The sequence below is a fragment of the Tympanuchus pallidicinctus genome, unplaced genomic scaffold (assembly GCF_026119805.1).
Source record: "Tympanuchus pallidicinctus isolate F22 unplaced genomic scaffold, pur_lepc_1.0 scaffold7, whole genome shotgun sequence".
In the NCBI taxonomy this organism is placed as follows: domain Eukaryota; kingdom Metazoa; phylum Chordata; class Aves; order Galliformes; family Phasianidae; genus Tympanuchus; species Tympanuchus pallidicinctus.
The window spans coordinates 13,866,375-14,102,500 of record NW_026294791.1 but is presented as its reverse complement, the minus strand read 5'-3'; the positions used below and the strand labels follow the sequence as shown (position 1 = coordinate 14,102,500).

The following is a 236,126-nucleotide window of genomic DNA, read 5'->3' as shown; positions in this document are numbered from 1 at the left end:
AAGAAGAAAAGTCTACCTCTCTTATTGTTACGCTAAAAAGTGCATTCTCCTACCTGACAGCTCCCCCAGCCCAGGATCCATGGGACCACTCCTAGTGTAAGGCATTAACTGCCTCAGTGACAGCAGCACCCAGGGGCAGGAGCGGAGCTGCTTGGGGGCTGGTGAAGATTTAGACTTGTGTCACCAGGAAGGTGTCTGCAAAGGGACATCTTCCACCTGGGGAACGATCAGGTCAGGCTGACACCATGGCCTTACAGCACTGACGATTTTTCTGCCTGTGTCTACCATCCACATGACACTGATGTTTAAATACTATCTTCTTAGTGCTGGTCTGTGGTTGTACAGAAATGCTTTCTGCCAAAGTTCTCACTTGTGTGTAAGGTGGGCGCTCATTCTCCTGCGAGCTGCAGACCAGTGGTTGCCATGCTCCCCTGCTGCTGGTGAGCAACCATGGTGCTCCAGTGGACAACCATGTGTTCTCACTGAGCCCTGTTGGATTGGGCAGTAATTCAGAAGTAATAAATCCTATTTCAATGTAGGGCATTCTGTCCTAACCCTCTGAGCACCTGTGGGTGTGAGCATCTTGCTCTCTGAGGCTGCTCCCACTTGGTGTAAATGCACCAGCTTCATCGAAAGGATGCGGGAAATGCCAGCACCAGATATTATGGATTTCTTTTTTTTTCTTAAATACGTCACTGATTGGTCCAGGGATGGCAAAAATTAATAGTAATGAACTAATTACCGTACCAGCTGCCTACAAAGAGGAGTCCTGTAGGCAGGCTCCTTCTGCCCATTTGCCTGCTGGTAAAACCAGCACTCCAGAAAACATAAAACACAACTTTTTTTTTCCCTTTGTAAACATCTATCAGCGTCACCTTTCCATGGCCCACAGCACCGACTCTGCCTAGCTTTTAAGTCCTCAAAATCCAGCCAGAATCTCCCCTAGCACATTGTAACACGTTTTACAGCTTGAGCAGGGCAAAACAGCCGTCTGCCGACGCTGCTGGCTGCCCAGTCCACAGCCCCGGCGGGAGGACGAGGCCGGCTGCCTGCCCCTGTGGCTGCCAGCCCTTTGAAAAGCCAGCCCGCTTCCCTGATTGATTCACTTTTTAATGAATGGGGGAAGCCTGTGAACTTAAACCCTGACACCTCCACCTCCCTCCCATCCTACCTATCCCTCCAGCAACGGCTCGATTATATTTCAAGTTATTATGGGATTAATACAGCTGCCCCGGGTGCCTCTTTCCCCTGAACTTCATCAATAAAAGCTCTGTACTGCTCTTACTCTGGCTGGTCCAGCTTCTGCCTGGATCTGCCTGTGATGCCTCATAAGGCTCTATCATAGCAGCCCTTCAGTGCTGCCAACACTGCTGCTGGGTAAGGCCTGTTCATGTCATGGCCCCACATAAGCTGTGCATATTTAACAGGACGTCTTGAGCTTCGCTGTGCACTGCATCAGCTCTGTAAGTGGGCAGCACATACTTAGTACTACAGATAATAATAAAATAAGATAATCCATTAAAAAAATGCCAGTGTCATCTTGCTCGGAAACCATCACAGAGCTATGAAAAATCTTCTACATAGGCATACCTTCAGTGGAAAGAAAGAAAAGGGGGGAGCAAAGACTTGGGCCCAGCATAACCCAATTTTTCCCCCATAGTACTCCCTCATACAGTACAAGCTTTAGGCTTACTTTTGGTGTTGGCATTACAGCTTTCCTCCCCCCCCAAGAATCCCATTTTCTAAAAATGTCATTAAAAATGTAATTAACCGGCTTGTTCTTTGGAAAGTCTGCAGTTGTTTACAAAGGAATTGCCACACAAGCTGCCACCTTCAACTGTGTTGCACTAGGAAGTTATGCTCTTGTTTACAACTGTGCATCAATTCCACAATATATTTAGTTTTGGTACAAGTTACATATAAAATTCTCACTGAGCTTAATGTTGCAGCAAATAACACATACAGTAAGTGAGTAGGATTTATCACTGGCTGTAATGTCACAGTACATATTCTAAATATATACGGTGAGTGATATATGCACACACACATGCAAACAAAATGGAAATATATTTAGTTTAAGAAGTGATGAATTGTGTTTGCTTTCATTCTTCTCATTTTGCATGTAGGAAAATGGAGATCGAGCACATCCACCGAAGCGGCGGCTGGTTGGACTTGCAATCACGCTGGGGAAGGAGCAGCTCAGTGCTACCCATGGGGCGTCCCTTCAGAGGGGGCACACGTTGCAGCTGTGTGATGTGCACAGAGCTGGTGGCGCTCACTGGATGCTCCCAGAAGACAAACAGCATTGGTCCAGATCAAAGGCCTCCCACAAGAAATTCAGACTTCTTTGTTAAAGAAGTAAGTGGCAATCTTCCCCTTTCAATTCTTCTTTTCTTTTTCTTATGGTTTCTGTTGTAAATACAGAGGCCAGAAGGCCATGCTTAAAGAATTAATTTCCAAATTTGCAATATTGTTTTGAACTATAGCAATTAAATAGAAAATAATCAGTTCAGCATCCTGTTTGGATGTAATTAAAGGTATAATCTGTTCCATTTGAATACCTCAATGCTTACCCTTCTTAAAAAAACAAATAAGAATAGTAGCTCATTTGCAATGTTTTTTTTCCAACCCATCTAAAAAGACTAACTGATGAAGCAAGAATAATAATTTTTAAATGTGGCATAAGCACAGAAATATCAACTGCAGCTTTCAAATTATTGCTGCAGATCCCGAGCCTGATGAGAGCTCAATAACAAGGGGTATGAGCTTTATGGCGAAACACTGAAGTCTTCCACTATTTCCTATCAGCATCTTGATATGGCTGATATAATTACCTATCAAATACATCAGTGGAATGAATATCAGAGGATATAAAAAAATACATAAGTCGGATGCATATCGGCTCAGTCTTTTAGGGGCTGTTTGATCTCAAGGTTTTTTGTAAGAATAAAAGACCAATATGGCATTCATTGCCCTTTGTTTTCTATAAGCAGTGATGATTTTACAGCACAATAAAATTAGACTATTATTGGCTGGCTTATGAGTTCTAGCTGGATCTTTTTCCTCCTATCGGACATTTCTTCACTGCTTCTCAAAGAAATTGAAGTCAGGTGTAAAGTTAATATCTGCCCTGTTCATTTATTCTTCTGTAAGCAATCAAGATTTTCCCAAATCACAGGGCAATCTCTTGCCTTTTGAGAAGGAATATAGGCCCTATTCGCTCCATTTAGTTTAACAAAACAACTGGCAGAAGTTCAATGGAACCGATGATTATTCCGAGAGGTTACGGCAAACCACTGACGTTGTTAGCAAAAGGCTCGCATGTAAGATTCCCTAAGAGGAAAAGTGCGTGGATATTTCAAGTAATTAACAGTGAATTGCAACAGTGTGAAAAATAAGCAGTGGCTGTACCGGCTGCACAGGAACCCGGCTGCATGACGTGGGCACTTTGGTGGCCACTGCTCCCTTAAAAGCAGCACGGGACAGGGCCAGCGGTGGTGGTGATGATGAGGAATGTCAGGACTGGCCCCATCCATGCACGTTCCTCGTGTGTTGCTGCTTTTGCTATTGGACGCAGTTAGGCATATAGAAGTGACCAAGCATCCTATGAAGCAAAACAGTTTTTATTATTTTCTTAACCGGTAAGAAAAGTCAGAATTTCAAACTCGGTGTTTGTCAGCTGAGGCGTACTTCTAACAAGGCAGGCAGAAGACTTACACTGATAAATTGACTGTCAAAACACAGGAGCAAAGGGTAAAAAGTAGCACAGTGCTCTGGGAGACCTGTTTAGCCAGTCAACAGGAGAGAAGTTTAAGCTCAAAGTTTTAGGGGTTACTAAAATTCCTGGCCTTTTGGGTGTGTGTGCCTTGCCTCTGAAGCTCCTGGTCCCTTGCACAGCCCATCCTGCAGTGCTGGGGATCCCAGGGCAGCTTTCCTCCAGCCAGCCCTGCCTGGCAGAGCCTCGGCCCTCCCTTCTCTACAGTTATGGTTTTCACACAGCAGTAATGAGAAGATCCATTTAATAAAATAACAATAAAAAATGCAGCCCTCATAGTGCCAGGCTGTGGTTCGTCCTTTAGCAGCAGCCAGAGGCAAGCAGGAGCGGGGGAGCAGCATGTGCCACCAAGACAGGCAAGGGCAAAACACACAGCTATGGCTCCCGAGCCCATCGAGGCGAACATCCTGCCTGCACACCAAGAGCGTTTTTGTGGATGTAACTAAAGGAAACACAACAACAGAACCTGGCTTGTTAAAAAATACCCACAGAGGGGGAGAGAAAAAATAAAAATCCTCAACACAGCCTCGTCTGTCTCCAGCAAACAGGGCTTTTTTCAGGCCCTGGGCTCAGGCGTGGGCCCAAGCCCCTGCGGGTGGTGTTATTGGCTGACGGCCTTCCTGGCTGCATAGAGGCTGAAGCGCGGTCCTCTCCCTGCCCTCAGCACCGACCGCCCCACAGCCCTCATGCCTCCCTGCTGCCACCCAGCCCACAGCCCCGCGGATGGCACACGGCTGTGTGACGGGGCCAGCCCCCCAAGGAACATCTCTGACACCGCAAAACAAGCAGCGCTTATCTCATGCATGCCACAGGTGTGATGTCATCCCCTCTGGCGAAGGAACGAGGATGTCTACAGCCTCCACCGTGCAAAAACACAGGAACTGAAGTTAATGTGCCTCAGACTTTGTTAAAATATGGTGATAATTAAGAAATATAATTACCACTACGAAGTTAATGCCTCTCTGAGTTCTTACAAACAACTTTTTAATTTGCAGTGAGCATTTACATTGCAGATGCACAGTCAGCTGGGTGTGAGGCCGGCAGTGCTGCAGTCCATGTGCCACGGCCCACCTGGAGGGCAGGCGTGCTGAGGAGCCCTGTCAGACACACACTGCGTTCTATTAAGAAAAGAAAAGAAAGGAAAAAACTTACGAGGTAATTGATTGCTTTCTTCTAGTCTTTTATTAGTTGTGATTAAGGAGCTACAGTAGCCCTGTTTACACATCTCCAACAAGTCAGGACCTGCAGCACATCATTGGCTTGCGGCCCACAACGCGCAGTCCGTTCTCTGCAGCAGCGAAGTGGAACGGCCCTGCAGGAAGCGCGCATCCCTGCTCACATGGGGCAGGAGCAGCAGTAACGCTGCAGGCCCAGGGCTCAGCCCCGACTTGCCGCTGCCCTGGGCACGCTCTGCGAGCAGGACACGGGGCCCAGGCAGGGACACAGCGAGCTCACTGCTGCTCACAGCTCACGGACCGAACCGAGCTCCTCGCTGCTTAACATGCAGGCAAAGCACTGCCAATCTAAAATGGCTGATCAGTAATACTTTAATTGCAGTTTCATAGAAACAAATTGCTATTTAATTGCAGTGAGCTCTTCTGTGGCTTCGCTGGACTGACAACAGGCGTACACCTGGTACTGAAAAGCAACAACAAAGGCTCCCTGGTACTTCACGTACTGCAGGCACGGGAAGTGAAACCGGTCCTGGAACACGTCTCAAGCTGAAGAAACACAATACTTTGAAGGTATTTGACATATGTGTCCTGATCTCAATTTCAATTATTTCAACAGAGCTGTTCAGAACACGGGTAACTTGCACAAGGCCTGACACCTGATCCTGGCCGAAGAATTTGGTAAAAAAATAAAATTAAAACGCTCTTTTGAAATGCTTGGTAGCAACTCATACTACAGTAGTATCTGATTTATTTTATTTACTGTATTTCTCCTAGAATTAGATGATGCAAATTTTATCAGTGTTAACTAACAGGGAGGAAGGGAGACAAACTCAGTGTGGTTAATATTCTCAAGATGTGACTTAATTTCATAGGCTTCATTCTGGTAAGACATTCTCATTTTACATTTCGTAAGATACTGCATAACCTGTTAAAATATTTAAAGATAAATCATGTTGGACTGAAAAGACAGTATCTTGTTGCAAACAGAATTTGGTTTGGAAAGGCTTAATGTCCCACTGCCTGCCAGGATGCGTAAATCTCATAACTAGACAGCTGGATAGGTAAAAACATTAAACCCATTTAGAGGGCAATCTTTTTACAAAATTGTTTCATTAATAAGAGTGACAATTTATATGATTGAGACGCTTAGATGCAGTATAGACAGAGCCTTTTATCCAGGTTCACTAGGATGATTTCAGATTAGTAATATTTCCTTTGATTTTTTTAACAGCATTCATTTTTGAAAGTGAGGGAAGCTCTTACTGATTATTTGTATGACTTTTCAGCAGCACTAAATGCAGGGGGTGTATTTCAGACTCAGCATAGCAAATGCATGTGATAAAAGGTGAACAAGTACACGTTTCCTTTTACAGATCTCCTAAAAAAATTGATTTTTCACATAAGGACAAATCTAAGTGTTTCCAGTAGCCTTCCCCCCAGCGTCCCCATTAGAGGCTGTTTTATTGTCTGAAATACCTCTGGTTTCAAGAAAGTGTTTTACCTAAAGGAAGAATACTACTTAAATATGTTCTATTGTATATTCATAGCTCCATTAGTCCTCCTCCAATTTAGCACATCAAAGCAAAGGCTTCATCACTTGCATGTGGATTATGCTAACATGAGTGACATTTGTAATCTTATAGGTCTGCAACTTAAGAAATGCTTTTAAAGTAAGCTATTAAAAAGGTAGCTGCGCTTTACAAACGAGTCATATAATAGTTTATTTAAAGCCGTTAATGAACTTCAACCTCTACATCACTAAACGCTATACTACATTACTTACTAGAAGTTATTAGGTATCTTCTTAGCACTTCTAGGTTACATTGGACAACCGAAAATCTGCACGTTAGATTTAACCGTGGTACCTTGAGTGCTTATACTGGAATAATTACAGGATGCCTACAGACTCACTGATACTTGAATTCCACAGTTGTATGATTTCGAGTGTCTTTTCAAAGACGTTCCAGCCACACAATTTGCAAAACTCTTACCTAAAGACTGTAATGCGAGATCAAAAAGCTTAGAAACTTATTTTTAAAAATACATAAGTGCATTTAATTAAAAAAGTCATACACAGCTTCATATCGCTTTATATGATAAGTATTCTGTTATCTTTACTGTCTGTCACCGTATGTTGTATCTTTTTCTTTTCTCTTCAACAGTCCTATTTTTGCCAAGGCAATGAAGTGCTGAAGGAAGAAATCCAAGAGACCTCAGCACACTAGGCCAAGAAGTAGAATCTGAAACAAAATGTATCTGCTACTGGTTGTTCAGACAGACAAATCTACAAATCTGATTCTTATGCACCAGCGTCACAACGAAAGTAAGCGAAGCTCACTCCATAACCAAACAAGCTACGCCTTCTTGAAAACAGAATTTAAAAAGAGAACATAATCACACTGCATTTCAAATGCATTATTCTCCGATAGAAGTCAAACAGCTGGTAATGCTGATTTGCTCTGAGTTGCAGCAGAGGCACCTTCTGGGTGCCCGCAGTTCCCTGACTGAAGGCATACAGTGCATCACAGATTCATGTTACTGTTCTTGCTATAAGTATGAAAAATGAGGATTTTTTTCTCAGAGTTGGTCTGCACATACCCTAAAGGAAAGGCCCACTGAACAAAGCTGCCCTCTTTCTAAGCTTAGAGAAAGTTTTCTTACTTTGGAGGGCGTTGTTTTTTTGTTTCCTTCCAGAGAGCAAACCATAGCTGCCATCAGTTTGTTCTTGGAAGTAGCCCAGGAAGCTCGCTTTTCTTTCCTTCAGATTATTAGTTTTAAAAGTTTCTTGCACAGCAAATTCCAGTTTATTTTTATTCAGATCAGAACAGCTATTGTATTCCTCTCTATGAACGCTCAATTCTAGTGCTCCGCATGAGGTACACACCTTCTTTGCTTTTATTGTTATTTCTGGATCTCTTGAAGTGTGTTCATACACCCTCATGCTTGCACACTCACAGACACACGCATACATCTAACATGGGCAGTTTTGCAGGGAGGAGCCAGATAGAAAGAGACCACAATACCTATAACGTGTACCACACTTAACCACAATCTGAACTGTCTTGCATTTGCTGTTATTAGAAGCAAGAATCTCAATGAAAACTAATGATCACTTTGAAGCAGCGCCTCCCTGTATCCACACCAAAATTAACATGGTAGTTTAACAGGTTCTTTAGTGGCATAAGACAAAACAGAAAAGGAACCCACCAAAAACCTCCAAACCAAAACCTTATTTTTAAAGGAAACTGACAATTAAGGCAATGACTTTGTTTCAGAGCACTATTTTGAGTGTAGTTTTGTTGTTTGTTTGTTTGTTTTTTTTCAAGAAAAAAACAGCAACGTTTCTAAAACCCAAACTCAATTCAATGGTTTTTGTTTTACTTTTTATTATTTAAATACACCATACTAGAGCAAATGTCTCTGAAAATATCACAAATAAAAGATTTTTCTTCATTCAGCAAATTAGAAGTAGGTGAAAATTTCTACACAGTAGCTGCTATGAGCCTGACTTTTTTTTTCCTTTTTCTCCTTTTTTTTTTTTTTGCCATGGGAAGTAGCAACATTAGGACAAAAACACTTACATGCATACATACATTGTATTTTACAGAGATACAATAAAAGTGTTTGTGATAGAATATCACAAAAGCCACATCTTTCCTTTATCTCATGTTCAGTTTGATTGAAACACATTTCCTTACAACACTTAAATATACAAAGAGCAAATAGAATGTTGTTAAGGTAAAATACAGGGTACAAACTGGCTAGTGCCCTGCTAATTGTTAATGAGGGTAGAAAGCAGATTTCAATGCTTCTTTTAATTAGCTTCATTAGTCATCTTCCCCACCCACCCCCCCAAAGATGTCCTCCGGTGGATCTTTTTTCATTTTCTCTACAGTCTCCCATTAGCCCAGGTTCATGGAGTCCTTAATGTTCATATTCAGTCATTTTAATACACCAATAAATGTGGGAAGGGCAATCAAGAATAAAGAAGGTGCAATGGTATGGAGCTGGCACTGATGCTAGCTACAAAGGTGACTTGTCTACTTGGAGACATGGGATCCATCTGTGATGAACAAAATTTGAGATGAAGGCACGCATTCTGCAATACTCTGACCTTTTAGCAGACCTGCAAGAAATAAAAATGGGTATCTTAGCTAGAATACTAAATTTGAGATAGGAAACTACAACATGACTGCTTTTGTCTTTTCCTTATTCACTAATCTCTTTTTTATTAGATTACTTTCCAACTGTGACTTTCTACACTATCCATTCACAGTGCTAACGTTTCAACTTCAAATAGCAAAAAGCAAGCATTTTCTGCAGTATCACTACTAAGAAGAACAGACAGTAAAGAATAAAGAGAGACGACAACAATAAATGAGTGTACTTTCTGGTAGCAAATGGTACGGTGAATAAGGTGGCCCCTTTTTAAAAGGGAAGAAACATTATGCCATGCCTTTGAAGAAGTCAGTAATGTGATCTTATAATTGGAAGAAATAGCGTGTAAAGCAAATAAAAAGTACAGCCAATATCCTCCCAAGGCAACTTTGGTTAATATGCTGCATTGCATAAGAGCTAAATATAGATATTTCAGGATTTTTCCCCCCCATTTGAAATTCCTCATCTGGTGTGTTAGTTAATGTTACATAAACATTTTAATATATGAAGTCAAACATGTGCTCTCACACTGGTGTTAATGAATTGTGATAATTAGAAGTGTCTAAGTCGATAAAAATCTAAACTTTCCGGGACAAAATAGAAATGATCATCCATAGTCTTCAAATACAATCTGTTTGCAATTACCAAAATGAAATAATATATATGAGAATTTTATGGTTTTTAAATGGCATTTTGTGCTTCCCAGGAAGTTCTTTTTCCACCCTCTCTCTAAGTTACTAAAAGCCTGAGGTCTATTAGTAACTGCAACCCCCCACTTTCAAGCTAATTAAAGTAGTAGAGGCTTGGAGGTTTAATTCCCCAGAGCTGAAGCTCAGTGTGAGAAAGGTAATTTGTCTGTCCAGAACAAAGATTAGGGAGCAGCCAGCAAGCATATTTAATAAATGAGCATCAAATATCTTCTACTATGGACACAGACAACACCAATTATGTAACTACAAGGGAATTGTTGAGTGATATGTAAACTAGAAGATTTTTCAGATCTTCTCTGAGAGATGTAATCTAACTCATACTTTATTTAAAAGTATAGGAGCTGAAGACAAGCGTTCGCTATGAACGCTGCCAGCCAGAGGAGAATTTACACTTATAGCAGGTGGTAAGGTTGTTAGCAAACAAGAGATGCTACAGGAATACTGCCACTGTCAGAAATGCAGAGACAGTTCTCTGTGGAGGATGATACGACCCCGGCAAATAAAATGGCCCCCAGGACGTCAGCCAGCATTGAGGACTGCGTTGTGCCGGCAAGCAGAGGTGAAATAGTGTTGTGGTGTTTGATTTTTTCCAAGCAAGCGATGAGAAACTACAATTTCCACGTGTGGATCAGATCAGGGAGGCAAAAGGCACGAACAGCAAACATTACTGCTTCGCCTCCTTAAAAAGAAAATCAAGTGCTGAAAGTTAGGCTGTGCAACCTTTTCTGCCTGCACCCATCACCAATAAATATACAGTTTACAAGTTAATATGAAGACAATCCTAAGTATGTAACTGCCACCTTCACAAACACAACAAAAATGTGTTTTATTGCAAGGAGTACGTCTCAATCTCTTCAGCTTAATGAAAAAAAAACCACCACCCTGTGATTATTCTGCTGTGTCCATAATCTCTAGTGGCAGAATAACCTGGAGACTGATTGATCTTTAATGTTTAATAAAGAGGATCTGTTACAGCCAACTCCGTCATAGTGGAAGAACATTTTTAATTACTGGCCCTAAAACATGCGGCTTTCTGGAAAGCATCTGCGATGTTTACATCTTCAGATTGTTAAAAAGCTAACACACGAAACACAATCTTTGCCACCTGCCCCTGCAGCTTCCATAACTGCAGACACCTGACAAACCTATGAATTACCAACTTGTCTCCTTGACTGTAATCCAGTTTTCTGAAATTCAGACGCTCCACAGCTCCCCTTGGAAAACCGGTAGTGGAACTTGGACCATTTCCTAGAGAGACTACATTATAAAAACAAAACAACCCTATCATTTCTCTCTCCAGTCTTCCCCAGTACCTCTTTGCCTCATCCTTGACCGCAGCAACGTGGTAAGTAGTGACAGAACTAATAAAAACCTGTTCTCAGTATCGCCTCTGCATTAGCTTCTACCGGGAGGCTTCAGCTATGAGCTCTGCAGGCCCAGCCCCACTTTACTCTTTTCCACATTCTGTGTTCCTCATCATGTCTACTGCTTTTATTCTAACTAAATCATTTTTGTGTTTTACTAACGCATAGTAAGAAACTGATAAAGCTAAACGGCAATTTAGACACCTACTTGAAGTTACATTAAACTTTACATTCGCAGTAGACAAGTGGATAAACCACGCTCTCAGAATGGTAAAGCTTTTACTGCAGCATATAAAGATGAATGGTTTTACCCTGTATTTTGAAATGGGACACCTACAAATATTCACCTAACAGAGTCACTGTTAGCTATGCTGTACCACAGACTTGTGTCATTAAAATTCACAACAGTATAAATCCACGAATCTTTAACTGTAGTTGTACCTCCTCGAGAAGAGGCCACGCCATTCTCCTCCAATCTTCATTATCTTCATTCTGCCCAACTATGTAGGACTTTTGTACTCAACTCTCTCATCACCTCAATTGACAAATTAGGCAAATAAAAAAGCCCACATCTCATTTTGATGTAATTACACTCACTGCATAAGACTTGAAATAATGCTTAAAATTAATCAGCAAATTTTTGCACAGAAAAAGAAGCAAACGTGGATATTGAACTGCAGCAACACAACAAGAAAAACACAGGACTTTTTAAACCAGTTTGTGTCTTCCTGTGTAGATTTCTCCACTAAGTGGAAGTGCTACCAATTATTCCGCACGTGACAGAATAGGTAAGCCTAGCATTTGTCCCAGGTTTTTTCATCTTCAAAATTCCTATTTGCAGATAAATGTTATTTTTTGTGATCCTTACAGACATTAATGAAGTTCCTATTGTAAATCTATAAAGAATTACCAACTGAAGTGTGCACTTTTTGTTTCATTGCAATAACTCAGTGCTGTGTGATTGCCTGGGTTAATGATGAAAAAGTCAAATATACTATCAGAGCTGATGGAAAAATCTATCACCAATCTGAAATTAAAATTCATCTGTGGTCAATAAGATTTAATATCCATGCAAGTGGCGCTGTAAAGAGTAAATGAATCAATGTCATCAATACATAATCAGTATGAAATATGATGTGAATAAAATTATGTGCAAGAGTCATACATTCACTCTTTTCTGGACCAGGGTGGAATGAACAGTCTCTTAACTCAAGGTTGACAGTAATTGTTACAAATTAGGCACAGCAGTTATCAAAATGCACTCACTTGCATAGCTTTAGGACTTATTAAGGAGATTAAAATAGATCTAAAACTACCTCGTTTCAGAGTTACGGGACAACTGTTGATCAGAATTTTTTTTCTTCTTCTCTATATGATCCGTGCAGTCATTATTTACTCATTTAGGCACAAACCAAGAGCCATCAGCCACAGAGATACACGATCTCTAGCTGAGCTATTGTTGTTAGGAGCGATAAGAAAATAGCACTTTAGTTTTTAAATCTCAGTTATGACATAGAAAACAGACGAGAAAATACTTCTGAAAGAGCTCCCCAGCATGCCTCCTCAACTGCAACCTTACACTGCTTTAGCTCAGGAATCTTCTCTTCACAAAACGTTTATTTCCATATTAAAGGATGTAATTTTCCTCCCACAGAAACCTGCTCTCTTGTAGCCCTTAATTTCAAGACTGTAAAATAAAATGCTCCTCTTTGTTAAGTTTATGTTAACGTCTGCTCTCCATTCCACTTTGTACGTGAAGAGTTCAACAGCTGCACAGATACACATGCCCAAACCAAAATAAACGGACTCACTCTATATGTCATACTTAAAGGTTAGCACTTCCTCCCCATCCCCCACGCCTACGTTACTTAAGTTGGGTTACTTAAAGGTCTTGTTGCAGGGGTGGGAAATGTCCACTATTAAACTGAAAATAAATTGATCTTCATTTAGCTCTAATAACGCTTATTAGTAATTGTGGAGTATTCACCTTCTGGTCTGGCAGTAGTGGGTTACTCTGAAGTGAATTCAAATGGCCATTGATGAGAGCTGTAGGTCTATCATGTTCACAAAATAAACTGCCATTGATGTAGTGAAACCGATCTCCCGGGACCAGGCGATTCCGGCAGGTAGAGCATGTAAAACACTGAGAAAGGAAAGAGACAGCAAGTGAAACTACAGCACAAATTAAGTATGCTGCAGGTTTGAAAATTACACTTCAGAGACTGTGAGCACAGATGAGATATGAAGCTGCTTGATTTCTAGCATCTCCGAACATGGCATTAGCCTTACCTGTTGGGACCACGCAGTTCATAACTCAAGTATAGTTCTACCGATTATGAGGGAACAAAGCTGCACACAGAGGGCAGCTTCATAACACATACTCGTATCTCTAGCTATTGCTTCACACTTCATTCATAAGTAGATGAAGATTTTACACTACAGAAGCACGGCAGTTCTAATCGGCTAATAAAAAAATATGTAGAAAGCCTCTCACCTTCAGATGATAGACATTGCCCTGTGCCCTCATGACCAGCTCACTAGCAGGAATGGACTGTCCGCAGGCACTGCAAGCACCACTATTTCCAAATAACCTGAAACAGAGGTGATGATCATGAATAATTTAACACACAAGAGGCTCTAAGCATTTTTGCGCATCACTGCAATGGTTTATTACACAACTGTTTTAGACTTCTGACCCCTGTCTTCCTACTTGCTTACACGCTGTAATATGAAAAAGTGTATTTTTGTCTAACAACTGGTAGCTTCACCCTACCTTGGATGTGGTTACACAGGATTTAATCAGAAATATTGACTTACACCTCAAGAAACACAAACAATTCTGTACTACACACATTTTATCAGATTACCGGGTTCATCATAAAAAAAAAGATACAATTCATGACTGGAGTTTAAATGCATTGTGTCCTTGAAATTATATGAAGAACTCTTTTGTACTTTAATCATATCTTGAGATATGAGTCATCAAAAGGGTTAAGAGGATTTGATTGTATATCTAAGAAGACATCATGCTCAGTGTATTGAAACTCCAGTAAACCTCCATCAGTGCAGAGTTTCCATTAGAAACTCTCTGCTATCCAGGTTGATATATAATGTGTATGGGTTAACCTTTTCAATCATGGTGTCAACACTTTAGATTTGCCTCTGCTCATCTCTTTCATCCTAACCTTCTCTCTCTCTTGATAATGAAATGCTTGCTCCAACTTCCCTCTATCTGCTCCTGAGTCCACAATTTAGATTACTTCATCTCTGCTAGCAACAAACTGAATGAAATTTCGATTTGAGCAGAAAGTAATTTACCGGGATCTGGACCCATTTGTCATCATATCTCTCTGGGTGTTTGCTGTATCACTGCAGTTTTCCTATGCAATCAAATGAGACCACAACATCTGCCATTGGGTTGGGGGGGCACAGGCAGCGGGGGGAGGGGGGAGCAGGCAGAAGAGTGGTGAAGAAAAATATATACATAATTCTTCAAATCCATTTAAAGGCACAACACATCGATTCAGAATATAATACAATAATGATTATTGAGTTCTACTTTTCCTGACTGCATTAGCTAGAATTAGAAAAGCTTTATTTGCTTTCCGTGCGTCCCTCTTACATGCACAAATATTTAGAAAGAGTACCACAGTCATTTCACAGTAAAAAAGGAAACCAAACTGGATGGCAGGGTCACAGACCTGCTTTTCTGCACGATGTAAAACACGGTAATAGGATTTACAAATTAGCGTATTGGTGTCATAATAAATATTAATATTTGCATCTCCTTCCTGTCCAAATAAAGTCATAAAATTTTGTTTGTGTCAACCTCGGAGACGCGTTACAACAGAATACCCGTAATCTGAATGATTGCAGTGTGCCTCTGTATAAAAATAATTGCTTTGAATTTTCAGAATCTGAGCTTGCAGAGGAGGCTTGTCATGTTCAAACTACTAATTTGCTGTCGCCACTTTATTGAAAATAGCCTGTAAGTTGTTATTAAATGTATCGACTGAACGACAGAGAGAGTAGTAAAACTGCCCCTTAAGATGGCTTTTAATAGGAAGCTGAGAAACAAATTTTGCAGCAGCATCGATTTGAAGAGTTCAATCAAAACTCCATTTCAAAACTAATTAGTCTGAGATCCACGACACATTGACACGTTCTTGCAGAATCACAGCGGTTACAAAGGGAAAGCTGAACTAATACATTGTCAGGACCTCCAGCCAAAAGGACTACACTGTCTAGAAACGAAGGGTCTGTTATTAGGGCATCTTCTAAACCAGGAACAGTTCCGAGCAGTTGCACGATGCACTGAGGTTTCTTCCCCAGCTTTACGATATGCGTTTTTCTTCCTCCATTGTTACTAGCAGTGAAGTTGGCGCACAGAAAAGGTGCATGGAAGCTCCGTAAGGAGGCTGCGAGACGCTGCCACCTTTCTAGAACAAAGATCCAAAAATCTAGGGCACTGGGTGACGACAAGGGCACTTTGGGCAGGGTGGGCGGAAAGGCAAAGCCCTGCAGGCGAGCAGCCAGTGCCACTTGTGCTAAGAACACGAGCAGTGTCAGTGGGCACACAGCCCCTGTGCGACCGCACCGCCCGCCTGAACACACAGCCCCCGCACCGCTGATCTCCCTGCAATGCTTGTCTTCATTAAGCATTCACTTGTTATACAACGCGCTCTGACGAGCGGTGGTTGTACACCTTGAACGTCTGTGCATTTTAATACACAGAGCCAAACTAATTCTGAAGCTTTTCCCGGGTTTTCCCTACGCATGTTTCCAGAACAGCTCCGCTCTGGGAGGCTGCTGCAGTTGAATCTTCCGCTGACGTTCCTGAAAATTACTCGCAGTTAGAACACCTTCCAGTGCTCTGCATTATTCACTAGGACAATAAAGCTTATTTTTCCTTCTCTATTGTTACGGATGCTTTTGTTTTCTGATATCATTAACAGGAAAAAGGTTTTATCTTTAAAAATAAATATTATTCCTTCTTACCAGTAAAGGAAGTCCACCTCAGTAACTATTCTTTACTGAGAAAGTTGTTTCACGTGGCTTCTGAGCGGCTGGAGAGCTAATTATCTAACCGGGGGGACCGTCCAGGACAGTATTTGATTTAAAAGGCTGCAGGCTTTAGGTGCTCAATTAAGTAGCTATCGGTCTCAGACTGGACTTTAATGGGCTCTTTTCTCTTTAACTGCAGCAATGGGTAGAGATACCCCAGGTCAGGCTAATTAAAGCCAGGGGACTCTTTAATTGTGATGACAGAATTGGTTTCAGTTTCCTCTTTGGGTCCTCAGTCCAAGAAGGTCATTAATATTTCAACATTTGGGCGATGCAATCAATCACAAACATCAAGAGCTTCCCTATACGGACAAGGCAGCTCTTCTACACTTAACAGCCTTTTACCGAGCCACCTTAAATTGACTACCGTGGAGTTCCAGCATTGCACTCCCCACATCCAAATACACGCACACTCTCCTCATTTTTTTCCATAACAAGAGTGGGAACGAAGGCAGCAAGAAACACTCCCAGCCCAACCTTTCACCTCTTGCCACTCAAAATTCACTATCAGTAGAAGCATATCTCATGCAACTTACACCAACAAGGCAAGGTTCCTGTTGGTTCCAAAATCATGGAGGTAATCAGACTTAGCAGCTCCAGAACCTACACAGCACAGTGCCTGTTGTGCCCGCAGAATTACGCCCAAGCCCTACCAGAGAGAAACGCACATCCAGACCCACTGGTCCAGAAGCGATTGGTGTTTCTGTACATTCCCCACATTTAATCTAAATTCTGCAACAGCGATATTAAATATAACAAAGAAAGGCAACACAGAAACCAGCCTGGAGCCAAGTCCATTAAAGGTACTTCAGAATAACTGGAGACCAAGCACCTTAAAAGCACCAGAAGCTATTGATACTTAAAAGGGGGGCTGTGCATAATGGCAAGTGCTGCATTAGAGAAGGGGAAGGAAAAAAAAAACAGCCAAATTACGCTTGGTTAATTCAGAGTAACAGATCTGCCCCCAAGTGAATTGGAGGCCTTGAATTAATTCTGTTATGACAAATCAAGATAAACGTTCCCCCTAAATTGCATGCGATTTAATTAATTTTTGAGATCCTGGGTTTTTTTTTTTCCTAGCTAATAGTTCACATGCTCCTGTGCTGTCATTGTGCTTGAGTGGGCAGACTTCAAAGTGATATTAAATAACCAACTATTAGATTTACCTAGCACGTCCTATTGGAAAAGTGCCATTTAATTACCTAGCCTGTTCAATTAAAGGGACAGCATTCCCCGAATATAGCAGCTTGCCGCTGATTACCAGCGAAATGAACTCGCTGCTCGGCGGCCCCCTCCCCGGCCCAGCTCGGCCCAGCTCGGCCCTGCGGCCGTCCCGGTCCCCCCGCAGCCCCGGCCGGGCAGGGCCGGCAGCGCCGCGCCCACGGCGCGCTCCGGGTGGGCGGGGAGGGGCCGGGCCGGGCCGCGGGCGCTGCCCCTTTAAGACGAGGCCGGGCAGCCCCCCCCTTCCTCCCCCCTTCCTTCGCCTTCCCCACCACTCCCTGCTCTCTCTTAGAGGCCAATTTCGTTAATTAAATGTTTTGTTTGCTACGCGGCTCTCATTCATTTCGGACACGTCATTCCGAGCAGATCTAAGCCAGGGACCAGATCTCATTAGATAAAACCTATCAGAACTAAGAGAAAATGGAGGAGACACTAATTAAAGCTTTTAATTGTGCGGACCGGCTGCCACGCCGCCGCTCTATCTGCCATCTCGGGCCGGGAGAGCCGCCCCCGCTCCTTCCCTAGCGCCCGGGGCCCTCCGCGGGGCCGCACCGCCCCCGGCGTTGCGGCGGGGAGGGGAGCGCCGGGCGCAGGGACGGCACCGGGAGCCAGGCGCGCCCCGAGCCCCTTCCGCACGGCGGCGCGGCGGCCCCTCTCCAGCCCGCACAGCGCCCTCGCGACCGCGGCTCCCGCCCGGCACGGCTGCCACGGGACGCGGCGGGCGGAACCGGCCCCGGGGAGCAGCGCCGTGCCCCGGCCTGGGGCCGCACCCCGCGGGAGGGCTACGGGGGGGCGCCGCCGGCCCTGCCCCGCCCCGGGCACGCACGGCCCGGTCGAGTTCCAGCAAGCGTGTGCTCAGGCGTGTTCGCAGGCAGATGGCACGGATCTAAGGGAAGGCGATACAAGGAGGAGATCAATTCAAATCCCTCATCTGATAAAGCATCCTATTTACAACCGCCTACGTTAAAATAAACGAGTATTAATTTTTGGCAACGCGAAACCGGGGGGCTGCGATAAGCCTGCCTGAACTTGCCTCTGGGACACGGTGGACACATCTTCTCCCTTTAATTAGGAGTAATCAGACACAGGTTTGTTTGATGGTGCTGCTGAGTGATGGATCTGTACCACTTCGCAGCCCAACAGCGGTGTCAATTCCTCCACTTCAAATGAGGCTCCTTCCCAGCACCATTCTACTCTATTTAATTACCATTCTGCTGGGCTTCAGCTTGCTGCTTAGGATGATGACCAAAAAGAGAACCACTGAACGCCTCCGTGTGCCTCCGTGATGGCGGAGCATTTCCCTCTCACAACACCACTAGAAGCGAAGGCTCCCATTGCTCAAAGACACAGTGCTGCAGCCCTGCCCCATGGGCAGCGGATGGCAAGGCCAGACAGCAGGACAGGGCCGTGCAGTGGGATGGGGACAGACAGCAGGATGGAACACAGACAGCACAGCCCTGCTGTGGCCCCATCCCGTCCCACCAAGGTGCCTCCACACACACGCTCAGCTTCCAACAGCGGTCAGGTTCTACAGCATAAACAAACTTGCAGGGTTTTCTGGCTGGGCACATTTGCAGAAAGGAAGAAAAAAAAAAAAGTGGAACTTTTCAGCCATAAGGGAAAAGAAAAACAGTTAACTCCTGACATTTACTGTAAATGAGAAGCCAGAAACCCTTAAACAAAACACGATTTGTTTTAGCCAAGCGTTCCTGCTACACCAGGATGGTATGGGGCTTTTTTGTTGTTTTTTTTAATTACTGAATGTTGAAATAGAACACCTCCTTAAAGCATTCATGTGCATCAGTCTATCGAGCCATTTACTCAAATTAAATGTGTAATCCTTCAAAATGCCTCCTTTTAAATTAATGAGTTTAAGTAGCTCGAGTTCACCTGAAAAGATCGTACGGGCACCTGACCTCATGAATTCCTTCTATTAATTATATTGGAAACCCGTTGGAAGGGCCAACCTCCCCGTACCCCAACAGATGCGGGATTAACAAGGCTTAGTTCCCCCTTCCCAACTCTGCAGCACTTAAAGTGAACAGCTTCGGAAAAGAAAGCGGTAAGGAGGGGGATTGGGAGCGCAGCCCTGCTCTCCCACCACCCGCATTTTCGGTGCTGGAAGTTGGGAGCCGCTCCGCAGAGGCTGCGCGCAGAGCCCAGAGCGGCGGTCGGCTCCTTCGCCAGGAGAAGGGAGAATGACTCACTCTGTTTCCACTCGGAGGAGTTTAAAGGTGCTTATGTAAATATCATAATTAATCAGATACTAGAGGCAGGCGTTTCATTACGAAGCACCTCCGCAGCTGCCTTATTTAAGCCCTACGATTTTAACATTTACCGTTCAGATACGCACGCTTCTCCTTCAGCACTACAACAAAGCAGATTAATTTAGCTCTCTGATTGCTGTTTATTTTTAGTCAGGACCCGCTCCCTGCTGATGAACCACCACAAAGTCCCGGCTCCCTTCCCCACCCGGGCCGAGCCGTGCCCGCGGGCGGCTCACCTGATGTAGTCGTTTCTGCAGAGGATCATGCCGCTCTTGGTGTAGCAGGACGTGCCGATGTCCCCCAGCTGGGCCTGGCAGCAGGAGCACTTGAGGCAGCGGCTGTGCCAGTAGCTGTCCATAGCGTAGAGCAGGAAGCGGTCGGCGATCTTCCCCCCGCAGCCGGCGCACCTCTTCCACGAGAGGGAGCCCGCCGTCACCGGGGGCGGCTGCGCGCTGCCGCCGGGGTTCACCATGGCCTGCGGGAGAGCGGCGCGGGTCAGGGGCGGCTCGGGCCGGGGAGCGTCCGCAGTGCTCGTAGGCCGGCCCGCCGGCGGCACTCCCAGCGAGGAAGGAGCAGCCCCGGCTGCGTTTGGCTTGTGGGGGGAGAAAGAAGTGCGCGAGGAGTGGGGAAAAAGAAAGTTGCGGAACTGGTTTGTCAGTGCAGGCAGTCCCCGGGCCTGGCAGGCAGGGGCCGGGGGCTGCCGCAGTCGGGCGTTTTTGGTTCGGAGACACGAAAGCGCCCGGAGAAAGCACTGCGGACTGAGGACGCTGCCCCAAGACCGGATCGCTGAACTTCGGGCCGCCTGCTACCTTCCCTCCTGCCCAAACAGACTCAACTTCTGTCTCCCTCATCTGCCCTCGATCAGCAGTTTAACGCTAAAGCCCTGTTACTCTGAGGGAAAAAAAAAGTTTCCCGAGCGCAGGGGAGCAGTGCAGTGCCCCCCGGGCGGGCCGCCCGCAGGACTGCCACCGAAGGGCATTCCCCACTTTCTAACGACCGCTTAGCGCAAGAAGGACAACTGGGAGATGGCAGAGGAATCAATTCATAAAGCTTACTCTAACCCGATTAGTTCGCTGCCTTCAGCGCGGAGCCCAACGAGCTGCCGGCGCTGCCCGCTCCGAGAGCCGAGCCGCCCGCCCCGCAGCCTTTGTCCCCGCAGCGGCCCGGGCAGTGCCCGCACCCTGCTCTGCCCCCGGCCCGGCCCCGGAGGTGCGCGCAGCGACCGCACAATAAAGCGGAGAACTGCACCAATTAAGCTGTAACAAAACCCCGAGACTTTGGAAAGAAAACCACTCTAAAAGCCATTAGCATCGCATTTATCCGAACGCATCATATACCTTTATGTAAATTGATTTCTGATGCATTTGCTCGGGAATTGCCTTTTGTTACAGTTTCCAGCTACAGCCCAAATGAATCTGCATTTCCTGCTCCGAGCCCTCACGCCGTCTCTCGCGCCTTAAATCACTTCGGGTTTCTTAAAAGAAAGAACCGGCCTCGGTGCCACCTCAGCCCGGCTTTGTCGGAGGCGAATATCTATCAAATGGGAAACGCCGCGCCGAGAACGGCATCCAGTAACCCCATTAAGCTAAAGCTCTTAAGGACAAGCAATACCCTAATGCTGATTAAATCTAAAAAGATGAATCAAGAGGACTGACCAGAAAGTGACTCCCCTGATAACTAAGGACGGGCCCTCATCAAGTTTCATTTGGAGTCGGGGGGGAAAAGCTTTTAACTTAAATAGGCGCACTCCGGTAATTACACGGCCGGAGCGCGGTCCCGTCTGCGGGCGGGGAAGCGGGCGGCCCCCCCGGCGCTTTTTTAATGGAGACCGAGGGAGGGACGCGCGGGGAGCTGGCAATTTGTAGGACGAAAATGGATGCTTAATTCACGTCTCGGTTTTAATTAGGTGATTCACCGGATTTCTCCCGGATCGAAACAAAAGGCCGTGCGGGGGGCAGGAAGGGGACTGCCGAGGAGGCGGCGGCGCACTTTGATCTCTCCTGCCGCTGTTTCGGAGTGGTGTTTACTACGGGGACACGGGGCCCGAGCCGCCCGAGCCCTCCCGGCCCCTCCGCCCGAGGCCGCCGGAGCCCTTCCCCAGCCCCTCCCGCTCCCTCCCAGCCCTTCCCCGCCGCGGGCGCGGGGCGGCGGCGGCCGCGCTTTGTACGCGGGGACGGCGACGACGCCGGGGCCGGTTCCCCCCCGCCCGCCCGCGCGCCCTCCCTCCCGCCCGCCGGGCCCTGCGGCAGCGCGGGACCGCTTACCTGCTGCTTCCCCTCGGTGGTGCGCGGGGCCGGGCAGCGCCGCTCGGGGGCACCGCGGTTTCCTCGCCGCGAACCGAGCGCGGCGCCCGCCGCCCGCCCGCCCTTCGGCGGCCCCCGGTCCGGGCCGGAGAAACGCGGAGACGGCGCTGAGGGGCGCCCGCCGCCCTCCGGCCCCGCGGAGCCGCACGCGCAGGGGCCGCCGCCGCAAGTTTGGCGCCGCGGCTGCACTTCGCGCCGCTCCCCCCGCCCCCACCTCCGCCTCTCCGCCGGGCTCCGGCGGCGGCCGAGCTCCCGCGGCGCGGAGCCGAGCTGCCGCGGCCCGCCGAGCGCTGCGAGCGGAGGACCGGAGAGCGGGGCGGAGGCGGTGGCGGCGGCGCGGAGAGCGAAGCGGGCCCGGGGGCGCGCGTGTCCCTGCGCGGCGCGAGCGGGCCCGCGTGCTGCGCGGCCGCTGCCCCTCACTCACACATGTGTTACTGACAGAGCAGAATCCCAACTACACTCCGGCCCGGCCCCGCCGCCCGCCCGCCGCAGCCAATCCGCCCCCGGCTTGTTCAGGCGGAATAATAAAACCTGCCAATCCCGGGGAAGACAAAGGAATGAGTGAAAGAGCAGGGAAAAAAAAAAAAAAAAAAAAAAAAAGAGAGAGCGAGGGAGAAGGGGGGGCAGAGAGGAGGAGGGGAATGGAGGGGAAGGAGGGAGTCAGGTGGGAAGCGGCGCCCGCCGCCCCCGCCCGGCGCTGAGCAGCGGCGCCCGCGGCCGTGAGAGCACCGCGCTGCTGGCGGCAGTCGCGGCACCGCGCCCCGCTCCGCTCGCGGCCACCAGTTGAGAAAGTTGGCGGCTCCCGCCCCGAGCGGCCCGCCCGCAGCGGCGGCACGCGGCTGAGCGCTGCGGCACCGGCCCTCGTGGCGCCCTCTGGGCACGGCGCCTCGCGCTGCCTGCGGCCCTCTCTCGCGCCGGGTCGGGGGCTGCGGGGGACGTGCGAGTGTCTGCCGGGCAGACCCCCCCCAGCCCCAAACCAGCGGCTGGTACTCGGCGCCGGGGTACGGCCCGCCGCTATAGCAGTGCCCTGCGAGGGTCACGGTGCTGCGGACGGCGCCGGGTGCGCGGGCGGATGCTTGAGAAGACAGGTTTCTGAGAGGGAAGCCCCGGGGGTGGCGGTGGATCAGAAGTAACGCGCGGTAGAGACTCTGAGAAGTGGAACAAATTCGCGCTAACGGCACGCTTTCTGAGGCCTAAGTGTGCCGCGCAAGACAAGTGTGAGCGTATCCGGGTGAAAAAGCCCCTCAAAAACGCTCGAAGTACCCTTAAGCACGAGGCGCTACCCCGGCGCGCTCGGCACACGCGGCCGGGTGCGGATACCAGCAGCCTCCTGCGTGGCACCGACGTGCAGAGCGCGTGCAGGCGTCCGTCACACACAGCGCACAGCTGTGCGCAGCGCGGGGCCGAGATTCCGCACAGCTGCGAAAGAACCGAACTTCACAGGGCCGGTTCCCGCTGCCAGGCAGGACAGCGGGGTGCGGTGGGAGGGCTGACCCTGCTGTAGGCGGCTGGCGGCAGCACGCGGGGCTCCGCCAGCGCCGTACCCGGCGCCCACCGGGTGACCCAGAGGCATCTTGGTGTGCGGCAGCTGTTGCGGGATCGACAGAACGCTTCCGTCCCTGCTGAAGGCTGGGGCGCGCCGCTCAAGCGCGCGGAACTTCAGCCGCGGTTCTTCCCCTGCAGACGGACGCGCAGAGGGCAGAAGCGGAGCACCTTTCCCGACAGGCCGGCCAGCCGCGCGGCTCTGCAATCACAGCCCAGGTGCGCTTGAACCACACCGCCACCTGTGGGCCTCCGCCGTGCCTGCACCCCGGCCGCCGCCGGACGAGCAGCTGCGCGCCCGGGAATCGCGCATCTGAAGAGAAAAAAAGTGTCTCTCTAAAAAATAAAGAAATTGGGAGAAACAGGATATCAAATAGATGTTTTGCTTTCTTATAAAGCCAATAACGTATTGAAACTTGAATAGCATCAGAAGCATTTCTAGAGGAAATATATATTTAGGGGAAAAGCCCATTTCTGTCTCTCTCCATCAACTAGATTACACTCAGGATTGGTGCTGAAGCAGCCGGGAGCTCATGGAAAGCTACTGGGGGGAGGGGGGCAGGGGCTGAGGACCAGCGTAGTGGCTAGAAGTGATGCTTTTTTTTTTTATCACAGGTCTATGAAGTGTATCATCTGGATGTAATCCCTGTGTATATATTACATTTAAACATACTCAGCAGTTTCAGATTTGGAATTTAGGATCTGTTACAGTTTAAAATATATCAAGTAACAAGGCACGCTACAGATAATCAACTGTCACTGACAGCCAAGAGCACAGACCGGAGCAAATGCCAAGCTAAAATAAAATCTGAGTTGCCTAATTATCTAAGTTCTAATGGCTGGAAGCTACCAAACACAGCACTGGAGGAGCCATCGGGACCTCTCCTCACTGGGAAAGATATTCTCCCAAGAAACTGCCATCGGCACTAAACTGTTTACTCATCTTAAAACTGATAGTGATACGAAAAATGGGAATTACCTTCTGAAGGAGCAGGACTTTAAATGGTTTAATGACGTTTTCCAAATAGCATTACAATGCTCATATCTGCTGCTGAAATCTAATCTTCACTAATTTTTGTGATTAATTTTAACAGAAGAAACCTTAACAGACAGCATTTTGCAGAGCAATATTTTTCTAATTTTTCTTTTGTGCAGCATCTGTTGTTGCTGTGCTGTCATCTTCGTTATGTTTTTCATTGTCTATGTGCCATAATGTAATTAGTTAGTTCAACATCATCTGTGCTATTAGATGAGATGTTTCTATGGTAAGTTAGCATAGTTCTGTGTAATTGGTAGATTTCAGCAGTAGGCATGAATGTATCCATCAACTTTAGGTCGATTTGAGTCCGCAAGATTTAAATTCACTTGGCATACATTATCCTTGAAGACTGTTAATTTTGGCTGAATGGATAAAAAACACAATGCAGAAGAAAATCTGGCTGCTTATCTTGCGTACTGTTGGAGTCAGAGAAAGGAAGGCATAAAATTGCTGGCGTAGTAGTTGCAATCTAAATGTCTGGAAAACGTTACTGTGGCTGTGATCCAAATCCTTCACTCACCTAGTCACACCCAGAGACAGCAGGTAGTCCAGCATTCACCAGGGTTCTCTCACCATTCGTGAAGGGAGCTCTGCTTCTCTCCTAAACGTACTGCATTCCTACGGGATCTCAATTGTCTTTTCCTGTTCTCATTAGAGAGAAATGTTGAGGCTGCTGCTTTGTCTTGAGATCTTCCACGTCACACTGCTAGGCTTTGTGTCTTGAAAGCTACATCTTTAGAACAAACAATTAGACCGAGACTCTCTTACCCCAGCCTCTTTGGAAACAGCCAGGAAAAATCAACAGCCATTTCCTACCTTGAAATAATGCAGAAGGGTCTTAATTTAAAAATGTGACCAAATTCAGTATTTTACTTGGATATCCAACAAGAGGGGATAGCACACACCCTCGCAGAAGCAAGGAAGCACCCTGGATGTCCTTACTCTCAGCATTCTTTTCCAAACAGCAGACTGTGCTGTTTGCCCCAGAGAGAAAGATAACTCTCTCTTAGAAACGTATGTATAAATTTTGACTTGCTTATAAATACATGAGCAACTTTATTTACAGGAACCCAGTACCATGGAAGTAATTAGTAAGCATGACTCACTTAGGTAAGGGCTTTTATCATCACTGTATCCATAACTTAGGACAGGAGCCAAATAATATAAATGTCAGTAACTATAGATATATATTTATATTAACAATGAAGTCCACTCTAGGAAGAGCTAAGACTGTATTTGTAATGACCTCATACAGCTAAAATTACGTTCACTAATTTGTCCTGAGCACATCCCTATTGGAAGAACTAATATACTGCCATGAGCCACCAGCAGCAGAAGTCCTGAAATTGAGTTCTGGAACTGAAGTCAAAGACATCAGTTTGAACCTACACAGAATTCATGTTTTAAATCAGAAGTCTTTACGTGCCACTAGAATGTAATGTGTAATGATAAGTTTGCTACATAAAACATCCTTAATTTTGAAAGAGGACTTTAAATTCCGTGGTCTAACAAGGCATTTTTTTAAGTAAATCAGTTAAATTATTTTGATTTTCTTAAATGGATTCTAGCAATTGATTTCTGTGATTACAAATCTGTAAAATGATACATATAAACAAGAAGACATTTATGATTAGGATATTACCACCTTTAAAAAGAAAAATCCATACCATATTTAAGTATTGTGCAAATACTTAAGAATATATATTCTTATGGAACTTAACCTTTAGAGTGGAAGAATGTTTTCTTCACAGATATTTTTATAGTGCTTGCACTAACATGTTGCCTCTGTTCACTAGTCGCCATAACAAAAGGACAGATTACAGGATGGGACAGCAGAGTTTGGTGCTGTTTGAAAGCCCAAATCACAGATAAAAGCAGCCATTGAACTACTGTAAACTTATAGAAGAACAAAAAAAGATCAACTGGATAAGGATTTAAAAAATAAATGAAACAGGCTAGTTCAATGGACAGAAATGTTCAAACCTGGAGCAGAGAGGTACACATTAATGCTTCTGAGCATACATCATGTTTTATAACAATTTGTTTTTGTTGAAACACCACATCTTTTCAGTCAGAACTCACTTCAAAAAGTTTCAGCAGAGAAGATCAACTTGTCTTCTCTTCTGTCTGAGATAAGAAATCATCAAAACATATTAAATGTTTTCCACTCAAAGCTGACTTTTTCCTTTCTTGTAGCCATTTTTAAGATTTCATTTGTCAAAGGAACATTTTTGTTTAACATCATAGCTGCACTTTGGTGTGGTTTCCAAAAAAAGTCCTAGCAGAATTTAGTTAAAACAATGCTCTGAAACAATGTTACAATGAAAAATAGAAATTTAACTCTCGCCCTTATTAATTGTTTAATTAATTAGTCAAGTACGTTTAAAATATTCAGGAGGAAGTTGTTTCATGCTCAATTGAATGAACAGCATGCTCAATGTTTTTGGTGGCGTTATCTGCACGTAATATTTTAATAATTGCATTGGAAGACTTTAAAGACCTGGACACATCTGCATATCCTGTGTCGTTAGAATACCTGCCTGTTACAAGTGCATCCAGGAAGCGAGTTACTTACTGCAACACAGTGCCATGGAGGGGTGCGACTGGTGTCCTTGTGAAGGCCCCATAACCTCTGGACGAGGCTATTATTTACAGAAGGGATCCACAGCTGATATTTTCGCCCTGTGTTTTGCACCTACCCACAGAGCAGATGCTCGTCACAACTGACTCGGGCTCCACTGAAGGAACGGAGGAGTGTTCACTTGAGCCATTTTCTCTATAGGTCTTCAGGGGAAGTCCACAACTTAAAAGTTTCCAAGGATTTTGATGTATGTGATCGATGGGAAGGAGCACTTTCTGCTAATATATCTAAATGTTTATGGTGATTGTTTCTGATAGAAATGTTGACATCAGCTATTGTTTTGAAGAGCTGAGGGAAAAATAAGGTACGGAATGAGATCTGAAAAGCACACATTAAAGGGATCTCTTGTTGAAGTTGTCTTTTTAATTTAAGGGCTAACAGCATAGTATAAGAAAATTGAGGGTTACCAAAGTAAAGAGGAAAAGCAGTCTGGAGACTTGTGTCTGGCAGAACTGCCTCTATTGCATTTGATTTGAAATTTACATAGATGCCAGTAGTTATTGCACAACTGTCACTCGAAGTTCACTTAACTGGACATGAAACAATAATGACAAACAATCAGAATGACAGTTCTTCTTTTCTGCAGTCAGGTTCCTCATATCTCAATTTTGCAACATTCCTTCTGTTGACTCCGCCAGACAAATGTGCTTCTGTTACTATGATTCTCTGTTTGACTCAGTACAGCCTTTCAGGAAGAACTATGCAAGTTTCTGAGCTTTCTATTCAGCTTTTTTCTTACGCTATTTATCAAAGCAAAAGCTTCTCAGTAACAATTTTTAACATTAACTCTTTAAGAGTTATGTTGCTGATGTAATACATTATTTAAAAACATTTTCTCGCATACAAATATTACATTATTTTTCATATGAAAATATAGCTCTCTACTTTTCTAAAGTTGTTTTTCAGAACTGGAGTGACTGCTATACTCCATGACCATAACTCTTTTTATCATTCTAGTATAATTCAGTAGCTTTTGCTGTCTTATAAACAATCTTACAATTAAGAGCTAATGTTAATGGAATAGATTGTTGTCATAGGATAATGGTTTCCTGCTGCTAGATAAATGCTGTGGCAATGCTAGGACATTTATTGAAAATAATAGCAAAGACAAAGCTCAGAGATTTATTTTTAAAGCAGGTGCCACGGATCCAGTGACACCATTCTGTTACGATTGTTTTATTTCTGTTTTACTAAAAGACTGATGAAGATGGAAGCGTTTTGCCTGATGTATGAGAGTGCAGCAAAGTGACAGTGGCTCATTTCACTGTTCCTGAACAAGCTGCATTGCACTTGGCTCATGCAGAGATTTATTGTGCAGCTCACCCAATCAGAAAGCAGCTTATCCATTAACTACAGCTTTAAAATATGTTGTATTTCTATGAACACGATGGGGCTTGATGCTTTCTCTCATTGAAGCTGTTAGACATAGTTTACAGAGGAGGAAGAAAATGAGGCCCTAACAGACCCGTCCCTCAGCACATCCAGAAGCCACTCTGCACCACAGGGAAACCTCTCTGTAGCATGCTCCCCTCATCCCAAATTAATGGTTCTTTGTCTCTCTTCTCCTCCAGCAAACAGTGTTGCCTCAGAATTAGCAGAGCAGAAATGGCAGCAGAACTAGTTTTTTAGTTTGACTAGTTTAATTTTTCTTCTGTCTTTGAGTTCGCAGGATACCAAAGTTCTGGAAAATATGCCCTCTTCCTTTTCTAATACTTTTAAAACTGCTCACTCCTGAATTCTGACAGAGAACTATGAAAAGCAAAACTTGTAGCATCCTAGGCTCTCTATCTGTTCTTGTGGTAATGCAATAAAATACCTAGATTACCCCAACTGTCCACCTCCTACAAAACAGGAGCTGCTTGTCAGAAGGGTGTGGAATCCACACAATTTAACTTTCAGGCTTTCTATGGACAGATATGCTCCAGCAACCCAACTCAGGCCTCTAAATATCTTTTGTCTTTTCTTTGGAACTGTAGAGCACCTATTCCAAGCAGCACTGTTGTGGCTATGACAGTTTAAAGATATCCCACAAGTAATAAAAAATAGAATCCTTTCCCAGAGACTCTGATCATTCCAAAACATCATTAAAGTTATGTTGTAAAACAGTATAATGACTTTATATGACCATAATATCCCTGCTAGGATTTCCTTAGAAAACAAACTAATTATATTATTAAAGCCCACAGACCTTGATATCAAACCAGCAATTCACTGTTCCAAGGGCCCACTCTGTAGCTCTCGCAGCATAGCACTGAATTAACTTCTAAGGCCAGAGCTTGCGAACAACTTTAACCTTTTCTTGACCTCAGACATCTGAAAAACAGGAATTCAGTAAACGCGTTGAATTTCTCTTTAAACCATATGCACATGTTCCAAGGATTAATTCATTCTTCATCCTCTGAGTTTTAACATTTTTTTTAATAATAAATGAGCAAGTGTTATGGCACTTGTGCCAAAGAGCCACCAGATGAGGATGGTCCTCCACTGAGCCTAGTTGTTTACGTGAGGTGAGCACTGAGGACAACTTCACTGAGAGAAGCAGAAATGAGAGAAACCTGTAATCCAGACAGGATGAGTCCTGGCAACTGTGAGGTGTATGAGGTCATCTGAAGAGCACATGGGTTACAGAGCTCCAGTGAATGCACACTCTTCCAACTTGATCCCCATGGCTGCAATGTATCAGACTTCATTTGCTAATGCACATGCCTCCCTGCAGCAGTCTCCTATCTGAAACTGAGGATTGACAGGAAAGTTAGAGGAGATGGAGAATTTCCACATCCTTAAAACACTGTCGTTACTTACCTAAGTGCCTCTAAGAATGTGACTACTGTAAAGTCCTATGATTTTATCCAAATATTTGTTGTATCTATTTAAAGTTGCAACTCTGGAATCATGCTCTTTTATACAAATCTGCTTTCAATTTTTTCTAATAAGAATTTTGAGTTTTCCTGGTTAAGTAAAAACATTAACTCTTAAGGATCAGCCAGAAACAAATATGAGGATTTTCTTCTCATTTACTAGTTTATTTAAAAGCTGACTCTTCATTTGACATAATAATAGTGATGAGCTGTGAATTTCTGCATGTTGAGGGTTGCTAGTAGAGTAAGTGGGTATCCTCTCACCGCATACAGAATCTGCTCAAGGAATCCTCCTCAATTCTAGGAGCTATTAGACCAACTCTGTTGATGGGCTTCTCCACATCACACAGGACTGTGTACAATCAATCAATATTTAACATCGTTACTACAGGGGGACAGAATTCCCCATGTCAGGTATCCTGTTCTAAAGCAAATCCTCAGCCTCCTGCAGCTCCTCTGACTACGGCTGTGTGCATCCCGGCTGGATCTGGCCCAGACGCTTTATTTCTAGTGCATGAGATGATTAATTATGTGGTTTCTTTCTGTTTGTCTGATAGACGCTGAGGTAAGAGAGTGATGGTTGCTTACTGCACTATTATTAAAAAGCTGCTTTTCATAGCCCTGAACAAGCTTGAGTTGTGTGCTACAATTAATCATAAAGCTGCTTACTTGGAAATGTAAAGCTTGTTAATACTATACTGTACTTTTATATGTAAACTCATTTTTGATTGGCTAGCATAACTATAATCAGTAATTAAGGGTCAGCCATCCAGTAAACTCATTAGTTTACACCAATTACATTTGGTATAGTAACTAATGATTCCGTGGATCAAGCCATTTATTCCTAAGCTTTCAAAGTATAATTATTGTGTAAATCAGATAGAGTGTAAATCTTTTCCATACGTTTTGGTTGGTAATTGAGAAATAAAATGGTTTCCAAATGTATTCTCTGTCCAGTTTTTGTTCTGCAGTAGATCTCTCGGGGGACTCTTTAAAGTATATGGAAAAGGTGATGTCAACAGCAGTGTACGCTGGGCAAACTGAGACAGGATTAATTAATAGAGATGAAAGAGAAAAGCCAGCCCCTTGCAAACTGTGGTCCAGGCCTCAACTTGGACATCACACCTTAAACGACAGTTTGCAGTCCTGAGCATGAGTCACGCAGATTGACAAGTATTCAAAATAGAAGAGAATTAAAAATCCTTTATGTTTAATGTATAAAGGCCTTTCCAATATGCAGTCTTTAAGATGGTGTAATCTCTGGAGTATTTTGCTTTGAAGTTTAATATGTAGTTCCTCACATCCACATAACATTTTCAACACGTTAAACAAATTAGTCTCTGGTTACAGAAGTTTTTAGACATTTACAAGTTGCCATTTAACTAAATTTAATATGTGCCAGTGAAGTTGCTCATGCACTTGTTCATTTAGAAAAATGCACTTTTGGAATGATTAATAAACAAACCAGCCTTTCCTATCCCTTCAACTTTGGTGTTTATTTGAAAGCAATCTACTTTAAAAAGACATTAATATCCCTAGAATTATTATTAGAATAATTGCTTTTACTCTTCTCAGAACACGCATTTTTTCTCATTTCCCTTCAGCACAGACAGCTTTCGACTCAGATATAAACTTCCTATTATTATTTCCCACTCCCCACCCCAAAAATGAAGAATAGGAATTATATACTTTTCACTAAGGAATAATTAATTTGTCTCAAGTATGAGAACAGAGAATTGTAGAATGACTTTGAATGGTAGTCTCTAAGGAGTAGCATTGTTTGTTCTCTTCGGTCTTTAATGAGCTTTAGTAAATGGCCAGGAAAAATTACCTTCTTTCTGTAATATGAGAGAAGCGAAGAATGAAGGAAGCTATAGAACAGATAAGAGAAAAGGGAGCAGCCACACAGACACACACACCGAGCCATGGTACCACAGCTCTTCCACTGGCTAGTATTTTCCCTTGGAGCTGAGCACTACAGGTCCAGTTTTTCCATTCGAGTTAAAACATATCCCCAATAATTTTGTACGAGAGAAAATTCCTGGATGTCTCCCACCTTTTGACAGAGTCTGGCTTGTGCTGTGGGACAACTGCCTGTAGACGAGCTTGGAAATCATTCTGGCTTCCTTTCTTTGGCATTGATTTTGCATTTTAAGACTCTTCAGTCTGTTTTTGTTATATTTTCACCTTCAGAAGCAATCATCCTTATAGTGCCCCAGTTCGCTGCCGTCTTTTAGCAGATGTCTTTTCCCTCCACTGCATTTTCATTGTCACTGCTGTTCAGAATGGCCACAGAGGCAGTAGCAACAGGTGTGTGTGTCTGCTAAGGATATGGACCTTTCACATGGATAACAGAGTATGTTCAGCAGCACATTTCCCTTCCCTCCTGTACAGCCTCCACATATTTCCTCACTACCCATTCCCATTATTTGACTCTCAGCAGCCAAGTGAGACCAGAACAGGCTGAAAGAATCCATTGGAATAGGGGCTCTCTCTGATCCATTCCCTTGGAGCTGGTCCAGTTTATAAGGAATAATTGCTCTCAGAGCATTACTGAGGGCAAGAAAACCTGGTTTCTGGGGGTTGTTTCCCTTTTCTAGTGAATACTTCCATATTTTGTATTTCTCAGGGTAGGGCCTGACAGACATGTTTTTCCACTATGCAGCTGGCAAGACTAGCCCAAGCTTTCCCACATGAAGAAAGGACTCGGGACACACACACTCAGGACTGCAAGGACACACTCCCTGCAGAACAGCTGATAATCTCTCCGGTACAGTGCTGACTCAGGGGGGCAAGGGATTCCAGCTCATCTTGCCCTCGGCACAGCTGAAGACAAGTCTTTTGTCTCTCAGTTTAATGGCACGAGCCAGCAGACTGTACCAGAAAAGCCTATTACAGAAAAAAAGGCAGAGGAGTGCAGGGGCAAGACGTGCAAAAGGCAGCAGTACTATCTGCCATTATTCTGTGGGAAAGGCCTGGTGCGAGTGTCCAGTTCCTAGAAAGAGGCTGAGCAAGCATGGCGAGCAAAGAAAGCAGCACAAGGCATTGCAACACCTTCACCTGATTGTGGCTCAACGGGGGGTGCTCTTGTGGCAGACATCAAATTGCTGGCTGGAGCTCAAGGGCACCAGGGATGCGGAGGATGATGAACATGGGGAGAGCTGCTTGGACCCATCCCAGGCATTTAGGGAAAAGATAAAAGGAAAAGGCTGCTGCCAAGGCAAAAATCATTTTTCTCTATCATGGGCTCTCTTTAGCACAATTGTTAGAGAAGAATAAATGGAGACAGATGTACGAAAGACAGATAGGAGGCAGTGAGGACAGGACTAGTAAGTGAGGCAGAAACATTGGAAAGAAGACAAAACAGAAGAAACGTAAGAAACACGAGGACTGGACAAACAAAAAGGGGAAAAAACAAGGCTGACCAAGTCACTTCTGGAGTTGCCTTGATCTTCTGGCAATAAAATAACAGTAAGACAATCGCCAAGCATTTGAGTGACTCTGAAGTCCATAATACTTAGGAGGCATTGAAGTGTCCTGTTGATCAGGATCATGTTAAAAAAAAAAAAACAGTAAAACTTCTGACAAGTCTGAAGGTCTGCTGTGAGGAAGACAAAAAGGAACAGGACTTAGGCGCTCAATTTCATGTGTGTAACCAAGTATTAAAGTCCACACCCAAACACACTTATGCTTGTTAATAGTGAAAAAGATCGGGCCTGTTTCAAACCAGCAAGAACACATGGTTTAAAGCACACGGCTGCTCTTTCTTCAAAATCAACCTTCTGTGAGTTCTATAATTTATTCCTCCCAAGATTCATTTGAACATCTGCAGTATCATTATTTGAGTTTGTTATACTATTACCTTTAAAATTTTACAAGCCATACAGCAGGATAGGTGACAAGTTGAAAAGTTAAGGAGGGTTAATTTAGAAGTTTTAAAGCAAAGCTATTTTTGAGTTATACAAGTGCAAAAAAGCATGTGAATCCAAACCTCCATGGTTACATTTAAATAACTCAAAAACTGCTGAAAGGATTTTCTTCAAACTTCACTCAAGACAAATCCCTCTGGGCTAAGACCAAGCATGAGAATTTAACTCAAAAGGTGATTGTTGTCTGAAGGGAGTTTTCTTCCCCCCTCCCCCCTTTTTTTTTCCTCCTGCTTATTTTGTTTTCAATGTTCTAAAAAAATAATAGCACTGAAAAATAAGGGCCTGGTGTGTAACTGTTTCATATCCATTTTATCATTAAAATAAGAAAAATGCTGTTCGTAAACTACCTTTTTATTAAAACCAGACCCATTTCTCTGCCTCTAGCCATTACCAACAGCCTCAGTACCCACCTATATCAGGCATTTGCTGTAACTGGGTGGCTCAACAGAGAAGTGTGGAGCTGTACTCCCAGTCCCATCTGCAGCTTCTTTGCATGCCTTAGCAGTTCAGCTCAGCTCTAATACTACCCTAAATGGACAACTGAGGATTCTCCTCAGCAGGAAGTCTTTGGAGAGAGGAGAACCAGCAGCTCTGCAACAGTCCTTCCTTTACTTTCCATCCCCAGTTCATGGGAGGTGAAGTATACTCTATGCCTGCAAGCTGACCTAAACAATGTTTTGATTTTCCACCAGTCCAGGATTTGGAAAGCAGAAAGGTAGCTTGCAGTCATGCTTTTCTCAGCTCATTGACTGCAAACTTAGTGTATTTGGCAATCTCGTTCATTCTTCCCCTCTACAATTGAAACCAAGGGTCTTACCTCCTGGTCCTGTAGCTGCAGGAACTCCTCTAGAGGAAGAACCTGATCAAAAAAGATGGAATCATTTTCTTTCTCAAAGAAAGGTCCACTTTAAGAGTAGTATCAGGAGTTCTGGTAGCATGGTTACATGGTTGTCTGGGTTAAATAGAGAGAGAGAAAGGAAAAGAAGAAGAGAAGTGAATTTATTTCCTGCTGAACTCTCCTGCATTTTGTTCTCTACGAATTGTCCCAGGGCAGACAAGGGCCTTTCCCTCCCCCTTCTATCCGGACTTGCTTCTGATTCTGGCAGCACCTCCCACAGTTACTCACTCATTTGTTTATTTGTTTTTCCATCTGCAACTTTTGCCCCCTCCAAAGAGCTGGTCTGCCAGTGAAATAACAGTAACTTATTTCATTTCAAATGCATTCAGAAAGGCATTTGAATTGTTCCTTTTCACTGACAACAATGTCCGAATTTGGAACTTGTGAAAAAGCAATGGGGGAGATTTGGAATATGTTTGCTAAAATAATTCATCACATTTAGCCAATCAACCCAGATAAATGCGGAAATGGCATCCCTTGTCTATCCCTCATATCCATGACCTGGACTAAAAGCTGTTTGGGAAAGGTCCAACCCATTGTTTGTGGTCTTAACACAATGAGGCTTCAAGCTGCAGCAATACCACAATGCCTAGGGATTTGTTTCAGGAGACTCTGAGTTTGGAAACAAAATACATGTTTCCTAATGACTGCTAACACTGAACAGTGGGAAATACAGCTGAAAAGGGCATAGAGAGGTGCATCAGGAAGCTGAAGTGTTGGGCTCGGTTCTTCTTTGTTCCAATCTTGGGGAAGTCTACTCCAGCAAAACAGGGAGGCCTTAAAGTTGATAACAACATGTGGTAGCTTACCAAGCAGTGAGCAGCTCCTGCAAGCTCCGTGCTGCGCACACTGCCAAAGCAGGCAAAGTCCAGCAAACCTTCAACAGACAGGGAAAGTTTTAAAAATAGATCAAAATATTTAAATAATCAAAGAAGTTTTTCCAGTAAGAAATGTCCCATAGGCTCTCTGCCACCAAACTTCTGGAGTATTGTTTTTCACTCAGCACTTCAAGCTGTCTGCTACTATCTCATTCATACAGCTTTTTCAACGCAGGTCAATACTATCTGACTAGATTCAGATTAAATCTTAATACATGATTCACCTGGAAAACCCTGACTCCAAGCATATTGAAAAGCTGCAGATACAAACCGTGCAGTTACCATGGATGATAATGTATTAAAACATATCCCAGAAGGAAGACTAGCAGAGAAAGGAGGGGTGCAGAGTTATGGTCACAGTAGAGAATGTCCTTCATTTTCAGCCAAGATTTTATAGAAGACTGAGAACAAATGTGGCAAAGAGAAAAGTCTGTCCCCTTACTGCTGGTTCTGCAGCTAAGATTTTGCATCAGCCATGATAAAATTAGGCAGAGATGTAGCAGATCTGAGTATTGTACAGGAAGATGTGGAAGGAGCAAGAGTTCAGTGCAGTTCAAGGATGGAAGGGTATAATGAAGGCAAATGGAAAGCAAAGAGCTGAAACGGAAAGAGATGAGCTCAAGAAATCTGATATGAAGACACAAGTTTAATTAATAAAGACAGGCAGAGCAGGCTGAACAGAGAAGACTCATTTAAAATGTCAAAATATATCTTTAGTTATGGCCACTAAGGTAAAAATAAATGAAGTTATGTAGAAAAAGCATGAAAGTTCAGGGGTGCGAAACTGTGTTTAATGATGGGAGTGGTGAGAAAACCTGAGGCTGCATGGAAGCTCTTCTGGGAGGCGATAGCCCTATTTCAGTGCTTGCTGCTGCCATCTGGGTACCCAGCATACTGCTCCATTAGTGAGAGGGATCACAAATTGCCTTCTAATCTGCTTTAAGCTAAGTCAGCCAGATTCATTTCACCTGGTGATGAACATGGATATGAGCTAACCAGGCTGGCTTTACTTGTGGTGCTTTAGGGAATGCTTGTTTGGCCTCTTCTGTGGGGAAGGACCAAGCAGGCAGCAAAATGTGGTGTTTCAGCGAGGCACTGAGGAGGAAATTTGTTTGGTCTAGGAGAGCACATGAACATGTAAGGCTGGAATCAATCCAGACACATGGAAGAATGCAAATTTCTAAGAGTAAAAGTTATTATCAGCAATACTGAGTTCAAGAAAAGTTGGTATTTCTGCATCTCATTACTATGAGTAAGGAACATGTTTACTATCTCTGTTACTGGAGCAAGGATAATTTCTGCAGAAGCATATCTATGTGCTTGGGAAAAATAGCAGATATTGGTTGGTAACCAGCAAGAACCACAACAGAGGAGACCCATGGTTTTACTGTCTCTTGTCCAGTACAAAGCTGTAATCTATGCTGCTTAAGCTTCATAAACTCAGCAATTGCAACTGCCAAGTAGTCCAATTTTTTACTGACATAAAAGTGGGTAATGTTGAAGTGCAACTGCACATAAGGGATCACTAGGACAATATATAGCGGCTTTCGCTTACGGGTAATAGCCTCATTTCCATGTTCCTTTAGGAACTTGGATGAGTTGAATTGGTACTGCTAGGAAGCACATCAAAAACTGAGCTTGCACACATTTAATTTACTTCTATTAACTCAAGTGGCCCTATTCTTTAAGGTAGGTTCACCATAGGAAGCTTGCTCTATTTCAGCTATTGCTATAACAATTCAAAGAGAAGAACCAAGAGTTTTGGCCCTAAAAGTGGATACATTTTTGAAACACTAAAATAACCTCTTAAACTATAACAGGGAAATATTCCTGGTAACTCACTCTGTTGTGCTCCCCATAATTAGAGCTGAGAGTAATAACAGATTAACTTTCTGCAAGAGAGGGGCCATCTCTTTTTGTTCCTAGGACTGCAGCTCTAAATTCTTTGCAACCACTTTCACATCTATATTATCATTTTGATTGAGGCTTAAATATCTAACTCAGTAGGTCTTACGTTGCTTAGCTCTCCACCATGTATCTTATTTTGGGTGCCTGTCATTCTCATTTCTGCAAAGTTCAGCTGAAACCATTAAGTATTTCATGTCACCAGTGCTTTGCACTGCAAATATTAAGAAGCAAAATTTGCAATCCAGGTCATTCACAGAACATTCTTATACAGCACATAATATTCCAAAAGCTAAATTAATCTTGCTTCACAATGTGAGTCTCTGTGTACATGTGGTTTCTGATACAAAAGGCTCAAGTGAAATCAATGGTATAGGCATGATATTAACTCAGACCCAGTTCTTTCAGGTCCATGAAACATAGTCATGTGCTTTCTAATTTAGAAATCAAATGTAACCAAGAATCTCAGCTCCTCTTTTTAAACAGTGTGTTAAACAGTTTCAATCCAATTTACCTTTCACAGATGAAAACATAAATCAGTAGCTGGTCTCCACTCCACATGCTAATTTAACGAGATGGGGATCTGACCACATGTGTATATATGCTCCAGAAACTTGCAGACCTTCTCCTCCATACTGCATTCAGTTTGGAGGCATGCCAAAGAACACGTGAGTTAAAAGGAGGAGGGAAAGGCAGCCTGGCTTAGCAGCTTGCACCAGGGTCTAGAACAAGAGTGTGAGACGTAGGTCAGGATTCGAGTACCATCCATACCCTCCCCTGATGATCACTCAAAGCAGCCTGAAAGCAACCTCACAGTCCAGACAGATGCTCTGGGACATCTCCTCAGGATGATGTCTGGGGTCACCACTCGGCAGCTGGAAGAGCTCTTTCCCACAGTTCAGAAGGACTCCAGTCTAAACAGAGGTGGTCTCTCAGAAGAAAGCCCCAAGACGAAGATGACCCAAAAGCACCCACAGATCCACTGTTTGGCTCACTGCTCGGTGAACTACAAAACAAAGGACCTCTGGGGGTTCTGTCTGGTAGGTCTTCAAAGAAGGTGTGTAATGCCTGTCAGAATGCAAAATGGAGTAAAAAATGAAGATAAATATTCATACACAAACATCAACTGTGTTTTGGCACTGCTCACATTGCATGACTTCTGCTGACCTGACAGGACTCTGACCTGAAATACAGACGCCAAAACAGCAGCATCTCCTCAATTTCTGTCTCCTCTTTGCCTTGTCCCAAAGATTATTGACCCAGAGGGAGTGAGTCTTGCACTCACTTTTCTTGGATGTCATGCATCTGTGAACTGAGTTCATTCATAAACAGCTCCCTTGCACTGAACCAGTCCAAATTCACTTCATACACTCATCTAGGCAGCAGCATAACATTGCTCCAGTTGAGCAAAATGCTGAAAGCAGACAGACTTCATCAGACAGATGTTCAGTGAGCAGGGAATCTCTGAAATGGGACTACTTATTGCAAGGTATCTGGCATCATTGACAAGGGTGAGGTAAAAGTGCAAAAAAGTAGAATAAAGCTAGTGAATAAAGGCAGGGTACAGAAAAAGAGATAATACTGCTGAAACATTAACTGATCATTCAAAAACAGACTGCAGGACGTGTCATTCAAATAGCACTACTGGTCTCTTGTGATTAGCCTCTTCCCTATCCACCAACAGAAGAATTAAATATAGGCCAGATTTTGCTTAAGTGCCAAAGGAAAAAGGAAATTACATTAACCATGCCTGTGAATCTCAACAACAGAATTATAAATTATCTTTACATTTTAAATTTATTTTAAAAGTCTGTTTATCTCAGCTTATCAGATCGAGCTCATTAAAAAATCAAAAAATCCCAAGTCCTGTGATGTGAGGACAAGTAATACCGAGAGTGAAAAGTCAGCATATCCCCAGCCTGTGGGATAGGAGAGCCATCTGCTAGCAACATTTAGGAAATGTTTTTTGGGTGGAAAGCTTCCTTGCAGCCTCAGGCTTTGTTACAGTAACTCAGTTTAGCTCTTAAGCTTTTTTAATATGTGTAACTCTAGTTCAGAGCACCTAACATCCAGGCCTCAGCGAGGACCCTAGCATACTGTCCTCTAAAACAGGGTAGCCGTCTATGCAGTGGTCTCTTGGTGGTATCACTCTGAAATCAAAAAACATCTGCACAGGCACAGGAATCCCTGCTGCCCTGTATCAGATCACAGTGTTAACAAAGCCTGTCCAGAAAACAGGCTTTATTTTCCTAGAAGAAAAGCCAGCAGAAACAAGTTAATAGTGTTTCTTTCTCTCTGTCTTAGTTATACAGGAGCGTCATTTGTTCTTTTATGTTTTTATTACGCAAAGTCACACCCGACCCAACAGTGCAAGCACCACCCTCATTTCACTGGTGTTTGGCTTCTTATTAGAAATGTTATCAGCAGGTAAACACAATGCACAGGAAGGTCTGCTGTGGAGTAATGAGGTTTACCATGCTGATGGCCAGAATGTTTTAACAAGTTAAAACTATTTCTGGTAATTACAAAGAAGTCGAAAGGAAGTGTTCCCTCAAGCTCACAACGCACATTTTATACAGAAGCAAACAAGATGCGAGACCATGAAAATTGGATGGACATAAATACTTGAGATGTAACTGAGAGGCAGAAAAATATATTAAAATGATCATTGATTGAGCAACATGGAAAGAATTCTATCAGTAGAAGAAAATAATTCTTGCAAATCTCTGAGAAAGCACCACAGACTCCGTTTCTGTGACAATATTCAACAATTCCAACTGAAATTCTGACACAACTTCTGGATATTGATGACTGACTTCTTTGATTTAGCTATTACTGTGTTTTTACCGACAGAGAAACCAACTTTCTGGAATGACAAAGAGAATGTCCTAAGGTCAAACAGCGAGTGTCTAGTTCTCCTCAATCTTACTCTCAATCAACCACACTATTAGATTGTACAACCATGAAACACAATCTCTTCCTTCTGAAAAGGTAGGTTTTGTGAGAAAAATAACAAGCTCCACCTGTCTATCCAGCTAGTATTAGCTGTAGTAAAAATTTCATTCTGTAGAAAAACTGCAGATGTAGCTACTGTGGAAAAAAAGCACCCAAACTCATGTGCATATCAGAAATTGCCAGAGTGCTTTCAACAGCTGCAACTATCACACACTTTCAGAAGTAACTTCAACTCAACAGGACTAACTCCAGCGTAGACAGCACGAACCAGATTGCTTAGTTATAAATAAAGCCCTTGTATGGCACATGTTGCAAGGAGATATGAGGTTGGAGCCCTGCAGACTTGCACCAGCCCTGGCTTAAAGTTGGGCATGCCAGAATGGCAGCCCCACCACCCTCCCACCGTGTCACAAGTGGAAGGAGCTGCAAGAACGTGCACACATGTGAATGTTTAAATACTCACCATTGGGGACTACAATAGACATTTAGCCTTGGGATGTTTTCTCTGCTGTACTGCAGAAAAGCAATAAAAATATGTGCTACTCTGCAGGCTTTTTCTCTGCTTAACCAGCCCCTTTATTATTATCTCAGCTTCCCTCTTTCTGAGAACAAGTCCAATGGCAGTCTCAGGGCCGGGGCTGTCAACGCACACCGCTCTTGTCTGACTTTGTTGAGGTGTACTCAGGACAAGGTGCCCGCAGGCCCACATGAAGCAGCCCCTTGTCGGTCCGCACGTTCATGGACATCACCCACTAGACCGGTGCAAGCTGCCTGCTGCCCACAGACAGCCCCACAGCCTGAGTGATGCAGACAGTGCACAGGGCAAGAAGGGCTTGAGAAGTGCCACATCTCTGTGAGAAACCAGAGGGAGGAAGCTTGGAAAGCCTGGCCTTTGTCTTTTCCAGAATTAAGACTTTGATTAGCTGCTGGCACAAGACCAAAGCTCCATCTGAAATGCTTTAGATAACCCATCTGCGCTTGGTTTGGGAGTCTGGAGAAGCATGCCACAGCCCGTTCCTCACCAGTGCCGGCAGAAAAAAAGGGGAGGATGGGAGGATGGCACCCACTAGCACTCCTGTGCCACCACTCGGAGCCCTCCGAGGCCTGGGCTGGGCGCTGGCAGCCTTCAGGCTGAGGCCGAGCTCAGCCCTGCTGCTCTGCAGCACCGGAGCCCTGCACCCAGCGGCTCTCCCTGCCTCTCGCTGAGCCCCCACGGTCCTCCACCAGTCCCCGCACCTCGTGATAAATTCCATCATTATTCAGCCCTTACTACTAACACCGAAATTCATCACTCAAAGCAAATTAGCCGAGATTCATTAGAATAAGACATCTAGTAGGCACATGTACTTTATTAGCCTCTTACACCAATAGTTTTAATTAGGTACATATTTCACAGCTCTAGAGCTACTCGAGTGAAGGGCTGCTTTTATCTCTTTTATTTACAGTAACAAGCTATCAAACAAATACCACCATAATTAAACTCAGATGCAACAGCAAAAAATCCTGATTTTTTTCGCAATTTTTATTAACAGCGACCTGCTCAGACCTCGTTGTTTGTACACTGGTCTGTCTAAGGAAGGAGCGCGGGCCCGGGGCTGGGCAGAAGCGGGGCCGGGCAGTGCCTGTGAGGCAGCGCTGCCTCCATGTCACCTTCAGGTAACGGGCAGCGCTCTGCCGCGGAGGTGGCGGTGATGAGAAAAGTGATTAAAATCCAGAACATTTCTAAATTATTAATGAGGAATTTAAATGATGTTATAAAAGAGGGAAATACAGGCGAAAATGTTACACATTCATGGAATTTTTACTCATGCATAATAATCAGTTGAAAACACTTCGGCTATAATACTTCCTAAATTACAGAGGGGGGGCGGATGTGTTTCCCGGGCCCGCCCGCCCGCCCCTCACTCTGCGATCAAGGGCGCCACCTCCCGGGCAACCCGGAGAAGCGCTCCCGCTGCCGCCCGGCACAGGGCTGCCGGGGCCGTCGCGGCGCAGAGCGGGGGTCCGCGGCCGCGGGACTGCAGAGAGCACGCCGCTCGCATGCACGCAATCACCGCCTTGCTAACCTCTGGGCCTAGTGCCGCTCTGCTCTGTAACTAAAAAAGAACCGTAATACTGCGGGAAGTAATGGTGTGAAAAGAGCCCCATCCTGCTCCCGTGTGCACGAGGTCATCGCACCCGGTGCTGACCCACAGGACGGCGTGCACTTTCCTCCTCGCTCCCTCACAGCCTGCTGCAATTCAGAGCAGTGCCCGCAGTTGGCAGCCTGAGAACAAAAGGGTTCCCCAAACCAAAGCTGCAAGAGCATGTATCTTACGCAGTAATATGTGTGTGTGTCTGCCTACACAGTCCCTTCTGGAAAGACTTCCCCATCTTTGTGTCTGAACTCTGCATCTGAGTGCTGCCTGTGGGCTCCACGAGGACAGAAAACACTCAAGAGTCTCATCTTTAAAGACTTGCTTAGAGCTGTGTAGGCACTGTGTCACCTACCACAGATTCCATCCTTTCCCTCTCCTGTGGTGCAGGGAAGGAACCTGCAAGCCAGGGAAAGCAGAGGGGTCACCTTACCACAGAGCCCTGAGACCCAGGCATCCCTCTGGCTGAACTCTTTAGGGAGATCCCACACTCCCCTGTGCCCTTCAGTTTGAGTTTGGGAGATCTGCGAAGCAGAGAGCCACCATCTGATTACAATTGCAGCAAATAAGGCAAGAACAATCCCAGGCCACTCTGGTCTGTAAGGGCTATACAAATGCGCCAAGTCCCACTGAATGCTAACTGGCAGCTAGCACCAATTACTGGGTAATGGGCACTCCACATGACCCGTCACTTAATAAGTAGATAGACACAGTCTGCACTCACTTTTGGAGCTCAGTTGTCTCTGGTTGTAACGCCAGCTGAATGCTTTGCAGTGTGCTAACCTCACGGTGACTAAAGCTCAGATCGTTATAGCAAGGCTCAACCAAAAGAAACTGCCACACTCTTCTCAATTGGAGCAGATGAAATAAAGGCTCTTGGACACGGTTCCTACCTAGGAGCCTGCCAGAGTCTAATAACTGCAACATGCTGTGATTCTAAAGTAAGTGTGTCATGGAGAGATACCCCGGCTAATTCTCAGGGAAGTAAATTTGCCTCAACTGAAGTCTTTGTTAACACAGTGTTATTTCTTCTACTGCTCTAGCTGCTTCTGTCCCTTTCTCCATTGCATAGAAGCACAGTCGCTATCACGAGTCACAGATGGTAGCTGTGGTTCCTCTGGACAAGGCAGAGACATTCACATCAGAAACAAAAATTTGTCCTATATTTTTTTCCTTTTCTTTGCAGTACTATTTAAAAAAAAATTTGCTGAATTGAGTTTTGAGCAATGTGATTTTTCCACATTTACTGTCACAGAAAGACTCACTCCCTGTCTTTAGCCAGTCAGAGGCATAAACAGGGTTTTCCTGAATGCTCTCGAGTTCCATGTTTTCTCCAAAATATCTTCAAATGAATATAATAACAGAGAAGATCCCTGTGGAATCATGGGGCAAAAGGAAGTTACTGCCAAAGAATCCCAAAGCATCCTGAGATAGTTTTCACAAAGAAAGCAGCAGAGACTACTAAAACACCATTCCCATACCTCCTTATTAAGAACGTGACACCGTAACTTTCACAGCTAACACTATGAAAGGCTGTGGAAATGTTCAAAGGAACTTTGGAAGGTTTATTTTTCTCTTTGAAAAACAGAAGTTATCACTGAAGGCCTTACAAAAAGTGTGAAACTTTCAGAACATTAAGCCTCTGCAGGCAACTATTACATGCAAAAGACCATTCCCAGTTAATATCTTTTAGCTGTTTTCTATTTTTGACACTGAGGAGGGCCTTAGTAACCAGATAGTTAGCATCAGATGAATACTTAATGCAACAGCTGCATAAATGCAATACCACAACTGAGATTTTTACATCCACACGAATCAGTGAATTCAAAGGTTTTTGCAGTAGCCATGATTTGTACCCCACATATTACAGACTATGTGACAGTATTACACACAAGGAAACACCTCTGTGTGTGCCAGAACAGAGAAACCAGCCGCTGTACTGAAGGCCAACACAAGTTTTAGATGCCTCAAAAGGCATATTAAATTCCAATTTTATGGGTTTATGACTGTATATTAACCTGACGTGACCTTCTTTATCTGAAATTAGTCTTCTTCTAATTATATATATGTGCAATACACTGAACTGATGGCTGTTCCGTACTCCCTCACCTTCATGTATTTTGATTCTATACCTTGACATCCATCCATTAAATGTATTTACCAGGACTGAATTTCCTTCAAAATTACTTATAAAGTGCATGTAGGAGGTGGGAAGAGAACCCACAGACTGCACTAGTTCATTGTGTGAAAAAGGCAGTAAATACAGATGTGGAACTCCATATTCAAGCCTCAGCACGGCTATCTCTTCAGTTTCACACCTGCAGGTATTTATGTGATCACACACTAAAATAAACACAGCACGTGTGGGTGTGTAGAGCTGCACCTGTACTTATAATGAGATGCTCAAAGAAATCCACCAAGTTTTGCAGCAATCCCATCTGACAAAAACATTCTTGTACATTTTGTCTTGCATGTTCAGTAGACTTATCCCAGTGAATCTTTCTGAGCACTGGGTTGGTCTGTCCTATGTACCACCTTCTTCCCCTGTCCCAAAAGGAAAACCTCCCACTTTGTTACTTTCTCACAGCTTTTCTTAAGAGGAAATCCTGTGAACCACCTTCCTGCATGACATCTGTCGATCTTACAGTTGATGGAACTGGGCACAGAAAGGCAATTTGCACACTCTCTGGATCTGCTTATTTACCTGCTTCATGTACATTTCCGTGTAAGGCAGCCACTGACTGGCGAGTCCTGCTCTGGCACAGAAATGTTATACATCTTGGGATTGGTTCTGAGAGCCCTCTTTCAGTCAGTGAAAGGACATGAACATAAAGTTTCATGGTGTAAGTACAGTGTAAAGCCCAGTATCTAGTATATTAAAAACACTATTGCAGCAGTTGAAGAGCACAATGAACACAGACATTATTTTCCCTGTCTTTGCAGAGGAAGAGTACTAGGCAAAGTATTGAGTAAATTGCCCAACTAAGCATCAAACATAAGACTAAATATTGAAATTTTCCTACTTAGACTTTCAAGCTGTACAGTTATTTGAAGCTCCATAAGACTGAACAATTGCCTGCCAGCATTGGTAGGAATCTCTTCACTGGTGGTAACTGAGAGTATAAGAAAATTAAACCATTATTGCAATGCTAAAGTGCTGTAACCACTGGACTTTGAACTATAAACATTTTGAACTCTGTGTTGTAATTCAATCCTACCACAAAGACATGAAGTCTGCATAACTGTACACATCTTAAAGAATGTGTAAGAAGAAATAGTAAGAAGTATATTACTCTTTCACACCTTACAACCAAACTCAGCTTTTCCTAATAGCTACTGTAGAAAGTACTGCCTAGTGTTTAGGCCAAGGGACTGTGAGTAGAGAAGCAAATTCCTGTCTAATTTTTGCCAGTAACTGGCTAATCACTCAAACATTCCGTGCCCTAGTTAACACATATATACCACAGGTATTATAATAACATGAACCTGCTTATTAAAGCTTGACTTACTAATGCTTGGAAAATACTTTGAAATCTTTAGAGAAAAGACTTTATGTAAGGATAATATTGTTGCCTTTAACTCCTTTAGTATGTCTGCCAACACTCAGAAAGCCTCTTGGAACTTCAGGTTTGCTGTATCTAAAAGGTTAACGGTATCTCAAAAACTTTCCTATTCTCCTGTAGAGAGGTCTGCACTTTGGCCAGCCACAGATTCTGTTTCCCCTTCCCTCTTTACAGATGCCTTGGTAAAAAAGAGATTAGTTTCCTGACATGTACTGCATTTGTTGTGCTGACATCATAGAGTCAATGAGAACAAGTATTTATACTTCTATTATGCCTTCATTGAACTGAACAAGGTGTTCAACAGGACATTTTAATTATAATCCCACTTCTAGCAGCTTGAGTAAAGGTGTTTAAAAAACACAATCAAGCATGAAATGGAACAGTAAACATGCCATTTCAATTACAAAATTATGTATAAGGACATCCTAACACAGCACAACATTTGAAGACTGTGAGAAATACTAAAATCCTATCTCAAGCCCTGAGAGGTTTTGTGCACAGAGTTGAAGGAGCTGAAATGCTCCCTCCTCACACTCTTTTGTGCACTTACACTGAATTTTTGACTCCAGACAGAAACTCACAAAGTCCCCAGCTGTCAATTTTTGTACAGATCTCCATGAAGCTGTAATCCGTTTTTGCGTTGTGGTGTCATGTCAAGACACTTGTCCTGCTTTGGGAGCCCTTTCTTACTTTCTGGCCAAACTAAGCTGAAATGAAAAAGCAATTGCACTCACAGATCATTGCATCATTAGCCATCACTGTCTACCTGTACCACCATTTACCTAAAATAGGCAATGAAACTAACACCGTGTCAAGCTCAGAGACAGATGTGACTCATCAGAACCTCCTGGACATCTGTGGTCTTCAGGAAAACATACAGCCAGCTCTGATGGGTATATATTAGAAAGGCCTGAACACCACACTGTCTTAGTAAAGGTGAAAACTTTTCTTTTCTGCGCTTGATACCACTGGGCACTCCAGGAGCAGCTGTGGTGAATACTCTTGCCAAAGCACAAACAAACCACGGCAGCCTGTCCTCTGTAGTCCCTGGGAAGACAGTTTCCCCACACAGTCTCAGGGAAAAGGAAATTGGAACTCACATTTCTGCCATGCAGATTAGACTTGAACCAATCCTGGGTGCATTAAGTTCCCTAAGACGTCTGGACATCGTAACATAAAATCTGGTGCTATCTTGTGATCTAGATTATTATCGTTTCCACAAACAGTACTGTTCTGTTTAATAGACAATGCAATTGTCCAAAGTATTGAATTATCTTCTAGAATATCTTACCTGGAAATTACTCTGTTAATCTGACTTGAAAGTGATAACATCCTCAGGAATTTCACAGTCACTGAGATGAATCTGTAAATACAGCAAATATCTAGTTTTTAGGAAAGTACTTAGTAATCTAACAAACAAATATGCAAAAACATAACTGACAAGAAACTATACTGGTGTCTGTAAGCACTTAATAATACAGACAGCATTAAAAGTTTGCTTTTTGAAATATGATTTCTTTCTCTCTCACTATGCTCTCAGAGTCAAAGGAAAAAAAATAGCATATTTTTTCCATTTCTGGAAAAAACCTGTCTTTCTCAAAATGCCAGACCACCTCATTAGTGGAAGCCTTGGTTAGCTTAAAGATAGCTGGCAGAGGTGTTTTGTTGTGCTTGTTTCCACTTCATTTTTCCCCCCACTATTATGAGCAAGTAGAAGTAAAAGAGTTTTCATTGCCTGTACTGGGAGCAGAATCTGCTTTTATTTCATAGTTATTTTCCATTCTTCTCCTGGCAGTACTCAGAAAATCATGTGAGGAGAGATGCGATTGTGAGGTAACTTCATGGTGAGGGCTCCAGAAGCCACCACTAAATGCAGATAACATATTTTTGACTAACAGTGCACATTTAAAGCCTCTGACTAGAAATTAAAGAGAAGTGCTATATGGAGAAGTCATTAACTGATATTTAAAGCTGGGAAATAGAGGACATATGAGGAAACCTAAAATGTAAGGCCTATATTTAACATCTCTCAAATTCAAACTGATCAACTAATGGGGCAAGGCCTTGAAGTTCATTTATAGTGGAAGAAATGAACATGAGACCTACCTGATTAATGCATCTTCTCCTTGCATTAAGAAATGAAATGAAAAAATTTCAGAAGAAAGCCATGCTGCTTTTGTAGTGTTTCAGAACTGCTGAAGCCAGATCAGGTCCTCTCCAGATTCTAGATAAACCAAGGTTCAGCCTATACAGCTGAACAGCTCCATAAAAAACTCCAAAAATTTCTCACCACCAGATATAACTTGTGTCACGGTTAGAAACAGAGATCTAGTTAGAAACAGAGATCTAGATAACTAGTTAGGCTTGAATAGTTATCACAAGTAATGATGCACAAGAAGGAAAACATACAGTGCCAAGAACATAATTTTCAGGGTCCATTTCAGAAAGCCATGCAGTTTTATCTATAGACTCAACAGAGAAGCAAGCACGCAGCCTGGTATATACAAAGGTCAGATTCTTCAAACATCTTCCTAGCTGGCTGTTGCTGAGTCTGGAGCTGAGCTCTGGCTTCTGCAGCCACCAGAGCGGACAGGGTGCTCTGCCTCCAGGCTAGAACCACACAACATTGGCAGATGCCAAGGGAGCAGAAAGCATTGACACCAGCACATTCGTGGGCCCAAGGGTCCTCAAGACCTTCCAAGCATGAAGGCAGAGAGAGTAAAAGGGAAGTAGCTGAGAGATGATACAGCTGCTTTGCAGAGTACAGCCACAACGGGAGCTGTAATCAGAGAGAAAACAGCGTGCCTGTCTGAAACGCTATTTCTGCTTTATTGTGTAAATACAGGAACTATGACTTCATGTCTCACACTTCAAGAGACATACTCTCAGGCTTGTTTTCTTCCATATCAGAGCTCTAAGACATGCAAAATGTGTCTCTGTATTTCAGTTCTGGCTGGAGGTTAATCTCTAGAAACAAGTAATGTAACATTTCCATCTATCTTTTCTATTCTTTTGGCGGTTTTAATTACACTAATATACTATGACACTTTAAACAAGACACATCTCAGCTTATGGCCTACTCTGCAATGGTTCAGCTGCTGCGTGTGCTCCGGCACATTTTGCTCAGACAGGCTGCTGCGGGCTGGGGGTGCAGAATAGTGCCCTTCTGTCATGAGAGATTTCATTGCACTGATCATTGTGTATTTGACAGACTCTTTGTCAATGTCAAGTGTCTTTTGTGGTTAAGCCCAGTAAAGCTAAAACAAAAGGTCTCCTAGATATTAGATATATAGTGACATTACTGAATTCACTCGGAGGCAGTAATTTTTTGTCAGCCTCTGAAAAGAAAAATGGAGCTAATGGGAAAACAAAAGGAAGATGCTGGCATGTCTTTTTAGCTATTTTTGTTTATGTTAGACATAGTGATTGACATCTGGCCCAGAACATCCTTTCAACCATTAAGGCTGATGTCATGAAACAGAACAAAGAGAAATGGGCAGGCAAGAAAGCACCAATGGCTCAGAAAGCACTTTTTTGGGTTTATTTTCTTTTAAGTGTTTCATTTTCAGTAATCAGTATCACTGCACAAAAGTGCACTCACAGACACCCCCTCTCACTATTCGGACTTCTAAGTTTCCTTTGTGTTTGCTTTCTTCCTTCTTGCCTGAATGGCATCACAGTGCTGGTTTGGTTGGATGACAGTCTGTCATAACAGTGATGTTTGAGGTTAGTGAAAACTGACATGAAAAATACAATCCACTGGCCTTTAACTGAAATAGCAGCTCTGTTTTTTGCGGAGTTGGCAAGCAGCATTTTTAAACCCCTTTCATACTGAAGGCAGTTACAACATGTTTTTCCCCGTATCAAGCAGTTCCATCATGAAGTGCATTATCTATGTCTGTTGTCATATCAGGATACTGCCTTTGAAGAGCAGTTTATTGTTTCTTGTGTGATCACTTCTCCTGCTGAAGTGCCCTATAAGGGTTAAGGGAATTTCATGGTCATTCTCCATTGCCAGGCCCATTACAAAGCTTTAACATTTGTTTAAGAGAGTTGCAGAAGTATCAGAACATTTCCTGCAGACACACAACACCATGGAGACTTCTGCATTTGCTCGCCACTTTATATATCAAAATAGGAAGAATCCCAGTGTCCTTCTTATATTGTCTAGAATCATTATAAAAATTATAAGCATAATGCTTGCATTCTGCAAGTGCTGTAGATTTTGAAATACTTAGTCAGCATTACGTGCTAGCAGGAGGAAATTATTCTTTAAATTTTTAACTTTGTCTTGAAAATATGATGCTCAACATAAACCAAATGACTACAACAGCAACAAAAAAGAAAACAATAAAACATAAAAGAAAGCTTTTCAAAAGACAAGAGCAGGACATTTCATCAGCTATTTAGGTACAGTTATACTCTGAAATCATTGGAGAACTCTTAACAGAAAAGATCTTAATCACTTTAAAAGATTCTAAGGAATTTGGCCCTTGAATGCATCAGGTGTGCTGCAGCCAAATATCCTTGCACCTCTTTAATACTGTTTATTTCAATATTTAATGCAGGGGTATATTCTCCTCTAGAAGCACACACTTAACTCCCCCCCAGCATTAATAACAGATATATTCACTCATCGAGAGGAAAATTTTCTCTCTGTCTCTTTGCACAGTGTTCTAAAAAGAACTTTGAAGAAATTGAGGAAAACAGAAAGAGAAATATATTAATTTTAAGGAGATGAAAGCACCACATGTCATTCCTAAATTTCATGGAAAATGCACCGTTAGTAACAAAGATGAACAGAAAATTTCAAAATCATTTTGAGCAGCATTAAAATCAGTCCTCCCTGATTTTCTGTTTTCCCCTTCTTTTCAAAGCACATACATTAAACTCATTTTATGCTTATAATGTATATAATGATTCTAGACAACATAAGGACACTGGGATTCTTCCTATTTCAACGTATAAAGTGGCAAGCCAATTTATGCAGCTTAAACCATTGCTAAAGAAGATGTATCAAAAATTGCCTGTGATCATTACAAATAACAGCCTGAAATGTTCACAAGAAGCTGTTTGCTTATCATATTTTCATTAAAACATCTTTTCACCTGCTTTGCTTTTCCCATGCCTGTAACCTGCATTGTAATCAGTCTTATTAACTGAGAACATAAATATGATTTATTATGGTCTGATAATGGAAGCTGCATGGACCAAGAGAAGGGATATATTGTCCTTTGATAAAATGGCTCTTTTCTCTCAAATAGAGCTCTATCATGAGAGCATGCAGAATGTAGTGAGTGATTATTTCCTGAGGGTGAATGATGGCAGAACCCTACAGAAAATCTTCTTGTTGGCCATGACAGCCTCCGAGTGTCCCCAAATCTCACTGAGTTTGACAACCTGCAGACACTTTTGATGAACTGTATTCTTCTGTCAGAGACAGCCTGTCTGGGAGGAGAAAAGGGAACCTTTATCGTCTGATCTGCTATTATTGTCTTGATCTTTTATAAGCAATCTCTAATGCACATGAATATAATATCCTTTCACACAAGTGCCAAACATAATAGAAATGTAGTTTAAGGACCTTTTTCCCAGTTATGTAAATGTCCTAGTACCATAATTATAAAAGATGGTTTGTGAATGATAGCTGTAAGGAAAGGATAATGAAAATGTTTTAACATTATCTTTCTGTTTTAAAGACCAAAACCTGTGATAAATAGCATTTATGGTACATATGGGGAACCAGTTTGTGCTGAAGCTTTTACCTAAAAAAGAATAGTTTTGAGCATAAAACTGGTGTTATATTTTCATAAAACACATAAATGGCAGCTGATCTTAAGCCAAGAATGATCACTGGCAGATACGACTTAAAGAAAACGAGTATTCTACTCAAAATCCTTCCATGGCTGTTACAGACAGAACAAAGCGTTATTATTGAGCAGTGTATTTGGACAAAGGGGTGTTCAGGACCAACTAAAGTTCACCAACAAATCTCTCTTTTATCTATGTCCAGAAGAACAGGCATAACAGAATCTTTTTCAATTAACAGCTGTACACCCTAGCAAAACACCCGTCTTTCTCAGCTGAAGCGGTCTGGCTTATTTATCACAAAAAATGAAATGTTTGGTGGGAAGGTTTCCAAGTTTCCCAGTAGAAGCAGGATACTTGATTTTTCATTAACCTTTTGAAATCTGGAGGTGGGGTGTCCCAGTATTAACTACTAATGGTCTTTTGCATTACCAAGTGGTGTTAAGAGAAGTCCCAATTGTCAGAGTCAAAAGGTTAATCAGCAATTTCACTACAGTGATGTGGTCAGTTTGCATGTTACTGCCTGAACACGAGGAAGAAGAAAATAAAGTCATTAGCACATAACCACATCCCAAAATGATTACTCTATTATATCTTTGTATTTGTATTTTTGATGCTGGAAAATATTTCATGATCTACTTAGTAAATATTCAGACATTTGAGAGGGTTTTGCAGAACTTTTGTGAGAAGCCCAGGTCCAAATATGTGATCAGCTAGTTTTGCATATTCTACACTTACTTCATAAGGAAAACCAAAACAAATTATGGTTTACTCACCCACCAAATGCCTAGCCCAGGCCATCACGATAGAAAAATCTTCCAGGTCTGATAACTGTGGAGATTTCAAAAAGCTATCCAGCTGCAGCTAATTCAGTCTGAGAGCTGTATCCTGTCTTCAGGAGGTGAAGACGTTGTCATTCCCTTTCATTCAGGGGAATTCCACAGTGCAGATGCCATATCATGGATGAAGATGGATCATAACAAAAAACTGAGCAAAGATTTTTCCCTCCTGTCCCCTCCTGCTGTGATGGTAGGGAATAAGCCAACAGCAGCATCTCCTGAACAAGAATGGACAGCAGTGTTACTTTATGTGAAGGCACTCATATAAACAGACAGTACCTCAGATGGTATCATTTGACCAGAAATGGGATTTGTGGTCCAATACCTTTTCTAGTCCTAGCAAAAACATTTATTTTCCAAAAGAAAATATAAAATATTTCTGAAAACATTATACAATTTGGCATTTCCTACCAGTAACAGTGTTCATACTAAATGACTTCTCATTTACCCAGGCAATATTTGAAACTGTTGTATTTAGCCCTGATCAAAAGATTTCTGATGTCACCATACGGATCAAGCCAGTTGTTCTATGTTTTTGAAACACTCTATCCTTCTTTCTATGGCTAAAACAGCAGATCTTGCCCATAACAACATACTTCCTCTTGGATTTTTTTCTGCATCAAATTTTTACGCTCATCTCTTCCTCCATTTCCAAAAAAATCTACTGCTAAAATCTTTCTTCTCTTGATTGCCACAGTTTTAACGGGGACAGAATTTTCTCCTGAAATGCTCTGAAAAAAAATTATCAATCTTTCCAAGTGCCCTATTACTTAGTCCACCAATTAGCTGACTACAGACTCTGAGTGTCCTTGTACGTCTTCCCAGTCCCCATCTGTACACTTGGCTGCATATGTTTATGCAATTAGAAATGGTGGAAATCTAATAAAATTAGGACGAACCTGAGCGAGACATAATTCTGTGTAGTCTCTCAAACTGGATTGTTGAAAGCTTGCTGAATTCCCCAAACCTCTCTCAGGTGCCAATGAATGAGTCAATACCATACCAAAGATCTCACAGCACAGCAGATGTAAAATGTGCTTCCAGAATCTTATACACACCCTCAAATAATGAAATTAGTAGCTCAAAAATAAAGTCAGGGAAAAACAAAACAAAACAGAAAAACAAACAAAGCAAACAAAAGTTTCCTTCAGTTACCATCATCATCATCACACTCAATGGTACAGAATGGAAAAAAGGAGAATACACTGCAAATTTGTAAGAGGAACGAGCTGCTGCTTCCAAAGTCTGTGCCTTCTTATGACAACAGTAGAGCAATACAAGCTTCCCACTTTCAGCTGAGGAGCACTGATGTTATCACTGAGGTTTGGTCAGTCCTCCCAGCAAGCCCTGAAGAAGATGAACAAAATGGGATAATTAGTCTTTCTTACATCCTAAAATGATACCTGCCCAGACTTATCTTTTAAAAGCCTGTTCCACATTTTGTTTTAGTCTGCAGTGGTGACTGTTGGTTTGCGTATCAGTAATCAGCAGCCTGGAAGAATCCCAGACCGCTCCATACCTGCGACCTCTCTTTACCCACCATTCAAAAGAAGCCAGCAGAGGAAGTAAAGAATGATTTTGGCTAAAACTATGAGGAATTTTCTTTGGGGAAAAAAAAGAAAAAAAAAAAAAAAAGTAGAATTATTTAGGTTTGATAAAAGCACATCAGAAAAATTCATAACTCTCTTCTTGCAAGAAGGGCCCCAGGATCTTTTGTCTCATGTTATGAGGACTCTGATTTTGTATCAAAGCCAAACTATGTATTTGTTGCAGAGCAGGGATCTTCATTACGAGTAGGAAGGTGTAAGGGGTGTGGCCTTCGGTCCATATCTGAGGAGAAAATGTTTTTGATCAACCAGTTCCTTTTCTTGGTTTTACCCTGTGTATTCATCTTCCTCATCTCAAAGTATATGCTCTATTTACTCTGTGAGACCTTCAGAACTTCAGCCAGGAGGTAACAGAGCCAGAAAGAAGTCTTCCATAATCACACAACTGAGGTACCACTCTCATTCCCAGTTTAATACATTCTTTCGGATGGTGAGGTAGAAAATGGACCTGGCAGAAATCGTTGACGGTTCAATAACTGACAGTACTACCCATGTTTTTGACCACTTTGTCACTGAAATCCTCAGTTGATGAAGACTTCATCACCTCTTCATTCAATTATCCCAACACTTTCTAAGTGACAAATACAGCTGAATAGTGAGAAACTGATTTCTTTCTGAGATATCTTACTCATATACAACTTAAATGTATTTATGCCTTTCACCTTGTTTCTTCTCAATTAATTTCAGGCTTTATTATCTCCCCTTCACCAATTTTTCACTTCATCTTTTCTTTTACTGCTACCTTACTGTCTCTTCATTAAGGCACTCCCTTTCATTTAGGTATTTTGAGCTGTGTGTAATTTGGCATCCTTGCATTTATTCTTTCTTCCCCCTTTTTTTCTTTCCAAATATATTAAAAAAGAGAATCTCATCTGTTGGTGGCCTTGCTACAGATACTTATCTCTTGTAATCTCCTCAGAGGGCAGCCAAAAAGCCACATTTCTGATCACTGCATTGAAAACACTTTGTATACAATGACTATGTTGTATATAGTCATATACATAGTCAAACATATGTATATGTTTGTATACTAAAGACTATGTTCTTGAGGTGTGACTGACCAGCATAGCTATGGGAAGCACACGATCTGTTCTGAACATGCACATGGATTCATACAGCAGGGACAGGTATTACATAGCCTCCAAAAAGGGAATTCAGAAGCCCTGGCAGTCCTATTAACAGATGTCTGCTTCCTGCTGATTTTTAGGGTATTTTCTGAGCAAGACCACTTACAGGTCTGGACCTACAGATTCAAGAACAACAAATTAAGTGACTTCATCTCTAACTTATGCCAGGGAAATTTGCATAAAAGAGTTAAGGCTGGAGCATCACCATAAGCAGAGAACTGTTTTACTTTGTACCCTCAGGTAAGGATCCCTGTATGATTTTTAAGCATATATAAATACTGTAGTCTCCATGTGGCACCTCCAAATTGCTTGGCCTGACAGGTATTTGGAGATGTGAAGATAAACTCACAGAATCACAGAATCACAGAATGGCCAGGGTTGGAAGGGACCTCAGGGATCACAAATCTCCAACCCCCCTGCCACATGCAGGACCACCAACCTCCCCATTTAATGCTAGACCAGGCTGTCCAGGGCCCCATCCAACCTGGCCTTGAACACCTCCAGGGACAGGGCATCCACAACCTCTCTGGGCAGCCTGTTCCAGCACCTCACCACTCTCTCAGTGAAGAATTTCCCCCTGACATCCAACCTAAATCTCCCCCCCTTCAACTTAAAACCATTTCCCCTTGTCCTGTAGTTTTCAACCCTTTCAAAGAGTTGATTCCCCTCCTCTTTGCAGGCTCCCTTTAGGTACTGAAAGGCTGCAATGAGGTCACCCCACAGCCTTCTTTTCTCCACTGCAGTAGATAGTAATGTGATAAATGAAATGAAGGACTACACCGCACATAGGAACAGAAGTTTGCTTTTTAGCACTGTTGTTGCAATATAGCTATTTTGAACTGCAGTATTTTCACATCTGCTTTGACCAGTGACTGTGCTTGAAAGCGCAGTAGTCTGGAGCAAAGCTATTGTGGACATCTTAGAAAGGAGCAAGACTGTTGCAAGCATTAGCACTGAGGATACACAGAAATGGCGATCTCACGTGGTGCCTTTCTACAGAAGGTCTAAACATAAAGCCAAGAAACCAAACTTGCTCAAGAGAATAGAGGTTTGTGATCTCACACAACACATTTCCTCTCAATTCTTCTCTGAAACAAGGACCGACTTCATGGCTTTTCTCTCTGGACTCTTGGCTCTTCTGATGAGTGGCTGTTCCTGATTATGGGCATGTCTGATGACTGTGGATCTGAACTTTCAGAGGCCTCTGGACACCTCTGTATCATATTTGATAATGAAGCCAATAAACACAAAAAAAACCACACACACACAAAAAAAACAAAAACCACACACCAGAGAAAACTGGCTCAGTGCAATATGGTGGAGTAAAGTCAGAGACATTAGCTAGTGACTACTATTGAAAAACTGAAACTGCATCAGGGATTTCTTTTTTTAATTGCTATTTAGGGATTTAAATGAGATTTTTTTTAAAAGGAAGACACAATGTTTATTCTACAATCACTCTTTGCTGCCAATACAGGCTATGTATAAATTACTCAGACACTTTTAAAAATACATTATTTACTCAATAACCCATAATGGGTCCAGAGCTCCTTTTACACGCTATGTAGAAGTACATAATTGCAGAATTTTCAAATGGATATTTCTTCTAGACAATAGTCTGTAATGGCTCCTTCAAAGCTCTTAGGCTTTTATCATATGAAGGCCTAAGTAGAAAATGTTTAGTTCACTGATCATTGACCTAATAGAGAGCAACAGCTTCTCTGGAACAACTATTGTCTGCTAGTGCAGATGATATATGAATGACATTTTAAAAAATTCTTGGAAGTATATGCTGGGGAAGAAATACCGTTCGTGTGCAAAGCAATCACTGCTGATGGGATCCTCAGGGTTCCTTTGTTTGCCTCTGCACCGTTTGGTTTCTTGCTATCTGTCCTATCCCAAGAAAAAAAGAAAGCAGTCATTCTTATGTGTGAAATGAAGACTCAATCTAGAACTCATTTGAGTCAATAAGAAACATTTCTTTGTTCACAAAGATAATTAGTTCAATTAAAAATGGTCTTAAATGAAAATACAGATTTTGGTATACATTATAACACTTAAGAAGCAGAATTCTGTAATGGGAGAAACAAGGGATGTTGCAAGGGGTCAAATCACATTTCTTAAGATAATACTGAAAACTATGTAGAACCCACCAGTTTACCCTAAGCATGATCCAGAAAGGAAACAGGCAACTTGAAACATTTTCAGTGCTATTGCCATGAATCTCAGGACCGTTGCGTCTCTATTCTCTATTTGCATTTAGCTCTTTTCTGCTTCAATTTTAGACACAAAGAAAGGTTTGTGTTCCCAAATGCTTGAGGTAAGAAAAAATGTTTTCTCTCCCTGCAAACTTTGGGCAGTGAAACCCAAGAAGGCCACACAGCCAAATAAGTGTCAGTTGGGTCTAAGCACCCAGGCAGGGTGGCCACAAGCTGGGGCAGAGTCTGACCCTCATAGAGGCTGAAAGCAGACCTGGCTGTGCTGGGCACAGGGAGAGGTCTCTGCTAGGTGACACAGTTCCGTCCCTCATTCAGGCCAGTGGCTATGGGAAGTGTTGCTTAACAAAGGAGGGTGCCCAGCTATTGGATTTGGTCTTAACAGCTTATGCCACCACAGCAGATCAGCAATCCCCAGCACAGCCCTGCTTTGTAAATGGCTTTCCGTGAGAATCCCTCTCATGCCTTTTATTGGTGGATTTGTCCAGCCTCGTAAGAATGCCTGAGAATCCTAGTATTCTAGCATGATTCGTAGAAAAAAAATACAGTTGCTGGCAATTCTAATAGTTCCTTCTGTTTGACGCATCTGATTGAAGAGAAACTAAAATCAGAGACCAATATGCAACCAGGCTTCACCAGTTAGCCTCATCATGCAAATGAGGCACACTTGCAGGCGAACATATTAGAGATCAAATAGTTTTAGGCACCAAGGATAATGAAGGCAGAGCGCTTATGTTGCAACAGTCAGAGCTGGAATTTAATCATGTTGTTGTTATCTACTGCAGCACTGAACAAACAGAAACAGCCACAAAAATCAAACTGTTCAAATGAAAGGAAGACATAAACCAGAAAATAATAATAATAAACAAGACTCAAACCAAGAGACATTGCAGTGGTTTCAAGAAGGAATAATCTTGCAGCATAGGGCTTGAGCCTTGCCTCTTTCAACTGAACTGCTGGGAAAGTGACTTTGGCAGGAGAAGCAGTAGCATATTGCTGTCCCCTGCACACCTGTGAGGTGGCCCTGCAGAGAGGAAGGGGGAAACGCCCCACAGAACTGCACTTGGAAGTCAACCCTGAAGCAAAACATAACTCACATTGGTAAGTAGCACTTCCTAGGAAATAATACAGGGAAAAAAAAAAGGATAACCTCCTGTAGTGGAAGTTACAACAGAAGTTACACAACTGACAGGCTGGATTAGCAATCTGGTAGGCATTAAAAATAAATAAATTTTGCAGTGGCATTAGCACCTTCTGTTTCAAAAACCCTCTCACATGCTCCTGATATCCTTTATATAAACACCTGGGGAAACCCACAGAGCATTGCTTTGGTTTTGAGAGCAAAGATGAGATCAGCAGGTGAAAGGTGCAAGATGGAGACATTTGGATTCCTTTTGGCAGACTCAAATGGCTAAAAGTACTGTTTGGCACTTCTTTTTATACCAGTTGGTAGTATAAGAGCTCCAAAGATGTCAGCAGGAAGCCCTAGAGGTTATAGAGAATGATGTAACCACATGTGACATAATGCTTGGTGTGGAGATTTCCTGGAATTGATTAGTGCTGCTCATGATAACAGCAGCCAGCAAGAGTGTGAGGACTGGGTGAAGGCCCCTGCACAATTCAGGCACTGGATATTTTTCTTTCCCTTTTAGAGCACTGTCTCGTCTCATTGCTTCGGATGCATAATACAATAACTGCAAAGTATTTCCATGCAACTTTCTTTGGAAAGATCTGAAGCAGCACACTTCTCAGGAACACACAGAGACAAGTGCAGAGTGAAGGACAGTGAAAACTCCCAGATTCTCCTACCTTGAGAATATCCTCCCCTCCATTCCCTTCTTCCTTCAGGTATATGATGCAGTCACATCATCCTCATCAGTACATTGCTTTATGCCTTCTCTATACACAAAGGCTATGGAGTGCCATCTATATTTAACAGGAAGCCTCCAATCTATGTGAGTGGGTGGAAATTGATAGCGAGTGACATGGGCACTGACAACGGTATGCAAACTCTGCGGCAATCTTAAAACTTTTAATTGCATTTTAAAGTAATATAACAAGGCAATGTTTAATGAGCACTTTGTTTAAGAAATTCTGACTTTATAAGCTAATTAAAGAGAAGGAAGGGTCACTGCACTAGGGCAACAAATCCAGGCTGCTGAATGTCTATACTACTGCAACGCACAGTTCACATTCAACTGGCAGCCTTGCAAACCTCCATCCAGTTGGTGTGAATGATTTTTATTTATTTTTTGACTAGCAAATAAATTGCTATTATCATCACGATTATGTTAATAGTAAAAAGGAAAATATAGGCAAGCAGTTTTTTGCCAGGGCTGGTAAATTTTCATGACAATTCTTACAAAGCTGTCATATTGGGTTAGATGAAACTAGAAGGCTCTATGTGCGTAGCATTTAACTTTAAACATTCTTCACGGAAACTTACCCTGCACATAATTTACATATTCAATACCAGTGACAATTTACTTCTCCCATCTGAGCAGGGCTTTCAACTATGCCACTTGAACTAAATTAATAAACAGTAATTAGAGAATGTTGTGCGAGCGAGCTGTTGATGTTGAGAAGATTCTAATCAACACCTTCTTTTAAGGGCCAATTAAAGCTGAATGTATGCAATATAAACATCTTCTTGTATTTAGACATGAACTGAAGAACGAGGTAAAAAATAAAAATCAGAACAATTACAGCAGGTTAGAGATGATCTAATGGAATGATGAATCTTCATTAATTGTGAAAGCAGCAGTAATTTCTAAAAACCACTGGCCACCTTCTCCATAGTGCAACTAACAAGTCGTGAAAGTAGATTTGATCCAGGATAAATTCTCATACTTTCTTTGACAGGTTTTTCTCTGAAAGCAGCTCTGCACCTGCCTCAAGTTCCCAGTGCAGTGTTCACCTATCTGTAGGACAACACTGAATCTAAAGGGAGGCCAGAGGAAAAAAGCAGTGAAGGCAGATGAACCCATGCCATAAGCACTGCCTCACTGCAGAACCAGAGAAGACCCAAGCTGGATTTACACAGAGCAGCCTCCACCAACACTATGATAGGAACACAGACATCAGGATGAGCCTGACAGAGGGGTCAGGCTGCCCCAAATTGTACCTCATCTCTTACTTGGAAGGAACGGCATGGGACAGTTCTGCCAGAGCAGCTGATGGACTTGTGCCCGTTGTCCACGTGTACTCCTTCATCCCTCCAGAATGATGGGTGATTTATTCCTGACAGGCGAGTTTAAGACAGCCCTTGTTTCTGAACTGCCTGCAGGATAGAGGAAAAGCCCTCTGATTTAAATGTAGGTAATCCTCAGTGTACCAAAGGGAACCTGCAGAGGCAACACAGGCTTGCGCATCGCCATTATGAGCTGTCAGGAAGTTAAAAATAAGCATAACTTCATCCAAACCACAGCTCAGTGCTTCCTAAAGCACATCTAAAAATCATCTAAGTTGGTGCAATGAAGCACATGCAGAATTTGTCCTCCAAGTTAGAAGATACAACAGGCTAATAAAGGTAAGGGAAACATCTGTTCCAATACTGCACCAGTGTCATTTAGAGAAAATGACGGCATCACTTACAGCCGTTTGGTATCCAGAAAACTATCACAGTAATAGGATGTTGTCACCTCAGGCTTTGCTGAAATCTACAGGAATTTTACTTGCTTAAGAATTATAGGATTAGGCACACGATCAGCGTTTCTTCCCTTTGAAAATAAACATTCCCACTTAACATTTTTGTAGCAGTGTGAGATCATTATCTTGTAACAGTATTTGGTTCCACTGGCATTATCTCCTAATTAGCTATTTAAAAATATATGTAAGTGGGTGGAGGTGGCGAGTGGACTTGTAGACCTGACAGGTCTGTTATGTTCTTACAAGCTTTGCTAATCCCAACCATTGAAAATGTATTAGAAAGGCCAAGCTAGCACTTTAAAGAACAACACAGCAAAAACCTCACAAATTGAACTCTGGGAACTCAGCACGTGGCAGATGGGCTCTGGCAGACTGAGCAGAGCCCTCAGGCCATCGGGAAGGGAACTAGCCCTGGAAAGAGGGGGCAGAAACGGCAAAAGTAAAATGTCAGCAACCTCTCCACACAGTTATCATCTATGCCATGTTTGTGAATCTAATGAGGTTCAATATGGCTCAGTGCAAAGTGCTAAACCTGGGTCAGGGCAATCCCAGATATGTGTACACACTGGGAGAAGAACTCATTTGAGAGCAGCCCTGTGGAAAAGGACTTGGGGGTTCTGATGGACAAAAACCTCAGCATGAGCCAGCAGTATGCTCCCGAGGCCTAGAAGGCCAACAGACTTGAGGGGTGGTCAGCAGGGAGTGGGAGGTGATTGTCCCCCTGTACTCTGCCTTGTAAGGCCCCATCTGATATACTGTGTCCAGGCCCAGGGCCCCCAGCACAAGAGGGATATGGATCTGCTGGAGTGGGTCCAGAAGGGGGACATTGATCAGGGGGCTGAAGAACCTTTCTTATGAAGACAGCCAAGCACCCAGATGTTTATCAGAACCAAGAAGATGTCAGCTATACAGAGGAAAAAATCTAACAGGTGGGTTTTGGTATCCTCTGCATTGTCTCAATATGCAGAGGTATTATTGTGCTTATAGGCACTACATAATAAAAGCTTTCTTCAAGATGGAGAAAGTTTCGTAATATACAGGCAGGCCTGGGATTTCAGTTTGCAGCATGGTAAGAATTAGGAAGACGGGTATTCTGGTATGCTGAACTCATTTTTTCTCCCAAGAGTTAGGTTTAATTCTTAACAAAGTCTTTGTGAAAAAAACTAGGACACTTTTATACATGACGGGTCATTTCAGAGGCTTCAAATGCATGCAGAAAGCACACCCTTGGTAATAGAATTCTTCCAACCTTCAGCAGTGCTAAAAACTGTGATTTGTTACTGTTCCTAAGCTGCTTTCAAACCTCAACTCAGTAAATGTGCTGGTGATTTCAGGGTGTTCTAAACAGTGGAAGGCAGCAAAGTAAATATCTGAAGAATACTGATAGCATGAGACTCCCATTTCCTCCAGTATCTGCAGTTCAAATCAATATGCAGCATGCAATATGATTTTTGTTCTGACCAGACAGAATTTTGAGGCCTGAATCCACTTGCAGTAGCGTGGTCTATCAGTAACCTCACAGCAAACAAGGAGCTGCAGAGAAACAAAACCAGTGTAAGCAATGAGTCTACATTAAAGTCCTCTATAGATTTTTGTTTTCCACTGAAAGTTTTCTCTTGCCTGAAGTCACCTCTAACCTTTTTTCATACCTCTTAAAGTCCACTGGATGAATAAATCAAATTAAATTTCTCAGTTGCCCTTAATGCTTTTCAAATGCAAGTCAAGCCTCTTGGCTGTTCTTACCTGGACACCTACTATTTTTAAAAATGCTGCTGGATAATTTGTCCTGCTTTCATAGGCTGGTGCTTTGGCCCATATGCACCCCATGGCTCCCTAAGGCTCACGCATAACTGCAATGGAAGATTAGTCCAATTAAGTCTCCAGCCATTTCAATGGCTTATGCAAGAGTAGATGGGGCATAATATGTAATTTCAGCTTTTTCAGTCCTTCCATGAACTAAATCATTTTATCAGTTTCTTTCTCCCCGCTTTTTTTTTTTTTTTAAGTTGTCCCTTAAAACTGGAACGGAACTGAAACATATTCATGAACAGTTTCTTTCTTTCTGCTTTAACTCAAGGAGTTCCTGACATAACAAAAACTGGTAATTAACTGGCTTGAAGACTTTTACAGTAGCCACTTTAAATAAGCCCTAGTATACGGCACTTGCAGCGCTGACACCACACTGCTGATACCACTGCAGTGCTCCCTCTATTAAGCAGTTTCCTGCTCTGCATCAGCTTCAGCTCTCAGCTGTTTTCTGCACTGGTCCACTTCAAAACACCAAAGCCCTCTCAGATTTCTCTGTATGGCAAAGGCTCAGCAGCTACTCCATAAAGGGTCCCTGCTCTCCATCTAAGTGACTTTGTGCTGCTTCCTTCAGCACTTTGGTATCAGGGGACCACTTGCCACCAGCATAAGGACCAAGTGGCAGGTCACCTGCAGCTGGACACGACTTCACCTCTCCTACGGGCTGCTCCGTGCTTTTGATGCAGGGCATTTCAGCAGCCCCTGGCAGACACAACTGCCCACCTCCTGCCCAACACCCAGGCACAACAGCAAGACTCTCCTGGTAGACAAAACAGACTTTGGCTTTTCAGACTTCACTCAGCAGTGTGTGATTTGTAGCTCCTTTTACATACTGGTTCTAAGCACAGTCGGTTTTGCCTACTCGTGCTTCTCTCCCCTGGTTACAATAGATTCTATTTCTGATGAAAATATTACTGATGAATTTTTCTCTGGCTTACTTTTATGCTTCCTGCTAACTAGCACAAGTCTTATTGTTGCTGTTCCTAATACTTTGCATCACTTGTAGTTCTAACAATTTTATTTGTAAATAGCATGAAAAAAAGTATTCATATGTATCTTCCCTCAGTGCTCCAGACAGATTGGTTCACTGTGGAACAATTACATACATATATACTAGCCTATATTTCTTGTAAAATCAAATCATGTAAGGATGCCTCAGCCAGAACAAGCCATAAAGCTAGACAAGGCATGGAAAAAAACATCCCCAAATATGTACTGCTTAAATTACAGAACTAAAAAAATAAAGCAAAATTGAAAAGGGCAAAGGAGACACAATGTAAACACAGACTTTTATATGCTCTGTGTAATATAGAGTGAATGTCATTCTGACATGCCGTGATCATGAGCTGCCAGTGTAGTTTAGAAAAGAAAGGGATATCTCCAAATCATGGCAACAGTGCTTTCTCCCATCCAAGCCTGCTATGAGATCCATGTCTGCAGCTGCCAGCTCTAACTGACCTCTTAGGTACTAAACCAGGAGAAGTAATTTCCTATGTAATTGTATTTAAGGCGTCTAGAAAGATCTGTACCTTCAGAACCACCTTTGGAATGGCAGTTCTTTTGGGAAGGGCTCAGAACATCCCTCAGTGCAATGTGTGCCTCTGGCAGCTGGCAGCCTACACCTGCTGCACTGGGTCTACTGCAGCATAGCAGTGTGTAGCCCTAACACACAGCTAAGTTGATTTTGTGCCTTTGAAAAATCTCCTCCTTAACCCAAACACTCCATCACTGTCAGCTGAACAAATTTAACTTCTGAATTAATGTTATTTCCAAGAGGTCAGACATGCGACAGTAACAACAGACTTTTGTCAATCCATCTCATTCAGGTCTGAATCTCAATTTCCACGTGGGTAACTTACCCTAGCTAATGCAAAACTCCTACTCTCCATCGTGGGCTCCATCGTGGCCCTTTCATAGCTTCCATCCCCAGTAGGCACAGGCCAACAGAGCCTTCTCACACAACACTCCGCAGGTCAGAGGGGCCTAGCAGCCAGCAGCTGAGAACACCCCCAGTCATTTGTCTTCCCATTGTGTCCCCATCCCCAAGGCTGACAAATATTTCCATCGAGGTTCAGTCAGGAGGTTGGTGAAAACTCACACCGGTGAGCATCACAGTGCTGCCTTGTGCTGCTGCCGCGCTCCAGAGCTTGGAGAGGAGCAGGGCTTGTGTCGGGAGTGGCTGCCACTCAGTGCTGGGCCCTCACGGAGATCCCCACTGTGAGGATGGTCTGTTTGATATGTTACATCACAGTCATGCAAACACCAGCTCAGGGCTCTGAACAGTGTCAGCTGGTCAGCGTCAGTGTACAGATACAGGATACTTAGGAAGGGCTTTTTGTGGAGGCAGATACAGCCAGAGATGCCTGGTTCCTCCTGGTGATGGAAGCACAGAACATATCTGGTCTTGTCACACTGATCCCCATGACACCAACAGCAATCAGTTGCTCGCGGTGGGCTTTGGGACAGGTCTGCTGTGTGCATGGCATCACAGCCCAGTTGCTGTGATAAGCAAAGTCCCAGATCTCTGCAGTGCAATATCACAGCCAGCCTGCTGTCACCCAACTCACTATTAGTACCAAGGAACATTGCATAAACACTGTCAGCGTTGCCTCTCCCTGCAGACCTACCTGCAGGGAACTGTGCATTCCTAGCTCTCAAAACTCCTCTCGGTCTCTCCTGGGAGAGCACAGGTGGGGCCCAGATCTTCTGTTTAATTTTCCAGTATGCTTTGTAACTCAGATAGTACTTTGGTTGACTTAACTAGCATGAAGTATTTCCACCCCACCCTCGTTTCTTCAGACAAACAACCTCTTCTCTATCTGCTGGCAGAGCTAAGGCCAGTGAGTAAGAAGAAACAGTGGGTAAGGTACAGCAAATAAAGCTACCGTGAAGAAATACTTGCATAAAGCAAGATGAAGGAGCACCATCTACGTAGATGGTATTGCTGCTAAAAGTGGGAGGAATAATTCAGACATGTAAGATGCAATAGGATGCCTGACAAACAGAGAATGAGGCTTCTCGAAACTGTGGATTTATCTCCCTTGTTTGGATCAAACACTTGTAACAGTTGTGGGTTAATTTCCTTCCCATTGTCAAAACAATAAAAGCCAGGCACCATTTTATTAATTTCCAAAACAGTGTCAGATAAGCAGAACCAAATTTAAAGAAGTAAACACCCTGCCATAGAATTGGAGGATATGTAAGCGTTTGGGGCTCTTTTTTCTGTCTCTGAAAGGGGAGGTTTTTAGCATTGTGAACAGATTCCATTTTGTCAGCTGTGCTACAAAGCACTGATAAGGCAACAGGAAAGCAGCGGAGATTGAGGCAGAGCAGGAAGAAATACCACCCATATTAGGAGACAGCCACTTACTTAGTGGCTCACATTTGAATAAAGATGCCATTGTTCAGCCAAAAGAATGCACATATTCACAGGCCCAGTGCAGAATAGCTCAGTGTATCTAGAACTCCAGAAGTGTCCAAATTACAGCCCCAGGGCCCAAACTGCCCTCCAGCCTTTCTGAAGAATGACCCTCTGCTTAATTAATCAGTGCTTTAACTGTGAGTGATCCCAGGACACACTTTTCTCAGGCCTTTTTCTTAGCCCTGCTAGTACAGAACAAACCTTTAAATGTTCTCTGGCTGATTTTTGACCATTTTTTTTTTCCCTTCCAAGATTAACATTTCCTGTTTTACTGGGAAAGCTCATTAGAAATGAAGACCAGTATCTAGATGATCTCAGTTCACTTTACTTAGATAGGGAATGGTTGACTCAGGATGGGGAGACACTGGCTCCCTTTCAAGACCTACCAAAAAAGACAAAGTCTGTAGACTACTCCTAGAATAGTGCTACTGCAATTTCCTTTCCCTATACCATGGCAGAATTACAGCAGAGCTGATTACTGTGTACACACTATTCTTTTAGTCATATGAGATCCCACAGCCGTAACTCCAGCTGCTGTGCATGGGATCCTTACCAAGATCTCATTTTCTGCACAAGATAATTTTGTGTTTATTGCAATGAGATGTCATATTCCAGATTGTCTGGATTCTCATAAAGCTTTTTACTCTCTGGAACAGAATTGAGATTTGATGGTAACTAGAAATGCATGAAGACAATGAAAAATATTGTGCAAAATTTCACTACAAATTGGACTCTACCTTTGATGATAAAATTCATTCTATTCTAATTGAAATTAAATTGCAACATGGAAAATGAAAGGTTTTGTTTAAAACAAAATCAGCATGATCTTTTTTTTTTTTTTTTTTTTTTTTTCTGAGGAGTGATCTTTTCAGTGAAAACCAAATGAATTTTGACTAACTTTACGACTTGTAACATAATATACAAATTAAAGAAGTCAAGGTTTTAAAAACGCCAGCATGAATGTTTTGAAAAGCTGTAACAATAATATTATCTGCAGCTAGGGAAGCTGGAGACATATGGTTCGATAGGCCCTATCTTATGAGGTCCAATATTAAGCTAGGTAAAATGATCTGACTGGACAGCCTTAACTAAATTTAGTAGTCTGGTGGATTGCCATTCTACTAAATTTAGTCAGCCCATAATGGGCATTAGATATCTACTATCCAAACGATAAAATCTGTTGCTTTTTTAGGCTCCCAGCAAATGTACAATACACTACATTGGAGTATTAAGGAATAAGCAAGTCATGAAGGAAAGTCAGGGGAAAGGTGGGAACCAGGATCCTAAGGAACGCAGAAGGAACTGGTGTGCACAAAGCTGCATTCTTGTGCAAGAGACAGGCAAGAGACAGGCAGAGGTGTACAATGCTCCTAGGAATGAGATCCAAAGGAAGACGAGGTGGAGGGCTCTGTGGGTGCACTGATCCTCCCCACAGAGCTGCTGTTCCAAAGGTAACTTTGGGCTGGAACGATGGGTAGGGCTGTAGTTGTGAACTGGACTCTCTGAGCCTTACCACTCCTACAGAATACACGCTTAACTGTGTTTTCACATCATTCCTTCCACATTTTCCATTCTAGGCTCTGTAATCCTGATGGTGAACAGGGCACCGTATTTCTACATAGATTTCCATGCAACTGTGAACCAGCTTTATAGCTAGGAAAACTGCTAAGTCACTCTTCTCAAAACCATGTTTGAGGTGTTACTGACATAGTCTCTGCTGTTTAAGGAGATTTCTGCTTCTCAGCCCATGTGTGCTGTCACCTCCCTGCTGCCATGAAACCATGTATGACACCTTTTTTTTTTTCCTGTGAAACTGAATAGTGTTAGAAGCCTCTCAAAAATTTGGTATTAATGAACAGAGAAGAATAGTAAACAGACACAAAGAGGTAGCACTATGATATTATGCCAATGTTTTTAAATCAAATTGCATTCTTCTGTCCTCATATAAGAGGCTATTGGATGCTCCATTTAACTCAGTGGTACTTTCAACTTACAGACAAGAAATAGTGCTCTTGTCACCAGTTCAGTTCCCACTACAGCAATGAAGACATTGCCGTGTTAGTCTGCAGGACCTGCAGGGCTGCCATTATTCTGGAGGTTGAATATAATAAATTATAAGTTAGTTTTGGTCCCCTCTTTCTGACAGGCATATTTAACCTGTCTGAAATTTTATATGCCTCATTCTCTGCAAGAAGCAGTGTTTACTGACCAGAGATGCGTGTGCATGTTCAACAGTCAGAGATGAACATGGTTTTAAAAAATAACACAGTCTAAAATAATCAGTCTAGAAATTCCCTGTTTCCTTAACCCTTTACACTGAAATGGAGCAGGTAGCTCACTGGAAAAATGCTTAGTGTTTTTAGTGCAGGGGAACTTCTAAAATAGTAGAAGTAGGTATCTGAAAAATAAAGATGTTACCTGTATGCAGTCCACCTGATTAGACACAGTGTTTTGGACATGATATAAAGGAGAGGGACAGAGTCTCAAAATACAGTGCATCTTGCTCACTTGTAATTTGAGCTCTGTTCGAGTTTTCATTCAGATTTTATCCTTTCTCAAGATATTTAAATTTAAGTTCCCAACAAATAGATATGGGAAATGTGATTACTTTCTGAGTTTGGGAAAACCGGCCATTTTAACTGATTGCATCTGAAAGCTGTGTAGCTCTCAAACACCACTGCCCATTGGAGGTGACACAGAGCTGACCCCGGTGGGCAGAGGTGGGTTGTCCCCACCACAGGCCACAGCCCAGCAAGGCCCCAGCCTGCCTGGACTGTGGAGGGGCTGTCATGGAGAAAACCTGTACAACACCAGTGAATACAAGTGAATACGAGCATCTGAATGCACTGGGAGCCACGATGCCCTAGTTCTGCTGCTCATACAGTAACTTGGTATTCTTTTTATAATTATGTCTTAATCATTCTTTGCGCTGAAATAATCATAACATACTTACAACCAGACTCTTTTTTTTTTTAATCTTCAGATCACTTTTGTTTGGCCTCATACTGCCATTCCCAGCCCAAATGACACCTTTCCTATCAAAGCCAATTTGGATTTCTTTTCTCAGATATGTGTCTGCAAGGTATTTTTGTCAAATGACTTACTCAAGTTCAGATGTTACAAATAGACCTGCAGGTTTAAAGGGGCAGAGCAGCAGCTCAGGATCTGACCCAACATTTGTACTCGGCTCTTCACTGCTGTACTTTGTAACCCAGTCATGAAACTTCCGTTGTGTAGCGTGGCTTTATAACCCAACAGCTGTGGTGTTCCTTTGCTTACTCCACTTTTATTTTTCACTTTCAGGACAGAGGAATACTTACTAGTCAGTAACCATTGGTATCATTTTCCCAAACAAATTAGCTTTTTTTTTTTTTTTTAATGCTTGTTGGCTTTTTTTTCTGATATGATTCTTCCCCACATTTTCTGCCACATCTTCTGCCACATTTTTTCCACACTACTTGTAAATAGTTAAAAAATGCATTAGTTTCGCATTGCTCTTAAGACCTTAAGATGAGTTTCATCTAGACTTGCTCATTTACATACATTCCCATTTTACAGGTTTTCTTCCCCTCACTTTTTAATCAAACACCTGTTTTCACAAGGTCTTTGCTTCTGCCTTACTTTTTTTGTTTTAAAGACTGAGTTTTTCTTTAAAAAAAAAAAAAAGAAAAAAAAAGTGGTTGTATTGCTCATCCATTTTAAAATTATAATTAACTTCATCTCCTTCCTCATTTGCTAATGGGTCTATTTTCTCTCCAGTATTTCCTTTTCCCCTGATACACTCATGAAGACTCTCTTGTTTCTCTTACCCCCCTTGGCTAACTTTAACTCATTCTGCCTTCAGCTGGGGAAAGGGAGACAGACCCTCACAGCATCACGTTTGGAACTTCCACATCATTTTATACTTTCAAAGTCTTTTGCAGACATTAACTAATTAACTTTCATAATATGCCAGAGAAGTATAGAGATATTACTAACAGCTTTATTTTGATGTGGAAACTGAAGAAGAGGTCCTGAATGATCACCACTGACTGCAGGAGAGCTATTTCAACAGCTAAAGCCCTTGGAAAAGCAGAGAATTACTCCTGCTTAAGGGCACAAGGCTCCATCAGGACATCAGCAGCAGCAAATTCAAAATGGTGAGCTCAGGAAGAGAGCACAAAATCTCTCTTTCATCTCACTTTATTTTGGGTCACGTTATTTCCATTTGTTTTTTCAGATGAGAAGTCTAGTGAGGTTTCTCACCTAGGTTTCGCTCAGTTCTGGTCAGGTGTTCCTCCATGACACATTAATACTGCTGGTTAAAAATGCCATGGGAGAAAACAGTTCAATCATTTTCCTAGAGAATCTTTTTAAAAACCCGTTGTTCCTTACAGAAGAGCCTGACAAACATCTTTACTCTTTGATAGCCATTACTCTCAGAGAAACAATTTCAAAACCATATGCTCAGAGTGCTTGAACTAAGATTTAACTGGTCCCGTTTAGATGGGCATACCAAGGGTGGATATTTTCATGCTATGTTTCCCGTAATTTTCTTTAGCTTCATTACACGCTCACAGCACTACCCAGCGTTCTGCCAGCATCTCTCAGCTTGCAGCCCATGGACCACTGGTAGGCCATAAAACATCAGAAAGAGGTGGATGAAACAACTTCAAATTTTTTTTCAAGCAAGACTGAAAGTTCCAGTGAGCAAAGAAAGAGAAGGGGGTAAAATCAAATTAACGAATGAACAATCAAAGCCTTTCTTAATTTTTAGTTGGTTTGCAAATGAAAAGCACTGTGGTTAGACACTCAACACTGCCTGGGGATATTTTTTTCATGATCCTAAAAAGTGGTTTAACACTACTTTGCGTGTCTGGAAATCTTAAAACAAAACAACAAAAAAAGTGGTTTTCACAAGATTCTTTTCTTCTAAGCTGGTGTCAGCAATGTCTTCATCATCTTTGCTTGAGCCGTGGTTGATGACGATGCTGCGCTACGCCTAAAGCCTACTGTAACCTGCCCCAGGCATCAGCTGATGGAGGGCCTTTGCTGAGCCCCTCTCTCCTGTCCCTTTCTGGCCATACAGGACGTGCTCCCCTACAGCCAGGAGCTTCTATAGGGTCAGCCAACACAGGTGCCAGGCTATGATTTAGGGGGCCAGGGTGTCTGGATGAGAAACAGAGCTGTGATTTTCCTCTTTCCTGAGGGACTTCCCAGGGGTGGAAAGGGAGATGTTACGGTCTAGTTCCTCCAGCTCCAGCCATTTCAGAAAAACGCCCAAGCTAGTTTTTGAATCTCCATTGATATACATACAGCAGAGACAGCAAGGGGAGCATCCAGACCCTGACAACTGCTTGGTTACATTCTGCTGAGCAGCACAGGCTCAGCACACAGCTTGCTGAGTGTTCCCAAACTGTGCTGGCCATGTACCCAGTTTGGATGTTTATGGAGGTTTCTCTCTGAGGGCTGAAAGCTCGCATCTGTGCTTCCAGTTCAAGTTCTCTCACAAATCTGAACAAAAACCTTGTAAAGTTCAGCATCTTCCAAATTGCCCCATATAAGTCACTACTGAAACCATATCCAAATGGTTCTCCCCCCTCACCATACCTTCCACAGAAATGACCTAAACTTTGTCAGGTTCACATGTCCCTAGAGATGATCTCATTTCACTGCTTCAAAAGAGCTTTGGTCTGCACAGCCTGTAGCAGCAAATTTACACTTCAAAAAGCAGACAGCTTTTTCCACATCTTATTCACTTAATGGGTGAGAATGTAAAATTAGTTCCGTTGCTGATGAGGACCTTGAGCCAAATGAAAAGTGTTCATTTGTCAGCACAGACTTACAGCCTGAAACATGATTATATAGCTAATCCAATAATGGGTTTTGATGCTGAGCATTTATTTATATACAGTATGTCTTGTTATCTGTTGATAATCAGGCTCTACAATTTACTCTCTTTTGTGTCATTAGACATAGCAACATCTTCTAGACACAGTACATTTGTGTGTCAACATACAAACGCACACAAAACCTCTGTGACCAAAATACCGTCTGCCTAGATTTTAATGCAACAGCATTTGAGTTGGAGCTTTTTGTAATTTAAAATATTAGTAGCAAATTAATCATTTTAGACTGAGAGCCTCCCTGCGTCTTATAAGTCTTAACAGATTAAAATTTGAAACATAAATTTTGTTCCCTTATCTATAGCATCATATGGACTGATTTATTCCTTTTTGTCTGACGTGAATCCCAATAGCTAATTATTTTAACTATCAGTTTATATGTATGAAATGGTCCCCATTCTAAAATACTCTGTATCTTAACATCAGACAGCATCCAACCCTTCGGTAACTTCACAAACAGCATTGTTTGATGGCTCAAAAAAAGCATCTTTTATAAAAACGAAAGTAAGCATAACCTGCTAATATTTGGCATCGTTCCTACATCAGGTACATTTAAAAACAGAAAAGTTGTTTGCCTGCTGCTCTAAAAGAAATAATTTAAAAACTAATGTTGGGACTAATTTCTGCTGCTACCTCATACTCCCCCAGTTGTGTGGATGACTGTAAATATCTAGCACTGAATTATTAGGACAGTTTACTCCTCAATTAAATATACAAGGCATTGAATACTTAAAATGGGGAGACGTTGATAGTTATGCTAGAGAATGATACATCAAAACACTCACCAGATATTTTTTTTAAAAAGTGCATGGGAAGGTAAAATCAATCCAGTATGAAACTGGGAGTTAATTGCAAATGTGGGGCACACCTGCAAACTCTGTGAACACTCCTGCAACACTACACAGAGCAATCTCTGTGCTAAAGGATAGGTCTGCATGCAGAAACACCCAGGAACACCTCTGTGGGCTGGGTGAAGGCTGGTCTAAATTTGGCAGTCAGGAGACTTTCAGAAGCAATGCCATTAAGAAAAATTCACAGTAAAGGACACTGCAAAGCAAGGGTACAGGTGAGGCGCACATGATGCATAAGCCAAGCTTCAGCTTTGTCACTGCCTTTGGAATGAGCAGGATCAGGCCTCCCTATGTGCTTTTGTTCAGCTGAAATTTACTCTACAATAAATACTTATATATTGCTGCAACATGATGTTTTATTGGGCTGCACCAGTTTACTAAAAACAGCAGGCTGGTAATAGCAGTGCTTGTGGTTTTGCCTGTAATTCATTTCTGCATGGTAATGCACAGGGAGAGATATGATACAAGATAATAAGGCAAATTAAAAAAATGACTAAACTCAGTACTTGCACTATATGGTATATCAGGACCATGTTCAGACAGGCTGATTCTTTGGACATTTTTATTTTTTGTTTTACCTTGGCGAGGTAATTCATTAGGTATTCGCTCGGGTAAAGAATAAATGAATATAGCATACATTACATCCTCACTTCAGTTGCAGAAACAAATCTTTCCTGTACCCGCCAGTGTAATCTTTGGAGTTTTCGTTATATAAAACACCTCAAGAAAAATGCACCTTGGTAAGATTTACACTTTATTACTCTAATGATTCTACAAACACTGCCACAATGTGATGAAAGGCAAAGCAGTCCTGATCTGATTGAGCGCTAATAAAAATCAGTACTGAAAACTGAAAATAGCACCCTTATCATCTTTCTTTCATTTAGACCTGATTACTAGGGGATTATAATGCAATCACAGCTATGTGTGAGAGGTAGCTATGGGAACCAGTTTTAACTGTTTATCTAGCCAAAGATCTTAATTTAAGTTTGAACACTCTGATTCATTTATATGTAAGACACCAAGGAGACAAAATGCAGAAGAAACAGATGCTCACTTGTTCTTTCCATTTAACTTCATAAGCTACCAGCCAATTTGTCTTTCAGGGACAAAATTAATTTCTGATGACAATGTGAGTAAGTAATAAACTCGGAGTTCCTGTCCTGGGAAACTTGTTAAGGCCATGTAATGTTCTGGAGTTATTTAGAAAAAAACAATTTGCTCATAGACTTGCAGAGACATCTGTAACAGAGTTTTCTTTGTCCCTGTGCTGTTACTCATTTCTGGGGGCTTTATGACACCTTTTCCAGAGGTTGTTCTGAAAAAGTTCAAAAGGAAACATATTGCCCATTATTTCTTTCCTGTGGGGTATTTTTTTTTTTTACACGAATTTTTTTTTTCCTTCATATTCACAAATCATGCAAACCTCAACCCATTTGTTTTGTTACTTCCCCAGCGCCAGGGAAAGGAACTAGCAGCCAGGATCCTAACAGCATTAGTCAAAAATTGTGAGAAAAACAGTTTGTCAGAAATTTAGAGGCAAGTACGCACCTGAAAACATCTGACAGAGCGCTACAAAAGAGTCTGTTCCGCGTTTGGATGGAAGGAGATTTGCCCATTAATGCTGTTAACTCTGTTAAGCCACAGTCATTAGCGAGAGAAAAAATGCCAAAATGAGGGGGAGGGAGAGAGAGACAAACACCCTAAGATCCCATAGGGAGCAGCAGAGGCTGTGTGCGCATGCTGCTCTACCAGTTACTTAACCAAAATGTTCTCTACCTTTCATTATCTTTGTTGGCACTATTTCCCCATTTCGATATTTATTTTACACATGCAGCTCTTTACTCTGGTAATACTCTTCCATCATTTGGTGCATTCATTGGGGCTTTATCCCCGCCTGGCAGTCCCTCCTCACCTGAGTTTTCTCTTAGGTAAATTCCTGCAGTCTAATGTTCGCCCATTAGTGCACTTAGAATCGCTCCGTCTGCTGTGCTTAACATTAGTTTACAGCCTGTGTGCTGCTGCACATGAATGTTCCTATTCCAGCAGGTCTTTTGAAGAAAGTTTAAAGTAAGTTGCAAAATGTTTCTTTTTCATCTAAACAGGGAAATGAATTTAAGAAAGGAAGAGAAGAGCCTGAAGGTTTAGCTCTTTCAAATTTTAAACAGAATTCAAAACACTGTTGGAACAAATCTGTCAGGGAAAGCACTAGAGCACCTGCATTTTAAGAGTGAATCTCTTCCTTAACTCCTTCCTTGACAATAGCTTGCACGAACAGCACCTTTAAACCACATCAATCCCAGATGCTTTCCATCCATCCGGTTATTATTTCCCTTGGCACTGAAGCGCACTTGCCTCCAGACTGAAGCTTCTCAGTGACGGGCAGCCCAATGTCTCCCAGCAAGGAGTGACTAACATTTAATTCAGCTGAAATTATAAAACAAGGGGAACTTTAATCTTAGGTGTTCAAAGAGCTCAACCTGGACACTGCATGGATCAATGCTATGATCCATGGATCATGGATCTGGAAGTAAAGGCCGTATAGTTTCAAATACGAATGGCGGGGATGAAGTTTGGAGAGGAACAACTAGGAGTTCCATGACAATTCTAAACTTTAACCACAATTCTGTTTGTGTTTACATTGCAGCACATCACCAGCACACAGCCCAAGCACACAAGATGTGGTCTGAATTACCATCTGCAGGGAAGGGTATACTATGGTTAAACTGTTTCCTACTACTTATCTTTACCTTCAGTTTGTTTTCAGTGGCTGAGCTGGTGCTTTGACACGTGGCTGGGTTAGTAGCTGAGCACCAAGGTGGGTGCCAGCAGTGAAAACCACTGGATACTTTTTATCAGTAGGACTTGCAGAAAATAAAACTTAATTGCTCTAACAGTGATTTTTTTTAACACGCCATCCTTGCCACACAGCTTTAAAGGTTTGTGTACAATGGCAGGATACATACCAAGGCCATACAGATGAAAACAAAGCATTAATTCACATTTCAAGAAAGGAAAGTAAGGAAAGTTCACACACTTCAGAAAAACCACAGTATTTTGCAAATGAAATTAATGCCTTCAAGAGATGACATCAGCACTGCAACATCTTCCTGCACTGGCAACCAGGAGCTGCAGCAGGGATACAATGACTGTGTTTCTATAAGGGAGGGTCTCATTAAATTTCTTACCTGAGATACTCCACAAATGTTAGCATGTGTTGTTTACTGAGGCTAGTTTAACCATACAGCTTGTAACAGCATAACAGAAAAACTCCATGAGGAATGTTTGGGTGGAGACTTGTTCTTGGTGGAGCTCCAAGGCAAGTCTGTGAAAACACACACTGGCTACTGGGAAGCGCAGCAGTCATCTTTGGACAAAAGAAAATGGTTTTCTGCATTACAGGTAGAGGAGAGAGGGCTACAGATTGTATAATATTAATCCTCCACAAAGCATAATGTTAATTAGTATGCAATTAAGGTGGAAAGTATCCTTACTTAGATTTTGAAAATCCTGAATCAATAATTTAGCTTATTAAGTACAAATAATATTAGGGAAACTGAATTTTCAAAGGAAACAGTCTATGGCAGCAGTCACTCAGAGTCTGTAGAAAAATGGAAAGGAAGTGAAAGAGGTAAGAGCATGAGAAAAAGGTGAGTGAAAAGAGGGGCCTAGACAATTCTGGAAAACCTGTTTGACAGAGCCGCAGCTCCCACATGGTTCTTGTGCAAGTCTAAGACCTGAATCAACACCACAGTGCAAAATCTCTTACATATATTTAAAAATCTCAACAATCTAATGATTTGCTTCTTAAAATTTGCAGATCAGGAAGATGTTATCAGAACAATGAAAAACCTGGCATCTAAATAACACTATAAAGTATTTCCAAAACCAGGTAGACATTTTACACTCTTCCACAAGTAGAGTATAACACACTACACACTTGAACGTAGAATGCCTTACACAACCTGCTTCCATTTCATTGAAGCTATAAATCTAGGGGTTGGATATCTGAAGGTTAATTCCCATTAAATTAAGAAGTGGGAACACTACAGCAGGGCTGGACTGAGTTAAGTTTAAGAAAAGGGTAAGACTCCATAGGCATCTGTAAAATGCCCCAGATACAGGATGAATCTATGACAATTCCTTCAAGGTATTGAACCCTTACTCCCAGAAAACCATAGGATTGTTTAGGACAGAAAATACCAAAGAAGGATGCCCATACTCTGGCCTAATTTACCATTGTACATATTGTAATCAATATATTCCTGCTACAACGGAAGCAACATGACCTCCCTCAGCAGTTTGCATTGCAAAGTGACAACAAAAAGGGAAGAAGTTTCTTTTAGCTCTAAAAATCAGTGCAAAAAGCAACATTTGATGCCAAACCCAACAGAAGCTATATGAGAGCAGTGTCAATAATACTCACTTCAGTGAGATAATCCTGGTCAGGGTCACTTGCAGTATTGGAGAACATCAGTCTTTGGTAGACCAACAAGTCAGCAGATGGTAATCCTTTCTGCAAAGCCTCAGTAGAAACCAAATCTTTGTTTTGTGGCACATAAAGGCTGTAAAATCCATGAAGCTCAAATCTCAAGGACTACAAAATAAATCCACTCCTGTGCAGTGCTAATACAGGAAATTCCAGTGTAAGGGAATGCAGCCTCCTATCCAATATACTGCAACAAGCAGAAGAATGTAGCTTTGGAGCAAAGCTTTTAACTGGTTCCTAGTGGGCTAGTGCACGAGTCAGCTTTGCAATGAGGTAACCGGCCTGTCAGCTGTGCTTCTGCAAACCTCCCCATGGCAGAGGACCCACTGGATAGGCCCTCCCCCCCCCCTTTCCACATATCAAGCACCCCAAGAATGGCTTTGTTTCCCTGGTGAGCTTGCGGGGAGGCATGCTGGACCATGGAAAGTCTCTCCCTTTGAGAGAAATTAGTAAAAATTATTCTGAGGGCTCTCCCACTCTTCATGAAGTCAGTAAAAAATGTCAACAGCAAGAATATCAACTGAACCAAGTGGCAAATATAAATTGAAGCTTAATGTGTATAATGAAAAGCACTCCTGCTGTTGGCAAGACTACCAGTTAGAACACGAAATATTGCCCACTTTTTGATAAATTCTTATCTGAATGACTACCAAGAATTGACACTCAAACCATTTGGATCATACATGGCCTTCAGAGATAACTATTCTGGATCTGTAGAAAAAAAAGATGGGAAAAATGACAAATGGGCCCTGATCCTGCTGTAACTGCAATAGTAGCACCTCATGTTCATTCTCCTCTCCTTTCTCCAAGAAACAGGTGGCCTCAGAGAGCAAAAGATGCAAAGCTTGGGCCCACTGCTATGCCTGTGGTACCTGGGGACATAACAAAGGTGGTGAAAGACTGCATGCTGGGTGCAGGTCACAGTGTCCAACCCAAGGTTTAACCACACTGCAAATGTTAGCTAGCATTCCCCGCAGCAAAATCACTCTCTTTTTACAGAAGGACTCCTCCACCACCCCAGCAGAAGCCAACAAGCAGAGAGTGACTGCTAGTGCCACATGAAAGACTGCCTGTTCCAGCGAGATGAAAGGCACCAAACCAGAGACAACCATTTCGTCAAACCCCATTGAGAATCTTGTAAAGCCATCTCCCATCCTGTAACCGTTCTGTGGTTAAATAGTAGCTTCGGTTCTCTGATGTTGCAATCCAGCACCTTTCACAGCCATTACATTCTCTCTAAATTAATTCTAAGAAAAAATGCATTCTGCTCAGAGTTATTTCTATTGCCCAGTTGTTTTGTATGAATCTGATAACTAGTTTCCTGCTACAGAGATTACATCTTGAATACTTAATGCCAATTTGGAAATTTTTTAGACAAAACAAAAATAGACCTAAAATATAACACACAGTTTAGCTAACTGTAAAACATTAATGCAAGGCATGACTGGAGAAACAGCCAGCAAATTGAAGGAGGAGAGCAGACTCAACGGATATCTCTCAGGGTTAGTTCATGTTATAACTGGTCATTCAGGCATTTCTAGTTCTGAAAGCACATTTTTTAAAGCATCAAAATCTCAGAGTTCAATAATTTTTTTTTAAAGTTAGAGTGAAGGATAGAGTGCAGCCAAAGGATAGCATTTAACAACCATTTCAAAATGAAATCTAAATATGCTTACATATTAGATAAACGTTGGCTTCCAGGGAAGCTTTACAACAGTTTAATTTCATCCTGGACTAGGATATATGGAAATGTTTAGAATTTCCTTAAGTGTCCAGAGCCCTCTGCTAAGCTAACAAGACGATATTGCTATTCATATAATAGAAGATTTTTTTTTCCCCTGAAGTAACTCAGTGGCCTTTATTTGTGACTTTTTTCTTTTGTGCTGCAGTGCAATTTCATTAATAGAACTATACAATAATTACTTTTTTCATATTCTCATCATATACTGATAACTCAACTGCCCTATTTTTTGCCACGTGGATGCCATCTACATTTTTTTAAATGTCAGAGGCTTTCTCCCCTCACTACTTAAAACTCAGCAGAGCCAGTGGCTTGCATACAGCTGAAACATCTTTTCACTGGCTTCTCTCTCACTCCCTCTGCTCCTTTTCCCACTCGATAGCAAATTTGGATTCTTTGGAAGTTTTCCTTATCCTTTACCACCAAACCAGGGATGATCAGTCCATGGGTCATCACACACACACAAGACATACACACAGTGCTTACAGAACAGACCTACTAAGGTCAGCCTGAGTAGGCCAAAATACTGTACAGGAAGTAGAGACCCAGATTGCTTTTAAATGCCTCAGCGACCCACAGCGAGTGTGAGCCAGCATGTTCCCAGCAACAGATGAGGAAAATGCAGCCCTGAAGTCAAAAACATCAGACCAGTTGAGATGAGCAGCAAAAGCATAGCCTTTAACAATCATGAATTGCCTGTTGACACTGTACCTTTGGACCTGTCCGGGCAACCTGTCCCTCACTGCTCACAGTGCTGACACGGTGCGAGGAAGGCTGGCCTAGCCAACATAGAGCCAGGTGGGCTGCTGTGTGAGACCCACTCAGCAGCTGGCAGTGCCCATCCCGACGGGGTGGCCCAGAGCTCCCTAAGGACAGGACAGCACAGTGGAAGTGCTCGGGCACAGCTTTCATGGGTATAGCAGCAGCAGTTTAGCACACAGAGGAAAGTACGGATGCGACATCCCCACACTGGTGGGTTCAGCCCACGGTGACCACAGGCACCGCTGATGACAACCTATTTACCTGCACAGACATGGTATTAATTTGCAAGCAACAGACAGGAGCAGGGCTGCTGCCAGCTGGTGCTATTTGCAGAGCTGGTGCTGTATGTCAGACATCGGAGGTCTTACTTCAGCAAAACACACTGGCTTGATGCTCAGCCCAAGGGTGTGCCAAAGATTGCATAAATGCAGTTGTGATTGTTTTCCTTTAACTGTTTCTTTATTTAAGCCTTCTTTTTCAGTCTCTTGTCTTCAAAGTTGAAGGAAATAACACGAAAAGGAGGACTTCATAACAAAGAAAGCAGCACTCAGATTTTAACTGTACTTAAAATCAGGGAGGAATCTGAAGGCCAAAGAAAATGGTCTGTGCTGCTGATGAATTTCTGTAAGTTGGTAAGCTGCACAATGACTTTGAGCAAGTCCACCACTAACAGCTGTACTCTGACACTGAACCTGAAACCCTATACAATGTTTTTGTCCGGTCTAACTTCCCATGGCTAGTTTATCTCAAAATGCAAGAGAGACAGGGAAGATTAGGAGCAGCAAGCAAACCTGCTTAGCAAACAGTTACGAATCTGTGACACCCTCTCCTCACAAAAGCAGAGCCTACAAATACAGGTTAAAATGGCTGAGCTGACTTTTTCAGAAAGATTAAAACCATTCCGCTTCTGCAGGCTGAAAGATGATCCCAAATTGTGAGTGCTCATCAGTCAGGGGCAAGCACAGGCCTTATAATATGGCTGCTCAAGCGGTAGCCCAGGAAGAGCAACTTGCACAATTTGGCAGCTGGATGTGGAGATAATCGTGTGGATATGGGCACTGACCTCTCTGCCAAACTGATAATAAGACAAAGAAAAAGAGGAAGATGCCAAGGAGACACTTGATTTCTTTAAGTAATTGTGACTTGCAGTTTGTTATCATGCTCAAGTGGAGCATCAAGGAGTTACGTGTTTTTGTGAATTTTTAGGGAGAATTGATAACATCAGCATTCAGCTATCTGTTATTGCCACTGTTTTGGTTCCTAGCACAACCTCATCATGCGGAGTCCATCGTGTCTGAATTACCATGTTGGTTCACGGTCTGGGCTAACAGAAAACGACTGCAAAAGAGACCAATTGAGAGGAGGCTGATCTACGCCAGGCCGCTAACCTTTTACGCAGCTGACAGCCCTCACTGCAGACAGAGCCTTGGCCTTGGTATTCCCCCTGATGCCAAGGACCTGTGACTACCCTGCCCAGGCAGCCTGTTCTCTGGATGCAGAAGCTTGCTCACATCAGCCCTCGCCTTCTCTCCAGCATCAGGGAGAGGTTCCAATGTCTTTGAAAGACTGAAGTGGATACCTCATTAGGCCTTGATTATCCTCAAGCAATTGCTTAGATTTCTGCCCTATTACCGATCAGACATTTTTAGCAGAGGTCGTGGAATGGGCAGTGGCTGTCTTGTCTTCGTTATAATGCATCATTTGAAACTTTTCAATTAAGCTTCAGATCAGGCCACAGTACTGAGACCGCTTTAACGAGGGTGAGTAATGACCTTGTGCTGCACGTGATTTCTGGCACACCATCAGTTTTAATTCTTCTTGATCTTACTGTAACCCTTTGATACTTTGGATCAAGGGTTCTCTTGAAATGCTTTAAGCACACTGTAGGACTTTCAGGGACTGTTCTGACATGGTTTCTATCCTACTTGTCTCAATGTAGCCAGGCTGTCACCTGTAAGTTCTCCATATAAATTCAAATTGCCAAAGATTAAAAGGCAGCTGAAAATCTGGCCTGTGCACAGAACTGGGGAAATTTGGTATAGGTCCCCAGAGTGACTGAACCTAAGGAGAATTCTGCTGCAAGAGCAAGGTAGCCCCTTTGATGTGCCATGCCCAAGTAGAGCAATGCTATGATTAGAACAGAAAGATACATTATGCTGGAGTTGTGAATTTAATAAGAACTACTAGAGAGAGACTTCCAAAATATTAGACTTCCCAGTTAATACCTATCTTTACATTACATACAGATCAAACTACAACCCTGTGGTTTAAAACACAGTGTTAGAACCCTCAGCCAGTAATGTCAATAGTAGAAATATCATTGACATCAACAGGACAAATATCCCTTAAATTTAAGGGATATTTGGAGACAGATCCAATCCCAAACCTAGTAGCTGGGGCTAATTTCCAAGCAGGCTGCGTCTGTATGAGGCAGATAAGCCTCAGTATTTTCAAGGTGCTTCCCAGGTCTTGGAGTCTGATGGACATGGATTCCCCTAGAGAGCCAAGACATTCTGCCCTACTCATGAGTAGAACCAGCAGCTCAGCCATCAAGGAGACAGGGAGTAAGAACAAGACTGCAGCCTGCACCTCATAGGTAGGAGTGATGGAGAAATCACCATTTAGCCTGTGGCCTTGCTTTGTCCTATCTAGGCAACCAGCACAGGGGCCATGCTTGCTGAGCTTTTGCCAGAGATGTTTGGTCATCCCCAGATCATCTCACCTCACCAACAGGGCATGTGCTGGGCTGCTAGCCACAACTGCTGATTTATGTTGGGCTGCTGACAAGGCCTCAGAGGCTTGCCTACCAAGAGCAAAGAAACGACACATTAACAGTTCCTCTCCTGCTATTCTTTAGATAGTCAACACTAAAAGCAATAGACTGAGCTACTTAAAAGCAATAACTTCCTGTACCTTTTTGTTGAGATTTTTTTATTCTTTACTATTGTTAAAGCTCTTCTTACATGAAGCATGAGGGGGGTTATCTGGAAGGGTGTAAGAGAAATCCTTGTGGTTTATTGCAGTTGGATAGCACTAGCAGAGAACTGGAAAAGCTTTAAAACTTGCTATCAATCATTTGACGTATGCAGGAAGTAATCTTTACTGATATGCCTCTAGTAACCAACTGGAATGGTTTGTCTTGCATTATACTCTTCACCCTTTTATACTCTTTTGCTGCACTGGAATGGTGGTAACAGTGAACAAACCTCGTTTCCTAAATCAAGCTTATTGGATAAAATATACATTTTTTATAAGTTGTAGCTGGCAGAAAACATCCATCTCACACTGTCTTGCAAGACGAGGGGAAATGGTTTTAAGATGAAGGGGGGGAGATTTAGGTTGGACGTCAGGGGAAATTCTTCACTGAGAGAGTGGTGAGGCGCTGGAAAAGGCCGCCCAGAGAGGTTGTGGATGCCCCGTTCCTGGAGGTGTTCAAGGCCAGGTTGGATGGGGCCCTGAGCAGCCTGGTCTAGTATTAAATGGGGAGGTTGGTGGCCCTGCATGTGGCAGGGGGGTTGGAGATTTGTGATCCCTGAGGTCCCTTCCAACCCTGGCCATTCTGTGATTCTATTCTTGGCTACAAGAATAGAGCAGCAGTACCATAAGTGTCCTACAATAGCAAGCACGGGAAAGAGATGAGGGAACTCAATAGATTTCACTCCAGACAAAATTATTGTTGCTATATCAGGATTGAACTCTTTGTTAACCCAACACTGTCACACCTATTAGCATGAAAGAAGGCAGAGGTCACTTAGCACTACACTACTTACTGAGCACTAGAAACTAATCTTCCAGCTCCTGCAAGTGTTAAAGCTGGAAAGAGCAAATTGCAGCCGCGTGCCGTGTTCCCATCTCAGGTCCTCTACGCAGCAATTATAAAAATCAGTTGTGTTATCACATTTTGAAGTCGGAGCACCACCATGCTGATGTGTGGCTTTAAATCCAGCAAAGCTTGATGCATTAAGCACATAAAGAGACCTGTGTGCCACAGGAGTCTGGCCTGAGCAGAGGACAGAAACCACAAATTCCCAATTTCAAAACCTGGGTTTCTTCCGCTGTTCGACCAACACTTCAGAACACATCCATACATTTTAAATTTCTCACTCTAATTGGAATGCACAGAAATGCTCCTTTCAGAGGTGTTGCATTGATTAATAAGCTTGAGGATGGAGATTGCTACCTAAAGTGTTAAGCACTGTTAAATAATGAAATATCATTCTATGAATTCTGGTGGAATCCAGAGAACTTCACCAAAATGTATTGGTGTCATCTACATACATACTCTATCTGACAACAGATCAAACTGGTCAAAGTTAATTCAAATGTTTATGATCTACGTCTGTCTAAAAAAATTAAGGTGAAAATTCTGACTTACAAGGAAGAATTGTGCCTGCTGAAAAATCCTTAATTTCTCACATGGAGAGTACAAACTAATATTTCTTTCATCAAATTTGTAAGGAAAAGGAAGAGTACTGACAAAGTTAAAGCACTTTCTGCAGGAAAATGCCTAACGCTTTCCATTTCAGCCACATATCCTTGCTCAGGTTTCTCGGCAAACTAGAAAACATCTGGTTTAGGCACTTCTAGCTCAGTTTTTCTGTGATTCACCTCCAATACCACATCACCAATGTGAATCACTGTGGACCACCTGAGACCTTCCTGCCATAGGGCTATAAGCACTCATTCTGGATTCTCAGAGGACACATTATGGTTTTCCTCAAATAAAACAATTTGATGAATTTCTCTGTTTCTGGATCATATCTTTCATTCTGTGAAGAGTTCCTGCAGCAGTCTGGGATTAGAAGTCAGGTCTTTCAACTTTCATTTGTATGCCTTTGTTATAAAAACCCGTTTTCTCTTCATCAGCTTTGCACACAAAATAAAAGCAGTTGGACGAGCCTGGAAGCCTCCAGGACTTCCACAGCAGAGGCCATTGAATCTGCAGACTCCCTGGCACTGGATTACTCTGTGACAAAGTAAATAATTTTACTCCCCAGATTTTTCCTTTCAGGGCCAAGACTGCCTCTTAATTTCTGTTGGTGCTGCATCACCTAGTGCAGTGGAGTTCAGGTGACTCCAGATGCTGCTGGAACATACGCAGTGATGGCTTTCTCTCTGCCTCTTTTCTTCCAACAAACCATTTGGGGATGGAGAGATTTGTATCTCTTCCCATTACATTGCTATGGAAAGTGAAAAAAACAAACAAAAAATAGTGGAAAAAAAAGCAAGAGGCATCATTTCCTAACAGATTTGTATGAGTTCATTTCACCAAGGGATGTACTATACATCTACTCTGAGTTGCTGAAAATGTGAGGTAGCTGTGAAACGCAATGTTCTTATGTTTACCAAGAACTACCAGCCCTTTGCCTTTAACAGAAGATCTGTAGCCTAAATAGGCAGCTTTAAGAGCTCTCCTGACTCAGTTGCAATCAAGATACCATCTACTTAAATAAGCATTTGTACTCCCAGTGATTTTAGGAGATGAATTACTGATCTTATTACCATGGTAAATACCCTTGAGGCAATGCACAGGCCAACAGAATATTGCTTTCTGCTGGTACAGTACCCATTTCCAGGAGAACTCTGGGAGTATTCCTAGCCATATGGTAATAATAAAAGATTTGCTTAGCATGTATTTGCCAGAAAGTCCCATTTGCAGAAGTGGCTTTTAAATCTTTGACACTGTTCACGGGAAACAGCTTGTCAGCTATGAAAGTATTCCTACCAGCTCCTGTGTATCAGCCTTACCAGTAGGTGCAGGGATCTGCAGGTGGCACTGCCCAGGACCAAGTGGAGAGTTTCCAGCCAACACAGCGACATTACCTGGATAAGCAGAAGCAGTTCTTCCCCACTAGCAGTGCAGCTCATGGTCCTCTTTGAGGACAGTCCATTGCTCTCCCATTGCTCTACATTTTGGTGGGCAGTGGGGGACGGTGACAGCTGGGGGGCTGCAGTGGATGGGAGGACATTTATTTAACACTGAGCCTTCATCTGGTCAGCAGCAGAAGTTGATAAAAACTGCTGCCTCCAGTGTTGCATTCTCTTTGGGAATAAGGAAAAGGTGAAGCTGGCTAAGGTCAGTGCACAGGAGGCTCTGCTGAAGGTGGGAGCATGTTGGCCATGAATTACTGAGCATCATCTGGTGTCACAGATAAGCAGAACGGGTAAGAGACTAGGCAGGCTCTACAATAAGGGATGGATTTAATTAACAATTGCTCAGAGGGAGCAGACCGTAGCATTTTGGCACGAGGACATCATACATCTGACAGTTACTTAAAGAGACAGGGAGTACCCTATTATAAAAAAATATATTACTCCTCAACGTGTTTTAAAAATTACAGGAGAAACACTAACAGATTGCATTACACCCTCTCTGCAGGGCCACCGGGCACAACAGCGCTGAGCTCTCGGCAGGTATTCTGCACCAGGGCCTATTTAAAAACACTGGTCCAAATTCGGTTCCAACAGCACAACTCTGCTGAAGTTAGGCGCTTATGCAGATGTAACCAAATGCAGATGTTGATCCATATTAACTGAACTATTAAATACATCAATCTTACCCAACCATCTGACGCCTCGTCCCATTTTCCTATATTTCCCAAAAGTTTATATAAATTCAGCCAGCTGACGATTTGCAAGCTTCTGGGTAAGACTTTTTTTGTCATTTCTTTCTTGGATTTTGGGTTTTTTTTTTCCCCCATCTCTCTTTTAAAATGATTATTTTAACATTAAGTGAATGTTGTAAATATTTTGAAAGCTAGAGGTGAATACCTCTGGCTGTTTCTCCATTCAGACAGAAAGAAGAAAAAGAAAAAAAAGAAACAAAAAAATAAGAAACAACAGAAATGATAAACCATCAGAGTTCTCTTATGTTTTCTCACATCCCCATAAGCAAAACAACACATTAAGTCACCAGCGCCCTACCAGTGGGTTCGCAGTCAGAGAGGTGACTGATGAGCATGTAACCTCATCCCCCAGGCATCAGCCTGCCTTCAGTCAATGGAATTCCTCCCGTGGAGCTGAGCACGGACTCACCACTGCTGAAATGGGAATGTCTGGAAAATAGAAAAGTACATCCCTGAACACATACGCCCCCGTAACAGCCTCTGTTCTTCATTCACCTGAATGCAGCACTGCCCAGTCACTGCAAACAGTCAATGAGAGGGAATATTATTTACTGACCAATTTGCAGGGAAAGGGGTTCATGCAGTTCAGAGGTTCCCTGCCAGCAATGCATCTGATGATCTATTATACTCAAGCAGCTTTGAACCCTCACAGCACCGCATCCTTTGGGCCTTTTCACTGACGACATGACCCACCACAGTACCTTTGCTCTCTCCCAAACTCATCCATTTATTAGAGCCCATCCTGCAGGAGCAGATTGCTTTTTCTGAATCAGTTAAAAACCAGTGCTGTAAATTGTACCCTTAAAAAAAAAAAGGGAGGCCACAGCAAAACTGTGACCTGAATGCATAAGAATTTTTTGAATGAATGGAGCCCTTAATATTTCATTTTGCCTAATGAAGTAAGGCACGAATGTAAAAGGATTACTATTCCTCTATTCCTGTAACATTAAATTCACACACACAAAGTGTAATTCATGGAACCTGGCTTTAATTTGTTTCATATAAATAATTAATGCTGCATTTAAAGCATGTTAAAATGTTTTATTTCTTAATCAGATAATTTGACTGAGAAACAAAGATGCCTTTATGTCCCTTTTCCTTGACTAGAGTTACTGTAATAAAAGTTCCCCTCTAACTTTGGCCTTCACTCTCCGGTTTGCTGCTGCCAATTAGTTTTCTAAAGTCACTATTTTACAAAACGCTTCTCACTTTTTAAAAAATGTAATTGAATGTCTGCACATCACAGAGTTTCTTGTGTTCAGACACGGGGTGTTAAACATTCCTTCGGTTGACTTGGGTCAGCTTTAAAAAATCTCAGACGCTGAAACTTGAGAAGCGGTCGTGTGCTACAGTGTTTTCTCCACATCCTGTTAAGTATTAAGCGGTTATTTAAAATAGAGTTGTTATACTCAGCAGCTGACTTAAAGTGCTCGATATAGTTTACAAGACGATTAATTAAATGAGAGCACTGCATGTGATGCACATGTATTTCCATAATCATTCACATTGGCCTATAGTTGCCCTTTAATTTTCATACTAATTAAAGTAACACATTGAACGGCAAATTGTAAATGGCTGCATTTCTCTGTAGATGTTAACACTGATGTAAGCTGAATGGCGAATAAAAAACTCCAAGAATTAAGCAGAGTGTTTTTTGACTCTAATCCATTCAAGTTTCTCTACTCATTCCATCACTGGACCACATCCATATTTTAACAAGACTGTGTCTTTTTTCTGAGTTTTCAGCCCCATATTTTTCTGAGGTACAATGTGCTTTTTTTTTTTATTGTGGTGTCTAGCTAGTTGGGTTCCATCTGATAAAATAGAGCAGTTAGGCAGGGGTTGCAATTACATATTTGGTTTTTAAAGAGGTAAAGGGACTGAGGTTTGTAATCTGATGGGCAGAAATAAAGGAAACCAAAATGTGCAGCTATATCACCAGTAGTTTTGCCTCTTAATTACATCTGACCCATTATCCTCCTTGATTCTTGGTCAAACCTTGACACGGCTGACTTGGGATCTGCAATGCAAAACAGAGGCTGCATTTTCAGCTCGTGTCAAGGCAAGGGGAAGTTACTCCCTAAAACACTTACCAGGACTTGGAAGAAAGAAGCAGCAGATACGATTATCCCGCTGCTCACACAGCTGCTGGCATTTCAATTTGGCACACATCTGACAGGGACCACTGCATCCACCTCGAGCAGTCCCTAGCACAAAATGGATATACGGTAATTGCTATTGAATGAGAAGTAACCACGGACTGTAGGCATATGAAAGACACCTCAAAAAAAAAACTGTCAAAAAAATCCCTCTGTCAGGGTCAACAGCTCAAAAATTAACAACTAGTCACTCCTTCCAATGTGTCCTCCATCTAATTGCTTCCATGATGAGGTGGCTTTTCTTCTTTTTCCTTTCAGAAATGAGCATTATAAAAGATTTCTTTTTAATTTAAAATGAAAAATTCCTCCATTCCCAGGTGACCTATCCAAGAGAAATAATAATAAGCACTCGATTGCTCAGAGAGCATCAGCTCTCACACATATTACAAGACTGAGTGTTCACGCTCTCTTACAGCCCCAGCCCCGCTCCCTTCCCGCAGTGTGTCCTATCTCCAGATCCTAACTTGGCTCGGCCCAAGATGTTATTTGTTAAAATTAACTTTCAGATCAGGCTGGAGTCAGCGTTCTTGGCAAGGAGGAAAGGAATGAAAACTGCAAGGGAGGGAGCGGCTTCGGGTGGCGGAGAAGGGAAGCCACAGCCCAGAGTGGGGATTTTTGGGGCAGGGATCACAGCACAGCAGTGCTGTGGCAGGGCACAGGCAGCACAGCCATGTTCACACCCAGCTGTGCCCAGTGTGCTTGGGCCCTTCTCACCAGCGTGCCCCTGACTCCTAGCAGTGCAGGGCTGAGCACCATTCCACCTTGAAGGAATACCCCAAAGGGACTGAGGGACTGCTCTGAGATAACCCATGCCCCTGCACAGCATCCCATGTAACTGGCATCTGCTTTAAGATGCAGAAGCAGTTGTGGCTCTGTGCTTTATCACAGCAAAAGTTTTCTACAGAAAGTCATGCTGAGGGAAGACCGATAGGATACGCTAATAATGCAAAGCTCTTTTTTCCCATCATAAACCAAATCTCCTATACATTTCTGGAAGATTAATTTAGATTTGGGGGAATTCGGAGTGAAGCACTGGAAAAGAGACTAAATGCATGGCTGGTTCCTACCTGACCTTAGCTACTACATCAGCCACCACTTCTCCAGCACAGTGATACATGGAAATGTGCGTGTGCTTCAGATTAATTACCTAGGGACTGTACAAAAAAAAAGCTTTAAAATATCTTTACTGAAAATGTAGTTTTTCTGAGAGCCAGACAATGGTGCTATAATCCACTGACAAATTCACCATGTATTTTATCAAAAAGTAAGATATCTCCAAGCTACACGGACAGAGTCCTGCTTGCCTCAAGTGACACATGTAAACCATGTACACATACAGAGCTAAGCAGCAGTCAGGGTTGTTGGGTATTTTTCCTTTGATTGCTGCATTTTTAAGTTTAGCCTCCAAATTTGTTGTGAGAAAGAAAAGCAAGGGGCCTTTAAAGTTTCTGACTCAGGTGACACAAATGGATGTGGCACTGGCTGTGTTTCAAGCAGGAAGTCTGGCTGAACCTTTAGCCTGAACACAGAGCTCTTACCCTCCTTGCTTGCTCTGCCCTCCTTCACTTTGCACTCTCTAACTAAATAGAGAAAGGACCTTCCCTCCCTCCACCACTGCCCGCAGAGGTTGCTGCAGATGGGCAGCACCTGGGTGCTTTCCCTGCAGGAAGGGCCAAGCAGAGCACAGCACGTCCCAAGCAAGGCTGGGGCTGGAAGGCGCATCCTGGAGCCGGCTGGGTGTTGGGCAAGGCGCTGACACCAAAGCTGGGGGCCTGGTAAGTCTTTCATCTCTCCACAATCAGCTTTTTTACACAGCCTCATGACAGCTGGTTATGATGAGCAAATTAAAACTAATTTCAAAGTTACTCTTGGGCACAATTGTCAGGCTTTCCTTCAGGAAACTCTCTAAACAAGTGCTTAACTTTAAGCAGATGCCTAAATCCCAGTGAACACAGGAGGATTTATACACCTGCTTTAGTGCTTTACAGGGCAGAGATGGCCCCCAGCAAGCGGTGTGTCACATCCCTGTGGTCCCAACGTCCAGGTGGCTTATTCTCTTTCAGGTTGAAGTGCCAGCGCCCAGCCGGCTCCGGGACCACAGCCCCACAAACCAGGTTTTTATTTCAGTGCACATCCTGCTTTTCTGCAAACTTGCATAGCCCTGCAGGCAGCTCTTCTACTAATGAGCTGCAGCATGGAAACTCGAGCACAAGGGCTGTCTAGGAGGGCTCACAGTCACAAATTGCCACTCTTGATAGCAATGCTGTTCTTTCAAGCCACAGAAAGCATGTCAGAACCATTTCTTGAAGTTGCAGCTTGGTCTTTTCTGCATTCTTTTTTCTTAAGATGACTGTCAGCGCAGTCTCAGTATGACTGAAAAGCGCAGGGAACACTGGTACTGGAGACTTCTCCAGAGAAATGGGGCCACATTGGTGGTAATCTCCCTTTTACTGGATACAGATGAGCCTGCTCAGAAGCAAAATTAGCATGCTGAGAAAAGCTCTTCTCAACCCAGAGTAACGAGTGCAGAGCTGGTGGGAGGGGGAAAGGGAAAGGGAAAAAGGAGGATGCCACTATGGCAAGTAGCATGAAGCATGTTCTTGAGCGCTAACACTGACCTACGTAAGACACAAAGTTATAAGAAATAGGGTCAGCTGAAAAAACAGCAAGGACTTTTAGTAAGCTTTCATTCATTCTTGTTATTTAATTGGAAAGCAAAACCAGAGTTTTTATTTCTCTCATTTTCTCTGCTGGCAAGAGGAAGATGAGAAAGGAAGCAGAAAAGGAAAGGGTCACTGCTAAGCTTTCCGAGGTCTTTCCTTTTGATACCATGACTTGCTTTCAATATTTTATTACTTAACTAAAATAAGAAGTCTCCAGAAAAGCAACTGTTTTGGTTAAAACCAAAACTAAATCTGATTTACCATTGAGGAAAAAAGCCAACTGCCTCTAAGGAAGACAAGCTCTGTGGTACTATGCTTACATATTAAAGAGGGCACATAGAAGTCAAAAACGCACCAACGGACCAGCATAGGTCAGACCCATGAAAAAAAGAGAAAAGATTTTTAACAATCTTTCAGCCCTCTCTTTATTAGACCTTAATTAAATCAATGGGTCAAAGCAACAGAGGAAAAAAATGGTTCAGCAGGGGGACACTAATCAACCCCTTTTGGTGGGCTGAAAGATCTGTTGAGCAAGAACTAAGCTTTAAGTCAGCATCTGCCTCATGTTACACATAACCATAGGCATTACATTGTAAGAAAAAAATATTTATAGGACTATCTTTTCTTTAAAATATAAAATGACTTATAAAAGGAAGAACTGCTAATAACCATATGCTAAGCCAGTGTGTGTGCCTGAATGTGGAGAACAGGGCAGACCTTTAGGTTTTGGTCTCAAACACCATCCTCACGCATGTTGTGTATTTTAGAACTCAGAGCTAACTCGCTTGTGAGGACATGCAAACACAAAAATACCATCCATGTTATTCATAGCATACATACAGCACACTCACCCAGAGAAGCCACGCAGTGAAGCCTTGCTGGCACAGTGCAGGCAGGTCCATCCATCCCAGCATGAGCCCAAAGGAAGGAAACGTGACTCAGCACCAGAGTTCTCTCCCACCACTTCTGGCTGTGGAGGAAGTCAGCTGCGCCACAGTGGCTTTTGGGTGCACCTCCGTCCCCTGTGCCTGTGCTGTGGCTGGAGACAGGCAACTCCTCCTTGTTTCTCGTCCCTCTCCTAGGCCTTGCACAGAACAGGGGCATCCTCAATTCCTCTCACTCTAAATAGAGAGCCAAGATCCAGCAAGCTCCTGTTGCGGTCCTGTGAAAGAAGAAGCAGATTTGTTGCCTTCTTTATCTATGCCATGCTTGGAAGCAATCTTGCATCCTAAACACGACATCATAGATTTTGAGCAAAACGCACATCCACGGGTATAACTCTTCATGTGCACAACAACCCCAATGAGCAAAATCCAATACTCAACATTTATCTATTCAATGGCCACATATAATATCCCAAGCTAGGTGTTAACAATTGCACTGGTACTGCAGCTCTGCAGAGGGACTTTCCCTCTCAGGTACCTAAGGAGCACAGCTAAATGGCTGTATCACTTAGCCGAGGAGCACATCAGTGCCTCCACTCCACACATAGCTCCATGCAGCTTTCATGGCAGAACATGTCAAGGAAATTAATATCACTACATAAACATACAATGCTTTGCCTTATTATAATATTAATTATTTGTCTCTGCTACTGAAAATACTGTTGCAGAAGGAAGTTAACACTGGCCAGGCACTGGGTGGGATTCCTTTCCTGGAAAACATGCTCTCAACAGGAAACCCAAACACAGTGCTAGATAGTTATCTTAAGTAGATTTAAATAATTAAATCCAAAATTCTCCAACCACTTGCTGTTTCAAATTTATTTCTTTAATAACAAGCTTGTTTCAGAACACACTGGATTAGGGTTTCATTTATTCAAAATTTAAGGTCTGTCCCACTTTGAGTGTTATTTTAAGTATTTTGGGGAATTTTTGTGCTGAGAAAACGAAGAGATTGTTGCATTATAAATTAATTTCCTCTGCTATTGCACAGGCCATGCACAGTGCAGCTGTGAAAGCGCTGCAAGAGCCCCAGTAGTGTCCTCAAGCCCAGCCTACGTGGAGCAGCCCGATTTCTCACACAAAGAGACGCTGGCCCCGTCTTACAGCTTCAGCTAGGAGTACTCTCCAAACAGGGACCTTGACTGTGCCAAACAAAGGGAGCGTTTTGAGATGCCAAAGAGTGCCCACCAGGGACAGACATGGCCACTAACAGCCACGTTGTGCACAGGGGCTGAGCCCCACGGTGCTGCATTACGTGGCAAGAGCAGCTTGGCTACAGGTGCTGCTTCATACCGACAGGTTCGGTGCTGCTGGTCCTTCACACAAGCAGTTTTACAAACAAGCAAGTTTCTTATACATTCTTCCTCACCTCCAGGCATTCATATTCTTTTTAAGTACAGGAACGTTAATTAGATTTTGACCGCAGACCCCGGATTTGACTTACCCTGACAGGGTTTCCATTAGTGTAATCTGTAGGGGAATTCACTGTTTTAACATCTGTGCGCCTAAGGCCTATCTCACATTTACTGCTGTAGTCTGAAAAGCCTCCCTTGTACGGCTGTGTGTTTCTTCATGCTCCCAATTTCACAGAAGTCATTTCAGCACCAAACAGTAATTAGCAAAGGGATGGGCCTCGGCTGACATGAATGCAATTTATTGTTTTCCACAAGGCCCTGAACCAAGCAAACAAAGAAGGCAGTCTTGCTGTCTGGCATTTTATTAACTTGTATTGTGCGACGTACCTTACTGAAGGGAGATCTCCGAGTAAATTCAGCAGCCAGTATGCCGTAACATGCGTGCTTTTGAAGAATATTAATTTCAGTTCAATTAGGCAAGTTTTGCGGGACCTCAGCCTCTAAAATAGGACAGCCACTTTTATAATTATCTTCTGCATTAACTTTATCACCACCCGACTTTTTACATAAATGCAACCTTTCATCTTTAAAATGCCAACACTTCTTCAATTTTGGCAACCGTACAGCATTGCTAATTATTTGCTCATTATGTGTGGTTAACTGATGAATCATTAATAAATGAATGAATGGCTAATATATTTTTATGGTAATTGGAGATATAACTGATTGCAGACTTCCTTTGCTTCTCAAAACTGCCCTGAATGAGCAGTAGCTGCTTAATTGTTTACAGATGATATTTATGCCACTGACAAGCTCTTCCATCCCTGTGGCTCAATGGGGGCGAGCCCTCCCTGTGCCCATGCTCCCTTCCCCACAGCCTCACAGTGGATGGGTGCACACTCCCCTCTTTGGGGAGGGTTTCCCACCAGCTCCCCATGATGGCCGCGAGCAGGATAACCAACACAACTGCACTCACTGTCAGCATTTCCAAGCAATACCCCATCAGAAAATGGAAATCACCCCCTTCCGGAAGCGTAGCCCAGCAGGCTGGGTGTCTGCAGTGAGAACCGCCGATGGGGCAGAGAAATCAGGCCCCGGTGACATTTTTTTTTTCTCCATACCACGCATTACAGTAAATGGCTTATACAGCCTCTCACTGCCAGTGCACAGTTAATGAATTCAGAGATAATTGCTGGGTTGATTTCTTTCTTTCTTTTTCTTGTTAATAACCTATATTTCCATAAATCATTCCTAGGGTATATGGTTTCAAAACACAGCATTTAAACCTGCTTGACAATTCAAATTGAAAAGAAAAGATAGTATGATGGCCAAACAAGGCTCCTTTAGTTATGCACACATATCCCGAAGATTGAGTTAAAAATGCAAAGGAGATTACCAATTCTTAATTATAATTATTTAACCAGGTGGGTAGTTTCTCTAATGAACATTTCTATGAAAACAGAATAACTAATGACGGTCTTAAAGAAGTCTTTGTCTTCCCATGTACTAATGATCACATTTCTAAATATGCAGGAAGGCCCCCATGTACACTGCTAATGATAAGTAATTAAGCACCAGGCGTCAAAAGCTATAGAAAAGGGTCATATTAATGCAAGAGAAAATTAAAAATGCAATAAAATAAGTTGTATAGAAAGATTAAATTTCTGGCTTCTGCAGGCCTGGCTATAAAGAAATCTTTTCCCCCTTCAGTATAACCAAGGGCTGCTGCGAGGTATCAAAACAAAATCTTCTAGGCACTTTCATTAGGTTTTACTTGCCTCTGTGCTTGAACTCCTATTAAAAAGAAGTGAACCACCCGCCATTTAAAACAGACTCTATATTCAGTAAAGCTGCAGTTTTTCTCAATGCTTATGAGAAATCACGATGGTTGAGATTATGACTATCAACAACCTCCTGTGAAGCATTTCAAAACTTCTGATGAAAGAAAACAGGAACATGTTAAAAATGAAGCCCGATTTTGCTGTTATTTTTTTTTAATCTGTAGCTCCATGCACAAAGGGCCATGGTTGACCCAAGGCAGGCTCGGACCTCAGGCTCCCAAAGAGCTGACTTGAGCCTTTGTCTTTGGTACAGCAGCTGAACCAAAACCATGTTCATTCACCAAGCATTAAAGGCAGTCTTCAAATCAAAAAGAAATGGGCTTTCTTTAGTAGTAAAGAAAGAGTGCCTTTGCTGGCATCCTTCAGCCCTCCCCACCACTGCTCATCCCTCTGCTCCCAGGCCTAATTTTCTGCAGCTGCAGTTCAGGGTTCAACAAAACGACAATACTGGTTGAAGGGAAATAATTCACTATTATTATTCCTCAATAGAAGCAGAATTCAACTTTTTAAAATGCAGTGAGAGACCAGCAGAGCTCGCATGGTAGGAGATGCAGCACAGCAGCAGCCTGCCTGGCACCAACCCCTCTTGCCCACCCACCTCACAGCACGGCCACCTCCACCCCCCTGCCCTGCCACAGCACGGCCGCAGACTTCCCAGCTCCCTCATCACATTCCACCACACTTCTCCAAACAGAACTTCTTGGCTTGGTGTCAGATTTAACCAACAGGTTAGAACACATGCAGTCCTCTGCTCAGAGCCAACGGACACCTCAACCATAACTGCAAACAATACCACAACATTGTTTTCGGTTGAAAACAGTGAGTGTCTGGCATTCTCAGCTTTCCAATGCTTCCTTTGACAACAATTTTGGTGTCCATTTTTCAGTCAGGCCCTTTTTTTTCAGTCATTTTTCAGTCAGGCCCTTCACACCAGTATGTCCATCCTGTCTGCTGCCCCTCTCATGAAGCACTGCCACCAGGAGACCATTCAGGGCAGGGCAGCGCACACCAACCATGCAGCCCAGTCTCCAAGTTTACAGGCAGCACAGCCCAGCCTGTCTGTTCAAGCTGTTTCATTTTGTCTGCAGCCGAAAATCAAATAATCTGAAATACAGCCTTGACGGTGAGCCACTGTGGTCCAGGCCCTGCCAAGCTCCACCCTGCACCAAGCACACATCCACCTTCTGGAGCGAAATGCCCCACACAGGGCATCCAGAAGGGATCAGATGATGCCCCTGCTGGCCCCACCATCACCCCATGGGCCCAAGTCTGCCAGTGAAGACGAGCCCCTGACACCACACAGGAATGGACTGGCCGCTGCAGGGGTCTGAAGGAAAGGGGACGAGCATCTGCACTGCTGTTGGCAGCTGCTGGAACACAGGATGGATCGGAAAAGTGAGCATTGAATTACAGTTATCTTCAATTAAAAAAATGTTTATCTTTGAAAACGCGTATCTGTTACTGACAAGCTCTGAAAACCTCCACTCCAAGCCTGTCAGTAAAAACCAAATGTTAAATGGAAAATATTTGCCAGGATTTAAAATTAGACCTACACATTACTTACAGATGTTTCAATGAAAAACACTTGAAACTCAACCACAGAGTAATAAACCCCACAATGGCGTATTTTTTTTATACTTCAAGTTAATTTTTATTATATAAGTAGCCATACGAAGAAGCCATTGCATACTGCTTAAATTAAATGTGGAGGAATGAAATCAGCAGTATCCCTTTACAGCATATGGTCCAGCAAATCAAATTACAAAGCTTTCCACATCTCATTAACTGCAATGAGTACAGTGAGATTTCTAATAAGTCACTTCTTTTTCATGTGAGAGGTGAGCAGTGACTTATTGTGAGTATTCTCACAGGATGACCCTTGTGCTGAAATTAAGAACTAATCTAAAATGGGAAAGGTCATTTGGTCAAGTCTGATCATAACATTTCCTCGTTATTGTTTTAGTTGGCATTGAAGCACATGCTTTCCCGGTGCACCAGCTGAAAAATGCCTTTGATAATTTCACTGACAGCAAGTAACCCACACACTGCCATTTAATGAGTTTGGGCAGGATTAGCTGACAATAAAGAATACAGTATAAATGTTTTTATAGAATGAATTTTTCAGCAGGAAAATTTCATACGGGCGCATTTAGCTAATTTATTTGCATTCGCTACCAAGACGCCAGCCTGAGCACCGCCCCAGTGAGCGCTCGCAGTCCCCATCCGGACAGCAGCCGTCCCAGTCGCAGCCCCGTGCCCCGGGACCTGCCCCAGCTCACGGCCCACCTGTAATGGCGGCTCCGGTTGCAGCGGTGCGCCAAGGCAAGGGCCCGTTCAAACACTCGCTTCCTCCTCTGCACAGAAAATCAAATCATCCTGCAGTCGCTCGTCATGTGGCTTTGCTTTATGTGGATTCCTGATTTAGTGGCAGATCTGGTCCAGGAACTGAGGCGTTCCTGGCTCCCCGTCCCGGGCTCAGATCTCCGATCGGAATCCAATCTCCCTTCCGCCATCAGCCTGAAATTGTTTGCTATAGGATATGTTGACCATAAAAATACAGCGTAGTGCACAATGAGAGAAACATCTCAAGACAGTGGAAAAGTGAAAAGCTCAGCCAGGCCAGCTGAAGCACTTGGGAGGAAAATCAACAGGCTGTTTTTAGCAATTACAAGTTGTTGGCTGAGCTGATGTAGCTGGGCAGGAAATTCCATAGTTTTTGGAAATCACTGACTAAAAGGTTCTGGCACTTCCAGTCTTCATTTTGTGCTTCAACAAGAGTTAATCGCTGTGCCCAAGAATCTCAGGATGCAAAGAAAAATGGGAGAAAGATTTACAATTAGGTTTGGAGATGTGTCACCTTCAGCTGTACAAGAAAAATTCTGCAACTGACTCAAAACCTCCTGACGCACCGTGCTAACGGCAGGGCAGTAGCAGGAATGCCATCATTCCGCCAGGACGTTTCTCTTGGTTATTAACCCCGTGGAAAATTTTGGAGGACTATAAACCAATCCTCAAAGGATGGATTTCTTATTTGGTCTAAAAACATTGCCTTACTTTTGAGCAGCCACTACTGAGAAGCCTGAAACCAAGCTACTGTTTAGATTAATTTAATTCCCCTTTAATGTTCATTAAATACTAAGCTGTTACTTTAGAGAATCTCAAAAAGAGTCACAAGTGTGAATTTTTGAAAAACACAGTGTTGGAGTGCAAAACTCACAGAGCAGAGGATGTTCACATTGTTTCCTTCGAGCTATTTTAAGCACCTAAAACATTCAGAAATCCTGAAGTCTTCAGACCAGCAAGGACCCGCACCCACCCCAGGAAAAAGGGGAGGTGAGTGGAAGCACCTCCATCAGATGGCAGATGGCCACCAGCTCACTTTGACCAGAGGCTGAGCCCCGGGTCAGTGGCAGTGAGGAGAAGAGCAGGAGAGGGATGATGGGCACTGGGAGGCTGTACCAGTCCACCGTCCCATGCAGTCAGTTTGTGCTTCCCACCCCCAAATGCAAAGCCAAGCACTGTCCTCACCAAGCTTTCTAAAACACTGGCTGGTTTTGCTGCTTTTTTTTTTTTTTTTTTTTTTAATGAGTTTTGTTTTGTTGGCTTTTTTTTAAAATTGCATCTGAATCTTAGGGAGAGGTGGGAAAATTTTAAAAACATGAGTTGGAGTGGTGAGACTCAGACTGCAGAATGCCTGAAACAACAATCTTTTGGCAAACACAGACAACTCTCACATTTCTCACTAGAATTAACTTTTGACCTCCGTACCTCAGAGAGTCAGAGTTTCAAAACAGAAAAGCAGTTCTGCATGGTGTGCATTAAATTACTGCAGTTCTCACATGCATACAGTTGGTTAATGATATATACACATTAAGGCCAGAATAGACAATGCGCTTTAGAACAACTTGATTTGCTTTGCCACAATAAATGAAGCAGAATACAACACAATTTACTAAATAAAAGCTTCACATCTTCCTTTGTGCAACAGCTGTGTTGCCCAGAGTAAAGCCCGTCTGCATCCCCAGTTACATGGCACGCCTTGCATCTGCTGAACATCCTCCACAGAACAAGGGCAGCATATGATGGTCCAACTGCGGGCCCTCAGAGAAAAAGAATCTCATTTAAAAAGTTATTTGCCCCTCTCCATCGAATTCATCTGATGTTCTTGACTGGATCTAGATACTACATTTATCCAACACTGACATTCTGGGTGTATGGGGAAAAAGGGGAAAAAGTTGAAGAGGTGATATACTTGAGCACAGCACTCTGCAGCTGTCTCATTGGTTCAGGAGGGAATCATTTCTGACACACAGAGCACCATGCAAACCTGCAGCTCTCACTTGGGCTCTGTGGAGGCCCAGTGTGCGTGGCATGGATGCCAGGTCACCCTCCCAGGCTCATCAAAGCCACAGCTGAGCAAAGCTATCATTTTCCAAACCCCAAGTGTAGGCAATTGCTATTAGCATTTCCATGCATGTTTTACTTTAAATAGTTGCTGGCTGCTCATCCTTCCCGTAGCTGAAAATTACCTACCTACCTAAACGCATATACTTGTTATATGCCTGCATATATTTATTTTAAAATAGCTTATGCATATATAACACAGACAGACAAAAGTTCTCCGATGCTTCTTCCTGGAGGGGCAGTAAGACAGAAATATTTAAGATGATTCAACACTGGACGGCTCGGCAGATGCATCCAGCATGGTGCAAGACATTAACGTCTGCTGACTCATCATCGGAGCTAATTCCTGCCTGGCTCGTGTTCCCGTCATCTCAGCAGCAATTTAGTACTTGGTAAATTTTCTCTCATCAGGAGTAAATGTTATCACAGACTCGTGATTATGTGCTATTCGAAACTGGTGGAGCTAAAGCCATGTGTGATAATAAAAGGTAATTGTTTACCTTTGAAGCTGATATCTGTGGCCTTCGCCGTGCTCTGCAGGAAATTGGGCCATACCGTGTCCGCTCGGGCTGTGCTGACACCCCTCACCAGGGTGTTAAAACAAGGAGGGCCATGCCACGTGCAGAACTTGAAAAAAGCTGGCGGCACCTTTATAGGCTTGTTTTCCCCTACTGTGAGAAGCTGAACACAATAAAAAACTCAGTAAGGAAAAAGCTTCCCTACTATTTCACATAATTGCTGGCTGGCAATTGTACACGGTCTTGGGGATGCAACCAGGCCACAGCACGGCCACTGTCACCTCCAAGTCTGGGATGGGTCACCCCAGCAGCCCTGGACAGCCCACAAGAGACAGTGCTCTGGGTGCTGCAAGGGCCACTTCTTCTTCAGCAGAGCGAAGCTGGGATGTAGTTTCACACCAACTGCAGGAAGAGGAGCCAAAGGGGCCACCATCCTGCCCAAAACCAGTGGCAGGCGCTCCCACCAACAGGAGCTCCTCATCTAAGAAAGAGGAAAAGGTATAAATACGAAATACCAACTAAAGGGATTTTGCGTTTGTAACACATGTTATTAACACGCTGTTAGCTTTCACAACTCATTTTCAGGGGATTATAACCATTCTTCACATAAATGGCCAGGGAGATGAGAAGTATCGACATTTCTGCCTGCTTTTCCTTATTCTTTCTTTTCCTCCCAAACAATCCACATTGGAATTCATAAATAAAGACATATGCACATTTGGAGCATGTTCAGATCAATTATCCCACATCTTTTTTTTGGAGCTGAGAAGAAGGTATGTTGCCTAAACACTAATGCCTATGGATCTTTAATATTAATGTGATGCTCAAGAGATAATTACTTCTCATGAACTGGAATGAGTCTGGCCAAAAAGGCTGAACACATCCAAAATTCAGTTGATTTCAGTGCAGCTAGTTCTGGTTGAGGCTTTTTCTCTCCCATTGGACACACTGCCAGATGTAATAGAAATAAGCCCCACTGGAACTGGTTGAGGATACGTATCATATTCTGATTGGTACCAGATTTGCAGATTATTGGAGGGTAATTTACTAAAAAACAAAAGTCCCTTAAAATACCATTATGGTTCAGACACAACCCCCATGAAGTCCTGAGGCAGACCCTCAGATGGAAGTAAACCTCTTTCCCGGGCACAGGATCCCAGAGGGAAGCAAGAGGAAACCACTTACTGCAACCTCTACCCATGGCTGAACACAAGAAAATGCTGGTGCCAATGGGGCTTCTGGAGAAAGAAGAAAAGATTAGGTTTGGATTGAACTAAAACCTAGGAGCAGCAGATCTGCAGCTCTACTTTTTGAGGGTAACCTGCAGGGAACAGCAGAGCTCAAGCCAGAATGAACTATGGTTTCCTGCATCTTCTTATCACTTTACAGATGGAGAAGTGTTTTGTCTCTATCTCATGGCACTGGAAGGGGACAGCCCTGGCACACCTGCTCTGTAAGGTGGCATGGAGCTCAGATGATGGGCACCCAGCAGGTTAAATCCTGCAGCCCAACACATGGCTCCTTGCCAGGGGAAAGCTTCGCAGAAAGCTGCCCAAATCAGGGCTGGAAAGCGGGGAAAGGAGCTCCTCAGCAGCCCAGCTCTGCCCTTGCTCCTGTGTCCTGATGCAGATGAGTCATGTACGGAGCCGGAAAGGAAATAAATGCAAACAGATGGCAGTCAAAATGGCTTTCACAGAAAAGAAAACACCAGGCTGCAGCTGATGCTGGTGTGCAGCACGGAGCTGCTCCCTCATGGGATGGGCACAGCTCAGCACACAGCTCTGTGCAGCCGTCTGCAGCAGTATGGGGACTTATGTCTGTTTCCTGACTCGCCAGAGCTGTGTGCCAAGCTGGGCTGAATACCTCATCTCTCCATAGCTGGGTTTCAAATATTTGAATTACGTAGTCCTGCTTAACCCAAGACAGGCTGGGAGAGGGAAAAAGAGGCAAAACTACAGGTAAAAGGCAGTGCTGGATACTAGAAGGATCCAGCTAACTTCATATTAAACACAAATATACACTTTAACATATAGGCTGCAAATTCAAATCTGGAAACCTATGCTTATTCTGTGCCACTTCTATTTGGCTTTCTCTTACAAGTGTTGTCTAATAGCCTTTAATGGCATGACCATGCTCTCACCTTTCCACAGCAGCTCTCTCTAAAACGAGGCAGCAGCTCACACCAGCTGTGACGGAGCAGCAGCTGAGATTCTGCTGCAGGAGCTCTGCTTCCTTGGCTTTGGGCCAAGCTGGTCTTGCTCCTCTCAGGCAGAACCCCTGCAGCTTCTGCTGCTCTGACTGCAGTGCAGAACACCCACAGAACATCTCCACACCTTGTCTCTCGGTTGTTTGACAGCACCTCCCCAAGAAAACCGTACTTCCAATAAAAGCTGACAACCTTTGATGGACAGAAAATTATCTCTCTTGGCAATCTCTCTACTTCCTTCCCAAACTGATGGCACTTTCTACAAATCATGTAGATACTGCTGTTTCCTAAGATGTCCTAACAGTTGGTGCCCAAACAATATTGGCCAACACGACGACTTTTACTAGACTTCTTCACAGATGCAGCTGGACTGTACCACATCTTGTTCGTTTCACCACACAGAAAAACCCTTCCCATAAACAATGATTGTCTCTTTCAGTGACACAACACGACTCCGAAGTTAAATAAAATACTCACGATTAAAAATACTCACAGAACGGGGCCTCGACTCTCAAAATGTCTGAGAGAGAATGAATTTCAACTCTCTAATACCAGCACTTCAAAACTGACAGAAATTCAGGACATCCCCACATTGCAGGTGTGAAGGTGTAAGAGAGCAGCCAGTCCCGGTGTGCTTTGTTAGCATGAGGCGAGGCGCTCTGCTCAGCTTTTGCATAATGACTCAGCCACGATTTTAAGTATTCAATTCTACTTGTATGACTTTTTAAAATTCTCAGCAATATAATTATACTGATGGGAATGCACGAAGATAATTGCTTTTAGAGAAAAGTTTCTCTTTTGTTTCACATTCATCTGGCTTCCATAAATAGAACAAGAGACCTTGAACAGCAGCAATATGCATCCGTGTGTCTCTAGCTATTTATTTACAAAGCTAGACTTTGACAAATGTAATTTGTTCAATAAAATTAAAAAGGATGCACGATAATTCATTTAGACAAAAAAGGCTCAAAAAGGAGCGTCAGAGGGAACGTGCCTCATCATGGGGAGGATCAGCTGATTCCCAAAGAACTGGCAGGTGCTCTCCTTTTGGAGAGCAGCATCGAGGTAGTGCTTCAGAGAATGAAGGAGTGAGCTAGGAATTGGCGCAATCTTTTATTCAGGCAATAATTATACAAATTAGATCTATGAAAGCCTGAGAATGACTGTGCCTTGAACCCTGTCTGTGTGCATAGAACAATGGAGAAATTAATAATTAAATCTATTACATATGCTCATAACTCAGCACAAAAGATACTTCAACAGCTCAAACAATTCTACATTTTCATTCGAATAAAGCTTTCACACATTTTTTCTCATTATGCGTGTATTATATTTTAAATTTAACAGCTTATTTTGTTGCCTTTATGTCTTGAATTAATAAGGCCACTCTTTAATGCACTAACGTTGAATAGCATTAGCATGCTTTACAGTCATTACTTGGGGGAAGGGGGGGAAATCCCTGGTTTTCCAGCACCAAAATCAATTTGCCCATAACTTCCTGTCTCTCATAACCTCTGCAAGCATAACTCACAACTTGGTGCTGCTTTCCTACAACAGGACTTGTTTATACGTTCTGGTTGTGGGCAGGGCAGGATCTAAAAATCGGGCTATGCTGTAAGTTTGCACAGACAGCTCAAGAATAGACTGAAATCTTTGCAGCTGGTTAAAGCAATTAGCAAGCCAGATACACCAGCCAAACACTGTTTCCCTTACAAGGAATGATTTAGCCCCAGAAACACAGATGTGGGTTCTGACCCAGGGTTGTTTTCCTGCCGGTGGGGCAGCACTGAGTGGAGGAGGCAGCCAGAGGCTGGGGTTGGGCTGCAGCCTCACAGCACTAAGGGCGGACAGAAGAGGAGATGGGAGAGAACACACTGAAGGACTGGGAATGTGAATTACCCCGAGTTCCCCCCAGCCCTGCTGCCTAGAGCGAGGCCGTCTCCAGGCCTGCACAGCCTGCAGCCCACGCAGGCCCTCCGAAGGCTGCCAAGTCAAATAACGCTAATTGCATTACAGATCGCGAGCAGAATTCAACGTCCTTTTCAACTAAACCAAAGCCTTTCCATTTTGTTTGGGGATTTTAAGCAGCACGCATGTTCCCACCACTGAGCAGGATATCGGGTTAGGAGAGGGGCGGCAAGCACCCGTTCGGAGACCAAAAGCAGATCTGTAAACTTGAGAAACCAGAGAGGGAAGCAGAGGGAGGGTTACAGACTGACAGCTGTGGAAACAGCTGCTTTGGTGGAGCTGGTGCCCATCATGAGCATGGCACCATGGGCCTGGGTTAGCAGGAGCCCAGCACAGGCCGGTGTTTCTTGTGGGGTCTGGCCATGACAGGGCATCACACTTCCTGCTCCTGGCACTGGCCCACCATCCCCAGCCCTGACGCAGACCAGTCCAGAAGCACCCTGCAGCTATCGGGACAGCTCCACTATCTCCAGCTCCAAGAAGAAATGAACTTTTGGAGAGAGCAGAGCTCCTGACAAGCCTCCTACTGTCCTTTCACATGGGAAGATTCCTGAAAAGCCCTTCAGGCCCGCCACCCTCGCTGTGCCAGCTGCAATGTAATGCATGTTTGCAGCGCAGCATCCCTGCCCAATAGAGACGTTCCACCCCATGCTTATTTATACAGAAGGGTTATCACTGCTCCTTCATACAACACCATACTGCTCAAAGGAGCAGTGCGAGGCCAAGAGCTAAGGCAAAACGCTTTGGGAAAATAAACAGTGTCAATGTGCTCCTTCAAGCATCATCATGACAAACTTACCGTGCAGCTGGGAGATAAAGCACAGCACTTTAAATACCCAAACTAATCAATAGAGAGAGCCGAGTGCACAATCCATTTTCTGAGAAGGGCAACCTCTTAAGGTTAATTCTTCATTCATATAAATACAACATCAGGGTGGTTACTTAAAGCGGCCCTTCGTTTTAGTAAGGTAACTGGGCTCAATTTACCGCTAAGACCGGCCACAGAAAGGCTCCAGAAGGTTCTGCTTAAAACAAGGCGGAAACCTGAACGCAAAACGCCAAAGCGACGCCCGCAGCTGCCCCGCGGGGCGCCGTGCGGGGGGCGGCCGCGTGCGGGGGGGGGGGGGCGGCGGCCCCTCAGCGCCGCTCCGTGCGCGCCACCTAGCGCCCTACCGCCGGCCCGCGGGACCCGCAGCGGGCACGGCGCCGGCCGCTCGTTCCCGGAGCCTCCGCTACCTCCATTTTGCCCTTCATACAAAAACCAACTACCTTTAGCACCGTGGAACCTCAAAGAGCCGCTGCTGTGCACGTCACCCTCGTGTCCGAAGCAGGCTCAGGGCCGGTGGGGAGGCGCAGCTGTAGTCTGCCACGGGCAGACAGATCGCCCCATAAAAACAGCGAGGCTTCTTTGGGCGGGAGCAGCAGCACCGGGCAAACGCACAGAGACCCGCGGGTTCACGCAGGGGTTTACGAGGAGCGCGAGCGGCCCTGCTGCTGCAGGCCGCAGTCGGGGTGCCGGCGCTCTGCAGGGGCTGCCGCGGCCTGCGCGTGATGGAGCGGCGCCTGAGGGGCGGCACGCGGCGGGCCCGGCTGGCAGCAGCGCACGTTGCCGTTGCCGTGTGTTTTCTACACGAGCCGAACTAATTGCACACGTCAAAAGGAAAAAGCAACGCGTGGCTTTCTTCCGCTCCCGATAAGGATAAGATGGGGCTCTTCCTCCCAAAATCTCGCTTTGAAGGTTAGGTGATGGCCTCATTAAACTGAGTTCCAGCCCCAGCGCCGCGGCCCTGCTCTCTTCAAGCACGGTGCCGGGTCAGGCCGTCAGCGTTGGGTCATCTGACACGCAGGTTTCTACATCATTGCAGCAAGTGCAAAGCCACGCACGGCAGTTTTAAAGTTGTTGCCACCTTGCGAAAGGCACCAGCCCCAGATGTAGCGAATGTTAAGAGGCCATCAGAGCAACATGGTCCTGCAAACACCACGTGTGCAATTGGGCGACCGGGTGCGGCGGCGACCTTCGCAGCACACAGCTGGGCCGAGTTAAGTCTGTAGCTTTAGAGCCCCGAACGGCACGCAGCGACACGTGGGGGTGCGAAGATCTGCAGGCGTTGTTCCCTGAGCTGAGGGGATGCTGCAGCACAGGAACATATTTACAGCACACAGATACTTTGAAAGTAAGGGGAGGTACTATGCCTTTCAAACACTGCATGGCCTGGGCATGGTTTTGGTAAAACACAGGCCTGAACACATAGCAAAAAAAAAAAAAGTTGTTTTTTTTTTTTTCTCCTTTCTTTTTTTCTTTGGGGGGTGACCTCAGACCAATATGCTCACGCTTTCATTTTCCTGAGGCAGGGGAAGATGCTTTCTTTCTTTTCCAAAATTAAGCAAAGATAACGCATCATCAGCTTAGTCACCATTAGTGGAGTTTGGACAGGAGGGATGCTGATCTTTAAATGCAGGTGGGCAGATTCTGCACAGTACAGTGTTCTCTGTCTCCCCAGTTGCTCCCACCTTTTGCACGTACTCCAGCACAAGGCTATCCCAAGCATTTGCTACAGAATAGTCAGAAAAATCTTGCTCCCATCTTGCTCCCAGTGGCTACAAGGGTGATCAATCAGATCAACTTTTCTGATTTTTATCCCCTTTGTTATTAAAGTGGTTATAACAGCAGACAAATAAAGAGTGTAATCATGGCAATTCCTTCCTCTGATCACATGAAACCACAGAAGCAAGAATCAGACAAGGGGGGAGAAAAACAGGTGCAATTGCTGCACCACTCTCCCCAGCTGTGCCGCACACACAACTTCTGTTTTGTTCTGATCCTTTTCCAAATGATTCAGAGGAGTTCCACCTTCCTAGAATTTGCTGCTTGTTTTTTCCCACTTCAGGAATTAGGGCTTATTTGGAGTCTTGGGGAGCAAAATCTTGTGCCTTGATGTAGCTTTGGACAGCAGCAGTGGGTTTGAGGCACTTTTTAGCTGTGACCAAATGGAGGGCTGCAGGTATAGAGCTCCCAGACACCCACACCTGTTCCTTGACCCTTCCCTGCTGCTTGGAACATGACAAGCAAGTACAAAAATTAAGTTCTGCATGAAGACAAATTTTTATGTTATTATACTAAAATGCTAGAGGTTAGTACACATTAATTTGAAGCATTAGTCATGCCAAGGTAGAAAGTTACATGGGAGGAAGGCTAGTGAGGGGATGTAGGAGGAGCCCTTCAGCAAGGGTGCTTAATTCTTAGCTTTTCCACAGTATTCTTGCATAACTGAAGGCAATTCACCTACACCAACATCATTGCTCTACTTCTAGGCAACACACTCCTGTTTTAGGAATGCAATAAAAAGTCTGTTCTCCTAACTTCACTGTTATTTTAGCGTGGTGTTTCAGTAACAGGCATACTCCCAACAGGCATACTCACCAGGCCACAGCACAACTGCTCCTGTACCTGATGGCCAACAGAAGAGGGAATCCAGCTGAGCTGCTCCCTGCTGGCACATCCCTGCATGGCACATCCCTGCCGGAGCAGTAGTAGATCCCTGCTCAGGGCTGGGGCTGAGCCTGCATGCGGGCAACAGGGAAAATGAGAAGATCCTCAGGACAGATAAATCTCACGCGTGCTTCGATGCCTCATCTCTAATATGGATAACTACCAGGTTTTCTAAAAAAAGACTGCAAAAGATTAAATGGACTCAGAAAATGCCATTAATTGGGTATTATGGCAGCCACACGGAAAAGCTGCTTACCAATACAAATTTTCCTTTTAATCTGTAGTAATATTGATTTATGCGCCTATAACATTATTTATGTGTAGTAATACTGACGCTTTTACACAGCATCATCTGCAAAGAACAAGAATCCATGCTGCTCCTGGTAGGAAAAGATAGCTCTTACCTGATGGAGAGTCTTCTCTCTAACAGATGGATGATGATGACAACAAATGCCCAGAGAAGGTTGGAAGAATGAAATGTAAAAGATGCAGGAATGCACTGCATCTGTGTTAGTCTACTTACATCGTGTGCATTGAGTGAAATATCTATCTCTGATGAGTAATGACAGGGAAGCTGCTTAAACTTTTCACTTACGCTGTGTGTCAGTGGCCACCTGGAAAATGACCATTCCTAGAAGCAAACACCAATATATTTCACAGGTAATCTTTTCTGTGCTTTTCAGGAGAAAAGCCTTCGCCCACCAGCCACTTTTGCTCGTAAGTTGCATATTCTTCACAGAAATTGGGGGGATGAGCAAACACTGCTAATAAAACTTACCATTTGATGCATGTCTTACAGTGAGTGATGAGTAGGTTGTTGCAGCTTAGAAGCCAAACTGCAGAATGTGGATGGAATCCTATTGTTTTTGTTTTTGTTTTTTTAAGTGATGGGTTTTTTTTGCTGCAGCTTTGAGCAGGTGGAAGATTTGGCTTTGTTTTTCATTTATATTGTTTTAACAATGATTCTCAAAGTCTTCAAGATTTTGTTACTGGCCTGCTTTTTTATGGCAGTGACATCATATGAAAACCAGCTATTTATTCCTTTAGGGTTCTCACTCCCCTCTGCCTGATTTGGGAGAACAGCAGTATGGGATTTTTTGATTTAGGTGGAAAGAGGAAACCACCCCGGGCAAAAAAGTCTACAGTCAGCAGAAGCAGCACTTTGTCTTCAAAGACTTAGATACAAGACTCCCAAATGATTAATGTTCCCAACTCACATTTTTCTTGCAGATGTGATTACAAAAGAGAATGTGGAGAGGAAATGACTTTTAAAAAATTGTTGGAAATGTGTTTCCATAACAAGAAGCAGGAGCGACAGAAAACATTTTTCTGGCTGGTTTTGCAAGAGTAAAGCCAACAATTATGAATTCAGATGCCAAACTGTGGGCAGTTGTTAATATTTACAACACTGAAACTAGATAGTTTAGTTTCCTAGAAAGTTTCTGGTTTTTGCTCAACCTGAATAAAAACCACCAACCAACCAACCATTCAATTTGTTAGATAACTACATTAACCCAACAAAAATCTCAATTCAAGCTCCATGTTTGAAAAATTGCCAAATAGTGTTACCCCAACACTAACTTTGCATTGCTTCTACCCATGGAATATCATAGACTCAAGAATTAGAATATGCCTATGATACCCAATTCCCATTTCCTGCCTTCTACAGCATAGAATCAAAGAATGGTCTGGGTTGAAAAGGACCATAGTGATCATCTACTTTCAACCCCCCTGCCATGGGCAGGGTCACCAACCACCAGACCAGGCTGCCCAGAGCCACATCCAGCCTGGCCTTGAATGCCTCCAGGGATGGGGCATCCACAACCTCCTTGGGCAACCTGTTCCAGTGTGTCAGCACCCTCTGAGTGAAAATCTTCCTCCTAATATCTAATCTAAATCTCTCCTCTCTCGGTTTAAAACCATCCCCCTTTGTCATATCACTATCCACCTTAAACAGCTGTTCCCCCTCTTGTTTATAAGGTCCCTTCAAGTATTGAAAAGACACAATGAGCCTTCTCTTCTCCAAGCTAAACAAGCCCAGTTTCCTCAACCTTTCTTCATAGGAGAGGTGCTCCAGATCATCTTAGTGGCCCTCCTATGGACTTGTTCCAAGAGCTCCACACCCTTCCTGTACTGGAGACCCCAGGCCTGGATGCAGTACTCCAGATGAGGCCTCACAAGAGCCAAGTGGAGGGTGACAATCACTTCCCTCTTCCTGCTGATCTCCCCTTTTTTAATGCAGCCCAGAATACAGTTGGCCTTCTGGGCTGCAAGCGCACACTGCTGGCTCATGTCCAGTTTCTCATCTACCAGGACTGCCAGGTTCTTCTTTGCAGAGCAACTTTGGAGCAAGGCGACAAGACTTCCAGTTATCACTGTTCAAAATTGGATAAACTTAATGAGATTGGCATGGAGGACAGTCTATCAACACAGAAAGCACTTCTGGATGTCAAACAAGACTTCTCACGCATGCATGAGAAAATACAAGAAAATTGATGAATTTAAATCAACCTGCATAAGCAAAACATAAAATGCTGCAATACATTTGAATAAGCATGATGATATCTACAATTAACTGCAACACCAGTGTTTCTCCATGCTCTCAGTCACAACGTATACAGTCGACCTGGAAAAGACTAAAGGAGCAATAAACTTGACTATATTTCACAGGAGGAAGATCTTTCAAATTTGTTTCCTAGGTACTAGAACCAAGTAAAACCCAAGCTGCATTGCTCAACAGGTGCAGAGAGGATGCTTCAGATACACAAAGTTGGTTTTGAAATGCAATGGAGCATCTGTCTAGGCGTGCTTTAGTCCTCCTGGCTGCTGACAATGTTTTCAAACTTGGCTTCCAAAAAGGTCTTTGAATATGAGTCTCTGGGTTTGTAATGTGCTCTCCAGAGCGATCAAGGAATAAGAACTATGAATATATATGCGTAGATACATGGATATATACACATATATAAATATGAAGACGTTTCTGGCTGGGTGAATTGGAGATGAGGGGTTACAGAACCAAAATGCTTACAGCTACAAAAGCCAGCTTCAAAACTTTTGTTAATAAAACCTGCCCATAGCAGTCTGATTCTAAGCTTGTCATGCTCTTGTCCTGCACAAAGACTAATATAAATAAATAAACAAACAGTGCAGTTAAAAATTCTTGCTGAATTAAGTGACCATCAGATGGAAACACATCCAAGGGGCTGTGTGCGTGCTCACTGGTGCTCAGCAGAGTTCAGCACAACCAGCAAGCATTGCCTGACACACAGGATAGGGAGCTCTGCTGCCACTACTACTCTCAAAGGTGATCCTGAGCAAACACAAAGTTTGATAAACCCGCTATTGGAGTTTGACCTCATGTCTTGCAACAATACCTGTGAGATAAGACTTGTCCTTAGGAAGGCTTGTGAACAAATTGCAGCACCCCCCAGAGCCAGCTGAGAAAAGGAAGAGGCAGAATGCAGATGGCATACTCTCACATTTTTCCACTCACTTGGGGAAAAAAAAAGCACTGAAAAAGAATTTGCTGAGGTGGGAAGGGGCACTGGAATTTTCCTGTTTTGCTCTGATTTTGATGTAAAAATTCCCCTTTTGCCTTAGGAAAAAAGAACAATCCACAACATTTGTTGAGAAGTCTTTGTAGAAAAAGCGCTGTGTACAGTAATTTTTGCTGAAAGTAAACCTCAGGTTTCCAACCATCTCTCAGCAGTAGCGTTTAGTATTAACAGATGTCTGGCGGGAATCTGCCTGAGACAGTGAACTTGTTCTGAATGGACACCAAGAAAAAGTGTTTAATTATTGCTTCATGAAATGCTTTCCTCCAGACTTCTTGGATGTGACTTACACCACGCCATTACTGACCATTTCATCTTCCAAGAAGCAACGATCACACTTGAAGAGCAGACGGGACTCCTGGGCAGCACAATCTGCTTTTCCAGAGCCATAGCTTAGCTGTAAGTACTGGATAAAGGTACTTGGACTGGTGTTATAAATAGGGGAGATTTCATTTGTCAGTGTGCAAGCCTTGCTTATAATAGCAATGGCCTTGATGGTGGCAACCTTGAATGCATTAATTCAGTCTAGGGAAGGAACTGAAGATCCAAAGCAGATAATTAGTCCAAAGATAGCCATCTTAGCTGTTAACGTTAGAATGGCTGCAATCTCATATTGTGGTTTAGATATCTGCCTACACTTTCCTCTCTGCTCTTTACTGTTATCTTCACAGATGCCTTTTATTTCCATATTGACTGCTCTACAGAACTGCTGCCCATCTATTCAGTTGCCATTACATAAGGCCCAGAGGCAGGCTTGACAGAGCCAGCCTATAACTGAATGCGTCTCCAACAGTCAAGCATTCCTTTTCCCCCTGCCAATTCTCCACATCATGCAACATTCTAAGTTATTAAATTCTAAATAAAGGAGATTAAGAATGCCAAATTCTACGCTGTGCTAAAAATGGTAATCAATATTTGTCAAGACAATAATGCCGTTAGGGCCAGAAAAGCATTATTCTTCAGACTTTTTTTCTTTTTAAAGAGACAGTTAATACTTTCCAGTAACTGCTGCATCAGGTCCAAAAGTTCTGGTTCAATTAGGGCATTTAAATTTTCACACCAAAGCAGGCGTGCTTCTCTCTCAAAATAGAAAAGTGCGTTGCCTCAACAATGCTGAATTTATTTGAAATACAATGCTTTCTTATTCAAAACAACAGAGTTTATATTAATTATAGACTGATCAACATATGCATCTATCAGCAAGGTAGCATTCCTTTTCTTAAAATATCAGAGGAATGTGATAGCTTTATACTTAAACTATAACCCCAATTCCCTTCAGTCAATATTTTAATCTATTTTGCTCTGAGATTTTTATTTTTATATATTTTTAAAATAAGAAGATGGGTAATTGTTCTCCATGCAATTATTTTGAGATCCACGTTTATTACAAAAAAAGTAATTAATGCCTGAGTGCAGCGAATCAGACTGGTATTCAGGACAAGCCTTGTAAATACACAGAGAGTGGGCAGAGAATGTTTATCACAGTATTTTCCATTTTTATGAGGATGCAGTTGGTTATTATGACAAGGTGAAAGGTCTCAAAGCCTTCATTTTTAGGCCACAGGTGTTCTTTGTAGAGGGTTTTTTTTAATAAAGAGTATTATTAGTCTTTTAAATTAGCTCTTATTGAAAGTTACCACATCTGCGTTATGTGGTAATGAAGCCAGGGGGAGGTCATAGCAGGGGACTTGTGCTTGAAGAAAACATCTGGACATTGCTTTGACATTCACTAGCAACTTCTTGTATTTTATTAAGTAAGGAAATAATACTGAAATAAAATGCAAGACTCAAACGGTAAATAATGAAACAAAAATACAAGACCTTCAAAAAAATCTGGCTGTGAAAAACAAGCAGAAATCTTCCCTTCTTTCACTCGCCTCTCATGAACTCTAACTGATGAGATTAATTACCCGTGCAAATGGCAGCATCAGTTAAGAAAAAAAAAAAAGAGGTTCAGTGAGTACTTAACTCCTATCTGTAACACCACCATCATTTCAGCTTTCACAGGAGCAACTACTGTCATCTTAAATAAAAGATTGTTTGTACTGTGAATTTTGTTGGCTGTCATTTTGTTTACTGCATCATTCCAGAAAAAGGCGTGGTGACCTTGGAACATCCTTTATATAGGCTAGGCAATTTCTTCCTTCACTTCCCACTGGCTGACAGAAGCAGAGTCTTTGTTTCCTACACAGCAATTACACTTATCTCCTCCAGTGACAGGAGCAAGGAAAAGTCTACTTGCAACAAAAGTAGGATTTCAAAGTTTGCAGAATCCTCAAGAGGAAGATGCTGAGTAACTGCACCACGGCTCGTAATCATCACAGCTGACAACCAAATATTTAGGAACTATCGCATTAGGAAACTTGGCTGGGACAGAGATTTGTTCAGCTCCATAGTGCATGCAGTAAGGAATGTTTATAGGGTCATGTTTACAGTACACAGAAGAAATCCTAAACAGTGTTGTACCCACGCTCACTGTATTTTCTTGTTTGAAGTGCTTGCCTACAAATGCAAACCACATTTCTATTCTGCTCCAGTTCTTACACCGCACTCATCACCGCAGTAACGGAGCATCTTCCAGTCCCACACTCATCTGTCACATCGTTTGTTCTCGGAGGCAGAGATGCAGGTATGCACCAATCCATTGTTTTAATGCCAATTTTCTGTTCCATTTTAGTATTAAACAACTTTTCATTGACACTTCCTGCACAATATATATCCTCTGGAAAGTTATTATATCTCTGGCCAGAAAGCCCAGTGAAAATTCTAAAGGCTTATTTGTAAATGTATTTGGTTATAGCCATATGAAGTGATTACAGATGAACCACACTGCAGCTCACTCCTCCCCTTCACCACCACAATAGCTGCAAATGAAGTTCAGGATCCTGCGTGACAACGTTCTAGAAAAAGATCATTCCGCGTGAATGTAGCACACAAATATTAAGACAGGACACCAGACTTCTTTTTTTTCCCCTTCCCACTGGGCGTTTTATTTTAGAGCATTTGCATTAGGTAATCAACTGAAACACTTCAACAACAGAAAGCTGGCAGCATAATAAGGAAAAATGGAGATTATTTCTCAAACAGCTGTGACAAAATGGTTTCAAGTTGGAATAGTATTGCACAAACGAATCAATTTACGGAGAGTGAGAGGGAGCGAGCATCTTCAACATGGATTGTGAGGAAAAAAGGCACTATTTAGCTGTGTGTGTATTTAAAAAGAAAAGATTCATGAAGAACAATCCATGTTTTTCAAAATTACATTCAGTACTACTTTAGAAATGCTCACAAACCTGCCTTTTTTTTTTTCTTTTTTCTTTTTTTTTTTTTTTTACAGAAGCTACAGAAAGCTGCTGATGTAGATACAAGACAGTACAAGGGTATAAACATTTATAATTATGCTCCAGAAAAGTCTCCATGAAGAGGGCTCTTCCTATAAATACTGCTGCAGAGGCTACCCAGTTGCATAGGCTTAAAGTAAAGGATGCATCCATGCAACTCAGTAGCGCCACAGTTTCTTTATCTCCAGTAGTCATAAAATAAGCTCTGATTTTGAAGAGCTAAATTGGCAGTGCATTCGAATCAGGTTTTTCCACTGACTGCAAAGCAGCACAGTTCAGTCAGGATCATCTATATAACTCTTGTCACATACTCATTTAGCAACACTAGGTAATCGTAACGGAAAATGTTAACAGAATTATAGCAGAAAACAACTGAATTTTCCCTGATATTAAAATAGGACTGCTCTGAGATCATGAACAAGGAAACGAATATTCCTGGAACACAAAAACAGCCACGTATCTTCAGAAAAGTAAAGTACTCAGAGAAAAGGCATTTCAAACCTGGAGGAACTGCTTCTTCCTTTGTCATACTTGTATAGCAATCTTTTTTGTGCCTGTTTGAAAATGAAGCTATGATCACACCATTAAAGACTATACGAAAATAAATCCAGAGTGAACTGGAATGTACACACATGACATCCTACACCCTAGAACTGCTTGTAGATGTCTGCTTGTAGATGCACAAGAAAACAGGAATGAAATTCTTGTTGCATGGATGCAGAACTGTTATGAGAAGGAGTAAAGAACACTGTTGTCTCCTGTCAGCACTGCCCAGTGTATCTCAAGTGCTCCAGGCATGCTGGAGTTATGGCTATGTAGTTGTCAGCACAGCTGAACCAAGTGCCATATACTGACAACCGTGAGTTTCAACAGGGTAGAATTTTGCACAAAATCTGAATGTTTGCTTTGTACAAAAAGTACGGAACAGTGTAACAGGATCTACTCTCAACTATAATTTTTAGCATTTCAGCTCCTTTCAAATGAACTTAGCCCAGCAAAAATCAAATCTCACTCCTATGCAGAGTCTGCAGTGACTTCAGTTAAAAGATCTGTGTTCAGGAGGCTGCATAGTAAGTCTAATGAACCTGCAGTAACAGAAGTCTACATATTGCTGCTTTTCATGTTAACTCATTAAGGGGAAATGCACAAGATAAATTCTGTTCATATACTGCAAAATATTTTTAAAACCAACAGACAACAGGTTATTCATAATTGTTAAAGCTCATTTTTCTAAACTTCCTGCTTTGGACAGTTCTCATTTCAAAAGAGTCCAAAAAAGTTCACAGTTGATTAGATGGCAGCACAAGATATAAAAGCAGACCATTTGCCTCCTTTCCGTGTTCCACAGGCAGTAAGGTTTTCAGAGCACACCTAAAATGATTACCTCTCCATTTGTAGCTAGCATTATTTTAAAATACTTAAGCTCGTTTGCCTCCACCCTGTCAGTTCACAGCAAAGAACAGGAAGTAAATCAAATGTCTTATATGAACTATGAAAAATATATTGCTCTTTGAATTAAAAAATAAAATGTATTCTTCTAACTGTTACTGAAGACTCCTTTAAGAAACCTTAAATCCAAGGGGGAAAAAAAAGAAAGAAAAAAGAAAAAAAACTTTTAAAATTGCTTATGAAATAGAAGACTTCTATATATCGAATAGGCTTTGCCTATTGTTTTCTTGTCAATAAAGATGTATTTGCATAAATACCTTTTTCATTACTTAGGCGAGTGTTGTATATTTTCACTTAGTAAAGCTTCTGTTCTCTTAGGAAGGTGCTCTTCTGAAAAATTTTGCAGACAACTCAAGAAGATAAACCAATCCAAATCATAATGAAGGAAAACAAGGTAGTCAATTCATCCAAAACAGAACTATCACTTAGTAGATAACATTCACTGGGATTATAAATATTCCTTTGATTTTATAACAAAGCAGTAACTTTTTTTGAAAGTTTTTAGATCTCCATTTGCTACTTCCTACGTAGGACTCCTCAGCTCCTTTCTTTAGCTAGGATACATGTTTCCATGTGTGAACACATTCTCAAGCACGTTGGCATTATTAACGACATCAGTTGAAAAGAACTGGAACAGGAAATCTTATGCAGGGTTCACACTATATAAATGGTAAGCTACCAGAAGGAACTTCCCTGATTACTTGGGAAGAACAATGATGTCTATTTCTGAAATTCAAAAAGAAAACCCAAGAAAACAAAGAAAACACAAGATGTACTTGACAGTCCCTCATTATCCTGTCTGTTATTGGACTGTTGCTTTTGGCTGCAGATACCCAGTTCACAGACATTTTCCATTACTTTTGTTTTCATTACAAGAACAGGCTGGCTAAAGAAACTCCACTTGGTAATTTCAAACTAAGCCTTTCAGCATCATCCCTTAGGAATCAAAACCTTACAATCCCCCCCTTTTTTTTTACTCAACTTTGTCTCCTCTGTGCCTTCTCTCCTATCAAACTCAATGAAAAGCACTTTAAGAAAAGGCAGGTGTAAGATGTGTAAATACTCATATTTAAGAAAATCCAATAGGAAACAAATTCTTATAGATCTCCACTGCCGTTTGCTATAATGCAGTGGCCCCAAACATCTGTTCTCAAATTTCAATTTACTTGATCTACCAGGTGTTTCACATTGTTAATAACGGCAACTCACAGATTTACAATAGTCACATAAGGCAGTTACATAAACACAAATATGTCAAGTTCACTGCATCTTTCTCAACCAGACTACACATCACATTTTTCTTCTTTTCCTCTTAATATAACAAAAGGATGAATGCTACGTTTCTGTAAAGAGAATCCCTGGATGACATTCTAGTTTTAAAGTCATAGAGGTCACTGAAGTGCATTCCAGCAATATCCAACAGTTAACTCAACCAGGAAGTATATGTGATGTCTTTTTACTTTACACGTAACAGAACTGGTGCAAAAAAACCCACTTCAAACTAGTTACTTTAAACCTTTTGGTCCAAATACATAAAATAAGCAGTATTTACAGCATTTTACTCCTTTTGTAAATGCAATGCTTTAAAACACATTATAAAGCACCTTAGTAAAAATATTCTACAGGTAAAAGTATTGAAGTAGTAGGAAAACCCTAACCATACCACAGCTCACTAATGGAGTCATAATATGGATTCACCAATACCTCAGCTTACAATAATTACAAAGAATCCATAGAGGAACTTTATGCTGATTTTGTTATTTATATACCACTGTGCAAGCATTGACTCTAACTGCAGACAAAACCAACTTTCCTTGCAGTTTTCCCAACCTCGGTCAAGTGGTGGTGGGCCTACAGAACAACAAAAAAAATCCCACTGCTGATTCTTCAACTTTTTACAATATTGATGTGGAAATGATGTTTTAACACTAATAATTAGTCGTAATTTCGGGCAATTCCAGCGGCAGCAGCATTTCTCAGCAGAACATGATTAACTATCCCAATCAATATCGTGTGACATGATTCACAAAAACAAAGCACAGATGTCAACCAGTTATTAACACTACTCATATAGTATACAACCAAGATTTCCATGTTGAAAGCTGGGAAAAATGACTTCCTCTTCACAGAAGTATAAATGAAAATAAATTGCTCTGAAAATTAAAAAAGAGCATTAACAGAAGCTTTTTTTTTTTCTTTATATTTTCAACTAGAACTGCTGTGTGTTAATTGCTCCAAATTAAAGTGAAGATTTCCTCAGGTAAAGGGTATTAACTCCCACTGAAAGTATTAGTTAGATAAAAGACACGAAGCTTTTGCTTCTGGATTACCAACATGGTTAGCATCCAACGCCCTGGAGGTGATCCACAGCCCGCATTTCTTGGACCTATAGAGAAACATCCTGGAGGTCTAACAAGCAATCTAGTTTCCATGGCTGAGGACTAAGATGATGATGTGACCAAAGATTTAGGTCCGTAAATCTAAAAGTATTATGTTCTTAGTTTGATTTAGGGTAAATCTTTTCATAGAAAAAGTTTTGAGCCAGGATATACAATTCTCCATCTTTTTCCCGAACTGCGTGTGCTCTGACAAACTGAAATTGCTCCAGTGCAAATTCATAGAACTCATTCTCCATTTTCCAGATTTCAGACTGTTGTAGCTTGGCAATAGTTTCTTTTGTGGGAAGTTTTTTCTCAGTTGTTTTCCTAAGATGAGACTTCTTTCCTAAATGCAAAATGAAAGCAATAACTTCACTTTAAAGTTCACGTGATGAAAAAATGTAAACAGTCCTTTTATTTACAGAGTTTTACACTCTCAGTACGCTGATAAACTGCACTAGAAGTGACACAACTTAATCCAGAGTTGATTAACACAATATGTGGGGCTGGAACATTGCAGTCTCTCACTACACGTTAATGAATTTTGAATCAGTTCTTACAATTCTTTCTTCTTAGCCTCATAAACCCAGCGAATGAACATTTCATTCAAGGAACAGGATTACTTCACATAATGTACTTGGAGCAAGATTAGTCCTACAAAATTAATTATTTAGATGTTAATCTGGTATCAAATGTTAAGAGTTTTACAAACTGCAGAGCCAGATACTTCTCTCATTAGAGAAAGATGACAAAAGTGATGACAGTACTTTCTTTAAGAAGCGCTATCTGTTGTTTTATATTAAATTTAATTGTATTAAATTTGTCAATCCTACATAAGTTGCATAGCCAGCTCCTAGGAAGTGAGCTTTTATCCATATAACACACATCTCATTATGACAGAAGCACTTGGACCTTTGTATCCCATGTAATCCAATGGTTTTGGGAAACAAAACGATCTTACATCGAGAACGCTTTCACGTAGAAAGAAATAAAATCACAGAGAACCTAAACTGCAAATACTGTGTGAAGGACAGCAGTTTGTGTGCTGGCAAAAGGTGCAGAGCAAAGTAACAAAGCCAATCAAAGATGTAAAATAGTTTCAACAGAAGAAAGGACTCAGGTCAGAATTCTTTCTGACTTTCCCCCGCCCCCAAGATTCTTGTCAGTGCTGTGTCAAGTTTCCGAGGACTTTTTAAAAGTCAGCTGATGGAAGAATAATTCTCCAAAGAACAAAAGTTACCCACCAAAGTGCATTTTGCTCGCTGTTGGGATCTGATGATAACCAATAGTGATGACTGTCATATGCTTGTCCTATTCTTACATGTTTCTGCCAGAGTGAGGCAACGGCCACCTCCAGAAACCAGATACTGAGCTTTAAGTATTTAAGTATTCGTGAGCTGTATGGATCTTCAGTCTGACACAGAAATCCTACGATACACACTGTACAACAGCATTCAGAGTTCTCCACAAAACTCACTGTTTCTCAATACGATGCGTAGAATTTTTCACGTTAACTTTTCACAGTTTATGTGATATCATTTTGTTCTCTGTGTCCTGGCCTTCCTTAACTAAATTATCCAGAGGCAAAACTTCTTCTGCATTATCAGTGACTGATTTTTAAAATGTTTGAGCTAGAGAGAAATTACTTCAGCTTTTGAAATCACTGCAATAAGAACAAATTTAAGGAAGCCACTTGAACAAAAAACATCTGTTTTTGTGTTTAAAATTCATTTTTCTTCCACTTCATTACTTGAAGATCTGAATTTTCATTTTGAGCACAGGTGTTTTTTGCTTGCTGTTTTTGAAATGAAAACTCTTCTAAAACAAAACTCATTTTGCACAGTTGTACCAAGAACAGAATTTCAACAGGGCTTCGTAGGGAACAGAAATCTTCCACTACCAACCACTTCACATAACTGAAACCCTAGCGAGACCTTTCAAAAGTGTTCTGACAAACATCTGCCCCAATTTCCTAAGTATACATAGTGAGCGTCTGTGACTTGCAAATGTGGCATACCTGATATAATTGCTTTTACCCCAATCTTCAGTGTTACAAATTGTATAAGACAGAGTGTTTTCTCTAAAGAGCTCCTCTCTTCTACAGGAACATCATTCAACTGAGAGGCAGACCTCCTTGACTTTTAAAACTATTTATGTAGATTTAAATAATTCACGTTTTAAACAGTGATGAGGACAAAAGGGCTACAGAAATCAACCATTTAAATACCTGTCCGGTACAGTTCTGTGGCACCCCTGAAGAACCGGGGCAAAGCTGCCTCCAATAACATGATGAAATCTTCAAGCTCTTCAGTAACTCCCACGAGGAAGTATTCATTAATCAGGTTGTACTTGGCTTGTTCCAAAGCCCATCTGCTCCCCACATTCCTAAAATGGCAGAGGACAATAACAACAAGTTCTGATGTAAGCCAAAAATCCTTGATCCCTAGATGAAGATTACTTTATAACTGGACATTTCTTATATAAGAAAGGTGAGATCCAACTATTTCTACCTTTATTTCCCTTCCCCCTTTCTACTACCTGTGCTCGCATCTAAAATTTCACAGTGCATGGTATGCAGTTACTGTCTCTACTACTGCAATTTTCAGAGGATTTGCATTTTCTTCACTTTCACATTGGATACCACAAACGATTCTGGTAAGAATACACCTTCCCTCTTGCATCCTATAGGCCTAATTGTGTACTAGAAAGTCACTGTAGGTAATGGGAGGACTTCCCTATCGAGCAACAAAGAAATTGAACTAACATATTCCTCCCTTTATAGCTCTAGTCATGGTGAAAAATATAGGTTCATATTTCCTTCTTTCTTTCCCTGCTTGTCCACCTGTCTGACCAACAGGCACTGAAAAATAACTTCCCAAGTGTTCACTTGCTTTGTTTCTGATAAATTAATTCCATTTGAATGAACAGTAACTGTGATAAATAATTCTCCTTGATTTCACTCAGAACCCTTCAAATCACTTTTGTGTTAGTTTTATTTCTTCATATATTACTATTTTGTCTGTTACACAGTACTAGAATGCAATTATTTTATGTGAGCAAGCAGTTTTCTAATTTTGGTTTGCTGAACAGTTCTTTAAAGTCTGGGCCATTGTTATAAAACATCAGTATTGACAGATGGACACTATTTGCTTTTCTTCCAGTTACTGCTATGTAACATTGACTACAGGATGTCTGGTAGAGGTTTAAGTAGCTAAATTTATCCAGAACTCAAATACTTCTGCAAAGACTTTAGGAGCTGGAACCAAGTATCCACATTCAGAAAGACAGATACTGAAGCCTGATGGAACAGAAAAATTTAAAGACTCCACATCTACAAAAAATAATTGTTTAAAAAATGAAATCATTTGTTTTTCTTCAGGGCACTGCTGACACAGTATTCTAACATGCTGCTTTTTTAAAGTACTGCAAGACTGCTTCAGTAAAATGCTTTTCAAAGCCCTTCTGAAGAAAATACGTTAGTAAAGTACCTTCTGCTAAACTGCATCCAGTTCTTCATGCTTTCCCCAACTGTACTACACATTCAGATTTGTTAAAATCAAATTTGAGTGGTGACAAACACAACTAACTTAAGCCACATTTGTCTTCTTACCAGCACTCGGAGCTGTGGCCACAGAAGAATGGAATTTGAAGCCAAAGTTTCTCTGGAGCACAGTCTGAACCTCCAGCTGCCACACATTCATCAAAGGTCTAGAACAGAGACAACACAGAGGTGAGTACGTGTATCAAGCATCTCGACCTTGTTAGTTGCTAGATGTACTGGGGACCAAAAAACACAAGATATGCAAAAGAAAAAATAAACTACTTTTTTCAAGTCTTGCTCATACAGTATTTTATTGGGAGGACCTCACTGCCCAAATTAAAATAGTATTTGGAAAGCCTTATAAGTGGAAGTGATCAACAACTGGATTTTACCTGTGCCCCTCACAGAAGTTGTATATCAAAACAAGCTGGTATTGTCATTTTTTCATTACGAGAGAAGTTACTAAACATACAGTGACAAATGTCACCAGGACTCATGTAACACTGGAACAGCTGGATCTTCAGAGCATAGAACGCTGCGCCATTTCTATTTTAGATTAAAGTATGTTCTATTACATTTTAAATATTATGGCTAAGAACTAATCAGGAGTGAAAGAAAGTTGTTCACTGGGTAACTGAGCATTCCAAACAACAGTACTGTACATGGGCAGGCAGCTGTAGCAGCACAAGAGTTTTGATTACAGGCACACAGTTACAATAAAAACTCCATTAGCACTGTAAAGAATTTCTAAGTTTTTTATTCAGTCAGCATAGAAAGTAAAAATGCATTTGCTTAATTCTGCCATGTTAGAACAAGGACAGTGTCCTTTGTTTTCATTTTGAGTAAAGGTCCCAAAGTAATGTGAGAAATGTAAGAATACCATACAAAACAGGGATTAACCAACCTGTGGTGTCTTGTTCTGCACTGTGCTCTGAGTATCAAATAGCTGATAGGTGTCACACATCACAGATGAAGACACAGTTTGACTAGGAAAACAGGACATTGGTATGCATTCGCTAGAATAGTCCTCCAGAGGAATTCTGGTCTGATTCACCATTATAAATTTAGAGCACCAACATTACCTAAAAATTAAATTGCTAAAATGCACCTCCTAGCTTACAAATGTATATACTAAATATGAACTTTCCCCAGTCAAAAGAATGGCTTCCTTGCTTGTTCCTGGAGGATATTTTACAGTTAGAATGTGTAAGAGAAAGCAAAGATGACATAGAAGTTCCCTTTCTCACTTCCTCCTCCATACATACCTTGACTGCTCCATCCAGAAACTTTAAGAGATACTTTACAGCCCCTGTTCTTGGAGCCAAGCAAACTATAACTTTTCAAGTATGAAAGTATAGACAGAAAATTAAGAATTCTCCCACATATATGGTGTGGTACGGATAGGGAGAGTTAATGGTAAAATGAATATTGAGATGCCACTTAGTAAAGGCACAATGAATTCGAATGTCGAAACTGTATTTTTGACCTTCCTTAATTTTAACGTGAAGATCTATCGGTGATTCTGTCCTAACGGAATCAGAACACACATCAGTCACTGTTACAGACTCTGTACTTGAACCAGTCTACTGCTGAACTTACTGAATTTTTATCTAATATGTGTGAAAACGACACCGTCTGTCTACAGACAGTTCTATGAAAAGTATGGAAGAGTGCCTTACCCAATCCATAGACAAGGAAAGAAGCCCTAAGATCAAATCAGTTGACTTCCAGTGAACTAGAAATGCTTGCAGGACAAGTTATGTCTGTATGCCGATGATAAAAAAAAATAAAATAAAATAAAAAAAGCAAGCAAACAAAACTATGTGTATCAGAGTGTGAGGAGTAGAACGCTGCGCGTCATTACAACGGCGGCTCTGCCGGCTTCCCACCTGTGCCGGGAGGGGGCGCCAAAGGCCCGGGGAGCGGCAGCGGCGGTACCGGGCAGCGGCGGGAGGGGATCAGCACGCATTTTGTACCTCGCTTTTCGTTGTCCTGGGTCAGAACACCGTGCACAATAAGTGTACTTTACCTTCTTATCCCCCTGCTTTCTCCTTCGTAGCCCTGGTCTGTAATCGTCTCCAAAGCGCAGAAAGTAATAGTAAGAAACCAGTCGTTCTATGGGATCTCTTATGACGTTTATGTAAATTGGTTTCTTTTTAACACCAAATCTAAAGTAAAAGAGGGGGGGAAAAAAGTCTTTTAAAGGCGAAATCAAAGCTTCTTGTCAAATACTTAGGAGTCAGCCTCTATAACACAACGGAAATCTATCTACAGAGCAGATGCTGGTGAGAGGAAGGTTAATGCTCATTCCTCCCACCCCCCAGTGCAGGAACGTGGATGTGAAAGTCAGTTCAATTTCAGTTCTCAGTGATCCTTTCTAAATTTATTTAATGAAACAAAATTGAAATATTCTTGCAGAACAGATACCAAGCATTTGCACAACAATCCTGACTCTAGAAACGCCTCCATGAATCTAGCAGCTATATATTTGTTAATAATAAATTGACATTCGGTACCGAATTCCTGCTGCTGCCCTGCCAACCCCACGCTCTGCAGTGAGGAAGGGCCCTCCTGGCCGGGCTCCAGCTGGAAAAGATGTGAACTCTCACAGCAGAGAGACAACTCTGAGCCCACCCATTACCAGGGCTGATTCTGTATGGCTCTGCTCATTAAATATGAGCTTAAGGCAACGTCTGTAATCATACTGATTTCTCTATCAAAGATATTTCTTTTTTTTCTCAGATATCTTCCTATGCAAATTTTTATTTACTGTGGCACAAAGTAGAAGCTTGATGAAATGAGTTGGTAAGCTCACAGGGCACATGAGAAAGACGAGCCGCCTGTGAAAATCCCAACTAACTATTGCTCTTCCTAGGAAATCTAGCATTTGTCAGATTTCCATCGCTAGAGGGCAGCAATATCCCAGATGGAGCCAAACGGCTGCGCTACAGATAAATTAGTGGTAACATACTTTGCAAAGTCCAAATAAGATACATGTCCATGGTAAAATCCTGGTTTCATTTCCTTCCAGGAAGTCACGTTCTTCACAAATCGAACCTGTAAAAGCAGATAGCAGATTTTCTGTGCAGCTGGAACACATTAAGCTACGCCTAACACAGCTGGGGCATCTTGTTATTTTAAGTAAAAGCTTACAATGCATTAGAAGAAAAGTCTAAAGTAACTTTGAAATATTTTGAAATCATTTGTGCCAAATAAAGTTCATTTGACTCATTTTAGATAATCCCAATTCAAGGATGTTAAACTAAGCAAAAGCAGCATACAGCCATCATCAAAGCAATTCAATAAATGCTATAACAACATTAACAATGCCAACAATTTTTGTCAGTCTCTCTTATTTGTAATTTGAGAGGAATGCAGAATCCTGTTGACTGTAAGCATAAATGCAAGTACGGCTTTGGCCTGTATTCATCATCTGGCCTGTATTCATTTCCTCAAGTAACAGCATCCCACATTTGCAAACATTTTCTTAGACCAGTTTTACTGGGATATGAGAAACAAATCTGATGGTTTATTTGCTTCCCCTCCCAAATGCAATTCATGAGTAATCCAGAAATTCTGTAGATTTGTAAAGAGTAAATTAGATCTACAGTTTATCACCTTGAATAGTTACTTCAAGCTTTGTTTCTCAGCGAAACTTCCATGGTACAGTACAAATTAGCCCCTAAACAAAGGCTGATAGAGCCAGTACCAGTAAACGTAATAAAAAACAGAAACAGCTTTACATTACAAAGGTAAAAACACCCAAAATAAGAAATGCGTCCCAAAGCAAAAAGTATGACTAAGTGGGACATACAAATCCTGATACAGCTTGCCTTTATTAAGTGTGCAGAATATTCTAGCATTAAAGCATTTAGCTCTGAAAATTAATTTAAAACTAGTGAATTGGATAATAAAAAAGGTAAAGTTGTACTGCCCGATCTGTGTGATGATGCTACACCATTTCTGAAGGTGAGAATTAGAAGACAGACCTTTGATCCCCCATATATCTACAGTATCTTCTCTGTTATACAGTGCACAAATTAGAATAAGGATACTGAGGTCAAAAGACAAACCAAGTCATAAGACAGAAGTCTGAGAGCTCAAAACAACACATTAACATTCTCTCTATGGTGAGAGCTTCTCCAGAAGTAATGCTTCCTGTTTTATTATGCTGGCCCACAGTGTTGGTGGATGAGGTGGATGTTGGTGGCACAGCAGTAGAGGTCAAGACTTCCCACAAACACCCCATTATAGTTTGTTGTAGTGTGACAGATGGCAGCAGAGGGGCAGCCTGACAGAATGGTGTCTGACACGGAGGTGTGGGTGAAGCAAAGGTGTGTCACTGAATTTGTCCACGAGGAAAAAAAAGCACCCACTGACATTCATCACCATTTGCTGAACATTGATGGAGACCAAACAGTGGATGTGAGCACAGTGAGGCAGTGGGTGGTGCATTCTAGCAGTGGTGACAGCAGGTCACCTCCACTGATGCTCATTTTTACGAGCACAGCATGCAGGCTCTTGTTCATTGCTCATGAAAATGCACAGCTAATGGTGGTATCTGTGATAATCGTGTCTTACAGATCATAGTTTGCTCTATCAAATAGTGTTATTGTGCTTTTCACATCTATTCTTGTTTCCATGGAAATAAATAGGGGGCATTACTTTTGGAGAGACCTATGTGGATTCAGAGTGTCACAAAAACATGAAACAAACACAAACCAATGAAGATTTCAAAAGCAAGGACTGGCCTGTTACTGGTTCCTCACAAGTGCAAAAATTTCTATCAAGGACTTCACATGGTTGATAACCATTTACTTGTTTCCTCACACACTGACTCTTGGACTCAGGTAAAACAAGTGGATATCAGTTTTTAATAACACACAGCACTAATTTTCAGTGCACAAGTTTCACAGTCTGTGGCATTTCACAATTTAAACCATATATTGCACATGAAAAACTGAAGTAAATCTATCTGAAAAACACTGCACAACATTATACAATGGTGTTTCATAAACTGCACTGGCTTTCAGCCTTGTTTTGTCTGCAGCATGTCTGATAACACAGCTATGCCAGTTTGAATTCAGCTGAACTACCTATGCTACTAGTGAAACAAACCCCACTTTCATTGATGACACCTTTCTACGATTAAAGACAAGGTATATTTAATGGAGAGCCTCAAGAAGTTTCTTCAATGGAAAGTACATATTATCATCCCTCCCAGTACCTAAAATATCAGTTAGTCGCTACAATTCTGCAAGATAATCAGTTATATTATGTATTTTGTATAATTTGGCATGCAAATAAAAGCAGTCATTTTAATTATGCTTCCATGAACAAGTTTTCTGATGTACCAGCTAGATTTCAGTTCGTACCAGACACAGAAAAATGTTAACTACAAATTCCCAAGGGTCACTTGTGTCTTCGATCTCCGGTCTACCATCTGGTATCTTACCTTATATGTGCCAGTAATCCTTCTTTAAAAAACAAAACATATTTGCCTTTGAATGTCTTTGCTAAGGAAATATTTTTTTATGATCACAGAGCAGGGTTATTGCAGAAGAAATTACAATTTCTGTAGTGCAACAAGAGACCTGAGCGGATGTTCTAGCCTTTTATTAGCTTTAGCACTAATGCCAGCACAGCTAACAGTAAGGCTAGGAAGGTTTTATGTGACATTTACATCTGCCTCAAGAAACAGACAAGCAACACACAGTGCGCCCCTGAGAATGCAAGTTTTCAACACCTATATCTGGCCTGCAGGCAAGAGATGCTTTTTCCCTTCTTTCCCATAGTTTGCAGCCTTCCAGAAGTCAGAACTGTTCCAGGCCACAGCCTAACAAGTCTATGATGATTCTAACGACTCTAGATTCACACATTTTTAGGGCAGAGATAAATACAGCTTGCTGACTCTTGCTGTTAAATATGATAAATTTTATTTTTCTTTTCAGGGCTCAGCAGATACTGCAGCTTTCAAGAGACTCAACCCAAGTGAATAGAACTGGAGGTTACTTTAAAGTTCAGATAGATGAGAATGGAATTCCTGTGAAGCTGCTTCATGGGGCTTTTATATAATCAGCTACAAAGTTGCTTCACAGCTTTCCGTAAGTGAGAAATCGTCTGAGCTTCACTGAATTAAAAAGCCAGATCAAAAGTACTCTGGGGGCGTAAGATGTCCTGAAAGGTAAGTTAAATGCATTCAGTTTCTAGGACGATAAGAATTTAAAGCAAGTCCCAGTGAGAAAGAAGAAAAAAAAAAACAAAACACAAAAAACCCAGCATACTTGGTCTGAGCAAAAAGCCAAGCAAAATCTGTGCATGCATTCCGAAGTGGTGTTGTGAACCATCACCCTGTCCACCAGTTTCCATCAGTTAATCATATCTACAGGCTGACACACGCACCCATCCTGAACACCTTACCTATGGCCTGGTACCAAGTGGATCTTTGGATACTGAAAATTCCCCAGCTTTTCACTCCATCTTATTATAGACTTGTCAATAGCAAAATAACTGACTTAATATACAAACAGTTGGGATGATAAACATCACCAGACTGCTAACGACGTGTGAGAACTTCCCCCCCCCCCCCCCACAGAATTTTGAGTAGAAAAAGTTTTCAAGAAAGACTGCAAGCAGTGTCTTCAGCACAAGAAACCTGATTTAGATTTCAAGACCAGGCACAGTGGGATTCCTGAGTTGGAATCCTTCTGGGAAGGCACTGGTATCTTAGCTCTCCAAGCTAACAACTCGCAGTTACCTCTGAAGTAGAGGTCAGGAACACTGAAGAGACGCCAGCAGCACAGCTTTGGCTGAATGCCATGAACAATGACAAGATCAAGGCAAGGGCAGCTGAGAAGCAATTCTATGAGATGCTGAAAAGATGGGAAATGACCAGCCCCGCCATGGTAAAAAGCTGGAATACCTGTCTGACACAAACAGCTCTTCCTAAGAAGGAAAAATACACCTGGCAGTGTGCAGCAGTGGTCACTGGTGTGCACCAGCCCATTCTTAAATGCTCAGCACCCAGTATTTCACAGCACAATATTTCCACCTCTAACAGACTGCCTTTCTGTTCCACTTCTGACAGTCATTGAAACCTGTACCAGCAAAGGAAATACGTATTACTAAAGTCAGTACAAATGTGCTATCTTCTGAGAGGCCACCACTTTAGAACACGTCAGGAAGTAAGACTGTATGTTTCCAGCTTGCCCTATTGAGAAAAATGGGGAGAAACTGCATGAGATAAAATACTGAAGAACTACAAGTAGCGCATTAAAGTAACGAAAAGTGGGACAATTCCACCATGTTTTTTGTACGTTCACAACAACAGCACCAAAAAAATGTGTCCCCATGCTCCCTTCTTCTGATGATATATCAAGAATACATGCTGCAAGATAGAAAAGTAATTTAGTTTTAAATCTATTAGACGACAATTTCACCATGTAACAAATAAGCAGAACTTTGTGCGACTGGTATGACATCCAGTTAGCCATAACAAAGGCACACTTATATGGAAAAAAGGTATCAGTACTGAAACATATAAGCAAAAAATCAAATTACTTCACTTTATTGAACACAGGTCAGAAATGCAAATATGGTGCTGAGCTTGCTGGAAAGGAAAAGCCCAACCTATGAAAAGAGGGGCAGATCCCAGAATCCTGCTTTCAGACAAGCTGCAAGAAAGGAGCACTGTTGAGAAAAGTTCCATCTGAAACTAAAATGGATGTGTTAGGGACTTTTGTGATATTACCACAAAACAGATACAGTTTATATTTGGAGTGAATTTTAAGTAGTCATCTTTCCCAGATTGCATTCAAGAAGTAAAGGTTCCACATATGGGCAGAGAACTTAAAATCTGTAACAGAACTAGAATAGTTTGGAAGAAGCAGTGCAGAAATAGCATATACCAGAAGGTTTACTATTTTACTAATTTATTTACGTCAGCCTAAAATAGTCTTCATCTTGCTCTGGGAGATAGTTGTTTTAACTAACAGTATCACCAGTAAAAATGATTCTGCCTCTATGCTGTGTCCACATCACTACTGGTGATGCACCTAATGACTCAACCAGGTGGTACTGATGAACATGGTATGTTAACTCTGCTCTTGGGGCACAGGTCTTAAGCACTTGCTCCACACAGTGGGCATGATGACTGCCTGATTTAATCACAATATCACCTGCGTACTTCAGGAAAAAAAATTCACAACAGCAAGAACCCAACAGTGATACAATCCCACCACCACAAAGCAGGTGCCCATTCCCACCTCAACTACAGCCTGTGGCCCCATGCTCATATCCCGACTTCACTCTTTCTCTCCCATATAGAACAGAGAGTGGAGGGCCCATTGCCATCTGTTTCCCCCTCCTCCAGACTACAGCAGCTGTTCCAAGTACTCCTGCCTGTAGGCAGGCACTTAAAGGAGCTGGAAGCCTCAGTGCTGACATGCTGCAATGCAGAACAGCTCCCGCTGCTGCTGCATATCAACTTAAAGCAATGGGCACACGATGGTCAGCACATATTGAGAGTCTGGCAACATTTGCTTAATGGTCAGGGACAAGGACAGTGATGTTTCAGACCTTTGACTTAGTTTCCCTGCATGTGCAGTCAGGATGAGCAAAGAAGTATTTTAAAACTTAAAAATGAAAAACCTAAATCCCCACCCTATGTATAAGAAAAATGCAGCATTCATCCCCTCCACCATCATCTTTTTTAAATACTCATCATACGATGCAGCAGAAGCCATGATCAATTTCAACCTGAGATTGCCACAAGTTTAGAGCTCAAAGCAAGTATGAAGTGACCCATTTACAGTGTCTCTTCACAGCCACATCTTCCCACCTGCGTTTTGTCACCTGTGAGACCTGACCAGACCTGATCAAAGAAGCAGTGCAGCCCTGACAGCACAGCACCCACACTATGCAGAAGAGAGCACTTAAGACTGCATGCATTGCAGATGGAGATGACAGGCAAATATTATTAAAGAGCCAAAAGGCAGACAATGCAGTAATGCAGTACACACAGCTATAAAAACAAAGGTCAAGATTTCCATAGCTATGCCTGTTTTTAGCTTAGCTTTTCTCCTATAAACAGGTATTACCACCTCCAGCAGCACAGCAAATACTAAACCTATTATTTAATTCTTTTCTACAAAAAATAAAAATAAACATGTCAAGCTCCATTTATATTGGAAAACGTGATATCAAAGTTGATTCCATCAGATCTTGTATGATTACAATAGCTAAAAATGTTTTCCATGCTTTCCATCTGCTTAATAGAACCATCCCAAATGTGGCTGCTTACCTGATCTTGCAGAGACATGACAGGGTTATTTTTGGTTGTATTGATATGTAGAACATGGTATCTGTTCTTTGCACAAAGATCATAGGCAATATTTGTGAAGGATGTGCTGGCAGTCTTAGGTACTCTATTGTAAATAATCACCACATCATCTTCTTCATCCAGTGTCACATCCTGTCGGGGCCCATCTGCTGTATGACGTTGTTCTATCTCTCTGACTTCATGTCTTGCAATAGCCCTTTCTGTTAAGGATGACAAATGCAAAATTTCAATATAAAGACTGACAGTTCTGAAGTTCAAACTTTAGAAGGCAAACAACACTGTGCAAAGTAACACTGCCCCAGCAATAAAGCAAACGTGTGCTGTCATATGTATTTCTGACGCATTTGATGTGAGAAATCTATAAAACACACAAAAGATGAAAGGTGAGATAGTCTGACAGACTGGAAAACAATATGCCTAGGGAATGCATCCCATATTCTATGACTCATTTAAAAGCTTCCGAAAGCCAACACCTTTAAGGAAAAACGTCTGATATGTGCTACCAAAATGGTTCCATCCCCAGAGTATCTCAAATAATTTCTATCCACTATTTAAAAACTACAACACAAGGAATAACTCAAGCAACCTGGATGAATTTTACAAAACGAGTAGAATACTAGCACTACAGATTTAGTCAATTAACTGTACAGAGGAGCTGGAATTCAGATGAAACCAGGTTTTTTGATAGTCTAATTAACATGAGGCCCAAGTGCAAAGTTTACAATAAACTGTTTTCCAAATTTCCACTGCCTTTACTGTTGTCAAGTTCACAGATGCTTATGAAACAGTTAACATCAAAGAGAAAAGTGATGTCAGTACTGAAATACACCAAATAGTGGACAAGAAAGAAACGTGGAAAAAGCAAGCTATGGCAAGGTGAGTGCATTACAAATTAACCTTTTATATAAAGGATGACACTGAGTAACTGAACTCTGCTTCAAGTGCAAAAATCTATTTGTATTAAAAAAAAAAAAAGGCTATTAGATCTTTTTTTTCCTGCTGCTGAATATTAAATACTTTGTGCTGATTCAGACACAGCTTTGTTCTGTCCTAGATAAGCATACACTGTAATATGCTTTGTAATACAGATATCAAAGCAACTTCTCTGATTCACTTATTGTAATATTGCTTTTAATAATGCATTCAAGAAAATCTGTGTAGGCCAGCAGTGCAGTCTGAGGTCCGTATCACAAAAGTAACATGTAATCCCCTGTATTATATTCTTATCCATGGTGCAGCTCTTCTGGATGACATACTTTGCAGCAGCAGCTACCAGACTTTACTTCCCTTGCTTTCCATAACTCAGCTCCTTGTGTTTTCTTTCACCATGACTCTTTAATTACAACATGAAATCACTTTAAAACAGAATCTTTAAGCTGTGAACACCACTACCCTATAATTCCACATAAGTTGTCTTCAACCACAAACTTCCATCTGTCTGAAATGCTTCAAAGCTTAAACCTCTTCATATGCTCGTCTCTCACACCCCATAACTAAGTCACATCGGCATGAAAATGTTTGTAGAAAATGCTTATTGAGCATCTCTCAATTTTCTATGCGACATCTGTTGCTCCCCACTACACTAGTCACAGTTTTTACTCCTTCCTTTCTCATTTGTTACCTCTCCCATCACTGCTGGCAATCCTCCAGTTTTGGAAAGATGAGGCAACAGACCAGGCTTTCATCTCACTGGAGATGGCTACCACAAGAAACAGCAGCTCCTCTCCATGCCACTGTTAGAGGTTTGGAAGGGAGGCATACTGTGTTGCTGTCATGGATGCCCAAGGGCTGTGTGGATGTATCTGCCACCTAGAAAGGTGGAAATGAAACATTTCATTTCTGTTTTCTATTCCAGAGAATCTCAGCTAGATAACTGCACAGAACTGCAGTGCCAATAAGGCTCCAGGGTGCTGAGAACTTGCAGTTTTATATACAATACATTTTATACATTGAAAGCCAAAAGATGCAAGAAATTGACATGATGATAAGTATTGCTCTATTGAAATATTTGAAATCGCAACTCAAGAATTAGTGTGATAAGTGAACTGTTTTAAACATCCAACTAGCAAGAAAACTAATTTTTATGGTGAAGAACAGAAATTGTCTGTTTGATAAAACCAGTGGTGGAGATGAAACACAGGATATAAACTGCCAAAGGGGCAATGGAGGCTAGAGGCAGTGAGAAGCAGATGAGACCCCAGAAAACATCTGGCAGTCCATCCCAAGAGTCCATCTCACTGTAGTCTATTATTACTAATGGAAGGAAGAAAGCTGCAAATTTTGTAAAAAACAGGTGGGGTTTTTTCCAGTCATGAAAAGTGATGGCAGTTTTTCCTATGAAGTCAGGAAGCTTTTTTTTGCTACATTCTAAACATTAACACGGTTTACTTGTTAAAATTGCACAAATTTCATCTACATCAGTAAACAAGGGTGTGGAAGAGATCTAGAAATGTTAACACACAGCTCAGAACAGTCTTTGAGATAACTATATTAATCAGGAGTTAGAGAAATTAAAGCAGTTAACCAAATGTCCTTTAACTCCTTATTTGCTCTTCTATCACCCTGAAATGGTTGAAAAATGAACACTGCTTAAGTGTTTTAGAGGTATGGTAGAAAACACGATGTATGCTTTAACAACTTGTAAAAGATAGGGAGGAAGAAGATCCTACGTATTTATTAAATATATTTTGTTTACCAGAAATCTCCTTATATTACAACCATGCAAATTCAACTTTGATTTTGAGAGTTTGTCTACATAGGGTTAGATTGGTTCCACCAAAATCAATAATAAAAAAAACCGGTTAGGTCATTTATTTTCTATCAGAAAACCAGTGGGCAAAATGACGTACTCCAGTCTCATTGCTTTCACTGTGTTCTATTTAAAACTGACTTTGTAAGAAAAACAGCCAGGCAAAGTTATGAAGAGTGAAATGCTTGAACTGGGTTAAGACCGTCATCCCTAAGTTTTACACTAGTTTTCTACATTTATTAAAAAAGATAAATGGCGTTTCAGCAAGTGATACTTTGAATCCAAGATACAGATTTTCATAGTAATAAAATGCATGATAATTTCAAAGCACAAAACATTCTGTTTCATCTTGATGAGCTATTTTATTACTGCCTCTTTAGGGTCACTGAAATAATATCATTTCTGTAGCGTGTTGAAAAGCTCTGTTCCATCATCTGCAGTTGTCCTACATGCAAGCTTTCATCCATTTCATAGATAGTTTGCACACAGGCAGCAGTACACATGATCAGTGTAATAAAGGGCTGCTATGCTGGTAGTTCACCAGACAGTGAATTATTTGCAGAAAGTCTTCAGTTGGTGGCAACAACTTTGATATAAACAACAGAACAAGCTTGTCTTCTCATCCATTCGTTTACATCTCCTTCCACATTCTCTTATCCCATTTCTGTAACTGACATCTTCTCATGACTTGTGTACCTTGAAACATCATCTTGTAACAGAAAACACAACATACCACAGCCAACTGTAAGCTGGTTTGCCAATCCGATGGTACCAGAAAATAACACACAGTTCTAAGTTACACCTTCTTCATCAGAAGAACTGATGCGGCATTCAATCTGTACACCGCCACTAATTATGGTAAAATCTAAAGTGATTTATCTTCCAAGATTTCTGCCCTTTCAAGTCAGTTTCAAGTCAATGCATCTTGTCAACAGGTTTCAAAGTTATTGGTTCAAAAATAATACAGAGAGAAATGGATAGACAAAGTCTGATTGCTTAGACCTGCTCTCTTAGGGTCTCAGCTAAGAAAACCACTTGTGAAAATGCAGTAAGTCTCTACATTCTAATAAAATTATCTGAAAATGAAGCTAAACAGTTTTAAATAACTACAGAAACAAATTACTGTATCAGAAGCTGTTATTTGCCTAAATTCCTTGCACATTCAAACAGATTAATGTCTTAAAAACAGCCTATTACCATTTACTGCAATTCCAAGTGTTAACTGCATACAAAATGAAATCTTCACGAATAAAATAGAGCAGCACAGATCCTAACAAACTAAAGGTTAGCAAAACTAAATATTTTTAACCAGTCATTTCTCACTAAAGCGCCAGAACCAGAAACTCATTTCCCTCCCTGTATCTTAGCCCTTACTGCATTTGATAAAGAACAAATTTTGAGCCTTGATAACTGTCAAACTGAAGTTAATTAAGTATCTGGAGGAACAATTCAGAGCCTACACCCTACTTCCACAAATTATGTTTTGTTCTCTATGTCTACTTTCATTTTGCATGTATCCATAGACATAATTTCTCTTCAGTATCTCTCACATGCCTGCCACACATCCTAGTGGAAAAGCCCCCAGTCATAAGAGGAAAGGCTCAGTCTCGAAATAAACTTTAGCTCAGCAATCTTCATAGAATCATAGAATCCTTAGAGTTAGAAGGGACATCTGAAGACCATCTAGTCCAACTCGCCAGCAATGAACAGGCACACCACAACTCGATCAGGTTCCCCAGGGCCTTATCCACCCTCATCTTGAAAATCTCCAGGGACAGAGCATCTGCCAATGAAATAAAAAGATGTAGATTAAACTTCCTTCCACATGTCAGTGCCAGTGATGCTGGCATCGCCCCAGAGCAAACATCACTGGTGTATCTCTGACACTGGATACCACTTTAAACCAGTAAGCAACTTTCTTCAGGTAGGAAGCAATACTGAAGGCATCTGACCTGGTGTCTCAGCTCTGTTCCCACTCTGTTCTCAGCCCAATTAGCCAAGCAGCTGGCAGCCTGAGGCACCGACAGCTCTCAAGCTGTTTCCATGCCCAATAGCTGCATTAAGCACTTCATTGGCCTAAATACGGAACCAGAGCAGAACCAAAAACCTACTCAATATTGACTTCATTCTCTTCTGATAAAAAATGAAAACTGAACAGAAGCTTAAAAATTATCCATAATTATGTAGCAAAGTTAATGTTCTGATTCACTCTCCAAATTATGTACACATAGCATGTAGCCTTCCTCTTCCACTGAAATGTGGCTCCTCTGGGAGCTTTTGAATAGCACGCTGCTTTCATAAAGCGGAGCAGCACTGCTGCATGTGGATACCAATACTTTGGGGATGGAGAAGGAAGAAAGAATCAATGGTGCTATGCCAATTTATGGCCATGGAGGATTTCTGTCACTATAGCCAATTAAAACTACATGAGAAATATAGGTTAATATAAAAACCCCAAAGTTAAATTTGTTCAAGCTATCAGTAATAACAAAGAAACACTTCCAAAGACCTTTAAGAACAGTAGCTCTATTCTGCTCTAGTTTTAAGTCTCACCAACAGCAGAACCACCACTTCGGTTCTTCAGAAACTCCATGCCTCAAATACTGAAACTGAAGGCCTGCCCAAAATACTTTGCCTTTCTTTTTCTCCGTAACACACACCACGAGGCCTGCTGTCTCTTCATTTATACGTGGATGAAAGTTCACTGCTCTCAAAGACAACAGTGGGTGAAGCACGGGGGCACCAGCACCCTGTGCTCCAGGAGCAGTGGTGCCCAGCACCAAGTCGTGGGCCTCAGGTTCTCTCATGCCCGAGTGACTCCTTGCAAGCTCATCTTGCCCATCTCAGTGATCATCCTTGAAACTGCTACTAACCACTCTGATCCTCATTAACACATGTAAAAATAGATTTAAGAGCAAGGGTAGCCAACTGTTGTGTTAGTCTTACAAAGCATCTCTGAGCTGACAGACTTCACAGCAGTAAAGCCGATACAACAAGAATGAAGCGCACGCACTGCAGTTGTGGGACAGGCCCAACACGTGTGCTCTGCGCCCAGTTCTGAGCTACACAAAGTGAAAACCACACACAGAGCACACAAAAGGAGAGAAACAGAGCATAAAACTTCCACTAACTTTTCTGGTACTATTGTAAGTATTTAATTTGAGTCAGGACAAAACCCCAGCTTTCCCCTCCTGTTCTGACAATCCGGTTATTGGTACTGAGAGATTCCAATAATTCATTCTACAAACTGCATTACAGCTGCTTTTCTCCAGTAAGGCACAGATATGAAAGATCATTTGCTGTAAGAAGTGTAGTTTAGTGAACAATTAAAACTCACGTTGTCAAAAAAAAGAAAAAAGAAAAAAAACTAAAACCACAAAAAAACAACTATTTAATAGCAGTTAATGCATATTTAGATCAGAAGAAAGAAGAACAGTCCAGACAGAAAATAACTGTTTTTCAGACTCCAAAAAATGCACATGGCGCTTCATAGAGCTTGGTAAAGAAAAAGAAAAAAAAACAACAACCAAGAAAATAACAAAACAATGACAAACAACAACCATCACCACCCAACAACAGATAAAACCAAACCGACCAACCAGCCAAAATGGAGCAGCAAGGAGGTAACTCCAGTTAGGAACTGAGATCATTAAATAACATCTAATGCAGCAGCTGTGAGAAAATTAGAAGCAGTGATGCTGAAAGACCTGCTATGGCTTCGTTAGCATTTAATACTCTTCATTTAATTTCAAGATCGTTTTTTTGCCAGCTTTATTTTGAACACATCGGTAGAAGAATATAGATTAGTGTGACATTAAGAGTTTGATATTAAACAACAACAAAAATACCCAATGGTAAAATCACTATCCAGTATATTCAATACAGTCCTACTCCGTATTTCTCATTTTGTTTCTGCTTTTTTTTTTTTTTTTTTTTTTTTTCTCCAATATCCTTGCAGTTAATACACTGAGTATTTCCAGATTACCTTCTGACCACGCACTTCCTTGATATATAGGACTGGGGCCAGCTCTCATCCAGCATCGTATTGTAACACAAGTCTTCAGTGTTTGCAAGAAAAGTTAATGGAACCTCTTTATATATAAGGATATGGTTCTCATAAGCGTTTCACTACAGACATGTGAACTTCACTCCTTCAAGCAAAATACAGTTCAAACAAAAAGAAAGCCAGATCAATATAGATTATCTGATTCCATTTAGCAAGAAGGTCTAGAGACTACTTACTTTATAAAATCTTTCCCAGAGATAACATTATTTATATTCTTCAAAAGGGTCTTGTCTACATTACGTTGTCTGTTAAAGCCACCTAGGTCACCTATGTATGAATAGTGCTCTACTCAGTAAGTCACTATCATACTCAAACCGAATTGGAAAAATACAGTTATTTCCAGCATTACATTTACATCCCTGTTTATCTTTGCACTTCTTGGCTAAGCTAACCTGATCTGGAAAACGAAATATTGTCAGTTGGACTGATAGCCAAAAAAGGAAATAACAAATAGCGTTGCTTTCTAATCAGAATTGTTGACAAAGATTTTGTTAGGAATATTAGTAAATTAGAGGACCAAAAATAAACTTCGTATATTTCTATTTAGTATATGTGATATATTTGCTTAATTAATACTGGACATGAAACATGATTGCTGACCTTAATGTATGCGTAGGATTTTGAGCAAGTCCTTTGAAAAAAAAAACAGAAATGAATCTGCATGCTGAATGTGACCCATTGCTGCTAATTCATAACAGAATTAATTTTAATTATATGTTATAAATACTGACTAGACAAGATCACGATTATACCATTTTCTTTGTGAAAACCATTCATTTTGTGTTGTTTTTTTCCCCTAGCTTCATTTTAAGAAAATCAATTTAATTCTGTAGTCTGGTTGCTTTACACACAAATCAGAAGTATGTCTTATTTTTCCCAAAAATCTGCAAACTGTTAATTGGGAGATTTTCCTTGCCTATATTGCTTAAATACCAGTATCTATATATTAAAAAAAAAAAAAAAAAAGACTGACAGAAACAGCCTCAGCTTTATTCTAATCTTAGGCTCTCAGTTTAAAGACTTCATTTCACACGGAGATGAAAAATAAGCATGAATAAAAGCAAGCTCTGACAATACCAACCCCTCAAAAATTACATTGCAGGAACTTCAATCATAGCCATTTTAAATAAGTGAAAGTAGAAATGTACTCTTTGAATTAAATGCTGGAGCTGCTATGAACATTGAATTAATTAGTTCTCAAGCTACCTCTGGAAAACTCTTCTTGCTGTCTCCTACATCTCGGTGGAAGGACCTGGGGGTCCAAACCAAACTTGGGCAGAACTAGAAAAACAAATCTGGGCAGCAGTGACCTGGTTCCTTTCTGAATAAAATCACCACCTGTCTTAAAAATAGTCCTTCCCCGCTTACTTTCAGAGGACTGAAAGGAGCAGTGGCTCAATAGGAGCCAGCAGAGAGATTTCTACCAAAGAAATTTTGCAAGTCCTCACAACAGGTCTGTCCCATGCCTGAAATTCATGCCTGAAATCTGAAATTCAGATAGCCTTTCATAATGGAAGCCTACCGGATTACTTCCCAATCATGCACAAGAGAACACTTGTGACAACTAGACAGCTAATGCAAACCTTCTACGTTCATCCTCTCCATGCTAAGAAACAGCGGCAGTCATACTCAGTTCAGACATACATGCACAGCAACACTGCCATAAAAACTATAGGGGAGACTTTGGTTAGCAAAATCAAAATTACTCTAACAAGCTTTATCTGGTGCCATCCCAGTGCAGTACAGAGCTGCCTGTACTTGGTAAAATAGAGGCAGTCCAGGAATGGCGAGCTGTGCCGCAAAGTGGTTTTGTACAGAAAACCATCCACTAGTGAGAGAGCCAGATGCTCACTGAAAGCCTCTAGGTGTTAATCCCGATTTACAGTGGATTAAGTTTTTCAATTAAGACATAACTATTTTTCAACATGCATGAGAAATATTTTGTTTTCCCCCCAGATCAGGTCCTTTTTTTGACAGGGATGACTATTTGATGAAAACTTCAGTAGAATAAGAGGGGGGCTAGAAATTCACTTCACTGCATCCTAGTTTTTGCAGAAAGCTAAAAACAAACAGTTCCAGCCCCTTGCTCAGACCTTTGATCCCTCATCACTGAGAGGTACAGCAGATTGACATTCATCAATCTCTAACACCCCATCCAGTTTGTAATACACAGTAATTACTTGATATCCAAAAAGTACACTATCACAAAGTTCACTGAAAATCAGAACTGCAGGAAGTTACACTGGATAATGCAATGCCACTGAAACAGAAGTGAAAGGGTCCAAAAGATATACCCCAGTAAGAACAGAACAACAAAAAGAAAATAATCAAGGTCCTAATTCCAGTACTTCAAAGTCATTGAAACATTGATTTTATCCAGCTAACTTAGCTTTACCTATCATTTTGTTGGTATTTTGTGTAGTGTTAACATAGCAAACTGAACACAGTATACGAACAGCTGCGTGATCTTGGCAGAATAACAAACGTTAACGACCGGAAACTCGTGTATCTGGTCAGATTATCTTTTGCAGATATTAAGACCTTAAATTGTCAGATTTTATTTTATAAAAGCAAAGTAATCCGCTTCCAACAATGGTCAATAGTCTAAAAATCTAGCATTAACCCATTTCCAATATGGCTGAAACTTGTGGGGCTCTGTAAGGGAGTAATCCTTCTGCTGTTGCTTATAGCAAAAAGGTATTGAACTGTCAATTCTGAGCCACTTAAAATATTTTAAGATGATTTAAAATAATACATTAAATGGCTATCACAGACAGCAGTAGCAGAGCTAAAACTATGTTTCAAAACAAAGATTTCACACTACTCAAACAGTTCCAGGTCATGCTCCAAAGCAGCCAGGCCTGTGCCCTGCAGAACCAGCCCTGTCCACAGGTGCGGAATAGAGCAACCATCAAAAATGAGCTCTTAGTCTTTTTTCTCCACACATCAACCCCAACTTTCCTGAGCTTCTTCCGGTTTAAGGCTCCAGTGACCACAGAGATGATTTCCATATACATAATTTAAATTTGCCTTGCTGCTACATTAAGTCATCATCCTCAAACTCCAGTAGTCTCAAATATCTGTTTTTGTGTACATGAATAGTAAGGTTGAAAAGTTCATTTTTATGTTAACAGGCTGTAAACATATAAGGATCATCATATTTTTAAATGTTTTTTGGCAATCTACATAAAGTATGCCTGAAAACACATGCAAGCTTTCCTTTTTACTATATGAAACGGAAGTCATTTCTTTGAAGTGTTAAGTCAGAAAGACACATTAATCCAAGCCATCGCTTTATGGGGGGCTGGGACTATAATAAATGACTGGAAAGATGTACCAACTGATACTGTGTTTTGTAAGATATCTTAGTTATTTGGGATACTTAAAAGCAAAAAATACACCTGTGAATTCTGTTTCCAAGGAGACGACGTTACCTTCCAGAAACACGTCACTGACATGGTGAGCAAAGTGTGAAAAGGATTTCTTGGCCATGACACAGACACTCTGACAACACTGTTGCATAAGAAATAAAATGAACAAAAGTAAAACAAACCTACTGGTGTTTCTCAGCAAGCTCAGTTGCAGTGGTTAGAGAGTGAACTACCCACATATTAACAAGTTCCCGTACTAGTCTTTCCTTACCCTACAGAACTGACTATCAACACCATCCATTCAGTTGCCTCTTCTGCAAGTGCAGTAACATCTTACAGAAGCAGGGGCAAATTTCTCCTACGCCAGGAAGTTTGATAACTATCCTGGAACAGAGCTCTAAAGACATCCTACCATGTTGGTAACAATCCAGGTACCACAAGGCTGAGCAGAGAAGAGGGGGGGAAAGCCAAGAGATGTTATTTGGTTATTTGTAACATCTTTGATTAAGGAAAGCTCCAGGATAAATGATGCGAACATGGACCCCAGTCCTTTATCTCCTCAAAGTCACTGTTCTAGGTCCACCTCAAATACAACTCATGTCAAGTTTTTAAGGTTATCCTTATCTGATCCTGGGCTTCTCTGAAAGGAAGCAATGAAGTCATCCTTTCTAAAAAGACAATACAAGGGAAACAAGTGTAAGGGAAAAAGAACACAGATTTCATAAACTGGCAATCAAGCAACTGACAAATTCATACTGTGTGGTAACAAATAACTCAGCACTGCTCCATGGCTGATATAGAACAGCATTCGCATACTCGTCTCCTTCAATGGCTGTAGTTCATGTCTTCCTAAGCCTTTTAGTTTTGCCTTGTCTTCTTCTTAACATCCTCCCAGATACGGGAGCTCCTCCTCATGCACTCATAGCCCCTTGCTAATAGCCATACACCTCTTCTCAAGTTCTTAGAAGTTAGTTCCACTTACAATAACCCATTCAGATATAGAAAGGTTCACACTTTTGCTGCCTTCTTGGTAGGCTGGCATCAATGCACTTCTCCCGAACTCTATAATCTACAAATGCCTTTTAAAGACATATACAAAAGCCACTTGAAAAACATGCAGTAGCAATATAAGTGTACAGTCACTTGGTCTTTTGATTCAAGCATGTATTTTTGCAGTATACAATTTTGACCTTCAAGAGGAAGAAGGACTTGGGCTGCATATAAGCTGTAAAAACTTACTTCTCCACATTCATAATAAAATAATTTAAATCTTATTATTTCTAGCTCCCAATAAAAGTAACTTCTCCCAAGTCCTGAGCAGCCTCTTCAAAATGTTTTCGCACCTCCTTTGACACGCAGTTCATACTATGCTATCTTCTCCTCAGGAAAGAGATGTCATGAGCTGACAGCAACTTGCAGGATTAAAATTGTCTTAGGGGAAAAATTGTCACTGCTTCAGACATAACCATATCAGTGTGAAAATGGGTCACTTTTCATCAAACTAAAATCCTGTATCTAAGTTGTTATAGATCAGGACTTCACATCTTCGTACACTTCTAGCTTATGGTTAGTCAGGATGATAAGGAAAATCTCAAGTGAGAAGACAAGTTGTACTTCAGTACGGTATGTATTTTTTCAGCAAATCTATGTAGAATTTATAAGACATTATTCTTGCTCATGGCCTAGTCCTCTGTGCTCCCCAATGTAGGCAAAGGTCTCAATGAATAACACAATAGCTACCATGAACTAACCAAGGACACTCCACCGTCTTGTCTTCCATATGGCCACCATCTAGAAGAAATACTGCAAGACTCAGCTGTATCAAAAATATTTAGTAATTCCTATTACAGACCTGAGTAGCCTTCCAGAGAACATGAAAATTCCATTAATTACTTGTCTGAAAGTACATGGTTTCTTACATTAGCTCTTTGTAAGTACTTCACATTCTGCCTGCATTAAAGGATAAATACCAGCCACTTCTGGTTTTAATGTTAGATGAATGGAAAAAAAAACAACAATAAAATATTTTGAATGGGAGGGGAAGAACCTTCTGAAAGTATTTCTGATCATAGTATGCCTTTGAAATCTGAACACCAAACAAATAAAAGACCTGGGCAAATTAATACTTTAATTTAATTGCATTTGAGATTCTCAAAGCACTTAATGTTTGCAAAGTAAGAAAAACTGCAGGCAGGACTCAATTATTAAAAGATGGAGAAACACAAAAATAAACAATACGTCTGATTCACAAGAACACGTGGCAGAACCAGGAAGGATTCAGTATTTTGTACTTATTGGCATTTTCCCTCCTTTTGTTGCAGAGATTATAGAAAAGGCTCCCTCTTGCAGTCAGCATTACAAGCCTGCAGATTCAACAGGCAGCAGAAATGTCACTTGATATTGTACATGCCACTTAAAAATGACTGTTACAAACACCTCTACATATTTTCAATGCCCCACGAGTTGTTTGTAACCTATCTTTGCCATAGTGCAATTTCTGCAACGTATTAACTTCTGAAAACTACACTGACAAATCTGTACAATGAAGCTTATTTCAAACTATAACACATTTCCTAACTGCAGATTTTTCTTGAACAAAAAGCAGAGTTGCCACAGCTCTGCTATGCTTTTGCTTTTTGCAGTAGCTTAGCGGTACAAAAGATGTTTTAAGTGTTGTGGAGCTTTTGTCATTAGCATTTTGGGACTTGGGGTTGGTTTTTGTTGTTTCTCCTCCCCATCAACTTTGACGCAAAGGAGTTTCACACTGCTTCTCTCCACAGAGGACAACATGACTGCACACCAGAACACAACAGACTATCTCCTGACATCAGAGGAGTGATGCCGCAAGAAGCTGTGCTGCGACTGGCAATGGTGGAGCTGACAGCAGCTTAATGGGGCTGTCTAGCCCTAGCAGAGCTGTGGGAGTCAGACTAGCTGTCTCTGCACATCTGTTGTGGATATCAGCATTTGAGAACAATCACTGCTTTCAGCCCAGATACCAACTCATCCAACATAATCGTCAAAAAAAGCAGTTGAGACCAATGGCTTTAATTTTACAAAATGATAGAGCAGTGCTCCCTCATGACCACATATATGAGTAGTTTCAACTTTGGAACTTAAGATGGATTACTACCTCATTTGCTGCAAAGGTTCACTCTGTGCAAAACATGCAGTCACGGGAAATGAACCAGAGGAAATTATCTATTTTTTAGCTGGATTGTTAACAACTGAGCTGCAAAACCCAACAAAAACTCATATTCATGACATTAAAATGTCTGCAACAAACTATTTTGGTGAAAGGAAATCTAGCATGGACATGTAATGAGTTTCTTTTTATAAAGTGAAAGCTCTAGAAAATAATTATTTAGGACGTTATAAAGCTAATCCCCACTAGAGGGAGCAAAGTTATCCCTCTCAGAAGTACCTGCAGTCCAGTCAAGAAGTGAGCCTGGCTCATGTAACATTATAGACAGTCGTTTTAAGTTAGTCCTGAGCAGATAAGCATTATAATTTTAATGCTAATTATTCAGATTATCACCGGAAGATGTAAACTCACAGGCAGTAAAGATATTTAGAAAAAAATCCATTGCATTTTTCAAAGCATAGCCTATTCCAAGTCTTCTAAGATTTACAGTCAAGTGCATAAAAATTATGACTGACATAATGAAAAGTATAGGCACGTTCTTAGGGAATTTTTTTTCTTCCTCATTTTCACATCATAAGAATATACCTAGCTCCCATTACCTTCTCAGCTGTGAAGGATGGAAAGTTTCATTAAAATATATATGCTGACATATGTCTTTGAAGAGCTAATGCTTTAATGTTTTCATCAATTACTCTCAGTACTTGAAGAAATCACCTGAGTTGTCAAAATGAAAATGATACTGGCTACCCTAAAAGCTCTTAATTCTCACTAGCTGGGTTACACTGCAGACATCACAGAAGCAAACTACAGAAACATTTTAGCAACAATTTGCTACTTCTACTGCAATCAGAATCTCAAGTTGCATCTTCTTGCTCTCCAGTATGATAATGCAGCTATTTAAATCATTCTAAAGAAATAAAAAACAAAACACAAAAATAACAACATACTGGAACTAGAAACATGAGGCACTGTTTTAGCTAATTAGTGGCAACTTTTCTATCAAGAAAGTGCTACTTAAAATGAGCTAGTTAACTTAAAATTTAAATGAATCGCTCATTAAAAGATAATTAGTATGTACAACAATCACTTGAAAGTCTATCTCGTGCTATAGGACATTTCTATTGGGCAGCAATCTGGACTGCATTATAAAACACTATTATACATTGAACAGATGGAACTCATAAAATAATATTTAGCTACAGATTTGCTGTCAGAAACTTATATAAAAAGGGGAGAGAGGGGGGAGAGTTGGGGTTGGGATGGAGCTACACACTCAACATTTTTCATTAGCCAACTTCAAATTGCTTACAAATTTCAGAAGAATCCATGTAATCCTATGACACAGCAACCTTTCTTTTATTTTTTATCATTTTTTAACCTTAAGAACACAATATACGATACACACAATCACAACTAATGAACTACCTACCAAAGAACACATCCTAAAATGCATTCAGTTATAGTCAAAAATGAAGGCTTTGCACCTTTGAATTCTTATTTTTGTCTGCATACCAGTGGAAATCAATGATGCTCTATAAAGCTTCACAGATTTTCACAAAAGCTGAATATAGGATCAAGGGTCTGAAATGTATTAAGCTTCTTAATTATCAGCTGTAATAAATGACCCTGGCTTGAGTAGGAAACCCATTGCTTATATCATTCAGATATGAAAGTTACTCAAGTTACCTAGTGTGAAGATAAACTGCTCTCATAATTTAAGGGCCAAGCATTATCAGCTGCTGCAATCAATACAACAGTTCTGAAATAGTCTTGTCTTAAAATCCACTTAATAAGAACCTTTTTCTTCTGTTGCCAGGACTTTAAAAAAAAAGTAAATATTAATGCTGCTAAAACACAATGGAGAGATCATTACAGAAAAGCTACGGTAAAAATTCAAGAACAGCTTGATAATTTCACAAGAACAGCTGATAAACACGCCATCCAAGAGCAATGTGGGGTAAGGGAGGTAAGAGGCAGATTTAAGTCTTTCAAGGAGTGCCTCATCCTTCACAAACCTTACCGAATTGATTGTGCTCAATTTCTTGTGAAATACAACTCTGATTGCTAATTTATATCAAACAACTAAAAAACAACTAAACAGATACAGAAAGCTACCTGAAAACCAGCAAATCTACAAAATATAATTGCACCATGACTTCAGAATATGTTAAGCACTTAGCACATAAGTCAATAGTAGCATAAATATTTTGTTCTGTACTTAGGCTGAAATTGCTATTTTCTTCAAAGAGTCACCAAAAAACTTTTCCTGTTATTTTTCCATATATTCACCTTCTTTCACTTTTCTTTGTGAACAGATGCAATACATCCATGGAGAAAGAAGAAATGTACAGATTCCTGTTTCAGTGATTTCAAAAGACAGAAACCAACCTTCAAGATCACTGATGACCTTCAAAAGGATTTAAGAAGCATAGCACCTTACTATTAATCACTCAAAGCCAACAGTTAGTGTGCTTCAAGCCCATTTAAGACATCACTCTTAATTTCCCCAATCAATGTGGTGAATACAGGAAGCCTAGCACATTAAATATTGTGTGACCATGGGGATGAAGGAAAAGAATTGGAGAGAAAAATAGTGTACACGCTGGCTAAGAATTAAATTATGCTGTATTGTTCCACACTCCTCTAAATGTCAGTTTCTTCTTTTTTTTCTTCTTTTTTCTTTTTTTTTTTTTTTTCCAATTTGTGCTCACAGACACATACCATAGCATGAAAGTACAAGAAGTCTTAAGTTATTCTGATGGAAGCCCAAAACAGAACCTATTAAGAAAGTAAACTGCCATCTCACAGATACATCAAGCTTATCCTTGGAAAGGGCATCAGAATTCTCCCCTGCATGTCTGAACCCAGTTAATAAGGCTGGTCATTTACAATTAACAATACTCTCCTCTTATTTTACATTATACAGCTGAATAACAACTGTCCTTCTACCCTAAACTAGAGAGAACAAGTTGTAGGCTTTATCAAGAACCACTATTAGGAAGACAACCACAGTTCCAGCAAGTGAAGATAAAGAGGAAAAAAAAAAAAAAAGCAGTCAGCAAACCTCTGATAAAAGAAAGGGTGAAAATCATCTCACAGAGGAGAAACATATACATCAATAACCAGCAATGATGCTAATATCATGAAAGGCGATCAGATGCCCAGAGGTCTTACCAGGTGCACGAGAGTAACAAAATAAAGCTAGCTCCATTAAAAAAGCAGCAGTTTCAGAAGCTTTTAGACAGCTTTTAGTAGACTTGAATGAATAGAGTATAAAGTCAGAGCCCCTAAAATCTCATCTTTAAACCATCAGTCTTATGCAATCAACCACCTCAGCCTCTTAACTGTGGCTGTTTCAAAGAACAAGCACAAATGCTTGTTTATTAAGCCTCAGGAATTTGAGGGGGAATGGGCATTTGGCTTTCTCTATAGAGATGAATGATTGTCTTCATCCATCTTTTTACATGTAAGGCAGCCAAGATAACAGTAGGTCTTGTCTTAATGGATTTTGTATTCATATCTTCCAACTCAAAGCTAATACAACATGACACACAAAAGCTCATGAGCAGGCTGAAAACACTGGGGACATCACTTTAGCTCCCCTTAAAAATCTCTCCCCCATCATGTAAGTCTGCTCTGCAGAATCCATCTATTTCTACACAAACGAAGACCTTGGATGACCTATTAATTCAGAACTTAAAAAAGGAGCAATAGAGAGTCACTGCTCTGCTCGGAGGCAGCTCCAGCATTTGCAATTCATCCAAGTGAGGAACCTGAACATCTCTCAGTACACCTGGCATTCATGCTGGCAGACTAAAGTAGGCATGTTTTGTGACCCCCAAACTAAAGAGGAAGAATATGCCATCCAACTCCTATCTCCTCAGAATTCTGCCAGCAGGTAGACAGAGCAATTACTACCATATAGAAATCTGGAAGCCTGCAAGCCACCAAACTTTCTCTACCACCACATTCAACTATTAAAATTAACAGAGCAAACAGCAGTCACAAACTGGTGCATGTGAAGGGTGAATTTACTCAGAAAGAAACACCAAGACACTTTTTTTGCAACTTAGCTCAGTCCCTCTAAAACCAACAAAAAATCCTGACACCCATCCTGATATTCTGACACCAATATCAAAACCTGCTTAGCAGTAGGTACACCATTAGGCCAAATGCTTCATCATGCAGTCCACATTCACTTTTTTTCAGTAACTGATGTTTGTTCCAACACACCTTGCCACCCTTCACCAGCTCTCCCTGGTAAGCGACCGGCTGCAACTTCAGCTTCCAGCAGCGAATCTCCCAGTACTCCCCTAACTGCTGCATCTTTCAGTGCACTGAAGCTCCTGCTCTGCCTTAATCACTCACAAATACTAAGGAGCTTGCATTCAAGTTGCTGTTGCCTAGTTTCCATTTACACTTGAAAACAAAACAACAAGAATAAAGAAGTTACCTCTTATGGATGGAAACATTCTTATCTAAAATAATTCTTTATCCATCTTTGCTGAAGTTTGCCACAGCTCAAGATAATGGCAGTTGCAAGATATTTCCCCTAGGACAAAAACACCTACAGAAAATAAACAAAAACCACACATTTTTGCAGTTAAGAGAACAGTTTCCTTCTACTTCAGCATTTGGCAGATTCTATCCTCTTTCCAACACTTGCTACCTCAACTTTAATTTTTAAACGCTTTGTTAGGGAGTTTGTTTGGCTTTGTCTTTTTGATAGTATGTGAATGCTTCCTAGAAGGATTTCACCTTCACTTTGAAGAAGCTGTGAACAGCAGACAAACAAAAATCAATCAGAAATGCTTATTCTTAAATTGTCTTGTGTATGTCAAGATCTGGATAATCACTATACTGACATAGGGAATGCTTCTTGTTGGCTTTGTTTTGTTTGTTTAACTTGTATTTGTTTCCCGCTTTGTGCGTTTTCATCCCTATACTTTGCTTAAAAATTAAACAGAATGCAGAATTCTTGCATTATTATAACACAGAATAAAACACTGATGTAGGAAGTGTGCTGAAGCTAACATACAGGCTCGATGTTTGAGATCAGTACTTCAATCATAGTTTTTCTATTCAACTATTCCATAAAATGAAACAAACCCCCTGACAAATAAAAAAAAATACAAAAATGTCAAATTAAAGTAATTTTTCAAGTTCCAGGCATGTAATATCCAGCTGCTCCAACTGGTAATAAGTAATTCTGCAGCACTGATATAGCACACTTATGCAAATGAAACTTATGCTAAGTGTTCAATTTCTTCATACTTCAAGTGCAGGGAACCAAAATCAGAACTTCCTCTGCGTAGGAACAGATTTGCCAGTAAAATAACTAAACAGTGCTCATGGATATCTGAAAGAAAAGTTAGAAGACACTGCACTCTGATTCCAAAGTGGCTGCTCAGTTGCTCTGCTGCCGTCCTTCATGGAATGCCTCTTCTCAGTATCTGTCTGCAAAAGGCCATTGCATGCTCACTTGCAATGCTCTTCCCAGCAGTGAATGAATCTATAGACTACTTACTCAGAGCCTTGAAAGGTTCACCACAGAGATCTGCTGAATAGTTTTGTAAGGAACCTGGAATACCGAAACAGTTCCACCTCAAACCAAGCTCTCTGCGTTACACACTCTCATATTCTCACTACACAACTTCAGTTGCTATACACACACCATAAAGCAGTCACACTCTGTAAAATCAAACCCAGTAACTGTCTTTACAAGCCTGGTCATTAAACTCATGGTTTACTACCACAGTATCTGCTCCTAGCAAAGGGAAAAGCAGAAGTTATGAGCTTTTGTTTGGCTTTCCTAAAATGCCATCTGTCAAGCGCAGTATTTGCCAGCTCCTTGGGAGCTGCTTGGATGTGGCGGAGACTGAGAAGTCTCACTCCACACCAGGGAAGAGAACAGGCCCTGCTCTACATCTCAGAAGGCACACACGACACAGACATGGCAGAGCAGCAAGGGACACTAAGGACAGATGCATTTTTCCAACAGCCACGTCAAAATACAGCAAAAAAAATTATTCTTCCTTTGACCCTCTTATGATTTTTGGTTTGTCTGGGTAGCAACACTAGAATGAAACACCCTTAGAGGCAGGCAGCTTTACAAACAGCAGACTAAAATAGTTTGGGATGATGAAAGCCAGATCATTATTTGTTCTGCATAAGGAGAATCAAGGCAAAATTTGAAACTTTCTCAGTAAATCCACACGCTCTAATAAAAAACACCACATAGCAAAAATTGCCATATATGGATAAACATCAGCAAGAGAAAGTAAATTGTCTTTGCTTTGCTACTATCCAGTATTAATTCCTCTTCTGTCCTGCCATTAGCCTACACTTATACTCAGAGATATGCTGGCTTTCCAAATGAAAATAACTTGTGTGAGCTTAACACTGAGTAAATGGTACAGTCTAAGGCTCCATGCTCCTACACTGATAGCAGATGGTTTATCTCGGTGAGAAGCTGATGGAAAACAGGGGGTTCTACCTGTGAGAACGACCAGGGACAGAGCTTCTTCAAACTGTCTGCTTATGATTTTTATCACAATTAAGAAATGGGGAAAAGTTGGACACCTAAATGAAATGATACCTGATTCCAATCACTTTGAAACCACACCAAAACTTCAGAGCAGGTCCAGAACCACTACAGGCAGAATTACTGCAAACAAAACTGCTTCCTTTAAGCTCTAAGAAAAAGTCTTTACAGGATGTTTTTAAGCACTTGTTTTTAAGCACTCCGGTTGCAAAGATGAAGTGGCACCAAACTAGCAAGAAAGAATTATCACTCCATGAACAGCTAAAAATAGAAAGTGATCATCTAAATTAAACAGGTTGAGAAAGATTAGGGAAAGTTCAGCTAAGATTTATGCCTGGAGAGGAAGCAATAGGAATGAGTTATAAAATATCAATCTATAAAACATTCTGAAAGAACATTTAACATAGAGCTTTTAGAAGGGATAGTTAATATCAGTTTTCACTATGACAGCAACTTGTAGTTTAAACTAGCTGTTAAATTTGTGTTAGATACGTGCATGTACTAAAATTAAATTTAAGTCCTGCCCTTTTCCAAATGCTAAGAACAAGTGCTTGATTAACATTATGGAAATGCATTCGTATTTTGATCATGACCAAGCAGAATATGTTCATTAAGATGCAAACACAATATGCTGAGAAAGTGTCAGTCCAGTTCATTCGCAAGTTTTTCATTAGGAGTAAGGAACTACATTAACACAATTAAATTTCTGCAGCAATAAAGGCACATACATCAGAAGCTTAACGCAGGATGAAACTATGAGAACTCGCACATTTTAAAGCCAGCTTAAATACACCACTACATGAAGTCTCACACCTGGCGATAGTCCGATTTACATCTCATGAAACAGTCTATTAGAAAGAATTCTTTGTGTCTTTCCCAGGAGTGCTATTAGTTTAGTCAAGTTTGTAGAACTGCTGCATATTTACAATTTTTAGACAATAAACACTGAAACTACTGCTGCTACAGTTGGCTTGTTTTAGTCTGGTGTCTATACAGCACTGGAAACTAGAAATCAAAACCACTGAATAAACTTAGACAACACAAACAGCGCAGTTCTTAATATGAAAATGCACATTAAAAGAAGAAATGTCAGTCATAGAACAGGTATGCCAGGATAACAGAAACATGAGTACAGTTTGGTTTGAAGCTTTTTCCTGTCATCATCTTCATAGGTGTCTCCAGAGCAGCCATTTACCACATCCCATGAATCCACACACAGGATTTAAAAGCAGTTCCATGAAGACAGCATTGAGTGTTCATGTTTCTCAGGGCCTCAAGGCTCAGAAACAGCTCCTCCCGATTCCATGGCCAAAAGAGGAGCTGGACTCCCTGCAAACTGAATTCTCATCTCAGTTTCTGGTAGCTGGTGGTAAGTACCTGAATGCCCAACTCTGTTCCTAAAGATTTCTCTGCAAACATACAATGATTTTTTTTTCCATTACTCTCTGGAGCACAATAAAGGGCCAGGAACGCTGAAACAGAGCTGCTTTCTCCTCCCCAGAAGCTGCTCTCTCTTTCCAGAATCTTCTTTTCCTTCACTGCCGGTGAGAGGGAAACAACACAGCACAGAAAAATTACCAAACTTAGAAATGAGTGCAGCTACATAAATCAGTATTGGCCAGAAAGTTAAAATTTCTGGCAAGGAGAGTGTTTTTAAATATTGAACGGGAACTGTTTCACAGAAGTAGTGACAAAAAATAACAGCTGATGACAGGGAAATTTCATTGTGTTTATCTGTAGCTATTCACTTCCAAACTGGAGAACTTCTAAAATAAAGCACATTCTGTACAAGAGGTTTTTATTAGAGAGGGAAAAAAGGAAATATCCCTAAGAACCACCAGACTAGCAGGCAATGGTCTTTAATTCGACCATGTCCAGAGCATTTCAATGCAGGCTGCTGACTTTTTGTACTGCGGGAATCTCTGGGAGGAAACCTGCCACATCAGCCATGAACCCTGCACCCCTCTAGAGCCTGTGGCTTTAACTGCTAAGATGCTTTTGAAAAAGAGGTTTCTTCCCATTTTCTAAACAAAGAAGCAATGCATGTAGAAAGAAACCATTAGCATGCACAATCAACAGAATTTGAAGCTAGCCTACATAAATCCCTGAACTCAGACTTCAATCGTGGTATCGGTTTGACTTGTAGCTCTCCCTAGCCCTTACTAATCCAAAAGACCAGCTGGTATTTCAAAAAGGGCCTCCTAAAATTCCATTCAGATTAGTTTTTAAGGAGAAAAACATCAACTGCAATACAGAATGCACATTTTGTCTTCTACTACTTCCCAGAACTATTTTCTCAGATAGGACTGATGCTGCACTACCTTATACCCTGGTATGTTACTAATGCAGCTCTCCAACATGCATAAAATTACCTATTTGGGTACTTGCCACTGAAGCAGCTAGATTAAAAGGACACATTGCACTACGTCTTAATCTTGCATACTGCAGACAATTAAAACAGCAACGAAGCTGAGACTCAATGCAGATAATTATGTCATTGCACGAAGAGCAATACCTTATCAGTATCACTCATGTCGCTGGTGTCCACTGAGGATGACAGTAGACATCACAACCACCTGGAAAAAAAAAAAAAAAAAATCACCTAACGTGTACCTTCCCCTTCTCATTTCTCTGATATGCTCCAGATTTGACCAAATGATCCACTTCCACAAAAAAAAAAATCCAAAAGGTGGGCAATTTTTCAGCCCCTGAAGGGTCGCATCTAACAAGAAACAACACTGTCAAAACCAATTACAGTTTTATTTAGTTAACCTTTATTTATTTAGTTAACCTTAACTATACTAGTTAGCTCTCTTGAGACAAAAAGGATAGCTGGCATTCAAATAGATTATTAACACGGGAGCAAGTTGCTAGCATCTGCAGAAAGAGACAAAAAGATTGTCACATAAGTGTTAGTGAAGGGTTAGCAGGAAAGAAAAAAAAGAAGGCAATCAAACTCAGCACCTCTGTCAAGAACAAGATTTACAGCATTCAATCATTTTTTTTATTTCAGTTGCTACACTTATTTGGACATCTTGTATTTTCCCTAAGAATAAGGCCCAATATATCAGTGATGTAGTACTGCATTACAACTGGATGTTCACATAACGACTATTGGAGAATTTGGTATTTTTGTTTCACCAACACGGATTCCATGTGGACAAACAAAATACCTGATTAAACAAAACAGAAAGCTGTGGCTGTACGTACACAACATTGTGAGCTTTGATGTACTTCTCCGAGTGACCTTTGAGACTTGCAAGCTTTACACATGTTGCTCTAACACGACCATCTGATGCTGCTGTTCTCTATCAGTAATGATTTAGTAGAGTTGTCAAGCTGTCTGAAAGCCAAAGTGAAGGAAATTCTGGCAGATTCACTCAAGTTCACGTCATTCCCTTCCTCCCAGCCCCCATACTAAAAGTAATTGTTTAATGATTTTTTTTTTTTTTTTTAAGATGTTCATTAAGGAGTACATGACTAACAGGTTTGTGTATACGCAAAAAGGGCTTCTTTCTCTCTGAAAATAAATGTGGACACTATATTTATTTAGCTTGTTAAAAGAGTATGCCTTATTTTCCTAAAATTAAGTCTCTGTTAAGAGGAAGTCAGCCCAATATCACAACAGAGAATGTCAGCAGCATTAGCCTCAAAAGCAGATGCAGTAGTCCATAAGAACCTGGCTACGCTCCTCAGTTTTCCCTGTTACTGTGATAAGGCTACCTCATCATGACTGCTGAGCTTTAGATTCACCTCATTACTACTTTGTATTTTCATTTTGATAATATTAAAATTGATCTTAAAATACTTAAGTCACCTTTCTGTGCTTCTGGAGGTGAAACCAATTCTTTGCAGTGTCCATGACTGATATTTCCTGTCTGTTTCACCACATACACATTGCAATTTTTTTTCTCTTGGAGGCATTAAATAGACTTGCTTTGCATACTGAGCATTAGCCTCATTTAAAAATCCTTCACAGAATTAAAAAGTGAACTAAGCACTTAAATGAAAAATTTAAAACATACCTAATGCTGACCACAGTTTATCATGAATCAGAAGGCTCAGTTTGCTGGCTAGGATAAGAAACCATTAATTCATAACCTAGTCTACCCAGTGAATTATATAATTATGTCATTAACTAATCAGTTTTAGAAAATGAAATCATAGAAGTCAAAGGTTCTGGAAACAGATGCTGCCTTTCAAACCACCTATTTAATCATTCCAAGTACTCCAAAGTCCAGTGATGTAGCTCAGGAAGCAACTCATCATTCTACATGTTCACACATCCCATGATGGCTGCAAAGCCCAAAGAGCTGGAGAGCTCTTACTGCTCTGTAAAACCATTACTGCTCTAACTTGACAACCTAAATCAGTGTTTGAAACCCTATGCCCTAAAGTGATTTTCTTCCTAATATCTTGCTGTTTAGAGGAATGCAGAAGCATATGACAGCTTCCCAGATTTTCAAGTTTTCTTACAAACCCGTTAAGAAGCATTTACAAATAGTAATCAATAGTCCCAGAGCAGATCCAATCAAACGATCAAGAACTATAATCTAATTGAGAATTACATTACCTATAACTGGCAGTCTGCACATAATTACCCATTTATTAAAACAAATGCAATCTTGCTGTAATGGCTGTCAAACAGCACATTGCCTCTGTCCATGTAAATAAACCTCAGTCAACTTCTAAATATTATGCAGACGTTATTTACATGAACATTCTTTTATTGGGGATTTGAGGGCATTTATAATGCACAATACCAACAAACCAATACAAATAATAGTTGGAAATGCTGCCATAAATGGTACTGAATTTCCCCGTCAGCAAGCAGCAGCAGAGCTGGTAATGTCAATGTAAAAAACCAGGCCTTTATTCACCGCTATTCTCATGAGAAAATACTCTTACGAGCAGCTTGCTGTGCATTTCAGAGTAATGGAAGGTACCCTAAGGAAAACAGCCAGCAGTTTAGTGCAGCCCTATTGATGCACTAGAGAGCCTGTCAATGCATTCTGAAATTTCATTACAATTTATAGTAAAGCAACAGGTCTCCCTCCTCATCTCATTTGGTGCCAGAAGGATAGCCACCTAATTTAACTTTAAATACTTAATAGAGTTTTGGATTATAAAGATTACAGTGTACTAAGTAAGACTGCAGTGTTCTTATTAATCTCTTCTTCCTTGACATGAATAGAAACAAGGATATTTCCTTTTATACCCTGATACATTCTAAAAAGCCTATTTTAAAATAATTTTTTCCTTGCCAAATCAATGGGAAATGTGTCAGCAAAAAAAGCTGACATTCCGACTCTAAAATCTATAGCAATTCTATATTATCAAGTCAAGGGAAGAATAAACAAAATTGCAGGAAGCAGGGGTAACAGGCTGCTGGTGTTCTTGCAGCAGATACTCAGAATGCCTGTTTCATAAATGTGTCCAGACCCAAGCCTCTGGCAGGCAGTTCCCTACCAGAGATCTCCTATTCACCATTTCAATAAAACGCTATCAATAACCATAAATTGTAGTTGTTTCTCTCTTCCTTATCTTCGATTATGTTGTTGCTTTTTCTTTTTTTTTTCCTCCCAGAGATCACTTCAATGATTTTTCAATAGCTTTTGTTGTTGTCTTTTTAACAGTCCCCTTGTGTCATATTGGTCTGTTTGTTCTTTCAAATCAGGAGACAAATCTCCAGTATATGTGCTCCTGCGCTACGAGCCAGGGTAGGAGGAGTTCAGAATATTTTTCTTGGAGCTCAGGCCTTAGAAGGAGAGCACAGAACTGTTCTCATCTACACTGAGTGCACATGGCTGCAAGTAGAAGACAAATGTAATCCAACTAGACTGGAACTAGGATGCCCAACACTGTAGTAGATACCAGTACAGCAGCCCAAAGGGCTACACAGGACTTACCACTGCCAGGTAATGTTTGATGGGTACAGCCTTCCTCATCTAAAAGCAGAATCTGTCCAGAAGATGCTGAGATGACAAAGTACTTTGCTTTTAGGTTTGCATCAGGGTTTTGTTTCATTTTTGTGTTTCTAAAGACAAAGTATTTCTCAGTTCTGAACAACACAGGTATATATTGAAGGAACAATCTGTAAAATTTGTCTAAGGGCTGTTTTAATCATTTAGTTTCAGTGAACTATTTTACTAAGCATATGAAAAACATTCTCTTCTAAACAGAAAAAAAATTGCAACAAGTCTTAAGTCTGCCTTAAGCACTTTTACAACCAAAAATGAGAGTGATGCAGAGCGAACCAAATCCACTGGCTATTCTTTTTGTTGCTGAAACATCTGTGAGTAACTTTAAGGTAAAATGAATAATTACTGATAAATGGTTTACTACTTGCAATGAAAAACGTGAATTTATAGTAACTGAGCAACTTTTCATTTTAATCAAGAAAGAAAAAGAGATGGAAGAACAACAGCAGATCAGAGGGAAGCAGAGAGTACAATGCAGTAATGTTTTAGGAAAGCCAACAAACAAACTGGGGTTTCAAGGGGTCAATGGTAAGTGAACATCTTTAGCAGTCTGTGCTGAAAGAATGTTCTGTGACAAAAAATTTATTTTCACATCAGGTCCAGATGAAGAACAGTCTATAAATCTATTAAATCATAAAGCAGTTTTAATTATAAATAAATGCAGACACTATTTACATCATGCTATTTCCAGCATTTTCTTTTTATTCTTGTAACTGAATGTTGAGTGACATTCTTTGCTACTGTTACACAAAAGATAAACTGAATAGCACTTGATCCTAAGTTCTGAGGAAAACCCAAGCTCTTTCAGTAAGGCACGCATTAGGACATCTTCAGGATCACTAGCACCACAGATGAATAACAAAATACATTTACTATCCAGATGAACATACAGCACTCAGCAGCATGCTTTTACAGGTCAATAGGTTTTCTACAGAGCTAGTGCTAAGAAATATTTCTAAAGTACCTTTGCAAATACGCTTGTCCAAATCTATATGTCCAACAGCACAAGCAAGCTGTCAGGCCATAAATAAAGCGGTCTATTTGGCAAGCTACTTCTTTATTTCTTCAGCCATCATTTAAACTGTTGCATTCCCTTACGTGCACAACCTGAAATATCTTTATAAATATAGCACTTTAAAAGCGAGCACTATGCAAAGTATCTGCAAGTAAATGGGGTGCTTTCTTGATTTTAATGGATGTCGCAGCATTCATCATGAAGTTTTAAACCCTGAAGTTTTAAACCCTGAAAGAAGACTGATGTTTGGTTTGAGGGCCTTTTTTGGTGAGGGTGGGTAGCAAGTGCATAAAGAAACCATACATATTTTCAACAGCTGCAAATTCCAGATAGAATCTCTGCAGTCCTCTACTTTAATTGCTGTTATAACTGAAGCATTGTCCATTAAGGTATTCAGAACCTCAGATATTTTCAGAGGCTTAAAAAAAAAAAAAAAAAAAGAGAATTCTTGTAATAACTGCAAGAGAATGAACAACAACAAAAAACAAGATTTAAGGAATATCTGTTCTTAGTTGAAAAAGGTCGGATGGGATGGACCTCCGCAAGCAGAGATAAAAACATCACTAATCCACACAGCACAGTCAACATATCAAGTCTTGGAAACAGCAACACTATCAGGCCCTCAAGAAAAACAGAAAGGTCTTAATTGAATAGGATGCTACTTAATCCTTCAAATTCTCTGTACTTATTAAATGTGTTCAAAGTGCGAAGATGAGATATGATGCATATAGTCAGTCCAGGTATATAAAGTGTCAGATACTCAAATACTAAGCAATTGCAAGAGTGAACTTTAATGCAAAATACACAGCATTAGGCTAGCAAGCCCAATTACAAGCAGCTCCACTTGGAAATGCTGATTAGAGTAAAATGTCAGGCATAAAGCACATGAAGAAAATGTATGCTATAGTAATCAAGTCTAAAGATGACTAAGATGGATGCCTGCAGTTCTGTTCAAATCCTCAAAGAAAAGCCGCAAGCCGCAATCACTTGGCCAGCTGGAAACAAATATATTTTCCTGGTTACCCAGGCTATCCAAAGAACAAGCAGTAAATCTCTTGCAACTCAGACTGCAGTTCACCTTCACAACTTATGCCTTTCAAATCAAATTGCATTTGCCAATCCAGCCAATTTCTTAAACTGCTGCACCTTCTGCCAAGAAGCATCATTGTCTTTAGTGAAGCTAAAGCACATGCCAGCTAGCCTTCTGGTTCTGTGTTTTTTAGATACTGAAAAGACAAAGAACATTTGATAAATTAGATGGACTAAGTACTAATGCAGCATCTCTACTGACCTCCCAACAGTTACCATGACAGATGCAGATGCCCATAACACAGACAAATATACTTGTTCATCTTCCTACTACCCTGCTGTGCGACCAGCTTCTTCACAATTTCCTGGTCTGATTTCTGGTAGCATCAGCAGAAGCTACCTTCCCTCTATGACTATCTTCTGAGAAATATAGGGGAAAAAAACAAGACCAACGTTCTCCACTGCTCCCTTCTGTCCTCATACCTCCCAGTACCAGTTTTACTACCAGGTGAAAGAAGTCCTTCATTCAGTTTATCTCTGTATCATATAAAGAGATTACACAGAAGCTGGAATAAGCAGTAACAAGGAGTTGGATATGCTTAAGTCAGCATCGCTGCCAAAACCAGTGCATGTCAAAGTACATCACCAAGATTTCTAGAACACTGAGGAATGAATTAATAATGTCTGGATTCTAGACTGCCCATCAGAAAAGTAATGTTCCTCTGAAAGCTTGTTCACTGTCAGAGTAATATGAAAGCCAACTTATAAGACACTTGAAAACAGAACATAACAGTTAAGATGCTTAACACAGTTAATAAAAGAATCAAGATCTATGTTTCAGGTTCCCTGTAAACACGATTGAGCTTTTAAAGACAAGCCTTACTAAAAATAAACAAGTATTTCATGACATAAGTGACTTGTGCTTTAATAGAAACATAAACAATATGTATTCCAAGGTGCTTGTAACAGTACTTCCTAAAAATCAGAAATTTTAGAACAGTTACATATAGCAAAAGTGATTTTGCAAACTCAGACAGCACACTGACCAACAATGTGCCCCAGGAGTTTAATTCTTTCTTGAGCTTAGATCTTTGTGTGTGAGATAAACATCTAATCCTGTCCTGTCTGATGATACTGCTAATAACTCAGTTTACTGTTCAAGAAGAGAATTTAGCACAAGTATTCCTACTCATTTTGCAGGACTAGTCACATTTAAAATGATTTGTTACTATGAATCTTTGAGTCCTCAAACATTCCTTTTTACTTGTTTTGAAGGTACGATTTTCTTAATTCTCTTATGACTCACATCTTGTCCATTAAAAAAGTGTCCTTAACACCTCAAATATATTCTAACTCATCCATATGAACACACCATGTAACAGGCATAAAATAATGCTGACTGTAAAAGCCAGTACCAATTTGTCCACCACTATCAAGGCAGAGATTGATGTTTGGTGTGCTTGTAAAAAACAAGCAACAACATCCACTTGCTGGCATAAATATTGCTTATGTAAACTAGAAGTCATAATTCACAAGCATAAAACTAATACTATGTACTTGCCTATTCTTATACCTGTAGTGCAGCACATATATTTTCACTGAAGTTAGAAGGATTCTGGACTTGAGAAATCATGGAATAAATCCTGTCTAATTAAGGAAATAATTGAGTTACATTTTTACACAACACTAATATGCAAGCAAGCACTTATTTAAGTTCTCAGTTATTCCTCTCAAGTCATAGGCAGATAACCACTCTACAAGTACCGATACCTTACACTTCTTGACTTCTGATGACTTCCCCTCCTCCCCCGCCCCCAATAAATAAATAAATAAATAAATCATGTTTGAGGATTACACAGGCTCTCCCAAAACAAAATTTGGGCAAAATCAGGTGACCTTGCTCAGATCAAAGCAGTGTAGGAAGCACGCACATGATCTTTCTCTTTTTTTCTTTTTTTTTTTTCCTTCAGTAGAAGGGTGTGGGGAGCAACAGTTCATAGCAACAGAGTCCAGCTGGGCAGCAGCACATCTCCTATAAGCACAAGCAGAGCCAGAGGAGCTCTGTCTTAAATGTCAGCCCTCTACATTAGCTCCCAAGACTGTTTTGTTTCAGATTGAAAATCCTGGCTGGAAGCCTCAGTACTGATAAAGATAAAAGCTTGGAAGTTTGTCAGAACGTATGAGGGAATTGCAGGTAATGCACATTAAAATATATATATATATATATATATATCTGTTAAGTACTTGCACATTCCTTCGGATCTCTGTTGCCTGTATGTATTTAGCCACCACCTTTCTCAGGGCTTTTTCTGATTCAGAGCTACAAAGCTGCCTTCCAATTTACTCCATATTCCTGCAGATTTTGTGTTCTACTTGTCAATGAGAAGCTCTATAATGAAATCTGCTGACGTATACAAAGCCTTGTGTAGAAACACTGAAAATTTAAAATAGCAAGACAGTTAAAAGTAAATAACACCCAGCTAATTTACACGCATACAGCACTTGTGAGTACCACATACCTACATCATACCTCCTACTGCTTCCTCTCTCTCCACATCCCGATCATTACACCACACTGAAATAAGGAAACCACCTTCATGACAAGGTTCTGGTGCTTGATTAGTTATCTGTATCTCTGTGTCAGTAACTGCAGTTATAATATATGCCCTGTCCTTTGCAAACAGAGCACAACTTCTCAAACACAATACAGTGTGTATGAATGAACATTATAGTCAGCAATACTGCACATGCTACCACTGAGTCATAACATGGATAAATAAAAAACAAGATGTTTCTTACTATTTCTAAAGTTAAAAAAAAAAAAAAAAAAAAAACCCAAAACTTACAGAACAAATCACAGCAAGCAAGAGACTTCATACTCACACAAACTCCTGTTTACTAAATTGCATCGTGGGAGAAAATATAATCACAGTGAATTGATTATGCAATTATGATATGATTATGTTGCATTTTCCCTCTTGGTACAATTTGTTAAGTGTATGTTTATGCAAATGTTAAGCAATATTCCACAGGTAATGCAACTTACACTTTTTCATTTATTCATACATCTTTAGTGGCAGTATCACCAAAAAACAAGAGTTGTGAGTGCACACTTAGTACTTCACTGTAACAGATTATTTCAACATCTATGAATGGTAAGAAGGGATAAACCTTCCAGATTATTACTGTTACATGTTGGCAACCTCGTGCTTGCTTTAAGTGTATGGTATATACATTTTTAAAATCAGAAATTCACAGAAAGATAAAATGGAAACGAAAGAATACACATACATTTAAACTACTAAGAAATTTACCAAATTGTTTCTGTTACTAAGTCTGACTAATTTAAGGGCAGACTTACATGCCTATACACTTCACCACTTTGCTTCTAAAACCCCAGATGTGTAAAGTCCTAAGACAGAATCAGAAAGAGATGCCACTGATAGATGTCAGATCTTCATATGACATTTGGTACCAGCCATTTTCACAATTCTCAAGTTTTCAATTTTTGCTCTTATGAAAAGCAGGGAAATCAGAGTTCACAGGATAACTTTGCTCTCTCTTCATTTTCAAATACTATGAACAGATACTTGCTCCCTGCTCACAGGCCTTTCTTAAAAAGACTTGCTCCCATTTCTTCCATGGACAATCTTCATTTAACCTGATACAACATAATAACAGATCTATATTAACCGTTTTATAAAGAAGACCTTAAAAGTCACAGCAAAATGTGTTCTTATATGATCCTCATATAACACAGAGCAATTAGCTCACGTTGGTTTAACTAGCAGTTGTTGAGTTGTTCCAGAAATTTGAAAGCTTCATTCAGTGTCCTCCGTGTAGTATAAACTCAGATGGCTCATGGTATGTCCAAGAACAAATGTACAATTCATGGAAGGGATCATACAGTTCATTTGTTCACCTGGTTGGCAGAAGACAATACATACAGCCAGGAGTCCTACTCGCTTTTGAAGAAAAGAAGTGCATTATTTACATGGTGATCACCATTAAAAGACAAATCGCAAAGTTTAACTTGATCAACCCAGGCCCTTATTAGAAACTTGCCAATGCATTAAATATTGCAGTGTTCAACCCCAGCTGAAAGAGGCCCAGGGCTAATCTAGCCAAGAGCAAATTGCTATTTAAAGCCAGTGTTAGATCAAATAGATACGAGGTATTTCAAATGTGTCTGTCCCATGAATTAAAAAATACAACTGGCAATCTTACACTGAACACAACAGACAAAAATGAAATAGTAAATTTACCTCTGTAGGAAGAATTCTACTTAGTTTAAAAAAAAAAAACACAAAGATATAAAGCAGACCATAAATGATTAATGTAAGTTTGACTTGCTTTGAATCACAGAATGGTTTGGGTTGAATGGGTCCTCAAAGATCACCTGGTTCCAGCTCCAGGAAGTAGAGACAGCTTGATTTTAACCGTTTTATTGTGACTTCATTAATACAAGAAGGATATGGATTCTGAATTGTAAATCTATTCCTAATGTGCTTAATGACACCCTAAATGTCTACATGAAAGGTTTATCAGACATCCCCAGTTACATCCTCCCCCAGGCAAGAAACCATTCTTTGGTAGATGCCTTCAAGCCACTGTAATTGAACACTGAAGTTGTTTACCAGATGTATTTCTTTATTTAAACAAACAAAAAAATAAAATAAAATAAACAAGTGGATATGAAAGCCTTGGAGGTGCAAAAGGAAGTGAGATACATAGAGAAAAAAAATGTCAGGAGAGAAAACGTGATTATGCCAAAATAGTAGTTCATTAAGAACAAACTTCAAAAAACGCCACAAGTCCAATGCTTTGGGGACACAAGGTTTAACTCAATACTGTAATTCATCTGTGCTTTCAATACTCAAATAGAATGCTAACAGCACTGTCAATGATTGCTAGTCTCTCAGTACCCTCCTCACTTGTGAACTAAGCTGGATGAGATAGGATTTGTCTCCTGCTAATCAATAATTAACCATTTTAACAAAGACACTCAAACTCTGCTTAAAGATTACTTTCAAAGGAAGTATATCAATTATATATACATTGTTCAAACAGAACAAAGGATCACAAGCTATCCTCAAAAGACATTTTCATCTACAAAATGGAGCCTGAAAAGCAGTCATGAAAAGCCCATTTTGAAATCTATTTCTTTTTTTGTACATTAAATAGAAACAACAGAAAAATTGATGCTTTTCTACAGAAGTATGACCAAGCTCTGTCATGACTCTGAAAAATCTAAAACTCTACACTGCTCAGAAAACACATAATTTTGCTGTGACGTAATCTAATACTTGTAGAAACTAAGGAAGGTCACCTCAAGTTGATGTTAAAAAAAAAAAAAAAAAAAAAAAAAAAAAAAAAAAAAAAAAAAAAAACCTACCCTGAAATGAAAGGCAATATTTTCCAGTGTACTGGATTCTGAAAATAGTACTTAAGGACTTTGTTTCAGTGATGACCATCACTGTTCAGGCTGTGATACATCTGCAGCTCTTAAGGAATCAGAAGAAAAATGTTTCATCCAGGTGAGACTTCTTTCAAGAATGTCACCTACAAATTCAATCCCAAAACCTGATGAATGAGTCGAGACTTCAAAGACAAAAGTTACAGCATACTCAGTTATCTAAAGTAATAACTAAAACTTTAACCACAGAACCATTTGTCAGGAAATACAGCTCCATTTCTAAAGTGTCCCCCCCAAATCAATGTCACTTAAGCAAACTTAAAATTTCTATTGCAGTCCTTATCTATAACATACTGAAACAAGAGGGTGCTCTCATTGAAGGAAAATAGAGAAAAGTGGTATTGTCCATAAGACTCCAAGTCATAGAAAGCAGGAAATAATCTGTCACTAGGCATTTGCTAATATTTTAATACTTTTCCAGTTATTTATTAGTAGGGTTTTATTTTCATTTTGCAAATTCAATTTCCAAATTCATTTTGCGACTTTCTGACTGCAGAATCTAACCAGACACTTCACACACCCATGCTCTGACGGTGAAGACTCTGCCCTCATTCCTCAATCCCTCAAGTAATTTGAGATAAAACTGCCTGAGCTTCTCACTGAGCATCCAGTCCGAAGGCCGAGTGCACATATTATGCCGTTCCTTCAGCCCAAGAGGTTCTGCACCTTGTCTCATTTAGAGCTCACTGACAAACCTTGCAGGCTACCAGTAAAAACGTCCACAAGCCAACCAGTTCCCAAGAGGGCGCAAATCTCCTTCTGCACTCTCTATGAAGGAGCGCTACCTCTGGCACATGGGAAGGTCAGGCAGAGAATTGCTTAAACCAAGACAGCAAAATCTGGGACTAGGAGTCAGAACTCCTTGTAAAGGAGAGGCACTGGAATTGTAAACAGAGAGCTACCATCTTCCACGCTATGCTGACTGCCAATCACCACCAGCTCAGCTTCCATAGAGACTTCTAACAGTAGGAAAGGCTCACTCAAATCAGCAGGGAATTACATTTTCATGAATTTGAACTCCAGAAATATGATGATTAAACTCAATTACTGCTACTGAGATACGTTAACATAGAGGAGCCAGAGATGATAGAGGGAAAAAAAAAGGAATAAATCTGTTACTGTAAAAGCTCCTCTAAAGGTTTGAACTCTCTGTATAAAAATAATACCAACCAGTTAGGCTTAGGCTAAGGGGGTTATTGAAAGTTAAATTACAATTTAAGAGTTTTCATGAAATGTTGCTTCTTAATTTGGGAAAGACATACTCTTTAAAAAAATTACTTTATTATTTATTCCCTTTTTTCCACTCTAGTAATATTTTTTTTCCCACCAAAAATGACATGTCTAGATTACCCACTTCATAATTTTATTCCAAAGATGTTTGGATGAGACTGGAGATTAGCCAAAAAAAAAAAAAAAAAAAAAAAAAGACTTGAAATATCTGCATCAGTTGAGTAAAATAAAGCTTCTCTGCTGGGCAGCCTGCATGAAGGAAAATGACTTGCAGATGGATTTGGTTAATCCACCTTTGATATCTCTGCATCTGAGTACTCAAAAAAGCATAAACAGTAAATACTCTTATCAAATTTCTGTGCCAGTGTCAGTCTAAAATCTAAATTAAACTGGAGTTAAGTGTAATAAATACACAATTACAACCCTAAAATTACACAGAACCAGCCATACGCAGCACACTGGTTTATTCACTTCAATATTTTGAGTGATCATGGCCAAGATTCACTCTTCCTACTTTGTGAAATAATGAACCGTGAGCATCAGTTCAGAGGGAAGAAAATACAAATTTCCATTACTTCACTGGCACTACAGTAATTCAGATTAGCAAAATCTGCAGATCAAAGCCTTCATCATCCCACATCCATAAGACTAAAGACAGAATGCTCTTATTTTCCATTTAAATCTCCTCTTTGCCAAGGTGCTTTTACTTTGTAGTTTGATATTGCCATCTGCAACATCAGACGTACTAATTAAATATCTTAAAAACACTCTACTACCACCAGTATGTTTTGCAGGCAGTAGCTGGGAACAAGTGACACTCCAAGCTACAAGTGGATGCAAACATAAATAGCACCTCCCTGGGGATCTATACACAGACCCTACAGCATCCTAGGAATCAGGCTCCCAGACTCCGAACTTTAGAAGTGCACATCTCCTGCCTTCATGAAAAGAACTCTTTGCTCAGTACAGTTGTCATGGAAACAGCAACTTTGATTTTTAGATCTTTGGTGTATGTGATATTTCAGCCATATGTTGCAAGCATTGAAGTTCTCTACATATTCCTCCTTCCCTTACAGGGAAGTAAGAGACTGTGATTCCAATGTTCAGGTAAATGCATGCAATGTATTTCTCAGTGTGGAGAAATATGTTTGAAATCCACAACAATCACAGATTTCAGCCACTCTGAGCATTTTTTACTACCAGATTATTTTTTTTTTTCATTTCTCTCCCTCAAACAGTTCCTACTTGTGACTAAACTGCACTCAAATAATTAAGTCTATTTTCTGATGAAGCTTATGAGATAGGCTAATGCTTGCTTCTTGATAGATCAAATTGCTTGTTGTCCATTACTACTATGGCATTGATGTCAGAGTAGTTCCAGCAATGACACGGGTACAGCCAGGCAGCAGACAAGCTCCCAGTCAGTCTGCACACAGCAATTTGGGAGGCACAGCACATCCATTCCTGGATGGGAGGCACCGATGCTATAGCAAATATACACACATTCTTCTAAAAATACCCCCAACATCCACCATTATATAAGATTGAGCTGCAGTACTCATTGCAGAAAAGCAAATACCACTTAGCTCTTAAGCAATGAAATAAATTAGTACAACTACTCACATACTTGGTAAAACAACCACAACTGCTTACATTCTCCCATTTACATCTTTAAGAAAATGAACACAACTATTAGATCTGTTCCTTCATCACACAAAATCTGGACGAGCAACCGGAGAGACACGGAGCACCCAGAGTTCAATGACTCAGCACGCTCAACACAGCACCAACCTCAGTTGGAGCAAAGAGCACTGTAACAGTACTTGTTCATAAAAGGGAGATCACTCTGGAACAAGTTGACAATCATTTCCGTTGCCACAATCAAGCTCTTCACTTTAACAACATAAGTACCCAACCAATTTGAAAGGCTTCCATCCAGAGAAACAATAATTAATTTAGAAAACACTAATAGTCAGTGTGGGTAAGATCTTTTGCAACAGTTGGTATGAAAACGACTGCAGATAGCTCACAGCATCCTTGATTGAACAGAAATCTCACCATCATATGTATATAACCTTTAACAGATGCCCTTGTTCTATTTTGTGCATTTCATTAAAGAGGCTCTAATTAAAGCTACAGAAATAAACCAGACCTAGAGGACTTTGATCTTTTGAACTTAAATGCTATTAGGAAGCATTCAACATAATCCTAAATGAAGGCTTTCTGCTCCAGATATTTGTTCCTCCCCACTTTGGGGGATAAGTAAGCAAAATGGATCAATCAGTGCTGAAGAAAGAGACAAAACAGCAAGTCACTCTCTGCCTTGGAACAAGTCTTGAAATTCAAAATAGATAAATTCCTCCTATTTAAATACAAATGCAGTGTAAAGCAGCTGCTACAGTGAGTGACATGTTCTCAACATAGTACTACTACCACAAGGGTTTTCAACCTCTAACGTGTGACATCATTAGCAACAGAACAGAAATACAAGCTTCCAGCCACTGTATTCCAGCTTAAGCAGAAATCAGAACACAGGCAAGGAAGAAACTGTTGCTCTGCTCTCAAAACAAGATGATGAAATTTCAAATGTTTATGGAGCCAAACAGCATGAGCATTAACTGTCAATTAGGAAATCCAAAGAGTCTAACTACTTAAAGAAAAACAAGGAAAACAGTTTTCCTTAAGGGAATACATGCAAAGAATACCTGAGAGAAAAGCGTAAGTGCGCTTCTTCCTCTTTCATCATACTATTACAGATATAAAGCAAGTGCTTTCAAGATCTGGTATTCATTCCACCACCACATTCAGGAAGTACTCCGTCCTCAATGCTCTAATGTGCTCCATCTTGTTTCATCCTTGTAACAATGAAAATCCATGCAGTGTTTCAAATACATAAATACTAAATCCACACACATTAAAGCAATCTCCAAATGCTAGTTGGTCATTCAAAATCCAGATCTTGTTTTCTGATCTGCTTTTTATAACAAAATCCTCTGAATTTCCTCATATGAGGTGGACACTCCCAAAAGCAGTGCCATAGTGCTTGCATGGAGCTGTGTTTGTGCAACTACGCTGGTTGTGGACTGGGACCAAAAACTCTACACTACATTCACAGCATCTGACAGATTTTCTTACCAGCAAAATGAATCAGTAAATATCATAACGAGCAACTCTTCAAAGTCTGGGAGAAAATGAAGCTCCAAACTATAAAACTTTATTTCAACATACGCATTAAGTGACTAATATCTAGCAGATAGACTCAAACTATCCCATGGCATTTTTGTTGGGAGGAAAGGTGATAAATTCTAGGTTTTCAATTTCATACAATGCTGCGGTTATCAACCTGTTATCTGACTTCAGTAACAAATGAGAATTGTAGGGATCTGACACCAGGCAGAACCACTGTATGTAATGGGAAATGTCACTCTTTTTTGGTTCGTCATTTGTTTCAAATAGTTTCTAGCATTCTATATGCATTTCTGACTACTGCTGTGTATCGATCTAATATTTTTTCAGTGCTACCTTCTCCAACTCCAATACTTCCTTCTTTAGCCAGTACAGATAATTCAAAATCTAACATATGTTAACTTGAGATATTCTCCAACTACATTTAGATATGACAAGCCCTCCCCACCCACCCACCCAAGTCAGGCAGACCCACAGCTACCAACCATGCATCCAAAGGCACCCAGAGCAGACCTGAGGAACAAACACATGCACGAGGACAGCGCCTACATCCTGCATCTGCAGTGCAGCTTAGCACTTTTGCCCTCACAGATGGCAACAAATTTGAGAGGGTGCAGAAGTGCCATAAAAATGACTGAAGGATCAAAAAGCTGCCTTACAGAGAGGCTTAGGGGAATTCAGCACGTTTGGTCTTTCAGAGAGATTGAGAAGTGAGGTGATTACAGGATGTAAATACTTCCCCAAGGTAAAACACCACAAGGTGGGGAGGAGAGGAGTACGAAGAATTAGGGCAGAAAACCAAGGCTCAGTACCTGCAATGTGAGACCAACCACAGACAAATACACAAGGCCTCATCCTGAAACAGTGAGAAACTTCAAAGGTCATTCATAAAAGATCAAACAGGATGCTCCATTTCTTGAGCATATGTTCAAATCAGAATTGGATTCCTCTCTGGAAGAAATTGACCAGCAAAACTTTGACACTTAAGTGACTCATGATTAACAGATAAGTCCAAGAAAGTCTGTAGCTGTTTTCTGAAGAGAAAGCTACAAGTCCATGCAATGCTGTAGAACTGTCAGCCAAGTCTTCTGCATGAAAAGAATGAATGGGATGCAAAGAGGACGTGGTATCTTAAGGGAAGTGCTCTGGTATACAGTGCACATCATGGGCCGTGATGGTTCAGCCAAAGGCCAGCCCAGTATCCTGTTTCTGACAGAAGTCTATGGATTTCTGGAATGAACATGAAAACACATCATTGTTATCTTCCTGACATAGGGGCCATCATTTACCCAACTTCAACTTCATAGATTAATAAAGTTTCAGGTAAACAACTTTTCCATCACTAGCTTGTCTGTTTTAATGATCATTATATGCTGCTGCACTCATGTCCTATGATTCACCATTTTTGAAGCTAGAAACCAATACGTTGGAACTTGATGATCCTTGAGGTCCCTTCCAATATAAAGCATTCTATGATTCTTGTTCATTTCTTACACTTGTGCAGCAAGCATTCCTTGCTCACTTTTTTCAGTACACTAGTCATGATTTTATAGGGCTTCTACCTTTCATTCCCTAACAAGTTTTTCCAAGTCCAACCTGCCAAGCTCTACTGAACCACCCCTTGCACAGGAGGTGCTACACTCCTTTCATTAACCCCAGAACTTCTGTACCTTTTCCAATTGCTGTAACTTTCTCCAAGATGAAGGGCAGGAGATGACAACACAGAAAAACCGCCGTACCTAATGGAAAAAGTTATTCTTATCTGGTTCTTCACTTGTTCTTATTTTGATCCTTTGCTTCTGACCACTGCTGTGTATTGATCTTATGTTTTCTCAGAGCTACCTTTGGCAACTCCAATACCTTCTTCTTCAGCAAGCACAGGTTGTTCAGAATCTAACATATGTTATCATGGTATTTTCTCCAACTACATTCAGGTTCAATCATATTGAGCTGTAACCATCACCTGGCCACCTAGTATTGAGATACTCTTCCTCTGAAAACTCACTGTCAACAAATGGTCATTTCACAACGTGCAAAAAGCTCTGAAACAAACAGAAAAGTACAAAATTACAAACCACAAATTACTACTGCTAAAAAAAAATTGGTACCAATTCTAATCACGGGCCTCAAAAGATTCTTCCCCCACAGGCAGTTAAGAGAACAGAAAGACTTATTACAAACATCACAGATCTCATGCCTCGCTACCATTCAGCCCTTTCTCAGAAGAAAAGGAGCAGGAATCAGATGCAAAGGAGGAGGTGCCCGCAGAGATCACACCATGTGGTCCTTTTTCAAAAGCCTACACAGGCCCTAGCACTCAGCAACTTCAACTTCTCTACACCAAAATACATTAAAGCAGTTTCTAAGTAACAGGTTTCTGTGTTCTGTTTCATTCCTGAAAAGCCTTCAGAATTTGAGTTTAAAGACACATAGGCATATATGCTTATATAAACGTACTACTGTACTGCTCTATTCAGTGTGACTATATCAGAAACTTAAGAATGTACAATTTCAGTCAGCTCACAGGTATCACTGAGCTCCCTAAATGAAGATGGTACAAAAAAATACAGCAACTATTTCTCCTGCAGCGAACAGAACAACACAGTGGCAATGGAGAAGGGGAGAGGGAGGAACAGCAAATTCACTGACTAGCTCCCACCTCACTTCAGTAAATCTGTGCCCAACATGTCTTTACATTCTGTGCAACAATACATCTGCTTTATGTTTCATGTTCCCTTGATAACATCACTTTCTGCAAGAGTTTATATTACACCAGACTGCATCATCCTGAATTAATTCAATTTCCAACCATTTGTGACATTATTAACCAACTGGTTTCCTGTGCATTGGGTAAGATGACACATTTTGGACACCTGAAGTTCTCAAAACCTCCAACCATCTGTTTTACAACTTTTAAAACTTAAGCTGTTTTCCTAGTTTCACCAGAGTAGAATCTATGAAACATGGTTTATACAGACATTTCTACAGTAAAAGTGTTTGTTAATTTAATATGAAATTTATACGGTGTCCTTTCCAAAATAGAAAAATCTGTTCAGAGACTGTAAATGTAACAGGCTGCTCAAATTACTTTATACTCAAGTTCCTATTCCTCTTTATAGCCAAGCTTTGCTTAAACTTACCACATACTCAGAGTAACAGCAAAGCCTTGTAACAACAGCTAACACTGTTATCATGACTAATAATTAATACAAAAGCTTTTAAGTTCATCATCTGGCAAAGGGGGTAGGAGAGAAGGAGAAACTGCCTTGTCCCTTTTTCTGGTGGAGGTAAGTTTTCTTGCATTTATTACTAATGAAGAGAACTAAAAATTGCACTAACAAGAATCGTGTCAGTTGCTGGTCTTTGATAAATGGAACATCATGAGAAAAAGGAAATGGAAATCTGTATCCACATAGGGGTTACTCAGCATCTCCTATCTCCTATAACTCTGTTCTGGAGCAAGCTCACACTACAGTCCCAATGAGCATGACTAAGGAATCATGGTCTGTCAGCCATCCCCACGGGAGTCAGGGGAGCTTTCCATTTCCAGTACCTCATAAGGGATTTTTAGAGAAGTCCCTCACTGACTGCTACAAGAATTCCAGTAACAGAAATACTGTGGCAAGTTTTCCACTTAAACAGTACGGCCATATATTGTCATTAGAGAAGGAACTCTGTTAAAATATGACCAATTTCAGCCCTGTGGTTTCAGATCAATATAGCAAGTCTTCAAGGAAGGAATAAGACTCTTTGAAAGACTACATTTCATCTTTGGGGGGGGGGGGGGGGGGGGGGAGGGAAGAAGAAAAAAAAAAAAAAAATCAATACAAGAGGTTGCTTTTCCAGAATGTTATGAAACGTTATCATCTTACAAGCAATTTTACATATCTTTTCTGTTACCAGCATCACTTACAGTACGCTGCTTTCCTTAGCTGACTGTATTCAACTTACTGCTGAATACGTGGTATTCGAGCTGCTCACAGGAAGAAGCCATGGATGTGTCAAAGCAGGTTAAATTCTTCAGACAGCCAGTGAGCTCCCCAGAGTGACAGACTGCTGCTTATTTAAGGAATAGAATAATAAGCATAACACGTTTTTCCATATACATGTTAAACACAGGAAATTTTTTAATAATACCACTTTATTATTAGACACTGAGAAGAAATTATATACGGTTCCTGAAACAAAGCCATCTGTCTGGAAAATACACATTTTCTCCTCTGAAACATTAGTTTAACAAGCTTAGTTTTAATTGAATCTAAGTATGTAGCTAGATAAAGATTTTATTTCAATGCCTGCTGAATACAGTTACTTAAATAATTATTAATCCAAATGTTCTGACTAAAAATATTTTATTAAATCATTTAATCTCAACTACAATGAGTCCCTCAGCAGCAAGATGCATGCAACTCTCCACTGGAAGAAATCGCTCTATATTCTGCATAATGTAGAAAGGAACAAGCAGTGCAGAAAGACCCATAAGCCCCTCTAAAAGACTGACAGTTATTCAGGACAACACGTGCTCTCTACGTGCCACAGAAGCCCATGATTTATAACACACAAACAGGCCAGGCAACTACTAAGATGATTCTCTAAATGGAAAATTGACTCCATATTTTAGAGAGAAAAGGATCAGAAGCACATAAGAATGGGAGAAAAAAAAACAAAACAACTCCAACTGTCCTATTAACACCATGTAATTCACCAAGTCATACATACAAATTACTTATTTCTCACTCTTTAAGCAGTAAAATAAAGTCCAAATGCACATAGATGATAGAAAAAGTATTAAACACATCAATTTTACTTGGTATCACAGAATCCCCCAAAATCCCTGTGAGGAAAGACAGTTACAAGTTTGTCTGGCAAGGTGTGTGGTGCATCTTAAAATGACAGACTGATACCAGGTACATTTACAGAAAAGAGAGCAACCGAAGACAAAACTTGTTTACGTATGCATCTCTGTATGAAATTTCAGCTATTTTGCTGTAACTTCACACCACTGGCACCAACCTTCTCCCATCCATCATCTCCTGCGTTGCTATGAATCATTACAGGACACTACAGCTCCTGATTCTAGTAGAAACTCTTTAAAAGCTGTGGGAGAACTACTTTCCCAACAGACTGTTTTATTGGATTGTTACTCCATGTTACAGGGCTGCACTTTACTGTCTATAAAGGTTATTTTGTTCAGTCAGTGGTTCACAAATTAACCTGTAAAATGGCAAAAACCTCAATAAAAAGCGTTCCTCATTCTCACATCACAGCCAGAGCTCACAGAGCATAACAAGGGGAAACGTCCACCCAAAAGGCAAACAGGGACAGCTACTTGTGGTTTGCTGATCTGCTGGTTCGGCCACGGAAAGCAAAAGGGAAGAAATTTTCCTTAGAAAATGCCATTCCAGCAGATGGCACTCGTAAGTTTTTTTTATTAGATGTTCACTTCAAAACCAAAAAGAACAACAAACCCAGAAGCCGCTTCTCTGCCAAAACAAAGGTTACCTCTTTCACAACCAAATATGAAAGACACAGTCACTGTGCAGTTTTATCCCAATTATAAAATACAAACACTAGTCAAGGCTGCCACCCAAATCACAAACCTGTGAGCCTGGCACAAAGTTCTCAAACATGTTACAGCCTAACTTTTTGATCAAAGCAATCACATTTATAAAGAAAAAAAATTAAAAAGATAAAAAGCACATTACATTCACCTGAAATAAGTCTGCAGTTAAACATTCTATTTAGAATGCATATCATCTAGCCTGCGCTTTAAATAACTACTACCACACACAAAACCATGTTTACCCCCAAAACACTGGCTTAAGTCTGGAAACACATCTACTGCCCTGAGCAAACACTGGAGGTTTGTTCTTATAAATTGTACTTTACAGCCACAAAGCAATTAAAGAAGATTTCTTTAGATCAGACTGTACCTTTTTATTCAAAACAGAGAGAAAGGAATCAAAGCATAGCTAATTTTTGCATTCACAAAACCCGTTCTGCAGTCAAAGCAGCAGAGCACAATAAAACAATTGCGTTGAAACATGTAATTATTGCAGCAAGCCCAGCCACAATTTGGCAAAGTGTCCATTGTTATTTGTTTTCTAAGGGAAGTGTTAGAGAAACTAATAGCCACAACTATCCAGTAATACTCTTGGCAGGAAAGTCACACGATCTGACATACACACACACACAGATCTGGAACAGCACACCTCTACAACTGTGTGTTTGGTAATAACTTAAGCACCATATTTTTTCAAGGACATAGGTGTGAGCATAGCAGATTTTTACCTTGCATTGAAGTGAAACAGGAGGCTGTAATAAGCTTGAGGAAATTAACCGCCAATCAATTTGTCTGCTACAAACAGCTTAAAACAAGGATGCTTTGCTCCCACACAAAACAGGACAATCCAAACCTGCGTGAGGCTCTCCTATGGACAAGACCAGGACACAAGCCCTCCACACAGGCTATGTTCCCGTATTCAATGCCGTACAGCATGCAGTTGCTTAATACCCTGTTACAATAAAACACCCCATAATAAATACAGCAGGAAGATATAACTTCAGTAGCACCCTCTGCACAAGAGGATAGCAAGCTTAGCCAAATTTGAAATCAGTGTTTTTCCAGTCCTTAAATATTACAGCGTTGAGCCCCTCAAATACCTGGTAGCAAAAGTTTTGACCAAACCAAACAATTCATTTTTACGTCTGTACTTGGTTAACCCATATCAGCAGGATGAGCTCTGTGGTAGGTATCTGTGGCATTTAGGTGTTCTTCCATCATGAAGCCAATACTTCCATCTCTTTAGCAAAGGCTGAGGGATGAACAGCATTTGCAAGAGACCTGTACAGTATGGGAATCCATCAAGGGCAGAGAACTCATCCAAATCAATTCCCAGATACTTGAGAGGATTTTCCTATAGGTTCTCTCCCATACTAATCATCTTGTACTAAACGACTGTTTACAAGGATAAATTGTGATGGGACAAGGGGGAATGGCTTTAAACTAAGACAGGGAGTTTTAGGTTAGATATTAGGAGAAAGTTTCTCACACAGAGGGTGAAGATGCCCTGGAACAGGTTGCCCAGAGAGGCTGTGGATGCCCCATCCCTACAGGGCTGGATGTGGCTTTGGGCAGCCTGGTCTGGTGGTTTGTGACTTTGCCAGTGGCAGGGGGTTAAAACTAGATGATCATTATGGTCCTTTTCAACCCAGGGCATTCTATGATTCTATGATCTCCAGAGAGCAATCCCACATTTACATTCACATATACAGTATCTATCAGGTAAAACAGATGTACGAATAAGGACCAGGTTCCACTTTCCTGCTGCCATATAGATACTTGACAGATCATTTGTTATCAAGTCAGACATCTAGCAGGTTTTTCATACTTAAAAATACACAATGCACTATTTTTATTCCCACAGTTTTAAGATAACATAACAACAAGAGTAAGACAGTCTGAAGTTTCTCCTGTTTTCCAATGTTCATTCTTGAGAAGATTGCAAACTCCTTTAACATTTAAAACCTTTTGCCATTATCTCCAGCAGATCAAATACATTACACTGAAATTTTATGGTACCAGCTTAAGATCTACAAGTGCACTACATTCCACCACTTACCACAAACCAGCATGTGCTTTTGACTGCAACACTGACCAAAGCTTCCACTGGTCAGATTGTGCATGTTTAGAACTCGCACATCATCACCTTCAACATCCCCAGAAAATACAGAATCTGACATTCCATTTCTAAAGGCCCCCCCCCCCTCCCCCGCTTCTCCACCCCCATGGCTCAGAATAACAAAAAAAAAAAATGAAAACAAAAATGAAAATTCTCAACATCTTCATTCCTCCTTGACACTTTTCTCTTTACTCTCAGTATGTGAATAAATTGTCAAGTATTTCTCTTTCCTAACTCTTATCTCAAGAATGCCTTGCACCTGCACTCTGCAATCACACATAAATAGGCACTAAAAGCCACTAGAAACAATGCTTTGGATTGCTCCAGTGACCACAGCTGTTTACAGAAATGCTTGCACAAACACGTTTCAAGACCACGTTTGTCAGAGTATGGTTTGGAAGTTGCACACAGGAAAATCAGAGGAGGATACCTGTAAGTGTTTTACTATTTGATTTATTGTTTCTTTTTAAAATCATTTCTCTGGTTTTATGGTTGCTTCTTTTATTATTATTATATTTTTTTTCCCCCACACCAAAATGGCAAATGAATCAGAAACAAGCACAGCCCCTGGTTGTTAGGCTAGTTGAAAGCCAACCTTGACAACAAGCATGTTCCCCCATACCTTCATGCTGCATGCCTTCTCACTGGGATCAGATGGGCTGCAGACAGCCTGTGTAAGTTGTAAGTTTAACAGCAAGCCTACTTGACTTACTCTAAGTTTAACAACATGCCTACAAGATAAATTTGCCTTTAGGCCAAATGCATTTACTGTGCCTCATGAATAGCTAAGAAGCCTTTCAACCATATTCAACCAATTTTCTCTGAGTTGGATGAGGGGTGGCTGCTCCTTGTGGCCAGAAGCAAGCATATACCATCCCTTCAACTGCAGCAGCTCAAACCTAAGACAGGGCATTAACCAGAGTCAGGTGTGCTCCCTGCCAAGCTGGCAGCAGGGTGCCAAGGGTGCTAGAAACAACACCTGAAGCTCCCAGGGTCAGCAGCTCACAGCCAGACCTCCAGATGTCCTGTCTCCCAGTCCTCGTATGCATCTGAAATTATGGAGTGGTTTCTGCAATGAAATTGCTTTCAATCTCAACTAAGAATTCAAAACTTTGAAGTAAAAAACTGCTCCAACCAAATAACCAAAGTCCATGGAACAGTTTCTATGTAATACTAACTACTTTGGACACCGAATAGTTTCAAAGATAAAATTCAAACGTGTGCAAGAAATGACAAGTTACAAACACTGCAAGACCTAAATCTACACTTAGACAGGTTTTTCTAGTCCTTCAGCCTTTGCTTATGGCTCAGAACACTTGTGGGGCCACTGGTGGCTGTGAGCTGCTGCTCCAGGCACAGAACTCACACTGCTGGTCTCCGAGGGAGGAGGAGAACTTCTGCAGCACTTCTCCCAGCAGAGAACACCCAGAGTTCTACGCACACTGTAAGAGTCCTGACACAGAGGTACGAGTCAAACAGTGTGCCACAATATTGAGGGTTTGGGGTCTTTTTAAAACCTGATCAAGCAAATTATGAAATATTCCTTTGCTGAAGATAACCTTAAACCTCAAACAGGTCCTATTAAAAAAAAAAAAAAAAAAAGGAGATACTTAAAGTTTTAGCTTAGTTCAAACCACAGCAACTGTACAAGCAGTATATTAGTAAAACTTAAGAGGGATACAAGAAGGAAGTTCAAAATTACATAGAAAATAGAGTTTAACATAATTTGGAAGATAATCAAGCCATAAAACATTCTGCTCCTACTAAATCAACGCATTTCAAAAGGGTATTTTGTAGGCTAGACCAGCCTCCAAAAAGCAAATACACATTCACTCTTGAAATGCAACCTTTGTAAATGCAATGATGTTCAAAAAAATATCCCATTCAATTCTACTTCACACGCTTTGAAGTAATCAAATTGGACAGCAAGATCTAATCGCTTCTTCATAAGGTAGCAAACCATTTATTAGGCACCAGGTCTTCAAAAGATTGCCTGGTTGGCAGCATCAAAGGTAACAGAAAATAGTCAGGACAGGATTCTATTGATACAGTTAGGATAGGATTCTATCTATGAAGTCTCCCAGCCACCAGTGGGATACAAAATGTCTCACATTGTGACTTTGTTTCTAAAAGGCAAATAATTTGTATGTTAAAAAAAAACCAACAAACACTGTCCTTGTATCTATGATCAAGAATCTGCCTGAGAATGTAACTACAGTGTTCAGGCCAACAGGTGAGGTGCAGCATTCTCGTCCTGGTTCAGCACGCCCTCCGACACACTACTTAGATCACAGACAGCAGAAGGACGTGATTGGCTTCAACTTCAGTAAAAATTAATCCCTGTTTTTTTCAAGGAATCAAATCCCTGAAACCAGATCTTGGGGTTGGACTCGATGATCTCTGGAGGTCCCTTCCAACCCCTACAATTCTGTGATTCTGTGATCTTGCAAAATGCTATTTCCTGCTCTCCAGTTTACTGTCATTCAAACACTAAAGGACTCACATGTCCCAGACTGCTTTTGCTTTGTCCTGGTGACACAACGTGGTCCATATAACATGTCACAGTTAGATTCTGTCATTTTCACATCAGACTTTTTTTTTTTTAAAAATTTCATTCCCTATGACTGTAAATTTGGAAGTCCTCAGAATTGCACGAACCCTCTGCCCCTAAGTCAGTAATCAATCAACTGCTGGTTAATATTTTGTACATTAAAAGACACTGCAAATGCCATGTGATGCAAAAAGAGATTCCTACTACTGCAAAATCTTCTCCAAAGCCCCCACAGACTCAATGCAAAGCAACACGAATATTTCAAAGAAAAAACAGACATGCTATTTTTGCGATGGCTCTGAATATATTCAGCAACAGCATATACAGCAAGGATAACAGAAATATTCAAAATGCAAAGACATTGAGGCAAAAGGTTCAGGAGGAAAAAATAGAATTAAATTAGCTGGAAATTCCTTCTCACTTCCCAGAAGCTCAGAGGAACAAGTGTCATCCTTGCTCAGTTGTTACCATACCTCCGAGTTTCTGCACGCTCTCAACAGCTTCTTTGCACCTTTGTCAAAGTGTAACGAAATAGTACTGCCTTTCAATCTGTTGTCTTCAAAAGATCAGTCCTATACTACAACATAAAGATATATACATAGTGGCTGAGAAATATACATCCACACACGTATTTTTTGTGATTCTATATATTTTCCCTATTCTCCTTTGTGCATCTTATATGTGTATGGTTATATATAGAATAGAAAATAAAAGAAGATCTTCTAAGAGGAAAAAGAAAGTTTCAGAAATGGGGAATATATGTATTTTAATTTAAGAAATCTAAAATCCCATCCCCGCACTCTTTACAGTTTTACAGCAATTATGCACAAGGTTTGCATAAACACTTCAAAATCATCAAAAGCTGTTTTATCAAAACAGCACTTAAGTTTTACATATGTTTCAACACAAATTAGTATTCTGAATTAAACAGCAAGTTGACAAAAAATTGGATGTCAGCTGTCAGTCATTTTAAATTCTAACCAGATAAAGAGGGGATGGACGTAAGGGAAGGCAGATGAAAGACAGGGCCTAAGTGATGGACAGATTCTTTGCAAATACTTTTGCAATGTAATTATCTTATTCTCTGACTGTCCTGGACTCCCAGCTACTCACCATACATTTTATCACTACCGGAAGGCTTGAATAATAATTATTATAGCAGTAATGTTACTAGAGCACAGTAACACCAGGATATTGCAGAGTAAGAATGGTAACATACTGAATACCAAAACCAGAAAGACACGCAGATGTAGTTTGGCTTCCTGCGAACACATCTGCAAACAATACCTTTATGATATAAAGAGCATGCTTCTACCCCCAGGAAGCTAAAACATAGCAATTCATTACTGGGGGAAGCGAGGACACTGAAAACAACGCCAGCTTCTGACACGCCAGGGCAAAAACTGCAAGGACACTGATGTCTTGGCAGCCAGCACGTCCCCATCACACGCATGTACATGAGGGGTGTCTCCCCTCCCCTGTGAGGCAGAAGGCTTCTCTCAGCAATGCCTTCCCTAAAATGCTGTGCTGCAGAACCTCTGGGCCAGCAATTTTCAGGAGCAGTTAGATGCAGCAGGTCTGACTGGCTCGAACAGCAGGCACAGCAGAAGGTTCGGATGAGATGCTGCTGCCGGGACAGGCTGCTGCCAGGGTCAGTAGGTGTTTAGGGAAGGCTGAACCAGCTGGCCAGCCTTCAGATGCCTCACTCAGCACTGACTCCCTTTTTCACTAAAACTTTTATCTGCAATAGTTTTTCCAACCAGAAACACAGCCGTTCAGCTATTTTTCATCACGGCACTTCCATCGTGCTTGCTAAGTTAGTATTTAAAATATATAAACAAGGAAATAGCACCACATTTCAAACAAAGCACCACTATTTTAGTACTGTTTTGACAAGATTTAAATACATTTCATATAAACAACAACTACAGGTTGCACACAATTTCATAAAGTAGCTGCATTTTCACTCAATTAAATGGCCATATGTGGACTACTCCATATGCAAAAGCCATCTATTTCCTAAAGAGGAACAAGAACTTGGAGAAAGGCGCTCATTAGCTGAACACAAGATCAGTCTGGACAGTATAACTAAGAGTGAGCAGTGACTCATGGTTGCCAGTAGATATGAAATTGACTTGCTCATGAACTGTTCAAATATCCCTAACTCAATAGCCAGGGGCAGTACAAAGCCAAGCAAAAGAAAAGAATCCATCTGCATATGCATCACTTCGCTGAATTAAGAAAGAAGAAGAAATCCCAAGTCTTGTTTCACTTCAGATGTACAAGATAATCTGGAGAGGATTCTCTAACCTGTTACGCTAATTCCAAAGCTTAAGTAGTTAAACAGGAGCTGTTTGAGGTGTCAGGTTTTTTTTTAAACATACAAGCAAGCATATGCAACACATTTACATTACATAAATGCATGATCAGTCGGTTGATCTTAGTGGAGGATCTGGGGGTCTGTGGTTTTCTTTAGGTTTTGCTTTATCTTAAACCAGTTTCTTTGATGGTCACCTCCTTCCACTCACTCAATTACACGAAAATTCTGGCTACTTCCTCCACACTCAGAGGTAGAAAAATAGAAGGAATATTAACAGCACTATACCATAATAGCATGGATTTAGTTACTTTATAACAGAGTAAATAATTTTAAATGACTTTCTGATTTCCAGTAGCTGTTACCACCTTTTCAGCACCAAGCACATCACTGTAACTGGTATGTATTGCATTACTGAAACAACCCGATCTTCCTTCTTCTGTAGAAAACAAACCTATGCAAGCACAGGGCAAAGTCCTTTACAGATGTACTGTTGAGTTTCATAGCCTTGAACTAATTCCCTACTGCATAGCTACCATTACCCAGTCTGTGACACTGCACTAACTCACAAAGTATTTGCTACCTGCATTCATTTCATGGCAGTCCAAGAAGGCTTTCCTATCCTACGCAGCCACGGTTCTTTCTCAGGGTTTCTGTCAAAGATGGTATTTCAGCTCTTTTTGCCCTCCTACAACTTCATACATTAAAAAGCAACATATGTAGACATGTAATGATTCAAGCCTGGCCTCTTCCAATGGAGAATCTAGAGTGGCAGTGCCTTCTCCAGAGATTACCTCATCCCCTGCAGTACATGGCAGGGGAGACAAGAGCTGTATGCTCTATCTGTTTTCTCAGAACTGCCCTCAAAACATCTTTAACAAAAATATCCCCTTGCCAGGTAGCAGTTGCTGCTGTGAAGGGTTATTACAAGCGAAGGCAGAGTGCTCACCACATCACTGTATCTTTTTCCACTAACAGTATGAGGCTGCAAACTACAAGCAACAATACTGAAGTTTCTCACACACAGTTCTATAGAAGAGGAGAAAGGGAAAAAAGCAGAGAACAGCAGCACCTGTTTTATCTTCACTGCTGAAAACAGAGAAATTGGAGTGCCAGCAGAAAGGGTGAGATCAAGCCTGTTAGCAAGGCTGAATGTTCTTGGGATGTGCTTGAGAACATGTGCCATTATGTAGCAGTTGGAATTCAGACAGTACAGACTTCTGAGAAATAAAGGAAGAGCAGCATTTGCAATATCCATTCCCAAGAAAATAATAACTATAAAATTACAAACAGGTAAGATTTATACAACTGCTCTACTACACACACAAAGGGAAGTACAAGTGTAGCATGGAAGCAGTTTCAAATTTGCTCCAAAGTGTCTGGGATAAGGGGGGGGGGGAGGGGTGAAGGGGAACAGAAAGGAGACTAAATGAAAAAGCACGAGGGCACCAGCAAGGCCAAGTGTGAGAGCCTTTCACTGGCTGTAGGTACAGTGAGAAAGCAGCATTAAAACTCCTATTTCTGGAAACATAGCATATAAAAAAAGTTTATGAAGAGTGCCTCAGGCTGCTACAAAGAAAATAGTAACTATTGGGCAACAGAGTTGTATTTCAAAGAAATGCTGGTAAACCTTTTGCACAGCCGTGCGTAGCCAGAGCTGCCAACAATCAAGCTGCTTATAAACGGGATCCAAGCATAAAGTGTATCAAGTGTAAGTAAAGAAGTATGCATGCTACATTATGAGGGACAATTTAAGAAACTTTCCAGGTGAGTTTCCAAACACACATAACTGGCAAAACTAGTGACAGTTGGGCTTTTTTTCCCAAATGAAAGCAAAATAAATAAATTAGTTTAACATCCCAAAAAAGTAAACACACATATTTCCAGAAAGCTTTGTAAGTTAAAACATTCAACTGCAGAGGTTTGTTATGTATCTGCACAGTGCTTAGAACAGGATTATTCCAGCAGAATCAACTGACGAAAGAAAAAAAAAATAATAATAATGAAACTTTGCAACTTGGCAAACATTTAATCATTAATTGTGTTTATTTTCCTTGGTTTAGGAAAAGAACCTTGGCCTTTCACACACTGAAATAATACATAATGAGCCTCAAGTTTGGCACTTTGTAGAAGTGCTCCCACTGCTTCAACACTGAAGTCCTGACTGGCCACAGCCTGCCAATGCTGCCAATTTAGCTGCCTGTGATGTGCAAACTGGAAAATAGTACAAATGATGAATAGCTCACCCAAAAGTACTTGAGATAGGACTGTGACAGGCCCTGTTTGTGATCTCACCCCCACAAACCATCTGAAAAGAGCTTAACAAATCCAACAGCAGCAAAGATTACAACAAATATTTCCTTTATTTTTCAATTAGAGTTATTTTTCACACGATAAAGAAAACCATGGCTTTCCACATACATTTTTAAACAATATTACAATTCCAATTTATCAGAGAGAAAGACGCAACATAAACATTTATGATGGTCATGTGCTTCTACTTCTATAAACTTCACAAATTAAAGATTTCCAATGGTGACTGAATTTTACTTATGCAAGGGAATCACACTTGGAGGAACACAGAGGTTCCCTCTCTTTCTTCCTCCAGAAACACACCACATTCACATCACAGGTAAGATGCTTAAAAATGTTGAACAGAAATTCAGCCTCGTGCCAACTGTTTGGTACAGAAACAGCAGTTGTCCATTTGTGAATAAACTGAACAAAACTCAGAAAGTCTGACCAAAAACTATTAGACCTGCTGATAAAATTGCAGAATCATTCTATTTGTTATCAGATCTGAATTCATTCCCCTTTGCTAGCCATAGGCTAATCCTCACAATTTCCAGGATGACAGCTCATCATCTGATGTATTCACACAAAGAACGAAAAGCACCCAGCACCCAAACCACATCACATGCCATAGCACTCCCAACACCAGGAGCCCGCTGACACACAACCAAATCTGCTCCATTACCACTACACCCCAGCATCAGTTCACACACAGAGCCACTCTGAAGGGGGCAGGAAGAATGATGGAAGTGCATTAGGCCAGCTCATTAGTTCAACACAGAGAAAATCTTTTTTCCATATTACAGGTCTGCAGTAATACCATCACTGACCAGTGATTTCTGCAATGAAACATGAACATTCACCAGTCTTAAAACATATATGCAAAATATGGAAAAAGGAGATGTTCTTTGTTGAAGAGCTTCTCGCTGTCTGAATACGCTCAAGTTAAACAACAGAACCTGAACTCAAAGCTGTTGCAGAAACAGCTCCTTTTCCCCTCCTTAGGCAGGTTTTAGAGAACCCCTGGTAAGGAAATCTTCCCATCATACCTTCTGTAAAGTTTAAAATAGTCGTCCCTTCTCCTTATAAAATCAGCAAACAAAATCAGCAGAACACAATAATTAGATGGTTTTCTAGAGCAGCATGAGCTGCATATTTTAATCCTCCAAATACTTAACTTACTCATACCTACTGCGTACCTATTGTGGAAGAAAAGGAAGTCTCTCCAGCAAAACTCTGTTCTCACTTTGCATTATGCCAACCCTCCCAGTGCCAGGAGCTGGATTTCCCTAATATCACCATGCCAGTAATGGAACCAAAGCCACTGGCCCCAACCAGCCTAAAGCAAGTGGATACAAAACACTTCTGTACCATGAGCACCAACATGTACTCAGAATTAAGTTCCCATTTCTCTCATTCTCCTCCTCAAAATTTTGTTTACAGCTATTGTGATTATACTCTGATAATTACAACACATTTCAACTGAAAAACATGCAAAGCACAACCGTCCTGTAACTTGAAGAGCTGAGAGATGCTGCTCGCAGAGCTCCAGCCTCACACAGCCAATTCCAGGTGGATAGGAGAGGAGTGCAGAGCCGCGAGGTCCCAGCGCGCTCAGCCAGCCCAGCTCAGGAGCCGTGCCAGGAGCTCGGGGGGAAGCTTCTCGTGGTGCTCACAGCCTGCTCAGAGTTAGAACTCAAGTTCAGCGTTATAAGGGTGCTTTGATTCCTACGAAGTTGAAGCGTTCGCGGTCTAAGCGCGTTATAAAGCCAAACAACGTGGGACAGCACCGCAGCAGAGCCTATCAGACAGTCCCGGCGCACCGGGCCTCCCACCCCGCGCTGAGCTCCGGTGCACAGAGCCGGCTGCGCGGGTACGTGTTTCACGCCTCCAGATCCACCAGCACCGTGCATCGCGCACAAGTTCTGCGGCACCGATAACCAAGCGCGGCTGTCACCCTACAGGACTTTCCAGCAGAAACGGAAGAACGAATCTCACGCCGGAGTTCCCGAGCCCGACGTTTAACCTCAGCTCCCGAAGCCGCGGCCCGAGGCGGCGCCCCGGGGCAGCTCCCCGCCGCCAGGACGGCGCCGTACCGCACACGGCCGCGTTCTGCTCGGCGCCGCGCGGCGCGGCCCCGGCGCAGGGGCACAGCGGCGGAGCGCCCCCCGCCCGCCGGGCCGGGCCCTCAGCGGGAAGCGGCCACCGGGGCTCCGCTCCGGCCCTCCCCGCCGCCCGGCCCAGGCCCGCCGCCGCTCGCTCACGCACCCAGCTTGCCGCGGGACTCCTCCAGCTTCTGGATCTGGTTCTCCAGAAAGAGCACGGCCACCCCGAAGACCAGCACGGCCAGCAGCTGCAACTTGGGCGGCAGCATGATCCTGAGCAGCCCCATCGGCAGCCCCGGCGGCGCCGCCCGCCCGGGATCACGACATAACGCGGGGCCCGGCCGGGCGGGCGGGGGGGAGCCGCGGCAGCCGCCGCTCCGACGGCGCGAGCGAGGGGAGGCGCGCGCAGGGCCCGCTCACATCGCCCCGGCCCGGCCCCGAGCGCCGCACGGCCGCCACTAACGCGCCCCTCCCCCGCCTGCGCGCGCTGCTCAGCAACCGAACGCCCGGCCGCGCGCCCGCCCCCCCGCCCGCCATCGGGCGGAGCCTCCTCCGCCCCGCCCCTCCCGCCTCCGGATTGGCCGCGCTCCACCGATGCCCCGCCCGCTCGCCGCGGACCCTCCCCCTTCGCTCTCGTGTCGGGCCCAGTCGCCGCCCCGCCCCCTTGCGGCCCGCCGCCGTGGGGCGGCGCTTCCCGAAGTCCCGCCCGCCCACCGAGCCGCGGCGCTCGGGAGAAGCGCACCGTCATTGCTCGGCGGGGCTGTCAATCGCCGGCGCTGGGGGCCTGCGTGCCTGTTGGCTGCGGGTCTCCGGAGTGGGGGAGGGTCCCGCTTCGGGACCGCGTTGTGAGTGCCGGACTGGGGCCGGGAAGAATCTCCTCCATTAGCCTGGCCGTAGAGCACAGTACTGAGCAGGCTAAAGTTGGCGTCGCTGCGGACTCCCCGCAGACGTCCCGCGCTGGCCGTTCTCGCTGGCCGCCTGCGATCCGGCCCGCCGCCCCGCCCCAGGCAGCGCAGGGCACCATAGCGCCCGAGGTCCCCGCTCGGCCCGCCCGCCGCGCTGCCGGCAGCTCTGTTCCAAGATGGCGGCGGCCGCCGAGTTGGCGGCCCTGGGGCGCTGCTGGCTGTACCTGCTGCTGGGGCTGCCCGCGGTGAGCGGGGTCGGGGCTGAGCGCAGCGGCGCTTCCGTGCGAGGAGCGGGGATCGGGCCGGGCGGGAGGGAGGGAGGGAGGGAAATGCGTCCCGCGGAGGGAAGCGAAGCGGCCCTGCCCGGCCCCGGGGCGCCGCGCGGGGCTCCTGCACTCCGCGGGAACAGAGGTTTGCGGGCTGCCCTGAGGTGCGTGCCCCAGGGCGGCGGGCGAGATCCCGGCAACCGACTGCAGGCGGCGAAAGCCGGAAGCGGGCCGAAAACCCGTTCCGAAGTTTTGTCACTGTTCGGTCCTTCCTGAGGCGGTTTGTAACGGTGCTGGCGATTGTTTTTGTGTGTTAAGTGTGTTAACGTGAACGCAAAGCGGTCGTGCGACGGGCGCGCGAGCAGCGCTGTGCGGGAGAACGCAGAGCTGAGGTGCGGCTCGGCTTGTGACGGGATGCGGCCTCGCGCGGGGCCGGCGGGTCTCGCCCAAACGTTAGCGCTTCTGTTAGTTAGCATTATTATGGGTTAGCGCAATAATCGGGACACTAAAACTGGAGGAGAAATACCTAGAAGAGATGGTCTTATGTGAATGAGAAACGTGGTTCTGCTGTCACCGTCTGCTAGCCCAGAACAATGCGTTGATTGCTCTGCTGTCACCGCTGCAGCGTGCTGGTGTTCAGCTGGGGCTTCTCTGAACGCAGAGGTGCTGCAGGCCCTTTTATTGGAGTCTAATCTCTTACCTTTTGTTCTTTTTTTTGTTTGGTTGTTTTCTACTTTTTGACCAAGATCTTTTCACCCCATCTGAGAAGCACCTGGGGAAAGGATCTCCTTTTGTTATGTCCTCCCTCGCTTTCCCCATGTGCACCTGGAAGGAAAGGCTGCAAGCTGTATAAGGGAGGGACGGATCAGTCCTTCTGCAGGGCAGTGGGAAGGTGAAAGCAGAAAAGAACAAAGAACAGATGATATCGTTTCAGTGCAGGGATGGCAACACTGTGTTATCAGCTCACTAAAAGCAGAATAGGTGTTCTGCCTAGGAGCCAACTGAGCTGCTGTGTTAAGCAGCTGCAGGGCTTTTATCTACACTTGCGCTAGCATGTGATTTTTCCAAAGCAAAAAAGAAATGAAATCACAATCCTTGTATACACTGTTCAGCAGTTTGATCCAATTCATCATTCCCAAGCTCAGGTGTAAGACTTATTTTCCAAGTCTGCTAGAATCAAGATGTTTATTGGAACTGTCTCATGAGAGCTGCAGCTGATTCATTACAGCTGCTTTTTGTTGTGCTGTCTTTGGAGCAGACACTAGAGAGACACTGGAGTGGTAGAAGCATATATGAAAGTAACAGCTCTGATGCCTTAAAACATACATGTTGTGATTGATGTCTAGAATTTACTATTGGCTTTAAGACTACTTCTCAAAATAATGTCGTGGTTTGCACTCATGAGCAGACAATTAAGTGTTACAGTAAAATGTTCTCAAAATATGTAATTCTGATGGTCAAAGCATCTAAAAGCTTTCCTATTAAAACAACTGATTTAATACTAAAGTGTAATATTGTATTGATTTACAGATAAACGTATATGGAGCACAGCTGTCATCAGAAGCTTGCAGGGAACTTGGCTTCTCCAGTAATTTGCTCTGCAGCTCTTGCAACCTTCTTGGACAGTTCAATCTGAATCAGTTGGATCCATTCTGTAGGCAGTGCTGCCAAGAAGAAGCTCAGCTGGAAACCAGAAAGGTGGGTTTTAAACCAGATGAGTGGGAAGAAATCTGTCTTAATTTTTTTGTAATTTACTCATAAGTGTCACGTTGTGTCATAAACATTTTTGCACTAATAAATGTGGATCGAACAAGAACAGAATTTAAATCAACAGATATTTTTTCTGATTATCCTGAATCAGGCCTAGATTTCACCTTGTAGGTGATCGCGCTTTTTGTGTAAGACTGAGCAGGTGCCATTTTGTGATTAGGGCTTTACATTAAAAATATATGCAGTCTTTTCCATTTTAGTCATGCTCAGCATAGAACAGAAAGCACAGAGCTGGAAGGAGTCTCAAGGTTGTTCGACATATTCCTTCGGTGTGAGCCAGAATTTATTGTATGTGCATAGGAACCTGGAGATTGTTTAATAGAAGTTTGTTTTTTTTCTCATCTGTTTGCATTAGGTTGCTTGGTTTCACTTTTTGCTCGGGTTTTGTAGCAAACATGAGTCATCTGCTGCTGAATAGACATATTGGATTGTTCTACCATCATGATTATATGGTTGAGTGCTAAATTACAGCATCATTCCTCATATTCTTTTGAATGCTGTTTCAGAGTGTGGGATTTCTGATATTACTGTGCTCACGCACGGCCGCTGTTTGGAAAGCTGTTGTTCGTATTTGCTGAATTTCTGAAATTTGTGCCAAGTGAATCCCCCTGCAGACCAGCCAGCAGAAAATTAGTGCTGGGAGTTTTTAGCATGAATGTTAATATCTTAGCAAATTGTATTCAGAGTCATCACATTTTAAATTGACTCGTGGTCTAACCTAATGCCACTTATAATAGGCATCTGTAACTGGGCTTATGATTTTACTCTTAAATCTTTGTTCTACTGACTGTTTGATAGTTGGGAGTGAACAGTTTTTTAAAATTAAAAGCGTTCTTCCCTATCCTTTTGCTTGAATGAATTTTTTAATCTCACTCTAAAAACCTGCATCTACATGTAAGATACCTGACTTGCTGGTCAGCAGCGTCATCTGTTGCCAAGTTCCAGAGTGCTGGTGCTCAGGGTTTTGTAGTGCAATCACTTAAACAATTGAACATCCACAGAAGACAGGAGTCTTTAATCTTTCTCTCTTTTTTTTTTTTTTTTTTAAGCATGCCTGCAGTATGCAGCCGAGCTTTTTTATCACGTGAGTAGGTTTTGCTATCACAAGGCAACACGCTAGCTATCCATGTTACAGACACCATGCATGCTGTTAGAATTCCAGCACAGACTTCAGGATTTACAGTTAATTCTCCTTAAAAGTATGTGGGGAGGGTTAGAAATCTGGGATTTTTTTGTATCATTAACAGTTTTTGAAAACAATCTGTGAAATATGCCCAGTCCTAAAAATACTTTGTGCTGAGTAACATCAGTGCAAGCCCACATGTGTACATTTGTGGAACTCAGTTCTTTCATATCCTTGAAAGATACTTATTAATTCTCATCTTGTTATTGATCCAATATTCTGTGAATTGACGTGGTGGAAAATAGCTGTGAGGTGCTCTGGTCGCCCAGTATGTGTCTCACTCTTCTGCTGCCATCTGTCCAATGAAATATTTTCATTACTTCATAATTTTACTGTAGGTAAAATGAAAAAAAATTCTTTTGGTTATTTCTCCTCTACGAAAGATTTTGTATCCAGCTGCAGACTCATTCAGAAGCTAGCGTAAACTGTATTGCTTTAGACAGCTGCAAGTTTTAAGCCTCAGTCTGTCAGACGCAGAGTACTGCTGGTGTGTAAAACGTAGAAGGATGAAATGGAGGTGAAGCTAACTGTGCGTGAAATTGTAGTAGCAGGAGAGATTGTCCATATTTTGCAGTAGCCAAAAATAGCTGCACTCCATCTGCAGCTTTCACTTATGCCATGTGATCATTTCGAGCATAGCTATAAGCATATTCCATTAATTGTATATTATAATCTTAGACTTATCTCAGCAATATATGTGTGTCAAAATTCCAATCAATGTTAGGAATTAACTGTGTGATGAAGTCGACCATCCATTAATCATCATAGTTGTGCTGTGTGGTATTGCAACAGCCCTCACAAATATTTCTAAATGGAGCTTTGAAATATATTTTGCACACAAAGATGTGTTGTTCTATGGCATTTAAAATGTCTATTGTCAAGTATTTCTAATGGTTAATGCTGTGCAGTTTGCTGAATTAGATAACATCTGCTGTAAGCAAAACTTGACCTGGAAATTTGAGGTATTAAAATATATGGCATATATGGCAAACTTTTATGGGTAACATCTTATGTGTCTACTACCTACATACAGTGTTGTTTCTAGTGTATAAGCCTTCTGTAAAACAAGGTAAACGTATTGATACAAAGAGTCCATACGCATTCTTTCAAAGTTCCTCAGAGATGGGCAATTGCCCCTGTACAGATTTCAGCAAAGGGGTCTGAATTTAGACTTTTTTATCCTTCTTGTGCATGTATTCAAGATTGTCAAAATATAATAAACTGTCAAAGCATGATTTAATAATTTTTTGGACAGTCTGGCCTCTGCATTGCTAAGATAACAAGAATCAATAGTATTTTTTGCCCAACTTGTACTAGATGTAACAATATACGTCGCTAAAATATCACTGAAATTTAAGATGGATTATTGTGCCTAAGATAGAAAAACTTATTTTTTTGTTTGGGTCAAAGTCACTGAAGGTTCATCTCTTCAGACAAACTAAGATAAAAGGCACTGATCTGTCTGTAGCAGGATGAGCCTCAATTGTGGGAGACTTGTTTCTATTCTGAAGTGAGAAAGAATTTTAGAAAAACAATAAATGTGAATTTGTTAAATGTGAGTTAAAATTGTGTATGTTCATCTGTGCTGGCAAGTGGAATGTTTAATTAATTAAGTTTGACCTCCTTCATTTGAGTATACATCGGGATAAAATGATTGACTCTACGTTTGTTGGAACAACTTCAAAAAGTACAGTTTCCAAATTAATTAAATGCACAATGTCAAGTAAATAGTTGATGAGTTCCATTCTTAGTGTTTTCTATCTCCAAAGATTCTTTCTGCTCTAATGAAAGCAGAGATTCCAGAGAAGAAAGGTATTTAGAGATTATACTTCTGGAGGCAAATAGATGGCTAGATAGCAGAATTAATCAGACAGCATATTTCAAAACCAGAGCTTGAAATCTGTTGACTTTCTATCTAATTTTTAGCTTATGTTCAGTTTCTCGCTTGGTTCAAGTACGAGCTTGTACACAGGAGCCCTTTCTCTGCCATGCTTATCCTCTATTCCACCTTGCCTTTCTGCTCCCACTACAGACCACAGAGGTCCAAAGTTACTAACTGCTAGGTGCCCCCCAACTTCTACATTTTCTCCTGCACACCCCTGTGTCACATTTCCTGTTCACTTGTCCTTGCACCAAACCACTGTAAAGAGCTGAGCCAAAACCTGATCCACTGGGAAGAATTGTTGTCTGGGGAGTTTCAGATCCTTGGTTTGAAAGCACAAGAATGATGACGCGATACTGCAACAAGGAGCTGGGTTGGTACCAACACTCACACAGCCTTAGGTAATACGTTTCCTAATTCTCCTAATTCTCTTCCTAATTTCCTAATGTGATAACACACAGCTCTGATATGTGTGTACATAACAGAATTTCCAATCCAAAGCAGAGTTCAGAGCCTTTTCTGGTTAAATTCTGAAGATGTCCAAGGATAAAGATTCTGCAGTCTTTCTCAGCAACTTACCAGTGTTCAAACACCCACGATCCCATGGTTGTTTTTTTTGTTTTGTTTGTTTGTTTTCCTTTGGAATTCCAGTTTGAATTGCTTTCCTTGCAAATAAAGGAGTGCTTAGATTCTGCTGGAAATACATTAATTCAAATAACACTATTTTTTTGGCTATTTGATTCTTTGTTTCCAGACTCTTACAGTTGGACATCTCCCTTCACAAAATGTGAAAGAGAAGAGTTTCTTTGTAGCTAAATTTACCAGTGACTTCATTTCAGAATGATCTGTGTGGTAGCAATGGTTTTGCTGGCTCTCTGCATTTCAGAACATCAGTTCATTCTGTTCCTCACAGTGAGGTTTTCTGACTGCTGCTCTCCTAACCCACAGATTCTTGTCCATCTTTGGTCCTTAGGGAAAGAGTAAAGTTTTCAGTTCTCTCCCTGACAGAAAATAAAACATTTTATATGTTGTTGTGCATTTCTTTATTTCAATGAATCAAGTTTTCTATTAAAAAAAAAAAAGAATTGATAGTTTTAACAGTTCAAGAATATTAAATATAGTATTCCTGCAGTATCTAGATTCTGTGAGGCAGCTCTTCACTCATGTGTGCCTTTATATTAACAACCCAGCACATTGCATGTTTTAAAACATGATGGTACTGTAAATTTTAACTGATTGTAAATGCATACAAATCCAAGTTGAGTGTCACTGTATAACATGTGCAGGGTCAGGCTTAGTCAGTAGTTAGAGGAAACCCGTGAGATAAAAATGGGGAATAATTTAATGTATTTTAAAAGAACTTTCCTTTTTGTCACTGTTGATGTAGCAGCATATGATGATGATGATGAATGAATGAGATTTAACCCAAGTTGTAGCTTTGCAAAGGACAAGGAAAAAGTGCAGTCTTTGTCACAAGAGCCTTAGAAAGCATACAGTTAGCAGGTTTTTAAAAAGCAGTTATTTACATAGATGCAGACGTGAGTCAGCCTGGAAATCCTAACTAAATGGACACCAGTAACAGTTTAGAGCCTTTATTTCATTGCTTGCAGCACTATGCTCACTTTCATGACCGCTAAAACAAGCGAGGCATTATGAAGTGAATTAGCTCATAAGTTAAGCGTTGTGCGATGAACTGACTCGTCATGTTTGTATGCCTCCATTCTGAATGATACACGTCATTCTTAGTCATATTTGAACACAGTCTATGCCTTCATGAGGAAGCAATCAAAGTTCAGAGCAGTCTGCTCTGGACATGATGGAATGGTAGGGGCAGAAGATGTTCACAACTATTCTCTTGTTGTGGCCAAAGTGATGCAAATAAACCTGCCTTTCTTGCAAAAGACACCTTTGTTCGAGTTACAAATGAAGTCAATTGGTTTTTTTTGTCTAGCCATCTAGAGAGCAGCTGCTTGTCCCAGCATGAATCTGAACTTTTTTTTTTGAAGTAGCACAGTTGGGCTTCAGTTACAGCAGGGATAGAAGCTCAAAATATTTTTAAGCACCAGTCATTGCACTTTTTTCTTTTCTAAAACTTCATTTCTGTCAGTTAATGGCTAGGAGTTACGAAGCAGGAGTATTCTGTAATCACGTAATGTCTTACATTTCAGATCTTCACAGTGATCTTGATCCATAGGAATCCTTACTTGAAAGGAAGAAAATAAACTGGAAGAATTATTTGCAGTAAAGAGAACTGAAAAATGTTCATGTTACCATTGTCCTAAATTTGCTGTGCTTACTTCTTTGTGCCCATAAAGAACAGAATTGGTGAACAGATGGAAAAAGGCTATTACCCCTCTATTTCTTTATACTAATTCTTGACAGAAAAATGCAAGTAATTGTCAGCATATAGAACCAGGAGAAATGCTCAGTGCATGAACAAGCACACAAAGTAACATCTGAATGCAGGGTTGCCAATGTAATTGTTGTTGGAATGCTTTTAAAAGGATAATAAATGGAGGCACAGGTTAAGTTTAAAAATCTCACTATTCAGTGTATGTAACTCCTCCATCTTAAAACTTTAATGATTTCAATCCAGAGAAATTTAATTATGCAAGCTAGTATCTGAGATTTATATATATATATATGTCTGTGTGTGTGTCTTTTTAATATTTTAATTTGGGGAATAAAAAAAAAAGCTTAACTGTATTTTTGATCTCAAGTATTATTTTATAGCTCAGGGTTTTAACATTCAAACTGTGTTTTAGTCTTAAATCTAATGTTTTGTTGAAAATCTTGCACATAGTTAAGCAAGTTTCTGAAAGGCTCTTCTACATACATATTCCAGTGTAGTATTTTTAGTTCCATTTCCTGTGGAAGTAATGATTACTGATTTGTTCAGGTCAGGCAAGAAGCTGTAATTTCCTTGCAGATGAGTATGGAGTATTTTATGTGTTCTGATCCACAGCATTTACACCAGTACTGAATTGAACCAAAAATCAGAAGAGTCATATTCTGAACTGCAGATGCATTCCCCCGTCACCCAGACTGCCAGTGTGGATGGGGATGAAGTTTTAATAAAGTTGTCTCACTTGGAGCTTTCTGTCACGTTGCGTCTGGTTTTCGCTCCTTTTTTGAGGGTCAGCACTTATTAAATTTCAAAGTGAAAGCATATTTTTAATTACACGTCTCCACAAGTTAAGTCAAACATTAATTTTACTTCATGTCAGCACTGTTATGTTTTTCTGTCTGGACTTTCACATTTGTTATGAAAACACTGCTATCAGAAAACAGGAGTAGAAGTATTCACTGTTTATAGAATTGAAGTAAGACTGTTTAACTGAAGCTTTTTCTGTCAGCTTCTCTCTAAGTAGGAGTTTTACAGCTAGAAGGATGTGATTTGGTAAACAGCATTGACAGCTATTTCTGAGATGAAAATGCCAAGCTTTACAGTAGAAAGCTCTATTTTGGTAGCAGGAAAAATCTGCTGCTACCTTGTATTTAAGATTCACCGTACTTCAGAGCCAGGTGCATGTTCCCAGACAAAGTTTAAAAATGTGACCTTATGCAAGAGCAACATATACATCTTTACTGAGATGCTACCTCTTATAGAACTGAAATGAACTTGCACTTTGTTTTAAGGGCAGTGAATCTGGCTACCTTGCATAGGTGACTAAGATGACTGATATCTAAGTGCAGGCATTGAGGTTAGCTCAACCTCACTTTGTTCTCAGAGACAAATAGATGAAATATTTCAGTATCAAATTTAATGAATTGATATTGATGCTCAGATCAATAGATTACATGCCATAAGCAAACAAGTAGTTATACTTTTATTAACAGCTTCTGTATGTTGTTGCAGCTTTATGCAGGAGCTGTCCTAGAGGTATGTGGATGAAAATTGGGAAGGTTCCCTCAAGTCCAGGGTAAGTAAACCCACTACTGTTCCTTAGAATACAGAATACTGTTGCAGCAAAATGTGCTTTTAAGTGCTATTACAAGTAGTCCTAAGTTTCATGTATCAGAAAAATTGCACTGACCTGAGACTCCAGTAATTGATAGATGAAATTATATAGTGTGCTTATGGAACTGTTTTCCTTCCACAGATGCTGCAGTTTAATTGTTTTGACAGTCAGCTAAAGTGAGCAAAATAGAGTAGAAGGAAAATGAGCATCATCAGGGTGTGGTGGGACAAAGCTGTGGGAAAAACATCTGTGAGAAATTTCAACATGGAATTTTTTTATGGATAGAACTTTTGAGTACTATAATTAGAAAGACTGGCACAGGTAGAATGATACTACAGTTGGAAAGATTGGGCATTACAAAAGGAAAGGTGCTCACCCACCTCTGAAGATCTCAGCTTACAGGAAGGACTCCACAAAGGAAGAACCTCCAACCTTCCCTAGTGGCAGTCAGCCCTTAAATGGTCTCTAAGAGAGGTGCAGCCAGGCTCCCCCTCTTCCAGTCACACAGCTGAATTGCCTTCACTTGTGCTCCAGGGCTGACTGGTCTTTTCCCCAGGTGATCAATCAGTGGTTCAGCTGTGACTCAACGGTTACCATACAATGAGATTGCAGGCTCTTTTTCAGTAGTGAAGTTCCTCATACTGTGCTTAACATCACTTGGACATAGAAAAGGACTAATTCAGCTTTAGAAATAAAAATGCACAAAAAGTGCATCTCCCATCTAACATGGCCAGTATTAGTCTTAGTTCATCTTAATTGAAGGTGCTCCAAAGAACAAGAAAGATAAGGATTTAAAACCAGGCTGCAGTTACGCTGTTTTGGACTCCCCTCCTCCTACTTTTTACCTGCACACACTTCCATTAATTGACCACAAGGCTGGAGGAAAGATCATTTCCTGCTGCTTAAAATACCAAAATAAGAACTAATTATATTGCTTGCGCAAGTTAGGGTTCTGAGGAAAGTTGTATTAGTAGAGGCAACCTTGTGATCCCCATGTCCATTCAAACTCAGCAAACTTAAAAATATTCCTAACTGCTCTATATGCACAGTAATACATCCCAAAAAGCTTTCGGTACAAAGGAAAAACTTACAAATGCTAACAATTTGCCTTTCCATCCTTGTTTATCTAAAGCAGTTTTTCTCTTTGGGATGGTGAAAAGAAAGGAGGGATGAACAGACTTTTTTTTTTTGCTCACCAGTTTCTGCTGCTACCCAATCTGAGTCTCACGATCACATTTGCTGCTGGGCTTATTGCAGCAGGTTGGAAGATAAGATAAAATTTAAAAGCATAATGGGAAAATTTTAAAAAGCAGTAGAATGTAATCTTTCAGGTAGCATTATTCTTTGTAATACCATCACAGCCTGCTAAATGCTTTTGTGAGTGTGGCCAAGGATACCTGTTATCTTTCTCAACTAAAACTTCTCATGATAAGTCACGTAACACCTTATATTCCTGTAAACCTCTGTAGTATGTTCAGTGCTGAGATATTGTTTCCTGCTGTTTCCCATAAGAAAATGCTGCTTTATAAGTGCTGTGCTGTAAAAATAATTCCTTTAACATGTATGTTTTGAAATTGCTCCTTATAAAACAGCTTTTAAGTATTTATCATTCCATCAAGTGGGACACTGAAAGTATAAGTGACAAAATTCTTAGATGAAGCAAGATCTTCTTATACCAGCTGGCACAATTAGTTTTTGACTGACATAAAACTGAGGCTCTGAGGTAGAAAACAAAAATTGGGTAGGTCGGCAACTAATCTAATATTTTTGTTTGAAGTTGACTTTTCAGTGGCAGCCCTGCTCTGCTCATGATGAGATACAAGATCACAATGTCTGCACTCCTATGTTCTTTTCACTGTGTTTAGCAGAACTGAATTAGGCTGGCTTTTTTCACTGAATGTTTCTTTCACAACTTGGCATTCTTTTTGTTCATCAGGAGAATAATTCTGACCTTTCGCTGTGCGACTTGTAGTTACACAATGAATGTGCTTCCAGCAGATGTTACAGAAAGTCCTTCATCCTTGAACTCGCACAACATGCAATTGCATTAGATCCTCTGGCTTCAGGGAGACAGTAAGCACTCTGCTGTATTGCTCAAGTTCTGCAGCTGTGAGGGGATTCTTACACATAGTAGAATGTAGTTTGTTAGTGGACTGTACTTCTAGGAAAGATCACTTATTTCCTGGTTATCTTTATCTGTAGTTCTTAAGTACTGGTGACAGAAACTTGAAAATTAGAACAGTGTTAAATCTTAGATTTTTGCACAGAAGTCAGTAAAATTCTTGCTAAGCACTGTAGGATATTCTAATGAGAAACATCCATCATTCCATCATAATCCTTTGTAAATAGATTATATACAAACATGCAAACTAAATAAATCCTTCAGACTGAGGCACATCTCTATCTTTACTGCTCTCATGTTACACACCCATGTGTGATAATAAGAGATCAGTTATTCTCTGTAACACTTCTGGTATACATTTAGTGTTTCTGACTTCTGAATTGTAAGAATCAGGTGTATGTTCTGCACTCAGAGTTGCACAAAGTACAATGCAGAATCATGATTCAATAAAATGTTAAGTCTTTTGTGCTTCCTATTGCTAGTATTTTAATATGTGACCCATTTCAGTGCATCACAGAAAGACTTGAAATGTTTTTCTAGGAGCAGATCACTCTTGATACTAAGTTTGCAGCATTTCTCCTTAGTGATGGAAGTGTTCCCTTCTGATGTTGCTCTTGCAGCACAGACAGTTTGTTGCCCTAATCAAATGACAGACCTCTTTGGTGTAACAATTATGGGTAGGAGGAATGGTCACCTTCATCAAAAAAGTATGCTGCTGCTTTTTAGTGTGTGGTCAGCATCTTTAGTGTACTTCAGCTGTATGCAGAGTTGTTTATCTGTATGCAGTGTTAAGAGTTTAGCAGTTTAAAGGTTCTAGAGACTAGAAAAATAGCATACAAGAAGAGCATGTAGAGTTTCAAAACTTGGATGAATCCATATGGGCATACATTGTTAGAAAGGTGCTCATAGTGTTACAGTGGTGAGCAGTGGAGGAAATCAGAACAGAAAGCACAGTTTAAGTAGAACAAGGATTGAAAGTTTGAACAAGTGGACTTTTGCATTACTGGGAGATACTTATTCACATCATATTCCTGCTAGACAACCTGCGATAGCTTACCAAGAGGAAAAAATGTGCATTAACAATTTGTTGCTGACATGATGCTGAAGATAATAGCTAGTTAGGACTAGCTATTGTTGTTGTGTTTTTCTGGAATGAAATCTAGAACTGATATAATAGGGCATTAAGTTTTTTTTCATTTCTTCCAGGCCTCTCTGATCTGAGGCTGTTATATCCCTTGTGAAGTGTGTGGAGATGGACAAGGTTGAAAATACTTGTCTGTGTGCATAATTGTTTGAAGATGTTGAAGATTCCACTGCTGCGTATATTGACTCTCATTCAAGTATTAATAGAGTAGCTTAACATTTTGTATTTTTCCAGTTCTAGATCAAGCAGGAGATCTTTTCTCCTAAAGCAGGAAACTAAATAAAACAAGTATTTCTGAATGTAGATATCCTTGGTAATCTGGATTGTGCCCTTAACAGCTTAAAAGTAGTTAGTCAATTCTTTTTACAAAGGACTTATGCCAAACATACTGATCTGCAGCTTACTGTGATGCAGTGTAAAGGCATGCCCATGTGGGGTCAGAAGGATTTCCTCCAGTATGTTCTGCTTCAGAGAGAATAGCACAAATGTCTGCCAGCAAATACGTAGACTTGCAGTTTGGATGTGAGTGAGTCTTCAGTTCTTTAGTAATCTCTGTTTAGAATTCTAGGTCTTACTTCCAACGGATTCATTTTAAAGCTCTGTCAAAACAGAGGGACGGTAGCAGTAGGTTTCTGTGTGTATGTAGGCAGAGGCTGCTCCTAGGTCCTTTAAAGCACTGTTTGATGCTAGGTGTGACCTGTCTTTGAGTAACAGCTTGGCACTCAGTAGGCTTTGTAATGTCTGTATGCATCTGATCCTTTTCTCCCTTTCGTGCATTCAGCAGATTGCCTCCGAGAAGCCAGTAGGCTGTCTTCTGCTCCACAATCTGACCTTTTGCTGTAGTTGATCGGAATGGCAGTCAGGTCTGCTGTGCAGCCTCACCTCAGGGTTGCCTTCAAACAGAAGGCATATGCTTTGGTATTGCTTGTGTTTTGTAACAGCATGAGGTGAAGTGATTTTCTTAACATTATATGACAGGACAGTCACAAGGCAGGCAGTAGAACAGCTCTGACTTCTAGTCTGGTGTTTAATTCACCAAAAATAGTGTCATGGCACCAAGCTCAGAGTTCATCCTGCAGAAATCAAAGTGGAAAATGCCTTTCTCACCCATGAATGACTGTATTAAATATTTTTTCTCTTCAGTATGTAATTTCTGAAGCTGCCATGGGCAGAGGAAAATTGCAAGGTATACAAAATTTTAGTATTAAGCATCAGACTATTAAACAGTGGTTAAATATGTGCAAATAGCCTTAGCAAGAGTTGGGGCTGTGCAGAAGGGGGATTGCGTGTGCTGTACCTCAGGGTCAGCTGGCAGCTGCACGTCACAAAACTTGTGCCCAAGCTGCATCTCATTTCTGAAACCCCATCAGTTCTATTCCAAGACCATGTTTACAACTTAGAGCCTGATTCTGTGAAAAGTGTGAGTTTGATGGGATAATCTGTATTTTTAACACATCTCAATATATTATTTTTTAATTTAGCTTCCAAAATTGAGAATGTAGAAGTTATATATATTATGTTATTCTTAGTTGCATCATGGAAGTTCAGGTGACCAATACAGAAAGTCACTATGGTGAGCATTGGAAATAAATATGCCACTAACAAAAAATGATTTTGTTCCAGCTGTCTGAAATTTCAGGAAAGAAAGGTCTGTAGTGTTTCAGCTTTCAGAAGATTTAGACATTTGACATTGATACAAAGGCATAATAGCTACTTGTAAAGTGACAAAATGTAACACAACCTAGAGAATACTTTCTTCTTTCACCTAATTCTGTCCACATTTTATGAGCTTGTTTGCTGCAACACTGCAGCCAGTGAGCAGCCACTCATGTCCAAGTGAGCTTTTATCTGTCACTCAGCCAGGTGTGAACCTGCTGAAGGCTGAAAGTGCTGCAGCCTGAGGCTAAAGGCTGTTCTTACAGAGTTGACTTCCACAGTCCAGATCTGTTTGAGACTCCATTTTACTGTGCCATCTTACTGCTACTCTATGTTTTGCAATTAAATTGCCTCCATATACTGACTGTTTCCTAAAACCTCCTTTTTATATTAAGTCCTACACAGGGATTTCAGCTACAAATTGTTCAGTTTGCAGGGAAAAATCCCCATGTAATAGTTCAGTTTGTTGTGTACTTAAGAAACATCACCACTTTTTGTATCTTGCTATCAGAGCCCAGACAACTAACAGTTCATGAGAGCATAGGAAAGCAGTATCTGAAAATGGCCTTGGTGTGAATTTATATCAGAGCTGAACTCCAATGTGTGAGCAAGTACTGGTGGTTTAGTGCTGTTTGAAATTGTTCTGTGAGTAGAGCCTGCAATGTGACATTAAAGTTCTCCAGAAAGAAGAGAAGCAAGCTTTCTTCTTCTTCAGGTAGCAGTCTGTCCAGCAGCTTACGAGCCATTTGGTTCTGAAGTTGTTTATGCTGCACACAGCCAGAGTATTTGATTTTGTTCTGTACCAGGAGCACAGTAGAGGACTAGAGAAAATAAATGTCGCTGTGTGTATAGTACTGAGGAAATGTTAGGGTAACTGTCTTCAGTAATAGGGAGAAAGGTATAAAGATGCCAGAGGACATCTTTACAATTATTGAGGAAAGCACTACATTATGTGAGCCACACGAGGCGTTAGTCCTGAGGTTGCTGCTCATCTTCATGCACCAGCTGGATGCACTGCAATTCGCAAGAGATGCATTGTTGTCTAACCTTGAAAAGGCAGCTTTAACATGCAGCCAGCACCTCCTTGAGAGTCAATCCATGCTGACAGTGTTCATCCTTGGGGAGACTGCTGGCATACCACAAGAGCTGCCTGAATCCACTTAATGTCACTACAGATACTAAATTCAGCCTTTAGTGTAACCTGAGTGTAATGGGAAATGAAGACTAAGCTATTTTCTAAATAAATTTAAAATACTTTTGCAACTCATATATTCATTAAGCTAAAGTGTTTGGAAGTAGTGGATTGTGCTCACATTTGTCCATTTCAGGACAAGGCATGCTGTCAGCATTCTTGTTAACATTCACATTAACACAAGGATGTAGTGCTGTAGGGATACAGGGTCTGTGTGGCTGTTAGCACTCACGTATGTGTGACCAACACGTCAGGTGAAGAATCTGTCCATTAGCAGCTGATCTCTCTGTGGAGCTGCATGGCAGGTCACAGAGCCCGTAGTAACTGACTGCTTACCTTTAGTAGTTTCAAGAAAAGAGGAGATACCAGTTTCTCTTCTTGTTTCCTCTTCTTGTTTCTATGCTGGTTTTCAGCACATAACCTTGTAGAGCTCTGTAAGACAAAACTGTTTGTCTTGTGTGCAAGAATAACACCTCTACCTACAGTTTCCTCAGTGCCCTTTCACCAACACAGCTGCCACTTCTGTGCAGTGCGCTGAGGGCGTTTGTTTCACATGTATCCTCCCACACAGAGCTCATCTCCAGCCAGAGTTTTACTGCCCTAACAACTTCCTTCACATCTGCATACACAGCTGTGTACGCGTGGCTCTGCTGAGGACTCTCAGTTGTCCATGCAGATGAACTGACTCACACAGTTGCACTACCATGCAAGGAAAATCCAAGCTTGTTTGGAACACTGGTAAAAATAGTTTTCCTTAGGCATGCTGTTTAGTAGTAATGCTTTTGTGAAGATATTGAGAATTCTGCCATTAATTTCTAAAGCCTTTTTCCATGGAAAAAGTTTTATTCTCTTTTTTTTTCTCCATATTGTAGCTTTTGTCAGGAGTGATAAGCCTAAGCTATTCAGGGGACTGCAAATCAAGGTAAGTAATAACCAAAGGGTTTTTGTGTTTCCTTGGGGTCGGGGGAAGCATATATTAAGAAGAATTAAACCTGGTGGAAACATCCCTTTTATGGAGCATCCTTATTTGCTGATGAAATAATCCTTCAGGAGAAGATGTACTTTCATTGCCAATATAAATCTTTCCAAGTTTCTGCAGCTATCGCTGATTGGGTTATTGCTAAGCAGTGGTACCAGATCTTTGTTGTCATTGGGGCCCAAGGAGTTGTTTGTTATTTTGTTTAAATCCAATAAAAAGTATACTGAAACCCTTAAGTAAAAGCAGATGTTTAAAGAATGTGAGGAATGCTTGCATTCTGACCTGATTCCGTGAATATCTTGTGTTTACTTGAGCTTCTTCTGTCACTCTCAATCTGTTCTTCATTTTCTAATGCAGCTGCCATTTCCATACATTCAGAAATTCTTGGATATTTCTGCTTCCTCTCAGATCTTCCTCGGTCTGTTTTCATTCTGTTAGCCTTCAAACATCCAGCTTTAAAGAACTGCATACACTGAATGGTGTTTCCTATGACTTGTGTATAGGCAAAGCTGCATAAGCCACGCTGCCTTAAGCACAAGCAATTCTTTGCTTTCAAATTCAGTGTACTTCACAGATATACATCTCGATTCTCACATCTTTGTGCTCTCATCTCTGTTCACCAAATGGCACCATCTGGAGTTACTTCATAGCCATGCACGGCTGAAATAAGCCATTTGTCTTCTCAGCAGCAGATTCCATCTAAAGCAGGTTTCCTCTGTCTGTCTCATGTATTTATATGTGTCCTCTTTCAAAAGCATTCTCTCTTGTATATTTGAATGTTTCATATTTATTTAAACTTTGTAGCTGTACTAAACATTAAAGCAGTCTATACTACAGTTGGTATAAAACCTCACTGGGAAAAAAAATGTACAAATGAATCTGGTATTTATTTTACAAGACTTAGGGAAAACCAATTAGAGATGCTGCTACCTTCATTAACTGAAGCAAACTAAGTTAGCTCTGTAATAGGGTAAAGTAAATACCCCTAGTAAAATTTTTCTGTAACCTTACATGGCTACATCCTTACAGTACTGCTAAAAGCTCTTATTTGCATTACGTATTTTAGGAGTCGCTCAGTTTTCAGAAGCATTATTACCAGCACTACCTGCAAAACATAGTGTGCACAAATAGGGCACAGTAGAAGGCAAGAAAGTAATTACACCAAAAATTGATACTATACTTTTGCACTGTTTGACCAGACAATTCTTAAGTTAAAAAAAAAGGCCATTGACTATATGAGAAGGATCACTCATGTGCTCGACTCAAAAATCAAACTTGAGGAGTTTACAACAGTTAAAGCAGAATACCTTCTTTCCATGCAAGCCCAATGGCTCTCTCTCCCTGCCAGTGCACTGTATCCACTGCTGCCAGGGGATGTATTGCCTGCAGGATCTCTGTCTTTAACCCAGATGTCTTCCCTCTTCCTTGCTCTTTCTTTGCATCTACTCCTTTAAGTTTGGACAGAGGAGGCAACAGTAACATAGGAGAGAACAAGCAAAAGGATCTCGTAAGCTTTATCTGATTTATATAATATTTTCTTCAAGAACAGTAGAACATATATTGTTGGTAGACATTCTATCAATAATGTTCGTAAATGCAGAACAGAACACACTGAAATACTTACAGCATTAAGTAAGTGTTATCAGGAACAACCAACCTTAAGTATGGTTTTTTTTTTATTTTTCCTAAGCTTAGGTGGCATAAGTTTCATAGCATAAGTTATCTTGCCTACATTTTCTCAAATACTCCAATTTCATTTAGCACTCTGGTTTTAAGTATTCATACTTCATGGTGTTAATCTTTGAGCTTATTGCTCTTCTTGATTTGACATATTTAACTGATGTAAATAGAGAAGGGACTTGAAATGGAGATTGCGTTTTCTAGCCCCAGGGAACTGGCTTGTTTCTTTCTGCAGTATGTGCGTGGTTCTGACCCTGTACTGAAGCTGCTGGACGACAGTGGGAACATTGCAGAAGAGCTGAGCATCCTCAAGTGGAATACTGACAGCGTGGAAGAATTCCTAAGTGAAAAATTAGAGCGTCTATAAGTCATTGCTTTTGTGTTCCCTTTTCAGGTCTTTTCATGGTAATCATCTCAAATGAAATGTGCCACAATTGAAAAAACATTCCAGTTTCTATGTTAATTTTTAAACACCTGTTGTGCTGCACTAAACAGCTTGTAATTGGAAGGGGAAGCTTCAGAACACATCTGACAAATTGATAAACAAAAGAGCTTTCGGTTCTTAGTGCATCTATCACTAACAAAATGCTTTGTTTCCAACGTCGTTGTGCAAATATCATTTTGTTATAATTGGACTTTTTTTTTTTAAAACAAACACCCTTTAAGAGCTTGAGATAATTGAAATGGTTACCATGTTCTTGTGTGCTGCTCTTTATAAACATTTCACAACCAAAAGCAACGTAACATCTTCCAAAGAACCTTGACTGCTAATACCCTCTTCTTTTTTTGTATTTGCAATGTCTCTTTTCTAGAACCGTTGTTTACCATGAGTATGTAGTTCACAGGTTTTGAAGCCAATGGGGGAACTCATGTTCTGGTGCTGCAAAACATTTGGTAAGCACACACTAATGAAGACTGCACAGAAAACCTCTGAGGTATGTGCCAGTCAGATGCCAGGTGTGCTTTGCATCAAGTGTTTTGCTTCAGAGAACATGAAATAGAAGGAAAAGTTTTTCAAGACCTGTAATTTTCACAGATTTATTGGAATTCTCTCTATCAAATAAATTATAAACTGTTCTTTTAAAGTATGTTTTTCTTCCTCATTTGAAATTTAAGGGCATAGGAAAATATAGACAGACAAATCGCTTGAAACTTGTCAGTTTTTTCCCCTCCACTTTGAGTGAATAAATACCACAAGCAAGAAGAATGCTTTTTTTTATTATTATTATTTAAAGTTTAATTACCAAAAATACATCTTTGCTTTAACTACTTCATGCTCACCAGTTTTTGGATGAATGAGTGTTACACTATAGCCTGAATTGGTGCCCAATTTTATTCTTCATATATAACTTTATATCTCAAGAGATTTAATTTCTTTACAGTTTACACCCCAAAACTTGTGGAAGAAATGATCAGCTTCATAGCAGATCCAAAATAATAATCTAGAGACCGAACTCACACTAAATCAATAGAATTAGAAGCTCTTAGGGTGATTCTGTAGGCCTGGTTTTCTGAGTTTTCGTTCTCTGAAACATTCCTATAAACTTTTAGAAGGTCGGCACTGCTTAGTCATGATATTATCTTATCCTCTTTCTTTTTTGTTCCATTTCCATTATAAGGATAGGAGTGAAACACATTGCCCATCTCCCACATGATTCAGCCTGGGACAGCTGCAAGAGTGGTTACTGCTGTCTCTGCCAAACCAAATGCAAACTCCACACACTCACAAAAAAAGCACAAATCTTTGCAGCTGGTACTAACTTGTCCCAAGAATAAATCCGTGTTGTGTCTGACATGTGATGCTCAAGTCAGCATATGAGCTGCAACCAGAACATATGGCATGACAACCGAAGCAAAAATATGCTGCCATCCACTGGTCTTTTAAAATATTGACTATACCCCACACTTGTTCCTACATTTGCCAAAAATGGATTTTTGTTCCTGCATTGATGATTTTTTTTTCTATTCTATTTTCTACAGAATATTTTAGCTGTGTCTTTGCCAGATCCTCTCTACCACTCACCAAAAGGACTGTTCACTTCACTTGATATTTAGCAAATATTTCTCTCTGCTTCTCTCTCAGTATTCCCTGTCTCCTCCCCCTTACAGGACTGCCCAGTGAGTTTCTGATTTTCACCCACCCTCTTCTTTCTTTCCACGTCTTCCTGCTGCCAGCCCGCTGTTTGCACACAAGCTTCTTCCAGCACCAGGCCCTTCACTCCTGCTCTTGCATGTCTTGCTTGAAGCAAGGACCTCACTCTTACAGCAGACAATAAGCACCCTACAGTGGAAGAATGTAACAGACCAAAAAAATTCTCCAGCACACCTGGGTTTCATGCCTGCAGCCCCAGCTGTTTCCATAGCCTCTTACCTTTCCCTGCCCTGTCTCTCCCGTACTTCCAATAGGAGATCTCTCAGTTTTGATCCTATTCTCTTTTTGCTGATTCTTGTTTCACATATTAACCTTGCCTTGTAATGCAGATTTACTCTCTTAACTTAGAAGCATGCACAGCATACATCCCTGAATTTTCCTGTCTATTGGAAAATACAGAGAGAGCTCTGTTACTGAACTGTGCAGCCTTGCACCGACTCAGTCTGCTAGCTTCTAGCAACAGTGTAGTCACTTATATATCTTGAGCTGTTAACTGCTCTCTGTGCTTTTGAAAGGTCATCTTTACATTCATACTGTCCTTGCTGTATTCTTCGTAATTCTGTCCTTTAGATGATACTCAGGTTTCCCTCTACAGAGAAGTGCTAATATTCTAGCAAAAATGAGCTGGGCTTCATGCTAAAAGAGGAAGCTGGAGTGAGGAATAATTTCTTAGAAATTCTTGAGTTTCTGTTTTATCAGTGTGGGTTGTTTCCTCCAGTTAGCAGCTGTGAAAATTCAGAGAGCTCAAAAGGTTATTTTGGCTTGTGGCAATTAACTACATAAAATGTTAGGTTTAATGCTTCCATTTAAAAAGGAAGTGATTCATTTTTACTTATAGTCATGATAGGCAGCCAGTACTTCATGAAAGGCATTCACTGAGAATTATGTGAGAATGATTTAGTCTTACATAATGCTCTTATTGTGCCAAATCTTGAGAGAATTAATGAAAGGAAGAATAAGAGAAGAATAAGCATGCATGCGTAAGTCGAAATATGAAGTGCCCATCTACCACCCCCATCTTTTTAGAAGGAAGGAAGGTAACTGTGTTATAGGACATAGCATTGTTTAAAGAAGAAAAAGTAAAAACATGTTCTACATTCCATTTTGTACACAGATATGGTTATATAGATGAATTTGAAGCTTAGCATGCAAACTACTTGAAAGGGTTTCCTGGGCACCTGCTTTCTGTAGCTTCACCATAGGTTCCTGCAACGCAAACCTGAGCAGCAGACAGACTGGTTTCAGTTCTAAGAAACTTCCACGATTAAAATAATGGAAAGCAAAGCAGTATTCAACTCAATCTTTGTTTTACTGTTTCATCACACAGAAATAAAAAAAGAATAGCTAACTTCACAAAAATGCTAGGGTTCAGAAGCCTGAGCCCCTTTTGAAAATGCAACCTTTTCCTTTACTTGAAGCCAAGTAAATGTTCTGTTCTTTCTCTTCAGCCAGGAAGATCTGACCAAAAACAACAGCAAAACCTTTGCCATCACTGTGCTTCAATAGCAGGGAGGCTGGATTTTTAGAGATTAATCAGAACTCGTCTTTCTGTCCATTAAGACAGGCTTTATCTAACTTCAGATAGTTTCAGGAGTGCACGTGTAGCAACAAGCATCATTTGATTGTTCTTCCAGTAACTGTAAGGAAATTTTGGGCAAAGCACAACATTTTATTTTTTACAGATGCTTTGACAAACTGACAAAGGAAGCAGACTTGGAAATTTGTCAAGTATACCTGAGAAGGATCCATCAGATGCTAAGTTGTAGAGTTTTTACAGAATATTTGTAACCAAAGCAGCTAAAGAAAACACCATCTCCTGAATTTCTATTTTTCTCCTTGAGCTTTTAACTGTTAAGATCCAACTCAATTATCTTGAACCTAATTCACTGTCATTTCTAGGAAGACTAGCCCAAGGGATGAGAAAACCAAGGAGACAAAGAACAGACAGCCCTACCAGTTACATGTTACAGCAGTCACCAGTTACTCTGGTTCAGAACAGCAGGTCTCCCAAGTGCACTCTTATAAGAAGTCTAAGCAGAGGGTAGCTGGAAAATATTTAGGTTTTTTTCCCCTTATCTCTTGTCATAAAGGAGAGATAGAAGGAAATACAGTCTGAAATTACTTGCATAGTAAGCTTAGATAGAACACAAACTACAAAAGCAATCAGAATATCTCGCATTTGTTGATTTAAATAGGAACAGTGGCACTGAGTGAATGCAGGCCGGCCCAAAGAGATCCTAGCTATCTCAGTTATTTTTTGAAATGGATTCCTGATGCTGAAGTAGGCCATTCAGCTTTGTTGCTAAGAAAGGTATTGAACAACACATTTCAGTTGCACTTGTACACAGAATACCTTAACTAAAGCAGCATTTGTGACCACTAACACAAATTTAACAAGGCTTCTAACCACTGAGAAATGGAATATATTTCTTTACGTTTCCACTACTAAGATAACCAAGGTCAACAAGTTAGCCTGAAGAAAAGTAGTTGTGTGTTCATGTACGAGACAAAATACAATCACACACACACAGAATTACGGGTTAAAAAACAAGCCAGCAGAATCAAACACCAGAGACTGTGAAAGTTCAGCTTCGTCTTTGTTTTAAACGTGTGATTTACTCATCAGTAGCAGGAAAACAATCACTGCAGTGAGTCACAGAACACTATGAGAGTTTCATAGCTCTCAGTATTCTTCCCAAGATGTTACTCTGGTGAAGTTCCACTATAAATCATGCTGGATGGAATGGGAGGGAGTAGATCAATCTTGCTGTAAAACCAGAGATTCATCTACAAATATATTTGCTCATTTCTGTATAATAGTAACCCTCAGAAGAGCCTGTGCTGGCATTTGATTTATAGAAATAGTCGGATAATGGATTTACAGTGCAGAAGTCTCCAAAATGATTAACTAGAGCAGCTTCAAATTTTTCCATAGAAGCAGGTCGAGATGCATCCCTCAGTATGTTTAATGCCATTATCTGCAAGTGTTCCATCCTGTAAAAGACACTGGTTGATATTCTCTTGATAATGATCATTTGGGGTCAGATTTAAGTAGGTTACAAAGGAGCCACCCTAACTAACTTCAAAGCAAGACCTGTGGGACAGCACCTCATTCAAAACATATGGCCTAGTGCGGTGGTTCAGAAATTCCATGGCATTTTTCCACACCTGGGGCCAAGTTCTGGCTAGGAGTGCAATTCACATTTTGGTATAGCCCAGTTTTTTTTAACCCAGTATTAAACGCAGAGTCATTTTAGTGGAACAATGGCCCAAATTACTGACTAAAGCATTTAGCTCTGAAACATGGGCAGAGACAAAAGTCCACTTTCAACTGTCGTAGATTTATGTAATTTCAAGAAAAAGCATCTCTCAAATCTGTTACTAGACTACAGTCATTGACCATGCTTTAAATTCCATCAAAAAACACAGATTGGGGGGGCAGGAGAATAAGCATAGAACAAGACAGTCAAGATAAATTTCACTCTACCTTTCTCACCAAGCAGTCAGTGACTTGGTTTCTCCCTCCCGCATTTTAGCCTACCTGTCCCAGTTTCTGGAAAGCTCTGACCTTCCCTGAGGAGAAGCCCTGAGAACAGGCAGACATCTGTCTGTGGTGAGCGGTGAGCCATCCAGAGCCTCTGCATTCACTCAGTGCCACCAGAACCCAGCTGCAGGCTGCGACTTGTAGTGCTGCCAGCTTCCTGCCCCTCCTCAGTCTGGCCGAGCACAGCTATAACGTGACAAACCACGACTTCCCTACAACCCCAGCAGCAAATAAGAAGACACACTCACCCATTCCACTCAGAATTCTGTTATAACTCGCAAGTGTAAAGAACAGAGACATCAGCATTTTTATTATTATTTTTAAACTAGAGCAAATAAGGGTTAAATTCAAAATACACAGGATTTTGAATAAGCCGACAGCAGCTCGGTGGAACAGAGAAGCTAATGCTGCAGGCTCTGCTGCTCCACAGCCAGGGAAGCAGTACACAGAGGGGCTGCTGGAATAGGAAGAACATCTGGAGATATCTGGTCTCAGAAGAGCAAATATCTATAAGCACCTCCTGTACTGTCTATGGTCACCTCCTGTGACTAAGTTGTCCAGACAAATTGAATATAACTACCTGCCCATCTGCTCAACATCGCAAAGCTCAAACATTCCCCTGCTCAAACTTCACAATGCTTTCAAAAGACTAAACCACCATTCCCTGTGTCCCATTGCACCATACCCATGAGCTCACATTTAGGCAGACTCCCTTCGTTTTAAAACCTCTTTATTTTTGCCCTGCCATTCCCAGCCAAATTTAGCTACACCATACTTATCTTTAAGCATGCCAAGTTAATAACAAATTTGCACCATCCACAGACTTTCAGAAAACATAGTTATTAAGAGCTATAAGCTGGACGTGCCTCCCTTGTTATCACACATTCCTGCAAACATTTAGGTGCATCGGCAAACGTGCTGCTTACCAACCCAGGCTGAATGGGAACCAGCACCACAGAGTTTCCAATGGACACCATCAGGTGGGATTTGGATTTTGGTTTTCTAATCATTCATTGCTCAAAACGCATAGCCCACCAGCCTCTTACCTTCTTGCAGTTTTTGAGCCTGTCTGGTAAGCTAGCGGGAGAAAGGATCTGTGTGTCCAAGATGCCATCTCCTGTGGCAAACAGAGCAGAGAACCTCCAGGCTGTGGCAGTGCAGCAACAGAGAGCTCTGGTGGGTGCAGAGTTCACCCTTTGGTTCCTGTCCTTCACAGAAGCAAACTCAAGAGCTACCACCTGTGTGAGCTCAGCCAATGCAAACTATGGAAGCCTTAGGGCAGCCACAGCAACTTGTACATCTTCACTCGGTACACTTGTCACCATCTACTGCTTTGGAGAGTGGCATTCCTATCTCTAGAAGTATAAATACTAAACATTGGCAGATCTAAAAAAGCTGGAAAGCTTTATATAATTAAATAAAAAGGAAAAAAAAAACCAAACAGTAAAACTATGTATTAAGATTGAACAATCAGCATTCTATCAGCACAGGTCAAATGTGTCTGCTGTATCCACCTTGGACCCTATATACTTCTGTTCCTCGACTGGCTGCTAGAGCTTCTCACAGCTGTTGAACAAGTTTATTTTAACAGGCTGTCCAACCAAACCACCAGAGCCAAAGGAGAGGCTGGGGAAATGAAAAAAAGTCAGTGGTTCCTCTGAAGACAGTGAAGGAGAAAGAACTCAATGTGAAGTTCTGAGGTGTTTTTCTGCTTGCTTTTTTTTTTAATTGTTTGTTTTTTTACTCGAAGTACTTGTTGGTTTTTTAACACAGCACAAGGACACATTCCTTGAGATCACACCTCTGAGCCAACCTTTACACAAATAAGGTACAAGCCATTAGGAAACAGCAAGGTGCAATAACCACACAACTGAGAGAACCTGGATGAATCATTCCTCATTTCTCTTTCTCTGCTGCAATTTCTCCCAAGTAAACAAAAACAGTGCTGCTCACCTTTGTAAAAGAAGCAAAATGGAACTGACAGACTGAAAGTCATTAATCGCTGCTCCTACACAGGAATTGTTAATATATATATATATATATATATATATATATATATATATATATATATATATATACACACACATATATATACATATATATATATATACACATATATACATATATATATATATATACACATATATACATATATATATGTATGTATACCCAGAAATTCTCCTGGATGCTTAGTATTTTTAACGGAGATTCCAGTGCTATTTTCACTGGATGATGTACAAAAGATAATGTGGGAAGCATGAAATGACACGTCAGTGGGCTTTCCCAGAGGTGTGTAAAATGCAAATCCCTAAAGTCTCCCAAAAGGAATTTTCAGAATTTCAAGAATTTGTAATATAAAAGAAATCTTAAATGTGAGGCTTCTGGCACACATCAGAGTCACTGTTGAACATCAAAAATTGAAAGCAATTTAACTCAGAAATGTAACTGGAGAATTCTTTTCAGGAAAGGCAACTTTTTAATATTTCTCCTTTCCAATAAGCAATTTTTTAGCTCATTATTCCAATAGCTGTGCTTCTACCTATAATCATGTAAAGACGTTTTTAAGTTTTAATTCATTTTGCAATTCTAAATAGTTTCCCTTAATTGTTCATGTCAAACACCTATTACACATTTTTAAAAATTTATAAAACAGTTCCATGCTGTCAGGAGGAGAAAGTTTTTTTTAGCATTACAATTATTAACTGGATGCAAGCAACTCCAGCTAATATGTTTGCTATTATTCACTTGTGGCAGAAACCTATTTATAAAAGGCATTACATTCATACAGTCATTTAGTGTTTCCATCCATGGCATATTTTCTTGCCATTCCCTCCACGAAGATATAGAGCTTACCAAGCTATGAAGTTTGTTTGGAGGGGTTTCTTACTGCCAGATGCCACAATAAATGCTCTGTATCACTGAACAAGGGTAAGGGCACTCATTGAGAAAATGATGGAGGTTTGTATCTGTCAGCTTGATGGAAATGTTTGCATTTTCACCAAACAGAAATTCATATAGCTAAGTGAAACTAATAAGCTTGCAATGTACTGCCTTGTCCCAAAACTCAGCAGAGATTCACTCTAAAATATACACACTTGGTAGTCCAGTGAAAATAAGGAAGTCCAATTTGGCACTCATTGTTTAGACAACACTTGGAACCAGAGCTAGAAAGGCAATGACAAACTTTTCCTCCTCTCACATAGAGAGGAACATTATTAACAAAAAGTCCTATGAGAGTTGATAGATGACAAGAAATGAAGACTAGGCCTTAGTTTATGGCTGATGGAGCTTTGATAACCACATTGTTTTTCCCGTAAGTTTTTTTTTTGTGTGTGAGACCAAATACCTGCCTGATCCTGTATGACCTTGTTGAATCAGGATATGGGAAGCCACAAAGTGTAGCATCACCAACTACTGATCAGACACGAAACCATTTTGGTCTAAGAGAAGTTGTGTGGCTAGGTAGAGACATTTCAGGAAATGTGAAAGATAGATTAAAATGTACCAGGTCGCAGTGCAGAGTTTCATGGGGCTTCGGTATCTTCCTTTAAGTGTGTCACTTTCCAGTTCTGGGGAAATGAAACTCCCTCTCCTATAATGAAGTATTTTGTGGCCCTGGCTGGAAACACAAAAATTATTAAAGCGACTCCTGCCAGAAGTACAAGTGACGTACTGATGGCTCTTGAATGGAGCAGATCCATCATTTCATAAACCTTTGACATATTCCCAGGCAGTCAAGTACCTGTGTGTGTACAACAGGAAATGGCAAATTCTTGTGGTTTTGTTTTTATGAAAAGAAAAAACAAACAAACAAACAAAAAAAAAAAAAGGACAGAACAGTTTGGTGCTGCTCCCAAACAATCCCACACATTGCAGTACCTGGCTTAAACCTCAGCCCGATTTCACCATGTCACTTTTTAAGACCTCCAAGCTTTCAATGCAGGACAAAGCACAGTTCTGCTATTCTACTCAATACTCTACTGATGTTATTGTGTGGACAGTAAAATTCTTTACAGTGAGTAATCATTTTGATTTTAAAGTACTATGGAAATGAGTTGTCTGGGAAAGACACAACTTACAGCACTTGTTAGTACTCATGCATTTGTTCTTAAATTTTTGGAGTTGTGAGATACTTGCTGTATGTTCTATCATTCAGAAAGCCCATGCCAGCTCTTTTTAAATCTAGAGTCCCTGTACCTTTACTGTACTGAACACAGGTGAGGCCAGTCCTTCAAAGTTTGCTTTCAGAAATCATCACATGTATCCCTGGCTACGATGCCACAAGCATCAAATTAGACTAGTAAGCTACTAGACCAGTTCAGCCTCACCAAAGCTGACAGGAGTCCTTTAAAGTGCAGCAAGTGAGCTCTAAATATAACTTTTCTCTAGGTTTGACCTATAGATCTGTATGCATACAGAAGATCCTGTGCTATAGGAACTTTTTTGCATTGAACAGCACTGGAGAAATACTTGGCATTCACTTATCTTGCTGACTGGTGCATGTGCCAACTTGTTCTTCATAGCTACATAAAAATTTCACCTGACAGTGCTCAGGCTTTCTTCCAACATTGCAACCTTTAGGAATTAGCAATTTCTACCTTCTTGAGCTGCATATTTACCTCCATGGATCTGAGTTTCTTTTGGGGGGAGCTTTCTGAAAACCTTATTGGTCATTTTCATACCAACAGTCAGAAAAGGATACAATAAATTCAAGGCATTTTCATATTTAGTATGATGTATCTATAGAAAAAAAGAAGGAAAATTATTCTAACAAATCAAATTGTTAAATACTCAAACTTTGGTTACCACCATTTCAAAATACACCACTAATTTGGTTATTTTCAAGATACTGTCTTAACATCTGTCTTTCAGCAATTATTGGAAATTGGTTAAAAAAGTTCTACAGAAAGGAGACTGGTCATGTTAAGTCTTTGAAGCTTCTAAAAGAAAACAAAAACAATCCCCATACAAAAACGAAACCAAGAACACACGCCAAAGCACTAATCAGAGCAGAAATGAAAACCACACCTAAACACAGGGAGTTAACCAAAGAAATTAAAGACCCAAAGCTGATTTCAGTTATTGTCATCCTTGTTACAAAAACTGTTAGGTCAGACAAAAAAAAAAAAAACAAGAGTCCAGTACAAATTTTCCTATGAAAATTTCCAAGAAAAGAGCATTGGAAGAGTTGCGTTTTGGGAGTGCTAAATCTACCTTTTATGACCTTGAAATCATTCCCCCTTGTTCTGTAGGAAAAAGTTATGTTACTTGCAAATAATCCTACCTTCATTACGGCCATTTTTAGGTTCACAGCACTTTGTTTTCTTCCCACATATTTAAAGGAGGCCCTCTTGCAAAACAGAAATGTAACACTACTTGAGTCCAATTTAAACATGACAAGAAATGGTGGCATAAGAACTGTGAGTGTAGATTTTCATTAAAATCTATAATCTGAACAAATGTGCTTTTATCTACAGGACTCTTCATGCAGGGAGAGCATGTACTTTGTTAGCAAAAATGCAGTGCTTGATTTAATATAAAAGTGGATTTGCAGTTGCAAGTGTCTTGGTAGTTACTCACCGGTGCAAATTAGTCTTTCTGGAAGGCAATTAAGGAGTAGAAATACAAAGCAAATTTAAAGTGTTGGAACACAGGAAACTAATTTGTGACAGTCTGCCTATACAAAGCTTAGAACCTCAACATACTTGCAGTCTGCCTCAAGTTTCCAACAGAGAAAGGACATCTGTTTACATTGTTCAAAATTTAATTCAGATTAAATGCACGAGTATAGATAGATAACCATATATGTATGCCTCAGCACATCTGTACTCCACACATACCAGGAACAAAACCTTATCAATTTATGTTTCATGTTAGTTTTTGATTACTCAAAAAAAAAAAGTGCATTACACTTGCATCAGTTCACAATAAGTTTATTTTATATGAAGAAAAGCTTTGCCATTAATGAAAAACTTCAGTAGAAAACAGTATGTCCTGCTTTCAATCTAGATTACTCAAAAGTAGAAGCTTGTATTAGTGAAAACTTCAGTAGAAACAAATCTGTAGGAAACATTCTTGGCACATGAAGTAAAAGCTTCAAACATTAAGATTGAATAGAATATTCACCATGCAACCACACTGGCAGAGAAGCCAGTTTGTAATGGCTGGTATTTGTCCCTCAAGAAAGAAACATGGAAGACACTTAAACCTGCTTATATAACGTTAATTGTATATAAATACGGTGCCACCATAACTGACAGTCTTTATTCAGGGCAGCAATTCAGTTTAGCAGTTCTAAGTAAGTAATAGGCACTTTGCCTTTCTGATTTCCCCTTTCACCCATCAGCCAATCTGAATCCATGCCAGGGATGCTGTAAACTGTTATCACCTAAAAAAAACAAACAAACAAAAAAACATAAGTACATGATAATAATCTTGTCAGTGCCTGGAAAACAAATTAGAAGTCTACTTTCTTGTAATTTACAAGGTCTTCAAATCAAAATCAACCAAGTTAAATAAAACATCCATGGAACATAATCTAATGCTCATTTTTTCATTGGTCCATGGAAAAGTAAATATGGCAAAATATTTAAAATATCTCATCCTTTGTCTAGGTCTTTTTTTTTTATATTATACTAGTTACTACTTCTCTTTTTTTGGGGGGGGCGATCTTCAAGTACATGATAGAAAAAGAGATGGTGTTGATGGGCTGCATCTTAAAAGACAATCTTAAGCCACAGCTTCCATCTAAATCACAGCCTAAATGAAAATAAAGTCATACAGAAATATTTAAAAGATGCACATTTTTAAGAAACTTGAATTCTTTGGTGTATGTTACACAGTAACATTACTGGGTGGAATACTGCTCCAGCACCCAGCTTCATTTTATACAACTTCACTTGCAAAGGATAGGCTCTCTAACTTTGAAGTATTAAGAGTTCATCTGAATCAAAAAGGAATAAGCACAGCACTGCTGCCACTGCCAAAACAGAAGTGGTTGTGCTTTCATTTTCTTATCAAACTGCAACACTTCATGTTTGAAAGACCAGTTGTATTGATAATAGTTTTGGAAGAATGGTAGAAGGAAGATAGTACAATCGTACCTTGATTGTCCAGCAAATGTTCTTGCAAGCTAAGCAGGCATAACAAATATCAACTCTCATCATTACAGTATATAAGTAAAGATGCTGACTTCTCAGAGCTCTATTAAGACTTCATTAATAGATGTGCTACGCTGAGAGATCTACGTAGTTCATCTTAACTGGCCAGTCACAACTATTCAGAGTTTACACTTAAATTATCAAAGTACTTCAACAACTTACCTCATCTGCAAGCAATGATAACTCACTGCTATTTGCAGCATCGTAGTCATACAGAACTCTAGCTTTCCTGCTGCCACTTGACGATTTCAGTTCACTGATGCCTGAAGTAACTACAGAATTGCTTACTGAAGGCAATGAAGCAGAAGCTGAGACCAAGACTGAGGGAGTAGAAACGCTTTGCACAGGAGCTGAAGAAGACTGATTATTGTTAGAGAGAAAAGTAGACGGAAAGCTGTGGGGAAAACAAAACAAAGATCTCTGGTTGAATCAGTTCCACATGGAAAGTCATTTGTCTCCATGCTTGAATTAGAATTTTTGCATTTAGACATCAGTAAACAGCAAAGATTGAGTAGTACTGATACTTGTGCAAACCTACATAATGATATTTGTGTGCTACCCATTTTTGAAGTTGTATGATTTTTTCAATGTAATGTAGCTTTAAAGATGTAGCTTTAAAAAACAAACAGTTTCAAAGACTTTTTGTGAGTCTTTAAGCTATCTATTTAAACAAACTGAGAATCACATGGAGACCAAGCACCACAGGAAGCAGCAAGTCAGAAAAAGGACAAAAACACATCTGTTTCTACTTCCTCTTCTTGGAAAACAAAAGCATCAGAGACAGTTATTTAGTACAGCCGCTACAGTAAATTTTAATAGTTAAGGAAACCTTGCAGTTTACCTCACTATTAAATGAAGACAACTCTTCAGTGCCTGTGCTCATCTAAATAACAAGTCTGCAACAGCCCTAAGATACCAACAAGCAGAAAAGAATTTGAATAGGAAAACCTGTATGAAAAGGAAGCATGTAGACCTTCCTACATCACCCCAGTCACAAAGGCTTACAAACGTGAAATTCATGTCAGACTGTTTCTTCCCTAACTTTAAAAATGTTGAAACCTCAGAACAGTAAAATTAGGTATTTTCTTAGAACAGCACACCTCTGTTTTTATCATTGCTTTATCAGCATTAAGCTTTCCTACCACTGATAAACACTTGAACTTCAGAGAAGAATGTTTTAAACAGTGTTACTACCTTCCCAGTTGCTTCTGGAGATCCAACATATACTTGTAACATTGTGCATAATACGTCATCTGAGCTTCAACAAAGTCATTCAGACAGCGGAGATGATGTGCCTACCAAGTAGTAAATATTTAAGTTTTAGCTTGCAAAAACTTCACACCGCATTACAAACACTGGCCTATTAAGCAGGTTGGTAAGGCTAACATCAGTACATAAATATTCATCCCACATAAGCACTATGGTAAATAGAATAAAGTGCCCCAAATCAATGTATGTGAGCATCAAAAGTAACTGCAGTACAAGAATCTTGCATTTATCTATACTGTTTCCACAACAGATTATTTTAGCACATTTTTGTGATTTCAATAATCAGTTGATCAGATAAATTGAAAATGATGTTGAATGGTAACAATGAAAACATCAGAGACCAAGGTTAACGGGGAAACAAAGTTAATTCAATGGGCACTAAAGAACAGTTAAAAAAATAAATCTTCCAACAGATACGTTTAAGACATTACATGAAAGCAAGTAGCCTGAAGTTCCCACATAGATTACTGTAGCTTTTTGTTTGTCTTTAGGAACTGCCCTGATTTTAACTAATTTCTCCCCCTTCTGGATACTCACATGTGTGCTGCTGATACCTTCCAGGAGAAGCCTGGTAATCTCTGCTTGACGGTCAAATTCACTTTGAGTAATTCGTACTTCCTGTTCAGACTAGAAACAAATATGCATGTTAGATATTTGTACTGTGCAATATTGCACCTTTGGACTGTGACAGTCCCATTTTACTCAGTGCCAGTCATTCAAACACATTTAATAACATTTCATTGTTTGAATCCTGTGCTTTTCTCTACAGATCTTTTCTACACAAGAATAATTGGTTTTTTGGGGGGTTCAGAAATGCTGGAGTCCTATCTACACAACAAGCAGCTTTATAATTAGACACTTAACACATAGATAAAATGTATACAAAAGAAATATGTTTCTGCCAGCATTATTAACCCTCCTCTCTCAATAACAAAGCAAGCATTAAGTGGCATAACAGCATTTGTACCACAGACTCTCCTAGCACAGCAGTGGAGTGAAGGACAACTTATTCCACCTCGTATTTCAAGTTCACAAGGCTCTGCTCATATGCTTGATGTTATTTTCATTGGACAACACAGGAATGAATCAGCAAGCTCAAATACAAATCAAAAAGCTTAAAATGCATACCTCCCTGTGGTCCTTAGATGTAGTCAGATTTTATTTTTACATGCATTAGAAGCATTCACTGAGTACCTCCCACTGAAGGACACTCAAAATAATTACTTGGTCCTCAAATTCAGAAAGTAAACTTGATTCCTGAATGTTAACATTCAGAAATCCATGATCTCCCAAAATGCCACAGAAGATTATGTGAACATTTAGAAATACTGTGTAATGCAGTAATAGAGGGATAACACTTTCCAAGAGCAGAGGAAATAAAATCACTTTCCTAATGCTGTTTTATAAGACAGACTAAATAAAACAGTGAGTGAATATATTCATATGATCCAATACAGCAAGGCCTCCTTGTTTCCTCTCCAGTCCTAGAGATAAGCACCTCTAAATGTTTGAAATCACTCTATAGCCTCAGTGTGTTGAGCAAAAAGCCTCCTCTCTTTCCAATTAACTACATCAGACATCACAGAAAACTCCTTGCAAAACTCATGTACCCAGCATAAAGGTGTCTTTCAGAACAGGCTAGATTACTGGATCTCTACCTTCCCGAAAATTTTCAAGGAAGCTCATTAGGAAGTTTTAAAAAACTATTTAAAAAAAAAAAAAGAAAAAAGAAAAAACCCAGCAAGTTAAAAGACAAGCCCTGTAGTTTTCATTTTTTCTTTTTGTATTGCATCTTGTCACATGACAGTCATATGATACTAAGTGATAGCCAGCCAAAATAGCTGACTATACAGTGAGCTTTGGGCTTTGTATCAGCACTGGAATTTGAAAGGCCCTGAAGGGACCCCGAGTGTTCTGAAGCAGCATGAGACACTATCAGCACTCAAGTCAGCTATGTGCAATATCCTTTATTACATTATATCAACACAAGTTATTGTTGCAGAATTCTGCAGTTTCTAAATTGTTTACTTACTTTTGTCACTTCCTCAGCCCATATCTAGTCAGCATTAAAAGAGCAGAGAAAAAACATGCAAACTTAGACTGGTGTTACTTTATTAGAAGATGCAACTTAACTTTGCCTTTTAACTATTTCCTTGTTTCAAAACTTCAGAGATTTACGAAATTCTATGAATAAATCACTTGCTTAAAGCTCTCCATATACAGTGGAGTAAGGACAAAACTACGTCAATGAAATAAATCCCTAAGTTCACACATGGGAAAGAATGACATGTAGAACTGTTCTGCTTCAAATAGATTCTTGTAAGATATTACCACAAGCTAAAATTTAAGATTAGGAAGTGATACAAATCAAACAGTTACTTTATGGGTGAAGTTAGGTTATGTTCACATGTTAGAAACTGGAAGCTATGGAAAGCTATTCTCATTTTAAAGACTCACATTAAAGACTGAGAAAGACAAATTAATGATTTCTCTTGCTATGTCCATTGTTTTTTCTTTTATTTCACATGAATTTTCATTGAAATTAAATTACTCTCAAATTGAGAATTAAAAGTAGGAGCACGTAGCACAGCAAAGTCATAGAACCAGAGGGAATTTACTCTAGAACTTAATTACTTCAGCTCGCTGCCCCAATTTTCTCTTGCAATGCAATTCTCCTTTAACCTTCACATTTCCACAGTTGAAGGAAGATGACACAATCAGGACTTTGGTAAGAAGAAGCATGCATAAAGGTCACAGAAGCTAGCTGAAACAACCTCATTCACCCTTTTATCTGACCATAACTGAGAAACATACATACTTACTTCAATGAGACCCACTGTGCTATACAGATCCAGATCAAATCATGACAACCCAAACAGCATGGTTTATGTCACAGAATCACAGAATAACCCAGGTTGGAAAAGACCTTAAAGATCATCAAGTCCACCTGCAACCTCACAATACTACCTAACTCTAACAACCCTCTGCTAAATCATCTCCCTGAACACCACACCCAAACGGTTTTTAAACACATCCAGGGATGGTGACTCAACCACCTCCCTGGGGAGCCCATTCCAGCTTAAGAACCCTTTCTGTAAAGAAGTTTTTCCTGATATCCAAGCTATACCTCCCCTGGTGTAACTTGAGGCCATTTCCCCTCATCCTGTCACCTGTCACCAGTGAGAAGAGACCAACGCCGCTCTCGGTGTAAGCACCTTTCAGATATTTGAAGAGAACAATAAGGTCTCCCCTCAGCCTCCTCTTCCCCACACTAAACAGCCCCAGCTCCTTCAGTCACTCCTCACAGGACATGTTCTCCAAGCCCTTCACAAACCTTGCTGTCCTTCTTTGGACCTCAGTGTCCTTTCTGTATTGAGGTGCCCAAAACTGAACACAGTGCTCAAGGTGAGGTTTCACTAGTGCAGAGTACAGGAGCAGGATGACTTCCCTAGTCCTGATCACCACACCATTCCTGATACAAGCCAGGATGCCACTGGCCTTCTTGGCCACCTGTGCACACTGCTGGCTCACATTCAGCTGTCTGTCCATCAGTACACCAAGGTCCCTTTCCATCAGGCAGCTTTCCAGCCACTCCTCCCCAAGCCTGTCAGGTTTCCTGGGGTTGTTATGACCAAAACACAGGATCTGACACATGGCCCCATTGAAACTCTACAGTTTACTTTGGCCCATTGATCCAATCTACACAGGTCTCACTGTTGTGCCTTTCTACCCTCTGGCAGATCAACACTGCCTCCCAGATTGATGTCATTTCCAAACTTACTGAGGTTGCACTCAATCCCCTCATCAAGGTCACTGATAAAGATACTGAACAGGCGTGGCCCCAGTACTGAGCCCTGGTGGACACTGCTCGGGATAGGCTGCCAACTGGATTTAACTCCACTGACCACAACTCCAGCCTGTGTTTCACCCAGCAGAGCATATGGCCAATTACATCAAACAAAAAGTAACCCCCTATTCCATTTAGCACAACAATGATGCTAGAACAGCTGCACTAATGAGTCCCTACCACAGCTTTGGGATAAGCCATATTCTGAGTTAAGCCCTTCATTCGTGATTTTAATCCATTTCAACTGTTTGTAAAACACGTCTTGAAGAAAACAAATAGTTTCCACATATTTCTAGCTGTTTTACATTACTTTCTCCCATCCACATAAAAACAGTATGAAAACAATAATTCCTTTCCCTTCAACAGATGAACTTTGACAAGGAATAAAAATTGAATTCCTTTGCAGGCTAAATTTACAATGAATTCATGTGAGCATGAATTTAATACTGTATACTTCCAGATAGGTGATGAAAACACCACCCTATGCTGTGCTGCTGTGAGTGTATTGAGTACACTTTTCACATGCAATGTGAGATACATATCCATTTGGAATGGAAATCATAGTATCACTAAGGTTGAAAAAGACCTCTAAGATCATCTAGATCAACCATCAACCCATCACCACCATGCCCACTAACCCACATCCCTCAGGATCACATCTGCACTTCCTTTTTTTTTTTTTTTTTTTAACAGCTCCAGGGATGAGAACTCCACCACTTCCCTGGGCAGCCTGCTCCAGCACTCCTTTGGAAAAGAATTTTTTCTTAATATCAAACCTGAAGCAAGGCCAAATTGAAAGGATAGCAAGAGGAACCAATTGACAGAAAATGAATGAACACAGGAGGCCAACAAACCTTCAGCCATTTTACATGCAGCAAGTTGAGCACGTAAGAGACATTTACCATAATGTTATTCTCTTCAGGCTGAGAAGTGTTTAGTTGCTTAAGTGCATAGATAAAAGACAAAAGCAAGTTACAACACTGAATACAGCAGGTGAACAGTTTGTTGGCACAAATCCTACAAGTTTAAGCTACACAAGATTGTGAACTGATCATAGAAATCTAAACAGTTTTATTCAGCTCTTTTAAATACTGATCTAAACTAGTTCAGTTGAAAATAATACTTTTACAGAGCAAGAAAAAACGTATTTAATTGTAGGTCTTAATTTAATCACCTTGCTCCATCCTGTTAAGTAAAGTGGTGAAACAAATTTGATTCAATACTTTTTCCTATATTATCAGTTCAGCACTGTTTGCCAGACATCTTCCTTCATAAACAGAACGAGTTAGCAGAAGGTGAACAATTTGCATAACAACTACATCCATATTAGTCTCCGTTTCTGTACTGCAGGATAAAAATTGAGATTTTTTTTAAAAAAAACTTCTCTAGGAATCCTAAAATTCAATTCTTTTTAGACATCCTTACTGCTATTAAAACATAAGTAAAGTTCAAGTGTAGGCAAGATAGTGATGCAAGAAGCCTGGAGTTTCATGTTCTACCATAATAAAGTAACTTGCAAGTAGAACTGAATTACATGTTATTGGGATATTTATGACCAGTCAAGTAGTAGCAGCAGTAGCAACTACCAACAGCTTCATCCAAGCACATGACTCTGGATGATTATACCACAGATGAACTAACAAACCTGAGTACAGAACGTTCCTTTTACTATTAAACTCAATTCCTTCAAGAAAAGTTTCCCTATTGTACACATATTTTAAAAGTACAGTATATACTTACTGCCATAACACAATAAATTAACAACACTTCTCCACACTTTGCTGGTAATGTTACAAATTAAGAAAGTGTGACAAGTAGAAAAATAACTTTCTTTGCATTAGAATAACATGATACAGGAAGAAATGCATGCATTGACCTGAAAGATATATCAACAGCTTAAATTCACAGGAACAGCAGACATGAGGTAGAAGACTGACAGACAGGCAAAACTGTCAGGGAGATAAAGGGTATTTTTGTTTGCTTGGTTGTTTTTGTTTGACTTTTTTTGTTGCTTTTTCCAAAAAAAAAAATAAAAAAAGAGAGAGAGAAAGGGATCATCACCCCAAGGATATGAGGTGCTTTATCTGTCAAGCTCAGCCTCATAGATAACAATTCTGATATCTTGTAAGACAACGATCCATTCAGAAACACCAGCAAAAGTCAGAATCCTGCTCCTACCTCTTCATCTTGCATAGTACGCGCATTCTCCCTACATACTGCCTCTATTTCTTCAACATCTGTGTGCATAACCCTTACTACACAAACATGAAATCTCCCAGGATAGCAGCGAGGAAACAATCAGACCTATGAATACATAAGTATAACAAGTCTGAAAGTTACAGACAATTTTAAAAACATTACTTACTGCAGCTCGAGCTTCAGCAACTTTTGCCTTCTTCAATCTGGTTTTTGCAGCATCCAAATCCAGTCTTTTATTCTGTAATAGTTTGCGTTCTTTCTGAAAGCCATGTAGGTTAGTTCATGAGAAAACATACAATTCAAAAGCAAAATCCTGCCTACTTGTTTTCCTGCCTCCTCTCCTCATGATCATATATAAAACACGTTCTCCAGTTGAACAAAGAAGCAGAATTAGTTCCTAATTACCCTTACACATTTTACACTTCAGATACATACCTTTAATATTTAATATAATTTAATATAGTTTAAGAAAAGGTAAGATTACAGAATTATTTTGAACGGTCAAAAGAAAAAAGGATACGTTAAGGTTACAAATTCATCTGACCTTTTCCAAATCAGTTTCCAAAAGCAATACTGCTCAGCTTTCTACAATTCCAGAGATCTGCTTTTTCAATTATTTTGAAATGCTGAGGAATGCACACTTCAACTTACAGTAATAGTTTTATAGTCTCCTTCGATAAAGTTTCTTAGGGGAGTGAGAAAGTTTATAGCTGACGTTTGAATTAGTTCTCTGTCTGCTGTTCCAATTTGTTTTTGTGTTTCTCCACATTTAATGAGTGCATTTCCTGAAAATGAGAAAATATGGTGATTTCATAGCAATTTAGACAGGTAGCTGTCAAGACAAGTTACTACAGGCACATGAGTCAAGACCAACAGTTTGAAAGACAATCCAATGCCATAGCAGGGACTTCCAAAATATGCTATTAACTAATAAAACTAATTCTTGTTTTATATCAAAAAATCACAGGCGAAGGCCAGATTTCAATGAGTATAGATACAGCACTGTAGAAGTTGCAATAACTACAGCAACTTGGTTGTCCACACCTATTTTAGGCCTGGATACTGTACGTACTTACATCAATTTAAACAACCTCCTCCCTTTATATAATATTTTTAAGGAATTAGTCACGAATACTCAGGAGCAAGGAAAAGTCCACTTAGCTACTGGAAAATACTTCCTCCACCTTTATTCCTAAGATCAACACCAGTTCCTAAACATGCACGTAGGTTTTGTCTACTGACTGAACAATACTTGGAAATGTGGTTACAGGTTAGGCATTGAAGCCCAGGCTAGTGCATTAAGAATGCACAGTGCTCATTAATATGTTTCAACAAACACACAAGGCTGAATTAGAAAAGGCACTCACCAGGTCTACAGACAAATCAATTTCATGACACCACAAAATGCAAGTCTATCTTTATGCTAAAAGTTCCTGCAACTCCCCTGAACTACAGATGTTACAGCAACTGCAACACAAAGGACCGTGTGCCTGTAAGCAAAAATCTATGCAATGTTAAAGAATCTTGAAGCTCATGATCAGAAAGGGGTCACAGATAAAAGCATAAAAACATACTGAAAGTAAAAAGTATAAAGTCTGCCATTATTAATTTTGTATCTTTATATCTTCTACAAAACATTTTTCTAAATACTCTTTCCCTCCTTTCCAAAGGAACCCCATTGTTTCCAGATACAAATCATTCTTCCTAGAACAGATTTCCCCTCCAACTGCAATTTTAAAGAAAGCAACTAAGGACAGCTAGCTGCTCAACTTTCATAGCGGACTTAAATACACACACGGATTTCAGTCAGTAAGATTAAATTAACAGCTACATCTATTTTCAGCAACTTCCAGGGTCGTAGAGAACACTAACATCAGATCTTTTAACTGAACACAGCGTGAAAACATTATACCCCACCACTTAGTTCTCTTGTCATAGTTACAGAAGTCTGCTGGAGAACAAAGCTTAGATCATGCTCAACAGTCACCTAACAAACATTTTGCCATATGCATACACACATAAAATGAAAAGCAGGAATACTGTGAAGTCAGAGGAGGTTCTTAGTAAAGAATTTAATTGTAGATAACATTAAGTGTCGTCAGATGTGCTGTCTTTATGTCTAACTAGGAAATTAGATTCCAGAACTATGATTCCAGAAAGTCATCCTTCCACAAAGACGGGCAGTATTCCAATGTTAAGTTCTGTTTTTTTTCTATTAGAAGAGAAACCTCATCATTGATCTCCTAACACACAAAGTTACAGAGCAAGTCACCTCAAACTGATTAAAAAAAAAGTCTTTGAAGTGTTTTGCCTAAAAAGAGACAAATAGCACATTTTTTTCCCCCCCAGTGTAAAAGCATATGTGCATTTTTTCTCCCCCTGCATTCATTGCTTTCACTTACCGTACGCTGTTCCTGGGCCAAATTCATTACCAGCATCAATCATATACTGGCCTAACAACTCTGGATTATTCATACGACTTGGTGCTTTCCGGTCCAGTTTCTCATAGAAAAATTCTTCTATCCTAGCATCTGAAAAACACAAGCATTTCAAAGAACTGTCACTCAAAACACAACTTACAAATAGAAAAGGAATAAAACAATTTTAAATTCCAGACATACAAGCTCAACATTAAGTGAACACCGTTAGGATGAAGATGCTGTTCTTCAAAGCTATCTGTATTTTATATGTCATGCTTATTTCAAATATTCCTTACAGCTGTCTTCCAAAGTGAAAAATTAAACTTTTAATCTTCCTCATACAATGGGGCTTTCGAAAGTTTAGCTCTAAGTCTTCATCCTAAGAGCCTCATAGTGCACTTCTGAAAAACAAATAAAAGTTACCATTTCTAGCTTATAGAAAGCTACAAATCTGGGAGCATTAAACATTCAGTGTCTAGGAAAAGCAATTATTCAGCAAAGAAATAGTAAGAGACAAACATTTCAGCTCATCTTGCCAGCTTCAGAATGAATTGCATTGCACAGGAAATTTAGCATAATGAAATAAATTAACAAAGTTCCTCAAGCCACTGAATCTACAAGTAAAATTTTAGAGTTCTTACAGCCACCAAGGATTTCTGGAATTAGAGCTAGAAATTCAACTAAATAGGAAACAACTCCAAAAGCAATCAAGAGTATGGAACCAATGCTGCAATTTAATTATGTTCATTTACATATTTCTGCACTTGAAGGCTCACAGAAGAACTGAAAGCAAGCAAATGGAACAGTGCCTCTGATACCCAACGGCTCTTCAAAATGTTCAAAATCCTTCAACATTGAAAACTGCTGAATTTAGTTATAGTTTAGGCAATACCTATACCACTAACAGTTACACTGGCAAGCCTATTAATTCAGATGTTGCAAACAAAAAAACTGAATGACTCCTTACTTGGATTTGGCTGCAGCAACACTTCTGTTTGCTTCATTATTTTCTCCGTCCACTGCTTAGTGCACTCTGCTTTGCTGAGAAGGTTCTCCAGGTGAGCATCCAGTTCAGTCTTCTCTGCTTGACCAAGCTTTTCTTCTGTGAACTGTAGTTAGTCAGACAGGTTGGAAATACTCAGTTCATAAAACTAGTTTCCAAGTGCAAGTCCAGGATGGCAACTACTCACTCATATTACTTTCACACAAAGTTGTCCAGACATCATTAAGAAAACCTAAGGTTAAATCTGTAAGTTCAACAACCCACCCTCACTACCAGCAAAAAAGGGGAGAAGGGTATTAATCACATCAAGACCAGCATGATTCACAACATTTTGAAGAAATCCTCTGCTCTACCTGCTCTTCTTGCTACCTGGAGCTCTCGCTTGAAGCATTTTGTGCAATTTTGCATCGTGCCCCTGGGAACACGAGTCTGAAGGAAAGAGTCCAGAGGTAACAAAGCAACTGAAAGATTACTTCAGCCTTGCACGTTTTGTAATTAAGGTTGTCCCTTCACCCCTAGGGAAAACTGCAGATATGACAGATTCTTACAGCAGCTTCCTTTAATGTATTTAAAGAATGTTGTCCTGTCTGTAGCAAACAGGACAAAAAACAGTGGGCTCCAACTTCAACATGATGATTTAAATTAGAACTAGATATCAGACGCTCTATATTGCTCTTAAAGCAAGGATTAAAAGCTAAAATAGGCCATCCTGGGAAGATTTGGAATATATGTTTGGGGGAAGGAGGGACTGCATTTTAGAATAGGACAGATCCATGCTTCAGGATCTGTTTAGATACAGCTGATCCTGTTAAGCTTTACAGGAACAGTAAGCTGACCTCTTAAATTCTTCTCCAAGCAGTTTTCTTTGACAGTGAAACACAATGTAACTCTAATTAGCTAAATAAATAGAGAAGACTATTAATTTCACTTGATATTAAATTCATGCCAATGCTTATTAATCCATAACCAGTTTCAACCTCATTCCCAGGTCTCCAGGAAAGACAGAAGATGAGTGTTTTCTGTCAGGAAACGGAACAAAGCTGGAGCTAAGGGTTTGGCCTGCCTCTCTTCAGAGCACTGGTTCGTCAAGATGACCTCATCCCTTCACAGCCTGTTCAAAGTCAGGCATATTCAGAAGAACTTAGTTAAAAACTACATCCTCAATGAGCTTACTGATCAAGAATGTAAGAGCAACAAAGCATTCTAACCATCAAAATTCAGTCTTAACAAGCTCCTCATTGAAATACTTAAACTTACAATAGAAAGCAAGAATACAATGCAAATAAAACTGATTGCCCAAGTTTAATTTCCACATAGAACAAAAACAACTTTGATAGCACACACATCTGAAGGCTAGATAAATACTGCAGTTATTTGAGGCTCTACTAAGAAAGAAAGGCACCTTTGCAAGAAAGTTCAATTGCAGTATAGGGAGGCACAGAATGTATTGATGGACCTGCTACTGCTATTTCTTAAAAGGCTCTTTAAAACAGTATTACGTACTGCAAGTAGCTCTCAAAAGCTTCTTAAGATTCATTAACATACAATAAAAATGGCCTTGATTTTTGCCTAATTACATAAAATTGTATTCGTTTATGAAATGACCTTTCTAATTAGTATTTCCAGAACTCTTCTTCATAGTGTGGAGACTGCTTAGCCCATGTTACACTTCATGTACCCACTTAGAAGAAAAAAAGATTAAAAATATAGAGCAGCATGGCAAATAACAGTTTGATAGAAGTATGGTTTCCAGCATCAATAAAATGCATCAGTGCTGCCCCTCTGATTTCCCACCTGTTTCCACAGGTTGCTTGAACGTGACCAGGTCACAATGGAGGAAATAGTACTGCTTTGTATACAATGGCATACATACATATACAACAACTCTCCTCCTTAAACATCTTATTTTAGGAGGAGGTGGCAGTCGGTAGAGCCGATTACTATTACTTCCACATTCCCCTTAGTTTCAGTTCAGATGAAGAAGCCTATCAATGGAGCTATTCAGATGTAAACCAGCAATACAGAGCATACTGGAGTAAACCACACTTTATACCACCTTTAAACTACGATGGAAAGCCTCCATTACATTTAATACAATTAAGTATTTACATGTAAAAAGTCAAGATAAAAGAAAAAAGTCACAAGATCCTACCAGGGATCTTACAATGAAGAACTGCATCTCTTTTTTCTCCGCTTTGTCTTGCAAGAAAAGTAAAAGCTGGAGAGGAAGAGATGGTCTGGGAAACATGCAGCCCCAAAAGAAGTCAGGAAAAAAACAAAAAAAAAGTGTGTGGAAAGACCTCCAACATGTACAAAAGCCATAATTACTGCTTTAAGGTAATTTAAGCTTGAGCAACAATGTTTTCTGATGAGTTTGCATCTTTAGTGCTCTGCTGTACCACTGATCGCTGGCTCTGCTTGAATATTCAGATACAGGCCAACAGTCCGCCTGATCTGAGCACACAGCCACTTTAATCACGTTCCAAACCTGACTCAAGGAAAGAGCAGGAGAAATTACTGTGAATTACTGCGCTCAGTTTGGATATCCACCTCCCTACAGGAAATCTGTTCAGGTTTAATTATGTAAAGAAAGAGGATTACAGCTCAAGACAACAGTGAAGGAACAGAAGCCAGTTATAGTGCCCTTAGCATAAAGAAAGGAGAAGACAGACCGAGAAACAACGTGCTATCGAACGAGCCTAAAAGCGACAGCGAAGCTAAACGAAAATTAAAGCAGACAGATGCTCGCACGTGTCACGTCAGAGCTCAAGTTTCACCGATCGGCCAGCAGGATGCATTCAGAGCAGCCAGTGAAGACACCGGCTTACTCCTCGGCAGTCACACCTTTGTTCTGCTCCAGCCCCATCTCCCCCAGCTGCCGCTGCCCAGCCCGGCCACCCTCTCCCCTCCCCTCCCCTCTCGGCCTACGCTGACCTTGCGCTGCCCCGCCCGCCGAGCCCGGCTGTTGTGCAACGGGCCGCGGAAAAATGCCCGTATCCAGACAGACAGACAGACAGACAGACGACCGAGCGCAGCGGGGCGCGGGGTCACGGAGCAGCCCGAGGCGCGGCGCACCGCTGGCCCCCAAGCAGCGCGGCCGGGCCCGGCACTCCCGCGGCACGCCCAGCCGTCGGCCCAGCCCGGAACCGCGATCCCCGGCCAACGCCCCGCGCCGGGCCGACGGACGGCGACCCTAAGGACCGGCCCTAAGGACCGGCCCGTGGCCTCGCCCGCTTCCCAACAGCCGGGGCCGCCGCGATGAAGCTCGGTCGGACCGCGCGCCCCCTCGGGAGCGGCCGTACCTGCACGGCGCGGCTGAGAAAAGTGCCCGCGTCGGCCGCCAGCTTCTTCATGTTAAAGTCCATGATATTCATCTTCGGCGGGGGCGGCGGGGCGCTGACTCAGCCCGGACACCCGCAGCGGCGGCCGCCGCTCCGGCCCGTCCCTGTGGGGATCCGCCGGGGGGCGGTACCGGGGCCCGACGCAGCCACCGATTGGCCGCGGCCGCGGCGTCAGGCGCAGGGCCCGGATCGGCTGCCGAAGTGACGGCGGCGATCGCCTCGCGCCGCCGAGGGAGGGGCCAGGCCGGGCCGCTGCGCGCGGCGCTTCCCCCCGTGAGGGCGGCGGTGCGCGCCTGAGGGAGAGCTGCGGGCCGGTACCGTGCTGTGTGTGCTTCGGGAGTTGCTGCCGCCCGCTCGTTCTGTTTCTTGAGCCCTAGGCTTTGTAAATCAAATCGTGCTCGCCTTCATGAAAAAAGTGAGGCGCGTAGAGCGTGACGATGGGAAGTGGTCCAGAACTTGTGAGCAGCCGATCAGAATGCGCTGCTAGTTGAACAGTCTAGTTTGGATAACCGCGTACAGACAGCTGCAAGAAGCACTGCGTGCCACGGGACAGTTCGAAGTACCTTCGGTACCATAGCATAGTGTCAGTGAGCAAGCAACTAGTCTCTAGTTTTAATGATTTTTCATTAAACTATTTATTTCAACGTCCCTCATCATGGTTTTTGAGTGCCCCAGAAGGGAGAGCTTCAACGTGGGCTGTTAGGAAGCAGCTTTACAGTGTGTTGTCTTGTAGCGATGAGTTAATATTGCCAACTTGAAAGCAGTCCTGGTCACTCAGTCAGGTAACTGACCACGTAACCTACACAGCAAGTAACACAGGGCTGCGTTTGATAAGGCTGGAGGAAATCCCAAGGCATGACGGCAGGAAGTGAGCTCCAGAAAAAGGAAATAACTGGAAGGATCAACACAATCTTTCTTACATGCTGGTCAGATTCCAGGAACTAAAACCAAAACACAGCCCAAGCTGTGCGAAGCTCCTGTTGTGCCGCAGTATTGTTAAGGAGAGGGCCTGAAAGCTGCTGTGTGTGTGTGTTTGCTCTTTCTGTGTCTCTTACATAACAGACATGTTATGTGTAACTGTTAATATATAAAAACTTGATGGCAAGTATGTTTCCAAGTTTTGGTAGCATAATAAGCTCTAGTGAGTCTCTGTTCTTCAAGGAGATAATGCAGTGTTACAGATTTTAAATTTGGAGGCACAAAGGCAGTTACTGAATTCCAGATCTTTCAATGGTGTTGTCAGCAGTTACAGTTGTGGAGTTCCACAAGATGCTGAAGAGCTGAGAGCAGCAGTGCCCGATACTGAACAGAAGCACCACCTCAAGGAGACATCTGAGCAGTGTGTACAGTCTGCATTTCACTAGAGCTGGCATGGATCAGCACGGACCAGAACAAAACGCTGCTGATCTTGAACCATGAAACCTATAGCTGCTCGTGAGCCTCACCTATCAGAGGCAATTGTTCCCTTGGAACTCAGCTCTTTCCTTCTGGAACTGCTCTCCTTTTGAGCATTACTTGGATGGAAGTGGAGGAAAAGTCCCATCTTTTAAGCTCCTATGGATTAGAGCATTGTTGAAAGATTTGAATTGCCTACTTTTGATAATTTTTTTTCTCAAGAGTCCTAAAGATGACAGTTCCAATTCTTCAGAAAATGATTTACTAAAACAGTACTTCCACCCCTATCACGTGGGCTGTTTGGCATATGTGAGGCATTGGATGTTACTTTCAGTTCTTACTATTAACATTCTTCCTCTTTTATCAAATGTACAGCAGTCAATATGAATGAGAGGGAGAAAATAACTCCTCAGGCTAAGGGCTGCCACACTTATCAAAGAGTAAGATCTGTTCAATTGCATGTTTATATATTTCATATAAAGCAACCCTGGCATGGATATGTTTTTCCCCATTTTAACTCACAATATTCTAAGATAAGACTAAAACTGGCTATTGGATTATCTGGAATTCCATCTTGCCTGAGTTCCACAGGCGAAACAGTACAGAGTTACTTCCTTTCTTGGAATTCTCTTTGTCTATAGTCTGAAGGCCTATAATCTAGTGTTCAGGAAAAACTCTGTTTAAATCAACATACCTGGTTCAGACAAGGAGGGCCATACCTTGTGTGCAGACATCGTAAGAAATGGACAATGACCTAAAGAGTTCTAAAGGTATATTCAAAGAACATAAGGCATGTAGAGATACCCTCTATAGATCCACTAAAATAGGCTGAAAATAACTGAGGACTCAGCATGTTTACTTCTTCACCAGTGCTGGAGGAAAAGTATCCTCCTTCAGAAGTGTGGGATAGACAGCAGGGATGGTTACTTTTGAAAACAGTGCTCTGACTACATGGGAGGCTAATGTTTAAATTCAAGGCTTTAGAGACAAAGATTTAAATTAAAAGAAAACCAAAAAATGCCTCCATATTCAATTGATGTCACAGTGAAAATGCATTAAAACAAATAAATATATTTTGGTAGAACATATAGTCCCAGTAACAGAATTCATGCTGAAATTCATGCACACTCAGCTCTAGAGTACACTGAGTTACATGGGTCACCTCTTTTGCCAGTGTATGTGCTATTTCCCTTTCTACTCATGACTATTCAACTGTGGTACATATTTTCATAAAATAGTTATTTTATTTATATTTATATATTTATATCTTCTTTTAATGCAGTTGAACAGCTGGAAATTCAGAGTTCAGGCAGCATATTACCAGTCATATCCTTCAGAACACCAACAAATATTCTGAAGAATAGCTGCAGTTTTTGAACCAGATTTTCAAAGTGTGCAAATACACCTGCATGGAAATCCAAAGGTAAATTTGATTTAACATTCATTAATGTTGCTAAAAGATAAAATAAAAAAATAATATATTTTTAAAAAGAGATATATTTATGTCACTGTAAAGAAACATTTTGAAAACTTCTCTCAGTTTAGTGGTCAAAAAGTATTTTACTGAAATGGGAAAGAGCACTTGTTTATGTGCGTGTACATCTGTGCCAATATTAACAACTGTGAGTTTAGTTTGATAATAACTGAGTAAAGATAATGAAATCAGTAGGGCCAGCTGTCTGGCCTATGTACAATCAGGCTTTCGTGTAAAATCTGGGTACTGGATTTGTCAGAACAAGAAAGCAGCTGTTCTCAAGAGTGTGCTTACCTCCAGAAAATACAGCTCTCTGAGTAAGAATTAATGATTCTTTCTGCATTAGTGCACATTTCCACTGATCCTCATAGCAGCTGTTGCTTTGCCCCTCCTGACCGTGTTGACTGGAGTTGTATTATGACTGCATACAGCAACTGGCAAAACAGTCAGTAGCCCAAGGCCCTGAAGTTTCAGAGAATTGGACT

General features: G+C 41.1%; 4 protein-coding genes and 3 long non-coding RNA genes across 11 annotated transcripts in view; 2 read left to right on the top strand and 5 right to left on the bottom strand.

The window, feature by feature from the left end:
- LOC128072247 (uncharacterized) overlaps nucleotides 1-8,536 on the top strand; it is a 255,859-nt gene extending 247,323 nt beyond the window's left edge. The window contains exons 12-15 of the long non-coding RNA XR_008202182.1: nucleotides 2,127-2,358; nucleotides 4,789-4,930; nucleotides 5,365-5,520; nucleotides 7,113-8,536. This is a non-coding gene — a long non-coding RNA (uncharacterized LOC128072247). The remainder of the gene's footprint in view (nucleotides 1-2,126; nucleotides 2,359-4,788; nucleotides 4,931-5,364; nucleotides 5,521-7,112) is intronic.
- LMO4 (LIM domain only 4) lies at nucleotides 8,308-22,123 on the bottom strand. The gene is made up of 5 exons (XM_052665801.1): nucleotides 21,999-22,123; nucleotides 19,971-20,209; nucleotides 13,677-13,773; nucleotides 13,170-13,325; nucleotides 8,308-9,076 (listed from the first exon to the last, which is right to left on the bottom strand). The coding sequence occupies exons 2-5, from the start codon at nucleotides 20,204-20,206 to the stop codon at nucleotides 9,068-9,070; spliced, it is 498 nt and encodes a 165-aa protein (XP_052521761.1). The 5' UTR covers nucleotides 20,207-20,209; nucleotides 21,999-22,123; the 3' UTR covers nucleotides 8,308-9,067.
- Nucleotides 22,124-22,937: 814 nt separating this feature from the next.
- LOC128072568 (uncharacterized) lies at nucleotides 22,938-57,660 on the bottom strand. 3 transcript variants are annotated; one of them, XR_008202352.1, is made up of 8 exons: nucleotides 57,569-57,660; nucleotides 53,927-54,374; nucleotides 52,965-53,245; nucleotides 47,672-51,828; nucleotides 45,841-45,930; nucleotides 35,754-38,795; nucleotides 34,864-34,998; nucleotides 22,938-29,992 (listed from the first exon to the last, which is right to left on the bottom strand). It is a non-coding gene; the product is annotated as an uncharacterized LOC128072568 (long non-coding RNA). The 3 variants fall into 3 exon arrangements; XR_008202353.1 differs by having other exon boundaries at nucleotides 22,938-29,986; nucleotides 52,965-54,374; XR_008202354.1 differs by lacking the exon at nucleotides 22,938-29,992 and adding an exon at nucleotides 30,004-33,718 and having other exon boundaries at nucleotides 52,965-54,374.
- A 1,261-nt stretch (nucleotides 57,661-58,921) lies between these two features.
- LOC128072569 (uncharacterized) lies at nucleotides 58,922-98,829 on the bottom strand. Of its 2 annotated transcripts, XR_008202356.1 has the most exons (5): nucleotides 94,715-94,813; nucleotides 92,880-93,190; nucleotides 89,300-89,413; nucleotides 87,505-87,635; nucleotides 58,922-59,053 (listed from the first exon to the last, which is right to left on the bottom strand). It is a non-coding gene; the product is annotated as an uncharacterized LOC128072569 (long non-coding RNA). The 2 variants fall into 2 exon arrangements; XR_008202355.1 differs by lacking the exons at nucleotides 92,880-93,190; nucleotides 94,715-94,813 and adding an exon at nucleotides 98,455-98,829.
- Nucleotides 98,830-115,267: 16,438 nt separating this feature from the next.
- Nucleotides 115,268-187,433, bottom strand: HS2ST1 (heparan sulfate 2-O-sulfotransferase 1). Its single transcript, XM_052666050.1, has 7 exons — nucleotides 187,260-187,433; nucleotides 132,319-132,557; nucleotides 125,989-126,074; nucleotides 125,047-125,185; nucleotides 123,087-123,184; nucleotides 121,704-121,861; nucleotides 115,268-119,822 (listed from the first exon to the last, which is right to left on the bottom strand). Exons 1-7 carry the CDS (start codon nucleotides 187,381-187,383, stop codon nucleotides 119,596-119,598), a joined length of 1,071 nt encoding a protein of 356 aa, XP_052522010.1. The 5' UTR covers nucleotides 187,384-187,433; the 3' UTR covers nucleotides 115,268-119,595.
- A 678-nt stretch (nucleotides 187,434-188,111) lies between these two features.
- Nucleotides 188,112-206,922, top strand: SELENOF (selenoprotein F). The gene is made up of 5 exons (XM_052666324.1): nucleotides 188,112-188,246; nucleotides 189,798-189,965; nucleotides 196,962-197,025; nucleotides 204,051-204,100; nucleotides 206,073-206,922. The coding sequence occupies exons 1-5, from the start codon at nucleotides 188,178-188,180 to the stop codon at nucleotides 206,202-206,204; spliced, it is 483 nt and encodes a 160-aa protein (XP_052522284.1). The 5' UTR covers nucleotides 188,112-188,177; the 3' UTR covers nucleotides 206,205-206,922.
- Nucleotides 206,923-217,450: 10,528 nt separating this feature from the next.
- Nucleotides 217,451-232,900, bottom strand: SH3GLB1 (SH3 domain containing GRB2 like, endophilin B1). 2 transcript variants are annotated; one of them, XM_052666297.1, is made up of 11 exons: nucleotides 232,734-232,900; nucleotides 229,396-229,537; nucleotides 228,411-228,539; nucleotides 226,660-226,793; nucleotides 226,175-226,267; nucleotides 224,664-224,750; nucleotides 221,995-222,018; nucleotides 220,500-220,589; nucleotides 219,888-219,988; nucleotides 218,856-219,087; nucleotides 217,451-217,921 (listed from the first exon to the last, which is right to left on the bottom strand). In XM_052666297.1, the coding sequence occupies exons 1-11, from the start codon at nucleotides 232,803-232,805 to the stop codon at nucleotides 217,814-217,816; spliced, it is 1,212 nt and encodes a 403-aa protein (XP_052522257.1). In that variant the 5' UTR covers nucleotides 232,806-232,900; the 3' UTR covers nucleotides 217,451-217,813. The 2 variants fall into 2 exon arrangements, with proteins under 2 accessions (XP_052522257.1, XP_052522256.1); XM_052666296.1 differs by lacking the exons at nucleotides 221,995-222,018; nucleotides 224,664-224,750 and having other exon boundaries at nucleotides 232,734-232,898.
- Between the last annotated feature and the right edge of the window lie 3,226 nt (nucleotides 232,901-236,126).

Excerpts from the sequence above, each read along its gene's own strand:
- LMO4 (XM_052665801.1), bottom strand. The coding sequence starts at position 20,206 with ATGGTGAACCCCGGCGGCAGCGCGCAGCCGCCCCCGGTGACGGCGGGC. Across the intron at positions 13,774-19,970 it reads TGCAGAAACGACTACATCAG|GTTATTTGGAAATAGTGGTG; the intron begins GTGAGCCGCCCG and ends CCTCTGTTTCAG. Across the intron at positions 13,326-13,676 it reads GCAATGTCTATCATCTGAAG|TGTTTTACATGCTCTACCTG; the intron begins GTGAGAGGCTTT and ends TTCCTTTCTCAG.
- SH3GLB1 (XM_052666297.1), bottom strand. The coding sequence starts at position 232,805 with ATGAATATCATGGACTTTAACATGAAGAAGCTGGCGGCCGACGCGGGC. Across the intron at positions 219,088-219,887 it reads CTCCAGAAGCAACTGGGAAG|CTTTCCGTCTACTTTTCTCT; the intron begins GTAGTAACACTG and ends TTTTCCCCACAG. Across the intron at positions 217,922-218,855 it reads TATCATTGCTTGCAGATGAG|GTGATAACAGTTTACAGCAT; the intron begins GTAAGTTGTTGA and ends TGTTTTTTTTAG.
- HS2ST1 (XM_052666050.1), bottom strand. The coding sequence starts at position 187,383 with ATGGGGCTGCTCAGGATCATGCTGCCGCCCAAGTTGCAGCTGCTGGCC. Across the intron at positions 121,862-123,086 it reads GGCCACAGCTCCGAGTGCTG|GAATGTGGGGAGCAGATGGG; the intron begins GTAAGAAGACAA and ends CTGCCATTTTAG. Across the intron at positions 119,823-121,703 it reads CACAGAACTGTACCGGACAG|GAAAGAAGTCTCATCTTAGG; the intron begins GTATTTAAATGG and ends TTTTGCATTTAG.